The sequence below is a fragment of the Gobius niger genome, assembly GCF_951799975.1.
Source record: "Gobius niger genome assembly, chromosome: 1".
In the NCBI taxonomy this organism is placed as follows: domain Eukaryota; kingdom Metazoa; phylum Chordata; class Actinopteri; order Gobiiformes; family Gobiidae; genus Gobius; species Gobius niger.
In genome coordinates, this window is record NC_136852.1 from 33,762,010 (window position 1) to 34,048,597 (window position 286,588).

Here is a 286,588-nt window from a genome sequence, read left to right on the forward strand (position 1 = left end):
GTGATTTCTCTGGCCTCATGAGATCAATCACTGACACCTGCAGGTTGTTTGAAATTTTGTGCAAAGCCTTAAAGTGTGTGACGTGTCTGTTAGCGGCCGCAGTATGCTATCAGTTCATCGTAATTTAGAAAGCGGGGATCCTAGACTGACACAGGCCCTCACAAAGCTGGAAACGGCCCTGGAAATACCTCTGATCATGTAAAAAAACTACTCAGAACAAGGCAAATATTGTGGATTTCAGCTCATATATTTTCAGTAGGACATTGTTTTAGCAGTGCTGGTCGGACTGGTGTTGCCTCCAGCCTCGAGTCATAAGCCAAAGGATGTACGTTTACCAGGCGCTGACCGGATGGACTCGCTCTGCAGACTTTTAGAAGCACACGGGGGACACCTGAGGACACTTGTCCCACTAACTAAGAGCACACGTCTCCGAGACTTTCCCCAGCACTTTAAACCCGTCTCGTCCCCGTCTCTCCGTGTCCTCTGGGTTTTCGAAGCAATAGTATGTGGTGAGTGTGCAGTACGACGGGCCCCTCCTGAGTGCTGCTGAGGCCCCGCGCTGTCCCCTCCTTTCTCCCCTCATCGTCACGACAATAACACCACTCCTGTCCTACCGGGTTTTATGATTTCATAGTAACAAATGTGGATTTCTAATAAATAAAGATATTTTTCTGCCAGTTGTGAATGTTGTTATTAGGTCAATACAAGCGCTGACGTCGCAGTGGGCTGTGTGTTCACGCGTGACCTCAGACTGGACTCTCACACTGACCAATAATTAATTCAAGATTACATGCCGGACATAGGATTACTTTTCTGGAAGTGTTTTAAAAAGATCTGAGATGTAACGACTGGGTTGGGTCTTGAAGCTTACGGCTAAAACAAACTGAAGATGCAAAGATTTGGTCAAGCTGCATTACGTCAGTCTGTCTTTCAGTCTGAATTTGATTTCATTGTCTATATTTTGTATGTACTTTTTTTTATTTAACATTAGCCATTAATGCTGGGATAAAAACTCCTAATGTTCATATCCAATGTAATGTTTTCTTTAGAGAAGAGAAGAACTTTATTTGCATTATACAATTGTACATTGAAAGTGTGTAGACCAGATGTTGGGTTAGTCACTGTGGGCCAACCTGACCAGCTTGTTTTTTGAGGTGGAAGAAACCAACGCCGGAGATCCAACCTGGGACCTTCTATTGCAGTGACTATTCATCAGTTACTTGCAGGCTGTCCTTATCTTCACATGTTTATTTGTGTGAGCCAGGAACATATTTTAGTTTGAAATAGAAGCAGGGACAGGGATAAAGGGAAGGTTTGGGAAAGAGTTGGGATTAAAGTTTAGGCGATCAGGGCAGAGCGGGGCTGGAGATGAAGCATGTCTGACAGTCCAGGCTGAGTCGAGTGTTGATTCTGTGCACATGGTCAACATTGTTTTTGTACAAAATATATGGAGAGCACGACTAGTTAAGTGGTGTCTGTCAGGCCAGTGCTCCACTGGGGGGCCCTCACATAGGGGCCTGGTCAGCGGCTCTTAGATCAGGAGAAGCATATCATCAGTGATACAGTGAGCTGCTGTATGAGACGACACCTGATCCAGGGACGACTCCCCAGATCCCCCTACACTTCCTACTCATGCAGTTTATCACTATACTCCCAATATAATGTGTGCCGTTTAAAATGCTAGTGCGGCTCTTCAAGACTGAAATGAGCCCACGTGAGTGACTCTTATGATGATACAGGTTTAATGGGCTAACAGTAGAATTGGAATTCAAGCTGTGTCCCGAATGCGACTTAGACTTGGAAAATATAATGTAAAATATTGTCTTTTTTATTAAATAAGCATAAAAAAAGAAGAAATTATGATTAAAGAAAATGAAAAAAACAAAACAATGACAGTCATAACAGACTCAAGCATAGATTCTATATTTACATAAATATTCAAAAGAAATATTTTCTGTTAAAAGGCACATGACCCACTTTTGGTTCCGACCAATAGGTGAGGAAAGCTCTTCTCTTTGGTCCTCATGGCAGAGAGCTGACATTGCTTTAATACCACCCCCTGGCGGCCAGGGACACCTACAGAGAGTCGGGTTGTGTCTGAATTCCCCAAGTACGTAGCTCCTATGTCCTGATCCTAACTCCTATGTCCTGATCCTAGCTCCTATGTCCTGATCCTAGCTCCTATGTCCTGATCCTAACTCCTATGTCCTGATCCTAACTCCTATGTCCTGATCCTAGCTCCTATGTCCTGATCCTAACTCCTATGTCCTGATCCTAGCTCCTATGTCCTGATCCTAACTCCTATGTCCTGATCCTAGCTCCTATGTCCTGATCCTAACTCCTATGTCCTGATCCTAACTCCTATGTCCTGATCCTAACTCCTATGTCCTGATCCTAGCTCCTATGTCCTGATCCTTGCTCCTAACCTTTGCAAAGTGGTTCGGTCAAATGTTAGATCAAGGCACAAACTGCCTTCTTGAGGCCATTTACTGAGGCAGCTCTTTAAAACATGTGACTGTGCTGTGGTGATTTGTTTGGCTTGTGCAGAATCTTTTCTTTCTCAGGAGAGCGACATGGACCTGTGACAGCTGAAGGAGGAGATCTGTGCATTTGACCCATCCACTGGGAAGATGCTGACCGTGGTAGAAAGAAACTGCTGTGCTGCCATGCCACACATACTAAATCAATGTAAACGATGGTTCACTCACACAGATCTTACGCAGATTTATAAAAACTAGAAGGAATGAGGTATCAGTGAGTCAGCTCTCCAGTCTGTAAGCTTTGAGATTTGTGTAACACATCCATTTTCTTCCCATTAATCCGGGGCCGGGTCGCGGGGGCAGCAGTCTCAGCAGAGATGCCCAAACTTCCCGATCCACACACCTCCTCCAGCTGTTCTGGGGGGACCCCGAGACAACACCAGGCCAGCTCGGAGACACAGTCCCACCAGCACCAACACATAAGTGGAGAAAACAACACTAACGCTAACCCTGAGGTGACAGTTAACATGTTCAAAATGACCATCTGAAACCAAATAAATCACTTTAAATTCATAATGTGTCTCTGGCCAAGTCCAAGATCATTTATTTTAAAATCTTATTTTTTCTTAATTCAGATTGATATGGCTGTAAAAAAAAAAAGTAAAAATTAAAACTAATTTGAAATATTCACCTCATTCCCAAGGCTCGCGTGGGCGCCGCCATGAATTGTGCCCGCCCCTTTTCTCCTATCTGTTAACATGGGGCTGGAGAAGTCCACATAAAATCAGTTACACGTAAACAAAGCCGTTTTTCGGCGGTGCAGGGTTGACATGTTGGTGCAAATGAACATTGGCCATTTTACACAAATCAATCGACTAAACATCAGATTTGAACACGGAATATTTCCCCTCGTTCTCTGTTTAAATGAACGGGCTTTGCGAAAATGTCAGTACAACGGAAGTGCCGAGACAAAGCAAAAAGTGGGCGGGGTGGAATAAGGTGAATAGAAGGTTATTTCTCTTATTTCTTATTGTATAATGTTGCTCCATTGGCATTGGTCCTACTCCAACCCAACTTTAATCCTCTTCATTCAAGCCATTGTACATTTCTTCACAGAGCAGCATCAGTGCGTTTTACTCAATGGGCGAGGAACGCTCTGCTCTATGCTCCTGATGGGGGCTGACAGTGCTGTCATACCGCCCCCTTGTGGCCAAGGGGACTCCAAGAGACACTTGGAAGCATTGATTCTAATGAGACTTCCGACCTCCCGAGAACAGCTTAACAGTCTGGCTCCAAAGAGTTTTTCTTTTTCTAAAAAATGCTTTGATCCATGTGACAACGCTGGGGTAGGTGACATATTTTTAACCACGCTGGTCTTTGTTGTCTTATACTTTACATCAGGGGTGTCAAACATCGGCCCGCGGATCCAGCCCCTGCCCTACAGTGCACGACTTCCTGAATATGCCAAAAAAAAAAAAAAAAAAACGTGTCCAGCAGAGGGCACCGACACAACAAGAGCCCAGGACACAAACAACACACCACACAGCCATGTGGCAAATGGGCAGTCTGCCCCAGGGCAGTACTATGTTGTGCTTTGAGGAACCTGTGACACAGACTTGTAAAGTGCAATACAAGTGCAAGTCACCGTCAAGCTGGGCCCCGGCCAAATTACAGCCTGTTACTATTCATTTATCAGAAATGTTTTCATATACGGTCTGCCAACCGCAATGGGAGCCGAACCTCAGCCTGCGACCCAAAATGAGTTCGACACCCCTTTACAGTCACACATGCACATCCCTTAAGGTCACACCCCCCAATGGGCTTATGTCCCCCTATTTTAAGTTGGGAAGAGGAAGCAGACAAGGAAACCCGGCATCAGCAGCTGCGTTTGCTCTGGCTCTTGAACCTCTGGCATTGCCATACGAGACAACCTAGATTTTACAGGTACGGATTGGAACAAATACACATAAATTGATGTTGTATGCAGATGATATACTGACAATAGTCAGCAATCCTGAGACCTCAATACCAACTCTGCTCTTGATTATCAATTTATTCTCAAAGCTCTCAGGGTATAAAATAAACTGGGCTAAGTGTGAAGCCCTTCCATTAACAGCATATTGTCCAAAAACGCTTTTTCAGACTCCTCAAAACTTTAGATGGCCAAATGAGGGTTTGAAACACCTTGGCATATTATTCCCTCCTGACTTGTCAGATATCATTAAGCTAAACATAGAACCAATACTTGAAATTTGAAGAAGATATCAAAAGATGGGAACACTTACATCTCTCCCTATGGGCAAAAGCCAATATACTAAGAATGTCAGTTTTGCCTAAATTTAACTATATTATGCACTCTCTTCCGGCACTGATCCCAATGAGGTATTTTCAAAGGTTTAATCGTTTATGTCGCCTGTTCTTGTGGAACAGTAAAAAACCTACAACCCGCTTGTAGGTTGCACTGCAGCAGAAAACAGACGCAGGAGGGTTAGGGGTTCCAAACTCGCTGCTGTATCACTATGCATTCTGCTTGCATCTCTTAGCACAATGGGCCCTTCCACCAGAACGGGCACCTCCCTGGTATGAGCTTGAGGCTCATTTATGCCCCACATTGCCATTGGTTTCTTACTTGTCTGCTTCCTTACCAAAGAATGTGCGTACACACCCTATCTTGACTTGCTTGAAAACCGTATGGCAGAAAGCTGCAAAAATCTTGCGTTGTGCCTTGTGTATTGGTAAAACACCTTTTGTTGGGGCGAATGTGTCCAAAAAGGTATAGACACTTAACAAATGCTGAATTATGAATAGATTCGAGAAATTCCACAGTTACCATGGAGATTGGCCATCTTTGCAGCTGTTAGCATTCATTTCCATTGACAAACATTTGAAAAAAACTGAATAAAAAGCCGTGGAATAACTCTGTTAGCTGCTGAGTTACTGCTGGTAAATACATCGAACACACTGTGGTGTCCAAATATATATATAACTAGGAAATGAGGCCCTATGTCAACAATCCTGAAACATCCCTTAAACTCTTTCTATAGTTTTAACATTAGATACAACATTTAATTCATCTAAAGATCATCTAATACTTTTACTTTAGTAGAATTTTCAGATAATCCTTTTACAGAAGTGAACCGTCTAGGGCCCAACCAATACGGATTTTTGGGGTCTGATACTGATGTCATTTATTTCTTTTAATCTCTTAAATAGTCAAATATAGTTTATGATTATAGTAAATGTTTCAATCATAGAAATGTATTATCTAATACAGGGCGACCCATGTGGGTTTTTCTAAGGCCAATGCCAATATGCACCAACGATATTTTTGGCCAGATTGAAGAAAATATCTGGTCTATAAACCTGTGTGTGATGCTTGTAAACGTGTCAGTGTTAAACTGCGACAGCAGGGGGCGCTGTAGGGCTCATTTATTCAGGCCATTCATGTTAGGTGCTTCAGTGGCCGCTCATTTGAAAAACAAAAATCAGTAGATTCCAAAGCAAGAAACAGTAAGTCTCAATCTCTTATGATTCCAAAATTATACTCAAGACATAAAATATATAAAATAGGTGCCCAAACCTGAGACCAATTATCACCGCGATGTTTCTCCGCCCCCTGAGGCCGAGGTTGTGGAAGGGCTCATTTTAAAAGCACCGACTGAGGTCTTTCCAGTGCAAAACGGAAAGTCGAGATCACTTTCGGTTCCGGAGATATCGGCCGACAGCCGATATTGAAAATACCCAAATATCGGCTGGATATATCGGTCGGGCCCAAGAACCGCATCCTGTGTCAGCGCAGGTTTTCTCCACCGCGGCGAGAGTTGCAGCTCGGTTTGAAGTCCCTTCACCGTAAACGCCTCACACTCTGGTGGCTCGTTTTAAAATATTTAGATTTACTTACAAGTTTACAGTGTTGCTGACATTTACAAGTAAAAGTGACATCAGGCAATGGGTCTTTTTATTGTCCCCACATTTGACCCATCTTCACCGGCGCTCGCATTCAACCCGTCAGGAGCATCTTCAAGCAGGATCTCAGTCACCCAGCTTGAACTGCAGTCTATGAAGTGTTGGTTTAGGAACGCTCCACTCAGTCATGTAACATCAGAGAGGAAACTTTACCTGCTGCTCCAACTTTCCCCCATCATTTAGCAAAGAATCTGACGCAGAGGTACAAGTACAGTAGCTTATATCTGAGGAGGGGGAGGTACAGTGGTATGCAAAAGTTTGGGCACCCCTTTAACTTTGACATTTTGCCAAACTATGGACCATAAACATAAATATATTTAATTGAAATTGTATGTGAAAGACACACACTAAGTGATACACAATTGTGTAGTGAAATCAAATTTATACATAATTTAGATTTTTTTTTATAAATAAAAAAGTGAAAAGTGTGATGTGCAATAGTATACGCCCCCTTTCCTTAAAGTGCAGCCAGTTGCCTTCAGAAGTTGCCTGATGATTTCTGAATCATGAAGTCCAAGAACACACCTGTTGGCTGCACTAAAAGGAAAGGTGCCTATACTTTTGCACATCACACACTTCACTTTTTATTTCTAAAAAAAAAAATCTGAATCATGTATGAATTTCATTTCACTTCATGATTGTGTGTCACTTAGTGTGTGTCTTTCACATAAAATTTCAATTGAATATATTTATGTTTATGGTCCATAGCATGGCAAAATGTTGAAAAGTTAGAGGGGTGCCCATGCTTTTGCATTGTACTGTAAGTCCGAGGTTACTTGTGCTAAAAGATTCAAATCAAAAGTTTGATCAGTAAAACAGAAACTGTACAGCAGTGATCACCAAAGAGCTGCCCTTAGACAGCGGCAGGCCCGAGGCCCGAGGCCCGAGGCCCGAGGCCCGAGGCCCGAGGCCCGAGGCCCGAGGCCCGAGGCCCGAGGCCCGAGGCCCGAGGCCCGAGGCCCGAGGCCTCCACCTCCAGCTTTACTTTCATCACAACAGTTTGTTCAGAAATGACAAACATGATAAAAGTATTATTCTATCAATTTAAATCAAATAAACTCTCACTTCATCATTACTTAAACACTGCACAGCACCCCCCACTGTAAAAACAAATCCATAATGTAGATATTATTTCAAATCTGGTTTACAAATATGTGTTTACATTGTTTCACAAATCTAGGCTGTTTCGTGTATGGGTTTTTGGGTCAAACACCAGCATGAACGAAGCTGGCCGAGAGTCGAAATAAAGGCCGATATTTGAAGTAATATTTTATCTCTCAAATAGCCCATTGTTAAACCTTTATTATTATAGTAAAGGTTTCAATCATAGAAAAATCCTCGTCGGTCGACCTCTATATATTTCTAATCTAATCGTGATGCTCCATGTCAAGTGTTGAACTGCGACAGCAGGGGGCGCTGTATGTGGCCATAGGGCTGATTTATTCAAGACATTCATGTTTAGTAGGTACTGTTGCCAAACAACAGCAGATTCCAGAATAAAAAGGGTAAGTGGTGGTTCAGAAATGAAAAGCACAAGTCTGAAAGAAGGCCCCCTGAGGCCTAGGAAGTTGGGGGGAGGGCTTATTTTAAAGTCAGTAGTCAGTATTTGTCTTCTTTATATCTCGAAATCCTCTTGGGACCCCCTGCTCTGTGCGCGCGACCCCCTCTTTGGGAACCACTGCTGTAGTATAGTGACTATGAGTGTTTTAGTGTTATACTAGTCCTGCCCTCCATCTGAAATCCTGGGACATAAAAACAACAGTCTTTTCGTTCACCACGTGATTACTTGTACACATAGCGCATGTTGGGGGTGTTCTGCGGCGCCCCCTGCAGCATGGTGAGTGCCGTGCTGGAGAAGTCCCTCAGCGTCTCCACTGTCTGCCTTTGGAGCTGCAGCGACTCGCGGACGAACTCCTGCTGCCGCTCCCTCAGCTGCTGGAGCGAGTGGGCCAGCGACTCAACCGAGCGAGCCACAGAGGCCAGGAGCACCCGCCCGGTCTGCTGCTGCTGCAGGCACTTGGCCAGGGCAGAGGAGGGCGGGGGCGGCTCCACCGGCTGAGAGGACTCGGGGGCTGCGGGGCAGAGCGGGCTGCGCTCCTGCCGGGAGTACGTGTACGTAGGTTTGGACCTCAGGAACTCGTCCGACTCTATCAGGGACATATGGTCCTCATCGTCGTCCTCCTCCAGGTCCAGGCCGTAGTCTGGAGACTCCAGGTCCCAGTCCACTGGGGAGACAGAATCACTCATCCTTCAGATTTGCTCTAACGTCTTCTGGAACACAGTGAAGCTACTCACAATATTTCAGAACTTGACAACGTGACACAATCATAGCTTTAACAGCTTTCAAATGAGGTATGGGAAAACAAGAAAGATGTATTTGTGGTGAAAAAGCCACAGAATTGATTCAGACCTGCTCTGAAGCAAACGTCTCCGTTTAAAACACAGCAGCAAGGTGAAAATGTCTCTCCTAAACCAAACAAACTAGAAACTAACGCACAACCAGTCGCCATGAATGTAAAACATGAAGAAAACATGATAATGAATAAAGCACTGCCTGTTTCATGAGGAGAGTTTTGAATGGATGGAGTGGTTTCTGAGACATGTAACGTCACAGACAGGCTCAGCGTGTTTATATCATGAGAAGTCTCTGGAGCTGCTCGCTTCTCAATGCACATTACATTCCTCAAATGGAACCATTTTGCCATAGTTTTCCTCACCGCTGGAGGCTCTGGAGCAGCAGTGCCTTACATTTGGGCAGAGCCGGTGCTGGCCCTTCTGGGGCCCTAAGCAAAAATCCACACGAGGGCCCTACAGTAGCGTCCCATGGCTATTCGACGAAGAGAGAATCCATTTATGGTCAAAACAGTTCCACTGTTCCAGGGCAGAAGCAGAACTTACAGACCTCAATTCAGGCCCCGCCCCCTGTGTGAGGACCACTAACCACTAAACCACTGTGAGACTGGTATTTAGGACTACTAGTCTATTTCCCTTCATAAAATAGTAAATGGCAATTGGTCCCATTCTCTCACCTCTGGTCCCTGACCCACAGATTGGGAACCACTGATTTAAAAGTAACTGAAACCTGCTCCTGACGGTTGTTTCTGTCTCACCACTGAGAATTATTCTGTGAGTCGCCCAACCCGTTTTAGACTGTGCACATTCAGAGAACCAGAGTTACTGTAAGTAACTGTGCTCATGAGAACCCTGTGGATTCAACTCAACAAAATGGCCTCGGACACGGCTTTACTCTCGTCTACACGCCAAACTACTGTCCTGATACTCCAGACTCACCAGACACAATGAGAAGAGAGTTTAAATGAGAGTGAGGCCCAGAGCTGCAGCCCAGAGTCCACGCAGAGATAACATGAGAGCTGCGCCCGGGACATGGGTGACATGATGCAGCCGCGGAGGAGCCGAGTATGAGGCGAAGCACCGGGAGACAGACGGCCGAGCGGGACACGAGCGGAGAAGCACTCGCGCTTTGGAAGAGACAGGGGGAGGCAGTCGGTCTCTCCTGCTCATTCACTTCACCAGACTACTCCGTTTTGGTGTTATATGTGGCGAAGTAGGCGGAGAGTGAGTGCGCGCAGGAAGAGCCTGTCCCCGTAACAACGTGTTGATTAATCAGTGAAACAACACCGTAGTTTGACTGAGATGCGGGGCCCTTGCGGCTGAGAGGGCCCTACGCACCTTGTGTAGTTTGCGTATAGGAAGAACCGGCTCTGCATTTGGGGCTGTGTAAGGCATAACACAACCTGTGTATTTTTACGCTGTCCTTGTTTTACATCATCTGTGGGTAAAATGCCGGGCTCTGACTGATCCCGCCTTGTGCCGACGCTTGTAAACTTGAAAATGGTTCTTCTCCTTGACATCCAAAGAAACATTTTCCCAGTGGAGACAATGTAATAATCCAGAAATGTAACAGAGCTGGTAAAGCTTTGAACAACTGCAGTGGAAAAAGCGCGTGTATTCCAGCAGCTGCGTTTGAGCTTCATGCAGAAAAAAACAGTCTTCATGAGGATGAGACAGGCCTGAACTCTGACAATGTTCAAATCTTTTGCCCATGCATATGACAACTGAAAGTATTTTATCTGCACTCTTGCCTTTCACTGTAATTGTCAAAAAATGTCAAAAAATGGCACTCTTATGCCGCCGTACGTGCTTTCATTGAATTCACTTAAACTTATTCCGTCGTCTTTACAGCAGGTTTTTGTCGTAAATATGCGGCGGATTTTCATAAAACAAGCAGCGGTTTGCAGCTTGTGATCCAGGGAGCACTTTTGTGGAGCTAATGTCTCCTATTTTCCACCGTATGTGCAACTGTGTGTGACAGTTCATACAGTTCATATTTGTAACGCGTCATTTTGAATGGTTGTGGGTGCGGGTTGTTAAGAGAACAACGTTGCGGTGCGGGGTTAGAACCTGCTCCAAATGCGGGACCCCCGCATCACTAATCCCCAGTACTATTTTAAGAAACACAGAACAGAAGCATCATAAAGCAGACTGAGACAGGAGGTGCTTCTCTGGGAGGAGTCTGATTGGCTGAGAATAAGGCTGCAACGACGCGTCGACCATGTCGACGTAATCGATTACGTAAATACGTCGACGCCATTTTTTGTGCGTCGACGCATCGCTTGTTTACATTTCACTTCCAGCATGGCTGCGCGTAATGCAGACGCTGCGAGCGAGGGGGAAAAAGCACGCCAAAAGTCGTCAAAAGTGTGGGAGTATTTCCAGAAACGGCCTAATAATGTTTGCACACTGTGTCGAGCGGAAATGGCATCACAGCAGCACAACTAACCTGGCTAACGCCAGACTGCTGTGTGCGCTCCAATCATTTCCAACTTACGTTAGCCAGGCTACAGCACAACGGCTATGAACGAACATGTGAAACGAAAACACCCGCGGCTGCAAGGGCCCCGCATCTTAGTCAAACTACGGTGTTGTTTCACTGATTAATCAACGCGTTGTTACGGGGACAGGCCCTGACAGCGCTCAGTCACTCTCCGCCTACTTTGCCGCATATAAAACCAAAACGGAGCAGTCTGCTGAAGAGAATGAGCAGGAGAGACCGACCGCCTTCCAACTCTCTCCCAACACGCGAGTAGGCTACTTCTCCGCTCGTGTCCCACACTCGGCCGTCTGTCTCCCGGTGCTCGTTTCACCTCATGCTCGGCTGCTGCACGGCTGCATCATGTCACCCGTGTCCCGGGCGCAGCTCTCATGTTTTCTCTGCGCGGACCCGGACACACTCATTTAAACTCTCTTCTTGTTGTGTCTAGCGGAGAATCAGGACAGTAGTCTGATGGATAGACGAGAGTAAAGCCGTGTCCGTGGCCTTTTTGTCTCAAACAGGAGCTGAATCCACACGAGCACAGTAACTTACAGTAACTCTGGTTCTCTGAATGTGCACAGTCTATAACGAGTTGGGCGACTCACAGGCTAATTCTCAGTGGTCAGACAGAAATAACCGTCAGGTGCAGGTTTCAGTTAGTTTTAAATCAGCGGTTCCCAAACTGTGGGTCAGGGCCAGAAGTGAGAGAATGGGCCCATTTGCCATTTTCCATTTTAAAAATTGGGGAAAATAGACTAGTAGTAAATAAATAAATAAAAGCCATGCCATTTGGAAACATCAATGTTTTTTTCTTCATTTTAATCGAAAAAATAATCTATAGATTAATCGAAGAAATAATCTATAGAATAATCTATAGAAAAATAATCGTTAGCTGCCGCCTTAACTGAGAACATAGTCTTCCTTTATTGCTTGTGGATTCCCATACCTCATGTGAAAGAATAGTCTCCGAGCTTTAACCAATGGTCTGCACCTGCACTAGTTAGGACGAGGGACAGCTGCAGGGAGTTTGGGGATGATTCGCCCTTACCGTCGCTCCTCTCGGCCTTGGTGGAGAGGTCCCGGGTGAAGGAGTCGCTGTAGGAGTAGGTCTTGGGAAAGCTGATCCTGGAGAACTGTGCGTCTTCGTCCAGGTCGATATCACTCTCTCCGTCTGAGCACATGCACATCAGCCCGTCACACAGGGGCAGGGGGAGCAGGGGGGGCAGGGGGGGCAGGGGCAGCAGGGGGAGCAGGTCGTCATTGATGCAAACAATGGGATCAAGAAGTGGGACTGAAAAGTTCCTTCTGACACCGTGATCATTTCGTCAGCTAAAATATTCTGTCATCAGTTTAGTCAAAGTAATATTCTGAGCGACTCAAATGAAGGTAAAGTAGTGTGACTGAAACTAAAACTAAAACTGACTAAAATGTCCAGATGTTCAACAACGCCTACATCCACAGAGGAGGAGGCAGCAGAGTTCGTTTTGATGGGGGGCAAGTCGTTTTCAGATCAATACAACCTTATCAAACCGACACAATGTAAGACTGTGCTACAGCACGTTTTGAAAATCATAATATCTCTGCTTTAATATGATTTATGGCTATTATGGGTATTACTAAAGCAGCACCGAAAAAAATATAATATCTTTAGGGACCAAGTTCTGACTTCCTTATTTCAGCTCAAATAACTGATACAAATTTAAAAGAATTTGTGTTTTATGGGATAAATGACATTACATTATTGTTATGGCTCTGGGTGACTTAATATTTTAGTATAGGTATTGTTAAAGGTAAAGTATGGTATCGGATTTGTACATGAATTATCGTTTAAGTACTCTATTGAAAAAATGTAACAGTTCCAATCCCTAATCTTCTGCCAAAGTAACAGCAACTAAATAAACTCTTTGAATTACTGAAGACCACTTGAAAAATCACGTTTTACATGGTTAGATCTGAACAAGGTTCAATATGCAACAAGAAAAAATAGGAGTGAGACAAAAAATGTCTGCGTCTCACCTCAGCAGCGATGGCGAGCCGCACCCTCAAAACACCCTCAAAAAATTATTATTATTTTCTTGCCTTTGACATCAGCTATTTTTTTGCGATCAACTATTTTTCCATCCTGATTTATGTTCTTACATTAGCTTAGACATGTTGATGAGATGCATTTAGCCTCTATATTGTAAGGCGTAATAACACCGTAGGAGCACTTCGACATCCGAGCAGTAATATCTTCAGAACTCTTTAGGAGTGAAGATATTACTGCGCAGACGTCGAAGTGCTCCTACGGTGTTATTACGCCTTATAATATAGTACCCTTTTAATCCACCTAAAAATCGACATGTTTAATTTTGTGTGACTATACTTGGATCCTGTAACTACTCATGTACAGTGCCTCTCGAAAGTATAAATACACCTTGAACCTTTGCACATTTTGTCATGTTTACAACCCTAAACATAAAGATTTTATTTTGAATTTTTTTACTGAAAGTTCACACACAAGTGTGAAGTGAAAGTAAAATGATACATGATTGTGTTTTTTTTTTTTAAATAGAAAAGTGAAAAGTGGGGCTTGCATAAGTATTCATACAGATGAATGAATACTTTGTGAACCCCCTTTTACAGCAATAACAGCAGAAAGTCTTAGGGTTTGACTCTACAAGATTAGCACATGTAGAGACTGATATTTTAGCCCATTCCTCTTTACAAAACAACTCCAGCTCTGTCACATTAGAAGGAGAGCGTTTGTGAACAGCAGTTTTCAGGTCTTTCCACAGATTTTCAATAGGATTTAGGTCAGGACTTTGACTGAGCCATTCTAACACATTAATATGTTTGCTTTTATAGATTTAGCTTTGTGTTTAGGGTCATTGTCCTGCTGAAGGTGAATCTCCGCCCCAGCCTCAGTTCTCTTGTGACTCCAGCAGGTTTTCCTCCAAAATGTCCCTGTATTTGGCTCCATCCATCTTCCACACTATTCCTACAATCTCCCCAGTCCCCGCTGAGGAAAAGCAGCCCCACAGCATGATGCTCCCCCCCATATTTGACACTGGGGATGGTGCACTCAGGACGATGAGCAGTGTTAGGTTTGCTCCATACATAACGTTTTGCATTTGGGCCAAAAAGTTAAATGTTTGTCTCATCTGACCAAAGCTCCTTCTTCCACATGGAGCTGTGTCCTCCATATGACTTCTAGCAAACTTCAAACGGGATTTCTTATGGCCTCCTTTCAATAATGGCTTTCTTCTTCCACTCGTCCATGAAGGCCAGATCTGTGAAGAATACGACTTATAGTTGTCCCATGTACAGATTCCCCCAGCTCAGCGGCAGGACTTCACAGCTCCTCCAGAGTTATCTTGGGGCACTTGGTTGTGTTCCTTACCAGTGCTCTCCTTGTTGGGTCTGTTAGTTTAGGTGGGCGGCCGTGTCTTGGTAAGTTTGCAGTGGTGCTTTACTCTTTCCATTTCTGAATGATGGATTGAACAGTTGCTCCGGGAGATGTTTAAATCTTGGGAAATCTTTGTATAACTTAAGGCTGCTTTAAACTTCTCCACAGCTTTATCCCTGACCTCTCTGGTGCTCCTTGACCTTCATGATGTTGTTTAGTGACCAATACACTCCGACCACAGCTCTGAGGCCCTAACAGAACAGCTGAAATTATACTGAGAGTAGATTACACACAGGTGACCTCTATTTAATGGTTAGGCCAAGGAGTGAACATTCTGCAGTCATTAGGAATGTTTTAAAGGCAATTTAAAGCACTCAGAAAATGCTGTATGAATACTTATGCACACACCACTTTTCACTTTTCTATTTTTTTAAAATAACAGAATCATGTATCATTTTGCTTTCACTTCACAGTTGTCTGTTACTTGTGTGTGAACTGTCAGTAAAATTCTAAATAAAATCTTTATGTTTAGGGTTGTAAACATGACAAAATGTGCAAAAGTTCAAGGTGTATGAATACTTTCGAGAGGCACTGTAACTGTATTTAAATAAAAAAATTAAAAAAATAAATGTGGAAGAACTTGGTCACTTCTAACTTCACCCCCGTTTGGCCCCATAGAGGAGAGGAGGAGAGGCTAAATGCTAACAACATCTTTGCATCACTGAGCACACGCATAAAAGACCAGACAGGCACGCATGACAGCACGGTGTCCCAGTGGTTAGCGCTCGTGCCTCACAGCTCGAAGCCGGACGGGGCCTTACTGTGTGGAGTTTGCATGTTCTCCTCGTGTCTGAGTGGAGTTTGCATGTTCTCCTCGTGTCTGAGTGGAGTTTGCATGTTCTCCTCGTGTCTGAGTGGAGTTTGCATGTTCTCCTCGTGTCTGAGTGGAGTTTGCATGTTCTCCTCGTGTCTGAGTGGAGTTTGCATGTTCTCCTCGTGTTTGTGTGGAGTTTGCATGTTCTCCTCGTGTCTGTGTGGAGTTTGCATGTTCTCCTCGTGTCTGTGTGGAGTTTGCATGTTCTCCTCGTGTCTGAGTGGAGTTTGCATGTTCTCCTCGTGTCTGAGTGGAGTTTGCATGTTCTCCTCGTGTCTGTGTGGAGTTTGCATGTTCTCCTCGTGTCTGTGTGGAGTTTGCATGTTCTCCTCGTGTCTGAGTGGAGTTTGCATGTTCTCCTCGTGTCTGTGTGGAGTTTGCATGTTCTCCTCGTGTCTGAGTGGAGTTTGCATGTTCTCCTCGTGTCTGTGTGGAGTTTGCATGTTCTCCTCGTGTCTGTGTGGAGTTTGCATGTTCTCCTCGTGTCTGAGTGGAGTTTGCATGTTCTCCTCGTGTCTGTGTGGAGTTTGCATGTTCTCCTCGTGTCTGAGTGGAGTTTGCATGTTCTCCTCGTGTCTGTGTGGAGTTTGCATGTTCTCCTCGTGTCTGAGTGGAGTTTGCATGTTCTCCTCGTGTCTGTGTGGAGTTTGCATGTTCTCCTCGTGTCTGAGTGGAGTTTGCATGTTCTCCTCGTGTCTGTGTGGAGTTTGCATGTTCTCCTCGTGTCTGTGTGGAGTTTGCATGTTCTCCTCGTGTCTGAGTGGAGTTTGCATGTTCTCCTCGTGTCTGTGTGGAGTTTGCATGTTCTCCTCGTGTCTGAGTGGAGTTTGCATGTTCTCCTCGTGTCTGTGTGGAGATGGGTCCCTGAGCTGGCAGCCAATGCTGGCAGCTCACTGCTCCTGAGAACAAATTTCTCTTCAGAGATCAAGTAAGGATTAAACAACGAGAAGCCGTGCATTAGACAGTTATAATGCACGACGTGCAGTGGAGTGGTGTTACTCCACAAAGTGCATTATAACTGTTTATTATACGGCTCTTCACAACGTAAGTAGAACGCTCCATTGATTTCAATGGGATTTTCCAACGTTCTACGTTCATTATTTTTCTCAGAGGTCCTCTATCAAAAAATAATGACCGCTGACGGAATTCATGCTTGTAATACAGGTCTTTCACATCACTCCGCATGTACGTAGTAGCGGACACTCTCTCTGTCCCGTCACTGAGAGAGAAGTCGGGGGAATCACTCGTGAAGTTAACGTGAGTCCGACTTTCAACTTACCCAGAGATTCACCACCATTCCTCCAACTGCACCTTCAGCTAAGTAGCTTGGCTAGCTACTAGCCTTGCTGCTACTAACCTAGCCAAAACGTGCAAACTTTTGGAACTATTTGCAGCAGAAGTCATAAAATAAACCTTTCGACCTTCATAAAAGTGTATGACGTTTATGTTGTGTGTGTTCAGTTGGCAAATGGCCGTATAATAAGCGGGATAACGCTGCAACATTAATTACAGCAAGGCACAAAACCACGGACAGTTTTATTCACCCGCGGAATGGCTTTAAAAAACGGCCAATTCCGCGGTTAAACCGTGGACCTGGCAACCCTGATGGCGATGCCCACCACAGCGGAGTGATATCCCAGTGATTTAGCCACCGGACTACGTGTGCGGTTATATGAAAATAATGCACGCTTGCTAGCACCCACCAGCCAATCAGAATCGAGTATTCACCCAGACCATGGTATAATAAAGAATAACTTAAACTTAAACATAATCATCTCGTCTAAGAACATATCTCAGTATGGAAAAACGGTGGCCTGTTCCTTTAGACCTTTGACCAGCTGCAAACACTGACTATTTCAGTTTAAATGCTATTTTCAATCAAACATTTTTTGTCTGACTCCCTTTTCTTCTTGTTGCATATCGAAGTTCTACTTGGAACCTTGTTGAGATCCAGCCATGCAAAACGTGTTTTTTTTTTCTTTTGCCATTTTTCAAGTGGCCGTAAACTCTTGATCGGGAGTGTGTAGTCCAGGGGCAGACAGCTCACCTCCTTTGGGGCTGATGGTGAGCAGTTTATGGACGGCTTTCTCGATGGGACCCAGGTTCTTCCGCCGAAAGTTCTTTTTGTTGGGTCCCCTCATACGGCGCTTGGCATCGAACTTCAGGTCAGCCCACTTCTTCATGATCTGCCTCACCTGTGCATGACCAGTGTGGAAACAAGACTTAGCCCCACTGACCCAGGACTCACGAGCGCGGCCATAATGGGTATGATGGGTCCAGGTTATTGTACTACAATTCTATTTTCTATTTGAGTTCTTATCCCTTTGTCTTTAACCACACAAAGTAGGTAAGCTATATTAGAGCATATTTACAGTTAAAGCCTTTTCTTACCATTTCTGCTCGTGAAAATGTCTTGAATAAAAAAATAATAATATAAATTTCACACCTAAACCATGTCTAAAACACAAATATTTACCTGGCTGCTCATTGCTCAGTGCAGCTGCCGAGAGCATGCAGTACTCCGGTTATGAAGCGTGTTTTTATCCAGTTGAGATATCCCTACCTCCCTCTGGTTCTCCCCCAGACTGTTGATCTGCGCCGTGATCTCGCACCACGTGTTCTTCTTGGACTCGGCAGAAACGCCATCGTTAAACTTCCCTGTGGACACACATCAGGGTCAGTGCGGCCCAGAGACATTCGGGATCCACAGCTTCAGACGGATCGCATTAGTGAAAAGGCACAGACCGTTTTCGATCGGGCCGATATTTGGGAATTTTTTGATATCGGCTGTCGGCCATACTAATGCTGATGAACGCCGATATCTCCGGGACCTGAAGTGATAGAGTCCCCTCTTAGGCCTCAAGCGGACTGAGTAACATCACAGAGAAAACCGGTCTGAAAAAAGCCTGTTAAACCCAAGTTTCTCTGACCACACCTCAGTGAACATGGACGCGCTGCAGCTCATTTTGATGCTCAGAACCTGGAGCTAGTTTTTAAACTCTGCAATTGTGCTTTTGATCACCACGCAAAATGCTGCGGTTTGCATCAGTGTGCTAAAGCTAGCTGCAGAATGCTAATGCTAACATCAACTAAAGCAAGGCTGGGACAGAAATTATGATCGGATCACATAAAGAAATAAACTAAAACCACTGCTGCAGGGGCCAAAATGTCATTTTATGAAATAACCGATCAGACATAATATCACCAGATCACTCAATACGAAGGGAAAGAACATGTATAGGCCATGTATTAGGGCCCGACTGATGTGGTTTTTGGGTTTGATGCCGATATGAAGTAATTTTATTTCATCTGTTTTTGCAGGATCCTTGAGTCGGAGAGTACTCAGAGTATGAATTAATGCTTCAAGGGGTACATGGGACACTTTTAGGGTTCATTTTGTCGGACACTAGGGTTAGAAATGTCGAAATCTTTGTACCTTTACATGTTTAACGAGTAGACACAATGAACACAATAAACGTAATGAAGTTTATGCGTGGGACAAAAAATGTAGAGAACCAATGCCCTCGATCAAAATGTAATTGAAATAACACAAGAAGAAGAAACGCTTTGTGAAATATTCTTCATCAAAGAGTCATCAGACTCTTCTACTTTAATATAGTTAAACCTTGACTTTAAAAAAGTTCATATTAGTGCTTGTTTGACCTTACAGTGACCCGGCGGCTTTAAGAGTGGCTAGCTTAGCGCCTTTTCTTTCCATAACTGAGGCCTCTAGGGTCTGGTCCAATTGTTGGTTGGTTTCTGATAGGTTTTCACTGCTGATGGAACCGTCTTCATGGTTACATCCAGCAGACCTATCAGAAACCCTAAAAAACCTGAAATAAAACAGATCCTGGGGGCATAGAGGCCACCGGGATGGAAGATAAAGGCATTAAAGGTTTTCAGCATAAAAAGTAATAATTGACTCACTCAAAGAAACGACCACTATAATGTCGACAACTTAAATACTGGTGTGTTTCCGGCGCCCTCGGAGATGACGCAGCAGGACTCACGCAGCAGGATGTAACGGTTCCTCTTGATGGCCTCCAGCAGGATCTTGAGCTCGGTGGGGGAGAAGCGGGGTTTGGCCTTGTTCCCCTGCAGCGTTCCGTCCACAGGAGGGAACTCCGACTCCGCTGTGTCCATCCTGAGGAGGCTCCTCTGCAGAACCTCCACAGCCCAGCGCCGACCTGGACACACAGCCCTCAGACTTACACACGGAAGCTTTATCCAAGACCACAGAATGCCACAGAAACCAACTCCGAAGGGGGTCTAAGTCATCTCCTGCCTCTGGACCAACAGCAACAAAGATAGAATACTTTTTTTTTAACTTTTTTTTCTCCAGTACCTGTATTCGATATCAATACTTACATTTTTTTCAATACCTAAACTTTTTCGGTACCCCGCCCTAAAAAGTACTTTCTCCTACAATATCTCACAATAAACATGAAATACACTAAAACACAACCTACTTATGGCTAAAAAATAAAGTATAACGTCAGAAAGATGGGGATTAAATGCAAATAAAGAACTGACGATAAATATTGAACCCAAAATGTCTTGTTTATCTGTTTTTATTGAACAATACCTCGATTTGCAATATTTATATTATTTATATAAATAATATAATACTTATTAATTCATTTAAATAGACCAGACTTTAAAATGCCAGGCAAAATGGAACTAAATTAGAAACAGCAGGATAGATACCATTACAGACTGATATAGAAACATATTCAAAACTGTAACTCTCATCCCACACTCTGCTTGGGAGAGGAAAAATCTGACACAACAGAATTCACAGCCCAACCACAATACTGTGGTGAAAGTCAAGTGTTTTTAGGGCAGCATTGAATTCAGATTGAATCCAGACTTCAGAGACTTCAGGCAGGTCAGGCTGGTCATGTGTCTGCAGCTCCATGGGCTTGAATTGTGTAGAAAAGTATGTGATTGTTACATTAGTTTAGCAACTGGCCCCTCGACACCCTGGATTTTTCATAGACTATGAAGGGCTTACATAATACATTGTATATACTGTATATAAAAATAACAATAATCAAAATAATTGTACCCAAAGTAATACTATACTGAGGAAGTAGCAGGATCATGGACAATATTAATGTGCCTTTTAACATCAAACTAATGACTTTGGGTAATGTTAACAATGTTTGGCATTGGTAACCATCTGAAAGAAATGTATTAATGATCGCCTTTTGTTACTTTCTTTGTACTAGACATCGTACGTCAAACCAGACCGTTGTTGTAGTTGTGTTTCCTTTCTGCTAATTATTTGAACATTTTCAACAGTGCCTTGTAAGTGCGGTGTTAAAAAAACACATTAAAGTGTAACAGCTTCTCTTTAGCCAATGATGCAAATCCAAATATGATGCTGATTGTATGATTGATGATGTAATTGCTATAGGATGTGTGTTCCGAGGTTCCTTGTACTATGTACTTTGTAATTGTGATATGATTGTAATGATTTCGGGGGTGGGCGCTCAGAAGCATTGCTTCGGCCCACTCCTCTTGAGCAGAATGTTTACTGCTCAACAAATAAACTAAACTAAAGTGCAATAGCAATGACTGAGAACAATCTTAACCCAAACGGTGCAGCTGAGTTTAGGGATCAGTAGAAAACACATGTATTAAATGTATCATGTCTGGCCCGTTAGAGACATAATACAGTGCATTAACTATCGGCCAAGTTAAGAAACTTTGGGGGCCCACTGTAAAGATGGGGGGCCAAGTCGGGGTCCTGAGCTCAAGGTTGGGAATCACTGTAGCCCACGAGCTCAAGCCCCGCCCACATGTGCACCGTGACCGCGCGTCAGTGCCCAGCAGGACCAGCGGAACCAGAAGGACCTGCGCCCCGGCCTTCCTCTCCAGAGTCCGGACCGACCCACGGGCTGCGGCCAGGCTTTAGCGGCGCGTGTGGCTGCACTTGGAGACGCTAAACAACCAGTAATCACCATGAAGAAGCCATGTACCCACAGTGCTTTGCGGTTCCGTGCCCCGGTTCTCTCTGCGCGCTCCGTGGATGGCCCTGGTCCGCACAGTCGCAGCGCGGAGGGGAATGCACGGAACAATCCTCCGGTCCGCCGCTCACCGCTGCCCCTTTGTCGATGCACACCGAACTTCCGATCACCAACTGCACAGCGCAGACTCTTGTTTTTCTCCTCTTCACTGCGCAGACTCCTTCTCCTTTTCCCTTTTTTTTACATTTGCTTTTCCTTTGGCGCAGCGCCCCCCTTCGTTTCCAGGCAGAAAACCCCCACTCCAAAGAAAAGGCCTTTCAGTGTGTTCCTGTGAAACAGACTAAACGATTGGCTCTAACTTAAAGGAATCACAATCTCTGTGAGTTTTTCCTGGGTAAATGCTGGTCAAATTGGGTAAAAAAAAAAAAAAAGAAAGAAAGACAAGAAAGAAAGAAAGAAAGACAGAAACTACTATAACTATATACTATAGCCTAAGTATAAGTCTTGTTTTGTATTTTTTCTTTCTGTAAATGTTGGCATACTTTTTCTGCTCAAATGAATAAATAAATGAAAAAAAAAAAAAGAAAGACAAGAAAAGATTAAATATTCAAAAACATGAATTAAATGCTAAAAATGTTTTTCAAAAAAACACTCATTCTTGAATGCTTGAGGGTTTGGGGTTGGACAGTGGACCTTAAAACTCATCTGTGCCAAGAATATGCTGCCTCATGTGCTCTGGTAATGTTGATCCTTCCAGTTGTGAAGTGGAAAGTACGAGTGCATTGTGTTCCAGTGCTTTTATGTCGTGGTAAAATTAAACGTTTAAAAAGCACAAACCAATACACTATGCTGATGATACACAGTTATACATCTCCATGTCTCCTGATGACACCAGGCCAATGGATGCACATTTTAGAATCAAATTCTGGATGGCAGAAAACTTTCTCCAGCTTAACCAGGACAAAACTGAAATGTTAATCATCGGTCCTGAGGCCCAGAGAGAGAGACTTTTACCCAAACTACAGTCACGTCTATGAATCCTTCCTCACAGGTGAAGAACCTGGGTGTGATCTTTGACTCTGAGCTGCCGTTTATTCCACACATTAAGAATATCACAAAGATAGGTTTTTACCATATATATAAATACACTGCTCACAAAAACTTAGGGCACACTCAAAAAACACAATGTAACTCCAAGTCAGTCAAATTTCTGGGATATCAGACTATCCAGTTAGGAAGCCACGCTTATTGTGAATCAGTTTCACTTGGTGTTGTGGAAATGAAACAGACACAGGTGGAAATGAGAGGCAATTAGCAAGATCACTCCAAAAGAGGAATGGTTTTGCAGGTGGTGACCACAGACCATTTCCCTGTCTTCATCCTTTGGACCGTATTTTTGGAACACTTTTGCATTTGTCCAGTGTTCTCACCACTAGAGGCATCATGAGGAGCATCTACAGCCCACAGAAGCTGCTCAGGGAGTGATGCTCATCCAAAATGGCACGTCCATTCGTGCTGTGGCAAGATGGTTTGCTGTGTCTCCCAGCGCAGTGTCCAGAGCATGGAGGAGATACCAGGAGACAGGCCAGTACACCAGGAGACCTGGGGGGGGCGACCGAGGTCAACAACCCAGCAGCAGGACCGCTATCTGCTCATTTGTGCACGGAGAAACAGGAGAAGCACTGCCCGAGCCCTACAAAATGACCTCCAGAGGGCCACAAATGTGCATGTTGGTCCTCAAACGGTCAGAAACCGACTCCATGAGGGTGGTGTGAGGGCGTTGGGCCGGTGCTTACTGCCCAACACCGTGCAGCCCGATTGGCATTTGCCCGAGAACACAGCGATTGGCAGATTGGCCAATGGTGCTCTGTGCTCTTCACGGATGAGAGCAGGTTCACCCTGAGCACATGTGACAGACGTGACAGAGTCTGGAGACGCCCTGGAGAACGTTCTGCTGCTGCAACATCATCAGCATGACCGGTTTGGTGGTGGGTCAGTGATGGTCTGGGGAGGCATTTCATTGGAGGGCCGCACAGCCCTCCATGTGCGAGCCAGAGGTTCCCTGACTGGCATTGGGGACCGGGATGAGATCCTCAGACCTATTGTAAGACCATATGCTGGTGCTGTGGGCCCTGGGTTCCTTCTGATGCCTGATAATGCCAGGCCACATGTGGCAAGAGTGTGTCAGCAGGTCCTGCATGATGAAGGTATTGATGTTCTGGACTGGCCTGCCCGTTCCCCAGACTTAAATCCAATAGATACATCTGGGACATCATGTCTCGGTCCATCCATCAACGCCACGTGGCACCACAGACTGTCCAGGAGCTGACTGATGCTCTAATCCAGGTCTGGGAGGAGATCCCTCAGGAGGACATCCGTGGTCTCATCAGGAGCATGCCCAGGCGTTGTAGGGAGTGCATTCAGGCACGTGGAGGCCACACACACGACTGAGGAAGATACAGACTCGTTTGGAGGAATTTCTACAGAATTTGGATCAACCAGTGACCTGATTTGTCACTTTGATTTTGACTATAATTTTGGATCCAGACCTCCAGGGGCTGAGAATTTGATTTCCATTTATCATTCTTATGTTATTTTGTTCTCAACACATTGCCCTACACTATGAATAAAGATTTTCATCCGAAAAATCGAATTGATTGACATCTAGGATGTGTTTTTTGAGTGTGCCCTAAGTTTTTGTGAGCAGTGTATATGGTTATATATATATAGTTAAATAGTTATATATTTATTTATTCCTAGTTTCATTAATTGCTTTTACTTCAGGATTTTAAACTCTTATGAGAGTTTTTAGATGGTTTCTTACATTTTTAGGCTCTCCCAGTGTCTCCTCTGTAGGGCCTCTCTGGCTCGGGAGCAGTGACAGGCTGTAGCTGTGTGGGTGCTGTCCTGTGGGTGATCAGGTGGAGGCGTGGTGTCTCTGTCCTGTGGGTGCTCAGGTGGAGGTGTGGTGTGTCTGTCCTGTGGGTGCTCAGGTGGAGGTGTGGTGTCTCTGTCCTGTGGGTGCTCAGGTGGAGGTGTGGTGTCTCTGTCCTGTGGGTGATCAGGTGGAGGTGTGGTGTCTCTGTCCTGTGGATGATCAGGTGGAGGTGTGGTGTCTCTGTCCTGTGGGTGATCAGGTGGAGGTGTGGTGTCTCTGTCCTGTGGGTGCTCAGGTGGAGGTGTGGTGTCTCTGTCCTGTGGGTGATCAGGTGGAGGTGCGGTGTCTCTGTCCTGTGGGTGATCAGGTGGAGGTGTGGTGTCTCTGTCCTGTGGGTGCTCAGGTGGAGATGTGTCTGTCCTGTGGGGGCTCAGGTGGAGGTGCGGTGTCTCTGTCCTGTGGGTGATCAGGTGGAGGTGTGGTGTCTCTGCCCTGTGGGTGCTCAGGTGGAGGTGTGGTGTCTCTGTCCTGTGGGTGCTCAGATGGAGGTGTGGTGTCTCTGTCCTGTGGGTGCTCAGGTGGAGGTGCGGTGTCTCTGTCCTGTGGGTGCTCAGGTGGAGGTGCGGTGTCTCTGTCCTGTGGGTGCTCAGGTGGAGGTGTGGTGTCTCTGTCCTGTGGGTGCTCAGGTGGAGGTGTGGTGTCTCTGTCCTGTGGGTGCTCAGGTGGAGGTGTGGTGTCTCTCCTGGGTCAATGCCCTGTGTCTGTGCTGGACTTCTGCTCTGTTGTGTCAAAAGGTCAAAGGTTAACTCATCTCGGGAACTCGGGCATCAAAGCTCTCTAGTGATGGGCAAAATGAAGCCTCATGAACCAATGAGACTTTTCAGCCTCCTGTGTCAGCAAATGGTTCAAACTGAAGCTTCACTCTATACTGCCATCTGCTGCTGATTTTAATGTATTACAATGAATAAAGTAAGTTTATTTTCCTTTTTTCCAGTGCCTACCTCGAAATATAGCATGTGCACACGTTTGGAGTTATAAAAGAAAAGTTTTAGGCTGTAAACCCACTGATTTATTATTTCCATAACCCGAGGCAATCAGTCACATGATCTACTGGTTGATGAAACACTGGTTCCTTTGGCATGCCCACTTTAGCTCAACACACACTTCAAAACCTCACTTCATTTTGCCCATCACTAGCTATCTCCCAGTTTCCCACTGTAAAATACGAGATGACGGCGTTCATGTGCAATTTTCGATTCTATTAGCATTCCTCTGTGGCCTCTTTTCCCATTAACTCTAGATGTCATGACCTGGATCAATATGCATGCAGCAGATAAAACACACCGACAATGGCGAGCTTGGAAACATGAAACATTTATTTTCACTTTTATCTCACACAAGCAGGTTTGGGGTCAGGGTGTTTGGTTCACGGGACAGAAGCACCTCCCGAGCAGACGTCTCCACAAACGTGTTCCTTCGTAGAGTTCAGGAGTACATGGTCAGCTGCAGCCACTGCCAACGACAGACACAAGCGTCACTTCAGAGTCTGTCAGATCACTCTACACCAGTGCTTCTGGTTACTCTTATTATTCATTCACTCTCCACACTTATTTGGTTAAGGTTGGAACAATGTCGGGGCGGGATCAGGGGCAACAGGGTTAGGAGATAGAAAGACACTTTTGACTGTGAGCATGATTAAATAAACTTGAACTTCACCAACAAAAGTGAGACTGCCCATCTGTACCGATCTCCACGTTCTGCTCTCTCTCATTGTTCATACATAGACAAGGAGGTGCCTTGCCCAAGGACACAATGGCACTGGCCGGAGCTGAGGCCATACTGCCGATCTTTGAATAAGGGATATGCTGAACCACTGAGCCACTGTCGGCTTCTGTTGGAAAGACTCACCTCCCCGATGTCCAAGTCGATGTTGCCGTCCTTGTCATTGTCCATTGTCTTAAACGCCCCTGAAACAAGAAGCTTCACATCAGGATCTACATGTGTTTTCCTTATACTGGATTTATCAAGCTTTAAAAGGCGCAGTGTGCACGTCAGACACAAATAAGACAGAAGAACAAGTCGGACACAAAATAGGGGTTTGGCACAAGTAGGATCAAATGTATAAAAGCACAAAACAAGTACACTGCCCAACCAAAAAACAGCTGCTACAAAAAACGCCAGCGCATGGGTGATGGCCAATCCATCTCATGCCCCCTGATCCACTCTCTCACAATGTGAGCCCCATGCATCCTGGCATTGTCATCTGGGAATATGCCCCCTGCCATTAGGGAAGAAGAAATCCACTGAAGGAATAACAGTCAGTCAGGATGTTCAGGTCGTCAGGTAAAGGACACTTTTTTGGCCAGGCAGAGTATGATTGAGGCAGGACAAAAGTAGGGAGAAGTAGAACATAAGTAGGATCAGAGCAGGGCAGAGATACACGTAGGATAGATTTCAGACACCATGAAAGTAGTGGGACAGTATGTTGCTGTTGTTAGCACATAAATGAAACAAATGATTAGGACTTGGGGACACTGACTGCACATGCTGTCCAGGCGGACCAAGCAGGCCACATAATTGTCGAAGTCCATGTTTCCATCCTGGTCCGTGTAGCGCCGTGTGATCAGGCTCATCAGTTCTTTGCACTTGTCCACGTGAAAACCTGCACACACAAGTGATACCCAGTCTGTCCCCAAGTACAAGCACTGCTAAGGAATCAGACTCAAGCGGAAACGCTCAGCAAATTACAACTTGAACCAAAAATGACAAAAGACCATGATATAACTGCTGTACCTACTTGTTCTACTACTACGAGTACTTCAAATCACAGGATCTTTCAATATTTCTCTATCATACTGGTATTTCAGCTCCCGCGAACTAACGAGACAAACATTTTTGGTCAGGCGGTGCGTGTCTCTTGAGAGCTGTTCGATTGTGTGACCCATCCCCACTGGGTTGTGTTTCAGAGGATTTTACAATAAACCAGTCTAGACGACTGTGGGAGTGACCAACAGGTCTGTGGTGCTTTGGGAAAAGATCAACCTGCAGCTGAGAAACTACTTCCATATAACTTTGATGCCTCTCTTTGCCAATTTTTATCAACTCACATTTTTTTTACCATAACTCAAAATGGATTTAAAGTATACCTCAACACCTAATATGCAGTCCAAAAAGACTTGTCAAGAGGGTTACTCCTGGAGGACCATGAGGGAAAGACTAAGACTCTCCACAGACTATATTACCTACATAACTAGGGTGACCAGATTGGAATGACCAATAATGGGGACACTGAATTTGCAGGTGGAAAAAGTGACAACTGTTGTAGAAGAAAAGTTTTCCCGCACAAATTCTGGACTTTTTGAGGTAATTAAGAAGTTCTTCCTGGAGGAAGATGAAGACATTTGTCAGTGTGATTTACAGATTTTACTGCTGATCCAAGTTTCTAATTGAAACTTGGATCTCCACTGATTCTCCAGCCCCGCTGCAGGCAGACCCACAGCTGAGGAAGAGTCCTGCACTCACCAGCCTCTCCCAAGGCTCCGGACAGCTCCCGATTCGAGATGCAGCCGGACCTGTCCCGATCATACTGCATGAAGATGCCCTGCACACACAGCACACTTTACAACTACACACACACCCACAACAATGACAACAACTACACAAAAGTACACACGGGATGAAGAGTGAGACACTGTGGGGTTCTGTGAGAAGTGGAAAATGTTACTCTAGCTTCGTCCTGTGCGCAGACTGACCCTGATCGGCCTTTATCCACAGGTTCTCCACTCTACTCACATGAAGCTGAGAAATTATGTTTTTGTTTCGGAAAGTGACAAAACACGCAAACACAAGTAGATTATAAGGATATATTTTATTATTTTTTATTATTTTATTCTAACATCTGTCGCAGAAATAAAAAGCTGGCAATGTGAGTGGAAGAGGAGAAGTGGCCCATGGAGTTTGAAGAGCCCTCAAAAGACTATTGTTTGGCTTATGTGCTGTTTAAAAACACTGTTTGTTAGGCTGCTTTAACTCAGTTACTAGCACATCTACAAATGATTGTCACTCATTTGTTTTTTGCAGTAAGGTGCCCAACATTGATTATAACTATAATATATATATTGATTATTACTATAACTTTTGGAGGGGGTTAATGAAGTTATTCTGGGGTAGAAAAGCCAAAAATGAGAGGAATGAAGCAGCTATAAGGTAAGCAAACAGTGGATAATGGCTAACTACTGTAAAAGGTTCTTGAGGTTCTTCAGGTGATACTCAGGTCTGACATGTTTGAGAACCACTGCTGTAAAGTATTCAAAAGTATTCACTCAGCTTACTTTAGCCCAACGGGGGACGGTGGTACTGAAACCTGATCAGAGGAGTTAGAACTAGTGGAAATGCCAGAGACAGGCCGGCTCTACGCAGGTGCCCTCTCTCGGCATTAGTTAGTGATGCACTTTATGTTAATGATGATCCTCTGTCTTTGCTCTCTATAGAAACTCTGATGCACCCTCAAACAACTTACACTAGAACCAGACTGGTGTGCAAGATGAGGATATGTGAGAAGCACGGCCGAGTAGAACCATCAGGTACCAACGGAAAAGGTCTCTAATGGAAGTTTGAAGGTGAAGATTAAACCTGGACTGGACTAAACCTGTTCCAAGCTAGGCTTAGCAAGACCACAAAGAGATTTCAGCATTATAGGTCATAGTGTTAAGCACATGTTCAGCCCTGTCTTCACCCTAATGCAGTGCGCAGAGTTCCTACATAAAACACTGAACCTTGCGAACCGTGGAAATGATGTGAGCTCACCTGCCATTTCTTTATGTTGTTCCACAGGTACTTGAACTCGTGGAAGCCCAGTCGGCCCGTGCAGTCACTCTGGAGCAGTGTCAAAAAAAAACTTTGTAAAGGGGGTCCCTAAGGATCATGTACATTACACTAGGGGCCACTCTGGATCATGTACATTGCACTAGGGGCCACTCTGGATCATGTACATTGCACTAGGGGCCACTCTGGATCATGTACATTGCACTAGGGGCCACTCTGGATCATGTACATTGCACTAGGGGCCACTGTAGATCATGTACATTACACTAGGGGCCACTGTAGATCATGTACATTGCACTAGGGGCCACTGTAGATCATGTACATTGCACTAGGGGCCACTGTATATCATGTACATTGCACTAGGGGCCACTCTGGATCATGTACATTGCACTAGGGGCCACTCTGGATCATGTACATTACACTAGGGGCCACTGTAGATCATGTACATTACACTAGGGGCCACTGTAGATCATGTACATTGCACTAGGGGCCATTGTAGATCATGTACATTACACTAGGGGCCACTCTGGATCATGTACATTGCACTAGGGGCCACTGTAGATCATGTACATTGCACTAGGGGCCACTGTAGATCATGTACATTACACTAGGGGCCACTGTAGATCATGTACATTGCACTAGGGGCCACTGTAGATCATGTACATTGCACTAGGGGCCACTGTAGATCATGTACATTGCACTAGGGGCCACTGTAGATCATGTACATTGCACTAGGGGCCACTGTAGATCATGTACACTTACTGTAGGGGCCCCTTAGGATCTCATGCATTATACTCCCCCCACTATAATGGAGCCCCGGGGCCCTGTACGTGGTGTAAAGGATACGTCCATGACAGCCACCATGCTGCGACACGTCTCTATGCAGAAGCCACCGTCACTCAACTTCAACTGGGGATCTGCAACACACACACAATTACTACAGACAGGTAGTACTGCTGCACCAGGTACTACAACCACACCAGGTACTACTGCACCAGGTACTACAACCACACCAGGTACTACTACACCATGTACTACAACCACACCAGGTCACCAAACAATTCCATATGGCACCTAATTTTCCATAAAAACAAAATATATTTTGGGCTTTATTGGTGGTAAGTGAAAACATGGCTCTGTCAAACGGGGGAAATAACTTTTGACGGAGAAAATAGGAGGCTTATCGTTGGACGGACGGAAAAGTCCTTTTTTCTAAATGGACTATCATGTTCATGTAGAAAAAATGACTTTTAATTTGTCTAAAACAGAGTGCGTCAGAATCGCTCTTTCCACATATCTATTTATTTTTGAAGGTGTCTTATGCAAAGAGCCTGTTATTTCATATAACGTCTAGGATACATTTTGTCAGACACTCGGGCTAGAGATGTTGAAATCTTTACCTTTACATGTTTCAGCTGCCATCTGCAGGCGTCACCAGACAGACGGCATGCGGGGAGGTGTCACATATCAGCTGCTCTTCCCGCCGAGGCGTGGGGTGAAGGAAGAGCAGCTGATATGTGACACTTGACTGCACGCCAGTAAAGGTAAAGATGTCAACATCTCTAACCCTAGTGTCTGACAAAATGAACCCTGAAAGTTATACTGTAGCACAAGCAGACACAATGAACAATACGAAGCTCATAGTTAAAGTACTCCAGACGATTGGACAGTGACAGTGTGACTCACTCCTTCTGATGACCCGGTCCAGGATCCCTTTGAGCTCCTCAGGGCTGATCTCCAAGTCCTGTCAACACACAGGGCCTGAAGTCAGCACGCGGTCTGGTCTTTCAAACTCTTACACATGATGAGAATTATCTTATGTTGGTAACTTTCCCCTGTAGTTCCTGTCTCCAATGTAATCAGGGTTTGATATAAAAATAAAAATAAATCTGATTTGTTTCAAAATATTTAGATCCAACTTCCACACATTATTGTTGTGTTTTCTGGTTCTATATGACAAATATTTTAGTATCGGTATCGGTCAGGTATCGGAATCGAAAACCAAGTATCGCTTAAAAGGACTACGAACTTGCATCTAGCTCCTTTAAGTACCGGTATCAGAAAAAAAAATAACAGTACCTAGGCCTACTATTGACCCAACACTGCTCCAGTTCTATGTCAAACCAAACCGACTCCAGATTGTTGTAGATAAACCCAACACAAAGTGTAAATATGTCAAATAATTAGGGTTTTAGGCCAAAACCAAAATGCTGATCAGCTAAAAGGGTTTGTTCCTGTAGTTTATTCCACAATTCGGATCCACATGATTCAACCATAGAAAAAAAAATCTGTCCAGACAATTTGTGACATACACTCTTGTAAAACTTCATCAATGCTGAGGTCTTACATTATGAAAAAATACTAACTTTTGTTATTATTATTACATTTTAATTGATCTGCCATTATTAGCCAAGACCTTGCATCCAATTGTTGGTACTTGTAATTTGTCATGTCCTTCAGATTATTGAATGTGCAGTGGTTTGTGGAAACAGGCTGTCCCTGTAATCATAAAGCATTTGTAATCGACTGTGAGCTTGCAGGCTATTTTTTTTAAATCCTGAAAGTTAAACGTGCTTATAAACTCATCCCTGTGACAAAGAGGGATGTTCGAGTAAAGTAAAGATGTGTCAGGTACTCTCGCTACACCATTGGCTCCGCCCCTTCAGGGCAGGATAATCACTCCCCGTGGGAAGGTGTGGTCACTGTGTTTGTGTGTTGGCTGCCCACACTGCTCAGACAGGCCGGGCCGGTCCAACTGCCTCACCCCATGTGACTCAGGAGCGCCCCGCCTGACAATGGCAGGAATGCAGACTCACTCCTCTGTTTGTGGAGGAGCCCAGCCCAGGGAGATCCGGACCGACGGGAACTGCAGGTGCTCTTCCGCTTAAGCATTTTCGCCCTGACTTAATCACTCTCTGTCATTCCCTAAAAACAGGGATACAATCATGCTGCATTTGTTGTCTGCTCGTGGTTTCTGGGGATGATTAGATTTGCACAAGGTGCCAATCTGAACCTTTGCCCGGTCCAACCACCACCAATCAGGCAGACCCGCTCTGCCATACTGTGGGAGTTCTTATAAGCAAAAACAGTAAAAACAGTGACCCATCTCCAGATGTGGAGCCAGGCTGATGGTCAGAATCACCTGGCTGGAGGATTCACCTGTTACACATCTTTTGAGTGGTAGGGGAAATCGGAGTTCCCGGAGGAAACCTATACAGACACGAGGAGAACATGCAAACTCCACACAAAAAGGCCCCGTCCAGGTGGGAATCGAACCTGGGGCCTTCTAGCTGTGAAGCACGAGTGCTAACCGCTGCGTTACAAACACAGAAGGCAGATACAGAAGAAGCTTATATTTCCAAGGGGACCACACATTAGGGACTAATGTCGTTTTGGCGATGGGTAGAATCCTCCTTTGACAGACCAGTGGTCTCTGTTAACTTCAGAGAAAACCAACTTGCATCAACTACAACGGCTCCAGTCAGCTCGTCTAAAATGGAATTCGACTCTGTTAAAGCCCTACCACAGGTAAAATACTATTTCTGTGGGACTAGTTTTACAGCTGCAGGCTCCACTTGTTTATTTGTTTGTCTGTTTTTATGTCTGTCTTCTGTTTGTCCTGGTGTTGTTGGAATACTCACATCTCCAGCCAGCTGTTGGAAGACCTGTCTGAAGCCCTTCTCCTCCTCAGACTCATGGGTTTCAGCGAAGTTGAGTGGTCTGCGTGGTTCAGGCTGAACACACACACACACAAACACACACACACACACACACACACAGGTTAGTCACAACCGCACATTTACAGGTCGGGGCTGAGCTGCTAAAGCAGGGGTCTCAAATCTTTTTTTACCCAAGCTACTTTCACACAACAGCAATGAAAAACACTTGCGTACACTTATGTGTAAAATGCGACTTAGGTGCCGTTTACCCAGGAGAATTAGTTGCCAAGATGGTGTTTGAAAGAAAATGACTTGAGTTTAGTCGGTATATTTACAGTAGTGTGACCTGAATCAGGACTACAAATGAGCAGTTTTGCGAGAATCTGACACATTCACAATTTGTATGTGATTGTTCATTAATATGCATTGTCAATTTCAAATAAATAAATTATAATATTGACCAAGCTGTTCATGTATTGTGATCAGCATGTTCAAAACAAACAGAAAACGCATCTAAAAGTTGAGTTATCAACAGATGTAGAAAGGCCTGGTGTGGTTGGAGATCACTGTGTCAGAGGCTAAAAAAGCACCAACAGGCAGGAGATGTGGTCACTGATGTGTGAGTGTTGGTCAGTGATGTGAGAGTGTTGGTCACTGATGTGAGAGTGTTGGTCACTGATGTGAGAGTGTTGGTCACTGATGTGAGAGTGTTGGTCACTGATGTGTGAGTGTTGGTCAGTGATGTGAGAGTGTTGGTCACTGATGTGAGAGTGTTGGTCACTGATGTGAGAGTGTCGGTCACTGATGTGAGAGTGTTGGTCACTGATGTGAGAGTGTCGGTCACTGATGTGAGAGTGTTGGTCACTGATGTGAGAGTGTCGGTCACTGATGTGAGAGTGTTGGTCACTGATGTGAGAGTGTTGGTCACTGATGTGAGAGTGTCGGTCACTGATGTGGGAGTGTCGGTCACTGATGTGTGAGTGTCGGTCACTGATGTGGGAGTGTTGGTCAGTGATGTGGGAGTGTTGGTCACTGATGTGGGAGTGTTGGTCAGTGATGTGGGAGTGTTGGTCACTGATGTGAGAGTGTTGGTCACTGATGTGGGAGTGTCGGTCACTGATGTGTGAGTGTCGGTCACTGATGTGGGAGTGTTGGTCACTGATGTGAGAGTGTTGGTCACTGATGTGAGAGTGTCGGTCACTGATGTGGGAGTGTCGGTCACTGATGTGTGAGTGTCGGTCACTGATGTGGGAGTGTTGGTCAGTGATGTGGGAGTGTTGGTCAGTGATGTGAGAGTGTCGGTCAGTGATGTGAGAGTGTCGGTCACTGATGTGAGAGTGTTGGTCACTGATGTAGGAGTGTTGGTCACTGATGTGAGAGTGTTGGTCAGTGATGTGAGAGTGTCGGTCACTGATGTGAGAGTGTTGGTCACTGATGTGAGAGTGTTGGTCAATGATGTGAGAGTGTCGGTCACTGATGTGAGAGTGTTGGTCACTGATGTGGGAGTGTTGGTCAGTGATGTGGGAGTGTTGGTCAGTGATGTGAGAGTGTCGGTCAGTGATGTGAGAGTGTTGGTCACTGATGTGAGAGTGTTGGTCAATGATGTGAGAGTGTTGGTCAATGATGTGAGAGTGTTGGTCAGTGATGTGAGAGTGTTGGTCACTGATGTGAGAGTGTCGGTCACTGATGTGAGAGTGTCGGTCACTGATGTGAGAGTGTCGGTCACTGATGTGAGAGTGTTGCATGTTCTAATGTCCGTTATGGCACTGGTGATACTCACTGGGTCTGAGGGGATGAAGTCACCAGGGTCAATGTTACTGTGGAGAAAGCAACAAGAACAACACAGTCAGCCACATGATACTGCAGTACTCCTGTACTACAGCAGTGCTCCTGTACTACAGCAGTACTCCTGTACTAGTACTCGTGTACCACAGCAGCACTACTGTACTAATGTCTAGCTAGCGTACTTTGTTTGTAAAGTGGACACTCAGGGTCAGTCGTCACACGGACTGAGGGGTTGGTTGTCACATGGGGTGTAAACTCATGATAGAGCAAAGTAATCAACAGTTGGTTCAAATGAGTGTCATGAACACATCTGAACTGCGACTATTTAAAACTTATTTTGTCCTTTTATCTCAAAAAGCAAAACGTTCACACAGGTTTATTAAATGTCATGTTAGCATCAATAGTGACAACCAAGCCCTGAACATGGGGCACATCGTCACGGTCCATTTTCTTCTGTTTGACGGTTAATAAATATTCATCTCAATATGACAGAAACAAGGAAGCGGAGTCTCCTTCAGGTGAAGGTTTAAGCTTTCATTTAGTGCAGCTCTGACTCTTGTGGGATTTTCTGTTAATGAGCAGAGAACTCTAGTGTAACAAACTGCTCTGGACTAACTGAACACAATAAAACACGTACTTACTGACTCTACTACTGCACTAACAGAGCCGTCACTCAAATACTATTCCAGTGATACTGTTCCTCTACTATCATACAACCTGACACCACACCTCAGTAATTACTCACACTACAACTGCATTCTCTACTACACTACTCTAATACTTACTCATACTACAACAGCATTCTGTACTACATTACTATACTCACACTACCACTGCATTCACGACTACAATACTATAATACTTACTCGCAGTGATATTATTCAGCAGAGCCAGTCTGCACCTGTTCTGAGTTCTGAATAATACACAGCAGTATAAAGTACTGATTACTGACCCTGATCTCCAGGCCCTCCCTGTGCTCCCAGCCCTCACTCCCCATTCACAAATAAAACATCTTTGCATATTTGAATTATACTTCGGCTACTGCAGTAACAACACGTGGGAACGTTTTTTGGTTTGTAGGTTGAACTTTTTGGTTCCACACTCTATGCCTAAGGACTTTTGAGAGGCTTCTTTCAGGTCTGCTGCGCACACACACGGGACAGTCTTTTTGGAAATGCTCAGTCAGTTCTGTGGTGTGAGTGCAGAGACATGAGCTGCTCTCCCCTCTCATTGTGACCATCCACTCACCTGATGATGCTGAAGATGCCCTTCAGAAGTTTCCCTCCCAGGTTCATGGTGACTTTGTATCTAGCACAGGAAAGTGTGTCAATAAGGAACACAGCAACAGGGCCAGGCCGGCTGAAAGTCCGCAACGCAGACGCAGAGGAGCGAACACAGCTCAGTCACATGTCCCGGGACTTACCTGCAGCCGACGGGGAAGACAGCGGAGGGAGAGCGCACTGAGCCCGGTCTGAGCAACTTCTGTCACTCCGGCAGCCGCTCCTCCCTGGCCCTGCGCTCTGGCCCCGCCCACATAGTCCACGGACACAGACACTCCTCACGGCGCGCAGCAGGCACGCCCATCACAACAACGGCAAACATCTGGGTTTACGTAAGCGCGCAAACAATCAGGTGTACTGTGGGTCACATGATAGATAGATAGATAGATAGATAGATAGACAGACAGACAGACAGACAGACAGACAGACAGACAGACAGACAGACAGACAGGCAGGCAGGAAGGAGACAGACAGACAGACAGACAGACAGGCAGGAAGAAAGAAAGAAAGAAAGAAAGAAAGAAAGAAAGAAAGAAAGAAAGAAAGAAAGAAAGAAAGAAAGAAAGAAAGAAAGAAAGAAAGAAAGAAAGAAAGAAAGAAAGAAAGAAAGAAAGAAAGAAAGAAAGAAAGAAAGAAAGAAAGAAAGAAAGAAAGAAAGAAAGAAAGAAAGAAAGAAAGAAAGAAAGAAAGAACCGGTCATCTTCTCATTTTAATTGAAAGCAAAAAGTAAACAGCCTAAATTAGCCTATATAGGGAAACATCAAATACAACCTAGTGGTATTTTGGAGTCCTATCGACAAGACTCTGCCTTTGTCAGGACATGACTTGAACGATAGGTGTGTTTAAGATGCCGTTGCGGCTCGCCTGGATGATCGGCGAGAGTAGCCGGCGCAACGGGGGCGGAGAAAAAAAGTCTGAATTCAATCAGACCCTCCACATGCAGAGAACAACGAGAGTTGCCTCAGATCACGCAGCGTCTCGTTCAGATATCGCGTTCATTTAAAGTTTATCCTAAATAAAAGTCATTCACCTCCTGCTCTGTTTCCTTTACTCCAGAGACATCATTCTTCATCAGAGAAAATCTGAACGAGACGCTGCGTGATCTGAGGCAACTCTCGTTGTTCTCTGCATGTGGAGGGTCGGATTGAATTCAGACTTTTTTTCTCCGCCCCCGTTGCGCCGGCTACTCTCGCCGACCAACCAGGCGAGACACAACGGCATCTTAAACACACCTCATCTTTCCGTGCCCCACGTGCCCGTGACGTCAGAGCCCGTCTGGAGCAAGTCGGACAGAAATCTAACCGGCACCGTGCGTCTGCAGTCAGCTGTAAAAACTGCGTCCGTCTGGCTCATCTCTAACACACCAAGTAATTCATGTATTTATTTTATACCAACAGTAAAAAATATTGACTTTAAGAGAAAAAAATCAAGCTTCGATTGGAAATGGTATTAAAGTAAGTAAATCAGTTAATGATAAGTCCAGTTAAATGCGACCTTGAGGAAAATGGACAATGACAATTTCTTATATTTTATATTTCATTTATATTATTCTATGTTTGTTTGTGTGTAGTTTGTTTTAGACCGTGCACATGAAAACATCACGAGCCCATTGTAAATATTTTGTTAAACCAGCTCCTTCAAACGGAATAATATTTATTTATTATTCATTTGAAACATAAACATGAAGTATGACACATGCAACTCTCTCTTGAGAATCACATTCAAATAAAGACATGCACATTTGAGCTCATTTCTGATGAGGATGAAGAGAATTGAAAATCAAATGACTTTCCAGACTGTGAATACCAGACCAGGTGATGAACATCTGGTCACAGATGCAGAGATCATCCGTGTGGACTGAGGACGGCCTGTCTGAGTCCACAGAGTCACTTGTGCAGGTATGTCATTAGGTGTGTTTAAGATGCCGTTGCGGCTCGCCTGGATGATCGGCGAGAGTAGCCGACGCAACGGGGGGCGGAGAAAAAAGTCTGAAGCCAATCCGACCACTCCACATGCAGAGAACAACGAGACTGGCCTCAGATCACGCAGCGTCTCGTTCAGATATCGCGTTCATTTAAAGTTTATCCTAAAGAAAAGTCATTCACCTCCTGCTCTGTTTCCTTTACTCCAGAGACATCATTCTTCATCAGAGGAAACTTTCCCATTCGTTTGTTTGTTCAAATTTGTGAGATAAAACACGTCCTTTTAAATCATTAGTTTGTTCTGAAAAGCATCAAACATGAGCTCTATTTTAGGGGCGATTCATAACTTTAATAGTTTCAGTCATAGTTTATTTGTTCAGATCTAAAAAGGAGAGGGGAGCGGGCGAGGAGCATGTTTTTGATCACAGCAGACTCGTATCCAATCACCTGAGCGTGAGCCGCGGACAGGTGGGCGTTTTCCCATCATGCAGGCGGCCGTGGAGCCCCTGCAGTTGCCTCTGGAAAGATGCAGCGGCTGATCAAGTCGGCTGCTCTCGTTGGGGTCTCACGATCTTTCCGTGCCCCACGTGCCCGTGACATCAGAGCCCGTCTGGAGCAAGTCGGACAGAAATCTAACCGGCATGCACCGTGCGTCTGCAGTCGGCTGTCAAAACTGCGTCCGTCTGGCTCATCTCAAACACACCTAGTAATGCTGCAGGGCAGGCCGCTCCGGAACATGTGCCAGCGTCACGCCCCGAGCAGCAGGCGGGGCCTCCGTGGAGCAGGCGGGGCCTCCGTGGAGCAGGCGGGGCCTCCGTGGAGCAGGCGGGGCCTCCGGGGAGCAGGCGGGGCCTCCGGGGAGCAGGGCACTGATACTGATCTGAACTTGATCTCACACTAGGTGTGTTTGAGATGAGCCAGACGGACGCAGTTCTGACAGCCGACTGCAGACTCTCGGTGCCGGTTAGATTTCTGTCCGACTTGCTCCAGACGGGCTCTGACGTCACGGGCACGTGGGGCACGGAAAGATCTGAGACCCCAACGAGAGTAGCCGACTTGATCAGCTGCTGCATCTCTCCAGAGGCAACTGCAGGGGCTCCACGGCCCCGTGCATGATGGGAAAACACCCACCTGTCCGCGGCTCACGCTCAGGTGATTGGATACAAGTCTGCTGTGATCAGAAACGTGCTCCTCGCCCCCTCCTCTCTCCTCTTTAGATCTGAACAAATAAACTATGACTGAAACTATTAAAGTTGTGTATCGCCCCTAAAATAGAGCTCATGTTTGATGCTTTTCAGAACAAACTAATGATTTAAAAGGACGTGTTTTATCTCACAAACTTGAACAAACAAACGAATGGGAAAGTTTTCTCTGATGAAGAATGATGTCTCTGGAGTAAAGGAAACAGAGCAGGAGGTGAATGACTTTTATTTAGGATAAACTTTAAATGAACGCGATATCTGAACGAGACTCTGCGTGATCTGAGGCCGCTCTCGTTGTTCTCTGCATGTGGAGCGGTCGGATTGAATTCAGACTTTTTTTCTCCGCCCCCGTTGCGCCGGCTACTCTCGCCGACCATCCAGGCGAGACACAACGGCATCTCAAACACACCTGTTGTTCTCTGCATGTGGAGCGGTCGGATGGGCTTCAGACTTTTTTCTCCGCCCCCGTAAACACACCTAATATCTCATGTTTCTCATCATTTCTCATTATTTTACATAACAGATAGCAAACACTAGCGATTGCAGACAGAATAATATTTACAATAATTAAACACATACATGTAAAGGTCATTTCAAAGCCATTCATTTGTGTTTAAACTATGTGTGTGTGTGTGTGTGTGTGTGTGTGTGTGTGTGTGTGTGTGTGTGTGTGTGTGTGTGTGTGTGTGTGTGTGTGTGTGTGTGTGTGTGTGTGTGTGTGTGTGTGTGTGTGTGTGTGTGTGTGTGTGTGTGTGTGTGTGTGGCCCTTTGGAGAGGTCCCAGGGGAAGGGCTGATGTAGCTGATTGGATCTGATCATTTTACATCGTCTGTCTATACGGTGTATCGTTCACCTCCACCGTGTGATTATTTGTGTCACAAATAATTCTGCACTGTGTTCAGAGCGAGACACCTTTTAGTCCACTGAAGACCTTTTTCTCATGGGTTCATTGCTTATTTGGCGCCCTCTGCAGGATCCATGCTGACATAGCTGGGATTTAGCACCCCCGTGGACGCACGTGCATGTGTATGTGTGTGTGCGTGCGTGCGTGCGTGCGCGTGCGTGTGTGTGTACGTGCGTGCGTGTGTGTGTGTGCGTGTGAGCGGCTGGCAGAGCTTAATCCACTGATCTGTTTCTGGACACATGCTGCTGTTTCTAACTGTCACTTTGGAATTATCCTCTCCGCTGTCTGTCTGTGTGTCTGTCTGTGTGTCTGTGTGTCTGTGTGTCTGTCTGTGTGTCTGTCTGTGTGTCTGTGTGTCTGTCTATCTGCCCGTTCTTCAGATTTCCCGGGTCTTTCCCTGTTCAGATAATGCTTCATTTGTCACATATAATAAGGCCAGCTTTGTGCAGTGGATCGTCTTGTGATGAGCCGTGTGCTGTTACTCCAGTTTGCCAAGTATCCGGATACTTGTCGATGTTTCAGGGTCTTCATCCGTGGAGTCTTCAGCGGCCGGACGAGATGTTCTGGATCTGCTGATGCTTCACTGTGCTCTTGTCGCTCGGACCATTACATTGGAACTAACTTGTTCTAGTTCGTGCGGACATGGATCCTCCGCCGTCAGTGCACAGAAAACAGGCTCAACAGTCACACTGAAACACTACCTGTCTTTTTCACCCAAATATCGAATCACTTCTGCATTTCAGATATTTTGTATAATATGATTCATGTTTTATTTGTTTACTGATGCTTTCACATATGTTCTTATGATATAGTTAAGCTGATGAGCTGATCTCTCTGATCGTTGTATTTTGTGTTTAAAATCAGACATCGGTGCATCTGTTCTGAAAACAATGGCTGCCTGTAATTACTAGGGCTGGGGCCATACTGAGGGCCCAATCAGTGCTTAATTTGTAAATTAGTATTTTGAGGAACACTTTTGGTCTGATGTGATGGATTGGGGGAACAGGCCAAAACATTTGCCGGAACACTCTCATTAGACACCATTATATCAGATACATTTTTTGCCGGATCCTTCTATGTATTTCACGGATCCTTTACCCTGAAAAAAATGTAATTGGGGGAATGCGTTCCTCCAAACAGGGGATCAAATTAAGCACTGGGTCCAACACCATACGACATTATGATACACAAAGTATTCAATTTAAAACAATCTGTCACAGTTCACCCCAAATGTATTAAATAAGAAAGAGCAAATTGAGTTTTCAAGATATACTGTATAAATTAAATATAAATAGTTATTAAAACATTATTAAGAGTGCCAATGACAAAAGCAATTTAAAAGTCTGGCTCTTTTGTTTAAACTAATAAGCACCTAATCTGGATCTTTAAGTCATTTGTATTAAAAGTAGAAGTATTACGATGTATTGCAAAACAATATTCTGTCCCAGCCCTAGTAATTACCGCCATTGTTGTTAAAAAGCCCTACAATAGCCGTGTCATCTGCACATTCAACAGAGAGTAACAGTTTCTTGGACTGAAACAGCCATTAACAATGTAGGTGCAAGAACGTAGCCTTGTGGGACTCCTGTGATACTGGCCTCTATTGACGAAGACGGGCAATTTTTGTACACAAAGCTGACTTTTGTAGCCTTCTCAAATGTGACTTAGTTTCTTGGGTGATTCAAAGGGTAAATAAATTGGTTATCAACAAATGACAGCAGTACAACAGGTGATACTTCAAGTTCAAAGTCATCTTTGATGCTGAAAACTTGTGCTGTCTCGCAAGTTGAAACGATTTGAAGTCATAAATGGATGTGGCAGGTTTGTGGACCTAATCAAACATTATATTAAGGTTTTACAGAAGTCATGTCTGTTGGCTTATGGAGCCATGGTCTGAAGGAACTGCTCTGTGACTGTTTACAGTGGTGGCCATGTTTACTTCTGTCAGGCCTGTTCTTTAAAACGTGCCTCCAGTTTCTCATTTTAATCCTTTATAGAAATGTCGTGGAGCTAAATGGATTACATTACATTACATCAAATGGAGAGGAATAAAAGTAATGGAATTACTCAAGTACAGATCCTCAACAACTTGGCTCGCTCAAACCTCCCCTGGAAATACTGAAGGTAAATGTAAAAATATATTTCAAACTAATCTTGCCTGTGTTTAAGGCTCATAATACTTACGGCGAGACGCTGCAGGTGAATAGGAGATTTTTGTATATTTATATATTTTTAAGATATGAATTTGAAACTTTCAGTGTTGATTACTGATATAAATATAAGACAAACATTTTGCACATTTTCTGTCATGGTTTACATATTTTTATGGCCTAAATTGCCAATATTTTCAGCAAACCAACCTAAATATCAAATACACCCTGGTTTAAATGTATGGTTTTGTTCTGAGAAGTACAAATATGTTTTCATTTTGGATCCTGCTTAGTTTTTTTTAAATAAACTACAGTATTTTTAAGAAGAATATTCAGCAGAATTTCTCCTTGTTTTTTGGGGTTGGTTCTGAATAATCCAGGCAGACTCTGGAGGAGACACTAAAGCGGAGCTGTTGTCTCCCAGGCAGGCAACGACCATGTTTGGATTACAGCTTCATCTCGGGGCGTAAATAAACATCGTAAGGGGTACGTTTTGTCTTTTCTTTTTGTTTTTTTAATTGAGAAAATGAAGCAAAAATGTCAACCTTGACTACTGAGAGAAAAATCAATGGTTTCACCTTTCGTTTCTTGCCTCAAAGTTTGAATCAAAAATGTAAAAGGAAAAAGGTGATTATTTTGTTACTGAGCTGGACTGCTGCCGGCCCGGCGGACGTGGTCCGGTGTGTGGACGTGGTCCGGTGTGGTCCGGTGTGTGGTGGTCCGGTGTGCGCCTGAGCGTAATACGTGTGTGTAAGACTCATTACAGTGTTATGTAAAGAGATGAGCTTATGGGCAGATTACACGACGGTCCAATGATGTGAGAGCACAAAGCTGCTTCCATTCAAGCCCTCCACGCCGCACAGCAACGCACCACCACCTCGCCTCAGCGGTTAGAACTCAATCTTTATTTCATTTTTTTTTTGTATCTCGACAGTTCGCTATCCAACATATGAAAACCTGAAGCAACAAAAACATCATTATTATTAATACCCAAACAACAGAATATCAGTGTGAGAACAGTGACTTTTTTTTTTTACACTTTTTAAAAAAAATGAGAGAATACAAAGCAAAGAAGAAAAAACAGTTTGGAAGTTTTTTTTTGTGTGTGTGTGTTTTTTTCCCCAGTTGATTGTGGAGTTTTTTTTTGTTTTCTTTTTTTCTTCCAGGGAGGTGTTTTGTCATGTGCACAGATGATCTAAAAGTTTACACAGGTGGAGACAGGTGCAGTCCGCTGGGCAGGTTCCTATGTACAGTCCGATGGAGGGCAGGGGGGGCGGGGGGGTCACGACAGGGAGGGGGTAAGGGGGAGGGGGGGGCGGGCAGGGGGCGCTACCAAACTATAACAGTTTCTGCTGGGACAGTTCACACAGAGAGCGGGCCGTCGGCGAAGCTGCCAGTTCATCTCTTGATTTTTATTTTTTTTATTTTTTTTTCATGTTTCCCGTTCTTCATCAAGATGATATAAAAATGTACAGAAGAAAAACAATAAACAAAACAAAAAAAACAGAATGGAGGTCTGTGAGGGGGGGGGGGCTGTTACAAATATGGGTCGTAAGAAAGGTCTAACTCATTATTGCTTTGTCAGAAATGATATATATTTTTTTGTCTATGTTAATTGCATCTCACACTGTGACTGTTACACGTGGTTATTTGTGGTCGTGTGTGTCGGGAAGGGTAGAGGGGGTGTGGGGGGGTGTTGAAGAGGCCCCCGGTCGGTGCCTTGTGCCTGGGGAGAGGACAGAGAGTTGGGGCTGGGAGAGGACAGAGGAGCGTGTGGGGGTAGGGGGGGTCGTAGGGATGCACAATATATGGCACGCCAACTCAAACACGTGCACAGTTTTCCTCGTGCGGCTCCATTCTTAGCCCTGTTTTGGTCCATTGTTTGACACAATGGCATTTACTAGATTTCTGATTCTGAAATTGACATATTTTGGATTGAAAACAGCATATTTTAGTCAAATTAAGCCATATATCTTTGAACCAGATTGAAATACTTTTGTAATTAGTATTACTGTAAAGCTAATTACATTTTACAGAAGGGTTGTTGGTTGAGTGATTTTGGAAGTTGTGGCCTGAAAATGTTGAAAACCCTGGGCGGTGGATCCCAACCTTTTTTGGCCTCGTGGACCCCTTGTGAGTGCCCCCTCCCTCGAGCATTCTGACAGTGTTTCACAACGTGCTTAACTAAACTCCGATTATCCTGAATTATTGTTTTCAAAATGAAGCTTAAACTCTCCCAAATTCAAAGACTTGACTGAAAAAGATCATTGCAATGAATTTTCCCTTTAAAATGATTTTGAAATTGGACTTTGCTTCACCTTATTATTTAAAATCTGAAAGCATTCCAAGTACCTCCATGGGCCCCCGTACCCCTGGTTGGGAAACACTGGTTACAAAATGTAATCTAAAACCGCTGAAACATCACTTCCTGATCCTCCGAGTGAGCTAAATTAAGCCCCTCCCACTCCCCTCAGCCTCTTGGCGAAGATCCAAAGCTCCAGGTCTGTTTTTTCAATGAGAGGACTATATTGTACCACGGTAAATGGCATAATACCCCCCCCTTTGAGTTTTCTGTCCCATTCGGCACGGATAAACAAAAGCTTGAATTACGAGTGAAAGGTTTTTCACTTTACAAAAGAGTTGTTGCTTCTTTTCCTTAATTGCTCTGTCATCTTGAGTGGTTTGAGTGAAAAGTGCCTCTGAGCAGAGGAGCTCTTAGACTAGAGGACTTCTCTCCACTGTTTTGATCGGACGGTTGATACGGGACTGACCCCAAAGATTCGGCTCCAGAATGTGTCTTCAAATTGGGCAGTGTCATATTGTGCAGCCCTAGTGGACGGGGGGAGGGGGGTTAGTGGGAGGGGCCAGAGGGCGGGCAGGGGTGAGGGTGTGGGTGGAAGGGGTGGAGCGGGGGGCAGAGGTGGGGGCTTCTGGGAGGTGCTGAGCGGATCCCAGGGCCGTATTAATCCTCTTTGTGGGCCTCACACGTTTTCCGCCTTTTTGTCTGGTAAACGATATAACAGAAAATAGGGATTAAAAAATGAGGGCTTTCAGATTCAGAGTTTGAAAAAAAAGAACATCACAAAATCACAGAGTCTTCAGATCTACAGAGGACGACCTTTGAATCACTACGACAGTCGGCCTGACGCTCCCTCTGACACAGACGTCAGCAGACACGGCGGTCAGCGCTAGCCGCAGAAATGGCACATTCTGAGTGACCCCGGCGGCTTCAGTTAGTCATGACTGAGGCGCCTGGTCATTTGGCACATTGAGACACTGTGGGTGAAGTGTCCGCTTTCCAAGATGGCCGCACTGCCGAGGCGTATGGAGGGCCAAAACTGACAAAACAATTATGAAATGGATAAATAAATGTGCATCCCAGTTCAGTTTTAGAGGAAGGGGGAAAGAAATGTATTGATTTTGATCATCAATCAAAGTTTTATATATATATAAGTTGTGTGTATATATATATATATATGATCTTTATTGAAATCATAAGAATGAATAAACAGTGTCTGCTTAAACTAATCATATTTTTATTGGTCACGACATGTAAACATTCACTGGAGAACATGGAATAAGTAAGTACACCCCCTGAATCTCACTGAACTGCAGCAGTTTTGTAAAGAGGAATGGTCCAAGATTCATCCTGATCATTGCGAACGTCTGATCTGCAACTACAGAGAAGCTGTTACTGCTGCAAAAGAAGGATCAGCAGATGTTTAATACAGGGGTTCACTTACTTATTCCGCAATGTTGTGAATGTTTCAGGTTTTTCTGCAAAATATCTTTATAAACCTGTTAATTAATTTTTCTGGTGATGACATTACGTCGTCCAGGCCCTGAGGAAACAAAGCAGCCCCAGACCATGATGCTCCTGCTCCAGACTTCACAGTGAGGAGAGGGTTTGATGTTGTTGCTATTCCATTTGTCCTCCACACATGACATGACGTGGTGTGTTCCTCCCAAACTATTCAACTTTGGTTTGTGAAAGAGCTCTTAGATGCTCCACAGCACTACTGGACAAATATTCAGTGGACTGATTAACCCAAAGTTGAATAGTTTGGGAGGAACACACAACGTCATGTGCGTCAACATCAAAACCCTCTCCTCACTGTGAAGTCTGGAGCAGGAGCATCATGGTGTGGGGCTGTTTTGTTTCCTCAGGGCCGTGATATCATCAATAGAAAAAATAATGGAATAAGTAAGTGAACTATTACAGTTTTGTTTCTTATAGTAAGACAGAAGGTTTAGTTTACCTGCTTGACTAGTTTCGATCACTTCCTGTGATCTTCCTCAGAAGCGACGCCTATGACACGGCACCTCCACCACCAGGTGTCGCTTCTGAGGAGGATCACAGGAAGTGATCAAAACTAGTGATCGAAACCTTCTGTCTTACTATAAGAAACAAAACTGTAATGGACTTAACCTAAGAAGACAGTATGAACCTTCTACAAAGACTCAAAGTAAGTGAACCCTTGTATTCAATAGCTGCTGACCTACTTTCCTGTAGTTGCAGATTCGACGCTCACAATGATCAGGATGAATCTTAGATCATCCCTCTTTACAAAACTGCTGCAGTTCAGTGAGTTTCAGGGGGTGTACTTACTTATTCCACATTCTCCAGTGAATGTGTACATGTTACTATATATTACCAAAAAAAAATATGGTCGCCATTAAGTTTCACGAGTCCTGCACTCTGAATTTCCAGTATGTGCAGACAGTATGCAGTATTATGCAGTATTATCCAGTATGCACATTACTTAAATGTCCTCTTTTTGGTGAACGTGTGCACTTTTAAAGTCCTGGTCCCACTTTTGCTAACCTGTCGTCATATATTATCGTCAAATTCAATTGAACTTTCCGTTGATACAGTGCCTGAGCGGCGCCCGGAGTGTGGGGGTAAATCAGATTGCAGACACGCCCCTGCCCCAAACCGTGGCAACCGACCAACCGCCATGTCTTTGATGTCTGTGCCATCTCCGACCACACTGGGCCCTGCTGTCTGTCGCTGCGGCACCGCTATTTGTCCATGGAATAAAAACTAAATGAAATGTGGAAACTTTCGCTAAATCTCCAGATAATATTGCTGTCTAGCAGGAGTGTTTTCAGCGTTGTCGACTGGACTGGGTGGATTGAGCGGAGCGAGAACAAGCTCAAGTCTGGTCCAGTCGAGGATATTTGAAAATCTCAAATATGAAGTCCTTTGCACATTTGTTCAAAGGTCCCTGAGGTCCTGGTTAGGGCTGAGTACCGTTACATTATTTCCTATAGCAGTGCTTTATTCTGTTATCTACACTAAAATAAAATAAGAAAACAATGTGTAAAAAAACCATTGGGAACATTGGGCAAAAAAAAAAAAAATGGGGATAAAATTGTGGGAAAAAATCATTTATTTGATTGAAAACAACCAAGTCATTCCCTTTAATGCTGCCCGTGGACCAACCGCATCAAAACTTGGATCTAAAGTTATATGTTTTTTTCTTTCTTTTTTTCGAGGCCTGTTTTCGGTGCTGGTAGTGCCTAAACTCTTTTTTCAATGCCAGAATGTAATTGTTTAACAGTACCCAGCCCTAGTCCTGGTGATAGACTAAAACTAGGCAGAAAAGTCGGCCAGAACCGAAATCTGTCTAAAACAGAACCACACTAAGATCAGTATCAACATGAGGTGAGCAGCAGATCCCTGAGCGAGAGGCCCAAACACTGAACTCATCTACAGCCAGTGCCTTTTCTGGACCACGGGGCCCCTCCCCAGAGGTGGGTAGTACTCGCTTACATTTACTCAAGTACACTGACGTTGTGAAGTACCTGTACTTCTTAAAGCGAGTTTATCATGCCGTACATAAAGAATGCTACTCAGAGTTGTTCATATTCTTAAAGATAGAATGCCTGTAACTCTTGTGCTGTGTGACCCTGAGTGACCCGTTTTATCTACTCTTTGGCAAATATTCTTTTGAAACGTCATCCTTTTCACAGTAATTCGTCTTTAGTTTGATGGTTTACGTCACGACTAAACCATTAATCAGACATTTATGGGTTGTTATTATTAACTGGATGACTGCTTTTTACTTCTCCAGTTATTTGGAAGTAATGCTACATTGACTTGAGTAAACATGTCAGCTCCGCTCCCCACCTCTGCTCCTCCTGAGCCCAGATGAAGGGTGGCTATTGGCCGGCCTGACTGTGCAGGCCGTTGGAGGTGCACAGCTCCCGCTCTAACTGATGCGCTGCAGCTGACATCACATTCTGAACGATGGCCACGGCAGCGTCTCGAATCTCTCCCTTCCTCCTGCCCACCTCCTCCTCCTCCGCCCGGCTGTCCTGACCGCTCCCTGACCCCCCCTGCCCGCTGTCACCGATCTGCTGGCACTCACCACTGTTGCAGGGCGCGGTGGTGTTTATGATCTTGGCGTTGGCTGCGTCCGACACCTTGGTCTTTTTCAGGGGGCTGCTCTTGTCCTCCTCCTGGTGATTGTGCGCGGCGTTGTCCTCGTGGCCGTTGGAGCAGCCGTTCTCGCCGTTGGTGACGGGGGCGTCCTCCGCGCTCTTCTCCTCCGAGGTGGCCTTGGGCTCGTCGGCCTGGCTCGGGGCCGGCGCCTCAGTGTCAGTGGGCTGTGTGCTGGCGCTCTCGGCTGTGGGGGCAGCCTCTCCGTCTGCAGTGGGCTCTGCTGCAGGCTCTGCAGTGGGCTCTGCAGCAGCCTCCGCAGCAGCCTCTGCCTCCTCTCCATCTTCTTTAGCGCCTTCACCCATGTCCACACTGGTAGACTTGCCCTTTCGGAGGATGAAGTTCTTCAGAGAAACCGCTCGGCCGAAATGGGAGCGTTTTGCCTTTGCAGATTTGCCATCTTTGCCTTCTTCTGAGCTGCCCTCCTCACCTGCAGCCACAGAGCCAGGTTAGACACTTTCACAAACACAAGAGCCACTCAGCACTACAGCCACAGACTGACAGGGCTAACTGAGGCTCGTGCATGCTAGCAGTTAGGCACATCAAAAGGAAAATATACAGGGTTTCTAGGGCAGTAAGTCAAATGTTTGATGCCATTTCAGCGCCTAAGTACTATATTTTTAATGCCCCAAGTGAAAAAATCTCAGCATACTTAATTTTTGTAAGATTTGTAAACATTCAATCAAACAGGAGAATGAGGGAAAATGTTGATATTCAAAACAAAATTGGACACAAAGAACTTTTCAGAAATAGACTGTATAAAACTTTAGTCAGAACTGCAGCTGAATTAGCTTCAGACCAGAGTTTTAGTGTTTTTGGCTTGTAGCTTGTCTTTGTTGTGGGTTCTGTCCCGAAGAAAAAAATATATGCTCTAAGATATACATTTAATTAATATTTAATGCCACCTTGAATCTGATTTAATGCTTTTTTAATGGATTTTATTTATTCAGCATCATTCATTTATGACTTTTAATGCTTTTTAATGCCCTGCGGAAACCCTGGATATAGGACGATGAAGACAAACATGTGTTGATGATAAGCTTGTTTTCAAAAATGACTTCAAGATGGGTAAAAAAGTTTGAGTCCGTTAGAGTGAGGAACCTCCGGAGCCTGCCCTATTTCCTTTAGGCTTCAGGAAGAAGATAAGTCAGTCTTCGGTTACAACCATTCACATTTGAAGTGTATATGTGAATATCAAGGGCTCCCAGTGGCTCCCAACCTTTTATGAAAGCTTCCTCTGCTCGGGTCCCCACAAGATAAGAAGTTACTTTTAGTCTCCTGCATCTGTGCTCCCTTTCCAATCGTCTGTGTGAAAGGCTTACTGTTGACAAAGCTTCAGGGACTCCCTGCAATCTCAGGCCCGCCCCACAGGTTGAGAACCACTGGGTTAGACCAGCTGTTTTACTGGTGACACAATTACATACCAATCTGACATATTCTTTGAAGTGTATTTTTGACTCGAGCTCTGGAAATGACATAGAGGAACATTCTGTGGTCATACTGTACCATGCATGGGCATGGCCTTCTCCCACTTTCTATGATTTTCCTAATGATTTTTGACTCCAAACTTTTCTTCATAAATGTAATGTAATGCTAATGTAAAACGATCACCAAGACACACCACAGACATGATCCCATTAAACTGAGCTATTAACTATTGGGAAAAAATCACGTGCACTCTAATTGTCACAATACAAAAATGATGAGATGGATGAACTCTTCATCAGGCGCTCACCTGCTGGGTCTTCCTCGGCCGGGGCACACTCAGTGTTGGTGCGCTTGGACTTGGGGATGACCCGTTTCTTGAAGGAGGTCCAGATTTCGTTGGCGTGCTGTGTGACCGCTCCCACCCCCGCCGCGGCGCCGCTCTTCTCCTCCTCCCCTCCTTCAGCGGTGGGCCCCTCTGCTCCCTCAGCCTTGGCCTCGTCCTCCACCGTCTCCTGTGCCTCCTCGTCTCCTTTGTCTCCGTCAGCGGCATCTTTGTCTGAGCCCTTGGCCTTGCTGCTGATGCCCACTACCGACGAGTCCCGCTTTATGCCTTGGAAGGTCCAGGAGCGCTTCAGCTTCCAGCCCTTCTGCCCGGACTCTTTGGAATCCAGCGTGGACGAGTCCCCTCCCTCGCCCTCCTCCTCCACTCCTCCGCTGCTCTTCTTATGTGTCTTCTGAGCCATCATCTTCTTAAAGGAGTGCCAGCGCTTCATGTGCTTAGCCTGGGCTGTGGAGGCCTTGAGCTCCTCCTCCTCGGCTCCCGCGGCCGCCCCCTCCTCGGTGCTGGGATCCGCGGTGTTGAGAGCCTCGGCGTCTTCGATTCGATCCAGGGACTTGGAGCGGACCTTCACGTGCTTCTGCTCCCCGTCTTTCTTCTCCGTGCTGCGGTGGGAGAAGATGCGAGCCACGGGTTTCCTGATGAAATCTCTCACCGCGGACTTGGCCTCCGTGGCTTTGCTCTTCTCCTTCTTGTCCTCGTCTTTCTCGGAACCCTCTGGCTCCTTCTCACCGGCGGCCTGGCCCTCAGCCGCCTGGGCCTCGCTGTCTTCGCCGGTCTTCTCCCCGCTCTTCGCCCCGCTCTTCTCTTCGTCCTTCTCCGCTCCCTCGGCGGTGCTCTCCTCTGCTCCCGCGGCCGCACTGGGCTCTTTCTTCTTCCGTCCCGCCATGACTTTTCCCAGGCCGCTCTTGTGGAGGAAGGAGTCCAGCAGTGAGGTCTTTGTCTCCGTGGCGGCGTTTCCTTCGGTGGTCTCGGCGGCCTGTGCGCTCTCCTCGGCCGGCTCCTCTCCTGAAGCCGCCGCTCCAGCCTCCGCACCGTCGGCCACCACCTCCTCCTTGTTCACAGTGTCTTTGCTGTTGGCCTCGGCGCTGGCCTCTGGCTGCTCCGCGCTCTTGTCAGCCGGCTGTTCCGGTTCTGCGGGTTTGCTCTCCGTGGTTTTACTGTCCTCGTCCACGCCGGGAGCCGTGCTGGCCTCTGTCTCTGCCATCGTGGCCAATAAAAAGTTCAAGTTTATGAAAGGAGTCTCTTCAGCTTCAGTCTGTTCTGTTTTCGTTGGGTTTGCCCGCGGTGACACTCTCAGGTCATGGAGAGCACGGTGACAGAAAGGAGCATGGAGGGAAGGTTCTCAGCATCGTACGTCCTCCTTGGAGCCCCTGCACAACAAAACAGAAAGGTTTAGCTCTCAACTGAATTTAGAAGTTTCCAGAAAATTCAGAAAATACTAAAAAAAATCCCCCCCCCCCACACACACACACACACAGCAAACATTATCATGACCAGGAGCATCAGTGTTGATATAAAAATGTCTCCCTTTATTCCAGGGGCTGTAGCAAAATGTTGGAGAATGGAAATATGTTGTCACAAATTTCCCTTCACACTCCACAAGTCACTCACTTCACCTTGTTGTAACAGTAAAAGACCAGCTTGACACCCTACCATTTGGCTACAGATCCGGTAGGGGTACGGAAGATGCCACAATAACTCTCATAAATACTGTGACTGGCCATCTAAATGTACAGAAGAATTGTGCGTTCGCATGGATTTCATTCATTGACCTGACCTCGGCTTTAAACACGATGAGGACGGACATCTTGTTGGGACAGTTCTCCACATTGGGGGTGAATTGGGGGTTGATCCATTGGATAAGAGACTTATCCTCCTCCTTAGCTCCTTCGTTCATATTTTGCATAACACTTACTTTCAGAGTGTAAACTGCACACATCTGAACATCCTGAATGACCAGGTTATACCACCAATGAATCTCTTCTTCCCTGATTTCAAGATGACAATGCCAGGATTCATGGGGCTCACATTGTGAAAGAATGGCTCAGGGAGATGGACCGGCTGCCAGAGTCCCGATGTTAATACAACAGCCCGATGCCTCAATAATCACTCACACCATAACTACACTACATTCAGTAGCCTACGACACTGCGCTACAGGGGCTAAAGGGTGACACTGGGTGCACTGGTGGCTCTGAGAGAGGGTGACTGGGTGATACGGTGTGAGAGAGGGACAGGGGTAGATACACTAGGGATCACAGTGGGTGACACTGGGTGACACAGGGTGACAGTAAGAGATACAGTAGGGGTGACACAGGGTGCCACGGAGTGACAGTGAGAGATTCATTGGGGTGACACTGGGTGACAGTGAGGGATACAGTAGGGGTGACACAGGGTGACACAGGGTGACACAGGGTGACAGTAAGGGATACAGTAGGGGTGACACAGGGTGACAGTGAGGGATACAGTAGGGGTGACACTGGGTGACAGTGAGAGATTCATTGGGGTGACACAGGGTGACACTGGGTGACAGTGAGAGATACAATAGGGGTGACAGTGAGGGATACAGTAGGGGTGACACTGGGTGACAGTGAGGGATACAATAGGGGTGACACAGGGTGACACTGGGTGACAGTGAGGGATACAATAGGGGTGACACGGGGTTACAGTGAGGGATGCAATAGGGGTGACAGTGAGGGATACAGTAGGGGTGACACGGGGTGACAGTGAGGGATACATTAGGGGTGACACGGGGTGACAGTGAGGGATACAGTAGGGGTGACACGGGGTGACAGTGAGGGATACATTAGGGGTGACACGGGGTGACAGTGAGAGATTCATTGGGGTGACACGGGGTGACAGTGAGGGATACATTAGGGGTGACACGGGGTGACAGTGAGGGATACATTAGGGGTGACACGGGGTGACAGTGAGGGATACAGTAGGGGTGACACGGGGTGACAGTGAGGGATACAGTAGGGGTGACACGGGGTGACAGTGAGGGATACACAATAGGGGTGACACGGGGTGACAGTGAGGGATACAGTAGGGGTGACACGGGGTGACAGTGAGGGATACAGCATGGGTGACACGGGGTGACAGTGAGGGATACACAATAGGGGTGACACGGGGTGACAGTGAGGGATACAGTAGGGGTGACACGGGGTGACAGTGAGGGATACAGTATGGGTAACACTGGGTGACAGCAGAAAGCTGCAGATCACTCTTGTTGTTGTTGTGGATTAGAGCAGATGCCCTGGCAGCAGATTGCCTGGACAGTACACTCGCTCAGGCCTTTTAGTGTAAAGGTATTAAGCTCAGGTCTAATCCAGAGCTTGGAGAGCAGCCAATTTAGCTGGAATCAACTCCCTAAGAGACACAATCTACAATCCATCAGTTCACAGCATCACTGACAGAAACAAGGGAAGTCATGGAGCTCTGACACAGAGTCCATGTGTACACCCAGCTGTCTCCAGCAGAGGGCGCAAAGACAGGACTCATCACCTCTGAGTGCTCTGGGAGGCCCCGGTGACTTTCACAGCTCCAAGTGCAGTCCTGCTCACGTGAGGATTTTCCTCAGTGGAGCTATGAAGTTTGAATATCCCGTGTGTTTACACAAAGCCAGTTAAGTCCATAAGAGAGATCAGCTGGGTTTACACTCAGGCAGGTCATACAACAGGTCAACACTGCACCTACACTAGCCAAAAAAGGTCTCCGAGCCTTTCTTTTAGACTTATTCATAGCTTTATACTGATCATTTACCTGGAAAATGTGTGAGTAATTCAACAATCATTTCTTTGCAAACCAAACATTACCGTTGTCAGCAGGGGTTAAAGAGGGCGAAAGAGTTTAAATTAGGCTAAAAACAGGAGCTGCTATTATCATGTTGGTGGTGAACATGATTTTATCAGACTGGCAAAATGCTGTTTGTAAATGAACCAAGAACACAGCTCAAAGTTCAGGTCACGGTCGACAGTTTTCCCTTTCACCGCGTTATAATGAATGATTTAGTGATGCATATTTATTCTGAAAGAAAGTTAAGAGTAACGACTATTTTCGTGGCTTATTTTGGCACTTGGTGCTTTGTTCCTGTGTTTACTACTTAAATACTGCTGGTTTCCTCATAGAGGCTTCAGGAAATAGAAGTCTGCTGTTATTTAGCTACAGCCTCACATCAATAAGCGCGTCTGACGCACGTAAAACCCTGCAAGTGTACATTACCTGACTGATGAAACGCCTCGGGTGTAAGACCGTAATAATACCATTTCTCTGTTGGTAATCACATTCAGTAAATTCAATATAATCTTGATTTTGATTATGAAGAAATAAGTTTGGACCACAACGAGCCATTAAAGTTTCCTAGTTTCCTCACTGTCACTGCTTGAATAAATGGGCACAGTGCCTTTAGGGTAAACGAAAATATACAGGCTGAGCAAAACTTGACAGAGAATATTCTTAACATCAAGCATAAGTATTTTTCATCAAAATCCCATATTTGCTGTTGTGCTGTTTTGATGGTCTCAACTTATATAAATGGTCTCAACTTATATAGCGCTTTTCCAACTACACTAGGCACTCAAAGCGCTTTACAGCAAGGATCCACTCACCCATTCATACTCTCATTCATAACCAGTGCACGCAGACACTGGGGGCAATGTGGGTGAAGTGTCTTGCCCAAGGTTTTCAATCAGGAACTGTCCGGTGGGTGTCGTGTTTCTACCTCTTATAGACACAGCAGGTCTTTTCTGTATAACACACAGTACATAGTTCTACTCTGTGCTTGTAATGTTTCCATTAAATCACACAACTAACACACAATAATAGTATTTGACGCTAAGGCTATTGTATGGTGGGTTATTATTATAAATGTGTATCAGACACTGTGGGCTCAATAGATAACACTAATAGCTTAGCTTCATGTTCAAGAATGCGATGATGTCCTAGTTTTAGATGGAGGGCAGATAACTCTATAGGAGAGTTTTCGAGATTAATCTAGAAATGTTGACCCTGATTTTTACTTGCTGGTGAATTGACTCCACTTTTCGACCCCATTATCAGAAAATGATTTGACCTCAGTTCATTTGTGCTGACAGAGAAGACATTGACTCTGCCAGTTTTTCTTTCGCCCAGAAATTAGACCAAGACAAAAAGCAGCATTAGGACTGTTACCATAGATACCACAATATAATTCTTCTGCCCTACCTCAATTTTAAACTGTAGGCTAGGAATGTCTACCTATTGACAGTAACACATTTGTGTTTTAGCTTGTATTTTTAGATTTTTTTCTGCCATATGATATTACAGCCCCATCATAAACAGACCTGGAGTGATATATTGTTTCATTTGCGCATGTTTTGGAGCCCATCTCTCCCTCACGCAAAGCACCAGTCCACACTCGTCATGAGTGTGCGTCAACGCACTTTCTATGCTTTTAAGACCAGACGTTTTCTTCACACTTCCTGATCCTGATTGCTGTCAGACTTTCCTTCTTGCACAGACATCTTTTCTGGAGGCTAACCATTTGTGAAGTTTTATTTTTGCTCTTCTGATCTCCCAAGCATTGGGCAAAGGAGTTCACCCTCTGCTGCCATATGCATAACTAATAAAACATAAGGCCCTTAGGGTTAGAGTCAAGGTCTTATGTCTTATCATGTTCCTCCAAACTACTTATACATATTATTCCATTGTGTATCTAACCCATTGGTACAAGTTATTACATATTATACCATGGTCAGTGAGAATTTTAATGCTAACTGGCGTGCATTAAAACTGTATAGTGTGCACAGTATAAGTTAAATCGCGCTCTAAGTGTTTGTTAAGTGGTGTCATCACAGCTCGACTTCCGGGTTCGCAGATGTGCGAGAAACTACAAAAAAACTCTTTAACAACACAATCAATATTTGTGAAACTCAACAGAGAGTTACTGAACAGACTTATTTATCAGGCCCATCAGCCAAAAATGCTGAACCTACTGCTATAAAAGTCATATTTACCAAAATCGCTACATCCGGGTCAGTGGAGATAAATGCTAACGGTGCAGCTACGCTAACCCTGGAAGTAGTGTCTTTAGTAAATATAAATTTTTTAGCAGTAGGTACAGCATTTTTGGCTAATGAGTCTGATAAATAAGTATGTTCAGTAGCTCTCTGTTGAGTTTCACAAATATTGATGATTGTTTTTATGTTTCGTTCTCGCATATTTGCCGGTCTGCTCGTACCCGGAAACGGAAGTCGTGGCGTGACGTATTCAAAAAGTCATATTTACCAAACGTATTCACCTTATTCCGGACGTTCGCGTGGGCGCCGCCATGAATTGTGCCCGCCCCTTTTCTCCTATGTGTTAACATGGGACTGGAGAAGTCCACATAAAATCAGTCACTACACGAAAACAAAGCCGTTTTTCGGCCGCGCAGAGAAACGCTGCAGTGTCGACATGTTGGTGCAAATGAACATTGGACATTTTACACAAATCAATCGACTAAACATCAGATTTGAGCGGAGAATATTTTCCCTCGTTCTCCATTAAAATGAACGGGCTTCGCGCTCGACCGGAAGTGTCTGTATAATGGAAGTGCCGAGACAACGCAAAAAGTGGCAAAAGTGGACGGGGCGGAATAAGGTGGATATAATTCCCTTGCAGCTGTTTCCATATTAACGACAAACAATTGAGCTGGAACTAATTTCAGGTAAAACAAGTTAAAAAGTAAAATAACTCCTGTCCAGGACTTAAAAAAGAAAAAAAAAACAGGCCAAAAATGAACAGTTTCAGTTTGTGGAACCATGGTAGATAGATAGATAGATAGATAGATAGATAGATAGATAGATAGATAGATAGATAGATAGATAGATAGATAGATAGATAGATAGATAGATAGATAGATAGATAGATAGATAGATAGATAGATAGATAGATAGATAGATAGATAGATAGATAGTGGAGTGGATCATTAAGAGTCTATTATGTGTTCCCAGGGGCCGCTCACAGACATGCCTTGTGTGTGGCTGCCATAGAGACCACTTCATTATGCCCCCCCCTCCCCTCACACAGACCGCTCTTTATGCTCCGTCATGTGCTCCTCTCTCTCCCTCCTGACCCTGTGAAGCACGCCGACTGCTATCTGTGGGAAGAGGCGCGCACGCACCGTCCAGAGGAGTCCACTCGGCTCCGCGGCCCCGACATGAAAGAGCCACCAGTGTCCAGCAACAAGGCCCCATTCTGCCCCACTACGGCATCCCAAACTTCTGAGGGAGCCACACAGGGTATCAAACTCTCTGGACCGACAGAAAAGGCCACAAATGCACAAGAGGATATGCACGATATGTCGCCAAATGACTGTTATCGCAATGTTCCATGACACCATGTCAATATCGCAAAATCTCTGAGGTCTTCCATCTGATTGATATTTACAACTATTGCAAACGCAGCCTAACACTAAAACGTTCTGTTATTTAGCAAACCCAGAATGTTACAAATATGATTAATATTGCATGTCTTTAGGCCCTTTCAGCCAATGAGCTGCAGCCAGGGCTGTCACACCACTCCGAGGGCCGAGGCAGTGTACCGGGGGTCCGTAAGAAATACAAATATGGGGAAATTATCATATTAAGCAAATTATACTTCCAGAAGAGTAAAAATCCCTCAATTCAAATTGAGCTTATCAAAACCCTGGTGCCGCCTAAAGGGGCTCCTTGTCTTGCTTGGACCTTTAGAGTGCCCCATGTCAAAGGGGGGGTGCTGATGATTTAGTTAGGCATCTACCAAAAACTACTAATTGATTGACTGCGGAATTCTTCCGCAGTCAATTATTGGTTTTCATGTTCTTTATTATTATTCCTCTTCCATCTTTTTCCCGATTTTCTAGAGCTTTCAGCACCTTCATGCTTTATGCAATTTATGCAAGTTATGCATCAAAATGTTCCGCATGTTGAGGAGAAGGGTGCTATTACTTTTGGGACTTCTGCAACTTACGGTTTTTCTGCAATCGGCCAAAATGTCGGAGATTTTTCCCATTGACTTATAATGGGGCTGCTGCAAATCCATGCTTTTCTGCACTTTTGTCTGCATTTTCTGCAATTTCTGCACTTTGTGCATGTTCAGCTTCTGCAACTTGTGGGTTTTGAGAAAAAATTGTCCTTCTGCAGTTTTCCAGTTTTTTTATACGAGAGTTTGAAATTTTTGCATTGGTGTGTATGGGGGAATCCAGCCAATGGGGAGACTCCAGGACTTTCAGCCATTTGTGCAGCTTCTGCCAATCAAGCACTGAGGCCATTTCAACAGTTTGACCAGTGTATGGAATATAAAAGTGTATGCAATATTAACAATTCATGCAAATTAACCACTTTATGCATTTTAAACCGTTTATGCAACTTAAGAGTTTATGCCATTTAGGATTTATGAATTTTAAAGCGTTTATGCAATTTACATAATTTATGCAAATGAACCCATTCATGCATTTTACCACTTTATGCAGTTTATACAGTTTATGCAACATGACATTTTATGCATTTTACCAGTTTATGCAAAATAGATTATGCAAATTAAGCAATTTATGCAATTTGAACAGTTTATGCAATTTCTGCATTCGTTTCCCGCAATTCCGCAGTCAATCGCAATGGCGCAGCCATTTCTAGTTACTAATACTATGTATTAGTAATTAGTAGTTTCACATATTTGCACATTTTTTGCAAACACTTAAAATAAACCAAAATGTGTAGCAACCCAAAATGTCTTTTTTGCTTTGGTACAATTTGCTGAAACAATTAATGAAAAACAATATTTTGTTCTGATTTAGTGGAATGTACTGTGTTGAAAGAGTTTAGCAAAACATGTCATTACATCGTTATTGCAATATACGAGACAGTTAATATTGCAATTCTGCGCTTCAAAGTTATTTATTGGACCGATCATTTCAGCACTCAAATTGCACATACATGTCATGTCTTCCTATAGCTGGCACTTGCTTTTCCCACAGTGCAGCAGAGAGTGAATCGGAGCAGAATGTAAAACTAAAGCTAATGGGTCTAAATAATGCAGTACTTTTTATTTAGGCCTGTGCAACCTGGTCTGGGCCAGGGTCTCTCTGATAGACTCTGTGTGAGGAGCTGCTGTGACTCTGGGCCAGGGTCTCTCTGATAGACTCTGTGTGAGGAGCTGCTGTGACTCTGTGTGAGGAGCTGCTGTGACTCTGTGTGAGGAGCTGCTGTGACTCTGTGTGAGGAGCTGCTGTGACTCTGTGTGAGGAGCTGCTGTGACTCTGTGAGAGGAGCTGTTGTGACTCTGTGTGAGGAGCTGCAGTGACTCTGTGAGAGGAGCTGCTGTGACTGTGTGAGGAGCTGCAGTGACTCTGTGAGAGGAGCTGCTGTGACTCTGTGAGGAGCTGTTGTGACTCTGTGTGAGGAGCTGTTGTGACTCTGTGTGAGGAGCTGCAGTGACTCTGTGTGAGGAGCTGCTGTGACTCTGTGAGGAGCTGCTGTGACTCTGTGTGAGGAGCTGCTGTGACTCTGTGAGGAGCTGTTGTGACTCTGTGAGGAGCTGTTGTGACTCTGTGTGAGGAGCTGTTGTGACTCTGTGTGAGGAGCTGCAGTGACTCTGTGTGAGGAGCTGCTGTGACTCTGTGAGGAGCTGCTGTGACTCTGTGTGAGGAGCTGCTGTGACTCTGTGAGGAGCTGTTGTGACTCTGTGAGGAGCTGCTGTGACTCTGTGTGAGGAGCTGCTGTGACTCTGTGAGGAGCTGCAGTGACTCTGTGTGAGGAGCTGCTGTGACTCTGTGTGAGGAGCTGCTGTGACTCTGTGTGAGGAGCTGCTGTGACTCTGTGTGAGGAGCTGCTGTGACTCTGTGTGAGGAGCTGCTGTGACTCTGTGAGGAGCTGCTGTGACTCTGTGAGGAGCTGTTGTGACTCTGTGTGAGGAGCTGCTGTGACTCTGTGTGAGGAGCTGTTGTGACTCTGTGTGAGGAGCTGCTGTGACTCTGTGTGAGGAGCTGTTGTGACTCTGTGAGAGGAGCTGCTGTGACTCTGTGTGAGGAGCTGTTGTGACTCTGTGTGAGGAGCTGCTGTGACTCTGTGAGAGGAGCTGCTGTGACTCTGTGAGGAGCTGCTGTGACTCTGTGTGAGGAGCTGTTGTGACTCTGTGTGAGGAGCTGCTGTGACTCTGTGTGAGGAGCTGCTGTGACTCTGTGAGGAGCTGCTGTGACTCTGTGTGAGGAGCTGCTGTGACTCTGTGTGAGGAGCTGCTGTGACTCTGTGTGAGGAGCTGCAGTGACTCTGTGAGGAGCTGTTGTGACTCTGCTTTGTGGTGAAAACCGGTTACAAGTTTGTGCACCTATTATATATGTTTTATGTTGCAGACGTTTGCTTATAATCATGGAACCGTAAGAGATAGAGACTGACCGTTTATGTTTCTGAATCTGCTGATTTTTGTCTTTCAAATGAATCCTCTGAAGGAGCTACTAAACATGAAAGTCTTGAGTTAATCAGCCCTAGGCCCCTAATAAAGCGCCCCCTGCTGTCACAGTTCAACACTGACACATTTTACTGTTTAGAAGCTTTATACACAGGATTATAGACAATATTTTAAATACTGTATTAGTCATTGGCCAATCAAAATCTTCACTTGATCCAATCAGAACATTGTATTTGGAATACTTAGAATACTTCCACGTTAATGTGCATTATACTCTGCATAAACAGAGCTACAAGTGTGACCTGTTACAAACTAATAATGCAAAAAAGCAAATGCTCCGAATTACGTACATGTTTCCCTGGCGTTGTTTTGATTATGAAGCGGAAAGTACATGAGACATTCTGTAATACACACTCCTCTAATGGAACAGGGCTGCATGTGGCACAGGAAGTGGTGCAATGGCAATTAGTTTAGTATTTTATAACGATGTTTGATCAAGATTGTGTGAACTTTGGGGTAAAATCATTTGAGAGAAGCCTAAAAAATAGAGGAAAGCCTTGTATTAGAGATATTTGTATTTGGCTAATTGCAACTAGAGCAGCACGATATAATACGTGGTAATATTGTATCATATTATATTGTGATATATATATATATATATATATATATATATATATATATATATATATATATATATATATATATATATATATATATATATTAATATTGGAAGTACGTTATTTGACTAAACTGTGAACCCAGAAGCCTTTGTTCTATTCAATTCAAAAAGCAAAATCTGGCCAATTAGAACGAAAACTGAACTGTTGCACATTTGTAAGTTCCTTGTGTTTTTTGTTGTTGTTGTTGTTTTAGGCTGAGTTTGCAAAAAATATGTTAATCTCAGTCAGATGGAAGACTTAAGTGATTTTGTGATATAATGTACAGCCTTTACAGCGCAGTCCTCACTCTGCAGGTTTTCTTTCTACAATCAAGAAATCACACTTTGTAAAGGATGAGATCAGGCATGTTTAACAAGGGACTGGCCTCTGTTTTAGTTCTGAAGTAGATGTGATTTGATTGTCTTCATTATGAATTCTCGAGTGACCATGGAGGCATTATTTATAGAGAAGAAAGAAAAGCCTCCCTGTGGAACACTCCAAGTGTGATGCAGCTGACCTGTCAGTGATGTCAGAACATAAACACGCTCCACAAACTGCCTCTGTCAAAGCAAAGCAGCATCTCAGGTGGTGATGTCCCGCCCCCCGGTCAGGTCTCGATACACAAAACCCTTTTGTTTTTAGGTCATTTACATCAATGAAAGAACATCTGTGTTGAAATAAATGCTTTTGTATTTGCTGAGTGCAGGCGATTAAACCAGGGCCACACTGTAAATGATTCCTATATTAAGTTGAACAGAATGTGTTTTGCTAAGTGGGTCGCAGCTTGTCATGGTTTGGATTTTCAAACCTACAGCCCGGTTTCGAACCTCTGACCCAGGCCGTGTGTGAGTGCACTGCTCACAACACCTTTGCTCCTGAAACTGAAGAGATGATTTTGCAGCCTGGTGGGGCCCCCGCCTCCTCACAGCTACAGGAGCGGCCCTGCTCCTCCTCTAGGACCTGACAGTTGTTTTGGTGCCGCCAGTGTGCGCAGTACCTGGGCACAGGCACGTGCTCCAAGTGTCACCGAGCCAAGTCTGTAATCTTTCAACATGTCCCTGCTCCTCCGTCTGCCCCACATCAGCCTGCTCCTCACGTGATCTCTCCTTCTCCGCGCTGACTGTCCACTTCCAGGCAGCACTTCGACGCTTCCATTGTTCACAACAACTTCTTTCGGCCACATTCCCGTTAAAGCTCGGAGCTGAGCCGCGGGACAGGCCACAGCGCGGCAGGACACGCGGCAGGTGCCGGGCCCCGCTCAAAGGGCCTCATTTGCATTGCTAATGAAGAGCGCTTCTATGAGCGTCTCCCCTCCATTTTGTGGCAGGGGGGTAACTTCTGCTAATATGGCGCCTATACGGGCTACAATATGGGCTAAGAAAGAGCCCGCCAAACCAAACTGGCCTTTTAAACGGAAAACACAGGTTCATGTTATATTGACCGATGCTCGGTACCGGAGCGCTGTAACGGTCCGTTTCTCCGTCCGTTAGCGCCGTGTGCACATCTCCCGCCACACACCCGCCCCCTCTCTCTCTTTATGGCATTGTTATTGCTGCGCCCGACAAAATGTGCACCGAACTCGACGCTGGGGATTATGTGGCAGACAGTAACGAGGCGAACGCACCGCGCGGCGAACGCACCGAGACGCTCACACACACGAGCAGATGCTCCACACACGTGTCACACGCACTGATTCACAACGGGAGCGTGCCCCGGAGACCACAGTCCCACACCGAAAACAAAGACAGGTCCCTGGGCCACATGACATCACCGACACGGTGCTGCTGAGGCAGACGCGCGGACCCAGACAGGCTCCAGCCCGGGACCCAGACACCGGGACTGATGCGCCTCGGCTGGGATTGATCCGGATCATGTGACCCACCAAGACGTGTTTGAAACCGTCCTGTGTCAGATGTGTGATGTGCACACACACACCATCAGACGCTACAGCGCGCTCTCCGCGACCCCCCGTCTCCCGCACAGAACATGGACTAACAAGTCGCTTCGACCCGGAGACTCTGGGTCCCCGCGCATCAATGGCCTCCTAATGAGCATTTAGAGACAAATAACCTACATTGACTGATGCCCCACACAGCCCAGAGCAGCCAGGACAAAGACACAACATGAACATGCAGAGATGCTGGAGCAAACCAACCTGTTCCTGCGCGTAAATCCGCCGCTGCGTGTGGACTGGCAGATAATAAGCTTGTTGTGTTGGACAGGAAAAGACGCCGAGCTAAATCCCAGCAGCCATCTCTCCCTCGCTCTCTTTCTCTTTCTCTCTCAGGCTCGTGAACGCGTCTGCGTCTGTCGCGCACTCTCACAAGTGCGTGTACGCTCGGAGGGATGGCAGGTTCCTGACGCTGGCCGCATAAATGAGGGGCTCCAAACAAAGCGCCTGAACCCCGCTCAATCCCTCGGTTGCTACGGACAACAGAGAAGACTGTCGGAGCCCCGCCCAGTGCACCTCAGCCAAAAGCGCTCATCAGAGCTCACACACACTCTGAGCACACACACCGTGCACGTGCGCGCGCACACACCGTGCACACACGGCCAGCACCACGTGAGGACTCAAACCCGTGAGCCGCTGATGGAGATAAGGCCGGGACAGAGCGCGCCAAAAGCACTAACTGTGGCTTCATTCACCTCTCAGGCTCAGGGTTCGGCCATTGTTTGGGCCGGCGCGTGCGCGATGTGCGCGCGCAGAGAACAATGGGGGCACAGCGCTGATGTGGGGGTGGGTGGGGGGCACCCAGTGGGGGTGGTCACCCCCATCTTTTCATCCATAAATCAGCCGTTTACAGAGAGTGCAGGCCAGTGTGACAGGCTCTTCACAGGCTCTTCACGGGCTCGGCAGAACTTCTAGAACAGGCCCGGGACGTTTGGAGGCTTTATTCCATTTCAGTTTATTTTACTGCACAAAAGAACAACGTCTTTACACGTCACATACTAGGGCAGGAGCGTAAGAGGCGAGGGAGACAATCCCAAACAAGACAGGAACCTCCCGGTGCTGAGACCATCAGGAACGTCCCCTTAGATTTAAGGCTCTGTCTCTCGTGTTGTTGGAGTCATTCCCACATTCTTGTTCCTCGTTGCCTTCTGTCTCTTCAGTGGTTTGTAGAGTTTGGTGCATTTTTTAGCAAAAACACATGCCCCATTTCCATGTTGTTAAAGAGGCCCAAACTTTACAGAACATGCTGAATGTGCTGTACATAAACGTGTGTAACCAAAATAAACATTCATGTATTGATTCATTCAACAAGATAGAGCCTTGACAATCTAAGGAAACCTTGATCTACCCAATATAAGTGGAAATTGCAGACACAGGGAGAACGTGCAAACTCCACACAGACTGAACACAGTTGTCTTTACTGTGTTGCATTGACCATGTCTCTAATTCCTAAAATCCTCTAATGGTGGAAGCCTTTTACAGTGAAAAGGCTGAAAAGTTTGTCAATGCTGCTGTACAGAGTATTGGCCAAAGTCTGTTTAAATGTGAGAACAGGTCTAGTTTGACCAAACACTGAGAAAGAGCATGTGTCTGTGTGCGTGTGCTGTGTGTGTGTGTGTGTGTGTGTGTGTGTGTGTGTGTGTGTGTGTGTGTGTGTGTGTGTGTGTGTGTGTGTGTGTGTGTGTGTGTGTGTGTGTGTGTGTGTGTGTCTGTGTCTGTGTGTGTGTGTGTGTGTGTGTGTGTGTGTGTCTGTGTGTGTGTGTGTGTGTGTGTGTGTGTGTGTGTGTCTGTGTGTGTGTGTGTGTGTGTGTGTGTGTGTGTGTGTGTGTGTCTGTGTGTGTGTGTGTGTGTGTGTGTGTCCGTGTCCGTGTGCGTGTGCGTGTGCGTGTGTGTGTCCGTGTCCGTGTGCGTGTGTGTGAGAGCTGTTCAGAGAAAAATTCTGAGAGAGTGAAGTAATTCAAAATGTGTTAAATGATCTGACAACTGATCTCATAATAGTTTGAATCAAAAGAATAACTTGGATCAGAATTAATATTGCTAAGTCTTGATGTTTTTTGCTATTACACATCGAAAAACTCTTCCTCGCCCTCTGCGGGCGGTCTCTGTTTTTCCTCCTGCTCAGGTCCTCTGCCGTCAGCCTGGAGGCTTGAGGGTTCTGCGCATTATCTTTGCTGTTCCTAGAACTGCACACACACACACACACACACACACACACACACACACACACACACACACACACACACACACACACAGGCAGGAGGATCAAACATCACCACAATGTCCGGTTGGGTTAGGTTTGGGGTTAGGGTTCACCATGACCATTCTGTCCGTCTGGATCTTGGCTCGGTCATTCTCGACCACCTTTGGAGGTGTTTCCCACTTTGACCTTGAGGTTTTCAGCCCATACTCTGCACAGATGTTCCTGTACACTATACCAGCCACTTGGTTATGGCGCTCCATGTAAGCTTTCCCTCATTGGCCTCTTTGCACAGTCGACACTTGGGGTCTTGCCTGGTGTCTCAAGCACCTCATCTTCTGTTCCCCATTGTCTGAGACATTCACTGAGCACGTCATCTGTCGGAGCCTTGTCCTTGATGTACTTATGGATCTTGGACGTTTCATCCTGGATAGTGGCTCTCACACTCACTAGTCCTCGGCCTCCTTCCTTACGGCTAGCGTACAATCTCAGAGTGCTGGATTTGGGGTGGAACCCTCCGTGCATGGTTAGGAGCTTTCGCGTCTTAACATCTGTGGTCTGTATCTCATCCTTTGGCAGCTTATTATTCCTGCAGGGTATCTGATTACTGGCAGAGCGTAGCTGTTTATTGCCCGGGACTTGTTCTTGCCATTGAGCTGCTTCTTAGGATCTGCCTTACTCGTTGGAGGTATTTGGCCGTAGCCGCTTTCCTTGTCACCTCTTCGAGGTTGCCATTTGCTTGATTCCACAAGCAAATGGTTCCTTCTGGGAGTGAGAACCCTCTGTGTCGACTACCTTCCCTCTCTCATCATCCAACCACACTTCTCTAGTCTGATCCTGGTGTGTGAACTGTGAGTGGCACCAGAAAGCCATGTACCACCAAAATCAAATTAAGGAGACAACAGGAGATAGATAGACGTCTATGGTCCGCGATGTGAGGGTGATTAACGGCCACACCTCCTGCCACCCAGGTGCCCTCGTGCTGGACGTCAATAACTCTGCCCCAAACATCCTCCACAATCATCCTTCAGTCTCCTCAGTGATCCACGCCGGTACCAACGACCTCAAACTCCAGCAGTCAGAAAAACTCAACCAGGACTTCATCTCACTCATCAACACCAACAAAAACAACAATAAAACGTGCTTTGTTTCCGGACCATTCTCTGCGCCCTGTTTTGGGGATGGAAAATGTAGTAGAGTCAGGCTGCTCCATCTGTTTTTAAAGAACTACTGCACGAAGAATAGGGAGAACGGGGTAATGTGGGACAGCGGACAATGTGAGACACCCCCTTATCTAAGCAATGGAACACATTTGTGGTCATGTGATCATTAGATTTTCAAGCCCCTCCCATTCCACACTTGTCAGGTAGGAGAGGTTGGTGCTGGTGCGTGGTAAGTATGTGTTGTTTTGTTTCACAAAAATGTGTTTATCACGTGTAAAAGTAAATGTTCTTGCTGAGAACGTTATCAAGTGTTGTGTCAAAACAAACGGCGTCAGGTAGAAAAACTTCTATCAAACATGTTGATGAACTTCCAACATGTGAACCCATGTGCTTGATGCTATTTAAAGATTAGCCTGAACTGCTAGAGATGCAGTTCTTTCTAAAATGGTGGCTGTGGGTAAAGTGAGACAGTAATCCAGGTCTGGCCTGTGTCCTGAGTCCCAGGCTCTTCTAACTGGTTCGGATGGTCCTGTGTTCTGGGCCCCAGGCTCTTCTAACTGGTTCGGATGGTCCTGTGTTCTGGGCCCCAGGCTCTTCTACAGTGCCTCTCGTGAGTATTCATACACCTTGAACTTTTGCACATTTTGTCATGTTTACAACCCTAAACATAAAGATTTTATTTTTATTTTTTTACTGAACGTTCACACACAAGTAACAGACAACTGTGAAGTGAAAGCGAAATGATACATGATTCTGTTATTTTTCAAAAAATAGAAAAGTGAAAAGTGGGGCTTGCATAAGTATTCATACAGCATGCATGAATACTTTGTGGAACCCCCTTTTGCTGTAATAACAGCAGAAAGTCTTGGGGTTTGACTCTACAAGATTTGCACATGTAGAGACTGACATTTTAGCCCATTCCTCTTTAAAAAACAACTCCAGCTCTGTCACATTAGAAGGAGAGCGTTTGTGCAGAGCAGTTTTCAGATTATTCCACAGATTTTCAATAGGATTTAGGTCAGGACTTTGACTGGGCCATTCTAACACATTAATATGTTTGTTTTTGTAGATTTATCTTTGTGTTTAGGGTCATTGTCCTGCTGAAGGTGAATCTCCGCCCCAGTCTCAGTTCTCTTGCTGACTCCAGCAGGTTTTCCTCCAAAATGTCTCTGTATTTGGCTCCATCCATCTTCCCAACTATTCTCCCCAGTCCCCGCTGAGGAAAAGCAGCCCCACAGCATGATGCTCCCCCCCGTATATTTGACACTGGGGATGGTGCACTCAGGACCATGAGCAGTGTCAGATTTGCTCCATACATAACGTTTTGCATTTGGGCCAAAAAGTTCAATTTTTGTCTCATCTGACCAAAGCTCCTTCTTCCACATGGAGCTGTGTCCTCCATAAGACTTCTAGCAAACTTCAAACGGGATTTCTTATGGCCTCCTTTCAATAATGGCTTTCTTCTTCCACTCGTCCATGAAGGCCAGATTTGTGAAGAACACGACTTATAGTTGTCCCATGTACAGTTTCCCCCAGCTCAGCAGCAGGACTTCACAGTTCCTCCAGAGTTATCTTGGGGCACTTGGTTGCCTTTCTGACCAGTGTTCTCCTTGTTCGCTCTGATATTTTAGGTGGAGGACCACGCCTTGGTAAGTTAGCAGTGGTGCTTTACTCTTTCCATTTCTGAATGATGGATTGAACAATGCCCCGGGAGATGTTCAAATCTTGGGAAATCTTTGTATAACTTAACGCTGCTTTAAACTTCTCCACAGCTTTATCCCTGACCTCTCTGGTGCTCCTTGGCCTTCATGATGTTGTTTAGTGGCCAATACACTCCGACCACAGCTCTGAGGGCCTAAAAGAACAGCTGAAATTATACTGAGAGTAGATTACACACAGGTGCCTCTATTTAACCGTTAGGCCAAGGTGTGAACATTCTGGATTCATTAGAAATGTTTTAAAGGCAATTTAATGCACTCAGAAAATGCTGTATGAATACTTATGCAAGCCCCACTTTTCACTTTTCTATTTTTTGAAAAATAACAGAATCATGTATCATTTTGCTTTCACTTCACAGTTGTCGGTTACTTGGTCAGTGAACGTTCAGTAAAAAAATAAAATCTTCATGTTTAGGGTTGTAACCATGACAAAATGTGCAAAAGTTCAAGGTGTATGAATACTCACGAGAGGCACTGTAACTGGTTCTGATGGTCCTGTGTTCTGGGCCCCAGACTGTGTACTAGATAGTTCTGATTATGGGTCCATGTTCTGACCCTGAGGCTGTGTAGGCTACTAGCTGGTTTGATCGCCCTTCATGCTGACCCCCAGACACCAGCTGTTCTGACCCCCACACTGTAAAGGTTTATTTATACATGTTGTATTTAATTTAGTTTTAGAGTAGCCTACTTTGATCACTTTCAAACTTTTAAAAATTGCTTAGTTGACCAGTCCCCTTGATTCTGTTACTCGTCCAACATTAGTTTGGGAATGTGTGGTTGTCAGTCCAGCTGTTATTATTACAACATGTGTCATCATGGTGTTTCTAAAGTGGTTCACTTTACCCCGGTGATTTCTCTGGTCTGTCTCAGTTTACCCCGAGGGTGGGGTAAAGTGAGACACATGACCACTTCTTTAGGAGCAATCATATTTTCATTGCCCTTTGTCCTGAAGACATGCCTCAGGTATGCTTTCCATAGCTGGGCAACATCCTGAATTAACTTGAAATGGGTTAATTTTACTGATGTATAATATTTGCTCAGCTCAAGGGGAGCAAATGTAAAAAGTGCATCACATCACCCCGTGTTGGCACCTCGGCAGTGGGTCGCCTATTATTAACAGGAGCTGATTCAGTGCTGGACATCCTTTCGGAAGATCCACCTCAGTCGCCAGGCTATCATGACACAGGAGACATGTTTTATGTTTTGGTAGTAGCCACACTGCCCCGGTGCTTGTGCTGAACTGAAAACAGTATGGGGAGGCTCCGCCTTTATTATTTGACACTGCGCATAACCCTGCGCTGAACAAAGTAGTGCCCATAAAATAACAGTGGCAAAACATCGCACTCTAACACCCCGTTCTCCCTAACATCCCATACGTGGACAATTTCTCTGTCTCTAACGACCTGCTCACTCATAGAGACGCTCTACTTCAAAGGTGTTTACTCACAGGTGAGAGCAAAGGTAGCTTCTGGGGAGGAGCCGGGCCTACCCCAACTCCTCCCTTTTGGTCTTTATCTAGGCTGCGGGCTGAACAGAACCTTAGTTCGCTGACAAAGCCTTTTGGATGAGAGTTGAAACGTTCGAGTACAGAAGACGACTCGAATACCTTCATTGCAGATGGACAACTCCTGCACGACTGAGAGCTTACACAGACTTCGTAGCCTAACGTTTCTTTTTTAAATAGGACTCCACATCAACACCATGGCTGTCTCGCCTTCTCGCCTTTTGCCTTTCTCCATTGTACGTGTGTTGCCTGGGTTGTTTCCTCCCCTGTGGTCAGCCCATTGGCGCAACTTCGACAAAACTACAGTAAATGAACAATTGTGCCCACGTTTGTCACAACCAACGTGAGAATGTGAACTGAACGTGAATGTGTTTTTATGGTACTTGGTACAATGAAATGAAATGAAATGAAACCCAAAATTATTGATTGAACTAAACACAAAGTAAATAAATGAAATAGTATATTTGTCATAATGGAACTGTCTATGCCTCTCATTCAATTACGAACCTGTGTGTCCTTTAGTTGTTTATTCAAGCTGGCGTTGTTGGTATTTTAGCTACTTTTAAGTATATTATGTTTCATTTCTAACACCTTAACCACTCGTCCTGCCACACACTGTTAATACTAATAACCTCAGACCTCTCACCAAGGCACTGTCAGCACATAGTTCCTTAAATACTCAGCCCCTACCACAGTAAACATGGCTCTTTTAAATGTCCGCTCTCGTTTATTGTAAATGATTTGATTTTAGATAATAATTTTGATTGTTTGTTTTTAACTGAAACCTGGAAATGGAAAAAGGGGTGGTGGGACTGCCTCTATAAGCATAAACACTCTTGCCACCGAACCTATTTTATTTGATCAATACTCGAGTTTCGAGCTCCATGCAATTATTTTTAGTAACCCCCGATTTTATGCGTCACTATCTATAGACCGCCCAAAAGATGTCCCCTCTTTATTAATGAATTCTCAGATTTTATCAATTTTACATAGCTCTTTTAACATGATAATTCTAACCGGTGATTTTAACCTACACATAGACAACCTCTTAGACCCCATTTCAACCGAGTTTCTGAATGTTCTTAATTTTATGGACTTCACACAACACGTCACGCAGCCAACTCACGAGCAAGGACACAGTCTGGACCTGGTCATCACGTATGGCCTGTCCACTACTGTGTCCTCTGTGGTCACTTGACTGTCTCTGACCATTACTGCGTGTTTTTTAATCAGTCACCGGTTTGATTCAGCGAAAGTCCTCAGCAAAAACTGTGAAGAAACGTAATCTCACCCCTGAAGTGGCTGCAAAATGTATTGATGCTTTACAACAAATTCCTCCAGTGACTTTACCTGCTAAATGTGACTTTATTGTTGGCAACTTTAACAGTAAACTACTCACTGCCCTCGATACAGTTGCACCATTCAAACTTAAAAAGATTAATCCTAAACCACTTCCCCCTTGGAGAAACGAGGAGCTAAAACAACTCAAGAGAAATTGCAGGAAGGCCGAGAGGAGATGGAGGAAAAGCTAAATAATGATAAATTATCAAATATTCCTTGCCCAACAAAAGACCTACAATACAGCAGCTTTTCCACAATAATCACCAATCATAAAAATAACCCAAAAGTCTTATTCTCAACGATAGAAAATGTTTTAAACCCTAATTTAAACAAAACTCCTTTTGACCCCACAGACGCCCTCTGTGAGGCGTTTGCAGACACTTCAGAGGAAAGATAGAAGAAGTGCAATTTGGACTGTAATGATTTTAACAATCATTACCAGTATCCAACTTACCATTTTTAAGCAAAATCTTAGAAAAACTTGTCTTTATCCAACTTAATGATTTTATTACTGCACATAATGTCCTTGAGAAATTCCAGTCTGGCTTTAGGGTAAACCACAGCACCGAGACCGCCCTCTTAAAGATTTTAAATGACTGTAGATTAAATTATGACTCACAGAGGGCCCATTGTACATGTTGTCTCTGGTGAGTGTGGGGACAGAGCGGTGCTGTCTCTGGTGATTGTGGGACAGAGCGCTGTTGTCTCTGGTGAGTGTGGGACAGAGCGGTGTTGTCTCTGGTGAGTGTGGGACAGAGCGGTTCAGTCCCTGGTGGGTGTGGGACAAAGCGGTGCTGTCTCTGGTGAGTGTGGGACAGAGCGGTGCTGTCTCTGGTGAGTGTGGGGACAGAGCGGTGCTGTCTCTGGTGATTGTGGGACAGAGCGCTGTTGTCTCTGGTGAGTGTGGGACAGAGCGGTGTTGTCTCTGGTGAGTGTGGGACAGAGCGGTGTTGTCTCTGGTGAGTGTGGGACAGAGCGCTGTTGTCTCTGGTGAGTGTGGGACAGAGCGGTGTTGTCTCTGGTGAGTGTGGGACAGAGCGGTGCTGTCTCTGGTGAGTGTGGGACAGAGCGGTGCTGTCTCTGGTGAGTGTGGGACAGAGCGGTGCAGTCTCTGGTGAGTGTGGGACAGAGCGGTGCAGTTCCTGGTGAGTGTGGGACAGAGCGGTGCAGTTCCTGGTGAGTGTGGGACAGAGCGGTGCAGTTCCTGGTGAGTGTGGGGACAGAGCGGTGCTGTCTCTGGTGAGTGTGGGACAGAGCGGTGCAGTCCCTGGTGAGTGTGGGACAGACCGGTGTTGTCTCTGGTGAGTGTGGGACAGAGTGGTGCTGTCTCTGGTGAGTGTGGGACAGAGCGGTGCAGTCCCTGGTGAGTGTGGGACAGAGCGGTGCTGTCTCTGGTGAGTGTGGGACAGAGCGGTGCAGTCCCTGGTGAGTGTGGGACAGAGCGGTGTTGTCTCTGGTGAGTGTGGGACAGAGCGGTGCTGTCTCTGGTGAGTGTGGGACAGAGCGCTGTTGTCTCTGGTGAGTGTGGGACAGAGCGGTGTTGTCTCTGGTGAGTGTGGGACAGAGCGGTGTTGTCTCTGGTGAGTGTGGGACAGAGCGCTGTTGTCTCTGGTGAGTGTGGGACAGAGCGGTGTTGTCTCTGGTGAGTGTGGGACAGAGCGGTGCTGTCTCTGGTGAGTGTGGGACAGAGCGGTGCTGTCTCTGGTGAGTGTGGGACAGAGCGGTGCAGTCTCTGGTGAGTGTGGGACAGAGCGGTGCAGTTCCTGGTGAGTGTGGGGACAGAGCGGTGCTGTCTCTGGTGAGTGTGGGACAGAGCGGTGCAGTCCCTGGTGAGTGTGGGACAGACCGGTGTTGTCTCTGGTGAGTGTGGGACAGAGCGGTGCTGTCTCTGGTGAGTGTGGGACAGAGCGGTGCAGTCCCTGGTGAGTGTGGGACAGAGCGGTGCTGTCTGTGGTGAGTGTGGGACAGAGCGGTGCTGTCTCTGGTGAGTGTGGGACAGAGCGGCGTTGTCTCTGGTGAGTGTGGGACAGAGCGGTGCTGTCTCTGGTGAGTGTGGGACAGAGCGGCGTTGTCTCTGGTGAGTGTGGGACAGAGCGGTGCTGTCTGTGGTGAGTGTGGGACAGAGCGGTGCTGTCTGTGGTGAGTGTGGGACAGAGCGGTGCTGTCTCTGGTGAGTGTGGGGACAGAGCGGTGCAGTCCCTGGTGAGTGTGGGACAGAGCGGTGCTGTCTGTGGTGAGTGTGGGACAGAGCGGTGCTGTCTCTGGTGAGTGTGGGACAGAGCGGTGCTGTCTGTGGTGAGTGTGGGACAGAGCGGTGCTGTCTGTGGTGAGTGTGGGACAGAGCGGTGCTGTCTCTGGTGAGTGTGGGACAGAGCGGCGCTGTCTCTGGTGAGTGTGGGACAGAGCGGTGCTGTCTCTGGTGAGTGTGGGACAGAGCGGTGAAGTCCGTGGTGAGTGCGGGACAGAGCGGTGCTGTCCCTGGTGAGTGTGGGACAGAGCGGTGCTGTCCGTGGTGAGTGTGGGACAGACCGGTGCAGTCTCTGGTGTTGTGGCTCCTCCCACTCTTACAATCCCATAGAAAGTTGCTGTCAGAGTCTATCAGTGTTGTTTTCATGGCAACCGCTGTGATACACTGTTAGCCCGTTACTCTGCGAAATCTCAGCCAAAAGAAGCTGTGTATTAAAGGTAAAGTACTTTATTTGTCCTTCTACATAAATGAGAGAAGCTGAATTTAGTTTGGTGAACAGTCATTGAGCTGATCTTCCCTTTAATATGCCTTCATCTGGACAGGTGGATTTTTCTGATGGACTGAGGTGCCACAGTTGTGACGCGACAATCAGATCAGATCTTTTGAATGACTCCATTATACCAATGATTGATTTTTGTTTTAATAACACCTTGGTTTGACTGAATTGACCTTTGTCTCTGTATTTGAACCGCCCTTGCCACTGGGGCAGATGTGGAGCCAGGCTAATGATCAGAATCACCTGGCTAGGGGATTATCCCAGTGTGCATTTTTGGGGTGATGGGGGAAACCAGAGCACCCGGAGGAAATAAGAAAGTACATAAACCAAAATAACTGCATTTGAATGAAATAATGTTTTTAGTCAGTATTATGAAATATAGTTTATATGAAGTGCAGAGTTTAGACAAATTCACACCTCAATCCATGCTCCTCTCCTGCTTCAACATATTTTATAAACATGGCTGATAACAGTACAAAACTAATTTGATCAACTGGATTCAGATTCCATCTCAGTAAAAGATGGTGTCGCTGAACCATTGAGAAATACTTGAGTATTTCCATACATATTACTGGCCTGTTATTACATTTAAAACATTATTACGCTTTTGGATGTTATTAAATTAACATCAGGATTTAGATAAGGAGCAGCACGGTAAATGGAATGCTCTTTAATACCAAGAAAAAATATTTAAAATGCCAAATGCAAAAAAGCTCAATGGATTAGTGATTTCTAAACATCATTGGTCACTCTTCCCAAAGAAATCTCCATTAAGTGCCTGTTTGTAATCCTGTGAAATCAGACGCCCCAGTCAAACGTGAGTACGGTTTTATTATACACTCGTGTTACAATTCAAAACGTTTGAATGTCACTGATATGAGAGCATGCATCACATCAACTCAGTACAGACACGAGGCTACAGAACAACAACTGTTCAAAGATACGGAGATTATAAGTGTCCAACACTGTCCGGCAGCACGGGTTATAGTCACATATATTACACCGCACACCAGTATAGACTTGGTTAACTGTCGGTGGAGGAAGAGGAGCTACAGCGGAGTCACACACCAAGGACAAGGTTTTACTTCACGCACAAAGCAAAACCAGGGGGGGGGGGCTTTTCCACAAGTCCCCACATGGCTCTACTCGACACCTCTCTACCTGGCTTTTGCAGTGCTTTTTTTTTGTTTAAGAACCACCTTTTCCCCGCGGCCCAAAGGAGAGACAAAAACCCGATATCTATGATGAGAACTGCTCTGAAAATGAGCCGAAAATGTGTAGAATGTTTTGTGTTTTTTCAGGAAAGAAAATAGGAGAAAATATTCGTTAAGTGAAAAACATTTTTGAACTTCCTTTAATGCCTGGACCAACAGCTTTAAAACTGTATTTTTTTCCCTGTACCTGCTTTCGATGCCAGTAGTACTTTTTTTTTTTAAAACAAACTGTACGGGAGTGACCCGAGCGAACAGGGTCACTCCGAACTGTGTGGGTTCGTACGAGTAGAGCCGCGTGGGGCCAGGAAGGGGGCCAGGAAGGGGGCCGGAGGGGGGGGTTACTTGGTGTTGGCCGTCGAGTCTTCACACGGACACTGGTTCACAGACAGAGGTGTCACCTATAGCCACATGGAAGGGGAGTGACGGCTTTCAGTGTAAATGGGTTAATAACATGTGTGTCTTTTTACCCTGCACTTCATCCACCAGGACGTCGAGTAGGCGCTCCATTCAAAAGAAGAAATACACTTCGACAAATGGACGTTTCAGAGGAGCACAAACGCGAGGAGACCATTATCTCTAATCAAACTTGATTCATGTATGTACACTTAACAACTGTGTATTGCCCTAATTTAAGCTTATTCTGAGACACACGCTTCACTGTGGTTGGTTAAATCAGCCTGTCACTCACTCAGAGCGTGGAGGGGGTTAACCAATAGGAGGAGTGGCACATGACAATACATTAGAACCAACTCTACAGTGGCATATTACTGTTAAAAATCATTAAATATCATTTGGTGAACACAGGAAGGCTGAGTCCGAATGTCCGCCCGAGCCCCTAACCCCTCGGCACCTAGATAGAGGACTACATAGTGCACTCATAGCTTCACCCAACTCCAGTAAAAGAGGATTTCTGTATATTACCTCGTATTTTGCCTAAAATGCCATTGATCGATTAGCAACTGTGATTAGCTTACAGGTCAAACAGTATCTGATACAAAAAGTCTCCTGACGACTGTCGACTCGTAAATGTTTGAAACTTTCAGTGTGTGTGGAAGTACTACGGGACAAAAAGGCAAGTCTTTTAGAGTCAGATGTTGATCAGTTTCGATCATTTAACAGCTCATGCTAGAAGTAAGGTAACGAGAAGTAACAACGCACTGTGCTCCTCATTGAGCCGTTTGCTCACCATAAAACATTTAAAGGTGAAATATTGAATCCATTACTCTTTACTCGCTGCACTGTTTTACTCCAGAATGTGGGGACGACAGGGAAAAGTGAAGACATCCGGACACAGCAGTAGTTTTGGATTTACCCAAAAGACATCAACCCGTCCTGATTCACTCTACATTTGGACTGCAGCCCAAAGTGACCCAGATCCCATTTTTGCCCATTTGTGACGAGCGAGGCCACTCATAAAACACATGTGTGATCAGGCATGTCACATGTATCACCGACACGCTGGAACAAGCTGAAGTGAGCGTCGAGCTGGGCAGTCTGAATGTAGTCAGAGCGTGAAAGGCCGACGCACCTGGGGCCCACAAATGCATGTTTGGTGTGTTACAGATAACAAGGCACTAATCTGCTGACAATGGCTGTTTTTGGACCATCTCAGTGACAAGTCGAACAGAGACAGAAGCAGAGAGTGGACGGGGAGGTGGTTAGGAGTGCATCTCAGCGCGGAGCATCCAGGGGAACCAGCAGCAGAACAGCAACCTGCAGCACAGAGACAGTCGTCAGCAGCATGTACAGGCAGACACAGGCAGATACAGGCAGATACAGGCAGACAGGCAGACAGGCAGACAGTCAGACAGTCAGACAGTCAGACAGTCAGACAGTCAGTCACAGTCAGACAGTCAGTCAGTCAGACTCAGTCAGACACAGTCAGACACAGTCAGTCACAGGCAGACACAGGCAGTCACAGGCAGACAGTCAGTCACAGTCAGACACAGTCAGACACAGTCAGACACAGTCAGACACAGTCAGTCACAGTCAAACAGTCAGACAGGCAAACAGTCAGACAGTCAGACAGTCAGACTCAGTCAGACACAGGCAGTCACAGTCAGACACAGGCAGTCACAGGCAGATACAGTCAAACAGTCAGACAGGCAAACAGTCAGACAGTCAGACAGTCAGTCACAGTCAGACACAGGCAGTCACAGTCAGACACAGGCAGTCACAGGCAGACAGTCCGTCACAGTCAGACACAGTCAGACACAGTCAGACACAGGCAGTCACAGTCAGACACAGACTGGTCAGTCCAGAGCATGCTATCCATCTTCCACAATGTGCAGGCAGTAAAAGAAACAGTATGTTCTGGACTGTCATCACGTCACAAACGTCACAACATGTGTTACATAATGTTATGTAATGTGAACTGTGCCGTACAACATTGAAAGTTAAACACTTCAACTGGACATTTTTACACAGTTGCCTGACGTTCTTCAAAGGGCCAAAGATGTTAAGTCCCATCAGATGTTAGACTGGGTTTGGTGACACGCTCCAAGCGCACAGGTGTTGTAGATTACACAGTCACCAGGCAAGACTTGCCAAACTCTGATTAAATTCTTACGAAGACTGATCTCATCCAGGTAGATACAACACTGAAAGATTCAATTGGACATTTTTACATAGTTGCCCATGAAAACATGAGAACATACTCTGCCTGCTAAAAAACAACAACAGTGTCCTCTACCTGGATGTAACTAACTGTTCTGATCTGGAGCTGATGCAGTCGGTCAGGTCTAGGTTAAGATGAGCTAAACACCCTGAATGACCAGGTTATTCCACTACAAGTATATTCCAGGATGACAGTGCCAGGATTTACTAGACTCAAGTTAGGAAAGAGTGGATCAGTTTCTCTTATGCGCAGACAGATTTGACTTCAGGAGTATGGAGACTTGTAGAAAGCCTTTGGGCTGTTGAGGAACTGGCAGCTCCACAGCTCCAGGACGGAGGCGTCTGCAGTACAGCCACTGTGATAATGCGTGTGCACGTCCACTCCCTCATGTGCCACGTACTCTTTCATATACCTTGGCATACTTCCATAATCTAAAGCAGTACTTTAACACACTTGGTTTACAACACGGTACCCGAACAATACTTTTCCAATACCTCTGCTACATTACGTACATGGATGTATTCCTGAGAGAGTACCTGGATATGGAGCTGTCGGAGGTCAGGTCCTTGGGGGAGTGCAGTGTGTTAAAGTTGCGTTTGGGCTGTGACACTGTAGACACACACACATCTGTTAAAACACACACACAGCCCTGACTATGACGTCACATTTTACAGGAAGACAAAAGTATTGCAGCAGATACTCACTAGTGACTTGGTGAACCTTTTTAACCATGGAGCTGTCGTTCTGTGAGCCGTCCTTGGGGCCTGCGATTCTGAAAACACCACAGAGACCAATAATAAGGACATAACATTATCTCCAAAAAACAGATGTACTAAAGAATGATTTGTGTGTGAAATTTTCCTTTTGGGTGTTGGTTTGAAAATGCATTAAACCTTGTTATATTTAATTTGGTTGTACATATTAAATACAACCCAAAAACAGGCTCTGGTCATTCTTAGCAGCTGTAAAACAAATCCAGCGACTAAAGAGTACTCAGGAAGGGCTTTTATAAGAGATATAGCATGTGCATATTGAGCAGCATTGAGCTGCTGCTGCGCTGCCTGGATACAAAACAACCAAAATGCTCTCGGCAAGTGAGCGCCAGTTCACAAAAACACTAATCCTCACAGATAGCAGAAACTGTATCCCTTAATAAATCAACAGAGTGAGGCCCAAGAACTAAATCACAACATAAAGCATGTTTAAGCTTAAGAACATTCTCATGTAACATCTCTTAAAAGTACTTTATTTACTCAAGTAAATATAACTGAGTAAAGTAACAAATTACTAACCCATCTGCTATGAACAAGTCTATAACCTAATGTTTGAAGAAAATGTTTTGTGATGTATCAGTATTTGGTATCGGCAAGTACTCAAAACAAAGTACTTGTATCGACAAAGTGGTATTGGTTCACTCTGAGTAAAAACAAAAACTATTCTCATCCAAACCAGAACAAGACTAAACAGCGCAGAGGAGCTTAAATGTGTTCCTCCATGAGATGTAAAGGGTAGTACAGCGGTTAGCGCTTGTGCTTCACAGGGTCCCAGGTTCAATTACCACCTGGACGGGGCCTTTCTGTGGAGTTTACATGTTCTCCCCGTGTCTGTGTAGGTTTCCTCCGGGTACTCCGGTTTCCCCCTCTATCTAAAAACATGTACAATAGGCCAGGATGAACGAGAGTGTGATTGAGAGTGCGCATGGGGGACGGTGTGGCGTGTTCATTAACTTGCACTGTCCCGACCAGAGGCGTCTCCGTATGTAATGTTGAGCGGGCACAAGAGTGAGCACTTTACTTCAGCATCTGATTCTTCTGTGATACACACAGTACAGCCAGTGCTGCTGATGTAAACACTATCATCTGATTCTTCTGTGATACACACAGTACAGCCCAGTGCTGCTGATGTAAACACTATCATCTGATTCTTCTGTGATACACACAGTACAGCCCAGTGCTGCTGATGTAAACACTCTCATCTGATTCTTCTGTGATACACACAGTACAGCCAGTGCTGCTGATGTAAACACTATCATCTGATTCTTCTGTGATACACACAGTACAGCCAGTGCTGCTGATGTAAACACTATCATCTGATTCTTCTGTGATACACACAGTACAGCCCAGTGCTGCTGATGTAAATACTATCATCTGATTCTTCTGTGATACACACAGTACAGCCCAGTGCTGCTGATGTAAACACTATCATCTGATTCTTCTGTGATACACACAGTACAGCCAGTGCTGCTGATGTAAACATTATCATCTGATTCTTCTGTGATACACACAGTACAGCCAGTGCTGCTGATGTAAACACTATCATCTGATTCTTCTGTGATACACACAGTACAGCCAGTGCTGCTGATGTAAACACTATCATCTGATTCTTCTGTGATACACACAGTACAGCCCAGTGCTGCTGATGTAAACACTATCAGACGTACTAAGCCCATTTACAGCTGCATGTCAGACTAAAAAGAAGCATGTAACCACATATGAGCAAATACTCACAGAACGAGCGTTACAGACAAGTCTTATTCACAGAGCATCAACAACGAGGCAAAAGTTTACTCCATAAACAGCATTTAGTTACAAAACATCATGTAAACAGCACGCGTGCAGCTTCAGTGAAAGTAGCCAATGAGGAGTGTTCAGCGTGACGAGCTGCTCTGTGAGAGTATGTGCTGGAGGCGGGTTTGAGGTCACAATAACTGTGCCCCAAGGCCGTTAACAGAGAGCAGTTTTGCACATGCGCACTATGATTTCAGCGGCTTTGGATTATGCATAATGTTTATAACAAAATTTACTTCATCGAATATTATTCTTGATTAAATGTTATTATTATTTTATATATTATAATAGATTGCTACTCTATAAAGAAGACCAGTTCTATTCACAATAATTTTGAGCCAGCATAGAGCTCCACAGCTGGCCCCAAATGCAGAGACGTCACTGGTCCCAACCAAATAAACCAATAAACTAATGACGAGTGTGGCAGTGATGGAGCGGCCCGTGAGCTCACCTTTGGACGCGCGAGGGCGGAGCGAACACGCCGTACTTGGGCAGACAGCTGAAGTAACGCACTCCGAACACCGAGCCGTCGTGTTTGCCCGTGGGCCTGTCCAGCTCGATGCCAAACCAGTCACCTGCAGAGAGAGAGGGAGGACTTCCTGTTAGGACTTTACCAAACCCACATTCCTGCAAATATTTCAATGTCAAAGGTCACTCCAGACGATTCCAGACTATTTTGTGAAGGTTTATGTTTTTCAGAGTAATTAGCTGAATCTAATTCCAGATTTATTGACCTCTTAATATCTTAAGCAAAAGTGGTCAATTTACTACAGTACTGTACTGAAGCATCTAAATGTGTGAGCGAGTTTAGGTAGCGGAGCGTGAACACTGAAGAGAACTGAGCCAGAACCGCTCATGGGCACTGGCTTAAAGACGATGAGTCTTTGTCAAGTTGTCAATGTCTTGAAAGCGAGGGAACAGTCAGGACGGCGGCTCCGTAGGCAGGAGTGGACCATAGTGGACCATAGTGGACCATAGCGGACCATAGTGGACCATAGTGGACCATAGTGGACCATAGTGGACCATAGCGGACCATAGTGGACCATAGCGGACCATAGCGGACCATAGTGGACCATAGTGGACCATAGTGGACCATAGTGGACCATAGTGGACCATAGCGGACCATAGTGGACCATAGCGGACCATAGCGGACCATAGTGGACCATAGTGGACCATAGTGGACCATAGCGGACCATAGTGGACCATAGCGGACCATAGCGGACCATAGTGGACCATAGTGGACCATAGTGGACCATAGTGGACCATAGTGGACCATAGTGGACCATAGCGGACCATAGTGGACCATAGTGGACCATAGTGGACCATAGTGGACCATAGTGGACCATAGTGGACCATAGTGGACCATAGTGGACCATAGCGGACCATAGCGGACCATAGCGGACCATAGTGGACCATAGTGGACCATAGTGGACCATAGTGGACCATAGCGGACCATAGCGGACCATAGCGGACCATAGCGGACCATAGTGGACCATAGTGGACCATAGTGGACCATAGCGGACCATAGCGGACCATAGCGGACCATAGCGGACCATAGTGGACCATAGTGGACCATAGTGGACCATAGTGGACCATAGTGGACCATAGTGGACCATAGCGGACCATAGCGGACCATAGCGGACCATAGCGGACCATAGTGGACCATAGTGGACCATAGCGGACCATAGTGGACCATAGTGGACCATAGTGGACCATAGTGGACCATAGCGGACCATAGTGGACCATAGCGGACCATAGCGGACCATAGCGGACCATAGCGGACCATAGTGGACCATAGTGGACCATAGTGGACCATAGCGGACCATAGCGGACCATAGCGGACCATAGCGGACCATAGCGGACCATAGTGGACCATAGTGGACCATAGTGGACCATAGTGGACCATAGTGGACCATAGTGGACCATAGCGGACCATAGTGGACCATAGTGGACCATAGTGGACCATAGCGGACCATAGTGGACCATAGCGGACCATAGTGGACCATAGTGGACCATAGCGGACCATAGCGGACCATAGTGGACCATAGTGGACCATAGCGGACCATAGCGGACCATAGCGGACCATAGCGGACCATAGCGGACCATAGTGGACCATAGTGGACCATAGTGGACCATAGTGGACCATAGTGGACCATAGTGGACCATAGCGGACCATAGCGGACCATAGCGGACCATAGCGGACCATAGCGGACCATAGTGGACCATAGCGGACCATAGCGGACCATAGTGGACCATAGTGGACCATAGTGGACCATAGTGGACCATAGTGGACCATAGTGGACCATAGCGGACCATAGCGGACCATAGCGGACCATAGCGGACCATAGCGGACCATAGCGGACCATAGCGGACCATAGTGGACCATAGTGGACCATAGTGGACCATAGTGGACCATAGCGGACCATAGCGGACCATAGTGGACCATAGTGGACCATAGTGGACCATAGTGGACCATAGTGGACCATAGCGGACCATAGTGGACCATAGTGGACCATAGTGGACCATAGCGGACCATAGTGGACCATAGCGGACCATAGTGGACCATAGTGGACCATAGTGGACCATAGCGGACCATAGCGGACCATAGCGGACCATAGCGGAGAAGATTTCGTTTACTGTCCATTTCCTTATTGACAAAAAAAGAAAAGAAAAAAGGATGTTGCTTTACTTCTCCTTCAGTTTAAATGTTCTGAATGTCGGCGACATGAGGCCACAGTTTCAGACCCTGGACTTTGTCCAACTGTCGCCTTCAAGGATCAGAAATGTTTTTCTCACAGAGTTTTTCCAACTGTGTGAACAAGGACTGGTGTCACTTATGAAGCATTAAGCAGGCCGTTCAGTTCTTTCAGTTTCTGTCTATCTCCGTTCGCAGCCCTGATTGTAAGTTAGACTTTATGCTAATATTGTAACGATCTCCACGGCGATGACAAAAACACTTTAAATCCTCAACTTTCCAGGAGTTAAAACGATCCAAATCAGAGCTTTCTTCGTTGCTTGACGCTAGCTATCAATACTGTTTGGTAGCCGAAAGAAATTGCATTACCCATAATGCAACAGGCGACCCGAGACGGGCATTCGGCTTATTCATGTCTCAGAAAAATGGTATTAATCGTTTCATTTCCTGTAACATTTCTAATAATAGATGGTATTATTTATTTTCTACATACATGTTATTTAGCTCCAGGAAAAGTGTCACATGTCATCTCTGAATAACAGTATTCCTGAATCCCCTCGTACCTGGAGCGAACTCCGTCTTTCCGTAGAAACGCACCACGCCCAGCTTCTGTCCCGCCACCAGCACGTGGTCCCCCAGCTCGGCCACGCCCCCTTCAGGAGGCACGCAGGACGACTTCTTCCTCTGCCCTGGAACACAGTCTGCCACAGTCACACATGCAGAGGTTCAAAGTGCCTTTAACTAACATTTACGGAACAATCGTGGCTCATAAACCTGCTTCAGAGCGCCCTCTGCCAGATACCGGATACAAGCCACCATTTTTAACTTAGCTACCAACATGCTAACAAGTTGATGGTGTTGTGATCAACTTGGACCAGATCCAGCAATGGTTCGGCGGCTTTAAAAATGCACAGGACACTTTCAGATTCTATCTATTATTCAACAAAATCCAGCAAACACTGATTAGAGAGATTTCTACAGGTCTGTCCCATCTGTCCAAGAGTCGTTATCTAGGCTTCTGATCAGCCTGATAATAATAATAATAACTACTACCTGTTCCACTGGTCATTGACAATAGGAGAGGCAACAAACCACTTCTTTGATGAGAGCGAGGTTAGAACGTTTGCCAAAGAGAAGGAATGGTTTAAAAGGGAAGTAAAGAAGCTATTTTTGTGAAGAGGGATAAACGGGTCAGTGATATGGACAGATCTGGTATGGCCAGTATGTCTGTTGCCGTGACTGCGGTCACCGTTACTCATTTCACAGTTAGCTTTGAGTCGTTAACCGCCTTGCTAATGGTCATCTCCCACTGCTCTGGCTCGAAGGCGCTCCTCTTCTGGTCTAATACAAAGTCCAGAGCGCTACAGACTTGTTAATTACAACAACGGCTACTCATTCAACTGTAGAACTTCAAATCAACATGTTTGAAAGGCAACCGTGAGAGAAAAGAATGTGTTTCTGCCATTCAGATCTGAGCTGAACCTCTAACTCACATTTGTCTTTGTCCTTGTCTTTCTTGTCCTTCTCCTTCTTCATTTTGGCGGTGAGGCGCGAGGCCAGGTCCATGTGGGGAGTGCGAGGGGTGGAGGTCACTGACGAAGGAGTCTGCTCCTCAGCTTTGGTGATCTTAGACACTGGGCTGAAAACACCTGAGGCACAGCACACAGGTCAGTGAAAGGTGGGGATGGAGGATTTTTATACAGTACTTTTCATAAACTAGTCAAGCTCAAGGCAGGTATTTTTAGTGATAACAATTGTTTAGTGGCCCTCCCAGAACATGTATCTCATGTATCTTAAAAGGACTTTAACAGGTGTTTAGACTTCTGTTGTGTGCAGTCCTATTTCTTTTGGGAGGCCAGAAGATCAAAGCGGCGGGACCAAGTTTGGCCCATAGGCCAGACTCGGAATCCAAAAGTAACAGAACCCTTTTCAGTGGGTCGAGAGCCCTTCCCAGGGACATTTCTTTCCATATTTATTGTCTATCTACTGAAAAAATGACAGACACACTACCCCTGTCCGTTCAAAGAATGTTATTTCATGATTTTCTTTTTAGGCTTATCATTAATATTGTGTATGATAAATACAAATACAGTATTATACATTAAGCATAGTAAATGACATTTCTTTAGATCAGGGCTTGACAGTCTACGTCAGAGGTCCACACCAACAATAACTTTAACTTCATTCTGCTCAGATTTCAAAGTGCATTAAATTATGACTGGAACTCGCTCGATGGTCATTGTAAATATTGTATACAGAAAAAACAAAATGTCAACAAAGGGGCAGATATCATAAGTTAGCAGTTTTGATGTATAGATTTTCTTGTCACTTTTAAATGAAATACATAAATTAAAAAAATGTATAGAGCCATTTGAACCCACTCTGGGGGTGGTAATGGTGCCTCTGATATGCACAAAACAATGTGGAACAAATTGGGTGAAAATGTGAAGATGTTAGTAATTGAAAATAAGCAAAAATGAGGCGAAAAACAAAAAATTGGAGAAAATAGAGCACACTTTGGGGGGAAAATTTATGGAAATTTGGCTTTCGATACTTACCAGTTTGGTATTGTTTAACGGTACTCAGCCCTCGCCCCCATAACCTCTGTTATGGTGGGCCCAACACCAAACCAGTTATAATGTAATATATTATTTTCTAATAAATGTAAATGTAATGCCAACTGGATCACATCTCACACATATCTGGGTTTGCGGTTCTAAACGTCAAAAGGACCTGCTGAAGTCCTTGCTCCGGTCAGTGCTGCTGTTAGAGTGACCCCTGAGTGTCCTCGTGAAGGGCAGCCTTACCCAGTTTGGGGGGACAGATGAAGTAGCGTACTCCCCCCATGCTGCCGTCGTTCTTCCCCTCGGGCTCGTCCAGCTCCACGCCCACCCACAGGCCGCTGGCGAACTCTGTGGGCCCGCAGAAGCGCAGCGTGCCCACCTGCACACGAGCACAGGGACACTGATAAACCAGGGATCAGCCAGGACATTCACATCATAGTGGAGGTCTGTCAAAGTCATCGTCTACACCGGGTCAGGGACGTCTGAACCAGATGACAAAGACTTCAGGAGGGAGGGCCGATGCGTGTTATTGTTGTGTGTTTACACACAGCGAGATGTGTCACACAAGCCAAGGACGGTTTCAAGTGTTTTCCTCCACGGACCACCAATGAACTTTTGGAGACGAGTGAGAAAAACACCACTGTGAGCAGAAGAGGCTCTTTTAGAACAGCGCAAAAAAAATAATCTAGATTTGTTTTTGTCTCAAATTCAGCATAATATTTTGACTATTAAAGATTTAGCTGGAGATTTGACCAAGATTATTTCACTCAATTGAATACATTTTGTCTTTAGTCCAGATTGATGTATCTACCAATGGGATAAGAAAATGACACTTGTCCCACTGGCCGTTTCACTTTCCTATTTCAAGCACCTGAGAACCTGCCATGTCCTCACACAAGCACACTTGGTCCCATCTGGGAAAAAAGCAAGATTAAAACAAGATTAATATTTTAAAATCATGTCCATGCTTGACATTTAGTTTTTTGTAGTGCTTGGAGTTCTGTTCAAGACTGAGATCCACTTTGAAACAATAATTCAGGCTCGATACAGGCTCTGAGACAAAAGCCTCAGTATTTCCTCCTCCTCTTAAAGCAGAACTGAGTAACTTGTTTACTGTACTAAATCCTTTCCGTAGTCCCTCTGGGGGTAATACAAGTGTTAATGGGGTGACTGGGGGGTCTTTCATCCCCCCCTGGTGTCTCTGGTCAGAAAACCATGCTTACAACTTTCCTGCCACCGGGTCGGAGTCCCCAATACACAATAATGGAATCACGAAGAAGAAGCTAACAGGCTAACTGCGGGCTAGCACCACTTAAACAGTATTTACAGCCAAGTTTGAGTGAAAAAAATGATCTCCATTGTGTAATTGGATGAACAATATCCCTCTGTCTCTTTGTCTTTTCTGTCCACGTAGTATTTACCCACAGACAATGAGTAAAAAACGCAACATGCTACAACACCTGCAGTGGCGCTTGTGGCCTCTAGGGGCATGAGTTACTTAGTACTGCTTTAATGCTCATGTGATCAAACTACAGACGCGTGAAGAAGAAAGGTGAAACATCTTAAGTTCAACCAGTGTTCATTTGACACATATTTTCTATTTTAGAATTAGTTAAAGATTTAGTCATTTAAATTTAATCAGCTAAATCTAAAATTAAATATATGTGGTGATATTGTGCTTCCTGTTTGTCCCTTTGCCACTGAATGAAATGATATGAGGCTTTTTCAAACCGTGTCACTGAAGTCTGGTGTCCCTTATTCTCCTTTTCTTTTAGTTTCATATGTTGAGATTTTAGTCACAGTTTCCGTTTCTTTAACTACTTTTAATTTAATTCATTAATCAGTTCATTCAGTTTTAGTCTAAGTTTAGTCGACAACCCAGTGAATCCAGTCCAGTCGATGACTTTGAAGATCTCTACTCTAAAGCTAATGGCACAGTAAAAGGCTTTATCTAAGGCAGAGTAGGAATCATTTGCACATTTTTGAAAACAGCCATGGGAACTGTTTCTGTTTATTTGTTGTGACACAATTTGACAATGAAAAAGGAGAAATGAGTTTGGGACCTTCTGGTTGTCCAGATGCACGCGGTCGCCCAGCTTCAGCCCCAGGGTGGAGAGCATGAGGGTGCCTGGGATGTTGTCGTAGTTGGGCAGGGTGACGCGGGGCAGGTTACAGCTCAGAGGAACAGCGTCCTGGAGGATCTGCCTTAGCTCCTTGGCCACCAGCGCCGCCTCGGCCTTATCCAGAGTCATGTCCATGGGGTCGGGGACCACCTCCGCGGGCACCTGACCCCGCTCGTTCTGCACGCAGCCAAGAACCGGGGTTAGAAGAATGCTAGTGGAATAAATCCAAAAGTGCTGCAAGTTGTAGTATTCAAAGTATTCAAGATTCACAGCATGACTGGAGGAAATACACAAAAGTGAAGTTGTGTGGTTTGATGTTCTTTGATGGACCAAACAGTGTTGATTGTTTAGAAGGAGCACAGTTTTATACACTATCAAGATGAATGTAATTCTTAATTCCTCTTCTGATAAGGTTCTTTAAATTGAGGGCATTATGCAAAAACATCCTTTACCATGTTGTTCCCTGATTAAAAACAAACTCAAGGTCGTGTTTTTCAAGGAAAAAAGGTTGGGAACATCTGTGTTAAATGAAACTTGAGGAAAGGATTTGTTTTTGTTCAAGCTGAAGCTTTGTGTAAAGGTCTGTGTAAGCTCATTAAGCAGCTACACTTAGCTTTTAGTATGAAATAATGAAATAGAATCGCAAATTGCTATAGATCAATTTAAGAAATAAATCGTCATCCGTTTTTTGGACATATCGTCCAGCCCTAGCGCTTTGTCTTAAATTGTAACATTGGACAGACCCACACAGACTGGCAGGTCCTAGTCTCACAGCGGAGTTAATAATGAAAGAGAAAAGAGGTGCGCAAAGGTTTGAGCTCTTTGGTCTAAGAAGTGGTGGCCCAAAGCGGATTCAATATTCTAAAGATTGTTGATGAAGGAGGCAGATGAATTCTGGTGGATTTCTCAAAATCGAAATGGTTCTCCAGTCCAGACAGCTGTGTGTGTTCGAGGAATGGACGGGTCCATACCTGGACAGTGGTGTGGCTGTGTTGTGTGAGCGTGTGCGTGCACGTGCGCGTGTGTGTGCGTGCGTGTGTGCGTGTGTGTGTGCGTGCGTGCGTGTGCATGAGTTTAGAGTGTGGATGGGTCCATACCCGGACAGTGGGGTTGGCCCCGTGCTCCAGCAGACAGTTGGCGGCCCCCAGGCACAGGTTGGAGGCTGCGATGTGGAGCGCTGTGCCGTAGTTGAAGTCGCTGCAGGTGGAGTTCAGCACTGCACAAGAGCAGAAACTCTCAGGTTAGAGTCAGACTGAGGCAGGGCTTACGTCGTCTACAAGGTCTGCAGATACAGAAGACTGTGCTGTATGTCACTGATGATACAATGCAAAGAAGTAGCAGAACAATTACAATGATATTTCTGCATTGTTTTAAGTCTATGTAAACTTTAAGAATAGCCATACAGGTAGGGCAAGGTACCGTTATATTTTTTTCAATACCAGTAACGATTCTTGGTTTTACAATACCAATACAAAATATTTTCATCTGGAATTAGAAAACAGAGCAATAACGTCTAGAATATATTCACATTTACAATATTGGGTTCATCTTTATTGTCAAGAAATGTGTGAAAATGGGGAATAATATTGGGGAAAAATAGGGAGGAATTGTGGCAAAAATAAGGAAAAAATGCATAAAAACATTTTTGGAAAAAAAATTGGAGGAAAATTTATAGCAGAAACAACCATGCCTTGAAGATATTTTATTTTTTGTACCTACGTTACTTTTATTTTTTCAATACTAGTAGAACCTAAACTTTATTTCCAATGCCATACTGGTATGGTTTAACAGTACCCAGCCCTACACTGTGCCTAAAAAATGAGATAAGCTTTTCATTATTGGTTGAAGCACCTCTCATGGTGGTAATGCCCGGTCCCACAGTGGACCTGCCTGTGTGGCTGATGCTTGCTGCTTGACTCAGGTGTTGATCTTATGATGTGGAACAGTTTGGAGAGTACTTGCTTCAGATTATGTAATCCCAGCAAACAACACATCTGCCCATGTGTTCTTATGAGGCAGTTCTGTTGAACAGCCAACAGATGGCACTGTTTGCTGTTATAGTGAAATACATTGAGCACGTGTTACTCTGAGGCAGCTGTTTGGAAGTGGTTCAGACTCCAGCATCTACAGTGGGAGGGAAAGTACACAGTGTGGAATTTCTCACATTTCTGCCTAAATTTGTCATAAAATGATCTTACTTAAAAGAATGATTAAAGTGATAGTCTGTAAGTTTGCAAAGCGAGGAGAGATGGAGTGAAATTTTAAAGTAAACAATCAAATTCCTCCCCCTCTTTAACCAGAAAGCCCTTCTTAGTTTGCAAAATGAGGAGAACAGGAACAGTATTTTCAAAAGTAAACAATCAAGCTCCTCCCCCTCTCCTCCTGATTGGACCTTCACAGGAAAAGCGTGTCTCATTGGTTGACGTGGGAGGATAAGTAAACTAACAGCACCCAAACATTTACATTTGATCATGTTTTATTGGCCATAACATGTAAACATTCAAAGGAGTAAACCGCCTGACTTTGGGTTCATCAGTCCTCTGAATATTTGTCCAGTAGTGCTGTGGAGCATCAAAGAGCTCTTTCACCAATCAAAGTTGAATACTTTGGGAGGAACACACAACGTCATGTGTGGGGGACAAATGGAACAGCACATCAACATCTTTACACTATCCTCACTGTGAAGTCTGGAGCAGGAGCATCATAGTGTTTTAAGTTTATCAAGAAAAACCTGAGACATTCACAACAGCGTGGAATAAGTAGGTGAACCCCTGTATTAAACATCTGCTGATCCTTCTTTTGCAGCAATAACTGCTTTTCTATAGTTGTAGACTCGACGCTCACAACGATCAGGACGAATCTTGGACCATTCCTCTTTACAAAACAGTTCAGTGAGATTCAGGGGGTGTACTTACTTATTCCACGCTCTCAAGGGAATGTTTATGGCCAAAAAAAATGTAAATGTTTGGGTGGTAGTTTAACCCGACACTGTTAAATCATTGTTATGATTTTAATAAACATCAGACCACATCATGACAAATTTAGGCAGAAATGTAAGAAATTCCACATGGTGAACTTACATCTTCTTCCCACTGTATATGGGTTTAATGTTGTAAAGCAGCTGGTCCCAAACAGTGCTGTGACCCCTTTACTGACCTGAACATACTCGGGAGCCCCCCATCATAATCATGAGCTCTGTTCAAAATCATGTGTACGTTTTAAATAAACAGCCTTGATGCAGTGATCAGAGGATGAAGAGCACTGTGAACCTTCATCCCCATTTTCAAAACGTATTGACCTGAATTCATTTGTTGAAATACTAATACATATTTTTTGCACTATAACTGACACAAACTAGACTAAAACCTTTGGAGTTTTCGCCGTCTAAAACTGGACCAAAACGATCACATTTAGAAATGACTCAAACGGGGCTTTTGGTCTGAAAGACTAAGACCTGCCAAAGCGACCGGGGAGTACCTCGGGGTTTGGCTGCCCTCAGTAACACGCGGATGAGCTCTGGGACGTCGAAGTAGGCGGCGTAGTGCAGGGCGTTCATGTTGGTCCAGCGGCTCCTCAGGCTGACGTCGGCCCCCAGAGAGATGAGCTGTGAGGTGAGGCGCAGCGCGGCCCCGGGCTCCCCTGCACACAGCATGACCCCCACGCCACATTAAAAACACGCTCAAACAAGACCATTCATTTATTCATTTACTTCTTAAAAACCCTTTATAATAGTGATGATGATACCAGTGGAACAAGTCAATCTTTCCCCTTTACACATTTAACACGGTTACACTCGCAGCTCATAAACTCAATAAAGGAGAATATGGCCTTTTAGAAGAGGATACGCTTTTCCCAAGGCTATTTCCTGTATGTGGAAAAGTGACCCTGCGTGTGTCATCTCTCAGTAATATTAGGAAATCGAGCCTTACCCACTCCATGGGCCCCGGCCTTACAGCTGTAGTGCAGCAGGGTCATGTCTGTGAGCCCGTCCCGGTCATTCACGTGACAGCCACGCTTCAAAATCTGCACAAACACAGGAACAGAACGCTTGGCACAACTAACACAATGTCAAATATACTGTGCATACATGAAAACGGTTTCCTTACATTTAAACAATACCTTCAAATGTACCTAAAGTTCTTCTTCATTCCCTCTGCACACTCAGGACACTTCAGTGGTGATTAGCTACTGCTGCTCAGGGGCTGACTGATGGAACCTGCTGCTAATCTGCCTCAAAGACCATTCAAGATTCACAGCCAGGGCCGACTGGACAAACAACCGACTTCCACAGCATAAACATAGAATGTGAAGAAACAAAAGGTGGAGACTAGTTTGTGTTAAAAACAGGGCCACATGTTGTTTGGCAGGACAGTCTTAATAAGATGAAGAACTAAAGGACTAGCCATCATCCTGGCCTCCTCAGCTCACCTACAGTGTGCACTGTGCACCCTGGATTTTGACTGTCGCTCAGTTTGGAAATTCAAAATTCAAGTTAGCCACAAAGGTTTTGCTTCGGGGGATTGGATCAGCATGAACACAAGTGGATATAATAAACATCAGTCTAAAGTGTGAGAGACTCCTCTGCACAGCATGGACTCATAGTTTTAGTCATCATTAATAACTATTTTTAGTTTGTTTCAAGGAGAAAGCCCTAAAGCTGAGGCATACCATCTGTACATCTCACCTGCAGCAGTTAATATATATAAGGCCTGTGGCTCCTGTCTCTGAAATAGACCGGCTGTTGGTGACTGCTTTGATAACATGATCACACTGAGTGGCTCCTACAGCACTGCTCCAACCTCAGCGCTGTGGATTTGAGTCCCAACTCCAACAGCGCGCTGAATGTATCCCTACTTTCCCCTTTTCCCCCTGAACTGTCCGGTCTAAGAAGCCTACCAGCCAAAAAACTTGAAAAAAGAACGTATTCAGCTGAATGTGTCATTTCCCGGCCGTGCTCACCTCTGCCCCGATGATGTCGATCTTGTGCTGCACCTGTGGGACCCACTGGCGCACGATGGCGAACAGCTGTGGGATGGTGGTCTGGGGGTCCGAGAGGATCTGGGAGCAGCCGGGGTCATTGGGGTCAAAGAAGGTGAAAGCTGCAAACACCACAGAAGAGGTCAGGACAGGTCACACAGCACACAGTTCCAAGAGTCACAGTTTGTCCTGGATTTGACGGTGCAGACTGGGTAACAAGCTCGAAACAAAAGAGCTGTCATTAACAGACAACCATTATTCAGGTTTTTTCATGGATCCTGCAGACGAATACTGCTAACCCTGTAGTTTAGAGCTCTACAAACACGCTCTGAAAAGTGCGGGATTCTTGAATTAGTTTGTTCTTCTGTCAATGCGTATGGAATGTGTAATAAATTCCGATTAAAAAATTTAAATACAAAACAATGTATTCCTACAGCTCCAAACGGGCTGAAGGTGGAAGGGACCACGCTCTTCCACGAGCGCAAAGACCAGACAGGTACGGATCAACTCGTCTAAGCTCAGGTGAGAACATATCTCAGAATGGAAGAACGGTTGCCTGTTCCTTTGAGCTACTGACAGGAAGTGACATAGATGGAGGTTGTCACTTCCTGTCAGTAAGTGTCAATAAGGAAGTGAATCTATAAAAAGCACAAAAAGGGTCAAACTAGAGAAAGGAAATGTAAGCTAAATTTTAAATATAATTGTGTTGACTATGTTTAAGCAAAGTCGTTGTCTTAATCTGTCATAATGACTTAAGAAAAAATATGATTTAATATTAATTATGTTACATAATAATAATAAAAATACATAAGTCTTATATAGCGCTTTTCGGGGGACACAAAGACGCTTTACAAATGAGACGAACAAACAAAGATGGCAGAGCTATTGTAGGTTGTAGGTGAGCCGTTGTTTGTAGGTGGCCAGTGAGTCTGAGTTTCTGGTGTGGATGGGGAGTGAGTTCCAGAGGGTGGGGGTGGCCTGTGCATAAGGTACCGGTCATTAATGTGCAAACTGCTACATTGGTAAAACATTTCAACTCCCAGACTATTACTTTAACCACATGACTTTATGCTTAAACAGCAGCTCGTCCTATAAGTCTAAAGGTCACACTGCACCACATGGTCAACAAAGCAGCTCTCGTGTTCCTAACGTCCAACACTGGAGGTCCGAGTCTGTCCGTCTCAGTGAGAAGCCGAGGCACATACCGTAGTCTTTGGGCAGCGGGGCGAGCGCAGAGGGGTGCACCTTGGGCCTGCGTCTGTCCTGCACTGTCTCCTCCAGGACACACTCGGGATGGCTGTGGTCCGCTGGGATGTCCCCCTCTGGCTCCGGGATGTCCCCTTCCTCCCGTGTGTCCTCCTCCTCCTCCTGTCCGTCCTCCGGCCCCCGCGTCCCCCCCGGCTCGTCTCGGTCCAACTCCGGGTCCTCGGGCTCCAAGTCGTCCCCGAGGCTGTCCTCATCCTCGTCCCGCTCCACCTCGTCGTCCTCGTGCCGGTCCGTCTGCAGGTCCTCCTCTTTCGTCATTGTGTGGGCCTTCAGGAGACAGCACAAAGTTTACATCGGCTTACCCCACAACCCAAAACATGCATAGTAGGCAACTGCTTCCAACCAAGATCCTTCTCTACATCTGGAGAGTACGGTTAGAAATCTTGCCTCACAATGAGAAGATCCCAGGATTGACTCCCAAGACGGACTCGAGCCTTTCTCTGTGGAGTTTACATTATGTCAGTGTGTCTGCAGTTCTACTTTGTGCTTTGGCTTTCCCCATGCCAAAATAAAACATGTACAATGGGGCCCTCATGTGATTCTCTGAGGGACGCGCGGTTCAGACAAACCAAACCAAATAGTAAACACGTTCAGGCTGTGGTTCAGGGGGGTCTGTGTGTCATTCGTTCAGTCATTTTTCAAATTGAAATCAAAAAACAAATGACCAGAAACGTCTGAGCATTTTTCCTTTTATATAAGAAAACAAAATCACTCGAAATGGCTTAAATTCAAACAATATTTGAAAGTACACATTGAGCTGTGCGTAACGCGCGCCAAGGGCACAAGACGCATTCCTCCAAATAGAACCATCCTATTTTTCCACGCGTGCGTTAAGCATCGTGCGATACGTCGCCAGTGTGTTTGGCCCCATCACAAGCACCTGTCCATCATGTTCCACAGCGCTGCGCTGGCTCACACCTTCCCCGTACTCCCGGGCCATGCGTCGGTCTGCTGCGCCTTCATCTAGCGCAGGGGGGCCCAAACATTTTGTCTCCGAGGGCCAAAATGAAAAAGTGCCTGTGAGTCGCGGGCCAAACGCGGCCATGTCAAGCATGAAAAACACATATAACTGCAAATTATAAAGTTACTTTATTTTATTAACTTTATATTTTTTTGATAGCCCACATTTGCATTTGATTCTATCTATGCAAATAACATGCTATATTAAAACAAATGGTAACTATAGCAAAAGCCTAATTTTAGTAAAACAAAACCAACATTTGTAGCAATTTGGTGCCAAAAAAAACACACACCTGTATCTACAGCACCTACAGTAACTTTACCTCATCCGTTAACTGAAGAAAATGCCACATTAGATTATTTTGAAAGTGCCAGTTCAGCATCAATTCTTGTATAAGTCACTTTTTAACATACACTGATGTTGAAGTCAACAACCTATGCAATAGAAAATTGAAAAACTGTGAAAGTTGCTGCTACAACGCTCTGTGATTGATAAATACCCAGACACCACAACAGTGTTTCCTTAACTTTGCGAAAGGAGTGAAACAGCGCCCCCAATTTGACGCTGGTGGTCAAAAAGTGTACTGCATCCATATTTACCAGTGAGAATGAATGGAAGAGAGTTAGTATTAACCACACGCAGCGCAAAAGTAGGTCACTCTCTGGCGGGCCAACAGAATTGTTTCGGCGGGCCTAATTTGGCCCGCGGGCCCCACTTTGGGCACCCCTGATCTAGCGTCTATAGACTACCAGGAGGGGGCCACACGAGAAGGAGCCACACCAACAATAACTCAAACTTATATCGGGATATGAGTATAATTTATCGGGAGTGTATCCTGGGGTCCATAAACAAATGTTTGATTGGGAAAATACATTGAGGACTTTTTTTCAATAAATGAATAATAATGAACCCGACAGGACTGTAGCCTCATAAAAACACTTTACAGGCCTGTGTCACAAGTCTCTGTAGTCAATATCCACACTGGAGTGAGCATTGTGGTGATTTAAGAAAAAAAAAATCCTAACTCCGAATGGGCTGGAGACTTACTTTTTTTTAGACATAGCCTACTTATGCCCTAAGTCGTGGGCCGGACTGAATGGCCGTATTTGCCCAGGTTTGCTCTATACAGCCTCTATCGCGGCCATATACTGTCAATGATCGCGGCCGTCCCGGGCGCGCTGACCCGCACCTTTCTCCAAGGGGAAGTCTCTCTTTTTGTCCACTTGCCAAGAGCAGGTGCTGAATGTTGATCAGTCACGTACAGGGTGGAAACAGGGATGTGATGTGCTGTAGGGATTAATCATATAAAACCAAACCCATGCAGACTAAACCCGAAGTGTAAACATCCTCCAGTGCCCTGTTACCCTGTTCTCTCTGATGCCGACTGGGTCACGTGACCCCGGCGCGCTGCCAGGAGAAGCTCCGCAGTTTGGAGAAATAAAAATGCAGCTTATCTATCACATACATCAGAAATTACAGCGTTTATAGAAATCTCCTTGAAGAGTGACGGGTCAGTTCCAGTGGTGGTCTGTAGCCCGCACTTCGGCCTTTGAAGACGAGTAAATACATAGGACAAAGGCTCCTCGCGCTCCGAGCCTGTACTTAATATTGTTTTTCTATTTTGGCATCAGATTGAAAACTCTTAATCTAAGCCATTTCGATTGATTTTGTTCCATAATATAAAACGGAAAATGCTCATAGACGTTTCTAGGTCATTTCGCTTTTGATTTCCATTTGAAAAATGATTGAACGGATGATACACGGACCCAGAGGCTCGACGTGTGTGGGTTTTCCGTTTGGAAATACAGGCCACAGACTCCCTAAGACCTGCTCTCCCTCTCGAGCCCGCTGCAGCCGGTCACCACAGGGGCTGCCGCGCACACAAATCACAATCAACAGGAATATTAGCTGCGGACAATAGAACTTGTCACCCAACGAGAAAATCAAGGGCATGAGGGTTTATTTAGAAGAAACGTGACGTAGGAGCGTGATGCGGGCGGCGGCCATGGCACGTCTCTGTCTCCATTTTACACACCACACGCAGCACCAAAACAAACCACCATCAGTGCACCACACCGGACCGAACCCGCACTGCCACGACCCGAGAGAGCCCCCGCACTGGTCAGCGACAGCGTCAAGGAACGACCCCCCTCCCCTCCCATCCTCAGCCGCTACATCCTGAAGTGCGTAGTCCAGGCCTCCTGGTTTACGCCCCTAAACATGCCCGAACCCCGCGCAGGCACAGACGAACCCGAACCCCCGCAGGTGCGAATATCACCGACAAACAAACGTCCATCTGTGCGTGTTTCTGAACCGTCGCTCGTCGCGGACCTGTCCCGGTCCTGCATGTCCCCGCATGTCCCCGCCTGTGTGGGCGCCCCATTGTTTTCCACATCTCACTATAAAAACATCACCTTCTCCCGCATCGATGTCACTCACCAGACTGTCCAAGGTCGTTCTAACCAGGTCTTTAAACCAGGATGCGCAGTATTTACCTGAGCGAGAGGAGCGGATGCTGCGAAGATGAGCTGCTCTTGGTGCGTCTCAATGATGCTCTGAGTGCACTGCGCATGCGCCTCGGTCCTCCGCTTCAGCGCACACACAGCACACATAATAAGTGAGTCATTGTAGGAGCAGCTGTCCACGATCTGTCAAGGGTTAAGTTCAGACTGAGGTGCACAGACAGCTCCATCCCTTACATAAGACCAACATAAGAACAATTAGACTGGGCCTCCACTCTACTGTGAACTTCACGTGGCGCTGGGACAAGAACCCGTGACGCCTGATGTGAGAAAACAGACGCATATGTTCAGAAGATAATGTTACCTTTTATTAACAATGTTAATACAAAAATCATGGAGAGAATCATTAAATATTGAATAAGTTTAAGCGAAGGCACAGGCGGCCGAGAGTCCAGGCTTAGAGTTTGGAGAAGGTGATGCTCTGGGGACCCTTCTTCTCCATAGAGGCCTGAGCAGACTTCATCACATCCTGGGTCTGCAGCATGCTCATGTTCCACGCCGCCTGGAGGACAGCAGCACAGTCAGGCTCCAAAATGAACACACCAGTCAAACCCAATGCCAATTCAGAGCCCAGAGAGACAAACTGTTACTGGTACCATGTAGTCCAGCCCCTCCTGCACAGAGTGGTCGCGGGAGTAAACCAGGTTGACCTTGGTGCCCTGCACAGCCACGGGGCTACGGGCCGCGATCTCCCCAGCCATCTCCAGAGCAGCCGCCATCATGGCCTCCTTATCCACGAACACTCGGCTGCGGAGGACATCAGGGGACACCAGGGTACATTAGGAGACATCAGGGGACACCAAAGGACATCAGGGGACACATGGGGACACCAGGGTACATTAGGAGACATCAGGGGACACCAAAGGACATCAGGGGACACATGGGGACACCAGGGGACACCAGGGTACATTAGGAGACATCAGGGGACACCAAAGGACATCAGGGGACACATGGGGACACCAGGGGACACCAGGGTACATTAGGAGACATCAGGGGACACCAAAGGACATCAGGGGACACATGGGGACACCAGGGGACACCAGGGTACATTAGGAGACATCAGGGGACACCAAAGGACATCAGGGGACACCAGGGTACATTAGGAGACATCAGGGGACACCAAAGGACATCAGGGGACACCAGGGTACATTAGGAGACATCAGGGGACCCAAAGGACATCAGGGGACACATGGGGACACCAGGGTACATTAGGAGACATCAGGGGGCACAGGGGACACCAGGGGACACCAAAGGACATCAGGGGACACCGAGGTACATGACTTTATTTGGGCTGACATTAAAAACCTCAATCTTTCGCAGATGTGGGCAAAACACAACATGTGCTTATCTATTAATACAGTCTAATAATGCACAGTGTAAAATAGTGTTGAGGTGAAAAACCTGGTGTGTGTTGGTTTGGGTCTTGAGCTGCAGTTCAGCAGCTCCAAATCGTGGCAAAACAAAACAACCTGCGGCTGAAGTATCAAGGTTCCACTAAGAGCAACTAAACGGTTCCTGTGGCAGATACAGTGCCTCTCAAAAGTATTCATACACCTTGAACCTTTGCACATTTTGTCATGTTTACAACCCTAAACATAAACATTTTATTTTTTTTACTGAACGTTCACACACAAGTAACAGACAACTGTGAAGTGTAAGCGAAATGACACATGATTCTGTTATTTTTCAAAAAATAGAAAACCGAAAAGTGGGGCTTGCATAAGTATTCATACAGCATGCATGAATACTTTGTGAACCCCTTTTTACTGCAATAACAGCAGCAAGTCTTTTGGGGTTTGACTCTACAAGATTTGCACATGTAGAGACTGACATTTTAGCCCATTCCTCTTTACAAAACAACTCAAGCTCTGTCAAATTAGAAGGAGAGTGTTTGTGAACAGCAGTTTTCAGACCTTTCCACAGATTTTCAATAGGATTTAGGTCAGGACTTTGACTGGGCCATTCTAACACATTAATATGTTTTTATTGAACCATTCCATTGTAGATTTATCTTTGTGTTTAGAGTCATTGTCCTGCTGGAAGGTGAATCTCCGCCCCAGCCTCAGTTCTCTTGCTGACTCCAGCAGGATTTCCACCAAAATGTCTCTGTATTTGGCGCCATCCATCTTCCCAACTATTCTTACAATCTCCCCAGTCCCCGCTGAGGAAAAGCAGCCCCACATCATGATGCTACCCCCCGTATATCTGACACTGGGGATGGTGCACTCAGGACGATGAGCAGTGTTAGATTTTCTCCATACATAACTTTTTACATTTGGGCCAAAAAGTTACATTTTTGTCTCATCTGACCAAAGCTCCTTCTTCCACATGGAGCTGTGTCCTCCATATGACTTCTAGCAAACTTCAAACAGGATTTCTTATGGCCTCCTTTCAATAATGGCTTTCTTCTTCCACTCGTCCATGAAGGCCAGATTTGTGTAGATACGACTTATAGTTGTCCCATGTACAGATTCCCCCAGCTCAGCGGCAGGACTTCACAGCTCCTCCAGAGTTATCATGGGGCACTTGGTTGCATTTCTTACCAGTGTCTCCTTGTTCAGTTTGTTAGTTTAGGTGGACAGCCGTGTCTTGGTAAGTTGGCAGTGGTGCTTTACTCTTTCCATTTCCAAATGATGGATTGAACAGTGCTCCGTGAGATGTTTAAATCTTGGGAAATCTTTGTATAACTTAACGCTGCTTTAAACTTCTCCACAGCTTTATCCCTGACCTCTCTGGTGCTCCTTGGCCTTCATGATGTTGTTTAGTGACCAATACACTCCGACCACAGCTCTGAGGGCCTAAAAGAACAGCTGAAATTATACTGAGAGTAGATTACACACAGGTGCCTCTATTTAACCGTTAGGCCAAGGAGTGATTCTGGCGTCATTAGGAAGGTTATAAAGGCAATTTAATGCACTCAGAAAAATGCTGTATGAATACTTATGCACGCCCTACTTTTCACTTTTCTATTTTTTGACTAATAACAGAATCATGTATCATTTTGCTTTCACTTCACAGTTGTCTGTTACTTGTGTGTGAACGTTCAGTAAAAAAATCTAAATAAAATCTTTGTTTAGGGTTGTAAACATGACAAAATGTGCAAAAGTTCAAGGTGTATGAATACTTTCGAGAGGCACTGTATTCCAGCTGCAGAAACCGCTGTATTGTGACAAGGTCGACAGCAGCAAACATGCTAATCTAGTCTTACCTAGGCTAGCAGGCACTAGCCCCCTCAGCTTTGGGAGGGGAGAGATCATCTAGTCTGAAATATACCCATATTTGACATGCATTTGCCCTAAAATCCTTTGTATGGCCTTCACATCAGTGTTCAAATGCAGTGGAAGTGGTTACAGTGAGGTGATGGCGCACTGTGCCCACCTGACCAGTCCACAGCCGCGGGCCTCGTCGGCGTACATCTTCCGCGCTGTGAGAGCCAGCTCGTTCACCAAACTGCAGCAGACAGAGTACAGAGGTCAGACGCTGATCTCACATCACGAGTACGGACATCCATCCATCCACTAAGGTCAACCAAGCTCAGTTTTCCAATTCAGGAGAAATGTTATCTCATATTGGATTCATTAAAGGTCATATTGTTGGATCACGGCTGACCCTTCTCACCCTGGACACGGACTATTCACCCCTCTCCCTCTCAGGCAGGAGGCTACGTCTATCAAGACCCATAGATCCCGCCACTTGAACAGTTTTTTCCTCACCGCCATCAGACTCATGAACGATAAAGAGACCTAATAACTCTAATCTGCTCTATTGCACTATGTGGTCTGTCCGCACTTAGATCCACTGCATCACTTATCACTGTATCACTTTATATCCCTTTATATCACTTTATCACATTATAAACCTACACAATATGTAAATCCAATCCCGCTGTTGTTCTATATCAGTTGTTGTCGTGGCACCATATTTTACTTGTTTATTTTTTATCTATTTATTTTAATATTCTTTTCCATGCCCCTAAAGCCCTATAGTTTAAAGTTTTCTACATTATTTTTATCTAAACTGCTTTTATGTTTAATGTTGCACGTCTTCACCGAGAAAAAATCCTAGTTTGTGAACTCTGTTTGTGGCTCTGTAATTCCCAACTAAATGCAGCAGATCATGCGCATGCAGCATGTCAAGGATGAATGAAAGTCCAGGAATAATAAGTATGAATGAACAACCTCTTGGCGAAGAGAAAGCTCACGTTGAGGAGGATGAGCTCACAGAGCCAGGCACTTTGCCCGCGCTCAAGTGGTTTCAGTTGAAGTTTGGATATTCACCTCCAACACTTTGGTACTGGTCAGGAGGAAGCTACAGTCCTGACGCACTGTTAAGTCTTGGACATTCGAATTGTCAATACTCTCAAAACTATAGCTCTATTAGAGTAAATCGCAACAATACATTTCCTTCAAGTCAGCCAATAAGCCAGCATTTCTATTGCTTAAATTTGATCTGGTTTTGAATGTTCATTGATAACTATATTTTTAAGAGTAATTTGACAATGTCCTCTTTAAATGTTCACGTGTGCCCACCTGCGACTGCCGATCACTTTGGGAAGTCTTTGAAGAGTTCCCACATCTGCAGCCAGTCCGATGTCCACCTCCTGAGGGCACAAACAGCAGTCAGCATCTCAGCTCGCTTCTACTCAAAACCACCCTAATCGCTTCTCCACTCCCACACTGTTCACTTCCCCTCACCCACACTTCTCGTTTATCCTAGCCCACACTACTTACATCTTCTCACCCATAAAGCTTGCTTCCCCTCGCCCGCACTGGTCAATTCCCCTCACCCACACTGCTCGCTTCGCCTTGCCAATTCTGCTAATTTCTCCTCGCCCACACTGCTCACTTCCCCACTCCTTGCTTATCTTCACGCACCAGTTGCTTCTTCTCGCTCACACTGCTCACTTCCCCTCACTCACACTGCTTACTTATCCTGTCCCCCACTCTCCGTTTTTGCACAGAATGGACAAAGGTGTGTGGCCTCAGCTCACCCCCCCACCTCAGCTGACCCCAGTGAGAGCCCATGAGAGGAGCCGTACCTTCACCTGGAACCATGCGTCCTGTGTGCACAGCCGGATGTCACAGGCAGTGATGAGGTCCACACCTGAAACACCAGCACTTTGCTCAATGTTTAAATTAAGTCAAATAAAGAGGTGTCGGAACACAAACGAGCAACAGAGAAAAAGAACTTTGACTATCCTATGGCTAAACATTTTGAGATCAATATAGGATTCTCTTATTTTATCTTAAAATCACAACAGTAACCCAAAAGGTCCCAAGATGGAGGGTTTGAGGCATATACAGAAACATAGCAGAGGAGGGGATCGGCTAAAACTATTACTTCAAAGGGAAACTTAGTATATAATCTAAATGCTCCTGCATACCCTGGATTAAATGAGGAAGTTGACTTCAGCCATTTTCTGTAGCAGCATTTATCATTTCATTATCATTATTTTTTCCTTTTTTATAATCATTATTAATATGTTTGTTTTTGTTTTCCTTTCTTGAGTAATGTCATCCAATTAGGAGGCAGTGTCCTCAGATAATTGTATGGCTATGGTATGGTATGTTTTTTATTTAGACAGGGACAGTGCACAATTTAACATTGACCAAAAGGAAAGATGCATTGTGCCAGGTTATAGCAAAGATGCTAATTTCCACCTGTCGTCCCTGGGCAGGTTGATGTTACAGTACAAAAACTGATTTTAAATGTAGATGAAAACTTGACCATGGATTTATTCATTTTGACATCATTAAAAACATACATTTAATTTAAACAAGATTGGAACATTAGAACATTTTCTACCGGTCCTTTTTCTAGGTGAACTGTCGCTCCCACATGACGTTACAAGTCATGAGTGCAAGTTTGTTTTTCTAGAAGCCATTTTTTAGTCAAATGCGCAAAACTACAAAGCTACACCCTCTGGTCACCAGATGCTCTGAGTTCCTAAGCTGCTAGTGCCCCATTGGAATGCATTGCACTTTAAACACGTTAAAAAACAACTTTAAAGCCTGGTTTCTAATTTTCCTAAACTTTCTACAGCTACATATTCCTCCAGTGATAACGCTGGGCTAGTTAGAACTAAAGAAACCAGGCTGGTTTTCGTAAGAAAAACTACACATCACACGAGGGCGGAGTCTACAGTGAAGATCCCGCCCTTATGCCCTTTTTAGGAACATGCTTCGTCAGAGCTGGGGAGGAGGAGTCAGTAAATCCGCCATGATTTCCCCCTCGAACGTGGTCAATGTGGTAAACAGAGGAGTGAGGAATAATAACGGTCTATTAATAATATGTCTATGGTTGCTGGTCCTCACTTCTTGACAAAGGCTTGTTTGGAGCCGATACAAAACCAGGAATATGTTTTAAAGATTTTAAGATACATCAGCCAACAATAAAGGCTTTTTAAATGTAAATAGAGAATTATGATGTGGGAGGAGTGCCATGTTTTTTTTTGTTTTGTCTTTCAAGTAAATGTGCGTTCTTTGTATCACATTTTAAAATCCTCAGTGTCCCAGGCTTCACCCAGTGGTAGCAGCCAGCTGTTAGCACTCGTGCTTCACAACTAGAAGGTCTCGTGTTCGATTCCCAGACCAGGGCCTTGCATGTTCTCCCCGTGTCTACATGGGTTTCAGTGATAATGCCTCATTGATCTCTGTTGCCCTCTAGTGGCCTTTATGACGCCTGACAAGTGTATGCTTACCTCCTCCCACACACGCTCCGTGGACTGCTACAATGACCGGCTTCGGACACTGAAACACATAAACATGAGAGTGACATGGAGGCGGACGAGCCCAGGTTTTCTTCTAGCTTTGGCATGTAAACAGTGAGATAGCTCAAATACAGACTACCCTCACTTAACGTTTTTTGTATGACTCCAGGGACACATTCGGAAACATTCACGCTTTCCTTTCCCCCAAAAAACAGCATGAGAGAAGCCGGATGCTTTGATTAGCCCATTGACCTCATTCATATAATTTCAAGAGGAAACACTGCAGGCAGAACTCAAATGTTTTAGTTTCGGGGCCAGTTTAACTACACCGGGAAAAGCAAATAAATGGCCAAATCTTAACAACGAAGCAGTCAATTAATACAACGTTCCTCAATAGATTGTACCTTCAAGGGCCATCTTTCCTTACATTGATGCCATAAGCTCATTTCCCCATAAGAAGCACCAACACCAAACGTTTCAGTACTTAAACTGTACTGTTGAAAGCTTCTTCAGAGGGATTTTTCGTCAGAGGGATCTAATTCCTGCTCTCACCTTCTCGATGACAGAGAAGGTGTTCTGGTACTTGGAGATGATTTTCCGGATGTTCCAGGAGATCCGGGCTGTGTCGTCACCTTCTGGCTGCAGCACATCACTGGCCATGTCCATCAGGTCGATGCCTGGGCAAAGCAAACGGAGGAGCATTAACCCAACAACTTTATTTGGAAGCCAGAGGTGCAGAAGGCCCTCACCAGCAGTGAAGAGCTTCCCTGCTCCAGACACCACCACCACTCTACAGTCTGGGTCCTCAGCAATCTCACTGAAGCAGCTCACCATCTCACTGCAAGAGTCAGACAGATGTTTGAGAATTGAGAGTGCTCCATTCTGGAAAATACTTCCTGACAAATAGTATAGTATAAAGTATGTGGTGAGGGGTTTTAAACATACACACTTTAAACATATACACTGCGTTCCAAATTATTATGCAAATTGTATTATTGTGTCAAAAAGGTTAAAAAAAAAAAGTTTTTTTTTAGGAAACTCATGGATGGTATGGTGCCTCAGGGCTCTTTGAATCACTGACATTAATCTCAGAGACCTGGGGTGATTAGTTTTCAGGTTAAACCCAGTTAAGGGAAAAACTACTGAAAAAGGGTGTTCCACTTTATTAAGCAGATCATCATTTTCAAGCAATAAGGGAAAGAAAAAGGATCTCTCTGCTGATGAAAAGTGTGAAATAGTTGAATGCCTTGGTCTAGGTATGAAAACCTTCAATATTTCATGAAAGATTAAGCGCAATCATCATTCTGTTAAGAGATTTGTGGATGATTAAAATATTTACTTAATCAATGAAGTACATTTCCTTCCTTCATTTGAATAGCAATTCAAAAAATCTGCTTATGAAAGAATTATCATTATCATTTTCATACATTTTCTCACAGCACTAAAAATGCGGGGGCTCCAGAAAGCGCTGTTCAATTTTTTGAACATTCTTAAGTAAGTGTAATTTATATCACTTTGTTGCAGCTTTGGGACAACTTGCTAAACTAATACAAGAATCTATATTTCAGAACATGTTTGTGGTCTCTGTCTAAGCAACAGTTAAACCCATGGAGATCAGATATTTTGTTAGCTATTGCACTGCCAAAATAACTGCAGCCTTGGAAATCTGCTCATTGCGTCAACTGCTATTTAGTATTCTTTGATTTGACTGGGATTCTGCTGCTGATACATGTATCATGTATTCAAATATTGAATATAACCGTCCTGTGTGTCACCCTAACTAATGGGAACAGCCTAACCCAAACCTTTGTACCACGTTGGTTTCTCTTCCGCCTCGTTACTGCTTTGAGTGTGTTGTGTTGTGGCCTTGCCTCCAGAAGGCGCGGTTCATGGCGTTGCGTTTCTCGGGTCGGTTGAGCTCCACATGAGTGACGCAGTTGGTCGGGCGGCTGAGGAGCAGGGAGCTGTAGGTCGACATGGCTCTGAGGGCACAGCACCTGACTGAGAGAAACAGCTTTTACAACACACTTTTGAGCAGAACAGGTTTAGCACCATGACTGTCTGCACAATATTTAGTCTCTATTGATTATTTTTTACGATTAATCGATTAATCACTCGGCTGTGAATGGTGTAGGAAAATGTAATATTTTCAATTTTTTTAATCACATATAGCTTAAGTGGCGCTGCTTGTGGATGTATTGATGGAGTAAACTAAAGAGAAATGTTTGTTTGGAGGCTCTATTCATGAAGTTTACAATGAACAAAACACTATAGACCCTAACTATAAATACAAAGTAGGTTTTCATAAAAAATACTACATTTTTTATGTCATTTTTGCCCCATTAAATCTGTGTGAACCCGAAAACGATTAATCGATTACTACAATAGTTGTTGAATAATTCAATAATCGATTAGTCGTTTCAGCCCTAATGTCCAGGTTTGAGTCTATATTGAAAACAGACTTGTACACACTTGTAAACATCGTACAATGTGTTAGTGGAAAATCGACTACAAGCTACAGAAATGTGGTTCCCCTGGTGCATGACGACAATCCACTGGACAAGCCACACAACTAATGATACAGTATTACAGAGAAAACTCCTCAAGCACATTCGGACACAACAACTCGACTTTCTGGGACACTGTATAAGGAAGGAAGGGTTGGAATTGGTTTTCCTCACAGGTCAAATCAATGGGAAGCGAGACAGAGGGCGGCAGAGAACAACCGTCCTCCTGGCAAAGAAGAGAGACGATTGGCATTCCATGGTCGCCTACATACATGATATGGCACTGCGAGAGAGAGATGTATTAGAACAGTGTTTCCCAATGGGGAGTACCTGGAATAGCAGGGGGGCCCAGAGCTCTGTCTGGTCAGAGGGTCAGGTCATAAGTGATATTATTTGAGTAAATCAAATGGTTGACAATCATCAAATATGCTTGAGAAAGGGCTACATGCCCAGAAATTTCAGATTTAAGTTTATATTTTTGAAATATATGCTATTGGAAGTTTTGATACTTGAGGGCCATGGTTTTGTACGGGGCCCAGCCTGACACCAGCATGTGCAGGGGGGGCTTTAAAGAAAAAGGTTGGAAACTACTGTATTAGTATGTGTGTGAGTGCATGTTCACTGTCCATTACTCGGCCCACTCAATAATATAATAGCAGAACGCAAACTCCCCCCTCAGGACCTTCCATATCATCTCAGAGTTTTATCAGAAGTCAACATCTGGAGAGTTGCCCAGTAAGTGGCGGTAATGCCCCGACGCTGGTGGCCAACTGCCGATAAACCTAACAGAAGAAGAAGAAGAAGAAGGAGAGTTGGAGGGAGCCACTTCAACTGAACCTGGATGGTCAGGACCATGAACGCGGAAGTGGTGGAAGTAGCGAGCGGAATTCAAAAAGAGAAAGCAAAAAAGAAAAAGAGGAAGAAAAGTGATGATGAGGGTTCATTTTTGGTCGGGATGGTGGCTGTAGGTCGCGCGGATGGAATATTTAGCAGGCCACACGAGGTGGGAAAGTTTGTTGGTGAAATTGTTGGAGAAGTTTGCTCGGTTTCGGTAACAAGAAGTGGCCTTGTCATAATTGACTGCAAGTCTCAAGCTCAGCTTGACAACGCGTTGGATGTTTGTGGATTCCAAATGGACCGAGAGTTTGTGAATGTGAGATGCTTTGTGATGGATGGGAAAGTGAAAAGAGCCAGGGGAGTAATTTCTGGTGTTCGGGTTTCCTTCAAGGAAGAGTTGTCTTTGGGAGTAAATGGAGTTTGCGATGTCAAAAGGTTGATCCGAAGTGTATGTGGGGTAAAAGAAAGTACGTCGCTGTGTTTGACTTTTGAATGTGAGTTGCCGGATCGTATATATTTGGATTATATCTGCTAGCGTGTGCGGCCATTTGAGCGAGGCCCACTGAGATGTTTTGTGTGTAAGAGTATGGGCATGTGGGGGCCGTGTGTCGTGGAGTTAAAAGGTGTGTTTTCTGCGGAAGAAGTGACTGTGCTGACGAAAAGTGTAAAAAGCCAGACGAGGATCCGAAGTGCCTGCACTGCAAAGGCAGCCATGGTGTCAGGGCAGCCATATGCCCCAGAAGAATCACAGAGGAGAAAATTGATAACCTGAGAAAGGAGAAAAAAGTGACGTATGCTGAAGCAGTGAAACAGATCGAAGTGTGTGAAAAAACTGATGTACCTAAACGAAATGACAATGTAATTATGATTGAAGGGATTTTGGGCGTTCATGGTAATGGTGATAAATTGTGCGACAGAGTTACAGAGCAAAACTGACTGTATACATAAGATTCTTGAAGCGGCAAGGAAGTTTATGAATATGGATGGGATCACTGAGGAGGAGTTGGTTAAAACTCTGAAGGAAGGGTGCGAAGGAGGGTCAAAGTAGCAATCACTGTTGGGTTTGAAGCGGAGTGGGGACTATTTTTAACGCAATTTGGTTGAACGCTGTTATTGTACACTAAAGCCAGTGGGTGGCGGAAATGCACTTTTGAGTTTGCATCCGAGAAGAAGAACTGAACCTGGGACTCTGTGTGCCACATTATTAATAAAGGGATGAGTTGTGTAAAGAGTCAAATTTTGTCTCCATGAACCCCCTGATCCAGACAACAGCAGAGACTGGGGGCTTTTTAAAGACAGAAATGTGCCAGTTTAACTGAACCTGAACTCCTGCTGACTTTCAGGCTACACTGTTGCACAACTGTCAAAGCAGAATCCTGCCCCAACACCAGACCAGACCATAAACCAGAAACGAAAAACGTCCAGATGTGACAGTGAGGCAAGAGAGAGTCGCAGGGACCACTGACCTGTGCGGACCGCAGACCGGGTAACCAGGGGCCACATGAGGCAGTCAGCGGCACTAGTGCGGGACACACACGGGGCTGAGGCAGAGGGCACTGGGGGAAGGTTCACTCCTCCGGCTCCGCTCCTGGTCAGCGCCTGTTCCGCTCTCAAACCCCGCTCAAAGCACTCAGTCGGTCTGTGCGTGTGTCCGGATCAGGGAGCAGACAATACATCACACATCACAACAACCACAACCATGTAAACACTCTTTTAGCCGCTAAGCTAACCTGCAGTCATATGAACTACACTGTTAGCCGGTAAGCTAACCTACAGTCAGTGATGCAGCTGCGCCCTCGTCCGTCCTGGAACTCGAACTGCAGATAAAAAACATAAATAATAATAATAGTAATACTTATAATAATAATAATAATAATAATAATAATAATAATAATAATAGTAATAATAATAATAATTTTAACAAACTGCATATGGGTCATTCATTTTACGTCCCATCATTCCTGAAATTTCTCATAATCCATGTACAAAATATTAAAGTTTGCAGCTTTAGACATTTGATGTGGCTTGCAATTGTGTAAACATTTATTTTAATCGACAAAATATTTGTAATATCGTAACGTTCATTGTGTCTACTCGTGTTACAGTATCATTTTTTGGGCTCATTTTGTCAAAATGAACCCAAAAAGTGATTTGAAATATTAATTTATTATGCAAGAAATGTCTGTCCCACAACATGCATGCAACCCTGCTACCCTAACAGGAAAACATGAGTCACATGACACAATAGAATTGACATCATTGACACTTTTCCAACAGCATGGGTAAAGCAAAGATAAGTCCTTTTACCTCTAGCAACACTGTTGTGCATTTTTAAGTTTTCAGGATAAAACAAATGCATTAATTATTTTTCTTTACAAATTTACTTAAGCAAGTTTAAGTCTTCTTGGTCAGTAGTAACAGCTAGCTAAACAGCTAGTTTCCTGAGAACAAGCTAACATTGGCATAAATTTGCAACTCTGTTACTTTTTTCCAGGTACTTTTAATGTTGTTAACAGGGTGGTACCAAATATAGCAAAAAACAAATAAAAAATACAATGCAACAAATGTATTTGATGCCTGAGCTGAGCCAATCGAGTTTTATATAGCTTATTAGCTATTATTGATGAATACATAACAGAAGAAAATGAACATTTTTGTTTGTCCAAATGTCCTCCAGGTAATAAAGCAAATCCACAGGGACATGTAGTGCTGTTTGTGCTTCATAAATAATTGACTTGTGGAGGTGCCTTTAAATTCCTTCACTTTCTCTCTCACTAATATTGTACTTGTCCGCAACAGAGGAATCTCCATAGCAACGTTGTCATAGTGAAGGTGACAAGCTCCAAACCATTTGTCTGTGACTTGAGTGCACGAGTTTCCCGAGCGAATCCTCCCGGAGACAGTTCACAGTGAACTCAAGGTAACACTCGTCTTTTTATTCATATATGCGGCTCTATAGGCTTACATTACACACGGAACACATTTACTTACGTACATGTAGTCGAGTAACTTTGTGAAGTAATGGCACTTCTGAGAGTAGTTTTACCACATGGTACGTTTTACTTCTACTTGAGTAATAATATAATGAAGTACCTGTACTTTTACTTAAAGTAAAAAGAAAAAAGTTGCTCGTTCCACAGTGAGTAAATCTTTTAGTGGCAAAAACATCATGTGACACATAAAACAAATAGATAGTTTGTAATTCTTCCGAAAAAATATTTTTGTATATTTTCCTTTGGAAATACTCACATTTTTGAACAAGCTGGTCAGGAGGGCCAGCTCCGTCCTGGGCTGCCCCCTGGACTCTGTGGAGGAGGTGAGGGACAGGAGGGTGTTAGCCAAGCTCACCTCCATCATGGACAATACCTCCCACCCACTGCACGGGACTGTAGAAGAGCTGAGCAGCTCTCTCAGTGGCAGACTGAGACACCCTCAGTGCAGGACGGAGCGCTACCGCAAAGCCTTCATCCCCACTGCTGTCAGACTGTGCAATAAGACTGAAGTAACATGTGCAATAATCTCTGTATCAGCTGCACTTTATTAACTCTGATCTTCTTGACTCCGACTGTAACAAGTGAATTTCTCTTTTGTGAGATCAATAAAGGTTTATCTTATCTTATCTTATCTTATTTTCACGTCATTCCTGTTTTGTTTCTCATCATCATGTCACAACTGAATCATAGCTCAGACTTTTACTCAAACAGTTACTCAGTACTCACAGTACTCAAGTTACATTTTCCACAGGTACCTTTTTACTCTTACTTGGGTTGTTATTTTGCATACTACTTTTTACTTCTTCTTGAGTAAAATAATGACTTACTTGAGTAAATATGTTCCCCTCCTCTCCTGGGTATAAGTAGTGTAACTGTAAAAGGATTTTACTGAAGTAATTATAGTATCTATGGAAGGTGTGGCACATACTGTGGCCAGTGCTCTTTCTAATCTGACCCATTTGTTGTGGTTGCTCGTTTTGTTTCCCCTTCCCTGTCCCGTTTAGCACCTCTGTGAACCTGGCCCCTCGTAATACTCAAATTGTTTTTAATAGATATGTGAATCCTTTGTGCTATGTTTGTGCTGTTATCGCTTTTCAGATATTAATGATTGTTTTCTAGGTCAGATCTTTTTAAATGACGACAAACTTTAAAGCCTTAAGATGCCTGTGCACATCCTTCTGTCAGTGGTGCATGGCAACACACGCTACATGTTAAAAAGAATCATTTATATCTCAAAAACGATAGCAGCACAAACAAACATTTTTACAGGACAAACGATTGACATATTTTGTTTTTTTCATAATGTACTGCTTGTTTAAAGGGGGGCCAGCTTCACTCAGGCCATTTTAGTATTTTCAGGTCAGCATTATCAAAAAGAATCTGTACTTCATGTTTTCCCTGATAAAACAAAGGAAATGTATGAAATTGTATCTAGTTCATATGATTGGATCGGTTTAACAACGTCTCAAGAGGGATTGAACCGAACTATCTAAACTAGATACTCAAATGAGCAGGTATCCATATACTGTCAGATATGTGTTCAAACTCCATGGTAGCATGAAATTGAAAATGACTTGAGAAAATATACTTGATACAATGACGAAAATACTATGCAGATATCCAGAGACTGGTTCAGCTCTAGGACGAGATCTATAAGTCAAATATTCATATAGGAAATGGAGTTTGTATCAAAATCAGTAAAAATTGAGGTTGAAATCATGACAACTCTGAGTAGAAATAGTCATCCAAGTAACGACTCAACTACTAGTAATAACGTGTTGATGCAATAGATGAACATTTCTGTAACAAAGGCTCCTTCCTTATTCCTCTCTCTTGCCCTGTGTCCTACAGCGATGCCCACTGCTGAACCATGGGTCGGGTCATGGAGGCCCCACAAACCGCGCGGCCCCATAGCTGCCATGTATAGGAGCCCGGGCCCCAAGTATGCCCTTCCTGGACTGACAGGTAACAGTGCACTCATTGAAATGGCTGTCACTTTGCAAATCAAGCCAGGTGTAGTAGTTTTCCGTGGCTGTTTCTCTATGTTGCTCGTTCTAAAAAAAAAATGGCGGAATTGAATTGTCATTGTCCATGTCTGTTCAGCATTACTTTGACCGACTATGACTAAATAAATACATTTAGAGATGTCCCTTTGACACTTTTTCTTACTGACATTAATGTAAGGAAAGCCTGTGTTTTGAGTTGTCTATTATTTTATGTGTTTTTTATATGTAAATAAGGTATTTTACTAAATTGCCTTTGTTTTGAGGTTTATGTGTCCAGGCTTAAAATTTGTGTCAAACGCAAGACAGGCGGGCTGCATTATATAATCTGGCCCCTTCTAGAGCATGAATTCCAGAGTATCTAAAAATAAAGTAAGTCTCTAGCCTTTTCCTGTGCAGAGATTTGCATTTTTAAAGAAATAACCAGAATTCTAAATCCAGCCACTAGGGGGCAGCTTAAGTTAAACAAAGGAAAGAATTACACATGTGTCCAGCAGAGGGCACTGACATAATAAGAGAACAGGATATAGACAGCATATTAAGCCATGTAGTAAATAGTCAGTCTGCCTCAGGGCGGCTGTGGCTACAACAGTAACTTACTGCCATCGAGTGTGGAGTGACTGAATTATGACCATATGTGACACAGGCTGATAAAGCACCATAAGTGTAAGCCGTTTATTTATGAGGCCACAATCCTTCAATATATGAGACCCGCCGTCAGGATGAACGTCTGCCCATGACCCAAATGAGTTCGACTCCCCTGTTTTTGTATTTTATGTATTATTAGTTTCTGATTCAGTCTTTGTAAAAAAAAAACTTTAAAGGATCTATATCATGCTATTTTAGCCATTCCAAAGTTAAGTATAGGCATGTATATGATATATTGTACCTCTACCACTATGGAGCACTCATTTTTGTGATAAATATAAGTGTTTTCTGGAGGTATTTTTCAAACCTGAAAGACACAACGCTTCGATTCAGTTAACTCCGCCCCCTCTCTCCGCACATACAAGTTTACCGTAATATAAATAAACAACAATAAGTGAAATTGCTTCACGATGGAGTTATACGGAGTTGACATCTGCAACACAGCTTCATAAATGGCTAACACACACAAGCTAATATGCTAACACACATGCTAACACGCGTTTGGACCATAGACTGTAGAAAATAATGGACGTCTTATGCTCACTCCTCCCCGTTTACCAGAATGACCACGGCCGTGGGGCAATTCATGGCGGATTTACAGGCTCCCCCTCCCCAGCTCTGACGAAGCATGTTCCTAAAAAGGACATACGGGCGGGATTTTCACCGTAGACTCGGCCCTTGCGTGACGTGTAGCTCACGCTGCTCCAATGCTAACAGTCCGAGCCTCATTAAATACGAGATTTCAAAAAATCATATTACGAAAACCAGCCTGGTTTCATATATTGTTATTAACCCAGCGTTATCTCAGGAGGAAGATCTAGCCTAGTCTAGCGTTGAAACAATTGAAACCAGGCTTTAAAGTAGTTTTTAACGTGTCTAAAGTCCAATGCTTTTCAATGGGGGCCTAGCGGCGATATGGAGGTACTGCAGCAACGGCGGAGCAATGGCGGCCCCCACGTTTGTGGTCAAAAAGCAGGGCAGCCAGCGGCCATTGGTTTGGACTGACTCACCGCTCTGGTCCATCGCTGTTTACATTATGGGACTCGCGTTGGTTATAAAAGTTAATCCACTTTGATTCTGGTGAAGGTTCACCAAACATCCATCAGTGACAGTCACAGAAAAACAATATATTGGTGATAGTCGCTGAATCCCGGAGAAAAAAAAAACAGCTAGACGAGTGGCCTCTCCTTGAAAAAGGTTGAATAAACTCCCGTCCTCGTAGCCAAAAGCGCTTCTTTTTCTCCGTGACTTGATCGTTAGGTAAGAATAAAGAACAGGTGTGTCCAGAGTAGGTTATAACGAGCTCCATCTTCAGCTGCAGCGCAAACATGACTGATCTGTTCAGACGCTCAGGGTTTGTTTTGGCCACAGCTGACCTGGAAGCACCTCGGGCACATCCTTTTTATTTTTTTAATTATTATTTTTTTCTCTTTGTTTCTCTTTTACGACAGAAATAATGAAAAAGCTATTTTACAAATTAAAATCACGCTGTAAGACATTACATTACAGACGCTGAGCACTTTCGTTCCGCTGTGACGACACAACTGAACACTCAGTCGTTCACCAGGAGAGGGCGCAGCTGCTCAGAGAGCAGGATTCAGGAGGATTACTGAGAGCTGCGTGAATGAAGCCACAAACCACTCTGGGGGTGTTTTTGAGAAGGAAATAGCATAACAACATGGCTAAAAGCTCCAAAAAGTCGATTTTGCATGATATAAGACCTTTAAAAAAAGCTATTTCTGAAAAATTGTGTCAAATATAATAGTTCTATCTGTAAAAAAAAAAAACCTTCCTTGTCAAATATGGAGGAAAAAAGCATTTTGGAGAAAACAATATTTGAGTTATTGTTTCAAAGTGATCCAGCATGTAAAAAAGTGAGCCCAGAATGTAAAAGATGAAAGAAATGCCTTTTGTCATTCCCCTGCATGCTGTAATATTGGACTTCTCCGGCGTCTTTGACAGGGGAGACTGCGCACTGTCTGACCAAACTGAGAGCTCCTAACTACAGCTTTGGGACGCGCCATGAGCTGTCCGCCTCCAACCATTCGCCCGGGCCCAAGTACCTGATGCCCTCCAACGTCACGCGAGCGGGCCGTGACGGGACGCCCGCCTTCTCCCTGTACGGACGGCCCAAGGACCCCAGGGTGTTCCAGGCCCCAGCACCAGGTCTACTCTGACCTTTCAGCTTCAACACACACAATGTTCATAATATACTTAATGCAGGAGAGATCGTTTTCATGTGACGTTCACAGAGGTCAAAACAAGTTAAACAAAGGCTCCACTCCAAAACATAAACAAAGGAGCAGGAGACTGGGACGTGCATGGGTCACACTTTGTACTTTATTCCACATTGTCTTTTTTTCTGGAGTTGTCAAACATCTGAAAGCATTTATGTGGCTATTGGGCTGTGTGACCGATATTATAATAGTGTGACACAATAACCAAACTACCTCCCGGCCCAAACTGTTGAGAGTTCCACAGATAAACAAAACAGCAAAAGCAGCAACTTTATTTTCATCTCCTGCTGAAATAACAAAAGGAATATAAGGCCATAAAACTGTTGTACCCCTTATTAGAATAAGTGATGTCGCCATTTTTCCAGGCAAAATGAAGATATTTATATATTTATTAAGCCTTCATTGCTTATGTCAGAAAAGCATTAAAGAAAATCCAGAGTAAATGACATCAGATGTTTAAAAAGAGCCTTGTACAAAAGTGTGGAGTAGTTTCAGCAAAAACTCATTTTTGTAGGAGATAGAATTTTCTACACGGTTTTATATTACTTTTTACAAAACCAAAAGTTTACATACATTTCATTAATATATGGTAGCATTGCCTTTAAACTGTATAACTTGGGTCAAACGTTTTGGATTTCCTTCCACAAGCTTCTCACAATAGTTGGATGAGTTTTGGTCCATTCGTTCCAAACAGAACTGGTGTAACTGAGACACATTTGTCGACCGCCTTGCGTAGAAAAAAGTAAGGGGACTTTGCACATCGATTAGCGATGGGTGTGTAGGATGAAGGCTGAAAGCAAAGTCTAATAAAGAAGTTCCCGCACACCATCAAATCCTTGGAGAAGGTTTATTTAAATTGCAACATTTCAGGCAAATATGCTTAGGAGCCAGTACAACTGTCTTTTCTGCCCTGTATTTTGAAGTATCTGAACATGAGTGAAAGTATTTAGGATGCTTCCACTGCCTGAAGTCTTTGTTTATTGTGTGCCAGGACACTACTCTCCTGAGAGGACCTCGAAGTCTCTGTTCCGCTCGGCCCCGGCGTTCTCCCTGTCTGGACGACCCAAGGACCTCACAAATGACCGAGTGCCAGGTCAACTGTCTACATCCGGGTTCTTTATGACAAACTGATTTTCATTTCATTTAGTCATAGTCTTTTGACATCATTTAGTTTTAGGCATGACTTAGTCTCATTTTAGTCAAAGAAAATGACAGAAACTCAGATGTTTTAGTCCCTTCTTTCTTGCATTTAGTTTTTGTCGTTCATTGAACATACCTGCAGATGACCTCACATTGATAAATGAACTCCTGTGGTGTCCTCCATTGTGTTTGGGTGAAGTCTAAGTGCTCGTCTTGTGTGTAGGTCCGGCCTCCTACCAACTGCCTGAGGTCCTCGGGGCCAAAACCTCGCTCACCTCCTCCGCCCCAATGTACTCGCTGTGTGGGCGCAGCAGGACTGGAGGCTTCGCTGAAGACCTCAAGAAGGTATTTCATCACATCACCGCAGTCGTTCTCAAACTCAGAAATATTTCACCTTCCAAATACCACCAGGCCCAGATCAGATTTTTTCTCATGTTTTGGTCACTTTTTCATACATCGTGTCACCTCTTTATCGCTCTTTCGTGGCTTTTTTGATGATTTTTTGTTGATCACTCTTTAGTTGTGTTTTTGTCACTTTGTTGTGTTATTATTGCTTTTCCAGCACATTTTTGTCACTCTTTTGCCTTGTTTTTGTCACATTTTGTTGTGTTTTCGTCTTTTTAAAACGCTTTTTTGTCACTTTTTTTGCTTTTCCATTGCTCTTTAGTTGTGTTTTGTCGCTTTTTTAGACATTTGCATTTTTTTTCTCACTGTCAGACATGAAACCAGAATTAACCTTTTTTTGGGGGGGGGGGGGGTCAATTGGAATAATACAAAAAAAAAATCTATTTGTCAAATTCCAGCAGAATGAGAGATAGAATTTTCTACACGATTTTATGTTACTTTTTACAGAGTCAAAAGTTTACATACATTTCATTAATATTTGGTAGCATTGCCTTTAAAATGTATAACTTAGGTCAAAGGTTTTGGATTTCCTTCAACAAGCTTCTCACAATAGTTGGCAGGAGTTTTTGTGGTATCTCAGGTGTAACTGAGACACATTTGTAACATTTTATTTGTCGCAGTTCAGATATATTCGCCCTCAAATGAGCACAGATGCAGCCAAGCTTTATATGCATGCAATGACATGCATAGTACAGACATGCATATACATGTACAGTTTTTAAAGTGCTTTATAAATAGAGTTGGTATGGTATGGTATGGTATTTCACATCTTACATGTTGCTTTACAACTTGGTCTCTATCAAACAACTCTGCATTACAGCCGCTCCTGTCTGTACAAACAGGCACTCAAAATTGTAGATAAAAAACCTGTTTCGTACCACAACAGTAACATTGTGAAGAAATTGTCAACATTTGAAAATTTCTTTTTGTTTCCGAATGTCAGTTTAGTGTTTGAAATTCTTCATGATTTGGCCCCACAGCCCCTGAGAATGTTTGTGAAATCTTGTGACGAGGCAGGACGTAGAACAACGCGAGCTTCCTCTAGAGGAGACTGTTCTGTGAACTTGAGATCCTCTACTTTTGAACAAAATGGCAAAATGGCAACGAGTTCATCATTTCTGCAGCTTTCACAGAGTACATCTCTGTGAACTCGTTGCCATTAACTGTTAAAGAGAGTAGCACCTTAAAGCAGTACTAAGTAACTCATGCCGCTAGAGGCCATAAGCGCAACTGCAGGTGTCGTAGCAAGTTGCGTTTTTTTTACTTATTAATTGTCTTGGAGAGTAAATACTACGCTGACAGGAAAGGCGAAGGGAGAGAGGGATATTGTACATCCAATTATACCATGGAAATATTTTTTTTCACTCAACTTGGCTGTAAATACTGTTTAAAGTGACGCTAGCCCGCAGTTAGCTTTGCCCGTTAGCCTGTTAGCTTCTTCTTCGTGATTCTATTAGTGTGTATTGGTGGCTCCGGTCCGGTGGCAGTCAAGTTGCAAACATGGTTTTATGGCCAGAGACACCAGGGGGAGATGAAAGACCCTCCAACCATCCCATAAACACTTGTATCACCCCCACAGGGACTACGGAAAGGATTTATTAAGGTAAACACGTTACTTAGTGCTGCTTTAAACAGTTTAAACTTAACCTGAAGAAGTGGTTGAAAGACTGTCAGATTTGTGATCATTAGCAGAAAATTGGTTAACTTCCTGGCTGATGTCTTGAGATGCTGCTCTAATATTTCCACATAGTGTTATTTCTTCATGATGTCATCTATTTTGGGAAGTGCACCAGTTCCTCCCACAGAAAAACAACCCCACAGCATGATGCTGCCACCCCCGTATTTCACAGTTGGGATTGTGTTCTCAGGCTTTCTCCTACAAATGTGACAAATAAAAGTCTTATCCTTTTTTATTTGCAATCTCCAATGTGTCTTTTTCATGTTTATTTTGGATAGTACCCTCTCAGTTGTCGGTTCAGTACAGGTGATTTTCCACATGCAGGCGCGTGTCAGCCGAATGACTCTTTCACCCGCTTTGTCGAGCTTTTCCATAACAAAGGCCAGGGCCAAACTGGTCTGACCAGGTATAGGTTTTGGGACCGACCTCTGGCTGTGGCCAAAGCGCTGACCCGTGTCTGATGTAACGTGAACAGACTCTGGCCTCTGATTGGACAAGAGAGTGGACAGTCCTCACTATTAACACGCAGGTCATAGGATTTAATATTTCACAACATCATACTGCTGTTCTAAAAGGGGATTTTGCCGATATTAGCATTTAGATTCAGATTCAGATTCAGAAGACTTTATTTCTCTCCGAGGGGCAGTTCATTTGCCGATGTTTGCGCAGCAAAAACATTCCTAGAAAATTCTATCACTCATTCATCTGAGATTTAGCAAATATAAATTATTTTAAAAATTCTAAATGACTTAAAAAACTAAAAGTTAATTCTGGTTTCATGTCAGACAGTGAGAAAAAAATGCAAATGTGTCTTTTTATGAAGTGTATGTAAACTAAGGTTCTCACTGTACATCTAACTGAAGGATCTCTCCTGTCAGACTCCAGGTCCTGCTGCCTATAAAGTGGTGGATCCGAGTCTCTTGAAGCAGAAACCTCCTCAGTTCAGTATGACGGGCCGCAACTTCCCCCCTGGAGAGGGCCCCAGGACCCCAGGGCCCGGGGCCTACTGCCCAGAGAAGGTAGGGCTGCTTCATATGAAGGTGCACTGCGATAATGTGATAATGACCATTCCCACTCATTCTTTAGTTGTTTTGTGTGTGTTTGAGTTGAGCTATATAAGGAACATCATTACGTAAATGCTGCTTCACACAAAAGCTGTCTTTCCACAGGCAGGCGCGACTCAGCCCAGTGTCTGGTCAACCGGTTTGGCCTCTGCTGTGGAAAAGCTCGCCAGACCGGTCTGACCAAATATAAGTTTTGGGACAGACCTCTGGCTGTGGCCAACAGCCCTCACTATTAAAGGAATAGGCCACCGTTTTTACATACTGAGATATGTTCTTACCTTAGCTTTGACGAGTTCTTTAGGACCTGTCTGGTCTTCCCCTGTGCCTTCAGTCACGTAAACACATTTTTTAGCATTTAGCCTCTCCCTCTCTCCTCTATAGCTCCAAAACAGGTCAAGACAGAAGCTACCAAGCTCTTCCACGTTTTCCCTATTTAAATATGGTTACGTGAAGTGTTCCACTACAAAGTATAATTGCACAAAATTAAACAATGTGGATTTTCTAAGCGGATAAAAGGGGGAACTATATTGTAAGGCGTAATAATACCAGGAGTAGTTTGAAATCCGCGCAGTAATCTTCACTTTACTGCGCAGTAATCTTCACTTTACTGCGCAGTAATCTTCACTTTAATGGTAAATGGTAAATGGTCTCAACTTATATAGCGCTTTTCCACCTACATTAGGCACTCAAAGCGCTTTACAGCGCTTTACTCACCCATTCATACTCTCATTCATACACCAATGTACGCAGACACTGGGGGCAATGTGGTTGAAGTGTCTTGCCCAAGGACACAACGACAATGTGCACTTTCAGGAGGTGGGATTCGAACCCCCGACCTTCCGATCATGAGACGACCCTCTCTACCATCTGTGCCACTGTCGCCCCTTTACTGTGCGGATGCCAAACTACTCCTGGAGATTTGGATGAAACTTTTTAGGTACTCCACATGTGTAATGAACACATGCAAAGAGATCTGCTCTAACTCCCAATATTTTTTTTTTAGACAATTACAAAACAGGAAGTCGTAACCACCTTTTCTACTCCCGGGTGCTTTTTGCATTTGTGTGTCGATTGGATAAAGACCCTTTATCCAATCGACATCCTGCTTCTACTGCAGCAAGGCTATATCCAAATAAACTAAAATCTAGAATATGAATCTGATCACCCAATTGCCATTTTTAGCAGCCTATAAATCCAAGACAAAGCAAATCACTTTGCATGTATTCATTACACATGTGGCGGGACTCAACCACATGCACCACAGACATCATGAGTTCAGTCTAATGTGGCTTTGTGTGGCTAATCCTGACTGGTTTTACAACATGACTGGCTAGAAACCACACGGAATGACTCACATTTGTTCTCATCACGGCTTACAAAACTTTAATGACGATCTGTACAGCGTGCTCCTCTGTGGGGTGCCACCCACAACAACTGTGGTTGTTGCATTGGAAACAAAAGCGTGTCCTGGGTAGAGTCAATATGTGCACGTAGATTGTGGCGTGCGCGGTAAAGTCGCTATGTGGAACAGTGGCTTCAGCCAATCAGAGCCTGAGATTTCCCATAGAGCTTCAGCAGCTCTGAGGGGCAGGGAGACGACAGGGATGACCTCACTGAAACAGCTGTTAACAACTGACTTTATCACAACATTAACATTCTCTAGTAGCTTTATTAATACCTACATTTGCAAAATAAAATCCACTTTCTTGAACAATTTTGGAGTGAAATTCTGGGGAAACTTCAGCTTCACTTGTAGCCAATGAGGAGCCGCCGATCAGATCCTCATTATTATTTTAAAGCAGTACCATGCCCCTTAGAGGCCATAAGCGCCACTGCAGGTGTCGTAGCATGTTGCGTTTTTTTACTCATTAATTGTCCATGAGAGTAAATACGACAGAACAGACAAAGGGGACTTGGGTGTAAATACTGTTTAAGTGTGTATTGGTGACTCCGACCCGGTGGCAGCGAAGTTGCAAGTATGGTTATCTGGCCACCGGGGGTGTGTGTGTGAAAGACCCACTAATCATCCCATTAACACTTGTATTACCCCTAGTGGGACTACAGAAAGGATTTAATAAGGTAAACAAGTTACTTAGTTCTGCTTTAAGTTATATCGTCCGGAGATAAGGATTTTTCTTTTCAAGCCCCAGTGTTATGGCTCATTTCTCTTTTTTCTGTGTGTGTAACAAGTGCATTTCTCCATTGTGAGATCAATAAAGGCTATCTTATCTTATCTTATCTTATCTCATCTTATCTTATTTTATCTGTATGTGTGTTTCCAGGTGACCGCCACTAAATCCAGTGGCCCCAGTTTCTCCTTTGGCCTGCGTCACTCCGACTTCACTGCTCCCCTCGTTGTGGACGCCGAGGACTGAAGACCGCTACGTCAGCTGAGGAAGAACATTTATACGTTTGATTTATGGCTATGTCTGGGAGATATGACCCAAAACTAAAGCAAAACTAAACTAAAAACACCTAACAGTTTCCCCTTTTATGATGAAGCTTGAGATTCCATTTTCTTGTAAGTCAATAAATAGCTTTTACTATTATGAATGTAGACAAAACAGACTTTTCAATAAACCTCAGCTTTTAACCACAAATGAACACTTTCCACTTTCCACGTTTGCCCTTTTAAGGAACAGGCTTCGTAGGAGGAGATTGAACAGCCATGTTAACTTCACAGGTCACTCGGGATCATTACAATGGGGCTGAATAGATTATCATCGATCTCTTGTATGTTTCGGATCGAGACTGCAGTTACGTCGCCAGTAAAAAAAAAAGACAACTTCCATCTAGTCCCTTCAAAGAATAATATTACATAATAATATAATTATAATAATAATTTATAAACTTTAAGTTCTTAACACTTTAATAAAAGTAAATGTACCTGTAGGGCATTCCATTCTCTTGGGAAATTTGACTGCACATGAAGAGAAAAGTCCTGTATTTCCAGTGCGTTGATGGTGCTCCTAACAGCGTGGACAGCTGTGGCTTATAGACAAGTTCAGCCTAAATATGTTAAAAAAACAAAAAAACATGCTAAATTTAGTTGTTGTGGCTCATGTTCAGGTGTGCTCAATAGTCCAAAATGTACGCTAAATGTTATATCACTGCTGCACAGGAGCAAGAGGAAGGAGGAGGTGGAGGAGCTGACCAGTGCAGGACACCATGCTCTGAAACAGGGACAAAACCTGACATTGATGGCAGTACTCCAGCTTCCCCTACCTCCAAAAACATGCTGGTCAGGTTGGCCCAGACTCAGTTGAAGCGGCTCAGGACTAACCCAACACCTGAACGCAATATTGTTGTACAATTGTACACTGACAAATAAAGCACTTAGTTACATGGTTTCTTAATTACTTAGTTACTTACTTTATACTTTACTTACTTACTTACTTCTGATAAACCGAGACAGCTGAATGTAGCTCGATACAGACGGCCGACGCTTGCAGTGATTTATCGGACTTTGTCTATTTATCCATCTGTCTGTGAATTCCTCTAGTAATGTTCATTGTGTGTACTTGTGTTATTAATGTAACTTTCAGAGTTCATTTGGTCAGACACTCGGATTTGAATAATGATAATGACACTTCACTGCACACTGGTGATACTTCTGATGACGGCCTGCAGATGATTCAACATCTCTAATCCTGGTGTCTGACCAGATGAACTCTGAAAGTTATCCTACTTTTTACATCTGCTTCAGTCAAATGATTTTGAATAAACATCACTCTTGCTTGAGTTCATATACTATACTACCCACCTGTAGTGCTAACTGTGGTAACCTCTTAAGCGCGTTTGGTAAAGTTCTGGGTTGGTCTGGACTAAACCAGGTCTAAACTGATAGAACTAAACCAGGTCTACCTTAGGTTTACCCAGGTCTAAACTAGGACGAAAAAAAGGCTAAAACACATTGACATTGGCTGCGGCTCTTCACTGATATCTTTGGGGAGTATTTTGGGGATGAACTGTCCCTTTGTGGGGGGACCACACTCAGAAAAGGTCACACTTCCTGACGGTGCCTTGTGGTTTCATGTGCTCCCTCTCGCAGACGCACCACAGGCATCACGAGTTCAGTCTAATGTGGCTTTGTGTGGCTAATCCTGACTGCTTTTACAACATGACTAGCTAATAACCATCGATTTGTTTTTCCTTTTTAGATTGAAATGCAGGGGGTCACTCACCAACCTTTTAGAGCCAAGGGCTGCTTCAAGATCATTCAGTTCGTCGAGGGCACCAATTAAAAAATATTTAGGCCTTTATCCAAAAGACTTTAGATAGAAGTTACACGCTTTGATTGTCAGGTCTTAACCATATCATGGTGTTCAATAGTGGGTTATAAGAACAGAGATGGGCAGCACAGTTAGCACTTGTGCTTCACAGCTCGAAGGTCCCGGGTTCGATTCCCACCTGGACGGGGCCTTTCTGTGTGGAGTTTGCATGTTCTTCCCGTGTCTACTTAGGTTTTCTCCGGGTATTCCAGTTTCCCCTTCCACTAAAATCATGTACAATAGGCCGGGAAGAATGAGAGTATGTTTGAGAGTGTGCATGGGGGACGCCGGAGGGAAATTAGACCGAGGCTACAATCTGGTGTTGCGTGTTTACATGCATGAGACCCATGTATGTTTATTAACATGCACTGCCCCAATAAATAAACCAAGAAAGTGAACTGTTTATTTGCAGAACAAGCTCAAGGGACTACTGAGTATGGACAAAGAGCACCCGGGTACCCACGGGCAGTGGTCTAGTTCCCCCCGCTTTGCTTTGTCAGGAGGTCCGCAGTACTAGGAAACATTGAGCTGACCCGTTAACAGTCACTATAAATGCTTTATTGCAAACATGAATGTAATGTCTGCTTTTACAAGATACTGAGGGACAAAACTAGCTTTCTTTTAATTCTAGAAAACCATATGTGTAATGGCAATTATTAGTATTATATGAAGTCTATGGTTGAATGTAGGTCTTGAAGCTAAAGCTGAGCACCACTGATGTAAAGGCATGTGTTTCGCCCCCTCTGTCATCACTTTGCAAGGCACCTCCAAAAGAAAGACAGGACTGACGGGGACCGTTAGAACACTTGAAAATGTTCGTCTGTCTGAGCTGCACTCTCCTAAGCGTTGACCTTGGCGTGTCGGGACGTTCTCTTCTCAATTCTTCAAGATGAACTCCATCTTCACCCATACAAATGTTTCAGTGGATTCTTTGAGGGGAGCTGACTGATCTCCCTGAGAGGGGAGTAAACTGGCCTGCATTCGCCTGATTTTAGCTGTGGGTTTTTCTCCCTGGTTTAAAACGATCGTCCACAGACTCTGAAGACCGACAGAACAACATCAATAAACCGGTCAACATGTTTGTAAGAGTGCACCAAAACTTACCAAATCATCTGAATCAGTGAGTTTACAATCAAGGCCGATATTTAAAAGATATTCTATTCAAATCTTTTTTTTTTAAATAAATATAAAACATGTACAATTCAAGTTGAATCATCTCAGTCTTTTCCAGAAAAGGTGACTGACACTGATAGAATTGTATAAGGCTTTCTTACTCATGTTTAAGGCACATCTGAAGGACCTGAAGTAATCTACATAATAATTGATAACTCCAGGATAAAAGAGTGGAGTGGTATTTTTCAAAATCCACAAAATCAGATTAGTTTTTGAATCCAGTTAGTTCAACAAAAGATACATTTTCAATATTCAGAGAGATATCCAGCTGTGCATGGCAGCCTAAAAGTCAACAGCAGCCTGGCATGTTCAATTGTTTCTTTTTCTATTGAGTAAAAATCGTTCTGTTCAAAATTAAACCGTTTATGTAAAAAGTCTGGTAAGGTACAAGGTAAATCCCAGAATTATTTATGAATGTGTTTCTTTCATGTAGCGAGGTGTAATTGGCATAGACTGTAAAAATGTAAATGATATAAATGCATTTATTATTATTATTATAGATTCGCAAGTCTTGTCTTGTATTAATATTCAGTGTTGGACAAGTTACCTTCATTGTGATATATGCTATATTAGTAGTTACAGCTTTAAACATGTAATATGTTTGTATTACATATTACTGTTGTAGCTGAGTTGCACTACTTTGAGTTACATTTGGCAAATTATAAACAATATTAATGATTTCCTTTTCTTTCTCTGTCCCGACGGAACTGCAGATAGCTGCTTTTTTTTTTCCGTTCGTACATCAAACCATGTAAATACACTTACATTCCGGACCGTAGTTACTGAAAAAAGAAAAAAATATAGGCTATTTTGTAACTCGCTACTTTTGATCTAAATAACAGGGTTAGTATTACCCCAAACATTTTTTTTTAAGTTGCAAAAAAAGTTGCAAAAAAACAACGTCCGTGCTCGCAGTTTATTTGAAATCACAGACAGCACGAGCGACCAACCACGTCCCGTCACGAGCGCCGTCACGCCCACACACGAACACACGCGCGCACACTAAAAAACACCTGACATGCCTGTACACCAGCGCGCGCATGGCTCGGAGGCGGAAGAGGACTGGCTGCGCACAGGAAGGAGCTTTACTCCGAAAGTTGTTGTTGTCCTCACACGCTCCCGCGGTCCTCGGGTCCTCCTCCCCCTCTTCTTCTGCGCCTGCCTGTTGCTACAAGTTTCATTTTCATCTCGGCTCCATGGTCTGAGCGCTTCACAGCAGTTTCCCGGCAGTTTCCCGGCAGCTTCTCGCCGATCTTTCAGGTCAGTAACCAAGTCTCATCTGCGCTTTCTTCTAAACTGAACTGAATTACAACAACGATGAATTACCTTCCTCTGTGAGCTGGTACTCTGGTACTCTGGTACTCTGGTACTCTGTGACTCTGTAGTAAGGCAGTAAACACTTATCTTTTGTCAAAGCAGCTGTAAAAGCGAGTCCAGGCGCACAACTATGTCACAAAACAGCTGCACTAACATAGGACTAAACCAGGGAAAGACCAGCACTAACATAGGACTAAACCAGGGAAAGACCAGCACTAACATAGGACTAAACCAGGGAAAGACCAGCTGCACTAACATAGGACTAAACCAGGGAAGGACCAGCTGCACTAACATAGGACTAAACCAGGGAAAGACCAGCACTAACATAGGACTAAACCAGGGAAAGACCAGCACTAACATAGGACTAAACCAGGGAAGGACCAGCTGCACTAACATAGGACTAAACCAGGGAAAGACCAGCTGCACTAACATAGGACTAAACCAGGGAAAGACCAGCTGCACTAACATAGGACTAAACCAGGGAAAGACCAGCTGCACTAACATAGGACTAAACCAGGGAAAGACCAGCACTAACATAGGACTAAACCAGGGAAAGACCAGCACTAACATAGGACTAAACCAGGGAAAGACCAGCTGCACTAACATAGGACTAAACCAGGGAAAGACCAGCACTAACATAGGACTAAACCAGGGAAAGACCAGCACTAACATAGGACTAAACCAGGGAAAGACCAGCTGCACTAACATAGGACTAAACCAGGGAAAGACCAGCACTAACATAGGACTAAACCAGGGAAAGACCAGCACTAACATAGGACTAAACCAGGGAAAGACCAGCACTAACATAGGACTAAACCAGGGAAAGACCAGCTGCACTAACATAGGACTAAACCAGGGAAAGACCAGCTGCACTAACATAGGACTAAACCAGGGAAAGACCAGCACTAACATAGGACTAAACCAGGGAAAGACCAGCACTAACATAGGACTAAACCAGTGAAAGACCAGCACTAACATAGGACTAAACCAGGGAAAGACCAGCACTAACATAGGACTAAACCAGTGAAAGACCAGCACTAACATAGGACTAAACCAGGGAAAGACCAGCACTAACATAGGACTAAACCAGGGAAAGACCAGCACTAACATAGGACTAAACCAGTGAAAGACCAGCACTAACATAGGACTAAACCAGGGAAAGACCAGCTGCACTAACATAGGACTAAACCAGGGAAAGACCAGCACTAACATAGGACTAAACCAGTGAAAGACCAGCTGCACTAACATAGGACTAAACCAGTGAAAGACCAGCTGCACTAACATAGGACTAAACCAGGGAAAGACCAGCTGCACTAACATAGGACTAAACCAGGGAAAGACCAGCTGCACTAACATAGGACTAAACCAGGGAAAGACCAGCACTAACATAGGACTAAACCAGGGAAAGACCAGCTGCACTAACATAGGACTAAACCAGGGAAAGACCAGCACTAACATAGGACTAAACCAGGGAAAGACCAGCACTAACATAGGACTAAACCAGGGAAAGACCAGCACTAACATAGGACTAAACCAGTGAAAGACCAGCACTAACATAGGACTAAACCAGGGAAAGACCAGCTGCACTAACATAGGACTAACCAGGGAAAGACCAGCTGCACTAACATAGGACTAAACCAGGGAAAGACCAGCACTAACATAGGACTAACCAGGGAAAGACCAGCTGCACTAACATAGGACTAAACCAGGGAAAGACCAGCTGCACTAACATAGGACTAAACCAGGGAAAGACCAGCTGCACTAACATAGGACTAAACCAGGGAAAGACCAGCACTAACATAGGACTAAACCAGGGAAAGACCAGCTGCACTAACATAGGACTAAACCAGGGAAAGACCAGCACTAACATAGGACTAAACCAGGGAAAGACCAGCACTAACATAGGACTAAACCAGGGAAAGACCAGCACTAACATAGGACTAAACCAGTGAAAGACCAGCACTAACATAGGACTAAACCAGGGAAAGACCAGCTGCACTAACATAGGACTAACCAGGGAAAGACCAGCTGCACTAACATAGGACTAAACCAGGGAAAGACCAGCACTAACATAGGACTAACCAGGGAAAGACCAGCTGCACTAACATAGGACTAAACCAGGGAAAGACCAGCTGCACTAACATAGGACTAAACCAGGGAAAGACCAGCACTAACATAGGACTAAACCAGGGAAAGACCAGCACTAACATAGGACTAAACCAGGGAAAGACCAGCACTAACATAGGACTAAACCAGGGAAAGACCAGCACTAACATAGGACTAACCAGGGAAAGACCAGCTGCACTAACATAGGACTAAACCAGGGAAAGACCAGCTGCACTAACATAGGACTAAACCAGGGAAAGACCAGCACTAACATAGGACTAAACCAGGGAAAGACCAGCACTAACATAGGACTAACCAGGGAAAGACCAGCTGCACTAACATAGGACTAAACCAGGGAAAGACCAGCACTAACATAGGACTAAACCAGGGAAAGACCAGCACTAACATAGGACTAAACCAGGGAAAGACCTGCACTAACATAGGACTAAACCAGGGAAAGACCAGCTGCACTAACATAGGACTAAACCAGGGAAAGACCAGCACTAACATAGGACTAAACCAGGGAAAGACCAGCACTAACATAGGACTAAACCAGGGAAAGACCTGCACTAACATACTGACTGTAAACTATAGTCAAACCAACTTATCTACAGTATAAAATGCTGGGAAACCAGCACTAATTCAGGGATATACTTAAACCAGGGTCGACCTGGCAGAGGGCAGACCTCACTTTTCAAAACGTGTCACCTGGTTTCTCCGATTACAATGAGTTTTTAATGTTTTGATGATTAGTTGCTCTTTCTTTCTCAGCTCTTTCAGACTAAACTACTACAATACAACACAACAATACACTTAAGATGAACAGTATCATGACTAATGTTTTCTTTTTAACTATTATAAAACACAGCTGCCAGGGAGCGAAAACAGTTAGGCCTGATACAAGTATGGTTCAAAATGAATTGCAATCAAATCATTATTGGAAAAGAATGCTTTAGTTATTATATGGATCTATAATCACTTCACACCTTCATCTGCTCATATCCCCCCAATAATCCTTTCTAAGGCCTTAAAGGAGCTATGCCTGATTTCCTTTCTAGTTATGGAATGAAATCTGGTTTGTCTTCCTTAAGTATATTGTAAACTCAGACATTTGTGGGGAAACACTGTAGATTTAATTATAAAGCATTTGTAGCAATTTCATGAACTTGGAGGCGTGTTTTCTAGCACTCTTGTGAAAGTGGCCCTGCAAGTAGTGAAATGTGCCTCTAAACATGTCCCTGTTGGGAATTGGGATAATAAAAATATGTTAGGAAGATTAGGGATGAGTTTGTATCCCCAACATTTCAATGTAGTGGCTTCCTCTTTCATTGTTTGAAATGACAAAATCAGGTATAGGGCCTTTAAAGATCATCCTAAAAACGTTCAATTGGATTCTTACAGCATTAAATCTTCATTTCTTGGAAAATAATGACATTGTTGGACTATTTTTACTGCTAAAGTTTGAAGACAAAAATGATGGACTATAGTTTGAAATAGTGCACTTTTGAGTTTGGAGTTTGATTTGGTTCGACTAAAACTCTGCTTTTGCCGTAGTTAACATTTGTTTTAATGTAGCATGTTATTTGCACAGATAGAATAAAATGCAAATGTATACCTATTATTGTTTGCAGTTATGCTGTTGTACTGTTGTACAGTTGTACTAAATGGCTGTGTTTGGCCTGTGGCCCATAGGCACATTTTCATTTTGGCCCTCGGCGACAAAAGGTCTAATACTATAAATCAGTAGCTGTTCATAAATCGGTCTTCTCTCAAATGTTAATGCTCCTTTTTAGTTTTTTCAATAATAACTTCTTACTTAACTCATAACGTGTATACAGTAAGTTCACTATTATAAAGCTGTTGTATCTACATCCTTCAGGACGCTCTGAGGGTATTTTAGGGGCACAGCTGTCCCAGAGAATGTGAGGCTGTGGGCATGATCCAACACGTCTGAGGAGAAACAACCCGTGACAACCTTTAGGAAATATAAACTACAGCATTGCAACTGTGGTTAGATGTGTACTTCATGTTTGTTTCACACACTTCACTTCACTTGTTCAGGAGCATTAATGTCTGAGCTCAGAGAGCTTTGTAGAGCTGTGAACCTGTGGCTCTCAAATCGTGTGGCTTCAGGACCCACTCTCATTTCATAATATTTAAATAATAGGGCTGGACGATACAGGAACAATTTTTTTGGTTATATTTATCAATCTCGATTTTCGATTTGATTAAATGGTTTCATACATGTAGCTGATTCATGCAGACATATCTTTTGTACAAACCTCAGCTCAAACAAAAACAAGTGCTTTCCTCCAGTTTAATTTCACACAGAGATCTTCCATTTCTCGTTCTAACAACTCTATCTATGGATTGGATTCAGGGAATCAGGGCTTTTTTAATGCTGATGCTAAAGTATTTGTCATATTGAAGCAGAAAACAGAACAATAATGTTCATTTGTATCATTTATTTGAGATGAAACAACAAAGCCACTTAATCAAGTTTAAGTGTTTCGACAGCTTTTGATTTTGGAAAATGACCAACATTAGCAAGCTAAAGTTCCCATTGAAAGTTTTCCTTGTGTGACCTTGTCTGCCAGGTGCTGGAGATGGCTATAGCGCATGTGGCCACAGAGTATGTGTTCAGCGACTTCCTGCTGAAGGAGCCCAACCAGGCGCGGTACCGCAGCGTGCGCACCGAGCTGGCAGTGGATAAGATGGTGACCTGTGTGGCCGTGGGGCTGCCCCTGCTACTCATCTCCCTGGCCTTCGCTCAGGAGGTGTCTGTCGGTCAGTACTGCTCCACCGCTGCCAAGAAGAGTGTGCAAACTTTAGTTCATCCAAATCTCATGATTATCACCAACTTTTCATTTGGTTTAGTTTCTGACTAAAATGTCTGATTATTATAGGGATGTCCCGATCTGACCACCTGATCGGACGTGGTTTCAGACTCGGACATTACCTCCTGATCAGGACTCAGATATGCTGTATATGCATGTCATTACTTTTGATCAGATTTTGATCAAATTATTACCGATATTACACCGCCACCTGTGATTGAACCGTGGCTAATACTCAGACCTGCACTGAGCAGAGAAAACCTCCTCACATTTCTGCGGAGAGGTTTAAAAGTCTGATAGACGGAGACGAGAGCTGCACTTTGCCCGGCCCGCTGTGCTCATACGTGCGCAAATATACTGAAAGACACTGTTAATAACCTGCTAAACCACAGCCTCCTCTCTTTGCTTACACATGGTGAACAGTGCGCCGCGAGCATGGACCTCAGGCTGGGAAATATGGTCATTTCTGTCCTTATTTGACGCAGTACTCCCAAAGCCATAGAGCTTTAGAACTTAGGAACACAGGCATGATTAGATTATGGGCTACAGTGCGACCATCGGTGTTCTGTTCAGCGAGGATTTACCTTAATGTGAGAAGCATAGAGCATGATAGAGGCCTCTGTGATGGACAGGTCACAGGTGCCATGCTGACCACTGGTTCACTAAAATGTCAAATACACGCCAATTAAAGTTTTTGTTTTTCACATAAAAAGCTCCATAATACACCTTTAATATCTGTCTCACTGACCGATGGGTTTCTTGTCTTTGGACAACACTGTGCTGTGTTTGTGACAGGGACTCAGATCAGCTGCTTCTCTCCCTCCAACTTCTCTTGGCGGCAGGCGATGTACGTGGACTCGTACTGCTGGGCAGCGGTGCACACTCACACACTGCCCCTGTGGTTACACAAGGTACTGCACTGTTCACAATATTTACACCGTCCATCCAGGGCTTTCGAGCTGAGGTACACAACATGGGGACCATGGGCAAAAGTTGGTCCTTCCAGGGGTTGGATTTGGTCTGTGAGGGAAGCTGAAGTTTGTCCATAGATGGTAGGAGATCAATTAAGTCTAAGTCAAGGAAAACATTTTCCTCCAAGATCTGCTTGGATGATTGTTTTACTTTCAAAAGTAATATCATTTTGTTTTAGCCATTGATGAAAAAGCCAAAAAGCAAATAGACACAGCACAGATACATAAAACTAAAAGCACACATTTATGTCTATGGTCTGTTATGTGCCCTGGACCCTTGCAACATTTTCACATTCTTTCACTTGTATTTCCACAAATGCTAATGTCCATCTAAACGTTGTTTCTTTGTCAGTTCTTCCCGTACGTCCTGCTGCTGGTCTCTGTCCTCATGTACAGTCCCGCCCTGTTCTGGAGGTTCTCTGCGGCGCCTCTCCTGCAATCTGACCTGGCCTTCATCATGGAGGAGCTGGACCGCTGCTACAACCGCGCAGTTACACTGGCCAAGCACCTCAGCACCTCCGAGAGGTACCAGACCACACCGACCACACCGCTTTTCCAGCTTTTACCAAGATCTCCATGGGGAATAAACAAGCAAAACATTTGCCTTGTACCTTTGCTCATTCCAGCCATACGTTTCTACAGTGGCGTGATATTTGGACAAGCCTGAAGCATTTTTCAGACAAAAAGAGGTTAAAATAGAACTTTTTGGTCAAATGAGCAAAGGTCCATTTGGAGAGGGAGGGGCACGATATTTCCTGAAAATCTGTTCAGATGTTAAGCCTGAGCTTGAATCTATCTTGCTTTGGGTTTTCTCAGGTCAAGGGAAATTCAATGAAATTCCAAAAGATTCTGGGAGAAAACATAACGCTATCTGTGAAAATCTATCCTAAGTTATAAAGAAGTTTGAAATGTAACTTGAACATCTCATCTGTAACCTCATGTCCATTTCTCCCCCCCCTCTCTGCTCATGCAGTGACTTGAGTGAGGGCTGCTTTAATTACCCTCTGCTGGAGCGTTTCCTGATGACCAAACGCAGTGGGCGGAGCCTGCTGCTGTACTACCTGCTGTGCCGCGCGCTCACCCTGGTCACCCTGCTGTGCGCCTGTGTCTACCTGGGCTACTACCTGCGCCTGGCCACCCTCACGGATGAGTTCGGGTGCTCACTGAGGGTGGGACTCCTCATCTCTGACCCTAGCGTGCCCGAAAAGGTGCAGTGCAAGCTCATCGCTGTCGGGGTCTTCTCCCTGCTCAGGTGAGACTGCAGGGCCTGTCCTGGACCCGTGTCTTGTGTAATCCTGTGTAATAGGCAAGCACTGAAACACTTCCCCACTGTTACGTGGTGGTCACTCCTCTCCCTCATGGTTAAATACAGTGAGGCTGATACACGAATAGAGGAGAACAGCACATTTATATGTATAAAAGACGGATCAAACTTAAAACTCACTGTCTGAAGTGCAGCTAATCCACTGCTGCCCTCAGCCTGTATCACATGTTTTTTCTGCATCAGGATTGGTGAATAAACCCGTCAATTAAAATGCGATGCGATCATTGAGGAATTTGGTTAAAAAAATCTCGATTAGATTAAAATTTGATATATTTTACATGAAAAAATGTCCTTACGTTTGTGGTCTGTGCACTTTTAAAATCGCCAAAGATCTAAAAATGCTCTTGTGTATCCCAGGCATTATCCATGTTGTGTAATGTTTAAAGAAGCCTCAATGCTCAGTCTTCTCGCTACTTTTCAGATGCTTCACACATTTGCATTTGGACACTACAGGGTGGTTGGTGTAGTTACCAGTAGTGACCTGAGTTTTTTCACTTTTTCTATTGTTTTGGCTAAAGTTAGTCTAAGGACAGCATTTGCGAATTCCCCCTGAAATGTCGGATCTCTTTTTTTCTGCTTCAGTATGGTGAACCTGATTGTTTTCGTGGCTTTGGTTCCTGTGGTTATATACTCCAGTCTCCGCCCCCTCGTTTGCAATCGATGCGCCCACTTCCTGGAGACTTACCAATCGCTGCCCACCGTCAGCGTCCTGCCCTCGCCCGCCGGCCAATGGGACGACCTCTCTCTGTACCTGCTCTTTCTGGAGGAGAACGTCAGTGAACTGAAATCCTACAAATACATCAAGGTGTGCCCAGAGACGTTTTTACACTTGATCATTTACTAAGAGTGGGGCCTGTAGCCTGTTTGTAGCATGTAGCATGTAGCAACACGGTGTCGCTCTGTTCTTTATTAGTATCGATTGTTGGTGAGTGTAAAAAATAGCGCTCTGGACTGAAGAAATCAGCTTTCATAAGTCTTTCAGTGAGAGGTCATGTCTTTTACAGTATCTGGGAACACAGATGAGCTGCAGCTCCCTCGCCTCAACAGCACCCCCCCACCACACGCCTCACCCTCACCTGCCCCTCACCATGTAAACACAAACACCTGCAAATGTTTGAAGCAGCAGACGCCACAACAGTTAGCGGCTAACAGTTTAGCATTATGATAGAAGTTTAGAAAAAGATTGTGAACTGACAAACATCTGACAGACCTGCTCTGATGCAGCTGAAATCCTCATGAAATGTCTGTTTTTGAATAATGCAATATCTATTCATGCAGGAAACCTGACTGTGCATGAATAGATACCAGGAGGCAGTGAGGCGTTCAAGGGTTGCGGGGGAAAAAAGCTCTGTACTGTAGACCCATTTCTACATGGAAGTATTATGTCTAAATACCCCCCAAAAAATGACAAACAGAAAAACGGTTTCAGTTTAGCAAAATGTTTAATCTAATTTATTATACTGATAAATGTGTGTTGCTCACAATGTAGATGAGATTTCCGTATCTCATTGAATCTATGGTCAATCAATCAATCCAATCAATCAATCCAATCAATCAATCCAATTTTATTTCTATAGCACTTTACAACAACATCAGGAGGACCAAAGTGATTTGCAGAAAGAGATAAAACCATTAAAACACAACATGTTTACATCCTAGACATATTTTAGTGAATTCTATGTGTTAAAAGCTAGTTTGAAGGCTGTTCCACAACAGATGAGATCAGAGCAGGTGTGGAGGGGGTGAGGGGGCAGAGCAGGGTTCACTACTGACACCTACTGAAAAAAGATTAAAAAAAGACATAGCTTAGTGCAGCTTTAAATGAATACATAAGGAACAGACCGTTTGTATTGTCTTTTTCTTGGCATTAGCATTAGGTCTGGATCGTGTACCGCCCCTCAGACCTGTCGCTTATGAAGGGCCGTCTCAGATCCCCAGGGCTTGGGCAGTAACCATGACTTTAAATATGATTCTGCCGTGTCAAGCATCACTTTGACCACACTGATGGGTTGTTGTAGGTTCTGGAGATGCTGAGGAAGCGCGGTCTGCATTCAGGAGAGGACTTTGACTCCATGGGGCTGCTGCAGACGCTCTGCTTGGTCAAGACGGACAATGTAGACGGACAAAAGGGCGCCAAGAAGTCCAACAACTGTGAGTCCAGCAGCCGACCAGCCGAGGACGGCACGGCACAGAACACAGAGATGAAAGGTACGCAACAAAACACACTGTGAAGACTTTCAGACCGACGATAGAAGGTTAACATGCAGATACCTGACTCAGGGTAAACACAGAGGTTTTTCAACAAGGTGAGAGAAGCTTTATTGAGTACAGAATCATAAGTTAAAGCCCTTAATAAAATAACACCTAAGACATTTCTTGGATGAGGGGTCTACTAGGGCCGGGTACCATTAAACGATACCAGTATGGTATTTAATAAAACATTTAGGTACTACTGGTATCGAAAGCAAGTACCCAAAAAACGGACAATTTAGATGGTGTTGCATTTTTTTCCTAAATATTTGCCTCATTATCCCCAAATTTACACAGGCAATTTTTTGGCCAATTTTTTGTTACAAATATTTCCCTATTTTCTCCCTGTTTTCTGGTTAAAGACGACACATATTTTAATATTGGTATCAGAAAAAGTATTGTTCATGTGTCAAATGTAACTGTACCCAGCCTTATCCCCAATCTATCTGCGAATCCCAGGTGCTCCCTTTGGCTCACTTTGAGGTCCTCCCTGGCCCTCCCCCTAAACTCATCAACCTTTGATGACATCACTCTCTGTGCAAAACATTATCCAAGAGCTCTTCAGGTTTGATGTTTTGTCCAATGATCTGACTGGTGTTACACTGTTTATTGTCCCACCAAAACATGGAAAAAGAGTTCCGCCTTGACAAAAGCCAAAAGCTGCAGTAACCATGAGAATCACAAAAAGACTGATCCTCCATGTTAAGAGACACATGGGGATACAGTCTGGAATTGTGCGATTTGAATCTCAGTGACTCCGGCAAAACCAAGATGGCAGCCGCGGCACAACGATCTTTTACCAGTTCACTTTCTTCTGTTGTAAATGAGCTGGACTTGTCCTTAGAGCCACAGCAGAAGCTGCTCTGAGGGCTTTCACCGGAACATGTGCTCGACTGCACGTGTGGATACAAACAATCATGGCGGAGGACGTAAACGCAAAGTGTAGGTCCCTTTTATTTTTGGGCTCGCTCTCGTTCAAATTGCGATGGTTAGCCCCACCTCCCGTCTCGATTTGGAAATAGCGTGTTATTATATGTATTTATAAATACATACATGAAGTCAGTTTGGCTTTATGCCAGGCTAAGTCCCTGTAGTAAAGTATGGAGAGGCTCGGCATGCCCATTTCAAACATAACAGCGTGAGCAGCACAAAATGGATTCTCTTGGTTTGTGAACTCACAAATAGGCATGACTTTATTAATTGTCCTCACTTTTGACTTTGTTACCCTAACTTTGAGCTCCACTTTTCAGTGCCGTAGAGCAAGCCACCCTTGTCCAGACAGTTGGAGGGGAAGGTGCCACACACTCCTTGAGGCTCCATCTGCCCATGACTGTCTAACCGAAGGCTGTTGTTGCTGTTGTTTCAGAGCTGCGTCCCCTGCTCAGAGGAAAGAATGAGACGAGCTGATGTCTCATTCTGTGTTCAGATCAGCGTCCAAACCGTCCAAACGCACTGGCACACGCTGAAGGTACCAGAACTGTGTCTACACCTAGCGCCCTCTGCTGGATGCTGTGTGCATGAATTTACTTGTTCTCTTCACTTTTGTGGAAAAAAAAATGTTTACAATGTGGGAGTTGGAACCACATCCGTATTTTGTCTTCTCTTGTATTTTATTTTTAAAAGATCAGGGTCTAACATTATCAGCTGATGAATGTTTATTTACACTTTGTGAAGAAATGCTGTTCGGGGGACACTCGAACAGTGTTTTTGCTGTAAAGGGGAGTGCCTTAGGAATCCTGAATGACACTTGGAGACAGATCGCATTTTCCTTTGGTGAGCTGCTGTATTTCTCATATTTGTGTGACCTAAAGCTGCAAGATTAATCATAAAATGTTTGACTGCAATTATTTAGATCATATATATCTTTTGTAGATGACAGCATGACCTGTTTCCATGGAGCCTTTTGTGTGTAAAGCGTGTCAGCCTACGTTTAGATCAGCGGATCACAACTTGTGTGTCAGTCAGTGTTTATTTCTCTGGCTAAAATATTTTTTGCTGGCTAAAACTAAATCAAAAATAGTTGATTTTTATTTAGGTTGTTGTTGTAGGTTGTTGAGCGCCACCAGATGAGATCCACTGATTTAGACCTCTACAGACATGTAGACATGGATAATTTACGCATTGCAGATAATATTAATGAATACAAAATAAGCACATAAAAAGCGTTTTCTGAGGGACAATGTTGTCTCTCAGCACCTTCAAACTAAATATGTTCCCACGGCTCCGCTGCAGCAGTTGGTCAGGTCTAGGTTGAGCAAAAGTATGAGCCCAAAAAAATGAGATGGATCTGCCGCCACAGAGTCCAGATCTTGACCCCATATATATATTGGCACAGTGACCCCACGTGATTTCCGCCTGGACAGTAAACCAGATGCTGTCCTTCCTGTTCGTTATATCTTCCCATTAAAAATGAGCAGGGTCCCACAGAAATGAAGCAATAGCTCAAGATTTGGTAAAGGACAGCGAGTAAAAGTTAAGATGTGACTGGAGCAGGTTAGAAAATATTACGTGAGACTTGACGACTTCACTGGAGGAAACTCCGTGTTTATAACGGTGGATGTTTTTGTCTTGAGGCTAACGCGGCGAACACAAAATAAAAAATAAAACTAGCTCCAAGTTTTGAACGAGCCTGCGCTAAAAAGAATCGTCCTGTTAATAGTTTAAATAATATTTACTTGTTTACATGTTATATTATCATTTTTAACATTAGCCTTTAGCTCTAAGATAAAAGCTCCTACCTTTCGACAGCTGGCGTTTCCTTTGGGGCAGATTCACAGTGAACATGATGTTTGTAACACGTTGCTGTGACTGTCCATCAGTAACTCGTTGTCCTTTACCAGATCCTGAGCTATCTCTATATTTGTGTGGGAACCTGCTAATTGTGAATGTAAACGATCGCTGACAGGAAGTACAGCATCTGGCTGCCTGTCCAGGAAGACGTCACATGGTAAAACTGTGCATATAGCCTATTGGGAATCTTTGGGATGTGCTGGAGAAGGCGTTTTACTGTGGTCACACTCTCCCATCATCAATACAGATGATATTGATGAGATTGAGGTTTTGCAGCTGGGTGATGCGAGTTTAGCTAAAGAACATTGTGTTGTGCAAACTTATTGCCACTAAAGTGTGTTGGTTTGATATAATAGAGTTGAATCCTGACCTGGGTGAAGCTGGTAGTCAGAGAGGAGGCCGTGCAGCAGAGGAATACTTGCCATTTTGCCACATTCAGTTTCACTTTATTAGCCATGTGCGGTAAAATGTACGGTTCTGCCTGTAAAATCACATTGCAATAGGATGTTTTTTTAAGAAAATGACCTGTAATGTTTACATGTAATGTGTTTTGCATCAGAAATAAAATCTGATTTGGTTTTCCGTGTTTACACATTTGTTTGGGAGTATTAACAGCAGGATTGTCCAAACTTTGAGTGTCACGTACTAAAAATATTCAGCAGAAAGATTGGCAAACATATATGGCCCTGGACGCAGAAGGTAGAACTCTCCTAAAAATGCACCATTTAAATGTTTTCATATCCATGTCACGATTGTCTGAATTGGAATCTAGGTATCACGATCATCTATCACGATCAATGTATATTTAGTAGCTTTATATTGCAACGTTAAGTTTTCAAATGCTTCTGAAATTTTAAATGTTATAATTGTTTAGGATATTGTTTTCTACAGAGTGAAGAAAATTAGGCCACTAACACTTTTGCACAACCTTTTTTGAACTATACAGTCAGCAGTACAAATGTATTTTATATGGATCTGGATGACCTACACTTTTGTAAAGCTCATATTTGACTGCATTTAGTCATGGAGATGAGCTGGAGACGTCCCGCTCCTTGTAAAGTTACGGTCAGGGCTTGGGAGAGGTGAGCCGTTCAGAGCCCACACACATATTTGTCTGCATATTTTTTAGGTAACAATAAAAAATCTGTAATAAAACATGTAAATGCATGTATTTTGTTTTATTTATTGGGGGAAATATCATGCAGTGTTTGTCATTTGAGAATTTTGCCTCTTGAATGTGATATAATGCTCCAAAAAAGGCAACCATATAAGGATTATATTCAGTCTTGCGTTCTTCACGGGTAATATGGTTATAACATTTTTAAATGCAATATGGTTTGATGTGTGTACAGTAAGGGGTTCCACGTCAGACCAAAAAGGTTTTGAGAACAGAAATTCACAGAAAACATGAGATACTTATGGTTTGATTAAAGGCCCTATACCTGATTTTTTGATTGTAAACAATGAAAGAGGAAGCCACTAAATTAAAATGTTAGTTGTGGTGCAAACTCATTCGTAACTTTCCTAATATATTTGTAGCATCCAAACTCTTTACAGGGACACGTTTATAGGTGCATTTCACAACTTGCAGGGTCACTTTTCAGGGTCACTTTCACAAAATAGCCTGAAAGTTCATAAAATTGATACAAATGTTTTATAACTTGATACACACTGTTCTCCACAGACGCTTGAGTTTACACAAAAGGAGGACAAAATGAATTTCATTCCTTTTCTAGAAGTAAAATCAGGTATAGCTCCTTCAGAAACATAGATATCATTCCTTAAAAAAAAAGGAAAAGCAAATAAGTTCTTCATTTTACTGGGAAGACCGACAGTCTCGCACATGCGCAGATGAAGCTGTTCTGCTTGTTTGAAAGCGGCTGTTGCGCCTGCGCATTGAGCAGAAGTGTGAGCAGGACACGGGAGAAGGGCCGCTCTGAGCTCAGGTTGTTCGGCTCCATATACTCTGAAACTAGCTCTGTTTAGTCAGTCAAGTCCATTTTTATCAATAACATATTCTTCTTGATCACGATCCCGATCAAATCATCCCGTCCTGCTTTGGAGCAACGATCGATTCCACGGCAGGAGGTAAGGCTAAGCTAACGCGTGTTGACGCCATTGTTTGTAATTGAGACGAGCGAGGCGGGTTTCCCTCTTCTGTGAAGCAGTATTTTATTTAGCTCGGTTACAACATAGTATTTAACGTTTATGTAAGTTGACATGCGAAAGAAAAACGTAAAAAAAAAATGCTCCCAAATCCTGTTCTGTGTATGTGTTTTCACTGTGCTTACACGCTAGCATGTATGCTAGCTGCGTGGGTTAGCCTCCGCTTGTAGGTCGTTTGTCATTTGTTGTGTACGCTTTAAAAGTGGCGGACTGGCATTTGTTTTTTATTCATTTGTAAAGCAACAATTCCATAAAATGATAGTCAAATCGTGGTGTTTTGATGAACGTGCGATGAAATTTGCGCGCGCCGCTAAGGAGAAAGGTGGCGCTGCTGTGGCGTCTCTGTGTTCCTGCATGTTAGTCCGGCTGAGGCTGTAGTTTGACTGGCGTGTTTGTCGAAATTTGATCTAATTGACGCGCTTTCTGTTTTCAGGCGTAGACCATGTCCTACCGCGAATCCTCCTCCCGGAGTTCCTCTCGGGTTCCTGATTGTAAAGTCTACGTGGGAGATTTAGGGAATGGTGCAGCAAAAGGAGAACTGGAGCGAGCCTTCAGCTACTATGGCCCTCTAAGGACCGTGTGGGTTGCCAGGAACCCACCCGGCTTTGCCTTTGTGGAGTTTGAAGACTCCAGAGATGCTGAAGATGCTGTTAAGGGCATGGATGGGAAGTAAGTACAAGTCACCTCCCTTGTTTGCCTTGAGTGCAACTGTTACTGTGGATGAACTTAATGTATTACTTTTTCAGGGTGCTTTGTGGCTCTCGCGTCCGGGTTGAGATGTCGACGGGCCTCTCTCGGAAGGGCCGCGGACGTCCCAGTCGACGGCAGTTTGACCCCAATGATCGCTGCTATCAGTGTGGGGACAGGGGCCACTACGCCTATGACTGCTACCGCTTCAGTAAGAGAGGAGGAGGGGGAGGAGGAGGAGGAGGACGGCGCAGCAGCAGGTGTGTGAAGACCCTTTTTTGTGTCTCTCTATTGGAAGAGCAAAAACAACAACATGGGATATCATATGCGTTTTGAAGTTCTTTGAAGAACTTACTCTGGTGAACATATTTTGTGTGAGGTCTGAAGATTGATTTTGTTCTGTCCAGGTCTCGCTCTCGTTCTCGGTCCCGCTCTCGCTCGCATGGCCGCCGTTACCGCTCTCGCTCCCGCAGCCGTAGCTACAGCAGGTATGTGAGCTATTTCTACTTGTCTTGGTTCACTCACTACAAATGTAATGACACTAGAAACTATTGTACTCTCTGGAATTTATTTCTTTTTGAATCATTCTAGGAGCCGCCGCCGTTCTCCCTCCTACTCCAGGCACAGAAGCAGGTGATTATTGCTTACACACCCATGTTTCCCAAGTTACTGTACATAATAACTGTAATACCTCAAGAATAGTCCTGCAAGGGAGATTTTTACCTTCTGTAGTTCTGTTAAAACAACCTCCTATGGGATGGTACCCTTTGGCAACAGTTTGAGATAAAAACATTTGGCTCATTCTAATTGAGCAAACCCAATGTGATTTTTGGATCCGCATCAACATGGTCCTGAATCATCTCACAAAACTTAGACACCAAATTAGTTGTAAACCAGTGTAATCGGTGGTGGCACTGGCTCCTGTCTGTGGGTACTCGGGAGGGAATCTGAGGATAGGAAGGATAAAGTGAGCTCTTTTTAAGGTTGCACATCTGTGTTTTCAGATCTGGCTCCCCTGCACGTTCCAAATCCAGGACTCCAGTCAGAAGGTAAGAGGGTTTTGTGCAGCATTTGAACACCTTTGGCCCTGAGCAGTTTGCAGTGTCCTCGGTCAAAGATGCATGGTTCATTGTAGTCTTATGTTTTGCCATCCTCCCGCTGCAACTTTGAAATGGTGCCCATGTCTGTTTGTGTTTAAGTCGCTCTAGGTCCCGCTCCGGCTCAGCACCCAGAAGGCGCTCTGCCTCTCGCTCCCGCTCTCGCTCAAAGTCATCGCGCAAAAGGAACAGGTAACTGATTTTACCCTCTATGTTGAATGCATTTTAGTTTACCTCTTAGTTTACTAAGTCAAATTGTTGACATGCGACTGAGATCCCTCTGGATCCATGCTACAGCTGTGTGTTGGTCCTCTGCAGTAGATGAAGGCATTAGATGGTAGGCAGTGGTGCAGAGCCCTGTCTGGCCTTTTAAGCTATGACCGTGTGATGGGATTCAACCAACAGCAGGTAACAAAAAAAATATAATAATTGCTTTTACTTCAAGCAAGTTTGATGCCTTGGTGACTTCAAAAGGCAGTATTAGTTCAAGGCAAACAATACAAATATAGTTATTTTATAATGTTAATTTAAATATATCTAGAAGTAGTGATATATCTCACTTACTGATATTGCTATGTCACCAACATTTCTAACTGTAGTTTCAGACAAAGCGTTAGCATTTTTGCAGTACAGTTTTGTTTATTTTTCATATTTTCTTTAAAGCATTTGGTGGGACCTGAGCACTGCATTGACACTGCAGCAGATCCCAGGCCCAGGCTCTGTACGTCCTGCGGGAGGGTGACTTAGCGCTGACCTGAGATCAGCCTCCGCCTGCAGCTGCTGTTAGACAGCCATGTGTGTTCGACCGCCGCGCTCAGACGAGATCAGCCCGCACACATAGAGTCGTTCTTCTAGAGTCAGCCAGCCTTCAGACGTACTGGGGGCTGATCCACACAGATCAGTGCTACTGCAGTTTAAATCCATTCCCCTACCAACCAGAGCCCACTACCTACCAGAGTCTACCGCCTCTTAGCTTCTGAAAGTCAAAGAGAGAGCTGACGAGAGATCAGTCTTCAAGACCCTCCCTGCGCAGTGTCTCTCCGAGTTGTAGTCATCATCCTTCGCTTCTCTGTACTTGTTGTTTCTGCTACTGTCTGCAAAGGTAACCAAAAATCAACCCCGAAAACAAAATGTTGATGGGTAAATCAGTTTCTGGTCGATATTTTGACAATGGGTGATAAGAGTGAGCTTATTTAGCATGTCCAGAATGAATGTTTGTGAAAGAGGGTGATTGGGTGTGTGAGACTTCCTTTATGAACTTTACAGCAGGGTTTGTGAGATGTTCAGTACATCAGATTAATACTCCAAATCGTATTCCTGTCTGACACATGGGTGTTTAATGTACTATTGTAGTGACATACAATTTCAGGAAGACTACAGATGTGGACAATATTGTTAGTCCATCAAGACGTTTATATATAATGGAACATACAGTCCTAAATGCCCTCAGAATAGTAAAAATAAACTGAAGGCCCAGTTGTATACCTAAGTTATTTGGCTGTTTTTCCAAATACGAACTCCAGGCTCCAGTGTCTAAATGTTGTTCCCTGTTGGAGCATGTTTTTTAATAATATTATTCTTATCATGGTTTTAGGTTCTTTTACTGAATTTAAGAAATAAGATGGTGAAAGGAAACAATTTTGTCCCCATCTGCTGAGCATAGGGGGCTTTTTTTTTGCCTATGCGGGATAGTTGGTGTTTCATTGAGGCCTTTTCCTACCAAGTGGCACAGATCACTCACTTGTATAATGCAACAGTGCTTCCTGAAGACTAACAATTATTTGCATGCTTGGGCGTTGCCCTGCGTTATCTGCCGCCTTGAAACTTGTTAATGTCTACCTTCCTACTGGTCTGCTTGCTGTACATTAGAAGAACTTCATCATAGGATGCTCCTTAGTGGAAACTGCATGTTACTCAGACTGTACCACTTGGTGGAAATAGGATGAAACCTTCCATACACTGAGCTCTCCATTGAAGTGTAAGGCTAGTGAAAGGATATTTGCTGTGTCTTGTGGGCCATTCTGACTGTTTTCTCTCCATTTCAGTCGTTCCAGGTCGGCAAGTCCTGCCAGAAGTCCCACACCAGCAGATGATTAAGAAGCTTTTATCTGCTTGTAAACAGACCCTCAGCCCTAAACTATCTGCTAATACAGCTCTTCATATATTTAGTCCAATTGCACTGATGACCCTCTTTGGGCTCTTCTGAGTGCTGTGGCAAATCGTCTGTTATGGAGATTGGTGTGTAGATTGACATTGTCCGACTGCTTGGCGGCTGTGAGAAAATACAAGGTAATATTGCATGTTACATTGTGTTTTAAAAATTTCTTTGCAATGTAGCTGTTATGTCAGCAATGCTTTTAAGGCAAAAAACAACAAGATTTTCTTTCTTTTTTTGTATAAGACTGGCATATGTCACAGTCCTGTGTGGATTTGTCACATTCCTGCTGTTTAGTGCTCCACTCACCTAGTGTGGACGCAGACTTTACTGTGTACTTCCAAACGAGCTAATTACAGGTTAACCATTTTAATGAGATGTTTGATTTCTCCAGCTTGTTTAAAGTTAGTGGCAGTTTTATTTTGGAATAAATGTTTTCAATTTCAGTCTTGTCTTGGCTCAATTCATTAACTTTACACGCCACCCGTGACTGTAAAGTTTGTTTATGCTGCAGACATTCTATTCACACAAGAGTGTCTCTGGTAGTTCAAGTTAAAACTTATTACAAATGACTGCACTCGGGCTTTGTCAAGCTGTGCTGTTGATGTGCTTTATTCTGAATATTTGTCAATTTTTGTGTTTGAATTTTTATGCATAAATTTACTAAAGGAGATGCAGGTGAATCAATCCTATAGTATACAAGTGGTAAAGAAATGTGAAACGGCATTCAAAAAGTTGATGTTACGGATTAATGTACATAGAGATATAGAGATATAGCTGTGAAGCACAAGCACTAACCGCTGTGCCACCGTGCCGTGATCTCTCAATGGAGAAATTCACTTGTTACATTCAGCTCTCAAGAAACACTCAGGGTGTGCAAGATGCAGACAATTAAATAGTAAATAGAGGTATTTTCTATTCAGTGACTACATAAACTTCAGGAGGCCAAAAGTGTAAACAAATCATAAAATAAACATTAAAAAAATGTCAGCGGGAAGCCTGAGGTGAATGTGGTTGGTGGTGGTCGGACAGCCCAATGGCGAAAACTGGTAGCCTCGCTTCTGTCGGTCTACCCCAGGGCAGCTGTGGTTACAGTAATTGTTTACCACCACTGAGCATGGTGTGAATGAATAATGCGCACAATTGTGAAGCGACTAATGTATTATTATATTTGGGAATTGGGACCTAGATTGTGTAATCACTAACACTTCCATGGCTGGTTCATACAAACCACGTACCCTGACGAACCTGGATTGACATGTGTCCGGACCAATCAACGCTCATGATGGGCGCGTGTGGGCGTATCTCTGTGAAGCTCGCGCTCTGTCCCGTTTCAACTGGAGACCTCGCGCACCAGCTTCTTCTGAACCAGGACATCATGGCTACTGCAGCAAGCCGCTACTACAGCGAAGACGGCAGGGCACCCAAGAGACAGAAAACCGACGGAATGGCCACTGTGAGTTTTAGAACAAAGTCTACTGTGTTCCGACATGCGACACATACTTGTCTTACGTTAGCTACCTGCTGTGTTGTAGTGCTTTGACGTGGTATTTTCGAACGCCCCGGACTCCATTTTGGTGTTAAATAAAATGTTTTACTAGCTAATGTATGCTGAAATTAAACCCACTCCTTTCTCAAATATATTTAACGTTAAAACCACCAAGATCGAAATCTTTGGCCTAAATGAACGGGCAGCTATTCTAGTGCCGGAGGTTTGGCTTTCATTGTTCTTGCTGCTAGCATAGCATTTGACGGTAGCATTAGCTGCATATAGCTAGCGGTTAGCCACCTAGCCAGACATGAGACATGTAGCAATGACTTGGACTCCCTCAAGACATTTTGCCCTAGCGATGATCGTGAGGAAGGTTGCATTGTTCCTTGTAACATCCAGATTAACAACGCAACCCTTTTGTTATCAACAGCACATAGAACAAAAGTTCTACCGTGATATACACACCAGCGTGGCAACGTCGCATTAGTGTTAGTAAGGTGGTTTATTTTAATTCGACAAGACGGATGCAGCTACGGACTTCTCTCCTCCCTTCCCCCACTTGCAGACCCTGATGTCAGAGCCCACTCATTCAAAGCCCAAGAAATGAAAGAATTAAGTGTGCAACGTCACCAAATGGCCATTCTTTTCTACAGTGGAGTATGGCCATTCTCTACAGTGGCAGTCCATGTTATCTGTATGTATATTAGCTGACACTATGGAATTGACTGTTGGGTGACCACAGTGTCAGCCGGACCCTTTTTTTTATTTTAATCCTGCTTGTGGACCATTTAGCTTGACTTTACTTCCTGTTGGAAATTCTAAGCTTTAACATGTGTCTATCTGATCTACAGGGGTACGAGGATCCCCACAAGCCTCTCCCATCTCTCGTGGTGCATGTACGAGGCCTTGTGGATGGTGTTACAGAAGCTGACTTGGTTGAAGCACTTCAAGAATTTGGCACTATAAGGTAAACTGCTGTAAACCTGTAGGTTTTGCACTCGAGAGTCAACTAGACCAAAAACTATTTGCTTTATTATACAATTGCCAAAATTTGACACTTCTAGTGTCCATTTTACTTTTATTGCAGCTAAAATGTTCAATACTTGAGGACAATTATTAAATGGTATTGGGTCTTTATGCTTTCATGTCAGGATATATGTATATCAGTCGATGTGGGTATAATTGCATCATCTGAACTCTGACTGACGGAGGTCCCAAAAATAAGTCTTTAGGGTCCCACAACCATACGAGGCCTAGTTGGAACAAAACATTATGATCTTGATTCTTGAAATGGGCTGAGATTAATCTGTAACTAAAATTGATAGTTAAAAAGGAATGCAAAAACACTATCACGGGTCTGTATAACATAGCTATTGGGGAAAATCCTCTGCTTTTCAGGCCTAGGCATCATATGTGGTATATTTGACGCTTGTATTAAAAGGCGTTGTTCCACATAGCACAGCTCTACCGCGCAGGCCACGATCTACGTGCAGGTATTGACTCTACCCAGTACACGCTAGCTTTTCTACAAGACAACATAACCGCAGTTGTTGTGGGCGCACGCTGTACAGATCGTCATTAAAGTATTGTAATCTGCGATGAGAACAATTGTGGACAAATGCTGCCTTCTGGTTGGGGTTATGGAATCATTCAGAGGGATCAAGGCTAATAAAACGGAAAAGAAAGCGCTAAAATACAAACTATGAAGGTTTAATGTTATGCTAGCACCAGCTAAAGTTGTGCTAAAAGCGGCTTAAGCTAATATCCGCAGGATGATGCGAAATATTAAATCTGTATGACTTGCGAGGGCTGTCCACTCTCTTGTCAGAGACCAGCAGTCTGTTCACGTGACATTAGTCACGGGTTCGCGCTTTGGCTACTGCCAGAGGTCTGTCCCAAAACGTATACCTGGTCAGACTGCTTTGGCACCGGACTCTGCTATGGATAAGCTCGTTAAACTGGGTTGGGCAGTGGAAAAGGCCCTAAAGTGTCTAATTTGCTTAATTATCCCCACCATTGTTTTTGTGGTTGTAGTTATGTTGTTGTGATGCCCAAGAAGCGCCAAGCCCTGGTTGAATACGAAGACATGAACGGCTCGTCCACAGCTGTAACATATGCTGCGGACAACCAAGTTTACATTGCGGGCCATCCAGCTTTTATCAACTATTCCACCAGTCAGAAAATCTCCAGGCCAGGGGACTCGGATGACTCACGGAGTGTCAATAACGTTCTCCTCTTCACCATCATGAACCCCATTTACCCCATCACAACGGTAAATGTGGTAATTTGTTTTTGTTATATTTCCTACCAGAACTGCACTCTGATCCACCCTTTGTTTTTGAATTGACAGGATGTTCTCTACACAATTTGCAACAACTGTGGCCCGGTTCAAAGAATCGTCATATTCCGCAAGAATGGAGTCCAGGCCATGGTTGAATATCCTTTAGGCTGTGGAATATTGTTAATTGAAAAATAATCATACTTTATTTGATAGCACCCTTAACTAAGTGTTACATTTGACTCTGTACAAAATGCCCAACGCGCCAAGGCATCACTCAATGGAGCAGATATCTACTCGGGCTGTTGTACTCTGAAGATTGAGTATGCTAAGGTAATGTCTCAATCAAGCCCCCATACTTTTGATCTATTGTGTGTTCTGTATTGGTAAAATGTTGTATGGCCGGGCTTCTGACTGCCCACATCATCTAGTCCTCAGAAGTATTTTTTTTATTAAGCCAATTGTGAAAGGATTCCTCCTCCATGTTCCATAAGCTTAAGCCAGCGACTTTCACTTCAGAGGGGCTGACTCCATATTCATGTTTGTAATGTTCTGTCCTTTTTCCCCACAGCCCACCCGCCTGAATGTGTTTAAGAATGATCAAGACACATGGGATTACACAAACCCTAATTTGGGAGGGCCAGGTAAAACTATAAGCAAACAAACCCACTTATTGCACAGTAGTGCATGCTTTACAACAGATGCTACATGTGGATACTATGGAACACATGGAGTTCAGAAAGGTTACGTTGCACTGAATGCATTCTAGTTGACTGTTGGGTCAAATTGTTGGACACTGGATTATTATACTATATATACTTGTCTACACCAAAATAGATTTAAAGGAATAAGACACCATTTTGGCATACTGAGGTGTTTTTACCTTAGCTTAGACGTATTGATACGTACCAGTCTGGTCTTTATGCATGCAGAAAGACCGAAGATGATGTTAGCATTTAGCCTCTATGGGGTCATGGGGTTGAAGTTGGCGGAAACGTGGAAAAGCTTGGTCGCTTCTATTTAAGTATGGTTATGTGAGTAGTTGCACGATCCAAGTATAGTCACACAAAATGAAGGCGTAATAATACCATAGGAGCGCTTCGTCCGCGCAGTAAGTCGAAGTGCTCCTAAGGTTATTACGCCTTACAATATAGTAACCCTGTTTATCCGCTTAGAAAGTGACCACATGGAATAACCTTTTGATGATACTAATTCATAAAAAAAAAAAACGTATTTCGCATTTTCATAATCCCATCCAATTCTGCATTTTATTTGATGTACAAAAGAAGCTCAAAATATGGAAAGTTGCCCAATCTAGCAACATTTCAACAACACTTCAGTATTATAGTTTCAATGAATGCCAGCAACATTCTATTGTTTCACCACAAAAGCAGATTAACTTCAGAACATCAATGGAGCAACACTAGACTTGGGCATAGGCCTATTTTTTTCCTTATTTGAAGAATTTTAACAAATTTCAATTGTGGAGTAAAATGTCTTCATAGATTGTGTTTAATCTTTAAGAAGTAATCGTAAGCTGCCTCTGTAATTTAATATTTTTATGATAGTACAAGAAACACAAAAAAAAGGATGCTAAATGCAAGTAAAAAAGCATGGCTTTTACAGCCTTCTCAGTAAATATTGAGTATATTGATGTTAGGAAATATTTAAACAAGCAAACAAACATGGATCCATGTACAACTATTAATCAACCAATTTTTATTTGTATACTGCTTTACAACAATATCTGCTGACTGTTGTGTTTGAGGCACTGTGATGTGCAGTTTGTCTCAGGCATAAACAAACTACACTGCAACCAAACACGTGATTTACAGCTTTCAGGAAATATTCACATTCTGAATGCTGTTGGGGGGGCATCCACAGATGCCACCAAACTGCTAAGTATTCCTCAACCTGACATAAACCTCCTCATGCATACTGGCCTGAGTTTTGACGAGCGTTTCGTGCTCTTTGTAAACACTGACAAATTAGAAATACAGCTGTTATCGACACTTCTTTAAACTATGAACACTATTTATTTGCCAGTGTTTTAAAGTCAGGAAAGTTCACTATATGAATGCTGTTTGGAGATGAATCTGGAAAAAGCAGACAGAGAATGCACAATTTAGTGTTCTGGAGATGGTGCCTTTGATGGTTGCCTGGCTGGCCTATGCCCAAGGCCGGCTCTTTCTGCTCCAGTTGTATCAAAGGAGGAGATATTGTCTGTGCAGCATGGTTTCTAAATCCCTATTTGTCTCCATGTATCTGAATGAAGGATTTATAAATGAGCCCCAGATCATTCTTGAACACCGATCAACACCTGAACATTGCTGATGAACAGATTATTTCTCAACATTTCAAAACATTGTTGAGGACCACCACCACTGACGAACACCAGATTCTGAACATTCAGACTATTGCTGATGAACACCAGATCCTGAACATCCAGAACATTGCAGATGAACACCACTGATGGACACCTGATCCTGAACATTCAGAACATTGCAGATGAACACCAGATTCTGAACATTCAGAACATTGCTGATGAACACAACTGATGGACACCAGATTCTGAACATTCAGAACATTGCTGATGAACACAACTGATGGACACCAGATTCTGAACATTCAGAACATTGCTGATGAACACAACTGATGGACACCAGATTCTGAACATTCAGAACATTGCAGATGAACACCACTGATGGACACCTGCTCCTGAACATTCAGAACATTGCAGATGAACATTGCGGCTTGATGAAGACTGATGAAGACACTGCTGACAACAGTCACTCACAATCCACTCAGGCTCATTCAGCCTTTTCCTTCATGGAGTGAAGTGTCCTTGCTACTACAACCACCACTTACATCCTTGATTAATTAGTCGTCTCCTAAGTTCTTCTCCTTTTCTGACGGAGCTTTTCAATCCTGTGTAACACCTTCCATGTGATGCAGGTTTGGCATTTTGCAGCCAAAGACAAGCTGGCATCGCAACTGAACTGTGCTAACCCTCCAGCCTACTGACGTCTGCTAGAGAGGACTTTCCTAAACAAAACACCAAGGATGGGGCCTGTCTCTTCAATAAAATCAGTGGCGCTTGCTGATGAATGGGAATGCCGTAAAGTGTGTGCTGAGATAAATGGTGGAACTGCTGTCCTCCTCTGTGTTTGTAGCATGCAGTAAGTAACCTGCTCCTTCCTGGGCCACAGCATAGCAGCACGGACACTGGCACACTCACAGCCCACACAGAGTTGAGCCAGACCGCCATACCACTCTGACACACTAGCTGTTCTTTGTCATCGTCAGTGTTCACATGATGCACTGATGCTAAAGGAAGGGGAGAAGTCAGCAAGCTTACAAGCCTGACCCTGCTTACTAGACGTGCCACTTTGACCTCAGCCTTGATGGCTTATGCACACGACGTGTGGGAAGTACAAACTATTCAATGGCCACGGTTTGTGGGGTCTCCATAACTTGGCATCACAGAGATCGTAGCTTTCATTCACTTGCAGACCATTTTGTAATACAATACCTTAGTGTTTACATGCAGTTCGATAGTGATTGTTTTAATTTTGTTTTTGTCAGATGATGCGAATGCTAACCCAAACAAGCGCCAGAGGCAACCTGCGCTGCTGGGAGACCACCCTCCTGAGTATGGTAAGCAAGATTGGAAAGTGTGACGGGCCATTTAATAAAACAAACTATTATTTTGTTTGAGAACTCGCTTACCAAATCCCCTCCTCTGATCTTTAGAGACCATGTATTCATTGAAATCTGGTCCTTGGTGTTCTGACATGGTTCGCCCGCCATATCCATTCTAGGGCTTTCCCCAACTAAAATCCTTGGTTGACTAAACCGCAATTGGTCAACTAAAAGGGGGAGTGGAATGGCACAGACAACTCTGAAAACATTTTATCCAACCCAAACTGACACATCAGTCATTGAAAGTGAACCCTGCTGATTCAGAAAAGCACAATGAGTTAAGCCTAAGAAAAATAAAGTGACTTAAGGCTATTCTGATTTTGGCGCATACGATAGGATATCTAGCCCAATAATTCATAAACTGCAAAACTCCGCCCTGTTACTTCATTAGACCTACATATGGAACCAAAGTATTATTTATTGTAAATTACATTCCTCAAATTAATAAATGGTCAGTTCCCTTTAGGGATGTCCAGATCCGATCACGTGATCGGAAATCGGGCCCGATCATGTGGTTACAGACTCGATCGGAATCGGACAACACCGTCCGTGATGGCCCGCTGCGCTCATACGCAAACGCTGAAAGACGAAAAACCTCGTCTCTATAACCTGATAACCACCGCCTCCTCTCTTAACCACCGCCTCCTCTCTTAACCACCGCCTCCTCTCTTCACTTCTCCCCGCGCTACACTCAGGAGGTGAATTGAAGCACTTGTCACTCCTGGTTGTCTTAAACCTTTAGTAAAACACACGCACCCTGTACACGCCCACAGTAGGTGACCCGCGCTCAAGCCACGGTGAACGGCGCGCGTGCACAGCTCGGTGGACGGTGCACGTGCACAGCTCGGTGGACGGTGCGCGTGCACAGCTCGGTGGACGGTGCGCGTGCACAGCTCGGTGGACGGTGCACTGTGCACAGCTCGGTGGACGGTGCGCGTGCACAGCTCGGTGGACGGTGCGCGTGCACAGCTCGGTGGACGGTGCGCGTGCACAGCTCGGTGGACGGTGCGCGTGCACAGCTCGGTGGACGGTGCACTGTGCGCGCGGACCTCGACCCTGTCCCGGTTTTCAGGCTGGGAAATGTGGCCGCCCTTTATCTACTTATTAAAGAGACTGTAATCAGGTTAACAAGGCACGTTTAGCTTTTGGCCAAATATATGGTGTTATTTAACTGTTTGGCCACATTACTGCTGTGTTTTTTTCTGTGCTGCCACACCGTTTTTTACATTGCAGTGCATGAAAAATGTATTGCCCAAGTTTCGTTTTCATTGCCAGTCAACAAACGCATTTAATAAAGAATGGGATTTTAGATCACCCTCTCTGTGTAAAACTATATTACACTGTAAAGACTAATAGTCTTGCTTACTTGAGAAAAAACAGACAAAGTAGAGTTACTCTCTATATCCAAAATCATGAATGAAAACAAGTTGAATAATATAGTTTTTTTTCTTAATTTTTAAAATACTCGGGGGCAAAAAAACCTGATCGGGACATCCCTAGTTCCATTGCCCAATCATAAAGAAATGTGTTTTTGTGCAGGAGGAGGTTACCATGGTTATGATGAAGGCTACGGATCACAGCCTTACGAGGGCCGGCGCATGGGTCCACCAATGAGAGGGCGAGGAAGGGGTTATGGGCCCAGCTATGGCCCCCCACCCCCTCCCCCTGGAGAGTACGGGGCCCATGCTGATTCTCCTGTAGTAATGGTCTATGGACTGGAGCCAACCAAATTGAACTCTGATAAAGTCTTCAACATTTTCTGCCTTTATGGCAACGTTGAGCGGGTAAGTGTTTATTTTTGTTGCATATTTATAGAAACTCTCAGAGGTGGGAGTAAGTCAAGTCCACTTCAGCTCAGTGTGTGATCATTGTTCTTTATTGACTTTATTTGTGCATATTTCTTGTTTTCACGTGAGGACTGGAGGTTTAGCTTAGCATTAGCTTTCTCCGGTGCTAACGCTACAACATGCATCCTCGAGGCCCAAACACATTCCCAGCGCAGATTCAGCCACTGAAATAAGTTTTCTTGTCGCCGCTTTTAATCCTTGGTGTTTAGATAAAGAAGCACTGATGTGTGTCTTTGTAAAAGTCCCAGAGCGGCTGTAGCTCCGGTTCACAAAGAAGCTACGTCCGTGACTTGTGACTTGTTTACATCTGTGGGGCCGGTGTAGAATCTGCCCCGGTGGCTCAGCTACAACGTACGTCACTATGGGGAGAAAGCTCCTGATTGGTCGACGCTCGCGAATTTCTCCAAAAAGGCGTCGGCCGCGCTCGACGCCCTGGAGGCGCGTCAAACGCTCACCAAGCGCGGAAAACCTCAAAACGCGCCGCACAGGAGGCGCGTGACGCGCTGCGGGACAACTTGACGCCCCCTGGAGGCGCGTCCTCCATGTATTTTAAAGTAAACCTGACGCTTTGGAGGCCCCAAAACACGTTAGGTGTGGACGCAGCATTACACCGTGCAGCGCTTTAAACACATGATTTATCCATTTATCAAACACAAAATACAACATGATCTAGGTTACTGTTCTAAGAAAGAGCAAATGTGGCTATTTTTTGTAGGTTAAGGGCAAGTTAGCGATGGACAGCTTACCTTCCCAAAGTGGTCTTTTTTCTGCTGTTTCTCTCGTCACTCCCAACAAAGTTTACAGCAATCTCCCTGTCTGTCACAAGGTCTCGGTGCGTTGGCTTTAATGGCTTCTACAAAATGCCGCACGTGGACTGAGCGAGGTTTTGACAAGTATTGAATTCCCCTGCACGGGAGGTAACAGTGTGTTTGGGTGTAGTTCAGCTGTAAGTTTGGTTGGTCACTGCAAAAGCAGCCGGTCAAGGTGCATGTAGCGCAGGGATCGACTCTGGATCATCCCGGTGTCCACTGATAGTGATGCGTAAAAGGCTGTGCTCGCGTCTAACTAAATGTTGTCTCCTGTATTCGGGACATGTTGCACAGAGTCCCGGGGGAATTCCCGTGCAGGTGTCTAACCCTCGTCATCGACAAGTGCACTGATAGACTTGGTATTTATTCAGTCGCTTGCAAACGGGTATTTTGCGCACTGGTTGCGGGTGAAAATGTTGAGGTTTTACATTTACATTGATGAAATGAGCTTGTGTTTCTGCCACACAAATGCACATATTTGTCCAATGCAGGAGTGTCTTGCTTTAGTGTTTTCTTATCTACTTCACGTGCAATGCAAACTTGAATCTGTCAGATTTGGCATCACTTCTCATGTCAGCAGCAGTTACAGCAGCGCGGGACAAAACAGCAGACACGCCTCTAGACACAGTGAAATATTCTCTATATTCCACCAGTGTAAGAATTCATTAGTATGATGTCAACAAAAAGACAACCACTTACAAGGAAGTAATATTAAAAAAAAAATGTAATGAGATATGTGACATCGCTGAGCAGGGACAGACCTGCTCAGATGGACCAGTAAAAACCCTGAGCTTTTTAAAAAAAAAACTCAAATCATTTGTTCTATATTTATACCCTTTTACATTTACTGGTAGAGTTTAGACATTTTGGGCAGAACTGTGCCCAAATGTGTTGCATTGATTTCTTGTCACAAAACGAATTGCAAATTTCTATACATAAATATCGGGTGTCATTATCGGCTATCTGTATCGGTTCAAATGTCCATTACCGTGCTTCCCTAATATCAAACTTTTCAAGATCTAATGGATATGGATTTCAAGTCTATTTAATAGCAACAAGTTTAAAAATATACACTACCGTTCAAAAGTTTGGGGTCACTCAGGCCAGTTCTATAGTTTCTCTAACCAGCAGTGCTAGCATTATTGCACTAATCATCAATGAACCTTTAACACGATTAGTGAACACAATGTACTTATGCACACCTAGGTAGGTAATCCATTAAATTATCACCCATTTCCAACTAGGCTTCACAATTCACAACATTGACAATGTCTAGACTGTATTTTGGATTAATTTAATGTTATCCTCGTTGAAAAAGGCAGTGCTTTTCTTTCAAAAATAAGTCTTCGGAGACAGTTTTGTCTTGCTTGTCCATGCAGTCTGAAAGATAAATATCAATTTTATTTTTGTGAGTTTCTGACAGTTTGAGTCACTGGTTATACAACATCTTGAAACTCCCAGCCGTAGGATTCTGTCAGTAATCAGACATTATGTGCTACTGTCGTTTTCAGGTGAAATTCATGAAAAGTAAGCCTGGTGCAGCTATGGTAGAAATGGGAGACTGCTATGCTGTTGACCGTGCCCTGACTCATCTGAACAACACTTTCCTTTTTGGACAAAAGCTAAATGTGTGGTAAGTGCTGGTCGCAGTCAGGTGTAGGTTAGAGTGGCGCTTGTATGTCTGATTTGAGTCTCCTGTCCAAAGTGTGTCCAAACAGCAGGCCATTGTGCCTGGCCAGAGCTACGAGCTGGAAGACGGCAGTAGCAGTTACAAGGATTTCCACGGCACCAGAAATAACCGCTTCACCTCTCCGGAGCAGGCAGCTAAAAACCGAATCCAGCATCCCAGCAACGTCTTGCATTTTTTCAATGCTCCACCAGATGTCACCACAGACATTTTCACCCAGGTTAGTTCAGTGAGGGCACATCCTTGTCAGCTATTTGAATACTTTACAGAACAGTTGTGTGTTTACAGATGTGTGAGGATGCTGGTGTGAAGAATCCAGCAGATGTTAAGCTGTTCACAGGAAAAAGTAAGCTGCTGTTCATGTGCGATTGTCACAGGCTTATTTCTGTCCCACTTCGCTCTGACACTTCCACGGTTCTTTCAGGCGGCGCTGCTCCCAGTGACCGCAGTTCATCCGGCCTGCTCGAGTGGGAGTCTATCAACGACGCTATGGAGGCGCTGGCCATGTTGAACCATTATCAGATGAAGAATTCAGGTAGGTTAAGCCAGCACCAAGTCCTTTCTAGCTTTATCACATTTTAATAATTATCTCTTACTCTACAAGTTGGTTTGTAGTAGACCACAGCAGTGTAACATTACGCTCTACACAATATTTCTAACTGAGCTAATCTTAACTGTCACAAACGTATTTACTACAGCCAAATAATCCTGAACATGCACTGTTGGATTGACCTCATAGTTAACTATGAGTGGACACTTAAAAGAAGAAAAAGGGGTTTGAGCTGCATGTAAATCCAGGACATTTGTACCAATCATTTCAGACTCATTAGTTTCTCCATGTTGAGACACTTAAACATCATTCATTCAGGCTGTGGCTCGGGCCGTGTCTCGGGCCGTGTCTCGGGCCGTGTCTCGGGCCGTGTCTCGGGCCGTGTCTCGGGCCGTGTCTCGGGCCGTGTCTCGGGCCGTGTCTCGGGCCGTGTCTCGGGCCGTGTCTCGGGCCGTGTCTCGGGCCGTGTCTCGGGCCGTGTCTCGGGCCGTGGCTCGGGCCGTGGCTCGGGCCGTGGCTCGGGCCGTCGCTCAGGCTGTCACTCGGGCCGTCGCTCAGGCCGTGAAGAAGCCGTCCTACTGCCCCTAGTGTTTGTTTGATCATGACGTGTTCTGCTTTGTGTTTTTCAGCTGGGCCGTACCCGTACACCTTAAAGCTGTGTTTCTCCACGGTGCAACACGCCAACTAGTCTGCCATTTTCAGAACAAACCCAGGAAATGCAGGGTTTACTACTTCCTGCTCTTCCTGCTGCCTGAAGAGAGCGCGGAGACAGCTTGAAGGGCGCATTTAGTTTTTGTTTTGTATTATACTTTTTGAACTTTAATATTTTTTTATTTGCCCGATAGTTTGTTCCACTTGTCACGTGTGTGGATGAATGCATTAACTGTGGGCTTTGTGCTTTTGACCATCCAAAGACCTGAGTTACAAAGTATTGTGTGTTTTTAATGTTTTATTTGACCCTAATGCAAAGACTTAGTGCTTCATCAAGGACTCGAATTAAAGAATGATCCACTCTTATCCAGACCTCTGTCTTCTTACTTGGTATTCTAATGAAAAATAAAAACATGAATAAATCATATTTGGATTTCATGGTACGGGTCCTGGTGTTTTCCTAAGGTACTCTGTCTGAATCAGGGGCAGTACTCTCCTGTAGCTAATGTAGAACATTGTTATTGTGCCACCTTATTCTGCTGCGCAGGGATAAATTGCCTCATGTATGTAGAAATAATGTAGAATCGAAATAAAGAGCCCCCATTATTGTAGAAGCGGAAGTCACTTGCTCCGTGATGCTGCGCACTTGGCACCGCTCATCCTGACTCCATTCATCTGATTGGTGCGCGGCTCCAGCCGCATGCAGCAGCGGGCCCTCCTGTTCCGCTCTGCCTGGAAACATGGCTGCTGAGGCGGCTGTGAGCAGCTCCAGGCTCCCGCTCTGCCCGAGCTTCGCGGTGGTCTGCTCCTTTCTCGAGCGGTACGGAGCCGCGCTGGACCTCCCTGAGATGTCCTTCCCACAAATGGAGTCCTATTTGCGGGACACATCGACAGGTTAGCGCGCTGCGCCAGTGCTGTCAGGGCCAAGGAGCGGTGGAAACGTTGCGACACAATCCCCAAAAGGGCTACCGCTCCCCGTCAGCATCACCCCTTCATCTCTGATGGGAGTGTGCTGCGGACTGTGTGCTCACTACACGGACAGGTTTAAGGATTGACTTGACACATCAGGAGACCATTTGTGTCGACAAGTTTACAAAGTACCTTTTCAGTGTCCACCTCTGCCCCATGAGAGCGCTTAAACATGTGGAAGCCTTGGTGCAGATGAGCGCAGTTAGCCGCGCCAGGTGGAGCGCCCACGGCCTGCAGTGTCACCAGCAGAAGTTCATAGAGAGGGCTGATACATGCGACATGCTCACTCGTGCTTATTGAACGAGCTCCAGACCAAATGATTACAATTAGGCTGCAGAGTAGTTTTACTTTACTGATCTACATCCACTTTGTTTTGCATTGACATCACTGGGCTGTGACAGACTCCACACACCCTCCACATGGTTCACCACAAATGCTTTAGAAGTGATGACCAACACTTGAAACCCCATGATGAGTGTGATCGAGCAGCGTGTCAGTTCACTGCTGTTTTTGCTCCAGTCCCCAGACCCCTGGTAGAACTCCACGTGAAGCTGCTCAGAAAGCTGGGGAAGATGGTGTCCACCGACCGCTGGGAAAAGTACCTGGCCAAGGTGAGAGCCGCAGATTGTCCCCACATTTCCTCCGACAGTTGTACAAACATAGTGTGTGTGATGTGCAGGTTTGCCAGGAGCTGAACAGCACATGGGCGTGGGAACTGGAGCAGAGGGGCTACCAGGAGATGACCATGGAGTGCAAGTCTGGCATTCTGAAAGTATGTACTAGTACTTGTCCCACTGGTGGATACACAACAGCTGTGTAGGTCTTGGTCCCTCAGTCCGCCTACAGCGTACTGACAGGTCCACGTCACCATTGGGATTGTTTTAATCACATATCTCTGAAAGCGCTGAGGTTACGTCTTGGTTTATGGGTAATGTCCTTGTAATTAAGATCATCGTATTAAACAAAACATTTTCTGTCAGTCAAAGCATCCACTCATACAGGCCTGTCTGTGGGTGGGAAATATTGTTTGCCATCACACATTACTTATTTGCAGCTTATACTTTTGTTAAAGTTGCATGATGCCACTTTTTATGTAAAAAAAAAGAGTTGATATGAGTGTGTATTTGACCTTTCTGGGACCCAGTTGCTCAGTCCCATTGGCCTAGGGCAGCATTTCCCAAATAAGGGTACAAGGACCCCTGGGGGTACTCCAGGACTTAGCAGGAGGTACTTAGTTGGAACTATTTCAGATTGAGCAAGGTGAAATTGAATACTATTTAACAGAACTTTGAAAAGAAAAGCTATATTTTTACAGTAAAATGCATGGCTTTAAGATCATGTTAGGTTTATTTCATTCATTCATCTTTTTTTTATTTGAGCAGCTGAGTTTTCAGCAGGTGACATGACACAAAAAGACAAATAACAGGTGTGATGCCCAAAAGGAGTAGGCAGAAGCAAGGAGCTTGTACACGCCCACCCCCCAACGTTTACAGTTAGTTACCATGGTAATGTTTCAAGAGCATCCAGTGCCATATCATGAACATATGACATCATACATACTCTTGACAGAAGGAGAACATACACTATACCATGTCAATCGATGTCCTCAGTATAGGAAATAAATAAGTTTGTATACATACACAACAATATAAATATCATTAGTGTGCATAGCCATTCAAAGAACAAAACTATTTATTTTCCATTTCATTTATTTATTTATTTCTCTCTCTCTTTGAATACTGATTAGCTCTCATTTTCAGCGTGTCGATGCAGTAGGCCTATGTGCTGCTTGAACCTAAGTTTGAATTGCTCTAAGGAAGTGCTGCTCTTCATTCCCTGATCCAGCTGGTTCCATAGATCTGCTCCACACCCTGAGATAAACTTTTGCGTTCCTGTGGTTCGGACGTGTTGCTTCGTGAAATTATTTGAACGTCTGGTATTTGACTTCTTTGTTACAAAACATACGTTGGATAATTGTTGGAAGCGTATGGTGTCTTGCTTTGAACATTGAAGTGGTTTAAATGTTATTGAATCTTGTAGTTTTGAGGTTTTAGATTTCAGGAACAGTGAGTTTGAGTGGTTTCTATATGTCGTACATTATGTACAATGCAAATAACTCTTTTCTGCAGTAGTAGGTCGGTTTGATAAGTATTACCCAGACTTCAAGGCAGTAGGTGATGTATGGCAATACCAAGGAGCAACAGACTTTGTAAAGAGCTTTGTCATTTAAAAAGACTAATAAGTTTAACCTCTATGTTCATTTTTCTATTTGTAAATATCATTACTTTATTTATTTTTTAGATTTAGTGATCGTTTGTTTTGGTTGAGCCAATGTTTTATTTGACTAATTTCAGAAGTTACTTCGACTATTAATTGCTGCAACTCCTTCCCACTGCAAAGAATGGCAGTGTCATCAGCAAATAGTTTAAGCTTTTCAGTAACATTACACAGGTCATTAATATACAGTAAAAATAGCAAGGAGCCCAGCACTGACCCCTGCGGAACACCAGAGGTAACGCTTTTTAATGATGACTGATACTCAACCAATGAACAAGCTGCTGTCTGTTCATGATATCAGATTTGACCCCGAATAGAGGACTTCCTTAAATGCCTGTTTTCTCCAGTTTTTTCATCAGTAAATTGTGATCTATTGTGTCGAAGGCTTTTTTCTAGATTGATAAAAATTGAAATGGCACATGTTTGTTTTTCAATACTATTACATACTTATTCAATTAAATCAATCAAAGCAAGTGCAGAAACCATACTGACTGTTACTTAGAAAATAACATTTCTCGCTAAAATTGTTCAGATGATCCGTGAACAAAAACTAAATTTTGGAAAATTTATTCAATAAAGAAATCAGTATATCATTAACAAATTGTTGTCCGTCACCGTTTTTAAATACTGGTATAATTTCAGCAGTTTTCATTCTCTCTGGGAATGTTCCTGTTTAAAAGGATAAATGACACGTGTGTGTAGAAACAGGGTCTGTAGGACGATGGTTGGATTTTTGGTCCCGATTCTTAAAGACTGTTACAGATTATGGGAAATATGTACAAATTCTTTAGCAAAAAGGCGCATTGTATTAACATATCCAGTCATGCAAAGAGCCGCACTCTGATTGGCCAAGAGCCGCATGTTTGCCACTCCTGCTGTAGCCCATTCCCATGCAGAGTTATGCATTTTTAAAGAAATAACCAGAATGCTCATTCCAGCCACTGGGGGCAGCAGAGAGCACTGACATAAGAGTGAAAACAACAAACAACACATTATAGCCATGTGGTAAAATAATCATTGTGCCCCAGGGCTGCTGTGGCTACAATAGCAGCTGAGTGTGGAGTGAATGAATAATGATGACAGTGATGCATTTTGAGAAACTTGTGACTTGTAAAGCGCAATGCAAGTGTAATCACTTATTACAATTTATCAGGTTACAGGCTTTTATTTTAAAATCACAGCTCGTTATTCATTTATTTCAAACATGTTTTCTCAGCAGAATTCTCCAGTTTAGGTTGTGGCCCGCCACCCGCTGTGAGGGCTGAATTTCAGCCCTTGACCCAAAATGAGTTTGACCCTTCTGTTTTAGGATGTAAAAGGTAGAACCGTTGCGATAGTTAATACGTCTATAATGTATGCTTTAAAGGAATAGGCCACCGTTTTTACATACTGAGATATGTTCTTACCTTAGCTTTGACGAGTTCTTTAGGACCTGTCTGATCTTCACCCGTGCCTTCAATCACGTAAACACAGCGCAGACGGCGTTAGCATTTAGCCTCTCCCTCTCTCCTCTATAGCTCCAAAACAGGTCAAGATAGAAGCTACCAAGCTCTTCCACGTTTTCCCTATTTAAATATGGTTACGTGAAGTGTTACACTACAAAGTATAACTAATGGAATGGTCGTAATAATACCAGGAGTAGTTTGAAATCCACGCAGTAATCTGTGCGGATGCCAAATTACTCCTGGTATTATTACGCCTTACATTATAGTTCCCCCTTTTATCCGCATTGTTTAATTGTGTGTAATTATACTTTGTAGTGGAACACTTCACGTAACCATATTTAAAGAGGGAAAACGTGGAAGAGCTTGGTAGCTTCTATCTTGACCTGTTTTGGAGCTATAGAGGAGAGAGGGAGAGGCTAAATGCTAACGCCGTCTGCGCTGTGTTTACGTGACTGAAGGCACGGGGGAAGATCAGACAGGTCCTAAAGAACTCGTCAAAGCTCAGGTAAGAACATATCTCAGTATGTAAAAACGGTGGCCTATTCCTTTAAAGCTTCACTGTTCTCTGACAGTGATACAAGTGTGGACAGTGATAAAGGTGACATTGGAGACAAACATAGTGTGATTTGAGAAGTGAAATAAAGTTTATATGATTTATGGAAAGTGTGCAAGAATTATATAAACAAAGCAACTAATAGTTGTTCTGTGGACAGTTTCCCCCACCTGAGCTGTAGCTCTCTGCAGTTCATCCAGGGTCATCATAGGCTTCTTGGTAACAGCTGTGGTCAGTGCTGTCCTTGTGCGGTCAGTAAGTTTAGGAGGACGGCTGGGTCTTGGTAGGTTTGCAGTGATGTCAGACTCTTTCCATTCCTGGATGGTGTATTTAACTGTACTTTGAGAGACGTTCAAAGCTTTGGAAATTATTTTACTGTATAACCTAAGCCAGCTTTATTCTTCTCAATAACTTTAACCTGGACCTGTCTGGTGTGTTCTTGGACTTCATGATGCTTCTGCTCCACAATAGTCTCTTAACAGACCTCTGAGACCATCACAGAGCAGCTGTATTTGAGCTGACATTAGATAACACGCAGGTAGACTCTATTTAGTCATTACATTTGTTTTTGTTTTTAGGTCAACATGTGATCATTCAGAAATTATCAGGCAACTCCTCAAAGCAATTGGTTGCACTAAAAGAAATTCTGTCTTTACATAAAAAATTCAATTCTATATATTTATGTTTGTGGCAAAATGTCTAAAAGTTAAAGGGGTGCGGGGGACTGTAAGTGTGGACAGTGAGCTGTGCACCTTGAAGCTCAGCTTTCCGCTCTCCCCTCTGCTTTGCCAGTATCTCTGTGAGAGTCAGTTTGACGACAACCTGAAGTTCAAGCTGGCCGTGAATGAGGAGGAGCCTGCGAGGATGAGGCTGCAGCCCATTGGACGGGACCACCAGGGCCACCTGTACTGGCTGCAGCTGGACCAGGAGCACAACATCAGGCTGTACACCGAGGAGCAGGACGACCCGCACGGCGCCACCTGGAGGTGCATCGTCAGGTAACAGTTTAGCAGAGGTTATGCAGACAGCAGAGTGAAAGGAACCCTATAGACACCCCACTACAGACAAGAGCACACCCCCTATAGACAAGAGCACACCCCCTACAGACAAGAGCACACCCCCTATAGACAAGAGCACACCCCCTATAGACAAGAGCACACCCCCTATAGACAAGAGCACACCCCCTACAGACAAGAGCACACCCCCTACAGACAAGAGGTGTGTTTAAGATGCCGTTGCGGCTCGCCTGGATGATCGGCGAGAGTAGCCGGCGCAACGGGGGCGGAGAAAAAAGGTCTGAAGCCAATCCGACCGCTCCACATGCAGAGAACAGCGAGAGTGGCCTCAGATCACGCAGCATCTCGTTCAGATATCGCGTTCATTTAAAGTTTATCCTAAATAAAAGTCATTCACCTCCTGCTCTGTTTCCTTTACTCCAGAGACGTCATTCTTCATCAGAGAAAACTTTCCCATTTGTTTGTTTGTTCAAGTTTGTGATAAAACACGTCCTTTTAAATCATTAGTTTGTTCTGAAAAGCATCAAACATGAGCTCTATTTTAGGGGGCGATGCAAAACTGTAATAGTTTCAGCCATAGTGTATTTGTTCAGATCTAAAGAGGAGAGAGGAGGAGAGGGGAGGGGGCGAGGAGCACGTTTCTGATCACAGCAGACTCGTATCCAATCACCTGAGCGTGAGCCGCGGACAGGTGGGCGTTTTCCCGTCATGCACGGGGCCGAGGAGCCGCTGCAGTTGCCTCTGGAGAGATGCAGCGGCTGATCAAGTCGGCTGCTCTCGTTGGGGTCTCACGATCTTTCCATGCCCCACGTGCCCGTGACATCAGAGCCCGTCTGGAGCAAGTCGGACAGAAATCTAACCGGCATGCACCGTGCGTCTGCAGTCGGCTGTCAAAACTGCGTCCGTCTGGCTCATCTCAAACACACCTAAGAGCACACCCCCTACAGACAAGAGCACACCCCCTATAGACAAGAGCACACCCCCTATAGACAAGAGCACACCCCCTATAGACAAGAGCACACCCCCTACAGACAAGAGGTGTGTTTAAGATGCCGTTGCGGCTCGCCTGGATGATCGGCGAGAGTAGCCGGCGCAACGGGGGCGGAGAAAAAAGTCTGAAGCCCCTCCGACCCTCCACATGCAGAGAACAACGAGAGCGGCCTCAGATCACGCAGCGTCTCGTTCAGATATCGCGTTCATTTAAAGTTTATCCTAAATAAAAGTAATTCACCTCCTGCTCTGTTTCCTTTACTCCAGAAACATCATTCTTCATCAGAGAAAACTTTCCCATTTGTTTGTTTGTTCAAGTTTGTTCATGAGCTCTATTTTAGGGGCGATACATAACTTTAATAGTTTCAGTCATAGTTTATTTGTTCAGATCTAAAGAGGAGACGGGAGGGGGCGAGGAGCACGTTTGTGATCACAGCAGACTCGTATCCAATCACCTGCGCGTGAGCCGCGGACAGGTGGGCGTTTTCCCGTCATGCACGGGGCCGAGGAGCCGCTGCAGTTCCTCTGGAGAGATGCAGCGGCTCATCAAGTCGGCTGCTCTCGTTGGGGTCTCGCGATCTTTCCGTGCCCCACATGCCCGTGACATCAGAGCCCGTCTGGAGCAAGTCGGACAGAAATCTAACCGGCATGCACCGTGCGTCTGCAGTCGGCTGTCAAAACTGCGTCCGTCTGTCTCATCTCGAACACACCTAAGAGCACACCCCCTACAGACAAGAGCACACCCCCTACAGACAAGAGCACACCCCCTATAGACAAGAGCACACCCCCCTATAGACAAGAGCACACCCCCTATAGACAAGAGCACACCCCCTATAGACAAGAGCACACCCCCTATAGACAAGAGCACACCCCCTATAGACAAGAGCACACCCCCTATAGACAAGAGCACACCCCCTATAGACAAGAGCACACCCCCTATAGACAAGAGCACACCCCCTATAGACAAGAGCACACCCCCTATAGACAAGAGCACACCCCCCTATAGACAAGAGCACACCCCCTATAGACAAGAGCACACCCCCTATAGACAAGAGCACACCCCCTATAGACAAGAGCACACCCCCTATAGACAAGAGCACACCCCCTATAGACAAGAGCACACCCCCCTATAGACAAGAGCACACCCCCTATAGACAAGAGCACACCCCTATAGACAAGAGCACACCCCCTATAGACAAGAGCACACCCCCTATAGACAAGAGCACACCCCCTATAGACAAGAGCACACCCCTATAGACAAGAGCACACCCCCTATAGACAAGAGCACACCCCCTATAGACAAGAGCACACCCCTATAGACAAGAGCACACCCCCTATAGACAAGAGCACACCCCCTATAGACAAGAGCACACCCCTATAGACAAGAGCACACCCCCTATAGACAAGAGCACGCCCCCTATAGACAAGAGCACACCCCCTATAGACAAGAGCACGCCCCCTATAGACAAGAGCACACCCCCTATAGACAAGAGCACACCCCCTATAGACAAGAGCACACCCCCTATAGACAAGAGCACACCCCCTACAGACAAGAGCACACCCCCTATAGACAAGAGCACACCCCCTATAGACAAGAGCACACCCCCTATAGACAAGAGCACACCCCTATAGACAAGAGCACACCCCCTATAGACAAGAGCACACCCCTATAGACAAGAGCACACCCCCTATAGACAAGAGCACGCCCCCTATAGACAAGAGCACACCCCCTATAGACAAGAGCACGCCCCCTATAGACAAGAGCACACCCCCTATAGACAAGAGCACACCCCCTATAGACAAGAGCACACCCCCTATAGACAAGAGCACACCCCCTACAGACAAGAGCACACCCCCTATAGACAAGAGCACACCCCCTATAGACAAGAGCACACCCCCTATAGACAAGAGCACACCCCCTATAGACAAGAGCACACCCCCTACAGACAAGAGCACACCCCCTATAGACAAGAGCACACCCCCTATCGACAAGAGCACACCCCCTATAGACAAGAGCACACCCCCTATAGACAAGAGCACACCCCCATCGACAAGAGCACACCCCCTATAGACAAGAGCACACCCCCTATAGACAAGAGCACACCCCCTATAGACAAGAGCACACCCCCTTTAGACAAGAGCACACCCCCTATAGACAAGAGCACACCCCCTATAGACAAGAGCACACCCCCTATAGACAAGAGCACACCCCCTATAGACAAGAGCACACCCCCTATAGACAAGAGCACACCCCCTATAGACAAGAGCACACCCCCTATAGACAAGAGCACACCCCCTATCGACAAGAGCACGCCCCCTATAGACAAGAGCACGCCCCCTATAGACAAGAGCACGCCCCCTATCGACAAGAGCACACCCCCTATAGACAAGAGCACACCCCCTATAGACAAGAGCACACCCCCTATAGACAAGAGCACACCCCCTATAGACAAGAGCACACCCCCTATAGACAAGAGCACACCCCCTATAGACAAGAGCACACCCCCTATAGACAAGAGCACACCCCCTATAGACAAGAGCACACCCCCTATAGACAAGAGCACACCCCCTATAGACAAGAGCACACCCCCTATAGACAAGAGCACACCCCTGACTCCACAGACTGTTCTGTTTACAGACAAAACTCTGCAGGTTTTGCTCTTGGAGTGACAAACATTTGTGGCACACTGTGGGTCAGCGTCATTGAAGTGGTCCACACATGGGCCAATGGGCCAAGTGTAAAGATGTGCAACGTACCGGTGTTTCTCAACTGGTGGGTCGGGACCCAAATGTGGATTGCACATTTCACTGCAGCAGGTCACTGACATTTTAATACCAATATTTACCAAAACTCCCTCAGTTTAAGTGTATTTTAAATATATTTACAGTATATTACCAAAAGTGCACTGTCTGACCAGAGAAAGCTTTACCTGGATGTAACTAACAGGTCTGACCTGGGGCTGCTGCAGCTGGTCAGGTCCTGGTTCTAATGTAATACTATGTAGCTGTGGCGACAATAGTAGCTTACCACCACCGAGTATGGAGTGAATGAATAGTGCAATGTAAAGCGTCTTTGAGTGTCCAGAGAAGCGCTATATAAAACCAGTGCATTATCATTATTATTTTCAGTTTTTTACTCTAAGTACATTGTGTTCCATTGTATTTCACTTTATTGTGTGGTATTGTAAGATTAAGTCCTTTTCGAACAAAGCTTTACTATCATTTTTAAGCGAAGAGTTTGTGTGACATTCAAAGTTCTTCAATAATATTGTTTAGTGTATTTAATATAATTCGATCATTCTTCTTGTTTTTTAGTCCCCATATCACAATTTAGCTCCAAACTACAGTGGCAAGTACACCGTCTATACCTAAGCTGGTCACGAAATGTGGATCTTCATCAAAGCTCAAAATCCAATCCACTTGAGAATGGTTATAGAAGAATAAAATACAGGTTCTGGAATGGCCCAGTCAAAGTCCTGAGCTAAGCCTGATAGAGATGCTGTGACATGACCTTAGGAAAACCATTGACACCAGACATCTGAGGAAACTGCTGAAGAGCAACGGTTTAGTAAAGAGGATGGCCCGAGATTCATCCTGCTCGTTGTGAGCGTCTAATCTGTAACTACAGGAAACGTTATCGCTGCCAAAGGAGGGATAACCAGATATGAAATCTAACGTGTACTTATTTATTCCACACCATCTTGTGTTGTTTACATGTTATTGTAAATAAAAACATGATCAAATGTAAATGTTTGGGAGGTATTAGTTCAAGCAGACACCGTTAAGTCATCTGTGATTTTGATGAAGATCAGACCACGTTTAGTGACCAATTTAAGCAGAAATGTGAGGAATTCCAGACGGTGTACTTATTATTGTTTCCAGTTGGTGCAGATTCTGCTTATGTATGACATTGTTTGTCATGTGTCTGTTCTCTTCTCTCTCAGGTCCCGGACAGATCTGGTGGACGCCCTGAAGCTCCTGAAGGCCCAGACCTCCCCAATCCTGCCCCAACAAGAGCCCCAGCAGAGCCTCTCTTTAGGTGCGCACAGCTCGGCTGCATGAAGCTTTTGTAAGTTTGTACTGAATGTCTCTGTCTTTATCCAAGAAGAACGCAGCAGCTCAGACATGAAGCAAAGTGACGGCACGTGGCCCGTTTCCCTGAAAGAAGAGCCAGAGAAACCAGGTACGGCTGCACTGGAAATACACTTTTTCACATGATGTTCATGTTAAACGCACAATGCTGATGGAGAGGCTACGAACAGGTTTTTAATATCCTCACCTTTTTAAGGATTCTTTATCACTTCATCCAGAAACACTGATGCTCAAACAGAATTTGGTTGTTATTTATAATACAGTGACAGTAAAAAACAAGCCACGGCCTGTGACTGTGAGAGCAGGCGGCGGTCATCAAAGTGTCCAGGGCCTAAAGCCAATGATGAAACACAGCAACTAATGAGTACATTAATATTATATGGAAAAGTCAAAATGATTTTGAATAAACATGTGCGCAGCTATACAGTTCCTTTCACTAGCAAGGACACAGCCTGAATATAGTGGAATACACATTCATTAAACAAGCTGGAGGTGAAGGACGAGCGTAGAGATGATGGGCTCCAGAAGAGACAGCGAGCTCGTTCATGTCCACGTACCTCAAAGAAAGAAGAAGTGGACGCCCGGAAACTACAGGGCATTAAAAATCTTTTAAAAATCATTAAATGAGGTATACGGAAATGAACAGTGTTGGGAACGTTACTTTTAAAAAGTAATTAGTTATAGTTACTCACTACTTGTTCCAAAAAGTAACTGAGTTAGTAACTGAATTACTCTATAATAAAAGTAACTCGTTACCAGGGAAAGTAACTATTTGTGTTGCTATATGTCAAAGAATTTTGTTTTTTTGTTGTTGCTGTTTTCACAAGTCAATTGAAATGGTTAGAACAGACAGGTGTTCAAAGATGTTCAAAGATGTTCATAGTAACTGAATGAACTGAATGGGGGGTGAGTGGGGGAGGCCCCTGTGACTGAGTGGTATTGTATTTGCGCCGCTGTTTTATTAATGTAGGAATATGGCCGTATTCAAAGAGAATGGGGAGGAACAAGAGTAACATGTGCCAACGATCAGGGCAGACTTTACGCACAAGCATGATGTCTCTCCGTGAAACAATCGACAGCAAATATAAGTTTACATGCCCCAGAAGGTTAGTGGCCTTGCACTGTTCTATGGAGCGGAGAGCGGGGAGAGAGGAAGAAGAAAGGCGCTGAGAGAGAGAGGGAGAAAGACGTGTCTCCACCGCGTCCACTGCGTCTTTGGGTTAAAAATAAGTTCCAACACTACTGATCAATGATCACCAACTTGATTCTCCCCTGCGGCTGCACCGCGCTGTGGGGATGACAAGCCGCGGGTCGGGGACACAAGTAGTTTATGGAGCAGAGAGCGCGATGCAGTACTCTGCACGGACAGTCAGATGTGCGTGTTCTGCTCCGTCAGACTCCGCCCACCCTCTCCACTGCTCTCCCCATGCTGACACCGCGGCGCTTCATTCAGCCCAATTGTAACGTGCCACTTTGTTTACCCAGTAACGATAACGGCGTTGTAACGACGAGGAGAGTAATGAATTAGATTACTCCGTTACTGAAAAAATAACGCCGTTACCTAACGCCGTTCTTTTAAACGGCGTTATTCCAAACACTGGAAATGAAGGCCTTGAAAGTAGTTAAAAACATTAAATTAGATTCAAACTGGCATTAAATCTTTCAACAGAGACAGAACTTGTTTGATTGAATGTTTATACAAATCTTACAAAATGAAATATGCCGAGACGCTTAGCACTTGTGACATTAAAATATAGTATTTAGTCATTCAAATGGCATTCAAATTGGGCCTTGGCCTGAAAAATGTTGGACCCGAAAAAGCTCACCCAACTGGGTTGACCAGGCACTGGGCTGTGTGATGTCCGCCTGTGGGAAAGCAGCTTTTGACGAGCGTCTGGTCTGACCAGGCATACGTTTTGGACCAACCTCTAGCCATGACCACAGCGTGCTAAACCGAGACATGATGTGAACAGACCATAGACTTAAATAATAGTCTCCTACTACAAAGCCTGTTCTTAAAAGTATAATGCCTACCCTACATAACATGGGTCATAGAAATGTTTAGAAAAAGGAAACTCTTTGGAGCCACCTGGCCACCAGGGGGTGGTATTACACCAATGTCAGCTCCCCGCCATGAGGACCAAAGAGAAGGGCTTTCCTCGTCCATTGGAACAGACTGAGCCCTAATTGGCAAACGAGAGAGAGGACGGCCCTCACTATTAACAGGTCATACAGATTTAATATTTCACATCATACCGCTGTTCTAAAAGCCTTTAGCCGCTGTTAGCACAACTCAAGCTGGTGTTAGCATTACAGATGAAACTCTGAACATTTGAATATTGTGAAAAAGTCCATTTATTTCTGTAATTCAACTTAACTGTGAAACTACTATATGATATAGACACATGGCATGCAAAGTGACATATGTCAAGTCTTTGTTATAATTTTGATGATTATGGCTTACAGCTGGTAAAGATTAGAATATTACAAGTTAAGTTAATATTTAAACAGAGAAATGTCTGTGCCTCTGAAAACTATAATTATGCATATTTACTTAGTACTTGGTTTGGGCATGGATGCTCTCAGCCTGTGGCACTGCTGAGGTGTTATGGAAGACCAGGATGCTTCAATTGTTCGGTCTCCTGTCTCTCATCTTTCTTTTGGTGGTTCAGGTCAGGTGAGTTTGCCGGCAAATCAAGCACAGTAATCTGAAATGCCAGGTCCTACTGGTAAATGAGCTCAGCATCTCCATAAAGCTGGTCTGTTGAAGGAAGCATGAAGCACTCTAAAACCTCCGGGGGGGCAGGTACACTGACTCTAGACTTTATAAAGCACAGTGGACCAACACCAGCAGAAGACACGGCCCCTCAAGTCATCGCAGACTGTGGAAACTTCACACTTCACACACCCAGCATCTTGGATTGTGTGCTTCTCCATTCTTCCTCCTGACTCTAGGACCTTGGTTTCCAAATGAGATGCAAAGTTTGCTCTCATTTGAAAAGAGAACTTTGGAGCACTGAGCAACACACCAGGTCTTTCTTTCTTTGGCCCACGTAAGACGCTTCTGACGGTGTTTGTAGTTCTGGAGAAGCTTAACCAGAGGAATCTGACATTTGAAGCCCATGTCCAGGATCTGTCTGTGTGGAGGCTCTTGATGCACTGACTCCAGCCTCAGACCACTCCTTGTGAAGGTCCCCCACACTTTTGAATGGCCTTTACAATCCTCTCCAGACTATAAGGAGTTTCAAAATGTTAAAACTAAGTATTTACATCCCCTTACATGTTCCAGCCATGTCCTAATGTGAGTGAGCCCAGACCTGTTCACCACAACTGCCTCTAAAGTCCTGCTCTGTCACTCACAAAGGTGTTAGTGTGGGTCCGAAGTGCCGTCATGCACAAGCTTAAAATAGAAGCTGCAGTTATGCATAAGACCTGAAGTGGCAGTAGTGAGCATAAAATGACTAACTTGCATCTAGTCTCTTTAACTTTCTATGAATATGCTTTGATCCAGCACTTTGAGAACATCCAACTTCTTCTCTCTGACCTTTTGAGGCTTTTGTCAGTGATGGTTTTCTGCACAACTGACAGGTCAGCAGGTCTTCCCCATGAAGGTGAATTCTACTGAACCAGACTGAGAGACCAAGTAAAGCTTCAGGGACCTTTGCAGGTGTTTTGGATTCATTAGCTGATGAAAGGAGACACTTTGAGCTACAGTATAGTCCCTTTTCACAATATTCACATTTTCTGAGATTTTGAATTTGGATCCTTGTGTAGTGGAAGCCCTTGCATGTACTGGGTAGAGTCGATTTGTGACGAGGCGTGACCGAGGCGTGAGGGTTACAAGCGTGTTCTGTGGAACCGCGGCCTTTGGTGCCCTAAGCAGAAATGTTTGATGGTGACCTCGGGACTCCTGGATACAGAATCACATATTACTGTTAAAAAAGATGTAATGGTCTGGTTTGTTGTGCAGAGGTCCAGCAGGGTGGCCCTAAGGTGGAGGAGGCAGTGGAAAGAAGTGACGACAAACCTTTGGATAACCACGTCCGCACCATCACCGCCGTGAGAGAGGAGAGCAGGCCGCCCCTCCAAAATGCTGTATCTGTCCTCAGGGCTCCGGCGGGCAGCGTGAGGAGCAGCCAACAGGCCACCATTCCACTGAAGAAGAGGGAGCTCAAACTATCCCAGGATTACCACAGCAACCATCGGATCAACAGCAGCATCATTGTCCTCAATCCCTCTGTCATCCACACGCCTGGACCCGAGCTGACCAATGGAATACCTCCACCTCTTCTGCCCAACAGGAGCGGCCTGGACCGGGTCCCAGGGCCCGCTTTTGGCCACGTCGGGGTCATTCGCCATCTCCGGGAGTGTAGCCAGTCGCTGCAGCCCAGTCCTCAGTGTCCTCATGAGCAGAGGCCAGCGAGGAGGGAGACCGTGCTGGTTCACCAGACAGAAGCCCGGGCTGCAGCTTCAACATGTTCTTCTGTACCAAACCTCAGGACCTTGGGCGCGTTAAAAGAAGAAGAGGCTTCGTCGGAGTTGCAGAGAGAAGGCATCCGTCTGAAGATCAAGATCCCACCTCAGCGCCGGGACAAGCTTCGAGGCCGAAGCGCCAAACCCCAGCAGCAGGAGGAGGAAGAGGAGGAGGAGGCAGGGGACGAGCCGCGCCTCAGGAGGTCTGCCAGGATCTGCAGGTGAGTCGATCCCACTCGCTCTTCTCATTGTTAACCATGTTATAACATTGTTCCATGGTCAAAAACAGACCTTATTTGCTTCATTCATGGTTTCAATCATTCTGTTTGTCTCGGTTGTTTCTTCCTCTACAATAGAACCCACTCCGATTTGTGCTTCTTGGATTTTGTTACCATTGATTGTTTTCATGTTCTTGTTGAAAATAGTGGCTTGTATGTTCTTTTTTCCCTCATTAATTCCCTCTGTAGAGGGCGCTCATAGCAACATCTCAGACTCCTCCAGTGTCTTATCCACACTTAGACATTGCAGTAGTTCTAAAGTGTCCAGGTTTGTTTCTAAGCCGCAGTGTTACAGGACATGTTGACACGCTGGGCCTCATCACGGAGGATTTGAGCTGTTATTGGTTTGTCTGCAGGCCCAGCTCAAAGGCAGCCGAGAGCCAGAGGAAGAGAGTGGGGAGGAGTAAAGGCCCGCTTCGTCTCCCAGTGAGGGCCGTGCAGACCAGGAAGAGAAGGGTAAGCAGCATCTCACATGGAGGCCTCATCAGACGGGCCAGGAGCGTTTAAGACTCACATATCACGGTTTGTTTCTGGTGTAATTAGTGCGTCGCCTGCACTCTGCAGAAGTTCTTCCTTTTGTGTGGTTTAAGAACAAACCACGTTTTGTGTTTTTTGCCTTTCAGAACTAAAGCTAATGACGAAACAGTTGAGCTAAAGTTCATGGCAGCAGCAGAACAGCTGTTGCTGTGGATATGCACAACTTGGAGAAATAAATGCTGCTTATCCGTCTGGCCCAATTTGCGAAAAATAGTTCATAAAAGTATATGAGTACGTGTGGACAGGATCCCGCCTGTACGGGGCCCGCCAAGGGACATCACGAGAAAATTCAGCACGCTGTTATTTCACAATACTTTGCGATAAAAAGGCGATAATTATTTAGAATAACACAAAACATTCTTAAGTCTGATGAAGGTCAGTGTGACCGAAACGTTGCAGCAATAAAAGCCTGAAAAAGAGTGAGACAACGTGCGAGAGCTTTTCTTTATTTTTCAAGTTAAGTATCTTAGTATTTATCTTATCTGATGGCGCAGACTGGTTGCCTCGCTTCCATCAGTCTTCCCCAGGGCAGCTGTGGCTACAATAGCAGCTTACCACCACCAAGTGTGGCGTGAATGAATAATGACGACAGTGTTTTCGACTTTTGTTTATAAATTCGGAACCATAAGAGAAAGAGACTTACCATTTTTTGTTTTGGAATCTACTGATTTTTGTCCCTCAAACAAGCTCCCTCTGAAGTACCTACTAAACACAAATATACAGCGCCCCCTGCTGACACGTTTAGAAGCTTCATACACGGGATTATAGACCAGACATTTTTTTAAAATATTTGCCAAAAACATCAGTGGTGCATATCGGCAACAGCCAATCAAAATCCCCCAAAGATCAGCATCGGCCTCAGGAAAACCCCGCCCACCTTTATTAGATATATTTGTATGATTGAAACATTTAGTATAAAAATAAATGTTTAACTAAAGGCAATTTGGCCAACCCCCTTCATATGGGTATCAGACCCTGTGGAGACTGGGCAGAAGGTCCTCCTTTTCTCCACTCCAAAAACCTCTCCCTGGCTGTAGCAGGAGTAGGAAACAAAACAAAATCAGTGTGTTTCAAACCGGTCAAGTGCACGTGTTGACTGGTTTGAAATGATCAGTAAACAATAAATACTAAACGTCAAGGAAATAACAATACAATCATTACTGAAACAGGGTGGAATTTTCATCTACATGCACATTTCTTTTTTTCACACTGATTGTTTCTGTCCCATGTTGTTTTGGCAACAAAATGTAGTCCATAACAGTGGTTCTCAACTGGTGTGCTGTAAGGACCCACCATAATCGTAGAATGTCAAGCCGTGACCCAAATTTTGAGTTGAATTTCTGATAAATCGAGAAAGATACCGTATATTTTCTACATATTATTGCACTAAATGAGCCAATCGAAATGGTTTTGCTCCCGACTTACCAGTTAAGAACCAGTGGCGGAGCTGTGAACACTCATTTGTATTCCTGATCTTAATCTTGTTGAGTGGATTTGAATGTCTTTCGTGTGTTTGCAGGGCTGTCCTAAGTGGACCCCTGTGCGCTCCAAGAGGCCCAAAGTGAAGCAGGAGCCGGAGGACCTCGAGGAGCACATGGAGCAGCCGGAGGGAGAGAGAGAGCTCAGTCCAGCAGACGCCTGCACCCAGTGTGGACTGGCCACTCACCCAGAGCTGGTACCATGATCTCACCTTCAAAGATTAAGAGTCATAAGTGTTTTGTTAATCACAGGCTGTTGGTTAGATTTGGCTGTAGCTGTGGGTCTGAGCCTAAATGAAAACTTAAAATTAAAATAATAGTGAACTAGAGCCACTGCCTTTTTCCTCCTCATTGTGACTCTCAGCTTGTGTCCAGTGGGTCAACACCAGCTGGCGCTGACGTGCACGTGGGAGTGCGCACAGGTGTGCACGTACACGCCGCCGTGTGTGTAAAAATAGACTCCACCCGAAACTCTTCAGTTCTACTTCAACTGGGTGCTTGCCCTTGGGCTGTGCTATTGCATATCTCTTTGGAGGCGCCAGCTCCCGCCCTGAGAGGATCAAAGAACTGACCGCTCCAATTACACCTGGGGGTCCACTCGCCCCGTGCCCTATAAAAGGGGGACTCTCCCTTCAATCGTCTCCTTTTGAGTTCCTACTCTGAGTTCTGGATCTCTTGAACAAGAAGAATTCTACCATGATTCACCGCACTCCAATGCTTGATACCCCGTCGCCCTCCGGTATCAAGCTATGGGTGTGCGGTTCCTGCGCGGCGCCGCTCCTCGCATGGGACCAGCATGTTAGCTGCTTCCTGTACCTGGGCCGGCGCAACTCCGTGGAAGATTGTGACGCTTGCCTTGTGCTTCCTCGGGAGGAGCGCGAGCGTCGTTGCGGCATTTTGGCTCCCACCTCTCCAGAGCTCTCCGAGCAGGACTTGGATGCTTCAAGTGATGATTCCCCGGCTCCAGCCTCCCTGGTGCGGGAACGGAGCCCGCCTCCTCCATCCGTCCCGAGAAGGGACTGGGCAGCTGGCGATGAGAATGAAGAGCAACGCTTATTTGATGAGGATGCTCTCTCAATCTTCGAGGAGGTGCAGCCGCCTGAGCGCTATTCCATGGATCGTCTCCCGGGCCTCGTCGCTTCTGCTGCGGCCCATATGGAGCTGAAGATTCCTCCTCAGCCTCCAGCCCCAGCGTCAGGCCTGTTCCACGACCTGTTTGACCTGGGGTGGCAGCCCCTCGTGTGGATTCCCTCCTCCACTACGCTAAGCGTGACTGGGACAATCCCTATGCTCGTGCCCCGGCTCGTGCGTACGTACTGTACACCACTGTGGAAGGATGGGGCCAGCCAAGGAGCGCTCCCGCAATCGAGGACGGGATTAGAATGTTTCTGCTCCCGTCCTCTTCTCTCTAGCCCGGTGATAGAGTGGACCTTCCCTCAGAATGGTATAGGTCCACCGCAAACAATATGGCCTTGCTCACCGCCTTGCTGGATAAACTCATCTGTGGCCGTGACCAGCTGTCTCATGCAGAGATTGTGGAAGCTGAAACCACCATTTCGACTTTGGCCGTATGTCCCAGGCCCTTACTGTCAACGGTGGATGGAACATGTGTCGACCCGCGTCATCTTTGGCTGGGTTTGTCCACGCTGAAGGTGGCTGACACACAAGGGAAGTGGTTTCTCTGCTACAGCGCGGTGCCATAGCGCAGGTGGAACCACTCAGTGAGGATGTTTTTTTTCTTCCTTATTCCTAAAAAGAGCAGCGGTGTGCGGCCTATCCTGGACCTGCAGGTTCTCAACCACTACATTGTGAAGAGGTCTTTCCACATGCTCACGGTGCAACACCTACTGCAATGCGTCAGGCCTGGAGATTGGATGAGTACATACTTCCACATCCCCATTGCCCCTGCGCACAGGAAGCTTCTCCTGTTTGCAGTGAGGGACAAATGCTAGGAGTATTGCCGCCTCCCATTTGGCCACTCCCCAGCCCCACGCACCAGTGTGTGGAGGCAGCATTGGAACCACTTCGCCGTTGGGGTCTCAGACTTACATCGACGATTACCCCGACGTGGTACCACCCGGTACCACAACAGGGCTTATTCTGACCTCCTCCGCGACCTCCTTCACACCACCCGGACACTGACCTCTCCTCACTCACACCACCCAGCACGGCGGGCGAAATCCTAGGGGTTTTTGTGGCAGCCATCGTTACCGGGCATGTGGGGTTTGTAGTCCACACTGCTCGCAGTCACCCCTTGGTGAAGAGTTTCCTACAGGGTGTTCATAGGCCTAGACCGCCCATATGCTGTTCCTTTCCAACCTGGGACCTTCAGACTGTACCGGAGGGCCTGTACTGGAAGACGGCGATCCTTTTCGCTCTGATGTCGGCCAAGAGGGTGGGGTGTCTCAGTGCACTCTTCCTGCATGTCACTCCCTGAGGGTGATGAACTGATGGAACTATGGCCCAACCCGGCTTTTCAGCCGAAGGTCATTACGTCCACTTTCAGATCCAGGGTGATCAGAATCAGGCCCTTCTTTCCCCCTCCGCATGCGTCGTTGGATGATGAGCGGCGACACCACCTTTGTCCAATCAGGGCGGTACGCCATTATCCTGAGCGGACTGCCAGCTTCAGACACTCCGATCAGTTGTTTGTGGGCTTTGGGGTCAGAAACAAGGGTGCCCCACTGTCCTCCCAAAGGACATTCGGCTTTCATGTAAAGGCCAGGACAAGACTGGTTTGACAGGTGTTATTGGGATAATGGATCGGAGTTGGATCTTTTGCCTATGTTTGATCACTTTTGAAATAGTTCATTTGAACTTTATTTTCATCAGAAATGACAAACATTAGAATGAAATGAGCAAGTTATCACGATATTTGTGAAAACATATGCAACTTGCTTGTGTATTTAAGTTGTTGTCTTCATTGGTTCGCATATACATACACACTCGTGAACGCTCATACCCGTGCACGTATGTGCACAGGTACGGAGGCCTTTTAAACGGGAAACACGAATGATCCTGCTGTATCAACTCTGTGCTTTAATTGACTCATGCCTGGACATAAGTCTGACCAACTGGGTTTAGGTCGCAAGCTGGGGTCACATGACCTTCAGACACAATGCCGTCTTTACACAGTGTGCACCGCGGCTCCACTGCGCGCTCCCTCCTCAGACACCACGGACACTGACCTCTCCTCACTCACACCACCCGGACACTGACCTCTCCTCACTCACACCACCCGGACACTGACCTCTCCTCACTCACACCACCCGGACACTGACCTCTCCTCACTCACACCACCCGGACACTGACCTCTCCTCACTCACTCCACCCGGACACTGACCTCTCCTCACTCACACCACCCGGACACTGACCTCTCCTCACTCACACCACCCGGACACTGACCTCTCCTCACTCCACCCGGACACTGACCTCTCCTCACCCACACCACCCGGACTCTGACCTCTCCTCACTCCACCCGGACACTGACCTCTCCTCACTCACACCACCAGGACACTGACCTCTCCTCACTCCACCAGGACACTGACCTCTCCTCTCTCACACCACCCGGACACTGACCTCTCCTCACTCCACCCGGACACTGACCTCTCCTCACTCACACCACCCGGACACTGACCTCTCCTCACTCACACCACCAGGACACTGACCTCTCCTCACTCCACCCGGACACTGACCTCTCATTCACACCACCCGGACACTGACCTCTCCTCACTCACACCACCCGGACACTGACCTCTCCTCACTCACACCACCCAGACACTGACCTCTCCTCACTCACACCACCCAGACACTGACCTCTCCTCACTCACTCCACCCGGACACTGACCTCTCCTCACTCCACCCGGACACTGACCTCTCCTCACCCACACCACCCGGACTCTGACCTCTCCTCACTCCACCCGGACACTGACCTCTCCTCACTCACACCACCCGGACACTGACCTCTCCTCACTCACACCACCAGGACACTGACCTCTCCTCACTCCACCCGGACACTGACCTCTCCTCACTCACACCACCAGGACACTGACCTCTCCTCACTCACACCACCCGGACACTGACCTCTCCTCACTCACACCACCAGGACTCTGACCTCTCCTCACTCACACCACCCGGACACTGACCTCTCCTCACTCACACCACCAGGACACTGACCTCTCCTCACTCACACCACCCGGACACTGACCTCTCCTCACTCACACCACCCGGACACTGACCTCTCCTCACTCACACCATCCGGACACTGACCTCTCCTCACTCACACCACCCGGACACTGACCTCTCCTCACTCACACCACTCGGACACTCACCACTCGGACACTGACCTCTCCTCACTCACACCACTCGGACACTCACCACTCGGACACTGACCTCTCCTCACTCACACCACTCGGACACTCACCACTCGGACACTGACCTCTCCTCACTCACACCACTCGGACACTCACCACCAGGACTCTGACCTCTCCTCACTCACACCACCCGGACACTGACCTCTCCTCACTCACACCACCAGGACACTGACCTCTCCTCACTCACACCACCCGGACACTGACCTCTCCTCACTCACACCACCCGGACACTGACCTCTCCTCACTCACACCATCCGGACACTGACCTCTCCTCACTCACACCACCCGGACACTGACCTCTCCTCACTCACACCACTCGGACACTCACCACTCGGACACTGACCTCTCCTCACTCACACCACTCGGACACTCACCACTCGGACACTGACCTCTCCTCACTCACACCACTCGGACACTCACCACTCGGACACTGACCTCTCCTCACTCACACCACTCGGACACTCACCACCCGGACACTGACCTCTCCTCACTCACACCACCCGGACACTGACCTCTCCTCACTCACACCACCCGGACACTGACCTCTCCTCACTCACTCCACCCGGACACTGACCTCTCCTCACTCACACCACCCGGACACTGACCTCTCCTCACTCACACCACCCGGACACTGACCTCTCCTCACTCACACCACCCGGACACTGACCTCTCCTCACTCACACCACCCGGACAGAACCACTGCTTCATCCTTCACAGAACCCGAGCTGACGTGCAGCGTGTGCAGTGGTTTGGATGAATGAAATTCCCCACAGTTTATTGTGTGGTTTAGGGAAATCTCATTTTTCAGTCACTTTCATGGTCAAATGGAGGCGGAAAGAAGGCATGCCGTGATGTCCGCAGCTCCTCAGCGAAGGAAAGATTGCGGTCAGGTGTGCGTACCGGCGCATACGCAGGGTTTTATAAATCGGAAAAAAAAATTGCATAGAGAATTTTGTGCTACTTTCCTTACTTTCGGAATGTAATTGTTCTTGTGTGTTTGGCGGTGGGAGAGGGGGTAATGATGTCCAGGGTGATGGCCAGATGATCAGAGATTGTGAGGTCGGTCAGTGACAGGTTATGTATGGTGAGGGAGGGTGTGGAACAGACCAGGTCCAGGATGTGTCCATGATTGTGAGAAGTGACGTGCTGGGTGAGGTTGAGGCAGTTTAAAAAGTCCAAAAAGTCAAATGTGAATTTAGCTGTAGGGGAGTCAATATGGATGTTGACGTCACCAAGGAGGAGAACGGACAGAGAAATGGAGGACAGCTGAGTTACAATATCTGTGAAATCCGAACGAATGATGGGCAGGTTTTGGGAGGGCAGTAGATGACTGCAGCAGTGAGTGATTGGGAACCGGGAAGTCTGAAGGCCAAGTGTTCAAATGAAGATACAGCTGGGATGGAGATGGGGCAGAGGGTGGATGACTGCGATGCCACCTCCTCGCCGGTCCAGACGGGGGTTGTCGATGTATGAGTATCCAGGTGGGGTGGTCTGATTTAATGCAATATAGTCCATTGGCTTGTGCCAGGTTTCAGTGAGACAGAGTTGCAGAGTTGTGATGTTGCAAGGACGTGTATGGAAGCGCCATGGTCGCCACGAACAGTAGCCACATTGCTGACAGGCTGCTCTAGAGTACAGGCCGGCCAGTAACCGGGTCGTATTCCGCTACTCGAGCAGAACACAGCGAGGTTGGGCCGTAGGCAGCCCCGGGAGCTAGCTTGATGGTGGTCACAGCACAGTCACACCGTGACAGGCGGCATATGCGGCATATCCAGGCAAAGACACAGTCCAGATCTTCACGCAGGCTCAGATACCACCAAACAAAGCAAAGCGCGCCAGCGTCTTCTCACTTCCGGTTATGACACAGGCATATTCCAAGAGGACATTGTGAAAGAGTGGTTCAGGGAGAGAACCGGGAGGGAGCACAGTTCACTTCATGACTCCCCTGTTTTAAATGTGAGGTGTGTCCTCTCCTCAGATCCTCCTGTGTGACCTGTGTGACCGGGGCTACCACACGGCCTGCCTGCGCCCCCCACTGATGCTGGTGCCCGACGGAGACTGGTTCTGCCCTCCCTGTCAGCACGTGAGTTCAGATCCTGCCTACATCCACTTTTACTGCATTTAACTGTACCAAGTTAAACCAAAGCCATACACAATTACACATGTACATTATTTAGAGGCAATATTGATCTAAAACCAATCTAAAAGTCATTTATTTCCAGTTCAAAGCCAACAGAATTGATTTAAACCTGCCCGTAAAGGTGCATTATGCAACTTTTTATGTGGAAAGAAAAGTTGATAATTGTGTGAATTTGACCTTGTAGTGACCCAATGGCTGTTTAACTGTTCACCATGGCAACTATACTTTCGATCACAGTGAACGACCAGGGTCAATTGTTTTATAGGTTTTCTGGTGAGAGGGTCCGTCAGCAGTGACAATTGGTCTTGAAGCGTTGTAGACACCACTGTGATGGAAGGTAAAGGCTCCATGCTGAACAGTCACATAGCCATTGGGTCACTACAAGGTCAACTTCACATTTTTTTGTGGAAAAAAAAGTTGAATAATGCACCTTTGAGCATACATCACTGGAGACATCACCAAAACACAGCGTCAAAATGTCTCCCAGAAAACCACAGAGACGAAAAACAAATATACCACTTCAACAGTCAACGTGAATGGAAAACATGAACACAACGCGACCTGAGGAGAGTTTTGTAGCGATGGTGAAGAGTTAGATTAAACATCTGAGACGATGAGCTGCTGTGTAACGAGGGCTGTGGCTATGGGTCCATATGGATGTGCCGAATTATTATGCGGCTTTTGTCAGTCAAAGTGGGCAAGAAAAGAGATCTGATAGACCCGAGGACAAAGCTGGTTGCAACTTTCCCGAAAGCACCCGGTGTTCAGTCCAAACCATTGTCAACAGATGGCAGACTAAAGTCGTCAACGGATCAACACTCTCCATAACATCAACAGTGACGGGGGGGGGGGGGGGGTGGGGGGGTGTATGTGTCAGAAGCTATGATGAGATCCTTCTTTTCCTTCTCCAGAGTGAGATGTTAGTGTTGTTCCCTCAGAAGCAGCTGTGTGAGCGTCTGGAGGAGCAGCTGAGCTGTCTGGACAGTGCACTGAAGAGGCAGGAGCTGGCAGAGAAACGGTAAGCACGAACCTTCACTGTGGACTTCACTCTGTTCTTCACTCTGTTCTTCACTCTGTTCTTCACTCTGTTCTTCACTCTGGGCTTCACTCTGACCTTCACTCTGGCCTTCACTCTGACCTTCACTCTGTTCTTCACTCTGGGCTTCACTCTGACCTTCACTCTGTTCTTCACTCTGGGCTTCACTCTGGGCTTCACTCTGACCTTCACTCTGACCTTCACTCTGACCTTCACTCTGTTCTTCACTCTGTTCTTCACTCTGGGCTTCACTCTGTTCTTCACTCTGTTCTTCACTCTGTTCTTCACTCTGTTCTTCACTCTGGGCTTCACTCTGACCTTCACTCTGGCCTTCACTCTGACCTTCACTCTGTTCTTCACTCTGGGCTTCACTCTGACCTTCACTCTGTTCTTCACTCTGGGCTTCACTCTGGGCTTCACTCTGACCTTCACTCTGACCTTCACTCTGACCTTCACTCTGTTCTTCACTCTGTTCTTCACTCTGGGCTTCACTCTGTTCTTCACTCTGTTCTTCACTCTGTTCTTCACTCTGTGCTTCACTCTGACCTTCACTCTGTTCTTCACTCTGTTCTTCACTCTGACCTTCACTCTGACCTTCACTCTGACCTTCACTCTGTTCTTCACTCTGGGCTTCACTCTGGGCTTCACTCTGACCTTCACTCTGACCTTCACTCTGTTCTTCACTCTGTTCTTCACTCTGGGCTTCACTCTGTTCTTCACTCTGTTCTTCACTCTGTGCTTCACTCTGACCTTCACTCTGTTCTTCACTCTGTTCTTCACTCTGTTCTTCACTCTGTTCTTCACTCTGTTCTTCACTCTGACCTTCACTCTGACCTTCACTCTGACCTTCACTCTGACCTTCACTCTGTTCTTCACTCTGTCCTTCTCTCTGTCCTTCACTCTGACCTTCACTCTGTTCTTCACTCTGTCCTTCTCTCTGACTTTCTCTCTGTCCTTCTCTCTGTCCTTCTCTCTGTCCTTCACTCTGACCTTCACTCTGTTCTTCACTCTGACCTTCACTCTGACCTTCACTCTGTTCTTCACTCTGTTCTTCACTCTGGGCTTCACTCTGTTCTTCACTCTGTTCTTCACTCTGTGCTTCACTCTGACCTTCACTCTGTTCTTCACTCTGTTCTTCACTCTGTTCTTCACTCTGTTCTTCACTCTGTTCTTCACTCTGACCTTCACTCTGACCTTCACTCTGACCTTCACTCTGACCTTCACTCTGTTCTTCACTCTGACCTTCACTCTGGGCTTCACTCTGGCCTTCACTCTGTCCTTCTCTCTGACTTTCTCTCTGTCCTTCTCTCTGTCCTTCTCTCTGTCCTTCACTCTGACCTTCACTCTGTTCTTCACTCTGACCTTCACTCTGGGCTTCACTCTGGCCTTCACTCTGTCCTTCTCTCTGACTTTCTCTCTGTCCTTCTCTCTGTCCTTCTCTCTGTCCTTCACTCTGACCTTCACTCTGTTCTTCACTCTGACTTTCTCTCTGTCCTTCACTCTGACCTTCACTCTGTTCTTCACTCTGACTTTCTCTCTATCCTTCACTCTGGCCTTCACTCTGTTCTTCACTCTGACTTTCTCTCTATCCTTCACTCTGGCCTTCACTCTGTTCTTCACTCTGACTTTCTCTCTGTCCTTCACTCTGACCTTCACTCTGTTCTTCACTCTGACTTTCTCTCTATCCTTCACTCTGACCTTCACTCTGTCCTTCACTCTGACCTTCACTCTTGGCTTCACTCTTGGCTTCACTCTGTTCTTCACTCTGTTCTTCACTCTGTTCTTCACTCTGGCCTTCACTCTGACCATCACTCTGACTTTCTCTCTATCCTTCACTCTGACCTTCACTCTGACCATCACTCTGACTTTCTCTCTATCCTTCACTCTGACCTTCACTCTGACCTTCTCTCTGTCCTTCACTCTGACCTTCACTCTGACCTTCACTCTGTTCTTCACTCTGACTTTCTCTCTATCCTTCACTCTGACCTTCACTCTGACCTTCTCTCTGTCCTTCACTCTGACCTTCACTCTGTCCTTCACTCTGACCATCACTCTAACCATCACTCTGTTCTTCACTCTGACCTTCACTCTGTTCTTCACTCTGTTCTTCACTCTGTCCTTCACTCTGACCATCACTCTGACCATCACTCTGTTCTTCACTCTGTTCTTCACTCTATTCTTCACTCTGTTCTTCACTCTGTTCTTCACTCTGTCCTTCACTCTGACCTTCTCTCTATCCTTCACTCTGACCTTCACTCTTGGCTTCACTCTGTCCTTCACTCTGTTCTTCACTCTGTTCTTCACTCTGTTCTTCACTCTGTTCTTCACTCTGTTCTTCACTCTGGCCTTCACTCTGTTCTTCACTCTGGCCTTCACTCTGACTGTCTCTCTATCCTTCACTCTGTCCTTCACTCTGACTTTCTCTCTATCCTTCACTCTGACCTTCACTCTGTCCTTCACTCTGACTTTCTCTCTATCCTTCACTCTGACCTTCACTCTGTCCTTCACTCTGACTGTCTCTCTATCCTTCACTCTGACCTTCACTCTTTCCTTCACTCTGTCCTTCACTCTGACTTTCTCTCTATCCTTCACTCTGACCTTCACTCTGTCCTTCACTCTGACTGTCTCTCTATCCTTCACTCTGACCTTCACTCTATCCTTCACTCTGACCTTCACTCTGACCTTCACTCTGACCTTCACTCTGACTTTCTCTCTGACCTTCACTCTGGCCTTCTCTCTGGCCTTCTCTCTGGCCCTCACTCTGGCACTCTGGGCTTCACTCTGACCTTCACTCTGACCTTCACTCTGTCCCTCACTCTGACCTTCTTCTCACACGCACTGACCTGCTTGTTGTGTGTGCAGGAGGGAGCGGCTAGTGTACGTGGGCATCAGTGTGGAGAACATCCTCCCGGTGAGACATCGGGCCCTACAGCTCCAGTCTTCTATAAGAACCAGTTTTCCACATTAAAACTATTTTAATGATGTCAGTTTGAATTATTATTTTTTTTTTATGAGGCTGTTTGTGTGAAGCAGCAGAGCTGAGTGTTTGGCTCTGTCCCAGTGGGGCAGCTCATTCTGAACATAACACACTGGTTTGGACTTGCCAATGTGGCAATGGTGTTTTTTGATGTAGTTGGTGTGACGGTGTGCCACTAAAGTCTAGCTCTAAGGGATCATTGAATCCTTTGTATGATTGCATTCAAGAAGTTAAGATATGGATGGAGGCCAACTTTTTAAGTCTAAACAAAGATAAGACAGAAATGGTAATATTTGGAAATTCTTCTAATGTTCTCGACAACTGTGACAGCGCCACTGGCCCACTAGCTTCCTTCTGTCACCCTTTTGCAAGGAATCTCGGTGTGTTTTTAGACAATGAATTTAAATTTGAGAAACACATAAATCATGTTGTCAAATCAAGCTTTTTCCATCTTAAAACTCTAAGCAAGGTAAAAAACTATCCACCTGCCTGTGACTTTGAGAAAGCCATTCATGCTTTTATAACGTCGCGACTTGATTATTGTAATTCTGTGTACACTGGTCTTGGTCAGTGTTCAATTTGTCGCCTCCAAGGGAACAAAATGCAGCTGCTCGTCTCCTTACAGGGACCAGAAAGAGACAGCACATCCCCCCTGTGTTAGCTGCTCTACACTGGCTCCTGTGTGTTATAGGAGAAGGTTTAAGCTTTTACTTGTTGTCTTTAAATGTCTCCACGGCGCTGCTCCTCTGGATTTGTCTGAGCTTCTGGTGCGTCACGGTCCTGCTTGGGCTCTGAGATCTGCTGATCAGCTGCTTTTAGAGGTTCCTCGCTCCAAATATGTGACTAAAGGGGACAGGGCTTTCTCTGTGGAATGACCTGCCTCTCCACATCAGAGCTGCACAGACACTTGAATATTTAAAATCGTTGCTTAAGACACATTTTTATGCAAAAGCTTTTAGCACATATCTGGCCAAATTGAAGCTGTTAGTGCTTTGCTGTTTTGTATATTGTGTTTTGTTTCTTATTATTATATTTATTAATTTATTTTTCTGTACTGTAGACCTTTTGTGAAGCACTTTGGTCAACAGCAGTTGTTTTAAATGTGCTATATAAATACATTTGATTTGATTTGATTTGACAGTGACTTGGTGTGAACTGTCCATGTCTCGACTGATAAAGCTGCGCCTGTGGTGTACACCTTGCATAAAGTCGACTTTAAATAAATGAGGGCCCCTGGGAGGAGCCACCACAACTTGCTTGACTGCACTGTCAATGAAATAGATTTTATCATGTGCTATAGTCACAGCGTTTTCAATCCCATTAAAACAGTACTGAGTAACTTGTTTACCTTAATAAATCCTTTCCGTCGTCCCTCTGAGGGTAATACAAGTTTTGATGGGATGATCGGGGTGTCTGTGTCTCTGGCCAGAAAGCCACACTTGCAGCTTCCCTGCTCCGACCCGGAGCACTAATACACACTGGAATCATGAAGAAAAATTAACGGGCAAAGCTAACTGCAGGCTAGCGCCACTTTAGCAGCATTTACAGCCAAGTTTGAGTGAAAAATATTATCTCCATTGTGTAATTGGATGTACAATATTCCTCTCTACCTTTGTCTTTTTAGTAAGCAGAGTATTTACTCTGACGGACAAATTACTGAGTAAAAAATGCTATGACACCTGCAGTGCCGCTTATGGCCTCTAGGGGCATGAGTTACTTAGTACTGCTTTAAAGTAAGCGGTAAGAGACCGGTTACCCAATGATCAATCCTCAAAGTGGGTTTATTGCCTGAATGATGGTTGCACAACATTATAGAACCTTCAAATGTCTTTGGTTCTGTAAATCTGAATGTTCCGTCTGGGTTTGTAGGAGGGAGACAAAGAGAAGAGTCCAAAGAAGAAGGACGTCCGCCGGAGCCACCTGGGGAGACGCTCCACTAGAGCCAGGAAACACATCAGCTACAGGTGAGCTAATGTGTGTGACGCCAATGTGTGCACGTGTCGCTGACCACTTCTGTCACGCTTCTTTGTAGGTTTGATGACTTCGATGATGCCATTAATGAGGCCATAGAGGACAACAGAGAGCTGAGAGGTGAGCCTGCTCTGACCGCATCATGGAGAACTGCTGTACAACTGAGAGCTTATCTGAACATCTCAGACAGGATTCAGCAGGTTTAATGTTGTGTGCTTTCCTGCATGTTCCAGGAGGTTCATGCGGTGGCGCTTCTGTGTTTGTCTTTTCTTGTCTATGCGCCCTCTGCTGGTGACAGTGGTGTTCTGTCTTTACTCATTCTCTAAGGAACACACTCCACACTCTTAGGTTCAGGTTCTGACGAAGGGATCGACATCCAGCATCCCATCACAGGGCACGCTGCCAAGAGGACCGAGACACAGCGGCCAATCAGATGGCCCGCTGGCCGCGTCCGGAGGAAGCAGAAGCGGCGCCTCAACGACCTGGAGAGTGACAGCACGGCAGCAGACAGCGAGGAGGAGTACCTGCTCAGCCACAGGTACTCACAAGTACACACAAGTATATACAAGCACACATAAGACAGCGAGGAGGAGTACCTGCTCAGCCACAGGTACTCACAAGTACACACAAGTACACACAAGTATATACAAGCACACACAAGACAGCGAGGAGGAGTACCTGCTCAGCCACAGGTACTCACAAGTACACACAAGTATATACAAGTACACATAAGACAGCGAGGAGGAGTACCTGCTCAGCCACAGGTACTCACAAGTACACACAAGTATATACAAGTACACATAAGACAGCGAGGAGGAGTACCTGCTCAGCCACAGGTACTCACAAGTACACACAAGTATGTACAAGTACACATAAGACAGCGAGGAGGAGTACCTGCTCAGCCACAGGTACTCACAAGTACACACAAGTACACACAAGTATATACAAGCACACACAAGACAGCGAGGAGGAGTACCTGCTCAGCCACAGGTACTCACAAGTACACACAAGTATGTACAAGTACACATAAGACAGCGAGGAGGAGTACCTGCTCAGCCACAGGTACTCACAAGTACACACAAGTATATACAAGTACACATAAGACAGCGAGGAGGAGTACCTGCTCAGCCACAGGTACTCACAAGTACACACAAGTATATACAAGTATATACAAGCACACACAAGACAGCGAGGAGGAGTACCTGCTCAGCCACAGGTACTCACAAGTACACACAAGTATATACAAGTACACATAAGACAGCGAGGAGGAGTACCTGCTCAGCCACAGGTACTCACAAGTACACACAAGTATATACAAGTACACACAAGACAGAGAGGAGGAGTACCTGCTCAGCCACAGGTACTCACAAGTACACACAAGTATATACAAGTACACATAAGACAGCGAGGAGGAGTACCTGCTCAGCCACAGGTACTCACAAGTACACACAAGTATATACAAGTACACACAAGACAGAGAGGAGGAGTATCTGCTCAGCCACAGGTACTCACAAGTACACACAAGTATATACAAGTACACATAAGACAGCGAGGAGGAGTACCTGCTCAGCCACAGGTACTCACAAGTACACACAAGTATATACAAGTACACACAAGACAGAGAGGAGGAGTATCTGCTCAGCCACAGGTACTCACAAGTACACACAAGTATATACAAGTACACATAAGACAGCGAGGAGGAGTACCTGCTCAGCCACAGGTACTCACAAGTACAAACAAGTATGTACAAGTACACATAAGACAGCGAGGAGGAGTACCTGCTCAGCCACAGGTACTCACAAGTACACACAAGTATATACAAGTACACATAAGACAGCGAGGAGGAGTACCTGCTCAGCCACAGGTACTCACAAGTACACACAAGTATATACAAGTACACATAGGACAGAGAGGAGGAGTACCTGCTCAGCCACAGGTACTCACAAGTACACACAACTATATACAAGTACACATAAGACAGCGAGGAGGAGTACCTGCTCAGCCACAGGTACTCACAAGTACACACAAGTATATACAAGTACACATAAGACAGCGAGGAGGAGTACCTGCTCAGCCACAGGTACTCACAAGTACACACAAGTATGTACAAGCACACATAAGACAGCGAGGAGGAGTACCTGCTCAGCCACAGGTACTCACAAGTACACACAAGTATGTACAAGTACACATAAGACAGAGAGGAGGAGTACCTGCTCAGCCACAGGTACTCACAAGTACACACAAGTATGTACAAGTACACATAAGACAGAGAGGAGGAGTACCTGCTCAGCCACAGGTACTCACAAGTACACACAAGTACACACAAGTATATACAAGTACACATAAGACAGAGAGGAGGAGTATCTGCTCAGCCACAGGTACTCACAAGTACACACAAGTATATACAAGTACACACAAGACAGAGAGGAGGAGTATCTGCTCAGCCACAGGTACTCACAAGTACACACAAGTATATACAAGTACACATAAGACAGCGAGGAAGAGTACCTGCTCAGCCACAGGTACTCACAAGTACATACAAGTATATACAAGTACACATAAGACAGAGAGGAGGAGTACCTGCTCAGCCACAGGTACTAACAAGTACATACAAGTATGCACAAGACAGCGGAGAGGAGTACTACCAATTACACACAAGTATACAGTAGTACAGCCACAGGTACGAACAAGTACACACAAGTGTATACTAGTATACACAAGTATATACTAGCAGGTAGGTGGGGGCGGGCTCTAGCTCTCGCTGGTTTCTGGAGTGGTGCAGGTGAGTTCTTGGCAGACTTGTGGTGAATAGGCCTGAGGAGTCTTCTCACTGAGGAAGACTGATGCTCTGGCAGAGATGTCCAGGCTTAGATACTGCAGATGATGAGGAGTAGAGTGGACTCAGGTCTGCCGAGGGAGACAGAATGATCTACCACGCCCACAGTAGCAACAGACAGGACAGAGAAAACAAAAGTACAGGGACACACACTTCAACAATGTCAACAGTGCTGATGCTGCTGAGGCGACGGTGCTGCAGATGGTAGAGCGGGTTGTGCCGTTGTGTCCTTGGGCAAGACACTTCACCCACCTTGCCTCCAGTGTCTGCGTACATTGGTGTATGAATGGGTGAGTGGATCCTTGCTGTAAAGCGCTTTGAGTGCCTAATGTAGGTGGAAAAGTGCTAATTAAGTTGAGACTATTTGCCATTCAGGTGTGCTCAATAGTCCGAACATCACGGTATTTCAAGAAATACGCAGACGCGAGATGTGTGGCCTAGGCCCAAAGTAATGAGGAGGTCTGTGTGTTTCAGCTCTGAGGAGGAGGAGGAGCTGGCCGGCTGGGGCGCAGGTGACGAAGCTGACAGCGAGCTGTGCAGCGGGGACAGTCTAAGCGGGGACAGAACCAGGCGGAGAGGGCCCAGGCCCGGTGTGGGACGGCCCAGACGGAGGACACGCCCTGAGGACAACCCCAAACTCATGGGTATAACACTGCAACTGTGGGCTTTTCAGTTCAGAGCAAGTCAGAGGTAACCAGCCAGGACATGATAGATAGATAGATAGATAGATAGATAGATAGATAGATAGATAGATAGATAGATAGATAGATAGATAGATAGATAGATAGATAGATAGATAGATAGATAGATAGATAGATAGATAGATAGATAGATAGATAGATAGATAGATAGATAGATTCAGTATTTGAATTTACAGGGAGAACCATTATGTTTACATACACTTTATAAAAAGACACATTTGAATTTTTTTCTCACTGTATGACATGAAACTAGAATTCAGTTTTGGATTTCCTTCCACAAGCTTCTCACAACAGTTGGCAGGAGTTTTGGTCCATTTGTCCAAACAGAACTGGTGTAACTGAGACACATTTGTAGCCACCTTGCATGCCCATGCCTTTTCAGTTCTGCCCAAACATTTTCAACTGGACAGAGATCAGGACTTTGTGACGACCACTTCAAAACATTGACTTTGTTATCCTATGCTTTTAGACTTGTCCATTTGGAAGACCCCGAGCTTTAACTTCCTGGCTGATGTGTTGAGATGTTGCTCTAATATTTCCACAGTCTTCTTTCTTCATGATGTCATCTATTTTGTGAAGTGCACCAGTCCCTCCCACAGCAAAACAACCCCACAGCATGATGAAAGATTCCCCCTTTTACCTCATAAAAGTGATGACAATGGTCATTATGGCCAAAAAGTATTACAGGATATGTCTCAAAAAATTAAAGTCTTTATTCTTTTTCATTTGCAAACTCCAATCTGTGTTTTTCATGTTTATTTTGGAGAAAGAGCTTCTTCCTGCAGAGTTCCCTCTCAGCCCATGTCGGTGCAGGACTTGTTTCACTCTGGATAATGACAAACTCTGACCAGGTTCAGCATCTTCACCTGGTCTTTTGCATTTGTTCTTGGGTTGATCTTCACATTTCAGACACAGCACGTTCATCTCTGGGACACAGAACCCGCCTTCTTTCTGATCTGTGTGATGACTGGGCATTTCCATCATTGTTTGAACCAATTAATGACGTGGCATCTTCAAGTGTCTTGAAATGACACCCAAGGATGAACCAGACTTGTGCTTCCATGGTCATGACATCGTCACCTTTCCCATATTATTGAAAGGTATAGTAAACTTAGCGTATGTAAACTTCTGACTGCAAAAAGTAATGACCAATTGTGTCAATTGTATCTCTCATTCTTGTGGAATTTGACAAATAGAAATATTTTTTTAAATTCTACTTAAATAAAAGTTCATTCTGGTTTCATGTCACACAGTGAGTAAAAGTGTCTGTAAACATATGGTTCTCATTGTAAAGTTTTTAAATATTTTGCAGTAACATGTATCAATTTGAAAATGTTGTGGTTTTAATTTTCAATGCTGCTTTGTCTGCTTCGTGTCAGAACAGAGCAATGAAAACATTTGATGGATGAGGTCTGGATAGGTGTGACCAGTTAATCTATAATGATGATGATTCTGCTCAGACAACACTGTAAACATGCACAATGCCTGTGTTTCAGACTGGGACGTGTCCAGCCTGAGTGACAGCGGAGAGGAGAGCAGCAAGAGGGCTCTGCGGAGAGGGCTGACCCAGCAGGTCAACTACTGCGAGAGCTCCAGCTCCGACAGTGGACACACACCTGCTCTGAAGACACAGAAGAGACGGCAGGAGCGAGTGTCCAGTGACTACAGCGAAGGTCAGTGCAGACATACAAGTTTAACGGATGTCCAGTGGAGACTGCTGCTTCTCAAACACATGTTATGTAATGGAAGCGTCAGACACAAAGAGACACTCAAAGCTTTGAGTTAGTAATTCTGGCTTGGTCTCATAATTCCTAGTTCACAAATCCCAAATAAACATTAGTCACTCACTAATACAGGGTGATCCGATGACTGTGCTTGAAATCAGATCACCAAGGCATGCACGTGCTTAATTTGCTGATCACCAACTAAATGTAGCATAGGGATGTGTGAGCGAAGGGAGATGAACTGTTTAGGGTTATTACTGGAAATGCACCAGTCCAGCCTTCTTCTTCTGATACCGATTCTAGGGGTTGAAGTGTTTGCCGATATCCAATATTAACGATACAACAGACTTAAAAGTGGCTGCTGTGAGTGAAAAAGTTCCAAGGACTTTTTTACCCTAAATATCCTCGGCTATATGACAGGCTGTAGGTTACATTAATGTAAACAACTCACAGAAAGTGATCTGATCATTTCAAATGGGGTCAGCCCTATGTTCCCCGGGTCCGATGTTCCCCGGGTCCGATGATCTTCCCCGGGTCCGTTGTTCCCCGGGTCCGTTGTTCCCCGGGTCCGTTGTTCCCCGGGTCCGTTGTTCCCCGGGTCCGATGTTCCCCGGGTCCGATGTTCCCCGGGTCCGATGTTCCCCGGGTCCGATGTTCCCCGGGTCCGATGTTCCCCGGGTCCGATGTTCCCCGGGTCTGATGAACACTGGGTCAGGGGAACATCAGACCCTCCGGCTGCAGGTCTCGCTCATGTAACCTAGACATTTCCTTGGTCATATTTTTAGAGTTGAAAATATGACCTACTTTTCCCTGGTGTGTAATGTTCATGATGTTTATTATTTTACATCTTTCTAGTAACATACAAAGAGGTAAATATTGCAACCATACTGTACATAAGGGCCAGAAATGAGTCCCAGTTCTGTCCTTGGAATATGGAACTGTCTCCCATTTTCTGTCACTAATGAATGAATGAATATGAATAAACAAAAACCAGGCACAAAAATCAAATGTAGTGCAACCGAAAAGAGGGCATTTTTTGGCTCAAAAGTGAGATTTTATCTAATTTGTACTAAGATGTCAAACAATTGACCAAGACATGTAGAGAGCACTATAAGAAACACATTTATGCCGTTTTTTAAGCAAAAAAAGTTCATTTGGTGCTTAGTTGTCCTTTAATTAGTTAACGTTTTCCGACATTCCATTTGGATAATTGTCTTGGCACACCGATCGAATTGGTAATTACAACTTGTAAACTCGGAGATGTCCAGACTGCTCTGAGTTCTGATACGAGATGAAGACAGCAGTTGCGGCCCCCAGTGGAGGTGTATCAGTGATGTGGAGGTTGCTTTTGGTCACAGCCTTCGGGTATAACGTTGTGTAGCTGGTTTTGAATTATACCTAGAGTTAAAAATATTCATATAATGTTAGCAACTTATTAGCTAACTGTATTATTACATACAACTTTATTCATCTGGAACGTTCTGAGATTGTAAATTGTAAATTTCATGTGGGAAAAATGACCAGTGCCTGGAACGCACCACAGGACTATCTCAGCGAAATATCCTGGTTCTGAGCTTCAAAATGACATGCATGCCCATGGCCCATATTCACTGAGCTTTAGTCGAGTTGTGTTGTTAAAACGGTGAGAGCCAAACACAGGTCTCTTCAGTATCAGATATTTGGAATCAATCCACGATATCTGCTCAGATCGGTGTATTACAGACAGAGAGAAGTCCCAGCTCTAAGCGCATTTGGAGTTTCTCTCTGAGCAGGTCTCGTGAGTCCTCCAAGTTTACAGCGTCCTACTGTCTGTCACAGAGAAATGTCCATATTCTGCAGAGATACGAGGAGCTATTGTCAGCTAAACCAGGTTTGGAAATGGGGAACGCGAGGTGGAGCGTCGCCGTGCACACGATTTACCAGTGCTCTCCCACACACAGTAATAAAGGCCCTCAGGCAATAACTACTGCTGATCAGGTCACAGCGAGGTCAGTGTCCTTTTTGGACATCTGGTCACCCTAGTGAGCTGTACACCTCCTATATTTATATCTGACTGAGTTTTAGCATGATGCTCTGTTAGCACTTTTCAAACTAACCACACTTCCACTGTCAGTCTCTGCATTTTCCAGAGACTCAGACGAGGAGTGCGCCAAGGAAGAGCATGGCATGCGGAAACGAACACGGACCAGGCACCGAGCCAGAGTCAAACAGAGGCCCAGGCCCAACCCCCCCAGGCAGACTGACACGTCCCCCCCATCTTCAGAGGACGAGCGGCCCCTACGCAGGAGGCCCATCTGTCTGGACTCTGACGAGGAGGGGCAGAGGCGCCCCCACAGCAGACAGCACCGCCGCGCCCAGTCCTGACAGCACTGTGACTCGGGAGCGCGTTTTACTGGGAACACTCAAAGTACCACCATATGGCAGTTTCAGGCACCCATTTACAGTTAGCACAAATATATTTAAGATTTAGAGCTAAAGATATGACCTACTTTTCCCTGGTTTGTAATGTTCATGATGATTATTTTACGTCTTTATAGTAAGATACGAAGAGGTAAATATTGCAACTATACTGTACATAAGGCCAGAAATGAGTCCTTGGAATATGGAACTCTCCCATTTTCTGTCACTAAGGTTCTAGATAGAACAAAAACGGTTTCTTTCATATTTTTGCCTTGTTTTACATCAAATTGCCAGTTTACTGGTGTCACTAAATGTGACCCCAGATGTTAACCATCAAAGTAAGTCATTATTGGTGTAAAAACATCTGTCATTATGTACTTTAAAGGTTTTGTTTAATGCAGAAAACACTTTTGGACACCTTAGCCTGGGTGTGTTACTTTGTATCATTTTAATAATGTATGGTGTGTTTGTATGGATCGGATACGGCACCTTATCCAGCGTAGTGAAAGGCTATTTGAGCGCTAAAATGATTGCAGGAAACTTCTTGGGTTAACGCATAATGATGTCCAGCTGTAATAGAGCTATGCTGTCCTAAAGTTGTGCGTTAGTGCCACACAGTGGGTGTTACTGTAACTGCAGCCAAGACACTGTAAATATGTGTTGTCACGGTGACCGTTCTGTTTGAGTACAGTACTGTCATGTTGTGGATAGGTGTCACTATAGAGATGGAGTGTGTGCATATTTCAAATTGTTCTCTTGATTATTATTATTATGGATATAATTCCTTGACTTCCATGGCCCGGTATATTTGTCCAGCAAAATATGTATATATAGTACTATTTTTACTATTCTGATCTGTAGGAAGTTGCCACTACACATATAGGCCTACAGATGAACGGGGCCACAGCGCTTTATTCAAATGGGCTGAAGAATGAAAGTATTAATACTGTTCTGTTGTATGAACGCCATTTTGGATCGAAGCGTGTGCAATAAAAGGACGAATATGACTCATTATTTAATTGTTGTTCTGGAGAATCTGTTTTTAGGTATATACATGGTATATACATGTAAGTTATGCTTATTTTTGTATACACCGGATGTGCATTTGTGCGCACCGGATATTACGTATACGGAAGTGATTACCGCGACACTTGTTTGAAAGCTTCTCACATGCAGCTGTAGTTGAAGATATCTCCGACACAGCCGTCAGGTTTCTCTTTATGGACCTTGCGCAGTCATTTTACTGAAAGATAGCGACTGTGTACTCTCTTCATCCGCAGCGCTTAGCTCCAGTCGGTCACGGAGCTTTCCGGTGTGTTCCCCCAGTCCCCGGTCAGATTCCGCTCAGTCCCCGGTCAGATTCCGCTCAAACACGCTCAGTCCCCGGTCAGATCCCGGTATGGTGGTGCTGAAACACCTCTCTCCACCCACCGAGGGTGTGCGGCACGAACAGGCCGAGACCACGGCGGTGATGGACGGACAGCGGCTCGGCTGCGGGACCCTCTACGTGACCGAAACGTAAGTGTAACGTTTGTTTTTGTAAAAGCCTGTAGGCGCACGTGCGGCTGATGAGCTTCTGCTGTGAGCACTATGCAGACATCAGACTGACGTTACAGTCACGTTACAGTCACGTTACAGTGATGTTACAGTGATGTGGGACAGATACAAAAACACTAACATCACTGTAGATGTTAGTGTTTTTGTATCTGTCCCTGTCAAATAAACCAAATCAATAAATGAAGTGAGATCAGGCTCTTCATCACCCTATCCTCTTCATCACCCTATCCTCTTCATCACCCTATTCTCTTCATCAGACTATCCTCTTCATCACCCTATCCTCTTCATCAGACTATCCTCTCCGTTTACATGGTCAGTAAAGTCGGCTAACTGGAGTAGGCAGAGAAGTCCAGTGGAGGCAGCACAGGTTTAGCATCAACGTTTTAGGATTTAAGCTGTAAACTATGTGTTACTTTCTTCAGCCATTGTGATGATCTTGGCTAAGTAAAATAAAAGTAGCATAAACCGCGCTTTATTTCTTTATGGCTATAAGGGTGAAGACACTAAAGAGAGAGAGAGAGAAATTTAAATAGTCTGTTTACAGCCGCTTCAATAATTTAAGAGCTCCAATAAGATCATAATGAGGTATTTTGTCTGCATGTAAACTTATCCACTGTCTTCAGTCTGTATCATCGTCTTCATCAGTGTATCGTCTTCCTCGCTGTATCGTCTTCATCAGTGTATCGTCTTCCTCGCTGTATCGTCGTCTTCATCTGTGTATCATCGTCTTCATCCGTGTATCGTCGTCTTCATCCGTGTATCGTCTTGATCAGTGTATCGTCTTCATCAGTGTATCGTCTTCATCAGTGTATCGTCTTCCTCGCTGTATCGTCTTCCTCGCTGTATCGTCTTCCTCTGAGGCTCTTTGTCAGTCACTGCTGCTCATGTGTACTCCCCGTGTCCCTGCTCCCCAGGCGCCTGTCCTGGTTCGATGGCTCGGGGCTGGGCTTTGCTCTGGAGTACCCCTCCATCGGTCTACACGCCATCTCCAGAGACGTGAGCGCCTACCCCCAGGAGCACCTGTACGTCATGGTCAACGGCAAACTCAGCGGTGAGGCCTGATACTAACACGTTTATTTACAAGTATGTCTAAGCTGATTTCGGAGCGGTCACCACAGGTATGACGGACACTGGCTGTCTAGTATTTAATAAATCAAGGTTCAACTTTGTTTTTGTCCCGAAGTCCACACTTGGAACAATAAAACAACAATTGTGTGTAAACAAAAGTCACAGCCTGATGCGTCAGTCTGGCTTTGAACATCTGAGAAAAAGTCCGCCAGTGATAGTCAACCTGCGCCCCCCCAGAGGAGCACGCTGTACAGATGGTCATTACCTTTTAGTAAGCTGCGATGAAAACAAATGTGGTCAGATGTTGCCTTCTGGTGAGGGGGTTTGGAATCATTCAGAGGTACCAAGGCTAATAAAACAGAAATGAAAACGCTAAAATACGATCTATGAAGGATTAACGGAACAGGCCACTGTTTTTACATACTGAGATATGTTTTTACCTGAGCTTAGACGAGTTCTTTAGGACCTGTCTGCTCTTCACGTGTGCCTTCTATCACGTAAACACAGCACAGACGGTGTTAGCATTTAGCCTCTCCCTCTCTCCACTATAGCTCCAAACCAGGTGAAGATAGAAGCTACCAAGCTCTTCCACGTTTTCCCTATTTAAATATGGTTACATGAAGTGTTAGACTACAAAGTATAATTACACAAAATTAAACAATGTGGATTTTCTATAAATAAAAGGGAGAACTATATTGTAAGGCGTAATAATCCCAGGAGTAGTTCGGCGTACGCACAGTGAAGATATTACTGCGCAATCTTCAAACTACTCCTGGTATTATTCACAGGTTTATCAAGATATTTTTCAGAAAAACCTGAGTTATTCACAACATGCATGAAATAAGTAAGTGAACCCCTGTATTAAATAGCTGGCTGACCCTTTTCTGTCGTTGTAGATTAGATGCTCACAACGATCAGGATGAATCGTGGACCATGTACTTACTTATTCCACGCTCTCCTGTGAATGTTTACGTGTTGTGGCCAATAAAAATCTGATCAAATGTAAATGTTTGGGTGCCATTAGTTTAAGCAGACACTGTTACTCATTCTTATGATTTTGATGAAGATCAGACCACATTTAGTGACTTAGGCAGAAATTCCACCGATGAGGAACCACCAGGGGTCCTTATGCTACAGTAGATATGATAGGAAGCATACAGGTTCCTTTCCCTAACTCCTTCCTCACTGACAGCCCAATTCGGAGGCTTCTTATCGAGTCGGATGCTGACGCACATCCAGTTTGGCGTTGGACCGCTTTCCAATTTACTGGTTTCGGATGTAAATCAAGACTCGCAGTAAAATGTTAAAACTCACTAAACAAGTTTGTTTTTCCTCTTAAAGAAACTTTGCTGCACCTTTTCGCAGACAACATCAGTGTTGGCTTCAAAGCATAACTTTAATCCAGAGACACTTTCAACTAGTTTTCCCTGGATTACAGCCTTGGTGCCACTAGGGGGCGACTTGCGAAAATCTTTTAACATGTCCTTTTTCTGGAACAGTTTGATTTGATGAACAAATCAAACTGTTCAGAGCAATGTAGAAAATCATCAACCACAGGACCGTGAACACATCGCTGTCCACTGCTCTGTCGTCACATTAGTGTCCTGACAGTCGGCTCCACTGGACACTGGTCATAGTTCAGATGAGAGTGTTGTTGAGTTGATATAAAAAGTAGTGACCTAAATAATAACTTGGTAAAAGTTAAAAAGAGCTACAAATAATGCATTCAATTTCTACAATTTTGAAAATAATACACCTCCACCTGGATGTCACTAAAGGCCTCTGCATACTCCACAAGACGCGAGAACTTTGTTCTTGTTCTTGAGGCAAAAAGAACGAGAACAAAGTTCGTCTGAGCTCTGACATTTCATACTCCACAAGACGTGTTGCTGCCGAACTGCCACGCCCCCTTTTTCCGCAGCCAAAACAAACAAGGAATGACCGAAATAAAACGAGCCATTTGACTTCAAACTATTATAAAATGTATCAGTCACGATATTAAAAACATTTTGAAGATTGACTTCATGTTTAGCCACATCTCCCGCTGGTTTATTATGTTAGAAAACGTTCACGTTAAAAGCTTACCTCCGTGTCACTCGGTAAAACCATGTTGTTTCATTTCATTTCATTTTATTTATTTCATTCAAAAGTGATGTTGTGCAATCACAATAAAACCGCCAAGCCAACACGGTATGAATGAAACGGAGAAGAGGAGAAGAACAAGTCTCATAATATCTAATAGTTTCACGTCTGTGTAGCTCAGTACAGGTTTTGTCCATCCAAGAACCTTCACTGAACATGTTGGTGACATTTCCCGGTGTTTGATGAAAGGATCTAAGATGTACAAGCTTGGTATTCCTCCGTCCACAAGCCTGAACCACTTTTTTTTTTCTTTATCACTCGCCTCTTTCACGCAGGCAGCGCCAGGCTCTTCTGTTTCCTCTTCGTCCTCGCCCAAAACGTCCGCGTGTTTCTCCCCAGGACTTTTTTGCCATTTGCGTGTCCTTGTAATCCTTCAACGAAGTATTTTACTGCTGCGAGCGGTGCCGCAAAACTATCCATGTTGTCTCCGTTTTCCGCACCGGTGTTAGGACGTAAACATTGGATTCTCGCTTCCCGCTTCCGCTAAAATAACCCCGCCCACTAAAAATCCAGCCAATCACAGCCAGAGTTCTCGCAGCCTTGCCGAAATAGTTCTGCTGAGCTGATGCGTCAGCCAGAGCTGCCGAACAGGAGCTGCGAGAATAAAATGACGTCATTTTGTTCTCGCAGCTCTGGGTGCGAGAACGAAGTTCTCGCGTCTTGTGGAGTATGAATAGGCCTTAACTGTTCTGACCTGGAGCTGCTGCAGTCGGTCAGGTCTAACTGTTCTGAGCTGGAGCTGCTGCAGTCGGTCAGGTCTAACTGTTCTGACCTGGAGCTGCTGCAGTCGGTCAGGTCTAACTGTTCTGACCTGGAGCTCCTGCAGTCGGTCAGGTCTAACTGTTCTGACCTGGAGCTGCTGCAGTGGGTCAGGTCTAACTGTTCTGAGCTGGAGCTGCTGCAGTCGGTCAGGTCTAACTGTTCTGACCTGGAGCTGCTGCAGTCGGTCAGGTCTAACTGTTCTGAGCTGGAGCTGCTGCAGTCGGTCAGGTCTAACTGTTCTGACCTGGAGCTGCTGCAGTCGGTCAGGTCTAACTGTTCTGACCTGGAGCTGCTGCAGTCGGTCAGGTCTAACTGTTCTGACCTGGAGCTGCTGCAGTCGGTCAGGTCTAACTGTTCTGACCTGGAGCTGCTGCAGTGGGTCAGGTCTAACTGTTCTGAGCTGGAGCTGCTGCAGTCGGTCAGGTCTAACTGTTCTGACCTGGAGCTGCTGCAGTCGGTCAGGTCTAACTGTTCTGAGCTGGAGCTGCTGCAGTCGGTCAGGTCTAACTGTTCTGACCTGGAGCTGCTGCAGTCGGTCAGGTCTAACTGTTCTGACCTGGAGCTGCTGCAGTCGGTCAGGTCTAACTGTTCTGACCTGGAGCTGCTGCAGTCGGTCAGGTCTAACTGCTCTGACCTGGAGCTGCTGCAGTCGGTCAGGTCTAACTGTTCTGACCTGGAGCTGCTGCAGACGGTCAGGTCTAACTGTTCTGACCTGGAGCTGCTGCAGTCGGTCAGGTCTAACTGTTCTGACCTGGAGCTGCTGCAGTCGGTCAGGTCTAACTGTTCTGACCTGGAGCTGCTGCAGTGGGTCAGGTCTAACTGTTCTGACCTGGAGCTGCTGCAGTGGGTCAGGTCTAACTGTTCTGACCTGGAGCTGCTGCAGTGGGTCAGGTCTAACTGTTCTGACCTGGAGCTGCTGCAGTCGGTCAGGTCTAACTGTTCTGACCTGGAGCTGCTGCAGTGGGTCAGGTCTAACTGTTCTGACCTGGAGCTGCTGCAGTGGGTCAGGTCTAACTGTTCTGACCTGGAGCTCCTGCAGTCGGTCAGGTCTAACTGTTCTGACCTGGAGCTGCTGCAGTCGGTCAGGTCTAACTGTTCTGACCTGGAGCTGCTGCAGTGGCTCAGGTCTAACTGTTCTGACCTGGAGCTGCTGCAGTGGGTCAGGTCTAACTGTTCTGACCTGGAGCTGCTGCAGTGGGTCAGGTCTAACTGTTCTGACCTGGAGCTGCTGCAGTCGGTCAGGTCTAACTGTTCTGACCTGGAGCTGCTGCAGTGGGTCAGGTCTAACTGTTCTGACCTGGAGCTCCTGCAGTCGGTCAGGTCTAACTGTTCTGACCTGGAGCTGCTGCAGTCGGTCAGGTCTGGGTTCAGCAACACTATGTGCCTGAAGAACCAAGTTACTCCATCAGTGGATTTGTTCTTCCCTGATGGCACGGGCAGATTCCAAGATGACAATGCCAGGATTCGTGACCCTTTCTTAGATGTTTTATTTGGTTTATTGAAAATGCGAGATGATGAATAATAGTTTTTCTTTGTGTTTCAGAAGAAAATGAATCGGAAATGCCGGCTGATGACGAGGAGGACAGTGGCAGTGAAGAGGAGCGCGCCATCACAGAGATCCGATTTGTGCCCTCTGACAAGAGTGCCCGTGAGTGTGTGTGTGTGTGTGTGTGTGTGTGTGTGTGTGTGTATGTGTGTGTGTTAGTGTGTTAGTGAGGGGAGGGGGGGTTCCATTATTCCAGTAACGGCTGATGTAAATGCTGTGTGCAGTGGAGCCCATGTTCAGTGCCATGTGTGACTGCCAGGCACTGCACCCCGACCCCGAGGACCAAGACTCGGACTCAGACTTCGAGGGAGACGAGTACGACGTGGAGGAGGCCGGTGAGTGAGCGGGCGTGCACTGCTGGCCGCTTTTCCAAGATTTACAAATTGTTTTCTTTTAAATTGTGATGGAGTAAAAGGCTACTTTAAGACAAATTGAGATTGTAATTTAACTTTAAATTTGACGTTGCTGTTGTCAGAGCGTGTCTAGCATTGAGGCTCTCTAAGGTACAAAAGAGGGACATCTAAAAGCTTTGTCGGCCTCATTACATTTAGCGCTGTCTGCAACACCATGAGAGCAATGAATTAAAAACCATTTAATGAGAAGCTGAAGCTGAAGCCGTAGGTCATTCGGAATCTACTCGCCTGATAAGAAGGTTGTAGGTTGGAATCGGGGCCACTCTTTCTTTCAATTTACAGCATCCGGATTCTTCACAGGGACAAATTTCTAAGCACATTACTCATCTGGCAGCAATGCTAGAAAACTAGTCTACAAGTACATTAAAGTGATACAAATGCTTTATAATTATATATTACAATGGGGGGACAGGAGGGGATGGTAAGTGGCAGGACGGGACAGCTACCGCTCACATGAAAAAGGACAAAGACAAATTTTCAGCAAACACAGCAGGTAACTGTTCCACATCATAAATAACTCTGAGCTCATGTTTGTGTCCTGTGCTTATTTTCCGGGCCTGTGTGCTGTGCGGATCCAGAGGCAGGTGAGTCTTCAGCGCCCCCTACTGTCCTACTGTCTCTGTGCTCTCCCCCCACACTTCTCGTCGTAACCTTCTATGTTGTCCCCACCTCCAGAGCAGGGGCAGGTAAACGTGCCCTCCTTCTACACCTGTGAGGAGGGGCTGTCGGCGCTGACGGCCGAGGGTCAGGCCACGCTGGAGCGGCTGGAGGGCATGTTGGCGCAGTCCGTGTCCGAGCAGTACCACATGGCAGGGGTCCGCACCGAGGAGTCCACCGCACAGTTCGAAGGTTAGCAGCGGGGCAGGAGGGGCGCAGGTGCGGGGCTGATGTGTATGACGGGCTGCTGTGTTGCAGATGGTATGGAGGTGGAGGCAGCAGCAGAGGCGGGTCAGTTTGAGGACGCAGACGCAGACGTGGATCACTGACTGGCTCTATCCTGGTGAGAACTACACTTCACGTTCCCCTCCTCCAGACGTCACCTTACAGTCTTTTCACAGGGCTTTCAAAAGCATTCAAGTTCTACATGTGGGAGTTGGTTCAGCCCATCGTTCACCATTTCAATAGTAGTAAAATAACATTGCTCAGTAGAAAAACAACAACAACTTTGGCCCCTAAGAGTACAAATATCCAGCTGCATGGGTTTAGTGCAGACTAACGGGTTGCCCTGTTATTACTCTTTACCAGTGATGTACCTGAACTTGTTCATTGAACGAAAGTTCATGAACACGTTCATATTTTGGGCGAACGTGAACTGAACGCAGTGTTACTGCCTGATGAACAAAACCATGAACGCGTTCATTCTGGTGTCCGTGAACGGCATTCCCGTTCTATTTACGTTTGTTCAATATGGTGCCAGATTTCTTATATCAGTGATTTAAGACCGCGGATCAGTGAATATAATTATAAACCCCCGCCGCGCTGTCAGAGTTTACCAGCGGTTCTAAACTCTGGCGGGTCCACGGTGTAGCTCGCGCTAGCTCCACCCCGCCCCTGCGCCAACGGCCCAACTGTGTCCAGTTCTGTGGCGCTGAACTCTGCTGTTTATGGCCCTGTATGCACATGGGTAACCTGCGGGTCCGCACGGTGCCCGTGAGCAGCCACAGTGTGAGGCTACAACGCTAGTTTCCCTTGTGTAACGTCTGTCGCTCCAAACTCCTCTGCTCTGCACTGCGCACTCATTTACATACAGTTTTTCAAATACAAATTTAATCTTAGTGAATCTTATTCTCATGATTAATTTACCAAATGAACACAAATGCAATTGAATATTTGTAGCTTAATTTTCCACTAAGAATTTACCAATTAAATAATATATTATATATATATATATTAAAAATAATAATCAAATAAAATATGATTAGCAAAGATATCCAAAATCCACTCATAAAACAGTGACAGGCTGACATGAAAGAGCTGCATACACTAAGTGAGGAGGCCATAATATGTTTGACTCATGGCTGAAGTCAACTTTCTCCAGCTGCAATAATGCATCTCATTATGATTGTTGCTTTATGAGAGGGGAAATATACTTCTCACCTTTTTCCCCCTGACCCGTTTTCATGCCCGAATAATAGCTCGCAACCACACAAAAAAAAACAAAAAACTATGAACTAGTTCATTTTTGGAACTATGAACGAACTACACTATTAACTATAAACAATTATGAACTATGAACGCACTAGTTCATGTTGAAATTTGTGAACTGAACTTCGAACTAGTTCATGTAGAAAATGAACTTTCCCCAACACTGCTCTTTACTCATCCTCTGTTTGTGTTTTTCTGTCAGGTGTGAGCTGAAGGGCCACAGGGTACTGCTGGAGGTCCTGGTTTCGTCATGCTCTTGCTCCTTGCTTTGTCTGCGTGAATGTTTTGTACCTGAAGAGCAGTTTACAGTCAGCTGAAATCAAATCTGTTCGAGTTTGTATGGAAGTTTGAATAAAGAGCACTTGTTTTGTAGGATATGTAGTTCAAATGTTTTATTTTCTTAAACATTGTGCAGAGGTTGGGTACACCAGTGGCATGCCGTGCAAACATCTGTACAGAAAGTACATCATACTAATAATGTCCGGGGGAGAAACACTTAATAGAAAAAAACAGATGTGCTACACATGCAGCTTTTGCTCTGTCTGATCCCTAAGCCGGTAAAAAAAGGCTATACGTATCTCACTTTGCATGTAATTAGTCTATCATATATACATTTCACAGTACAAGTTGAGTAACAGAAGTAAATGCACTGATATGACGAGCACCTGTATTTTTGTGCTCTGCCAAGTACAATGTCAGCTGTAGCAACCATGGATAAGCCTTTGTCTGGCACGTTGCATTAAATGAAGGTATTCTCTACAGGTCACTAATCTATTTTATGAATCTGACCATCAACAAAAAGGGCCAATAAGTGATGACAACCTGATTACAAAAGAGGCTCTACTTTGCATGTCACAGTATATAACATCAACAACAAAATGACTAGCCTGATGCCCTGAGAAAGTTAGCAGTTATATAGAAGCCGATGTGTGAGCAACGTCACCAAACGGTGCCTTTGCAAAGACGTCCAGGACGTTATGTAGGCAGGGGGGTTAAATTGCTTTATTTTCAAATTACATATGCTCCAGAATCCCTCAACTGTATTTTATGTTCAGTTTTTTTAATCCTCTGATAATTTAATTTGGGACGTTTTTATTACCTTAACAGCATTTCAGTCTGCCCCAGGGCAGCTGTGGCAACATACATACCTTACCATCACAGAGTATGGTGTGAATGAATAATGTATGAAATTGTAAAGTGACTGAGCATCTATAAAGCACTATATGAGTCTAATGCTCAGAAGTAGCACCACCCACTGTGATAATGAGCATGATGTGGCCCCTGTGTCTCCTGCAGAGTCTACATCAGGGTCCTTAACTCTGACAAACCCATAGGATCCTCACTACTGTCGCTGGAGCCCAGACCACTGGCCCCAGACCACTGGCCCCAGACCACTGGCCCCAGACCACTGGCCCCAGACCACTGGCCCCAGACCACTGGCCCCAGAGTGGACTCCAAACCACAGCAGTCTCCTCCTCACCTCCACTGCACGGGCTTCTGACCTTCCAGCCAATCAGAGAGCAGCACGGAGCCCAGCATCCCTGCAGCAGAACACAGCGGTTAGACAGACGCACACATGCACACGCGCACACACCCCAGGAGCCTCACCTAGCATGGGGCCCAGCCAGTACACCAGGCAGTACTCCGCCAGAGAGGGTCCGCTGCAGCGGAACTGAGTAGAGAAGGCGAGGGCGGGGTTAAACACAGCTCCGGTGCTCGGGCCTCCTGTGCGCGCGCACATACACACACAAACACTTATTACCGGACATCACGGCACCGGACCCCCCTCCGCGGCAGACCGTTTACCTGCGTACACGGTGGTGGTGATGACTGCAGCCACAGCGTGCACGCGGTATTTGTCCTCCACATTGCGCGTGTGCGTCATAGCTGTCTGCACGGTGAACGCGCACACCAACTCGACTGCGGTGGCAGTGAGCGGCGCGTGAATGGGGCTCGTGCACTGGAAACCGCGAGCCTGGTGATGCACGTGCATACCTGACAGGCCTAGACTCCACGCGAAGCGCATGACGGTGCGCGCAGCTGCGGCAGCCGCGAACTGACAGACGATCCTCCGCAGCGCGGCACCGAGCACGAGCCTACGGCGATACACGTGCACGAGCGTACACGCGGGGTTCCCGATGGCGCCTCTGAACGTGAGTCCGTGCACCACCGCCGCCACGTACGTCAGTGTGTGCGCGAGGCGACGCTCGATCCTGCCCACGTCCGACAAGACGCGCAGCTCGTGCGTGCAGCAGCACAACTGTAGAGTGGACACGAGCTCCGCCGCGTGCACCTCCAGCCCGCTGTGCGCGAGGACTCTGCTCAGTATCCTCCGTACCCCCTCACCAAGCAGCACGAGCCCTACGAGCACCGCGAGTGATACGGCCACATCCGCGCGGTCCGCCGCCCACTGCGCAAGCTCTGCCGCGCGCTCTGCCGCCTCCATGCTCTCTGTCCGCTCTGACCGACCACGGAGCTCCCGGTATCCACTGACCCAGCACCGAGCAGGAGGTTCCACCTTACTCAAAGCAGGCTCACGTGGGTCCGTGCGGAAGTGCGCGAGCTCCCGTTCCCTCCCCCTTCGGGCTATTGTCCCGGACTCTATTATATAGGCTATTTAGGCTTTACAATGAAGACAGACCGTCCATCATGATGATGATGATGATGATGATGGTGATGAGGATGATGGTGATGGTGAGGATGAGGATGAGGATGATGATGATGATGGTGATGGTGATGGTGGTGATGGTGATGGTGAGGATGAGGATGAGGATGATGAGGAGGATGAGGATGAGGAGGATGAGGATGAGGATGATGATGATGATGAGGATGGTGATGATGATGATGGTGGTGATGGTGATGATGATGATGATGAGGATGAGGATGATGATGATGAGGATGGTGATCATGATGATGATGATGAGGATGGTGATGATGATGGTGGTGATGAGGATGATGATGAGGATGATGATGATGATGAGGATGGTGATGAGGATGATGATGATGAGGATGAGGATGATGATGATGAGGATGAGGATGATGGTGATGGTGATGGTGATGGTGACTGTTGTCAGCTGTTTGTTGATTCAGTCACAAGGGGGCGCTCATCCCATGAGCGCACTTATATCAAAGTAACGGACCACTGACCTGTTCTCCTCCGGCTCCCAGGACTCCTGTAGTAGAAACGTGTGTGGGCGACGCAGTCTCAGGCGAGGATCATCCATCATGTGTTACACTAAACATGAAATGTGTCAGCAGCTTTCAAACCGTCATACTCACAACATACTTATACTACGTTTATTACTTTTGGACTTGGAGAAGGTCATTGAGCCGGTGGTCATTGAGCCGGTGGTCATTGAGCCGGTGGTCATTGAGCCAGTGGTCATTGAGCAGGTGGTCATTGAGCAGGTGGTCATTGAGCCAGTGGTCATTGAGCAGGTGGTCATTGAGCAGGTGGTCATTGAGCCGGTGGTCATTGAGCCAGTGGTCATTGAGCAGGTGGTCATTGAGCAGGTGGTCATTGAGCCGGTGGTCATTGAGCAGGTGGTCATTGAGCCGGTGGTCATTGAGCAGGTGGTCATTGAGCAGGTGGTCATTGAGCAGGTGGTCATTGAGCCGGTGGTCATTGAGCCGGTGGTCATTGAGCAGGTGGTCATTGAGCCGGTGGTCATTGAGCCGGTGGTCATTGAGCAGGTGGTCATTGAGCAGGTGGTCATTGAGCCGGTGGTCATTGAGCAGGTGGTCATTGAGCCGGTGGTCATTGAGCCGGTGGTCATTGAGCAGGTGGTCATTGAGCAGGTGGTCATTGAGCAGGTGGTCATTGAGCCGGTGGTCATTGAGCCGGTGGTCATTGAGCAGGTGGTCATTGAGCAGGTGGTCATTGAGCAGGTGGTCATTGAGCAGGTGGTCATTGAGCAGGTGGTCATTGAGCAGGTGGTCATTGAGCAGGTGGTCATTGAGCAGGTGGTCATTGAGCAGGTGGTCTCATGATCAGACTTGCCTGTGTGAACAGTGTGTAAGTGGTTGCCTGGCCGGCCACACTACATGCTTTTTCAGAGATATTTCAAAGACATAGTCTGGGAGTGAGCATGATCTCAACGATTTCCCGGTGGGCGTGATTGACAGACGGCATCAACCAATCAGAGCAACACTAGATACGTGGCAGTAAGAAAGCGGCAGGAAGCCTTTCCAAAGTCTGCGTGATTGGAGCGATGTGGGTAAAATGGTGAAATGATTGGCTGATTGGTTCTTCTTTCGAACAGAAAAGAGGCGTGTCTGGCACGCCACTTGGCTAACCACCAAAGTGGCTGCCTTTGGTGGTGGTTGGATTTTGACAGCCTCACTTCCGTCAGTCTGTCCCAGGGCAACTGCGGTTAGACAGGAGCGGAGTATGGAGAGAAGGAAGAATGACGACTGTTTCAGCCCTTTGAGAAGCTTGTGAAGCTAAAAGTGCAAGAGGGTTAGCCTTTACTATATTATGACCCCCCCATAATGAGAACATTACAACTTTGTTAAAGGCTCATTTTTCTGAAACAGGAAGTGAATACAATAGAAGGCGAGACATGGCAAGTGTTCTCCCTTAAAGCTGGAGTACCTGACTGTTGTTGTAGAGTAATTTATTTGTGTCGCCTAAGAGGAAGTTGTAAACACAGCATGTCTTCACCTAAATGTTTATGGAGCGATGGAAGATAAAAGAATAATCTAAATTGGTGCCTTTTATTTTGGGGGTGGTCCGCCCGCTTCACTTTTCCACTTTTTATATGCTGCTTGCATATAATTAATTTCCTTGAACAATTTGGATATGCATATTGTGAGAGCTAGAAATGAGTTTGGAACAAAACCAAACATTTCAGATGAATTCCAGAAAACACGGCAACAATATAATTTTTGTATAGATTTTTTCACAAATAACAAACTTAATAAAACTGCTACATTAACTAAAGTGAGTGCAACCCTAACCTTCTCGGAGGCTTCCGAGTTATGTTGGATTTAATGTGAATCCCTTTGGCATATTTATATCACAAATTAAAGGTGTTAACTTAAGTACACATTTGTGAAATGTATTATGCAGTGCTTTACCTGCGTAGGCAAGACAAGGCAAGTTTATTTGTAGAGCACTATTCATACACAAGGCAATTCAAAGTGCTTCACAGTTGCATAACATTACAGGAAAACAGATAAAATCAAGAAAAACATCCACATACAATTAATGACAGTAAAAAGCAAGAGTGCAGATAAAATACTTTCAGTCATATGCATCGGTAAAAAGAACTGTTTTCAGCCTGGATTTGAACATTGTCAGAGTTGAGGCCTGTCTCACATCCTCATGAAGACTGTTCCAGATTTTAGCTGCGTAAAACTGAAACGCAGCCTCAATGTGTTTATTATTGACTCTGGGAACCACCATGAGACCCCTCCCTGAAGCTCTCACTGTGTTTAGTCCTGACTCTGGGAACCACCAGGAGGCCCCTCCCTGAAGCTCTCACTGTGTTTAGTCCTGACTCTGGGAACCACCAGGAGGCCCCTCCCTGAAGCTCTCACTGTGTTTAGTCCTGACTCTGGAACCACCATGAGGCCCCTCCCTGAAGTTCTCAGGGCCCGAGATGGTTCACACGGCTGTGACATGTCAGAGATGTACTTTGGAGCTAAACCATGAAAAGACTTGTAACAAGCAGAGCTGTTTTAAAGTCTATTCTCTGAGTGACAGGAAGCCAGTGCAGAGACCGGAGCACTGGACTAATATGGTGGTATTTCCTGGTTCTTGTCAGGACTCGAGCAGCAGCGTTCTGGATGTTCTGCTGTCGACTGTCGTCTAACCTGCTGGCGTACACGGCGGTGGTGGTGACTGCCTCGCCGTGTGTACTGGGCTGAACATTTATATTTCATTGTATCTTCATGGAACACTTTTCTACAATAAAAAGCAGTCTGTGTGCAGTTTTATAACAATATGATTTTTATGTCCATCAAAATATCTCAACACACAGCCATTAATGTCAAAAGTGGTAGTACCAAAAGTGAGTACACCCCTCAGTGAAAATGTCACTGCCCCTCTATCCTCTGTTTAGGACGGCCCACATGCTGCATGGGCAGACCACTTTAAACTGTAGTAAAGTGTCATTCAGTGTTGTCCCAGGAAAAGATATAGTGCAATATTATTATGTTATGGATATACTCACTTATATCTAAAAGATATCCAATTGTGGCAGTATGACCTGCAGGCGGACTCTGCCACTTGAGAGGAACATCTCTGAGCTTCCTGGTTGAGGCTATGACGGGTGACACGAGCACCAGCACTTCTCACTTTGAGTAGAGGTTGATTGTGGCTAATGTTCATGTCTAATGCTCGCACAGACGCGCTGCTTGCTACAAAGTAATGGTAAGCTCCTCCAACTTATTTAAAGCCATCTGCTGTAACTTAGCTTCTCTACTATTTAGGTTGTCTCTACACTGCGTTCCAAATGTTTAAACAAATGACATTGTTCTAAGATTTTCAAATTGTCAACTCAAATGAGAGTCAGCATAATTTCCAAGTCTTTAACTGGTTGAGGATCATTTAAATGTGGTTGAAAAAATCTCCCAGTGATAACAGTGTTTTATTCAAAAATAAATATAGTAAAAACCTCAAAATCCACTGTTCCAAATTATTAGGCAACTCATCGTTTCAATACATTTTAAAGCTTGTAATCAACTGAAAATGGTCATTTGTTGAATTTGTCATATTTACTGAAATCAAAAGCTATTTCAATCAAAAAAAATCATAGCAGGTCAAGTTATATTTTACCATAGGAGCCCTTGTGTGAAGCAGCTTCAAAATTCTTAAATCCATTAAACTTGTGAGTTTTTGGACAGTTTCTGTTTGGATTTCTTTGCAGGATGTTAGAATAGCCTCCCAGAGCTGCTGTTTGGATGAAAACTGCCTCCCACCCTCATAGAAGTGTTTCTTGTTGAGGCTCCAAAGGTTCTCAACAGGGGTGAGGTCAGGGGAGGAGGGGGTCCACATCATGAGTCTCTCTCCTTTTATGCCCATAGCAGCCAGTGATGCAGAGGTTTTCTTTACAGCAGGACATGGTGCGTTGTCATGCATGAAGAGGATTTTGTTCAGGAAAGCACAGCTCTTCTTTTTGTAGCATAGAAGACAGTGGTCAGTCAGAAACTCCACATATTTTTCAAAGGTCATTTTCACACCTTCAGGGAGCCTAAAAGGGCCTAATGGGGCCGACCAGCTCTCTCACCATGATCCTGGCCCAAAACATGACTCCGCCCCCTCCTTACTGACGTCACAGCCTTGTTGGGACATGGTGGCCATTCACCAACCATCCACTACTCCACTGATTTGACCATCCAGGGTTACACGGCCTCATCAGTGAACAAGACTGTTTGAAAATGAGTCCTCATGTATTTCTGAGCCACTGCAGCTGTTTCTGCTTCATCAGCTTCAATTAACAGTTTAGGGGAGGCCGGATAGAAGGTTTATGCACAACTGCAGCCTCTGGAGGGTCCTACACCTTGATGTTCGGGAGACTCCAGAGGCACCAGCAGGTTATTGTGCCTTTATCTGCACAAACCGGAGTGTGTCTGAATCATCCACAAATCTCTTAACAGTTGGATGATTATGCTTAATCTTTCATGAAATATGGAAGGTTTTCATACCTAAAGTGGAATCCATGGTGGCCGGAGTGCTGTGCCGGAGATGCCGATTGATTTCGGTGAAGGAGGATGGAATGGTCTATTGTGTCAAAGGCAGCGGAGAGGTCGAGGAGGAGGAGGATGGATATGGAACCAGAGTCAGCGGCGAGGAGGAGATCGTTTGTGACTTTAAGAAGTGCTGTTTCTGTGCTGTGGTGTGAACAGAATCCGTATTGAAATATTTTGAAGAGATGGGTTTCATTTCATGCCTGGTGGACAAATGGGTCCCAAATGTGAGAGTGTGAACACTCCCTCATCTCCATTTAAGGTCTGTGTGCCCCATTTCAAGTCCTCTGATCCAAAGTATGTATTTGTCACCTTCAGTTTTATTTTTGCTGTGTTGCCAACCCATTAAATAAGATTTGGACTAAAATAGCAGATTTCAAGTTGTCTTTTCTGCCGTCACTGCTGTTAAAGGTCCACACCAGGTAATGACCCTAGCTCACCTACACCTTTAATTAACCTGGGGAGGGAGGAGCGGGTAGGGGACCGTCTCAGCCCAGAACTGTTCACTGAGACACTGATCTAAATCCAGGCGCACTGAGTGGAAACAGCAGCCCCAAAGGAAACTCCCACAGACCCAGCCCCACGTCACCGGGCCGCCGTTGCTTAGCGCCTGGCACATCACCTCCAACATCGCCTCCACAGAGATCGTAAAACAGGAGAGAGCAACTCGTTACGGTTCAGTTACTGCATGACAACTTTAACCACAGAACTGAAGACATTTGTACATGTGTTCACATTTGTCCGTGACACTATGTTAGTTCATGAACAGATCAATAGGCTACAAAATAAATGATGCATCTGCAGACCGGAGCAGCTACAGATTTAGGACCACACATTCAAGAACCTCTTTATTATTTAACGCCTTGTGCTGTTTGGAACAACTGAATCCAAGAAAAGTCTGATCTCCAAAGATGCTATGAGTTTCAGATTTACTTTTTGATTGTAAAATATTTAAAACTACCGGTTAGTTTTAGCCTATGTGTTTGCCAAACCTTGCTTTCCTGTATGTTATTATGTTTTTATGTTTGAAAATGGATACATTATTATCTAATCAGGCAACATACATGCTTTTGATCGTAAAACGTGGAATAAAAATGAAAATCTTGGAGCGTCAATCATAGTTTTTTGATATGTTTCATTGTTAATCTGGTTCAAGGCTCTGTATTGATATTTTATCATGAAAGGCAATACGTTTTGTCCTTTGATATAGTGTAAATGCAGACATTTGTGAAAAGGGCATCTAAATGGAACTAATAATATTGTGTTATAATGTTAACCATGTGATACATATATGTTTGGGTGTAGAGATGTGGTTAACTTAAAGGTCCTATACCTGAGTTTTGTATTCACATTGTTTGCTTTCATTGTTCATTCCCAACTTTCCAAACTCATTTTAGTCTCACAGGGATGAGATTATGAGCACGTTTCACAACTTCCAGGGTCACTGTCACCGTAATGCTAACACAAAAACGTGCGTGCCTGTTCTTGAGCGAAATAAAGATTTTAAAATTAAATGCACAGTCAGTGTCTTTTTTCAAATGTCGACTTTGAAAATGAAGGACCATGAATTCTGCTCACAAATAAGGGTCCTAGATCTGCAGCTGTGCTCTGCGCTCCAGACTGCAGATTGACTGGACTCAGTCGATGTCCCAGAACATGCCCTGGAGGGGGAGGGGGTGATGGAAACAGTTGAGAGAGGGGAGGGGGGGGAGGGGGCAGCCAATCAGCAGAGAGCGGAGCGAGTGCAGCATCACAGCAGGAGAACAACACCAGCCACTCCAGAGCACCGGGGCGCAGGTAAAGGACCTGAGGTAAAGGACCTGAGGTAAAGGACCGGAGCAGTGACGACATGGACCAGGCCAAGGCTCGCTCCCAAACCCTCACGCTGGACTTCACTGAAGACCGCGCGCTCACCGAGGTACGGCCTCTGCACGCTTATTGATGACTTTTTGGAAAGTGGAACATGAACGAGCAAAAGAGAAAACAAAAATCATTCATGCAAAAAGTGAAGCCTGTCCCACAGTGTTCAGCAGGAGATAGTAATAATGAAGCATGTTTATGCAGTTTGCACTACTTCAAAGATGCAGAGTGAATTCAGGTAATTGAGGAGAGCACAAGCAAATGGCCCATTACTTCTGTTCTAAAAAGTGTAAACCTAAGTGCATGGCCTTGAATTTTTGCTCTGGGGGTCTATTATATAATGTGAATATACAATCAAGCATTGTGATATGGAGCAACAAATTATATGCTAATTATTCCAAAACTCTGTATATTTTTTGTGTAATACTCTTAATGGTCTCCAAAATTACCAAACCATATTCGGTCATTTGGGACAAAGCATATTTCAAAAGCTTTTAAGCTAAATGTAATGCTACATTATGCTTAGTAACCCCATATGGCTGATGATTCACATTCACATTGCTCGCATTTTGGTATGGCCCTTGAATCCATGGGATATCTTGCAAATCTTCAAGATGTAACTTTGTGAATCTGATTTGAATAATAAGATGTGTAGAGACTGAAGGGATGAATTCACAAGGTTCCTTTACGCTTCTGGGGATTCCCCTTTTTCTAAAACGGACTCATCACATTTTGTAAATAAAAAAAAGTGTGAAATAACAATAGAATATGTTTTTCACCGTGATATTCATGAACTACAATACTTATGATCAGCAATAATGGTGATGTGGAACTTGCAAAAAGTGGCAAGGACTGCCTGTAGTCCAAATAAAAATGTGTTTGCTGATTATGTTTCACAAAATATTTGACAATGTTTACTAGAACTTTGAATGTTGCTCTCAATTTGTTGTGTTTTGTCCTAATTAAATTCTTATTTAGATTGATCGGCTATAAGCTATATTTGATTAATTGTAAAAGTTAGAGATGAAATTTACATCCAGTTCAGCTGTGGTTCCTTTTTTTGAGACTCTAAACCAGCAATTTAGTGGAACTGGAGGACACAAAAAAGTAATACATTGTTTAGCTCATCAAATGACCAAACACAACCCCAGACCTGTAGTTGTCGTAGATGTTTGCAGACCTGTAGTTGTCGTAGATGTTTGCAGACCTGTAGTTGTCGTAAATGTTTACAGACCTGTAGTTGTTGTAGATGTTTACAGACCTGTTGTAGATGTTTACAGACCTGTAGTTGTGTTGATGTTTACAGACCTGTAGTTGTCGTAGATGTTTACAGACCTGTAGTTGTGTTGATGTTTACAGACCTGTAGTTGTCGTAGATGTTTACAGACCTGTAGTTGTTGTAGATGTTTACAGACCTGTAGTTGTTGTAGATGTTTATAGACCTGTAGTTGTCGTAGATGTTTGCAGACCTGTAGTTGTCGTAGATGTTTGCAGACCTGTAGTCGTAGATGTTTGCAGACCTGTTGTAGATGTTTACAGACCTGTAGTTGTCGTAGATGTTTGCAGACCTGTAGTTGTTGTAGATGTTTGCAGACCTGTAGTTGTCGTAGATGTTTGCAGACCTGTAGTTGTCGTAGATGTTTATAGACCTGTAGTTGTCGTAGATGTTTGCAGACCTGTAGTTGTTGTAGATGTTTGCAGACCTGTAGTTGTCGTAGATGTTTGCAGACCTGTAGTTGTCGTAGATGTTTATAGACTTGTAGTTGTTGTAGATGTTTATAGACCTGTAGTTGTCGTAGATGTTTACAGACCTGTAGTTGTTGTAGATGTTTGTAGACCTGTAGTTGTCGTAGATGTTTGCAGACCTGTAGTTGTTGTAGATGTTTGCAGACCTGTAGTTGTCGTAGATGTTTATAGACTTGTAGTTGTTGTAGATGTTTATAGACCTGTAGTTGTCGTAGATGTTTACAGACCTGTAGTTGTTGTAGATGTTTATAGACCTGTAGTTGTCGTAGATGTTTACAGACCTGTTGTAGATGTTTGCAGACCTGTAGTTGTTGTAGATGTTTGCAGACCTGTAGTTGTCGTAGATGTTTATAGACTTGTAGTTGTCGTAGATGTTTGCAGACCTGTAGTTGTCGTAGATGTTTATAGACTTGTAGTTGTCGTAGATGTTTACAGACCTGTAGTTGTTGTAGATGTTTGCAGACCTGTTGTAGATGTTTGCAGACCTGTAGTTGTTGTAGATGTTTACAGACCTGTAGTTGTTGTAGATGTTTACAGACCTGTAGTTGTTGTAGATGTTTACAGACCTGTAGTTGTTGTAGATGTTTACAGACCTGTAGTTGTTGTAGATGTTTGCAGACCTGTAGTTGTTGTAGATGTTTGCAGACCTGTTGTAGATGTTTGCAGACCTGTAGTTGTTGTAGATGTTTACAGACCTGTAGTTGTTGTAGATGTTTGCAGACCTGTAGTTGTTGTAGATGTTTACAGACCTGTAGTTGTTGTAGATGTTTACAGACCTGTAGTTGTTGTAGATGTTTACAGACCTGTAGTTGTTGTAGATGTTTACAGACCTGTAGTTGTTGTAGATGTTTACAGACCTGTAGGTGTCGTAGATGTTTACAGACCTGTAGTTGTCGTAGATGTTTGCAGACCTGTAGTTGTCGTAGATGTTTGCAGACCTGTAGTTGTCGTAGATGTTTGCAGACCTGTAGTTGTTGTAGATGTTTACAGACCTGTTGTAGATGTTTACAGACCTGTAGTTGTTGTAGATGTTTACAGACCTGTAGTTGTCGTAGATGTTTACAGACCTGTTGTAGATGTTTGCAGACCTGTAGTTGTTGTAGATGTTTGCAGACCTGTAGTTGTCGTAGATGTTTATAGACTTGTAGTTGTCGTAGATGTTTGCAGACCTGTAGTTGTCGTAGATGTTTATAGACTTGTAGTTGTCGTAGATGTTTACAGACCTGTAGTTGTCGTAGATGTTTATAGACTTGTAGTTGTCGTAGATGTTTGCAGACCTGTAGTTGTCGTAGATGTTTATAGACTTGTAGTTGTCGTAGATGTTTGCAGACCTGTCGTTGTCGTGGATGTTTATAGACTTGTAGTTGTCGTAGGTGTTTGCAGACCTGCAGTTGTCGTAGATGTTTATAGACTTGTAGTTGTCGTAGATGTTTGCAGACCTGTAGTTGTCGTAGATGTTTATAGACTTGTAGTTGTCGTAGATGTTTACAGACCTGTAGTTGTTGTAGATGTTTACAGACCTCTAGTTGTTGTAGATGTTTACAGACCTGTAGTTGTTGTAGATGTTTGCAGACCTGTAGTTGATGTAGATGTTTACAGACCTGTAGTTGTTGTAGATGTTTACAGACCTGTAGTTGTTGTAGATGTTTACAGACCTGTAGTTGTTGTAGATGTTTACAGACCTGTTGTAGATGTTTACAGACCTGTAGTTGTTGTAGATGTTTATAGACTTGTAGTTGTCGTAGATGTTTGCAGACCTGTAGTTGTCGTAGATGTTTATAGACTTGTAGTTGTCGTAGATGTTTACAGACCTGTAGTTGTTGTAGATGTTTACAGACCTCTAGTTGTTGTAGATGTTTACAGACCTGTAGTTGTTGTAGATGTTTACAGACCTGTAGTTGATGTAGATGTTTACAGACCTGTAGTTGTTGTAGATGTTTACAGACCTGTAGTTGTTGTAGATGTTTACAGACCTGTAGTTGTTGTAGATGTTTGCAGACCTGTAGTTGTTGTAGATGTTTACAGACCTGTAGTTGTCGTAGATGTTTGCAGACCTGTAGTTGTCGTAGATGTTTACAGACCTGTAGTTGTCGTAGATGTTTGCAGACCTGTAGTTGTCGTAGATGTTTACAGACCTGTAGTTGTTGTAGATGTTTACAGACCTGTAGTTGTTGTAGATGTTTGCAGACCTGTAGTTGTTGTAGATGTTTGCAGACCTGTAGTTGTTGTAGATGTTTACAGACCTGTAGTTGTGTAGATGTTTACAGACCTGTAGTTGTTGTAGATGTTTGCAGACCTGTAGTTGTTGTAGATGTTTGCAGACCTGTAGTTGTCGTAGATGTTTACAGACCTGTAGTTGTTGTAGATGTTTGCAGACCTGTAGTTGTTGTAGATGTTTGCAGACCTGTAGTTGTTGTAGATGTTTGGCAGACCTGTAGTTGTCGTAGATGTTTACAGACCTCTAGTTGTCGAAGATGTTTGCAGACCTGTAGTCGTAGATGTTTGCAGACCTGTAGTTGTAGATGTTTACAGACCTGTAGTTGTCGTAGATGTTTGCAGACCTGTTGTAGATGTTTGCAGACCTGTAGTTGTTGTAGATGTTTACAGACCTGTAGTTGTCGTAGATGTTTGCAGACCTGTTGTAGATGTTTGCAGACCTGTAGTTGTCGTAGATGTTTGCAGACCTGTATTAGATGTTTGCAGACCTGTAGTTGTTGTAGATGTTTACAGACCTGTAGTTGTTGTAGATGTTTGCAGACCTGTAGTTGTTGTAGATGTTTGCAGACCTGTAGTTGTTGTAGATGTTTACAGACCTGTAGTTGTTGTAGATGTTTGCAGACCTGTAGTTGTTGTAGATGTTTACAGACCTGTAGTTGTCGTAGATGTTTGCAGACCTGTAGTTGTTGTAGATGTTTACAGACCTGTAGTTGTTGTAGATGTTTGCAGACCTGTAGTTGTTGTAGATGTTTACAGACCTGTAGTTGTTGTAGATGTTTGCAGACCTGTAGTTGTTGTAGATGTTTGCAGACCTGTAGTTGTTGTAGATGTTTACAGACCTGTAGTTGTCGTAGATGTTTGCAGACCTGTAGTTGTTGTAGATGTTTGCAGACCTGTAGTTGTTGTAGATGTTTACAGACCTGTAGTTGTTGTAGATGTTTACAGACCTGTAGTTGTCGTAGATGTTTACAGACCTGTAGTTGTTGTAGATGTTTGCAGACCTGTAGTTGTTGTAGATGTTTACAGACCTGTAGTTGTCGTAGATGTTTGCAGACCTGTTGTAGATGTTTGCAGACCTGTAGTTGTTGTAGATGTTTACAGACCTGTAGTTGTCGTAGATGTTTGCAGACCTGTTGTAGATGTTTGCAGACCTGTAGTTGTTGTAGATGTTTACAGACCTGTAGTTGTTGTAGATGTTTACAGACCTGTAGTTGTTGTAGATGTTTGCAGACCTGTAGTTGTTGTAGATGTTTGCAGACCTGTAGTTGTCGTAGATGTTTACAGACCTGTAGTTGTTGTAGATGTTTGCAGACCTGTAGTTGTTGTAGATGTTTGCAGACCTGTAGTTGTTGTAGATGTTTGGCAGACCTGTAGTTGTCGTAGATGTTTACAGACCTCTAGTTGTCGAAGATGTTTGCAGACCTGTAGTCGTAGATGTTTGCAGACCTGTAGTTGTAGATGTTTACAGACCTGTAGTTGTCGTAGATGTTTGCAGACCTGTTGTAGATGTTTGCAGACCTGTAGTTGTTGTAGATGTTTACAGACCTGTAGTTGTCGTAGATGTTTGCAGACCTGTTGTAGATGTTTGCAGACCTGTAGTTGTCGTAGATGTTTGCAGACCTGTATTAGATGTTTGCAGACCTGTAGTTGTTGTAGATGTTTACAGACCTGTAGTTGTTGTAGATGTTTGCAGACCTGTAGTTGTTGTAGATGTTTGCAGACCTGTAGTTGTTGTAGATGTTTACAGACCTGTAGTTGTTGTAGATGTTTGCAGACCTGTAGTTGTTGTAGATGTTTACAGACCTGTAGTTGTCGTAGATGTTTGCAGACCTGTAGTTGTTGTAGATGTTTACAGACCTGTAGTTGTTGTAGATGTTTGCAGACCTGTAGTTGTTGTAGATGTTTACAGACCTGTAGTTGTTGTAGATGTTTGCAGACCTGTAGTTGTTGTAGATGTTTGCAGACCTGTAGTTGTTGTAGATGTTTACAGACCTGTAGTTGTCGTAGATGTTTGCAGACCTGTAGTTGTTGTAGATGTTTGCAGACCTGTAGTTGTTGTAGATGTTTACAGACCTGTAGTTGTTGTAGATGTTTACAGACCTGTAGTTGTCGTAGATGTTTACAGACCTGTAGTTGTTGTAGATGTTTGCAGACCTGTAGTTGTTGTAGATGTTTACAGACCTGTAGTTGTCGTAGATGTTTGCAGACCTGTTGTAGATGTTTGCAGACCTGTAGTTGTTGTAGATGTTTACAGACCTGTAGTTGTCGTAGATGTTTGCAGACCTGTTGTAGATGTTTGCAGACCTGTAGTTGTTGTAGATGTTTACAGACCTGTAGTTGTTGTAGATGTTTACAGACCTGTAGTTGTTGTAGATGTTTGCAGACCTGTAGTTGTTGTAGATGTTTACAGACCTGTAGTTGTTGTAGATGTTTACAGACCTGTAGTTGTTGTAGATGTTTGCAGACCTGTAGTTGTTGTAGATGTTTGCAGACCTGTAGTTGTTGTAGATGTTTACAGACCTGTAGTTGTGTAGATGTTTGCAGACCTGTAGTTGTTGTAGATGTTTACAGACCTGTAGTTGTGTAGATGTTTGCAGACCTGTAGTTGTTGTAGATGTTTACAGACCTGTAGTTGTTGTAGATGTTTACAGACCTGTAGTTGTTGTAGATGTTTACAGACCTGTAGTTGTGTAGATGTTTGCAGACCTGTAGTTGTCGTAGATGTTTGCAGACCTGTTGTAGATGTTTACAGACCTGTAGTTGTTGTAGATGTTTGCAGACCTGTAGTTGTTGTAGATGTTTGCAGACCTGTAGTTGTGTAGATGTTTGCAGACCTGTAGTTGTTGTAGATGTTTACAGACCTGTAGTTGTTGTAGATGTTTGCAGACCTGTAGTTGTTGTAGATGTTTACAGACCTGTAGTTGTTGTAGATGTTTGCAGACCTGTAGTTGTCGTAGATGTTTGCAGACCTGTTGTAGATGTTTGCAGACCTGTAGTTGTTGTAGATGTTTACAGACCTGTAGTTGTTGTAGATGTTTGCAGACCTGTTGTAGATGTTTGCAGACCTGTAGTTGTTGTAGATGTTTGCAGACCTGTAGTTGTTGTAGATGTTTACAGACCTGTAGTTGTGTTGATGTTTGCAGACCTGTTGTAGATGTTTGCAGACCTGTAGTTGTTGTAGATGTTTACAGACCTGTAGCTGTTGTAGATGTTTGCAGACCTGTTGTAGATGTTTGCAGACCTGTAGTAGATGTTTGCAGACCTGTTGTAGATGTTTGCAGACCTGTAGTAGATGTTTGCAGACCTGTTGTAGATGTTTGCAGACCTGTAGTAGATGTTTGCAGACCTGTAGTAGATGTTTGCAGACCTGTAGTAGATGTTTGCAGTCCTGTAGTAGATGTTTGCAGACCTGTAGTAGATGTTTGCAGACCTGTTGTAGTTGTTTGCAGACCTGTAGCTGACTGACCTGCCGTGTGTCCCTCACAGATGATGCGCATGCGTGTGTCTTCGCTGCAGCGCTCTGGGCAGAAGCGGCAGGAGGGCGAGCGTCTGCTGCTGCCCAATGAGGCCGTGTACCGCCTGGACTTCCCCAGCCAGGAGCTGCTCTTCCAGCGCTGGATCTTCTCTCTCCACGCCCACGGCAGAGTCACCATCACGGGCATCTCACAGCACTGGACCCCTGACCTCACCCACCTCATGAGCCGCCAGCTGCTGGAGCCCATCGGCACCTTCTGGAGGAACGTGGTTGACCCGCCTGACTCGCCGCTCAAGTGCCTGGAGGCCGACATGCAGGAGTTTGGGGAGAGGATCGCTGAGCTGGCCAAGGTCCGCCGCGTCATGTACTTCCTCCTGGCCTTTAAGGAGGGGGCCGAGGCGGGGCACCTGAGCTGTGCCATCCAGTTCACAGCACACAACTGACTTCCCACCGCCTATCGCCCCATGGGACAAACACAAACATCCATGTGCCCTTCAAATGCTCCCCCCCCCTCTCCAACAGATCCTCTCTCTTTAAACACCCCCTGACCCTAAGACTGTCCTCTCTTTTTAAACACCCCCTGACCCTAAGACTGTCCTCTCTTTTTAAACACCCCCTGACCTTAAGACTGTCCTCTCTCTTTAAACACCCCCTGACCCTAAGACTGTCCTCTCTCTTTAAACACCCCCTGACCTTAACACTGTCCTCTCTCTTTAAACACCCCCTGACCTTAACGCTGTCCTCTCTCTTTAAACACCCCTGACCTTAACGCTGTCCTCTCTCTTTAAACACCCCCTGACCTTAACGCTGTCCTCTCTCTTTAAACACCTCCTGACCTTAACGCTGTCCTCTCTCTTTAAACACCCCCTGACCTTAACGCTGTCCTCTCTCTTTAAACACCTCCTGACCTTAACGCTGTCCTCTCTCTTTAAACACCCCCTGACCTTAACGCTGTCCTCTCTCTTTAAACACCTCCTGACCTTAACGCTGTCCTCTCTCTTTAAACACCCCCCTGACCTTAACACTGTCCTCTCTCTTTAAACACCCCCCTGACCCTAGCACTGTCCTCTCTCTTTAAACACCCCCTGACCCTAAGACTGTCCTCTCTCTTTAAACACCCCCTGACCTTAACACTGTCCTCTCTCTTTAAACACCCCCTGACTCTAAGACTGTCCTCTCTCTTTAAACACCCCCTGACCCTAGCACTGTCCTGCAGGACACTAACGACATTGTAAAGCAGCAGAGAGTGCATTTGTAAATGAAACATGTTCAACTGAAAGTCTGAAATCCTGAATTAAGGGCCACCAACATGGCGCCCTTCAGGACGTCCCAGTGGCCCTGCAGACTTTTTCTCCCATTGTCTTCTTTTCCTACAATATGATTCTTGAACATACACTTTTCAAAAACACGAAATCAGCACCAAAACGAGGCTGAAATGGAATTAAATGAGGAAAATTAGAATAAAGTTCTATGCATTTTTTGTTTTTGGCTGAGTTTCAAGACTTTAGTGATTCTGTGATCAATTCTGGTTTTGTGTGATACAAATATTACAAAGTGATATTTTACATGATTTATTGTGCAGTTCTTATGGCTTACTTGTTTAAACGTCTTTGTGACATGACTTGGGTTTTACCTTGCAATTAAACAGTGTGTTTTTAGTCTTTGGGGTGTTTTGTACTATAGCCCGAGATTGACTTGGTGCTCTTGAAGAAGCCTTGGGCTCTGTAAAGGTGGCTCTAAATGTCAGCTCACTGACCTTATGCCCTGTAGGACTTCCACGGTGGAATTTCAAATTCAAGTTTCCTTTGGCCCTCTATTAGTTTAAAACTAATAAAAATAAATCTAAATAATAGTGTAATATTAAAGGTACATTTTGGAACTTTTTATACCCCCCAAAAAATGTGTGTGTTGCTGACCTTGATGTGACCCAATGGCTGGTTAGCATGGTGCCTTCACTTTCCATCACAGTGGCCTCTATAATGCTTCAGAATCAATTGTTTTGTAGGTTTTTTGGTGTGAGTGAATGCAGTGAACATTTGGTCCTGGAGCATCAGAGCGACCGTGATAGAAAGTAAAGGTGCAATGCTAACCACTGGGCCACGAAAAGGAAAAATGGCACTGATTCCATAAGTTCCATATGCACTTTTTAAGCCTTTCTTTTTGTTGTTGTTGTATCTGGATGATGCGCAGGCCGGTGAGCCCTGCTGTAAACGGCAGCTGTGATTGTTGTTACATGTGAACAATAAAACAGTGCTTATGTTTCTGCTGGTGCCTCTGACTTCTTCATTTGACCCAATCATGGTTTAAAACGGGACTTTTCCGGACCTGGCCATCTGGAGACACAGGCCGCTTCATTTCAGAGGGAGAGTAATCAGCGAGGATGACTCCTGTCAGGAGTAGAAACTTCACACACACACTGTACTGTCTACTTGAATCATATTGAAGTATTTATGCATTACTTGTGTAAAGCCTCTGGTTAATGTTTACCAAATTCAGGTCGACCTCATTTAATTTATTTTACACATATATTTATGGCAAACAAAAGCACTACTTTTCTCCCATTGGGCTGCTCTTTTAGGAGCCGCCACACACTGTGGAATAAAGATTAGACACACTCCTATGAAACCAAGTACAGCTGCAGAAACATGTACACACTGTTACTTATGTTCTTTTTCAAGTGGCCCCAGTTAATCATGAATTTATAGAAACAGTGTTACACTGGGGCGCCCCCTGGTGTCCGCAGTGATGTGCTGGCCTCAGGGCGTGTGGAGAGGATGATGTGCTGCTCATAAACACAGTCAGTGCTAATCTTTAACAGTTAGGCAGCTGCTCGTCATGTGAGCCGTGCCCTTTGCTCCCGCACCGGCCGGACTCCCGCAGGTACAGCGCTGAGACTCTTCTTTAGGTCCCTGACTGTGAGCGGGACACAGGATGTGTGTGCCCTGGGACAGAATGCTGTGCTGGTGGCTGCCTCTCCTGGTGCTTCTGTCAGCCTGTGTCTGTGTGCAGAGAGCACCCTGTGGGCTCCGAGGCCACCCTGAGGAGGACCTGCTGGGCTGTGGAGACAGAGAGGAGGCTTCAGGTGAGCACCTCACTGCGGGCAGACTCATGAACACTGTCTGATCTGAATATGTGTGCAGGAGAGCTCCATGGACACGTGCAGCAGAGAAACCCAGGGGCCCAGGGGGCCTCAAAGGATGCCCCAGTCTCACAGGAGCGGCTTGTAGGGGCCGTGGTAGCGGCTGTGTTCATCACATTTGTGGTGGGCTTCAGCGCTGGAGCTCTGAGCCGCTCTCATGTTCTCAGGTGGGACACTAGCTTCTTCTGCAGCTCCTCCGGGTCTCGTTGGCATAAGCAAACCAGGCAGCTAGCAAGGACGCCATCTGCAGGAGAGTCACGTGGCAGTCACTGGAAACAGGCACAACTCCACTGACGTATAATGAGTCCTCTGTGGCAGCGAAAACATATGTCTTTTTGAGATTTGTTTTTTAATTCCTCATACTTTTCAAAGTTACATAAATATTTAAATTCTGTATTGTATATTTTAGATATTTTTCTGACATCATATCTCTCTGCTCAGAAACTATATCTTACTCCTAATCCTCGCTATTCTCCTCATTGATAAAACATGGGCCTAACACTGGACAATAATACTCTGTTTTCCGTTTGCTCCTGTCTGGTTCAGGTGTGTCCGCGCAATGGGCCGAAGGCGGACCCCCCCAGACCACCCGGAGTTCAGGATGACCACAGCGCCACCTGCCAAACCCCGGCGCAGCTACAGACCGGATCAGCCCCCGCAGCACGCCGCCTACCTGGAGTCATGTGACTACGGTGCAGAGGAGGGGGACAGGGGCGCAGAGGAGGAACATGGTGGTGCAGAGGATAATCAGGGTGGTGCAGAGGATACATATGATGGTGCAGACGAGGACCAGGGTGGTGCAGAGGAGGGACATGGTGGTGCAGAGGAGAGACATGGTGGTGCAGAAGAGGACCAGGGTGGTGCAGACGAGGACCAGGGTGGTGCAGACGAGGACCAGGGTGGTGCAGAGGATAAACATTGTGGTGCAGAGGATAAACATGGTGGGGCAGAGGAGGGACATGGTGGTGCAGAGGATAAACATGGTGGGGCAGAGGATAAACATGGTGGGGCAGAGGAGGGACATGGTGGTGCAGAGGATAAACATGGTGGGGCAGAGGATAAACATGGTGGGGCAGAGGATAAACATGGTGGGGCAGAGGATAAACATGGTGGGGCAGAGGAGGGACATGGTGGTGCAGAGGATAAACATGGTGGGGCAGAGGATAAACATGGTGGTGCAGAGGATAAACATGGTGGTGCAGAGGAGGGACAGGGTGGTGCAGAGGATACATATGATGGTGCAGACGAGGACCAGGGTGGTGCAGACGAGGACCAGGGTGGTGCAGAGGAGGGACATGGTGGTGCAGAGGATAATCATGGTGGTGCAGAGGATAAACATGGTGGTGCAGACGAGGACCAGGGTGGTGCAGAGGAGGGACAGGGTGGTGCAGAGGAGGGCCTGGGAGAGGGCTCCGCCTTACACACAGGCAGGGGGCAGCGTGTGCGCGTCATCCGTCTGTACCAGTACGACGAGGAGGGGCAGAGGTACGGTCACCTGCCGCGGGGCCCTCAGGAGCCGGGGCCCGCTCCCAAAGCCACACCACGCTCCCGCTCTCTCACCCGTCTTCACGCCATCATGTCCACTGCCTCAAGCGGGCCCCTGGGAGCCGAGCAGGAGGAGCCCCAGATACAAGAGCCTGCCGGCTCTTGAACCTCTTGTCTAGCTCGGGCCCCTCACAGCGGCCCCTGGACATCTGCTGTGAGCTGTTTATGGAGACTGTATTTATTTGTAAAACCATAACATTGAAGAATGACTTTGATCCTCATGTAAACATGCAGCACAGAGTGATGGAAGTTCTGATCTCGGAGCGGGACCTGAACACAACACTGACCCACAGCTGCAGATCATCCACTGTGATACAGAGGAGTGAGAATAGACTTTCATACTTGTAACTAAAGAATATTGTAACTCAAGTAAGGGCGTCGTTACTGCAAAAGTGTGGAATCCAATACGATACTGGTATCGGATATGGGAGCCGATACAAAAAATAAACAAATAACGATATCGGGTATGGGCTACAAATATCAGATAATATCTGAACCGATACCAGTTTAGTCTCTCAACTCCTTAAAAACAGACCTTTTACCACCTAAACCCCAGTGAGTTTGGGCATGAACCAGGAGAATTCAGTCACAGAGTGAGTTTCAGCCTCACAAACGCCGCGGCTAGCATCAGTATGCTAAAGAAAAACGAATCAAAGTAAGCTAATAAAATAAAATCCACCACTGCTGAAGCCAAGTGTTTGTGTTTTAGTTTAAAGGGACTATACGGAGTTTAAAAATGTTAAAATTAAGTATTTTCCATGTATGACCTGAGGTGGCAGTAGTGAGTATAAAATGGCTAACTTGCATCTAGCCCCTTTAAGGAATAACTGATTGAACGTGTAATGATCAGATCACTTCATATGAGCCTGTCATGTACCCAGGGATATTTATTTCCCCATGCAGAACATTTTTTCCGCAGCAAAATGTTCTGCATGCTGAGGACGATCCTAAAAAATCAGGCTTTTCAGCATTTTGTTTTTTGCATTTTCTACAATTTCCGCATTTTGATCATGTTCAGCTTCTGCAACTTGTCAGTTTTCAGAAAACTTCCGTCTTCTGCAGCTTTAGGGTCAGTGTACTTTTGGGGTATTTGGATTTTCTTCATTGGAATGAAAATAATTTTCAATTTTGGTTTGCAAATCAAAAAAAGAAAAAAGAAAAAAACAGCCATTTTTCAAGTGAATGAAACGTTGTTTTTAAAGCTGATTTTCATGTTTGCACTGTATATTTAATAAACATGTAACCGGAAGTTGTCATATTTGTGCGCCAAGAGCTCTAAATATAAAAGCCTCTTATATGAAGGTGCAGTTTGTGCAAAAACATCCGCCTTGTGGTTGGCAGCCTGTGGCTCAAAGTGTGCCGCTGCATCGGCACATTTAGGCCATTCCTTTGGTTCGTGGCAGCAGACACTATTGATACTATAATAGGAATGATGGCAATAAAAAAAATCTTTATACGAGGCCGGAGTCTGGGGTCTCCTTTGTGCACAGTGAGGCGCTGGTGTGAACCCAAGAGCGCAGGATTTTCTCTGTCATCAATGGCCCATTAGCAAATCAAGAGGAGGAACACATTCACTTTCATCTCAAGTTAGCAAAGGTCTAATGAAAAGTGCTGGAGAGACACGAAAAAACATGATCGATCTTATCAGTTTTAAGCACGACTACTGTCTCTCTACGATCATGTCCTTCAGTAGATCAGGCTCTTGACTAACCGTCAATGATCTAAACCAGTGTGGTCGACATCTCGCTTTAACTCACCCCCCAATCAAAACCACCCATTTTTATTTGCCCAAAGGTCTAACAACAATGGTTATTTGAGAACAAACAAGAGGCAACAATTGTGAGTTGGCTTCTTGTAACAAACTGCAGTGGACAAACTGTAGTGGGCTGTAATTCTTGCATCTGACCACAGGAACAGTGATCATGTGTGAACGAGGCTGAAAGTAAGCCATATATTAGGATAGTTTTATCTAACCAAGCAACAGCAATGGTTTTCAAGAGTGAGTGAGTGAGTGAGTGAGTGAGTGAGTGAGTGAGTGAGTGAGTGAGTGAGTGAGTGAGTGAGTGAGTGAGTGAGTGAGTGAGTGAGTGAGTGAGTGAGTGAGTGAGTGTGGGTGTGTGTTGGGGTGTGTTGGGGTGTGTGTTGCAACAACACATGGGGACAGTTGCAACTGTCCCCATACTGCCCGGCTTACTAGCTTTGCACATTGAGATTGACTAAAACAAGCTACATGAATTGGGTGCTGAGAAACTCCAGTTTTTAATGATATTACTAAATATAGCATATCAGTCATATAACAGTTCAGTTCTATTCAATAACAAAACACATTGACATAAAAAAAAATACTTTTTTACCTTGAATTTGGTTTCCATGTGAAGCAAAGCACATGTGGCTGAAAGTGTGGCAAAAGGAGGAGGGGCCTCACTGAGCATGTGCAGTATTCTTTTTTTTTTTTACTGTAGCTCGTTCCTGATTGGAGTAAAACCCCCTGTTGCAACTGTCACATGTTGCAACTGACCCCAGTCTCCCCTACTTACTGACCGTCAGAAGTGACCTAAGGCCTCACAACGCCGGCTCCATGTCAGAGAGGCTGCAGCGCGCTTTACTCCACCTCACCACATATCGATGATGAGAGAGCGTGACCACTGCAAAAAGCCTTCTCCAGCACACCCAAAGACTCTCAATGGGGCTAAGATCTGGACTCCTCTGCTCCCTGAACCACTCTTTCACAACGTGAACCCCATGAATCCTGGCGTTGTCTTGGAATATGCCGGTGCCATCCGGGAAGGAGAAATCCATGGATGGAATAACCTGGTCTCTGCAGCAACCCCAACAGTACATGCAGGTAAAGGAGTCAGTCACAGTAGATATATAGTAGATCTAGGACAGACACGAGCCTGTTGTAACTGCAGTAGCAAACAGACTTAAAGGAACAGGCCACCGTTTTTACATACTGAGATATGTTCTTACCTTAGCTTTGACGAGTTCTTTAGGACCTGTCTGGTCTTCACCCGTGCCTTCAGTCACGTAAACACAGCGCAGACGGCGTTAGCATTTAGCCTCTCCCTCTCTCCTCTATAGCTCCAAAACAGGTCAAGATAGAAGCTACCAAGCTCTTCCACGTTTTCCCTATTTAAATATGGTTACGGGAAGTGTTTCACTACAAAGTATAATTACACAAAATCCGCACAGTAAAGTGAAGATTACTGCGCGGATTTCGAACTACTCCTGGTATTATTGCGCCTTACAATATAGTTCCCCCTTTTATCCGCTTAGAAAATCCACATTGTTTAATTTTGTGTAATTATACTTTGTAGTGGAACACATCACGTAACCATATTTAAAGAGGGAAAACGTGGAAGAGCTTGGTAGCTAACTGTTACAACTTACCCCAGCATGTGTTACAGGTTGTAACAAAGGAACACCATGTGTTTGACATCACCTCACAAGGTCTGTGATCTTGCAGAGGTTTGAATTGGTGCCATTTGTAGTTAACAAATGTGGATACTTTGAATAAATGTTTGAGAACTCTAACTCAAAAATTCAGTGAGTTACAGGTGCTGAAGCAAAAAGTGTTCCAACCATACCCGTCTCCCCTATTTTATAAACAGTATATTACAAGTCTTTCTTTTGGTTTGCTCATGTCCAAATGTAATAATTGTTTAATCAGCAAAACATGTGTTCAATAGGCTATAGATAGATTTCCACTGACGTCACACTCCCGCACAGTTCCATATGGCGCCATCTTGTGTGTCAAGGGTCTAATTGTTTGTGTTACGGATCATGGATAATATGGTGAAGAAATACACTGTGTTCCAAACTATTTTGCAAATTGGATTTTTGTGTCACAAAAGTAAAAAAAAAAAAAACTAACTAACTAAAAAATAATAATGAAACTCATGGATGGTGTCGTGTCTTGGGGCTCTTTGAATCACTGACATTAATCTCAGAGACCTGGGATTATTAGTTTTCAGGTTAAGCCCAGTTAAGGGAAAAACTACTGAAAAAGGGTGTTCCACTTTATTATGCAGATCATCATTTTCAAGCAATACGGGAAAGAAAATGGATCTCTCTGGTGATGAAAAGCGTGAAATAGTTGAATGTCTTGGTCTAGGTATGAAAACCTTCGATATTTCATGAAAGATTAAGCGTAATTATCGTACTGTTAAGAGATTTGTGGATGATTAAGAGCACACACAGGTTTGTGCAGATAAAGGCACAATATGGACGGTTTCTGCCAGACAAACACATCAGATTAAGAGAACAGATGCTACAAAGCAGCATACAGGTGTTTGAAGCTGCTGGTGCCTCTGGAGTCTCCCGAACATCAAGGTGTAGGAACCTCCAGAGGCTGCAGTTGTGCATAAACCTTCTATCCGGCCTTCCCTAAACTGTTCATTGAAGCTGATGAACAGAAACGGCTGCAGTGGCTCAGAAATACATGAGGACTCATTTTCAAACAGTCTTGTTCACTGATGAGGCCGTGTAGCCCTGGATGGTCAAATCAATGCAGTAAGGAGGGGGCGGAGTCATGTTTTGGGCCAGAATCATGAGGAGAGAGCTGGTCGGCCCCTATAGGCCCTTTTGAAAAATATGTGGAGTTTCTGACTGACCACTGTCTTCTATGCTACAAAAAGAAGAGCCGTGTTTTCCCGAACAAAATCCTCTTCATCATGACAACGCACCACGTCATACTGTAAAGAAAACCTCTGCATCACTGGCTGCTATGGGCATAAAAGGAGAGAAACTCATGATGTGGACCCCCTCCTCCCCTGACCTCAACCCTATTGAGAACCTTTGGAGCCTCAACAAAAAAAACTTCTATGAGGGTAAGAGGCAGTTTTCATCCAAACAGCAGCTCTGGGAGGCTATTCTAACATCCTGCAAAGAAATCCAAGCAGAAACTGTCCAAAAACTCACAAGTTTAATGGATTTAAGAATTTTGAAGCTGCTCAAAGAAGGGCTCCTTTGGCAAAATATAACTTGACCTGTTAATACTTTTTTGATTGAAATATCTTTGATTTCAGTAAATATGACCTCCTAATGCTACAAATTCAACAAATGACCATTTTCAGTTAATTACAAGCTTTAAAATGTATTGAAACGATGAGTTGCATAATAATCTGGAACAGTGGATTTTGAGGTTTTTACTATATTTATTTTTGAAAAAAATACTGTTATCACTGGGAGATTTTTTCAACCACATTTACAACAGCAGTGGGCAGAGGGGGTTTATACACCAGGTGGATGTGCCATCACCTTGGCATGATTGGAGAGGGTAGATGCTTTTATCTCTTAGGCGCGAGGCGATGCCTCGGGGTTATAACCAATAGCGAAGCCCATAGAGGGTGAAGCCCATAGAGGGTGAAGCCCATAGAGGGTGAAGCCCATAGAGGGTGAAGCCCATAGAGGGTGAAGCCCATACGAAACAGAACTATTTTAAACTGATTTTGTTCTTTTATCTCAAAAAGTAAAAAAAGTGACATAAGTGTAATAATAAGCATATTTGTTTATATTACACAGCCATGTAGTATATCTGACGTAATGCGTGCCTGCGATGTTATACTGAGCATGGCAATAAATGGTCAGTGAAGTTCTCAGACCAAAGCGACGATGGCGGTGTGTGACTTTCCTCCCATGAACGCCAGCTAGAAGTAGACGCTATATCAGGGGTCACCAACCTTATTTCAGCTGAGGGCGACTTTAGGATATGGACCCCACATTATATTAAAATAGCTTTATTTTAAACTCATACCGAGTCACAAGAACTGAAATAACTGTAATTTTAAGAATTTGATTCAAGAAAATGAAGTGCTTTACACTTTAGAAAAAGTCCCAAAGGCTACTGCACATGCCCTAAAGGGCCCCTGGGTTTGGTGACCCCTGCGCTAGATAACCACTGCACATGGGGCACATCGTCACAGTCGATTTGATTGTGTTTGACGGTTAATTAATTTCCATATGATAGAAAAAAGGAAGCGAAGTCTCCTTCAAATCGAGGGTTGAACATTTCATTTAGCCCGGTCTCCCCTGCCTGAGGACCAGCTGCAGTCCTTTCATGATGCAGTGACATAAGCTGGGGTGATGTGAGACATGGATCCAGCAGTAGTCGCTCCTGGCTCCGTAGCCGCGGTGTGAGCTTCTGCGCCTCCCGGTGTCGTGTGTCCGCCCGCCCTGGCCCGCCTCCGCCCGCCTCCTCGGGGCTGGCTCTGCGCTCCCCTGCCCGCTGTTGGCTCACTCTGCTCGGGGACGTGGAGGAGCACGCACAGCCTCCCTCTCTCTCTCTCTCTCTCTCTCTCTCCCTCTCGCTGGATGCTGCTCGGGGGTCGGAGGGGCTCTGCGGTGCTTCAGCTGGGACAGTCCCGGGACATTTCGGTGAGTTTGACCCTCTCTTTGGTTTTTAACAGGGCCACAACGCTCTCTGGTCACACTGTTTTGATTCAGCTCAGCGGTGTTGGAATGAAGCAGGGCTCAACAGTCTTTTGGTCTGTCTGTCTGTCTGTCTGTCTGTCTGTCTGTCTGTCTGTCTGTCTGTCTGTCTGTCTGTCTGTCTGTCTGTCTGTCTGTCTGTCTGTCTGTCTGTCTGTGAGGAAACTGTGACTACGACAGGTCCATCCTGTTTGGAGCTGACCCACTCTCAGCCTGGTTTTAGTCCTGGCTTAGCCCTGATTCTGAGCTTGTTTCAGCTTGACTTACCTGCTCGGCCTGGTTCAGACAGTTTAAGTCTTGAGCTTTGTCCGGGTTCAGACCTTTCAAACACTTGTTCCTGTCTCAGTCCTGGTTGATTTCAGTCCCGTTTCAAAACCTCTTAACCCCCGCCGTAACTGGAGCTTATAGGCCAGAGTAACGCCTCATTTGAACGCTAAGACCTACGTTTTTGTCACCTGTTTTGTTGCGTTTTTGATGCTTTGTCTTGGCTGAGTTTCCATCCTCTTTTCCTCTTTTGTTTTCGTGTTTTCTGAGCCCATGTTGAGCCTTCAGGTGAAGTCGTTGCCAGTGTGCTTGGTTAAGTTGTGGCTTCGTCCTGGCTGCTGGGGCCTGTTGGAGCCGTGGTTCAGTGCAGGTCTGGCGGCGCCTCGCTGGGGCCTGTTGGAGCCGTGGCTCAGTGCAGGTCTGGCGGCGCCTCGCTGCCTGCTGCGTGACCTTGGTGCTGAGTGATGTTGCCGGTTCAGTGGGAGCGCGCTCAGACACAGCGCTCGGTCCCAGCGGTGACTGAGGCTCGTTAATAAATGATGCCCGCCTTGGAGCCCCTGTAACCGGACACTGCCGCGCCCTCGCTCCCCGGGCCGGACACAGCGCTCCTGCTCCTAAACCTAAAATGTAGGCTCTAATATACAGCGTTCAGCTAACATTCAGCCTGTGTCATCTTTGATCTTCATGCTTTTACCCTTATGTAGAAAAAGACATTAGCCTAAATAAGGATTTAATATAATTTGTTTTGCCATGTCTTAAATAAGAAAGTATAATAAAACATTCCTCTGATCTATGAGTTCAGAATAAGAACAAAAGAATTCCTAAACGAATGAATCTATCAGCAGAAGTCCATCCTCTTGTCAGTGTTGCCCAGCGCTAACATGTGGGCACCTCCGATATTTTACACACAGAAACCTGGAATTATTTCTGCGTATGGAAAGAAGACTTTATCTCCCAAGGATATGCTAGGGCGCATGTAAAGGGTCTTTCGGCACTTTGAGGTCAGTGTGAATCCCACCGCAGCATTATAAGCCGGTCTAAACAGTCACTCCGAGTGCAGCTGAACCAGGTGGTCTCAGAGCGGGTGTGGTGTGAGTGAGGCCGACCTCAGGCTGAACGGCTCTCACTTTGACACCTCTGTTTTGTGCTAAGAAAGAATGAATACGCGCCACATGAGGACGTTTGGATTCTCTTCATGCTGCAGTAAAACCTTTCTCTTCATGGGTGGATTAAAGTGCATTTTCATGTATATCAGCCTCACTGTATTTAACCACGAGGGAGAGGAGTGACCACCAAACTGGAGTACCCGGAGGAAACCTACGCAGACACGGGGGGAACATGCAAACTCCACACAGACAGGCCCTGGCCATGTGGGAATCGAACCCTTGACCTTCGGGCTGTGAAGCATGAGCGCTAACCACTGTACAGCCCATGATTCTATTGGTGGATTTAAACCTGAAATAGGAAGGAATCCTCCATTTCTAGCCACCAGCATGCTAACACACTGATGGCGCAGTGATGAACACAGCTTGAGTTGAAAATGGCTTTGAGGACATTGTAAAACTTATCCACAGCATCCGATGATTTCAAATCGTTCTCAGTTGTGCTTTTTTTGGTTGGAATGTGGAGATTCTTAAAATTTTTTCTCACTGACTCGCATTTGAACGAGATGATAATATGATAATAACAAAAAAGTGATATTTAGTCCGCTTTTGCCAGTCACCAGGACATTTACACTGCGTTCCAAATTATTATGCAAATGACATTTTTCTCTGATTTTCTAAATTGTCAACTCAAATGAGAGTCAGCATAATTTCCAAGTCTTTAACTGGTAGAGGATCATTTAAATGTGGTTGAAAAAACCTCCCAGTGATAACAGTATTTTTTTCAAAAATAAATATAGTAAAAACCTCAAAATCCACTGTTCCAAATTATTATGCAACTTGTAAGCTTGTAATTAGCTGAAAATGGTCATTTGTTGAATTTGTAGCATTAGGATGTCATATTTACTGAAATCGGAAACTATTTCAATCAAAAAAAATATTAACAGGTCAAGTTATATTTTACCGGGCGGCACGGTAGCACAGCGGTTAGTGCTTGTGCTTCACAGCTAGAAGGTCCGGGTTCGATTCCCACCAAGGACGGGGCCTTTCTGTGTGGAGTTTGCATGTTCTCCCCGTGTCTGCGTAGGTTTCCTCCGGGTACTCCGGTTTCCCCTACCACTAAAAACATGTACAATAGGCCAGGATGTATGAGAGTGTGTTTGAGAGTGCGCATTGGGGACGACGGATGAAAATTAGCCTAAGGCTACAATCCGGTGTGGCTTGTTCATTAACTTGCACTGTCCCTACCAAATAAACCATAAAAAAAAAAAAAATACCATAGGAGCCCTTCTGTGATAGCAGCTTCAAAATTCTTAAATCCCTCATAGAAGTTTTTTTTGTTGAGGCTCCAAAGGTTCTCAATAGGGTTGAGGTCAGGGGAGGAGGGGCTCCACATCATGAGTTTCTCTCCTTTTCTGCCCATAGCAGCCAGTGATGCAGAGGTTTTCTTTGCAGCAGGACATGGTGCGTTGTCATGATGAAGAGGATTTTGTTCGGGAAAACACGGCTCTTCTTTTTGTAGCATAGAAGACAGTGGTCAGTCAGAAACTCCACATATTTTTCAAAGGTCATTTACACACCTTCAGGGAGCCTAAAAGGGCCTAAAGGGGCCGACCAGCTCTCTCACCATGACTCTGGCCCAAAACATGACTCCGCCACCTCCTTACTGACGTCACAGCCTTGTTGGGACATTGTGGCCATTCACCAACCATCCACTCCATTGATCTGACCATCCAGGGCTACATGGCGCTCATCAGTGAACAAGACTGTTTGAAAATGAGTCCTCATGTATTTCTGAGCCACAGCAGTCGTTTCTGTTCATCAGCTTCAATGAACAGTTTAGGGGAGGCCCGGATAGAAGGTTTTTGCACAACTGCAGCCTCTGGAGGGTCCTACACCTTGATGTTCAGAGACTCCAGAGGCACCAGCAGCTTCAAATACCTGTTTGCTGCTTTGTAGCATCTGTTCTCTTAATCTGATGTGTTTGTCTGGCAGAAACCGTCCATATTGTGCCATTATCTGCACAAACCCGAGTGTGTCTGAATCATCCACAAATCTCTTATCAGTATGATGATTACGCTTAATCTTTCATGAAATATCGAAGGTTTTCATACCTAGACCAAGGCATTCAACTATTTCACACTTTTCATCAGCAGAGAGATCCTTTTTCTTTCCCATATTGCTTGAAAATGATGATCTGCATAATAAAGTGGAACACCCTTTTTCAGTAGTTTTTCCCTTAACTGGGCTTAACCTGAAAACTAATCATCCCAGGTCTCTGAGATTAATGTCAGTGATTCATAGAGCCCCAAGACACAATACCATCCATGAGTTTCATTTTTATTATTATTTTTTTTTACCTTTTTGACACAAAAATACAATTTGCATAATAATTTGGAACACAGTGTATTGTTGTAGCTATGGATCATGACAATATTTATTTATTTATGGTTTATTTGGTAGGGACAGTGCAAGTTAATGAACAAGCCACACCGGATTGTAGCCTTAGGCTAATTTTCATCCGCATGCGCACTCTCAAACACACTCTCATACATCCTGGCCTATTGTACATGTTTTTAGTGGTAGGGGAAACCGGAGTACCCGGAGGAAACCTACGCAGACACGGGGAGAACATGCAAACTCCACACAGAAAGGCCCCGTCCTTGGTGGGAATCGAACCCGGACCTTCTAGCTGTGAAGCACAAGCATTAACCGCTGTGCTACCGTGCCGCCCACATAATACGCTGATCAGTGTAAAATGTGCTGCACAAATAAAAACACACAAACATAACTTTATATCAAATAGTCCGGCAAAAAGCCTACTGAGACACACTGACCTATCCCTTAGCTTAGTGTTTTTCAACCACTGTGCCGTGGCACACTAGTGAGATATTGTCTGGTGTGCCTTGGGAAATTATCCAATTTCACTATACCAACCTTAAAAGAACATTTTTTTGAAAACATATGAGTTATTATCTGCAAATAATGTGCCGTTGTGGAGTCTCTGTGCTGTGTAGTGATCGGCAGAGTAACCATGTCTTCCATATCAGTTAGTAACCACAGAATAGCTCATTTCTTTGAGACGAGAGAATTAGTGATGCATGAATGCGACAGGTGGTGGTGACAGTGGCATTTCTATTCAAGACACCACTGCATATTGTGACTATAGGCTACAGAGCCTTTGCTCAAAAAAGGTTGAAAAACACTGCTTGAGCTCAGTGGTTCCTAACCTTTTTTCTTTGTATCAAAACATGAAAATAATTGCTAATAAGTATTTATTTCTAACAGATAAACTTAAATGATAAAATAACATCCTTTATGACCTGACCCTCTGACCAGGCAAAGCTCTGGGCCCCCCTGTAATCTCAGGCACCTCCCCCCAGGTTGGGAACCACTGCTTTAGTTTTAGTGATGTGACGTTCATGTGCGACCGGCTCTTTTGAACGGCTCTTTAAGGTGAACAGTTCGAACTGGATCTCAGTTATGAAAAGAGCTAGATCATTTCTTCTGTCAATTTTACCCAAAACTCCAACAACGGAGCAGGCCACACAAGTGAGAGCTTGTGCACTGGAGTCAAAGCTAAAGGCACTCAAAAGGATTTGTCAGACAGTTGCAGACTCTTTTTAGTCACAGTGCAAGATTTTATTCACATACACTTTCAAAGCGTAAATATCAGTCCCATTGTCATTTAGAGCAGTGGTTCTCAACAGTTAAAGGGGTTAGTGACCCCCGCTCGGGTCACACTGTGAGAAATGGAAATAGTAGCCGACATAATTCTTAAAAAACAAAGAAAAAAAACAAATGGATAAAATGAAATTCATCAAACTACGAACAAATAATGGCACTCTGGTTAATAGCAAACACATGCTACAATAAAATATCAGATTATATGCTAATGATGGCTATTTTATCTAAATGATCTGGCGACCCCACAAATTTGTCTCGCGACCCCCAGGTTGAGAACCAGTGATTTAGAGAAGGAGATGAGTGGTCAGATTTCTCCACATGCTGCTCGTGTTTCTGTACTATAGCAGCAGTTCTTGAACATCTGGTCTGGCTTGAACATCTGGTCCGTCACACTTTTTCCACATCTGACTGAAAAGCTGCAGGGGCTTCAGAATCTCAACTTCGGGGGTGTTTTCATCAGTATCCGCCGTGCCCACCTGTTGTGTGGACAGTGCACTCTCCTATTGGCTCAACAACGCAGTGCAAAGGATCATGGTCTATGTAGTTTACTGTTCCACAGCAGCCTGCTTCTTCCTGTTGTTTGACAGATACCTGCCCTTTTAATATGGTAACATGACCATGACGATATCGAGGCACTTTTACTACCGCAATATCACGATTTCCTCAATATCGTTGCATCCCTAGTTTGAACTGTTAAGATTTGGTAAAGCCTATTCAAAAGCTAAACGTTGGTTTGTTGGTTTTGCATTGAATATGTATATTTTCCTTTAGCTACCACTAAGAAGTTACGCTCTCACTATGAAGTTACGCCAAGGACAATAAAAGCTCATGGTAAACTGGAGAAAGTGGCGGCGTTTAACCTAAAAAGTATTATTGTACAATGAATGTAGGGCTGTCAGGGGCAGAAGTCGTGAAGCTGGTTTTGACCCGAGTTCCTCATGGGTTTCAGAGACTGGGCCACACTACAGTTTTACAAACTGCATGGGATTCAGGCCTCATGTTAAACCAATGAGGAAATGCTGGAGTCGGCGTCTACAGCAGAGCATTAGGACACTGTAGTGTGTTACGTAAGGTTGACCAAACTTACATTATTAATCTGGTGGTTCAGGTCCAGTCAAAGATGGGGCAGAAAAAAAAATCGTTTGTAACACTGACATTTCAGTGGTGGTGTAAATACGCAAGCAAACAGCCAAGGGCAGTGGCGATATTAGCGGTTTAGTGTTAAAGGGGCTAGATGCAAGTTTGCCATTTTTAAACTCACCACTGCCATCTCATTCTGATTGCACGGATCCGTTTGAGTCGGCCAGAGGCGGCAAACACAGCTCCCTGTCCAGACTGATGTCCCCGTGTATGAAACATACAGAGGGGGAGCATTCTGGATCCCAGGCTACCTTAAAGTAGCCAAAGGGCACCGTAATCATCCCCTGCGAGCACAACCTGGCTCAGCCTCTGTCAAATGGAGTACGAGGCTAAATGATGAATCACAAACAAAAGCATAAGGACCATGTGCATCATGTTTTGAGAGTCTGTGCGGAGGATTTGCTATGGCGGAGGCAGGATTCCTCACGGGACAGGGCGGTGAACAGCTTGTGTCACTGTCATTTACCGCTGAGTTTGATTCATAAAGCCTGGACCCCATGTGCCCGACCAGCCTCTGTCCGCACAGCTGTAGGAGCCAGAGGCGTGTTTGAGGATGACTGGGGAAGTGGTTACGTCCTTATTCCTCCTCTGTAGCCTCTGTCTTGGTTATTTCTGTAGCAGACTTGTTTTTAGCCTGGTTTACATGGTTTAGGCCTGAGTCGGTCTCTATCCTGACTCCTGGTTTACATGTGGTCCTTGATAGCTAAATATTTATTTATTATTATTTAAATGGCCGTCGGATAAAGTTGTAAAGCATAATAAGTTTTAGTTATTGGTGCAGACCTCTGACTCAATTCAAGTTTCCCCTTTGGCCCCTTATGAAAATGAATTTCCCAGCCCTAAAACGGCACTACGACAGTGCAGCTGGCACAAGCAGGAGTGTATTTTATGAACATGTCATTCCTCATGTGAAAACCTTCAGTTCATTCGCTGAGCTTTACCGACTGGAGGCTGCACTGGCACTGACTAGGACCTGAGTGTAGACAGGAGAAGAAGAGGGGACATTATGGAAGTACGTGAGAGTCCCTTTATCTACTGTTGTATTTGATCATTTTCTTCTGGACCAAAACAAAGAACTATATCAATATAAACAACATTACATCAATAGTTGTGAATAAATCAAAGTGTGGAGACGGAGAGGTCACATTATTAAAAATATATCAACTTAAAAAACTTGAAGAAGAATGGAATATTACACAAAAGATATCTCTCCTACCCTTTTAACACAAGATGACTCAAATATAAACTTTTCAACTAGAATCCACAAACACTCTGTTCCAAATTATTATTTCAAGTCTTTCTTCTTCTCTGTTAGAGGATCATTTGAATGTGATTGAAAAGAACTCCCAGTGATAGCAGTATTTTATTCAAAATAGAATAGCCTCCCTGAGCTGCTGTTTGGATGAAAACTGCCTCCCACCCTCATAGATGTTTTTATTGTTGAGGCTCCAAAAGTTCTCAATAGGGTTGAGGTCAGGGGAGGAGGGGGTCCACATCATGAGTTTCTCTCCTTTTATGCCCATAGCAGCCAGTGATGCAGAGGTTTTCTTTACAGCAGGACATGGTGCGTTGTCATGCATGAAGATGATTTTTTTTTCATGAAATATTGAAGGTTTTAATACTTAGACCAAGGCATTCAACTATTTCACACTTTTCATCACCTTTTTCTTTCCCATTTTGCTTGAAAATTATGGTCTGCTTTATAATGTGGAATGTCATTTTTCCGTTAACTGGGCTTAATCTGACAACTAATCATCACAGGCGTCAGAGATTGATGTCAGTGATTCAAAGAGCCCTGAGACAAAAAAACCATCCATGAGTTTCATTGAAAAACTTTTTGTTTAATGTTTATAACACAGAAATACCATTTGCATAATAATTTGGAATGCAGTGTATTTCAGATGGTGTTCTAAGCCTTAGAGCGGTTCTCAAAGTGGGGGTCAGGGCCCCCTGGAGGGTCACAGGACACTGAAGTGGGGGTCTTATGGTGATTTTTAGATGATGTTTCTTACATTTCTGACATTGAATTTCATTTAATTCAGATTGAAAACTGTATATTTTAGTGAAATAAAGTCAAATGTGAAAATACAGCCTCCATACGAACATCATTAAACCAGATTTAACTTGGTGCCCGTTTTTGTTTCCCGTAGACAGGGTCAAACTAGTGTGACAGAGTTGTGAGCTGTCCTCCGCGACAGTGAAACAACACATGACATGTCCTCACATGCAGCTCATCAGCACACATTCCCCACACTGTGCACTGTGGACGCACAGTTGACCAGTCAGTCTGCGGCTCAAGTGGCTTTTTCACACAGTTTCACTCTGGTTGGTGAATATGGTGCAGTAATATTATTTAAAGGTTGTTTAGAGATCGCCCAGCACAGAGGAAGCATTTTATATTAAAACAGCTTAATTATGGTCTTTTATTTACCCAATTAACACAATTTACTCAGTTTATTGCATCTATATGCAAGAACTAGGCCTCTGTACGAACCCTTTTTCAGCCATATTTCCAAATAGTTATCATAGGCTTTACGATGATAGCTACACACAAGTTTGACGTTATCATATTGGGCTGGAGCTCCTGTCAACTGGACAGTCGTGCACCTCTTCCACTGCCCTTTCAGTTGGATCACTGACCACCATCATCATCTCCTGTAAACTCATATTCTGTTTGACAAGTTGAAAGTGTACTGAGTTTATTGTCTTTACCCTGCGGCATTAAAATGAAGTTGCAGTTCCCAAGCAGTCCATATCACAACTCATCTGAACAATTGCTGAAACTGTCCAGTTCCCTAAGCATATGATAAACATGAGGAAATATTGCTGAAAATGGGATTATACAGAGGTGAACTTCTTGCAAATAGATGTTAAAAACTCTGTTAGTCTTGAGATGAAGCTGCCGGGCTGTAAAAGCGGCACATTCACTAACCCCTGCTCCCCAGGACATTAGCTCTGTAGGACATTAGCTCTGTAGGACATTAGCGCTGTTGGACATTAGCTCTGTGGGACATTAGTTCTGTTGGACATTAGTTCTGTAGGACATTAGCTCTGTAGGACATTAGCGCTGTAGGACATTAGCACTGTAGGACATTAGCTCTGTCGGACATTAGCTCTGTCGGACATTAGCGCTGTAGGGCATTAGCTCTGTAGGACATTAGCTCTGTAGGACATTAGCTACAGAGCTCTGTAGGACATTAACGCTGTAGGACATTAGCTCTGTAGGACATTAGTTCTGTAGGACATCAGCACTGTTGGACAATGCGCAGGTTTAAGCTTTAAGACCATTTACACGGAGGACGCTACAATCTTTGACATCTTTGCATCACCTACATTAGCTCTGTAGGACATTAGTTCTGTTGGACATTAGTTCTGTAGGACATTAGCTCTGTAGGACATTAGCACTGTAGGACATTAGCACTGTAGGACATTAGTTCTGTATGACATTAGTTCTGTTGGACATTAGTTCTGTTGGACATTAGTTCTGTTGGACATTAGTTCTGTTGGACATTAGTTCTGTAGGACATTAGCTCTGTTGGACATTAGCTCTGTTGGACATTAGCGCTGTAGGACATTAGCTCTGTTGGACATTAGCTCTGTTGGACATTAGTTCTGTAGGACATTAGTTCTGTTGGACATTAGTTCTGTAGGACATTAGCTCTGTGGGACATTAGTTCTGTAGGACATTAGCGCTGTAGGACATTAGCACTGTAGGACATTAGCTCTGTCGGACATTAGCACTGTAGGACATTAGCTCTGTTGGACATTAGCGCTGTAGGGCATTAGCTCTGTAGGACATTAGCTCTGTAGGACATTAGCGCTGTTGGACATTAGCTCTGTAGGACATTAGCTCTGTAGGACATTAGCGCTGTAGGACATTAGCGCTGTAGGACATCAGCACTGTTGGACAATGCACAGGTTTAAGCTCTCACTGATGCAAAGACCATTTACACGGAGGACGCTACAATCTTTGACATCTTTGCATCACCTACATTAGCTCTGTAGGACATTAGTTCTGTTGGACATTAGTTCTGTTGGACATTAGTTCTGTAGGACATTAGTTCTGTTGGACATTAGTTCTGTAGGACATTAGTTCTGTTGGACATTAGTTCTGTTGGACATTAGTTCTGTAGGACATTAGTTCTGTAGGACATTAGTTCTGTTGGACATTAGTTCTGTTGGACATTAGTTCTGTAGGACATTAGTTCTGTAGGACATTAGTTCTGTTGGACATTAGTTCTGTAGGACATTAGTTCTGTTGGACATTAGTTCTGTTGGACATTAGTTCTGTAGGACATTAGTTCTGTAGGACATTAGTTCTGTAGGACATTAGCGCTGTAGGACATTAGTTCTGTAGGACATTAGCTCTGTAAGACATTAGTTCTGTAGGACATTAGCGCTGTAGGACATTAGCTCTGTTGGACATTAGTTCTGTAGGACATTAGTTCTGTAGGACATTAGCTCTGTAGGACATTAGCACTGTAGGACATTAGCACTGTAGGACATTAGTTCTGTATGACATTAGTTCTGTTGGACATTAGTTCTGTTGGACATTAGTTCTGTTGGACATTAGTTCTGTTGGACATTAGTTCTGTAGGACATTAGCACTGTAGGACATTAGTTCTGTAGGACATTAGCACTGTTGGACATTAGCTCTGTAGGACATTAGCGCTGTAGGACATTAGCTCTGTAGGACATTAGCGCTGTAGGACATTAGTTCTGTAGGACATTAGCTCTGTAAGACATTAGTTCTGTAGGACATTAGTTCTGTAGGACATTAGTTCTGTAGGACATTAGCGCTGTAGGACATTAGTTCTGTAGGACATTAGCGCTGTAGGACATTAGCTCTGTAGGACATTAGTTCTGTAGGACATTAGCTCTGTAGGACATTAGCACTGTAGGACATTAGCACTGTAAGACATTAGTTCTGTAGGACATTAGTTCTGTAGGACTTTAGCTCTGTAGGACATTAGCACTGTAGGACATTAGCTCTGTTGGACATTAGTTCTGTAGGACATTAGTTCTGTAGGACATTAGCTCTGTAGGACATTAGTTCTGTAGGACATTAGTTCTGTATGACATTAGTTCTGTTGGACATTAGCTCTGTAGGTCATTAGCACTGTAGGACATTAGTTCTGTAGGACATTAGCACTGTTGGACATTAGCTCTGTAGGACATTAGCGCTGTAGGACATTAGTTCTGTAGGACATTAGTTCTGTAGGACATTAGTTCTGTTGGACATTAGCTCTGTTGGACATTAGTTCTGTAGGACATTAGCGCTGTGGGACATTAGCGCTGTAGGACATTAGCTCTGTAGGACATTAGCTCTGTTGGACATTAGCTCTGTTGGACATTAGTTCTGTAGGACATTAGCGCTGTGGGACATTAGTTCTGTAGGACATTAGCTCTGTAGGAAATTAGCTCTGTAGGACACTAGCTCTGTAGGACATTAGCTCTGTTGGACATTAGTTCTGTAGGACATTAGCGCTGTAGGACATTAGCTCTGTAGGACATTAGCTCTGTTGGACATTAGTTCTGTAGGACATTAGCTCTGTAGGACATTAGTTCTGTTGGACATTAGTTCTGTAGGACATTAGTTCTGTTGGACATTAGTTCTGTAGGACATTAGCTCTGTAGGACATTAGCGCTGTAGGACATTAGCTCTGTAGGACATTAGCTCTGTAGGACATTAGTTCTGTTGGACATTAGTTCTGTAGGACATTAGCGCTGTAGGACATTAGCTCTGTAGGACATTAGCTCTGTAGGACATTAGCTCTGTAGGACATTAGTTCTGTAGGACATTAGTTCTGTTGGACATTAGCTCTGTAGGACATTAGTTCTGTAGGACATTAGCTCTGTAGGACATTAGCGCTGTAGGACATTAGCTCTGTAGGACATTAGCTCTGTAGGACATTAGTTCTGTTGGACATTAGCGCTGTAGGACATTAGCGCTGTAGGACATTAGCGCTGTAGGACATTAGCTCTGTAGGACATTAGTTCTGTTGGACATTAGCGCTGTAGGACATTAGCTCTGTGGGACATTAGTTCTGTTGGACATTAGCGCTGTAGGACATTAGCGCTGTAGGACATTAGCTCCGTAGGACATCAGCACTGTTGGACAATGCGCAGGTTTAAGCTCTCATTGATGCAAAGACCATTTACACGGAGGACGCTACAATCTTTGACATCTTTGCTACTGTGAATCAAGTCGTAAAAAACAGGAAGTATGTGACAGATACAAAGCCACGAGTCGTGCAGCAGAGGAACGACACGGCCACAGACGCTCCTTATCAGAATGAGCAGAAACTCGTGTTGCAAATCGAAGTCACCGATCAGACTGATGGCGCTCACAGGCTCATCTCTCTCGTTTTGACACATAGTAAAGACTGAATGATGATGAGATGAACATACATTGGTCTCATGCATGTAAGCACGCCACACCGGCTTGTAGCCCGATAAAAACAGTACATCCACAGCACAACACAATCAACAGTGCAATAATAAATATAGTGGGCCTGTGATACACCAAGGTCCACACAGTCATTTATTCAGCTGGAGCTAGGGAGGAAAGTGGAGGTCGCCCTCTTTGTCCCCAGAGGGAGGGACCAGAGCCTGCACCCTGATATTTGGGCTTGAAAGTCAGAGCAAGTACACATCAGTTGTACAACAAGAGGCACATTTTAACATAGGACCCTTATTTGATAGCAGCCTTAAAATGTTTAAATCCATTAAACTTGTGAGTTTTTGGAGAGTTTCTGCTTGGATTTCTTTGCAGGATGTCAGAATAGCCTCCCAGAGCTGCTGTTTGGATGAAAACTGCCTCCCACCCTCAAAGATGTTTTGCTTGAGGCTTAAAAGATTCTCAATAGGATTGAAGTCAGGGGAGGTTGGGGTCCACATCATGAGTTTCTCTCCTTTTATGCAGCCAATGATGCAGATGTAACAAGACGACTGGTAGTGGCAAAATGAAAGCCAGACAACGCCATCCAGTGAAACTGGAAACTGGAAGTACTTTAAAGGAACAGGCCACTGTTTTTTCATACTGAGATATGTTCTTACCTGAGCTTTAGAGCTCTAACTTTTTGTTACATTCATTTGAATAGTTTGTACACGTTAGCTCTCAGTTGGTTCACAGCATTTTCACATTAACTTTGTTTGGACACATTGTGTTACACATGTCACACCTTGCCCTTCTCGGCCGGCTCGGTGCTTAGCCCCCGGTTACGCCACAAGGATTTTGCTGTGAAAAAGAAGGCAAAGTCATTTTATAACTTGACACAATCCTTGCTTTAGAAGGTGGATCAACCCACATAATAATAATACATTTTATTTAAAAGCGCCTTTCAGAACACTGTACAATGGACACATTAAAAACATTTAAAACAAGAGCAACATAATAAAACAGAGTACAAACAAAGGTGAGCGCGTAGCTAAGTGGTGTAGGACTGTCTGAACAGGTGAGTTTGGAGTTTGGATTTGAAGAGTGGCAGAGAGTCTATGGTACGGAGGTCAGAGGGGAGAGAGTTCCAGAGCTGGGGAGCAGAGCTGCTGAATGCTCTGTGCCCCAGGGTGATGAGTTTGGCCGGTGGGACGGAGAGTTTGAGAGTGGAGGAGGAGCGGAGAGTGCGATGTGGAGGAGGTCAGATCTGTACGGAGGGGCCAGGTTATGAAGTGCTTTGAATGTGATGAGGAGCATTTTGTAGTTGATTCTTTGTTTTATGGGGAGCCAGTGGAGTTGTTGATGGGGCCAGTGGGTGATGTGATGAGAGGTGGGGGGTCCGTGTGATGATTCGAGCTGCAGAGTTTTGGAGGAGCTGCAGTTTCTGGAGGGATTTGTTGGGAAGAGCGAACAGAAGTGAGTTGCAGTAATCAATGCGGGAGGTAACGAGGCTGTGGACGAGGATGGCGGTGGTGTGGGGGGGTGAGAGAGGCTGTGGACGAGGATGGCGGTGGTGTGGGGGGGTGAGAGAGGGGCGTAGGTGGAAATATGCAGACCGAGTGATGTTATTGACGTGAGACTGGAAGGAGAGTGTACTGTCGAGGATGACACCCAGACTCTTAACCTGAGGGGAGGGAAGGACAGATGAGTTGTTGAAGGGAATAGGAAAACTGTTAGATTTGGAGAGAGTGGAGGAGGTGCCTATGAGAAGGACTTCTGTTTTGGAGCTGTTCAGTTTGAGGAAGTTGGAGGAGAACCACGAATTAACATAGATTAGATTACTCTAAATTCTTTTGATTTATTTTTAGATTTCAGGTTCATCTGATGTCGTACGACACAGCAAATCGATCGATAATTTGACAAGCAGCTATTTATCCACTATATTTAACATATTCACCATTTGGGAACTTTTCTCTGTCATTCCTGGACGATTTTAAATGATTTAAAAAAGTGACAGTGTCAGTATCAGGCTGATACTGACACTATGTCATAGGCTCTTTCTCGAGACATGAACATTGTTTAGCTCATGATGGAGTTAATACACTGCGTTCCAAATTATTATGCAAATGACATTGTTCTAAGATTTTCTAAATTGTCAACTCAAATGAGAGTCAGCATCATTTTCAAGTCTTTACCTGGTAGAGGATCATTTAAATGTGGTGGAAAAAATCTCCCAGTGAAAACAGTATTTTTTTCAAAAATAAATATAGTAAAAACCTCAAAATTTACTGTTCCAAATTATTATGCAACTCATCGTTTCAATACATTTTTAAGCTTGTAATTAACTGAAAATGGTCATTTGTTGAATTTGTAGCATTAGGAGGTCATATTTACTGAAATCAAAAGCTATTTCAATCCAAAAAAATGTTAACAGGTCAAGTTATATTTTACCATAGGAGACAGACATATTGCTTGAAAATGATGATCTGCATAATAAAGTGGAACACCCTTTTTCAGTAGTTTTTCCCTTAACTGGGCTTAACCTGAAAACTAATCATCCCAGGTCTCTGAGATTAATGTCAGTGATTCAAAGAGCCCCAAGACACGATACCATCCATGAGTTTCATTATTATTGTTTTTTTTTAACCTTTTTGACACAAAAATACAATTTGCATAATAATTTGGAACGCAGTGTAAAGGTTTTAGTTTGACCTGTAATGCTTAAAGGAACAGGCCACCGTTCTTACATACTGAGATATGTTCTTACCTGAGCTTAGACGAGTTCATGTGTACCTGTCTGGTCTTCACGCGTGCCCTCAGTCATGTAAACACAGCATAGACGGCGTTAGCATTTAGCCTCTCCCTCTCTCCTCTATAGCTCCAAACCAGGTGAAGATTGAAGCTACCAAGCTCTTCCACGTTTTCCCTATTTAAATATGGTTACGTGAAGTGTTACACTATAAAGTATAATTACACAAAATTAAACAATGTGGATTTTCTAAGCGGATAAAAGGAGGAGATGAAAGGCATAATAATACCAGGAGTAGTATCTTCACTTTACTGTGCGGACGCCGAACTACTCCTGGTTACTCACCCTGCGATACAGAGTTCCACTGGCTAAAAAGGCTGTGTTTAAGTCTTTTGTCCCCTGTGCTGTGGGAATTCTGAATGAAGCAGCGACCTGAACACAGTCGACTGAGTGGACTCCAATGGACTGAGCTGTTCTGTAATCATTTTTCCGTTTTATTTTTCTATGTTTCATTTTTGTATGTATTTTTTGTGTGTATTGTCCTAGTCTTGTGTTTTTTTGTGTCGGTGAGCCAAAGGTGAATTTCTACCTCGGTGGACAATATAAATTCTATTCATGTTTTACATTTTTCATTTTATTATGACATGAGGATGGACAGACAGGTAATGCAGACTCCAACCCACATATTGAGATCATATTCAGGAGAGGCCGGAGGGAGGAAAGATGAGAGGTTTACGTTAAGTGTCAAGTGTTAGAGAAATATTTATTTTATTTTATTTTTATTTGAAAAGGAGGAACAATACATATTAATGAACATTTTTACAAATGTAAATATGCCAGATTATAGCCTTACGCTAATTTCCATCTGCAGACCCCCTGGCAGGTTGATGTTACACACGAGTTAGTAAAAGCATACAGAGACACTATATACAGACTATATACAGACTATGTACAGACTATATACAGACTATGTACAGACTATATACAGACTATATACAGACTATATACAGACTATATACAGACTATATACAGACTATATACAGACTATATACAGACTATATACAGACAGGAATGAGAACAGTGATCACATCATGTTAAAACAAATATCAATAACAAGAGTGGACAACAGAGGAGAATATAGAAAATAGTAAATGCATCGACTGTATTGCACAAACCTCAATAATGCACATGCCCTGACAGACCTGATATTGCACTTATTGCACAACCCGTATTACACTGATAATTGTATCTCTTTTTTTATAATGCACTATCATGATTAACTAAACGTGAATATAGCAAAACTTTTCCACTGTCACCGAAGCACAAGCAAAGAATCAGGGAACAATTTTCATTCACATCTTAGTGCTTAGCAGCATCAGTGCTGAGTTTTTGTCAGAAGAGAAGTGGTAGCTGATATTGGCGGTGCTTATCAGCATCAGCCTTAGAAAAACACATATCGGCCGACCTCGAATTGATATCTTTGCTGAATTTACAGTGGGTTTGCAGTAATCCTGCAGGCTTTCTACAGCGTATATCTGCGTATCACATAGACTGAACTAGCAAACGCATTTGTTCATTTGCAGAATACCAAAGTGCCGCATGCTTTTTTGACGTGTGTACAACCATGCAGCAGCTACAGAGTGCCCTGTTTGTTTAAAAAGGCTTTTGTGACATTCACGTCACGGATCTGTCCTCACTATAATGAGCAATAGGCTAATCCTCCTGACCAAAACTAGTTCACTACCTGGCAAAAGGTCGTGTGAGCTCCAAAGTGGATTCCTTTTCATTTAGGAAGTGTCATTTTAAACTTCTATAATATTGTCTGTAGAAAACAAATGGTCCCTGTGTGTCTGTGGGTTGTATTACATGTAAAAGCGGTTCGGAAACATGTGTACGGGATTCTTGTAGTTTGACAATATGACAACGTCCCCGCTGTCCTCATCCAGCCCACATCAGAAACACTTGACCTAAAAAGGCAGTATGTTTGTCAGTGACGAGTGTGGAGAACGAGGTCCAGGTCTGTGCTCAATAAACATATTCATGGTCTGCTCTTACGGTGCTTATATATGAGATGATAAGGGAGGCTTTGGAAATGTTTTAGTGTTCAGATACTTACCAAATGCTTGAAAGGGTGCAGTATGAACAAAGTGAAGGTTTGATTACATTTAGAAGTGCGACTCTACATCAGTTGTCCCAGGACAGTTTCGCTTCCATTGTCTCTGGCTTTTCTTCATGGCAGCAGACATGGTTGTTGTCTGGTGGTGATCCTGGGACTTGGTGACAGTGCAGGGACATGTGTCTGGGACGGTTAAAGAGCGGACCAGGACACGGTGACTGCGATGACACATGTTGTTGTGTTGCGTCCTCTGCGTAATGACCACTGTGGGCGGTAATCACAGGTGTGCTCCGGTGAGCTCAGCGTCTCCGGGACCAGCTGTAATCAGGGACTGTCCGCATCACTGCAGCAGGTGTCCACTGTGAGAGAGGGGGACACTGAGCTGGACCTGGGACACATGAAGGTCACACAGAGGATAAGTGCAGGTGAAAACATCAGGGCTTATTTGATGACGTTTTGTCCCGTAGCGACCCGGAGCACTGGCTGGCTTCTCACGCTCATACATTCACACATAGTGACATGCTTGGTGTCCACGTGTAACAGGAAAGGTGACAATGTAATCCAAAATCAGATTTGTGGGCATTAACACGGGGGTAGTAGAATTTTTTTTAAAAAACTGTATATAATTGTAATTGCTATTGTAAATACTGTAAATATTGTATCTGAATGTTTGAGGTGATCCTTTTGCCGGTGCCTTATGTGTATTTTATATTGTGAACGAACTCTAAAGTCAGATGCTCATTGGTCACTGTTTAAACCTGCTGTCACTTTGCCTCTGCCCAGGGACCACAGATGAAAACTAGCTTGTAGCTATCTCTGGTCTGTGCAACACATTTGTTGTGCAATGTCCCTGTCAAATAAACAAATAAATAATAAATACAAAGGATAAAAAATAAAGGCATATCTCACTTGGCATGTAATGAGTCTATCATGTATTAGTTTCACAGTTTAAGTTGAATTGCAGAAATCAATACACTTTTTAACGATGTTCTAATTTTACGAGTTTCACCTGTCTGGTCATTTCTTCTGAGGGAGACAGCCGTGGCTAAAGACAGGAGAGCGTCCAGAGTTGGCCTTGAGTCCACGTGGTCTGTGAGGCTGTTCCACTCAGGCACGATCCTGGACTGGATCGTACAGAACATACTTGAATGGGTGATCAGATCTAGTTCTCCGGTCAGCAGGGATGTGGTGGTTGCTGATCAGGGCGAGTGGCCCAGATCGTGGAGCACATGTACTTCTTCCACTGCTCTTCGGGCTGTAGTCAGATGTTACAAAGAGAGCTGGCTGAGTGCGTAAGTCCAGTACTTTGCAGGTCCCCCCGTGTCTGCGTAGGTTTCTTCCGGGTACTCCGGGTTCCCCTTCCCTAAAACATGTACAATTAGCCAGGATGAGTGAGAGTGTAACGGATGGTATTGAGTCCATTGTTAAAATCCGGTGTGTTTATGAACATGCATGAGCACAGTTCATTCGATGAAGGACTGGTATATAAAGTACCGTGGGCACCATGAAACGTGTCCACAAACAATGCAGTACAAAGTATTTTAAAGTCTGAGCATCCAAGTTGACGTAAAGTAGCGTAGCTCCATGACAGTGTGCATGTGCACACATGTGGTTGCATGTTATTGGTGCTTACTATAAGATGAAGCAGGGAGTGGAGGCAGTGTGGGGACAGGACCGGGACATACTGGGGACAGTGTCTTCAGAGTGTAATGGATCCCTGGGACGGGGCCGACACATCCTCTCCTCTCTGTTTATACTGCGACCCTTAGCCTTTGACAGGGGGAGGCTGGGCTGTTCCCACCATAGCGCTGGGACAGTGGGGCCCCGGGGACCGTCTCAGGGGCCCATCAGTTTTAATACGATTTGACCCCCGCACAGATGGTAGTGCACACAGCAGGGACGGGACAGAAGGACACAACCGTTTATGTCTCGGCGCTCCTCAAATAAACTCACTGCAGCATGTGTGGACAGAGGACGGGTCGAACAGTCGCACCGACCCAATGATGACTGGTCTGCGGGTCATCATTGGCAGGTGGAAGGCGGGACATTTGGTTTTTGGTGAGAACGACTGCATTGGGGCTTAGTGAGAGGCAGAGCGTGGTGGAGATGGCTTTAGTGATGGTGTTTGGACAGTCTCCTCTCGTCACAAGGAGCACAAACTTTCACACTTCTCTCGGCGAATATAACATTTAAACTAGCTAATACGTTGGGGGGGCTTGTTTTACAGAGATGTGACGTGATTGTTCCCAGGTGGTTTGTGTTCATGTGCTTTTTATATTGGAAAGTGTGGATTTTGATGAAAGTCACTAACTCACTAGCATGTTGTTTGGCTAACCATTTCAATTTGGTGTTAGCGCCTCCAAAGCTAGCTCAGCGTTGATTTGTTGGTTTGACGAAATATCACGTCAATTTTCCTTTTGCTAGCATTAACTCAGATGACGGCGGCTCACTGTGAGCTCAGGAAAGTTGCAGCGTTAAACCAAAACCCTCCCATAGACGATACATGAGCAGATCGGCTCATTTCTGCAGAAAGCTCGTTTTGACCCAAGTTTCCCACAACTACTTAGTGTAGATGTGCATTTTTCACCCCCACAGAAATAATCGAAATACCTTTAGCTATGTGAGCCTGTTCCTGCAAATGTGTACATTTTGTTAGCCAATGGCACCGGGACCCGTATGAGTTGGACGTTCTCTCTCCATACAAATGAAGGGGGAGATATGTTTTGTCCTTTTCATGGCATTTCTGTGGTTTATTTATCATTGAGATCTTATAAGATAAAATTTAGGGGCCACTGGATGTGTATACGACCCCACAAAAAGCAGAAACTGAACTGAATTTGATTTAGCACAGGGGTGGGCAGTTACTTTTCACAAGGGGCCACATGAGAAGCCTGAATTGGGTCGGAGGGCCGCGCCAACAATAACTCAAACTTATATTGGGATATAAGTATAACATATCGAGAGTGTATCGCTGGGGTCCATAAACAAAAGCTCTAAAATAAAAAATAATTTTGATTGGGGAAATACATTGAGGACTTTTTTTCAATAAATGAATAATAATGAGCCCGACAGGACTGTGGCCTCATAAAAACACTTACACTTACTGCACTTTACAGGCCTGTGTCACAAGTCTCTGCTACACTGTAGTCAATATTCATTCACTCCACACCAGTGTTAATTTCGTCGACTAAAATATTTAGTCTTAATTTTAGTCAAAGTTTATTTTTGACGACTAAAATTGGACTAAAACTAAATTAAAAGTTTTTCATGAGACTAAAACTGTGACTAAAATGTCCAGATATTTTAGTCGACTAAAATCAGACTAAATAAAAATGAAAAGGAGAGACTAAAATCATCCAAACTTGTATTGAGTGTCTGAAAGAGCCTCAGATCATGTAAATTCTCTGCCAAAGGATCAGCTCTGAGCTTTGTTCATGTGGAGCAGCTCCATGAAGCAGAGGAACAACATTAAATATGATTATAATGAATATTATCAATGCAAAGTCGACTAAATTAGTCTTAAATTTAGTCGACAAAATTGACGTGCAATTTTAGTCGACTAAAACTAGACTAAAATTGAAAAGATTTTTTCGACTAAATCTCGACTAAAATTACATTACATTTTAGTCAAAAGACTAAAACTAAAACTAAAATAAAATATGTTGTCAAAATTAACACTGCTCCACACTGGTTCTAAGCTATTCTTGTAGCCATAGCTGCCCAGGGGCAGACTGTCCATTTCCCACTTGACTACAATGTGTTGTTTATATCCTTATTTCTTATTATGTCAGTGCCCTCTGCTGGACACCAGTGGAATTCTTCTTTCTTTTATTCTTATTTAATCTGCCCCCTAGTGGCTGGAGTGAGCATTCTGGTAATGCACACAGGAATGGGCCAAAGACTTTTTTTTTTTTTGACATACTTAATGTTACTGCGCCCAGATATAAACAGGCCAACAAATTTAAAGATATAGACGTTATTTATTAATCGATCAAAAGGAGGTTAATTCCCCGAGACATTTGCTGCATCAACCGCCGAGGGAAACAATCATCAACAATCTGAATTAGTGAACACCATATATACGGCAGGCAAACCCGCAAAACCAACACAACTTCACCGCAAGCTTTGGTTATTTCAAATAGCACCGCAATTCAATCCACACAGCAAACGATCAGATTGTCGACATTCTACCGGAAGCGGCGATGAGCACTAGGCCGGGGAAGTGACCAAAAACATGTAAACCAAAACATACAAAAAGAAGAAAAAAGAAATAAAACGAGTTAGTCCGTCCTGACAACTCCAAGGCTAAAACATGGGCCACCGAGCGAACGGACTAACTCAAAACTCCAAACTCAACTCCAAACAAAACAAACAAGGACAGCAGGAAACAATGTTGGTCACTGAAAAACAAAAATACAAAGATCAAAAACCCACTCGACACAGACTTAACGATAACGCTTTAATATTAAAACTCTTCAAATGTGTTTACCTGTGTGTCGTAGCCACCACACACAGTCTGGCTCGACAGCACCACACCACGGGTTAGAAGCGCCGTCTGGCTTATGATTACAAACTCTGTGTGGTCCTACCATAAAAATAACCAATTAAAACTTACTAATGGATAAAGGCACTCAATTTAAACAAACAATGTAATCATTCTAAAACTACTTACCAAACAAAACCCACAACCACACACGGCGTGGGCCCAGCAAACACTCTGGCCTCCCACAGAAACTGGCACGGGCAAACACGCCCTTCCTATTAAATACTTTGTGGTCTGTGAGGCAGCAGCGACCCCTTGAGGTACCCCCATTACATTAAGAATTTATGCCCTACAAGTTGTGGGCCGGACTGAATCATCTCGCGGGCTGGATGTGGCCTGCGGGCCGTATTTTGCCCAGGTTAGCACAGGACACTTTAGACGTTAATTTGTATTGAAAAGTAAAATCTCGAGGCTTTGACCTAAATGTTGTGGATGGTTGACAGCAGCTGAAAACATCGGGATCGTTCACAATTTGTGATGTTTAATGACTAATGCTAACGGCTATAGGAAAAATGCATTGTTCAGGCTAACGGACTGTGTACAGTTGCCCGCACTAGCCGATTTGCTAACTGTCCACATACAGTACGTTAGGATTGATCGCCACTTCTCCTTTTTCCCCAGTTCTTGAGGACCAAACATGCTGTAAGTAATTAGGTGTGTTATTTGTCATTGTACAACCGTGCAGTGTGCAGAAAAAGACACTTTAGCTTTAGCCGTGTGGAGACTAAAATGGGAATTTGCCTCCCTCACAAACATGCAGTCATCCTGTCCGTTTTATTCACTGAGGAGGTTGGATTTGAGAAGTTGCAAACATGTGAGAATGAAACACAATTGAGTTTTGCAAAAGTCATGTCCGCTCACTGTCGCCCCCCAGCTCCGCCGGCTGTCGTACAACAACATTACAGCTCACACGTGCACAGAAGGTCTTATGATCAGTCTCAGGTCTCCTCGGTGTAGACATCTTCACAAACAGAACAACACTGGGCTGCTCGGTTATAGAATAAATAATAATCACGATTATTTTATTTTAGCAATAATTGAAATCATGATCATGCAAACGTTTATTTGTTGCCTTAAAAAAACAACGCTATTTTATTTTTAAAAACAACTATGCACAACATTTTCTTTGGACAATAAAAAATATATTCTCACGTTTCTAAACTAAGCCTCTATTGAGAGATACCTGCCCCCTGCTGGCCAGTCCTCACACCTGTCCAAGCAAACAGAGCCGCACAGCCTGATGACATCATCACACAGCCCTAATGTTTTTATGTCAGACCAAAGCACGAGCCTTTAGCTCGTGAAATGCGAAGGGAACAGTTTTAGACTCTTGGACTAAACATAACCAGTGCCTGGGCAAAGGGATTTTGAGGCTTCCAAACAGCTTCCTTTCAGCACAAGGTGAGCACTTAACAGAGGCGTTTCTCAAGAGCTAGGTCTAAAAAATACTAGTGCGATGTTACTAACAGAGTTCTATGCTGCGCTGGTATCTCAGCTGATCAGATGTGCTCGCAGGACAGACTTTTTACTTTGAGTGGACAAGCGGGAGGGCACCATTAATAATAGTTTTTTCTCGATTATGCTATTTTTGTACAAAAAGCCTGTGGGAGCGCTCGCTGGATCCAACAGAAGTGTAAGCGATATGGTGCCGTACGATTGCACCTGTGTGTTAATCACTGCCCTGACGGAGACTCAGTAGAGAGTCGAAGCGCGTTAGCGGTCAATAAATTTCACTAGTAGGTGATTTTGTGTGCCCTGGATCTCATTTTCTTTCACTGTGCTATTTTTGTGATCGTAGAGTGCAATTCAACCTGGATAGACTCAAACAGACAAAAGCAGCAATTAGGGAGATTTATTGACATGTATATTAGTTTTGGCGATCACACCCCGGTGGTATAGACATTGATGTATGTATCAAGGTCAGTATGGATCAACAGCTTGTAGTTAGGTAGTGGTATGGAAGACCCGTGAAGCTGCAGGTAGAAGCCGTGGACGGAAGAGGCGGTGGAGGTGGGTCACAGCGCAGCTGGGAAGGGACCTTAACAGCGGGACAGAGGGTGATGATTGGCTGCTACGGAGGTACGGCTCTTACGCTGGTGGCTGAGGTGGAGGTGTGGACCTCTTGGAAGCGGTCAATGGCTGGAGGTATGTGATGCTGAAATGAGTCTCCCAGGTTGAATTAACGCCTTGGCTTCATTAATCGCAATCATAATTGAATTTTGATTAATTGCACAGCCCTAGGTGGAACCTGCCCCCAGGCAGGTTGGAGTGGTTTTCCCCCAAACCAGTGGCTCTTTCCCCGGTCTACGGTCTTCTCCACCTTTACAACGGAGGTGTGAAGAAACATGCAGATTCATTCCAAATACTTGATTTTGAAAAATACAAGAAAATACAAACCAATTTGAAACATGTTCCATGTTCGTGCCGAGGGGAACAAAATTCACCTGCAGATTTGTAGTAGCCTTATTGCCCATATTGTGTGTGATAGAGTGGGAGGTGCTCAGAAAGGAAATGACATCACTATTAGGCAGTTTCAGAATAAAATAACTGGATCTATACAAGACTTTCCGACATTGTTCATGTTATTCTTAAAGGAATAGGTCAGCGTTTTTCCATACTGAGATATGTTCTTACGTGACGTTAGACGAGTTGTCTGGGCTTTGTGCATGCGCTCAGTCACGTAAATATTTTTTTGCATTAAGCCTCTCCTAGCATAGGTATAGCCTCAAACGGGGGTGAAGTTAGAAGTGACCAAGCCGTTGCATGTATTTAAATACATACTTGTTCTTAAACATTCTTTAAGAACAAGTATGTTTTCAACCCAGAGGGCAGGCTCAGTTTGCTGCGAGTGCCTGTATAATGTCCGAGAACAGGACCAACACTAGCATCGCCAACATTGGCCTTTAGTGCCTGGTCTCCTTCCTCGCTGCGGACAGTTTGCTTCCCTTTCTTTCTTGACAGCACGTTCAGCATTTACATGAAATAATTGAGTCTTATGGTTAAAACGAAGGGAATGACTGTGTTTCTTTAAAACTGGGAATATCTTTGAGAGCTTCCACATCCATGTCTTAGTGCTTACTAAGCCATCTTGGAACCCACAGACCCAAGCAATATTTTAGACAAAACATATCTACTTAAAGGGGCTAGATGCAAGTTGGCCATTTTATACTCACCTCGGGTCATACGTGTAACTGCAGCTTCTATATTGAGCTTGTGCATGACGCCAATTCGGACCCAAACTAAGTAACACCTTTCTGAGAGACAGTGCAGGATTTTAGAGGCAGTTGTGGTGAACGGGTCTGAGCTCATTCTACACATTTGAACATTGTTGAAACATGTAGCGGAAGGAAAATACTTAATTTTAACATTTTTAAACTCCGTATAGTCCCTTTAAGTTCAATAAAAGCTCAAATGAATAAACGGTAAAAAGATAGTGTATCATTAAACATGTTTAGATACTTTAAACGTAATGTTTTGGTGTTGGAACAGACTGAAGTCACACAGTCATGAGGACGGCCTCCAAAAACAGTGGGAAGTGCTGATCAGGCCTCGCCTCCCTGAACTCAGAGAGCTGCAAATCAGGCAAATCCTCTATCCCCCAATTTATGAGCCCTCTGAAAATACATCATTTTAACTGGAGCAGAATATGCTGACCTGCTCTGTCCCTGAGGACTGAGAGGACTTAATGACAAGCTGGGACAGTCACGCTCCACGACATCAGCCCGGCGGATGAAGGTTATGGTGGTTATGGTGCGAGTCGGCGAGGCAGGCTGTGGGAAACTGGTGCTAAAGCTAATAAGTTAGACTTCCCCAATCTGTTTTACGGAACAGTCACAGAAGACGTGTGTAACTGTGACTTTTGACATGATTTTTCTCAAGAGGAGAAAGTGAGGACTTCATGCTCCGGGAGAAAAAGAAAGTGACATACTTTTGCGCCGCATCTGGTTAATATTAACTCTCTCCCATTCATTCTCAATGGTAAATATGGATGCAGTACACTTTATGGCCACCAGCGTCAAATTGGGGGCGCTGTTTCACTCCTTTCACAAAGTTAAGGAAACACTGTTGTGGTGTCTGGGTGTTTATCAATCATATTGTAGCATCAACTTTCTCCGTTTTCCAACCCTTATTGCAAAGGTTGTTGACGTCAACAAAGGCACAAGTTAAAAAAAGAATTCTAAAAGAATTTTATTTGAGTTAACTAATGAATGAGGTAAACTGTAGTTAGCCTACTGTAGATACAGGTGTTGTTGTTGTTGTTTACATTTTGCACTTTATTACTACAATCGAATTTACAATTCTACCAAAAGTTTTGCCATAGTTAAATTTGTTTTTATGTTGCATGTTTTATGCATAGATAGAAGCAAATGCAAATGTATGGCCTATACCAAAAAATGAAATAAAGTAACTATTATTATTTGCAGTTATCTGTGCTTCACGCTTCACATCACCGTGTTTGGACGGCAAAAACTTTGAAATGACCCACAAAATCGATCATCTGATCAGCTGTGTCAGGCGTTGCTATGGCGATGCCCACAGCGGAGTGATATCCCAGTGATTTAACTACCGGACTACGTGTGCGGTTATACCAAAATAATGCACGCCTGTTAGCCCCCACCAGCCAATCAGAATCGAGTATTCACCCAGACCATGGTATAATGACAACAAAAGCACCTTAACCTTAATCCAGAGGCGGGAAGTACTCAGTTACATTTTGAAGAAATTGTACTTCATGGAGTCGTTTTTTTCATACAGTACTTTTTACTTCTACTTGAGCAAAATTATATTGAAGTATCTGTACTCTTAATTGAGTAAAAATAAGTGTTACTTTTTCCACTGTGAGTTAGTATTTAAGCAGTAAATGCTTCATTTTGATCAGGTGGTCTCGCGCTCCTTGTTCTTGAGAATTATTTACTTTTTCTGTATTTTCTGACATTTTCTTTGAAAACATCTCTATTATTATTATGTTTTGTTTCACACAGCTGATGACGTCATTGAAAATATTTTTATTCTGCTCAGTTACTCAGTACTCACAGTACTCAAGTAACATTTTCTCCAAGCACTTTTTTGCTCTTACTTGAGTAATTGTTTGTGTCACAACTTTTTACTTGTACTTATTATTTCAAAGCAAAGTTACTCTTACTTGAGTAAATATTTTGGCTGCTCAAACCACCTACCCATCTGGCTTTCCCCTGATTGGTTAATACACTTGTCAATCACCTTCGGGAATTTGAAGAAGTCCCCCCGATCCCAGACACACGTCTTTGTAAAGAAGAGAAAAAGTGTAAAAGCTGCTCATGTGGCCCCTCTCACCATTGTCTCTGTATTTGTGGACCCCTGTCTTGTTGTGCTCATGCTACATTTCCGTGTGTAACATGATGAAGGTGCCAAGACGTCCCGAGAAATTCAGGAGTGTCCTCAAATCCAGGCTTTTATCCCTGATCCAGAATCCAACCCGAACTGTCCTGGAAATGATCATTCTAGATGCATGGGGGTACAGGCAGCCACAGGGATCGCTGTACACGTCCAGGACAGACATGAGAGCTGCAGCAGAGAAAGAATCAGGACTGAAGCACAAATGTACTCAGAGCTGGATCTTCTGTCTGTTTTCCATTTGTTGGAATCCATACAACACTCCAAACCCTCTCTGCTTGTGTTTAAGTTAGCAGACGTTTTCAACAGAAGAAAAGACAATCACTTGGGTTTAAGCTCCACATCCTTGTGGTGAATGCACTTTTCAGACAGTGCCTGACACAGGGGCGGGGCTGCGCTCTTTGGCGTGGACATGGCGCTCTGCTCGGCCCTCGTTCCTGTTTTCTGAGAAGAGCGTTCTTCTCGGGGCGGCCTCACCTCGCCCATATGGACATGAAAACAAGCTGGCGTCACATGAAGAGGCGCAGGAGGCTTCTGAAGCTGGGCCGACATTGAGCTGTATGAGCGAACGGGAGACCACCAACCACTTCTGAAACAAGTCAAAGGTGGACACGTGCAATGTGGGGGGACGAGATGGGACACTTTGGAGAGATAAAGCCATTTCAAGCGCTGTTTCAGCCCAAGACAATAGGTTATAAAATACTCCAACACAAACACCCATTATTGTAAGAAGTGTGGATATGAAGTCCTTCTCTATAAATGAATCCCTTGGCAATATTGAAAAAGTGGGACATCTAAATAGGCGAGTTCAGATGACGAGTCAGACCGAATTGGGACATGGAGGAGCTTCTGAAGGTGATAGAGACAGAGTTCAGCGCCGCCTCATCCGTCATGTGCTGGGACAGTCCGAGCCACTGTCCTCCAGAAAACACTCAACTCCATTGCCCCTGCAGTGTCCGTCAGCACAACAGGTGAAGACTGAGTGAAAGGGGGCCACAGCGCACTGCAAAAATGAAACGCAATTGAACCAAAATTGTAATCTGAATGGCAAATGGGTAACACTTTAGATTACAGCCTGCAAGTTCCATGTGTAGGTACATGTACTAAGAAAGTAATTACACATGTAAGTACAGGTAATTACGCATTAAAGTGCAAGATTTAACAAAGGTGTTCAACATATAGATGTGTAACAAAGACGTACAAAGTGTAATAAAGGTGTACATCTCACTTAAGATTACAGCCAGAGCTCACGTGTACTTACACATTAGGTACGGTGTATTTGCGCGTTACTTTATAAAGCTGGCACATCTATCCATCCATCCATCCATCCATTGTCCTCTACTTGTCCGTTGCCAGGTCGTGGGGCCCCTTATGGCTCCTCCTGCAGGTGGTGGGCCCACAGAAGGACGGCCTCACGACTCTAATGGGGTCTGTCAGTCTCTAATAAGGGCTTCTGGACCACTCTTTGTCTGACCTGTTTATGAACCACATCTATATGACGGCCAAAATACCTGCAACTTCAGCGCGTTCAAAATGATAATGCAAATTGTATTTCAGTGCCATAAAGGTAAAAGAAAAGAAAAAAATGATTAGTTGTCAGGTTAAACCCAGTTAAGGGAAAAACTACAGAAATGTTTCACATTATGAAGCAGATCATCATTTTCAAGCAATATGGGAAAGAAAAAGGATCTCTCTGCTGATGAAAAGCATGAAATAGTTGAATGCCTTGGTCTTGATATTTCACGAAAGATTAAGCGTAATCATCATACTGATAAGAGATTTGTGGCAGATAATGGCACAATATGGACGGTTTCTGCCAGACAAACACATCAGATTAAAAGAACAGATGCTACAAAGCAGCATACAGGTATTTGAAGCTGCTGGTGCCTCTGGAGTCTCCTGAACATCATGTAGGACCCTCCAGAGGCTGCAGTTGTGCATAAACCTTCTATCAGGGCCTAAACTGTTCATTGACAGTCTTGTTCACTGATGAGTGCCGTGTAACCCTGGATTTGCCTGTCCTGCCAAACGACATTCTTTTTCATAGATATTTCAAAGACATATAGTCTGGGAGCAAGCATGAGCTCAACGATTTCCTGGTGGGCGTGATTGACAGACGGCATCAACCAATTAGAGCAACGCTAGATACGTCACAGTAACAAGCGGCAGGAAGACTTTCCCTCTGGTTTGAGGAATCTATTTTCCAAATGATTTAAAAAAGATGATAGAGCAGAAGAAAACGGTGTATTGATCGCCACGCCGCCATCTTTAATGTTTTGTAAGAGTGTGTGGTGGTGACGGCTGCCGTCTTGGTGTGGGAAATCGTGAAATGATTGGCTACAAGCAGCCTCCTTTGTTTTGAACAGAAAGGAGGAGTGTCTGCCAGGCCAGGCAAACCCTGGATGGTTGGTGAATGGCCACCATGTACACAGCCCTAGTAATAATAAAGTAATCCATCGCCATATAACGTTATTATACATAAAATCTCCCAAACCTGTAGTTCAGAGCGCTCCACAATGGGTCCGAGATTGTGTGACTCTTGTATTAGCGGCTCAATGTGCACCGTCAGCTGAATTGTGATCTGATAATGAAATCACAAATCTGGTCCCTATCATAGTGCGGTTAGATCCCAGCACACACGCACACTCATAGGTCACAGCCCTCACTCATTAGGCCCCTGACACACACCCAAAAACACATTCCTGTTTCCGGGAAGTCTGTGGAGCAGAGTCCTGCGGTGCTTTGGCTGGACACCAGCGCTTCACCTGCAGGGGCCCGGGCCCCACTGTAACAACAACCTGATGAAAGCTGTGCTCGCTCTCCAGCCCTTTCCCAGAACCTCTTCAATGACTCTCCACATTTCTACACAAGCCTGGGACTTTCATTTCAACTATTCATGTATCAAGAACCTCTTCTCTCTGGCCAAGAAAAGACTTTTCATTCGGTGACACAGCCCCAAACTTTGGCTTAAATGTATGCTTGTGTTTCAGAAAAGGTTGTAGGACATTTGTCACATCTATCTCAATCAGACGAATGAGACTGTCGACCTCCATGAACTTATCAACTAACTTAGGAGGAAACTATATTCTGTTTCCTTTTTTGTGTTGAACATCTTGGCTACTGTCTGCCAAAGACCCCTCGAAGGTGCGTTCACATCAAACACAGCCAAGCGTCAGGTTTACATTGAAAATACATGGAGGACGCGCCTCAGGGAGCGTCAAAATATCCCTCAGCGAGCTTTCCGCGCGGTAAGCTTTTGATGCGTCTCCAGGGCGCCCGCGCTAGAGTTGGGAAATGTTGAACTTTTTGGAGAAATTTGTGAGCGTCGACCAATCAGGACCTTTCCCCCACAGTGACGTACGTTGTAGCTGAGCCACCGGGGCAGATGCTATGCCGGCCCGCAGATGTAAACAAGTCACGGAGGATTAGCTTCATTGTGAACCGGAGCTACAGCAGCTCTGGGACTTTTACAATGACACACATCAATGTTTCTTTATCCAAACACCCAGGATTAAAGGCGGGGACAAGAAAACTTATTTCAGTGGCTGAATCTGCGCTGGGAATGTGTTTGGGAGTATGTGCGGCCAGAACACTCGGTGACATTTGTGTCAAGCGTCTGACTTCAGGTAAGCACAAGCGTCTAACTACGGGCTTTAGCCGCGTTTTTGACGCCCGGAAAGTGTTTACAGACTGTTTACATTTTTGGGCTGGACACAGTGGGGAGGGGGTTCTGCTGAGGAGCAGTGGTTGGTTACTCGGCTGGTGACGAAAGCTCGGAGGCGTCTCCAGGAGGTGGGGGCGTTCCTTGGAGGACTCAGGCAAACCTATCCCTAAAATGGCCGCCATCAGAGTTTTTACAGATTACTCAAAAATACGTGAATGTACCAAGGCAACACTTCAGCCATGTTTTTAATGAGGGAATGACATAATAACATGATGTAAAGCTTGAAAAAGTCGATTTTACATAATACCCCCCCTTTAAACAAAATAATGTAAGGCTGTGAAGGCTGCCATTTACTGTTTGTATCGCCCAATTGCAGCCTGCTTTGGTAGAAAACACCAGAAAATAAAATAGATTTGAAAATGTGGCCAGAAAATTGTAAAAACAGTGATGATACTATAGCAACCCTTAATCTGTATGATCATACTTGCATTTGTTGGGTTTTATCAGATAAACGGCAACAATCATTATGCCAGTGCGTCGCGTTGTACAACAGGCCAGACTGAATGAAGGTGTGAGTGGCTCTGTCAGTCTAACCTTTTTACATGTGCATATGACAACTGGAAGTATTTTATCTGCATTATTTTGGTTTTATGTGTTGTGCAGCTGTGGAACACAATTGTGTTAAACTTGTCTTGTCCCAACTCTGATTCAACACTAATTTACACATTAACATTAACATTAGCTTCAGTCGTGTGTGTTCAGTAAAGACAGATAAACGTTAAGATAATATGCAGCGACATTTATTTCATAGTTTTCCCACAGCCTAGATTTGAGGCTGGGACCTCCCCAAATGACCAAGCAAACAATCCTCACTCTGTGCATGTGACCTCCAGGGCTTCTGATCCCCACTTTGGGAACCGCCAGCCTAGATCATGATTCCATTTCTATAGAATCCTAAAGAGGTGACTGAAGCTAGCTTCTGCTTCTGAAAGTCCACACTTCACTGGCATGTGAGATCTTTATCTAATCACTCTGCAAAAGTCTCTCACAGAGTCACAATCACTAGTGCCTCTCGAAAGTACTAATACAAGTTGAATGTTTGTACATTTATTTTTTATTTTTTGCTGAAAGTTCACACACAAGTAACAGACAACTGTGAAGTGAAAGCAAAATGATACATGATTCTGTTATTTTTTTTTCCAAAAAATAGAAAAGTGAAAAGTGGGGCGTGCATAAGTATTCATACAGCATTTTCTGAGTGCATTAAATTGCCTTTAAAACATTCCTCATGACTCCAGAATGTTCACACTTTGGCCTAACCAATAAAAAGAGGCCACCTGCAGTATAATTTCAGCTGTTCTTTTAGGCCCTCAGAGCTGTGGTCGGAGGGTATTGGTCACTAAACAACATCATGAAGGCCATGGAGCACCAGAGAGGTCAGGGATAAAGCTGTGGAGAAGTTTAAAGGAGTGTTAAGTTACACAAAGATTTCCCAAGATTTAAACATCTCCCGGGGCAACTGTTCAATCCATCATTCAGAAATGGAAAGAGTAAAGCACCACTGCCAACTTACCAAGACACGGCCATCCACCTAAACTAACAGACTGAACAAGGAGAACACTGGTCAGAAATACAACCAAGTGCCCCAAGATAACTCTGGAGGAACTGTGAAGTCCTGCCGCTGAGCTGGGGGAATCTGTGCATGGGACAACTATAAGTCGTATCTACACAAATCTGGCCTTCATGGAGGAGTGGAAGAAGAAAGCCATTATTGAAAGGAGGCCATAAGAAATCCTGTTTGAAGTTTGCTAGAAGTCATATGGAGGAAACAGCTCCATGTGGAAGAAGGAGCTTTGGTCAGATGAGACAAACATTGAACTTTTTGGCCCAAATGCAAAACGTTATGTATGGAGCAAATCTGACACTGCTCATGGTCCTGTGTGCACCATCCCCAGTGTCAAATATACGGGGGGGAGCATCATGCTGTGGAGCTGCTTTTCCTCAGAGGGGACTGGGGAGAGTGTAAGAATAGTTGTGAAGATGGATGGAGCCAAATACAGGGACATTTTGGAGGAAAACCTGCTGGAGTCAGCAAGAGAACTGAGGCTGGGGCGGAGATTCACCTTCAGCAGGACAATGACCCTAAACACAAAGATAAATCTACAAAAACAAACATATTAATGTGTTAGAATGGCCCAGTCAAAGTCCTGACCTAAATCCTATTGAAAATCTGTGGAAAGACCTGAAAACTGCTGTTCACAAACACTCTCCTTCTAATTTGACAGAGCTTAAACAAGTTCAAGGTGTATTAGTACTTTCGAGAGGCACTGTTGCTCCAGCAGTCGACTTGGAAACATTATCTGTGCTCTGTCATGGATGTCACTGACCTGTGTTCTCTGTGTGTGTTTACAGGCCTCTGCAGATGACTGACCACTTCTAAGGACCCAACCCAGCTGAGTAAGAGCTTCACCATTACCTAAGATTATACAATCCATCCATAAAACATTGATATATACATTCATAAATAGACAAAATAGTGTCATATGCAGATAAACAACTATTTTCAACCTGGATTGGAACATTTCCAGAGTTTTCCTCACATCTTCTGGAAGTCTGTTCCACATTTTAGCTGCGTAAAACTCAAACGCATTTAGCCCTGATTCTAGGACCAGCAGCCTCACTATGTTTAGTCCTGACTCTGGGACTAGCAGCAGGGCTCCCTGAGGTTGTCAGAAGTGGATCGCCTGGAGTTGCTGGTTCGGGCCTTTGTGATGATGAAGAGAGCTGCTCTGGCCCATGATGATCCTGCCTCTATATGTGATAATCTGAGCAAACTCCCAAAACATGAGGCACATGGTCCTTGTGCCTCTGTTTTGCGATATCTGTCAGATCAGCCTTCTGTTTTCTTAGTTTAGTCCGCTACCACCGTTTGACAGAGCCATGGAAAAGGATGGAAAAATGAGATTAAGCCGAGCAAACGTTTTGAACCGCTGTTGCAGACCCCTGCACTGTCAGTGTTGTTAGTTGGTATAATCTTATTGATTCTAAGTGACTGTTAAAGTTCAGAGAGACTCAAATTGACTGATAACACCTTCTCTTTGTTTCTGTGACCAAAGCCAACGATTCTGAGCCTTCCCGGAGATGGAGAGGGGCCGCCTGTGCCGGAGCTGATGGCTGCAGTGAGGGGCCCCTGAGGGACTCCCGGGGGTATGCGGGGCCCTTCCACACAGAGCTATGTGCAACATCTCCTTCTGTGACGTGGACAGTAAAGTGGACCAGTACTTCCAGCCCACTCTCTACATCATCGTCATCGTGCTGGGGCTGCCCACCAACTGCATGGCTCTGTGGGCGGCCTACATGCAGGCAAGGACCACTTCAGGGACACCGCAGGGCAGGAGGAAAAGCTAAACCTCAACCATCATTTCAAAACAAGGCAGATCTTAAAGAGCATGTTCAGGTTATTCCTTTATTAGACACAAAGGATTTGGGACATAACCATATACACAGCAGAAATAACACACCTTTTGCCAGTTTGTGTCTTGTGTGTAGGTGCAGGAATATACAGAAATCAGCCCAACATTAGCACAGCCAAACAATACCACCTGCCCTCCTGCCCAATATTAAACTATAGGAGCTTTAGAACCATGTGTCTGTTTGGCAAAAGCAATGTTTTTAAGTTTGAACACAGAGTATTTTCAATCACTGGAGCTCGGTGAAGTTGGCCCCTCATCAAAAGCAAACATACAGTATATAAGACGAGCTATGTTTGTGCTGTTAGATATTGATGATTCTTATTTACATGGTATGTGTGAGATGCCTCAAGGCTTTATAAGTTTTAATATTTTAAAAACTGAACCAGAACTAATAGAAACATAGCATTTACATTTCGTTAGCGGCATAGCATAATTGCCTAACTCATTTTTGCAAAAAAAGACGTTTTGTAGGAAACACATTATTATTATTATTATTTAATTAAATGTATATTAATGATGATGTTAAAATGTAGAAATTCATGGTCACATACTCATCTACATTTAAAATCATTTTTTGTACTGTAACTTCAACCTGCCCAGGGACTACAGGTGGAAATGAGTACTTTTGCTATAACCTGGTACAATGCAATGGTTAAATTGTGCACTGTCCCTAAACTGTCTAAATAAAAAACATAACCTCATGACCTCATCTGAAAAATAAAAGAGTCATTCATATCTCAAAACTATAACAGCAAAAATGAAGCTGTTTATAGCACAAACGATGGACTGTTTTGTACGATTGGCTTGTGATGAGGGGCCCACTTCACCATGGTAACCAGCGTGTGTTGTGATGGCAGGTGCGGCAAAGGAATGAGCTGGGTGTGTACCTGATAAACCTGTCTGTGGCTGACCTGCTGTACATCTCCACTCTGCCTCTGTGGATCGACTACTTCCTGCAGCGCGACGACTGGATCCACGGCCAGGAGAGCTGCAAGCTCTTCGGCTTCATCTTCTACACCAACATCTACGTCAGCATCGCCTTCCTCTGCTGCATATCCCTCGACCGCTTCCTGGCCGTGGCCTACCCTCTGCGCTTCGCCAAGGTGCGCCGCATCAAGACCGGTCAGTGTAGTTGACACAGAGCGCCTGAGTGTGCGTCACCTTTGCTCTGTTAATACGTGTTCTCCTCCTGCAGCCGTACTGGTCAGCGCTGTGGTGTGGATCATCGAGATTGTGGCCAACTCTGCTCCGCTGTTCCATGACGAGCTCTTCCAGGACCGTTTCAACCACACCTTCTGCTTCGAGAAGTACCCCATGCAGGACTGGGTAGCGGGCATGAATCTGTACAGGACGTTCCTGGGGTTCCTGGCCCCCTGGACAGCCATGTTGGTAGCGTACCGTGGCATACTGGCCGCTGTGCGCTGTAACGTGTCCACGGAGCGGCAGGAGAAGGCCAAGATCCAGCGCTTGGCTCTGAGCCTCATCCTGATTGTGCTGCTGTGCTTTGGGCCGTACCACGCGCTGCTGCTGGTGCGCAGCATCATGTTCCTGCGGCGCCCGTGTGACTGCGGCTCCGAGGAGAGCCTGTTCGCCGCGTACCACGTGTCTCTAGCTCTGACCAGCCTGAACTGTGTGGCTGACCCTATACTGTATTGTTTTGTGAATGAAGGGGCGCGCAACGATGTGGGCCGTGCTCTGATGGCCCTGCTGTCCGCTGCCTGCCAACGGGGCTCCGCCTCCTCACCCTCCCATGCTGACATCATTCACACAGCCTCTGTCACCATGGAAACACCTCTGTCCACCAAGAAGTACGCCTGTGTGTTCAGTGACACGGATAAGACCAACAACTACAAGACTGAACTGGTGGCTCTGAAGCAGGAGTGTCTGCAGATGACCATCCTCCGGAAGTGAGGCAAACTCACCACCCTGTCCTCCGCATTCTCAAAGCCCATGTGCCAACTTTGGATCTGAGCTCAAAGTGTGTTCATCGTGATGCCACGGAACTGCTAACCACACTGTTAGCAGAAAACCTTTCCCATAGTCATTCCCTCTGCGGCCTGCAGGCAAACTCTTAGCCCTTGCCCCTGTGTTAGTGTCACCGCCTAGTCCTTACACACAGACATTATTCATATTTTTAAAGGAGCCCAAAAAAATGTTTTTTAGCCTTGATTATGCAGCGAATGTCCACTTTAAGAAGACAAGTGAACTTTTACATTTAAAGTCAGATATTTGTAAGAAAAACAAAGCGATTACCTGTCGTGAATGTTATTATCAATCTTATTTGACATTAGTCCAAACCTACTTTCAAACAATTGTAAGTCATTTGTCTCATGTTAGATGGCCATGTCAGTGGTGTAGGCTCACACTCAGAGGCCTGGCCTGCCCTAACAAAAGGCTCAGAGTTTAGAAACCTACTTTTACATGAACCCTGGGGATGGACGCATGTGTATTTGCAAACCAGACAACGCTGAAAACTTACTGAAATGTTGCAGTGTGTGTCCTTGGTCATGGCTGAAAACAGCTGTGCACTGCTGGGGTCCGTGCTGATGTTTTGGTCCAATAAAGTCTTGTTACTGTTTTCATGTCTCGTGTTTCTACCACATGGAGCCTCTGTGGCAGGTGCATGTTCTGAGCTGTTTGGTTCTTCTGGCAAAACACCAATGTCACCCCTTGGTCCTGGTTCTCCCAGTGGGACTGAAGATGGGTCATATGTAGAGAAATAAGACTGAGGGGCGCAGGCTTTAGACTAGACTGGCACTGACGAGGGGCGCTCTGTGTAAGTCTTGAACAGGACAGACTCCCATGGCCAGTGGCAAAGTTCTGTACAACAGCAGTCAGACAGTGTTTAACTCACAGTAGAACAACGTTTGCAGTTTGTCCTGTAGCCTAAATGCTGAAAGAATGGATGAAGGATGTTAATGTAAACATGGGAGAAGAGGGGTAGAAGCACCGAGTGTTTGTTGCAGTGACACCGCGCCTCAGTCGACCCTGTCTTTCTAAGCCCCGCCCCCGCAGTCTGGCCATGCACGCTGTTTGTTTGTGGCTCTCTTCTGGCTAAAGCTGTTGTTACTGTTGTTACTGTTACCTGTAGGTATGTCAGCATTGGCTGTATCAAAACCAGCTTTTCATAGTGACCGATAAAGCATGACTTCACACAGAAATCCATTGTCTTCATTTAGGATACTTACAAAGATTGATCTCATCCAGGTAGATACAACATTGGATGCTTGGAGCGTGTCACCAAATCCAATCTAACATCTGATGGGACTCAGCATCTTTGGTCCTTTGAAGAAGAGAGTCGGAAGACTCTCAAAACGTTGGGCAACTATGTAAAAATGTCCAGTTGAAGTGTTTAACGGGACTATACAGAGTTTAAAAATGTTAAAGTGATGTGTTTCCTCCCCCTACATGTTCCTCCATGCCCTAATGTGTAGAATGAGCTCAGACCTGTTCACCACAACTGCCTCTAAAATCCTGCACTGTCACTCAGAAAGGGGTTAATTCTGGTCCAAAGTGCCGTCATGCACAAGCTTAATATAGAAGGTGCAGTTACACATATGACCTGAGGTGGCAGCAGTGAGTAAACAATGGCAAACTTGCATCTAGCCCCTTTAACTTTCAATGTTCATTTAGGATACCGTTCACTTAAAAAAAAGAATACCTTGAAATGTAAGAGACGGATGTCGGTTCCCCGGCTGCCCGTGACCATAAACTAAAGATGGAGCCAATATTACCATGAAACTCAATGGGCATTTTATGTGTGAATTAATCAGATGCATTGCCAGAAATAAGTTGCATTTTCTCAAAGTGCTTTAATGTATTTCTTTTTTTGTTTCATATGTAATATGGTTTTATTCCTGTTTCATATTGTTTGGAATTTTCCAGAAAGCACTTTGGTCGCCTTGAGGGGTCCATTAATGATTTTAGGGAACATTCTCAGAATGATCAAACCTGTGCTCTTATTTGTTATTTCATGTCTGCTCCCGTCTTCATCCTTGATTAAAATGTTGCATAACAAAAATGGAGGAGACCTGCTGTACTTCTGCTGGGAAGATACTGTGTGACTTTGGGCTTTCCGTAGATTTTACGGAAACTTGTGTTTCCTGTTTATACTTGTCTATAGTCACCTAAATGTTTGCAGATGCTCCACATGACTCATCCAGCCAAAAAGTCTTTGAGGAGTTATTTTTAAGGAGGTTTGGGAAACTATTGGCCCTAATGTGGCAACCATTGTCAACAGCAGTCTTCTGTGAGGAAAGGCATTCTGCAAACACGCAGTAGTTGAGCCTCTTTCGAAACAGGCCCGTCTTGATGGATCTGTTCTCACAAATTTCGAAGCTTCCATTTATGTCAAAGATTTTGGAGAGAACAGTTCTTACTCAACTGCAAGTGTTTTTAGATACAAACAATATTTTAGAAACCTTCCAGTCAGGATATAAATCTTTGAATAGCACTGAGTCTGCACTTTTAGAGCATTTTAATGACTGATTCTGGTGATTCTGCCATTTTAGTGCTCTTAGACCTGACTGCGGCTTTCAGCACAGTTGACCACGCAACTCTCTTATCTCGTCTTTAAAACTGTGTGGGTGTCAGGGGGACTGCCCTTGACTGGTTTCCCTACCTGGCTCCTACCTGTCAGAGCACTCTTTTACTGAACTGTGGAGTTCAATACCTGGCCCTGTTCATTTTACACTGTACCTCCTCCCTCTTGGTCAGCTTTTAAAAAAACATGGCGTTCAGTATCATTTTTATGCCGATGATACACAAATCGATCTGCCCATTTAAAAGAACAGTGGTTTCCCCCTGGCACCCTCGCTCCAGTGCCTTCATGACGTCAAGGTTTGGTTGGCTCATAATTTTCTTAATTTAAACAAGAGCAAAACCGAGCAACCGAGGTGACCTGGGCCCTCTCAGCCAGCACATCAAACCTGCCCCCGGCCTTGGCGTCAGTATGGAGGTCAACGCTGTGCTTCAATCCAGCTTTCATCATCTTCGTCTTTTAGCTCAAATTAAACCGATTTCTTTTTCAGATTTGGAGTCATGCATGCTTGTATTTCGTCACGTCTGGACTTTACTGCGACGCACTTTACTCTGGGATAAATCCAAAGACCCTTCGTCGTTTTGCAGTTAGTCCCGAACGATCCTCGCGTCTTTGCACCGGCTCCCTGTTCATTGTAGAATCAATGTTAATATTTTATTTATTGTTTGTTTTTAAAGCTTTGAATGGCCTGGCCCCTGAGCACATCACAGACCTCATCCAAAAGTACCGACCCCCACGCACTCTGAGCTCTGAGGGCCAGCTCCAGCTTGTGGTCCCGAAGACAAGACCAGAGGGGACATGGCGTTCTTCGTTGGAACGCTCTGGTTTTATTTCATTGTATTAGTTTGAATCTGTTTTATTCTTCTTTATAGTTATTATGATCTTATGTGCAGCACTTTTTGTTGTTTAAATGTGCCATACAAGAAAGTGGATTGGATTATTAAAAGGGCTACTGTTAGAAGATCATACCTGTGACAGATGTGAAATGTAATATTAGACATTTGATCTTTAAATGATTTGAACTTGCCAAACAAAAAAGAAACAAAAACTTGGCTGTAAAATAACCCCACTTTTAATGGGGAAAAAAAGTGTTTTTCACTTCTCAAACAGAATTTTTGTCCTGATACAAACAACAACAAATGTAGGTAAAAAAAAAAAGAATTGATGTTGGTGTCATTTTGTTCAGAATCAAAGCAGATCAATAGTTTGGACAAATTTCCTCTGTCTTAATGTTTTCAAAGAAGAAGAAAAAAACGGTGTAAATTGACCAGGGAGGATCAGGGTGAATGGATCCTCTGCTCCAGAAGAAACAATGAATAACAAACTACAGAAAATAACATTTGGCTCGTGGCTCTGGGTTTAGTCGAGGCGATCAAATTAAAATGAGTTATACTGTATTACGTTCAATTATTTGGGGGCTTCTTTAGAGACTAAATGTGATAATCTGCAGAGTTTGGTTAAGTCAAGTAAACGTGTGTGAACTTGTGAAATAATAAATAACCTTAAACTTAAGTTGGGCCTCTGTCTCTGTTTTGACCACACACCAACCCACACTGACCTGTGTTCTTTGTATGTAGAATGGTAGATAAGTTAGAATTGGGCATCTAATCACTCCCCTGGCCCACTTTAGCATCAATTTTACTTCTGTTGGTTCAAGACCTGGTTCAGCTTCCCCCTCTCCTGAGGTAGAATGAGCCACAAGACCAACAAGAAGATGTAAACAAATAGAAAACGTCCCAAAATGTGTAAATAGTAACTTTTTGCATCTATATTCTACAATAATGGCTCATGATCTGGATCTCCTTCTCAGACTTTCCCTCCCTTTGAGAACATGGGAACTACATCAGAACGGGAGGTTTGTGAACATCATCAGGCCGCTCTGTTTGTAGCAGCTGGAAATAGGATGTCATTACTAAGTTTATTGGAGGATTATTCAGTTGAATTCTCCCCGAGGGGAAATGGAGGAAATTCATTTATGCTGAGAGGACAGAGGGATCGTGTTCTTAAAGAAACAAACTGTTTGAGGGAGCTGCTCATGGCGTTTATTATGAAGCTGTGGGATAACATCAGAACATCAATAAGCACTTTTATTTCAAGGCCTGGGACCTGCTCTGCAGCACATGTTCACACAAGAACACCATCGGGCTGCACTGCCTGAAGCAAAGGTGACCCGCTCGAAGATGTTTGGACGCCTATAGCTTTGATGATAGCACATTGTTTCAACAGACTTCTGCAAAGTCCCAAGATCGAGTGCTGAGTTCATGTCTCACTGAGACTGTGAGACCGGGCGATGAATCCAAATCACCATCTCTGTTTTGGTCAATCTCAATAGACGTCCTGGGACTGAATAAGAAACAAAACCTAGCTTTGCAGTTTGGAGACAATGGAAGATTTGTGCTTGTTAAATGTGCATGGAAAAGTGACCCAGTGCCTTTACTTTCCATCAAAGAGGCCTCTAGGACACTCCAGTTTCAAGTTTAATGGTTTTGTACAGCCCAATGTCACAACAGAAGTGGCCTCACAGCTGCACCAGACATCAAGGCAATAAAACAGAGCAATAAATATGACAATTAAAAGTTCAGGTAAATATAATGGCAAATATAATGTCCAATAGGAGGCAGCGACGAGCGGCGTGGGCGTCCCCCGTCCTCAGACTCTCCAGCACGGCAAGGAAAAACTCAAAAACCCGACAGGATAAAAGAGAAACCTTGGGGAGAACCACAGAAGGAGAGATCCACTCCCATGGACGGACAGGCTATAGAGACCCAGGGCCGAAGGATCCCTCAGCAGATGGGCAAAGATCACAGACCGTCCAGTCCTCAGATTCCAGAATGCAGGTTCCTCCGTTCACCCTGGGATCCTGACTCCAGAGTCAGTTGTTTTAAGGATTTCTGATTTTCACTGCTGATGCAACTGTCTCCATAGTTACGTATATACCTGTACATTCCATCCAGAACACCTACCAGAAACCCTAAAGACAACTGACCCTGGAGCGTCCGAGAGGCGCTGTGCTAACCACCACATGAAAAGTTGCATAAAGGACACTGGAGGAAAGTATTTGTTTCAGTTTGAGCGCTAACTCAGGGCGCTAACACAGAGCGCTAACACAGAGCGCTAACACAGGGCGCTAACACAGGGCGCTAACTCAGGGCGCTAACACAGAGCGCTAACACAGGGCGCTAACACAGGGCGCTAACACAGGGCGCTAACACAGGGCGCTAACACAGGGCGCTAAACTCAGGGCGCTAACACAGGGCGCTAACACAGGGCGCTAACACAGGGCGCTAACACAGGGCGCTAACACAGGGCGCTAACACAGGGCGCTAAACTCAGGGCGCTAACACAGGGCGCTAACACAGAGCGCTAACACAGGGCGCTAAACTCAGGGCGCTAACACAGGGCGCTAACACAGGGCGCTAACACAGGGCGCTAACACAGGGCGCTAACACAGAGCGCTAACACAGAGCGCTAACACAGAGCGCTAACACAGAGCACCCGGAGGAGGTTTACGACAGACATCCTACAGATCCTGCGCCCTGAACCCTTGGCATTGTCATCTTGGAATATGCCTGCGCCATCAGGGAAGAAGAAATCCACTGATGGAATCACCTGGTCATTCAGGATGTTCAGACCGTCACATAGTGTTACTGAACCTAAACCTGACCAAGTGCAACAGCCCCAGGTCAGCCCCCAGGTCAGCCCCCAGGTCAGCCCCCAGGTCAGCCCCCAGGTCAGCCCCCAGGTCAGCCCCCAGGTCAGCCCCCAGGTCAGCCCCCAGGTCAGCCCCCAGGTCAGGACAGGTACATTCAGGTGAAGGACACTTTTGTTTTGGTCTGCAGCTGAGCCTGACCACAGCAGGACCACGGGGAGGGGTCCATGGAGGAGCTGGTGTCTGCAGTAGCAGTAACCCCATTGGGACGGGCCTATATGTCCTGTATGACCGTGAGCAGACGGGACGTTCTCACGGTGTCACCACAGACTGAGGACAAACAAACTGTTCTTCACTCTCAGAGGGGGCTACGTGACGTTCATGCACACTCTGTAAAGACTCTGTGCAGACCAGTGCTTCAGACAGACAGACAGACAGACAGACAGACAGACAGACAGACAGACAGGCAGGCAGGCAGACAGACAGACAGACAGACAGACAGACAGACAGACAGACAGACAGACAGACAGACAGACAGACAGACAGACAGACAGACAGACAGACACAGACAGACAGACAGACAGACAGACAGACAGACAGACAGACAGACAGACAGACAGACAGACAGACAGACAGACAGACAGACACAGACAGACAGACAGACAGACAGACAGACAGACAGACAGACAGACAGACAGACAGACAGACAGACAGAGAGACAGACAGACAGACACAGACAGACAGACAGACAGACAGACAGACAGACAGACAGACAGACAGACAGTGAAAGAGGAAACCACTGTTTAAAATGTCAGTTGTGGTCCAGACCAATTCCTTACTTTCATATTTTTTCACATATTTGTTGCATCCGACTCTTCACAGGGTTGACTGTCACAGAAATTCCTAAAAATGATCTATTCATAAAATGGATAGATATGCTTTATAATAAGATGCACAGTGTTTTCCACTAAAAATATTTATGTTTACAATATACCAAAAGAGGACACTTTGTTTTGTTGTAGGGGAGACTGGGTATGGTTGTAACACTTTTGCTTCAGCACCTGTAACTCACTGAGTTTTTGAGCTAGAGTTCGGAAACTTTTATACAAAGTATCCACATGTGTTAACTACAATTGGCACCAATTCAAACCTCTGCAAGAACATCACAGACCTCATGGTGGTGCGACATGGTATAACTGGGCTCTCCTGCACTGCTGCTTTCATTTTGAGTGTGGTTTTTCCTACTTGTGTTTTCCTCCATTCGCTGTGGGCCAATGGCCATCTTTCATTTAATCAGTTAAAAACAGCTGAACCTCTTCCTCTTTCACTTTTGTTTGTCCTCTGTCCAGGTCACTTTGATTTTGAAACTCATGTGAAGTAGTATGCTAAAGTAAAAAGTAGTTTACCAGTATGTTAAGTAAATGTGTTGCTTTTACATGAAGTTTGTAATGCTGGTTTTGTGAAGTTTGTGTCTAATCCTCATTCACGTTTGTTTGTCCTCTGTCCAGCAGGGGTCCAGGTCCAGCGTGGGCGGGAGGAACACTGGGGTCGCAGTACCTGACCGGTGGCTAGGACCCGGAAGCCTGAAGCAGAGCCTGGACCCCTGGCAAGAACCCACCGTGGACTCTTCCCCCGGACCCAAACAAAAGCCAACGACTCTGCTGCCGTCATGTTGTAATAAAACCCTTAAACTTCGCAATTCTCGTGGTCTCATTCATGGTCCTGGTGATGTCAGTGGTCCTGTTAAACAAAAGAAGCAAAAGGTTTATTTAAAGGCACACTGCGTAACATTCTGGACTATACTGATGCGGCAAAACAAAAACATGCTCCTAATGACCGACTCAACACAGAAAATACTGTTACTGCAGTGTGTAATAAAAGAGGGCATTTGGATGAAAAACAAACCTGTTCAAATCTCAAATTTCACTGCCTTTTGTCACATCTCCATGGAGACGAGCTGGAGACGTTCCCAGTAAAGTTCACACTCTTATCTTAGGAGGGGTGAGCCTCAAATGTTTGTTTGTACATTTATGAGGTACTTTTCAATGATGAAAATATCTGTCATAAATTGAATGCTTGTATTTAAATTTTATTTAATGGGTAAAATTCTACATGGTGTGGCTTTAAATAAAAGAACAATCCAGAAATATAGCCGCAAGCGGCGATTAGCGGCCCTCGCCGACCGCCCTGCCCCCTTTGGTCTCCCTCAATCAAAATTTACAGTATTGCTCCTGCCTTTATGCCTGTTTGTTTTTTAAGTTTTTTCCCCGAGGGTCTTAGTTTTAGGATTTTTGGAATGCGCTAATGTGCCCTCTTGGTATCTGACAAAGTTTTTGTCAGAAAAAAAAAAAAACTTTTTTGACAATACTGAGAACTCTGCTCTTAATTTATACATTATACAGAGAAAAATGTGTACACCGCATTCCAAATTATTATGCAAATGACATTTTTCTCTGATTTCCTAAATTGTCAACTCAAATGAAAGTCTTTAACTTGTCGAGGATCATTTAACCCTTGTGTTGTGGCCACTTTGTCGATGCGTATCTCTGTCATAGTTTTATCAAATGGTCTGAATTTTCGGATATGCGTTAACATCCATGACTTTTACCAGTAATTTTTTTTTACATTTTTTGATTAAGTGATTACAATGTTATGAGAAAGAGTTACACTCGTGGTCACCATTTTGTTTCTCTAATATCTCAGCCATAAAATAACCTTTTTCAACAAGTTTGGGTTCTATCTTTAGTGTAGCTTCAGACTAATGGCCTGATACAAAAAAAATGTGTTTTTTATTTTTTTTCAGTGTATAGGCCTTGTTTATGTAAAAAAACACCAAATCCTGAACAAACAACAGTCATAAAATATCAAAATCTACTTCTGAGGATAACTCAGACTATCTGGTCAGTTTCCAAGTGGAAATAGTCAAACTTTTGTGTTAATCCAATTTTTGAATTTTCTCATACATTTGAATGAGAACAAATAGTTACACTCGTGGTCACCATTTTGTTTCTCTAATATTTCACTCATAAAATAACATTTTGAAATAAATGTGGTTCTATCTTTAGTTTGACTTCATAAAAATGCACTGATAGTAAATTTACCAGTTTTTATCATTTTTTGGGTCGGTGGGACATGTTTATGTAAAAAAAAGTCAAATTTTGAGCCAAAAATGGCCCTGTAACACTGAAAATCCTGAAGTGGATGTAACTGGAAGTATTTGGTGAATTGGGCCCTGGGAGAGGCTCAAAGGTAGAGCAGGTTCTGTTTCTGAAAAATGTTTCATTTTTGAATGAGAGCAAATAGTTACACTCGTGGTCTCTGGGGCAAAACCCCATTCATTTCAATGGACATGAGCCGATCCTCCATGTTTTCTGTCTTTGACCTTTTGTACCGACTTCATTTGTGCTTCAGATATGAAACCATTATTATGTCTCCATCCCAGAGGACCTCCTTCACATGCACATTCACCAGATTTTGAATTCACATATTTTTACAATAGTTACAGGCCCTAAAGCCTGAAAACAGCAGCAGCTCTCCATTCATTTCAATGGCAGTGTCCTCCATGTCTGTGATTCCAGCTATATTTTGGACTTTTGCCTTTCATACCAACTTCATTTCAACTCCAAATCCATAACTTTTTTAAATATACACTCCACAGAGCCTCCACTACATGCACATGTGCCACATTTTGAATTCAGTCATTTTTTCATAGTTTTAGGACCCAAAAACCAGTGCTATAACCCAGCTTTGAAATACAGCCAAACTGTGATTCTCACTCTCTTATTTCAGGAAAGTTTCTGTATTCTCATAAAAAATCTGCTCAAAGCAGAGTTTACATCTTAATTCAAGAACTGTTATCAAAATATTTAATGTTCAGTGCAGTTTGACAGTGAAAGTAAAGTACAGTAGAGCAGAATGTGTTTGGAAAAACAAAGCTGTAAAAGTTATACAAACAACTGACATTCTATAAACACCAAACAAATGCACATTTATTTATACAAAATCATATTTTTTGATCATGATCTCTCCTAAAACTACTTAGACACTGAAATGCATCTGATTTTATGATCTGTGATAAAGTTTTGAGACAAAACGCTGTAAACACTAACCCTAACCCTAACCCTAACCCTCTGAATTATGGGGCACACAAGGGTTAAATGTGGTTGAAAAAATCTCCCAGTGAAAACGGTATTTAAAACTCAATCCACTGTTCCAAATTATTATGCAACTCATTGTTTCAATACATTTTAAAGCTTGTAATTAACTGAAAATGGTCATTTGTTGTATCTGTAGCATTAGGAGGTCATATTTACGGAAATCAAAGATACAGTGCCTCTCGTAAGTATTCATACACCTTGGACTTTTGCACATTTTGTCATGTTTACAACCCTAAACATAAAGATTTTATTTGTATTTTTTTTACTGAACGTTCACACACAAGTAACAGACAACTGTGAAGTGAAAGCAAAATGATACATGATTCTGTTATTTTTCAAAAAATAGAAAAGTGGGGCGTGCATAAGTATTCATTAAACACTCAAAACTTTATCACAGATCATAAAATCAGATGCATATCAGTGTCTAAGTAGTTTTAGCTGGAATCACAGACATGGAGGACACTGCCATTGAAATGAATGGAGAGCTGCTGCTGTTTTCAGGCTTTAGGCCCTGTAACTATTGTAAAAATATGTGAATTCTAAATCTGGTGAATGTGCATGTAGAGGAGGTCCTCTGGGATGGAAACATAATAATGGTTTCATATCTGAAGCACAAATGAAGTCGGTACAAAAGGTCAAAGACAGAAAACATGTCCATTGAAATGAATGGGGTTTTGCCCCAGAGACCACGAGTGTAACTATTTGCTCTCATTCAAAAATGAAACATTTTTCAGAAACAGAACCTGCTCTACCTTTGAGCCTCTCCCAGGGCCCAATTCACCAAATACTTCCAGTTATATCCACTTCAGGATTTTCAGTGTTACAGGGCCATTTTTGGCTCAAAATTTGACTTTTTTTTACATAAACATGTCCCACCGTCCCAAAAAATGATAAAAACTGGTAAATTTACTATCAGTGCATTTTTATAGAGTCAAACTAAAGATAGAACCCACATTTATTTCAAAATGTTATTTTATGAGTGAAATATTAGAGAAACAAAATGGGGTCAAAAATGAGCCCAGGTGACCACGAGTGTGACTCTGAATTATGGGGCACACAAGGGTTAAATGTGGTTGAAAAAATCTCCCAGTGAAAACGGTATTTAAAACTCAATCCACTGTTCCAAATTATTATGCAACTCATTGTTTCAATACATTTTAAAGCTTGTAATTAACTGAAAATGGTCATTTGTTTTATCTGTAGCATTAGGAGGTCATATTTACGGAAATCAAAGATACAGTGCCTCTCGTAAGTATTCATACAGCTTGGACTTTTGCACATTTTGTCATGTTTACAACCCTAAACATAAAGATTTTATTTGTATTTTTTTTACTGAACGTTCACACACAAGTAACAGACAACTGTGAAGTGAAAGCAAAATGATACATGATTCTGTTATTTTTCAAAAAATAGAAAAGTGGGACGTGCATAAGTATTCATACAGCATTTTCTGAGTGCATTAAATTGCCTTTAAAACATTCCTAATGACTCCAGAATGTTCACACCTTGGCCTAACGGTTAAATAGAGGCCACCTGTGTGTAATCTACTCTCAGTATAATTACAGCTGTTCTTTTAGGCCCTCAGAGCTGTGGTCGGAGTGTGTTGGTCACTGAACAACATCATGAAGGTCAAGGAGCACCAGAGAGGTCAGGGATAAAGCTGTGGAGAAGTTTAAAGCAGCGTTAAGTTATACAAAGATATCCCAAGATTTAAACATCTCCCGGAGCAACTGTTCAATCCATCATTCAGAGATGGAAAGAGTAAAGCACCACTGCAGACTTACCAAGACACGGCTGTTCATGTAAACTAACAAACTGAACAAGGAGACACTGGTCAGAAATACAACCAAGTGTCCCAAGATAACTCTGGAGGAGCTGTGAAGTCCTGCTGCTGAGCTGGGGGAATCTGTACATGGGACAACTATGAGTCGTATCTACACAAATCTGGCCTTCATGGACGAGTGGAAGAAGAAAGACATTATTGAAAGGAGGCCATAAGAAATCCCGTTTGAAGTTTGTAGAAGTCATATGGAGGACACAGCTCCATGTGGAAGAAGGAGCTTTGGTCCGATGAGACAAACGTTATGTATGGAGCAAACCTAACACTGCTCATGGTCCTGAGTGCACCATCCCCAGTGTCAAATATACGGGGGGAGCATCATGCTGTGGGGCTGCTTTTCCCCAGCGGGGACTGGGGAGATTGTAAGAATAGTTGGGAAGATGGATGGAGCCAAATATAGAGACATTTTGGAGGAAAACCTGCTGGATTCAGCAAGAGAACTGAGGCTGGGGTGGAGATTCACCTTCAGCAGGACAATGACCCTAAACACAAAGATAAATCTACAATGGAATGGTTCAATAAAAACATATTAATGTGTTAGAATGGCCCAGTCAAAGTCCTGACCTAAATCCTATTGGAAATCTGTGGAATGATCTGAAAACTGCTGTTCACAAACGCTCTCCTTCTAATGTGACAGAGCTGGAGTTGTTTTGTAAAGAGGAATGGGCTAAAATGTCAGTCTCTACATGAGCTAATCTTGTAGAGTCAAACCCCAAAAGACTTGTGCTGTTTTTATAGTAAAAGGGGGTTCCACAAAGTATTAATTCATGCTGTATGAATACTTATGCAAGCCCCACTTTTCACTTTTCTATTTTTCGAAAAATAACAGAATCATGTATCATTTTGCTTTCACTTCACAGTTGTCTGTTACTTGTGTGTGAACGTTCAGTAAAAAAATAAAATCTTTATGTTTAGGGCTGTAAACATGACAAAATGTGCAAAAGTTGAAGGTGTATGAATACTTTCGAGAGGAACTGTATTTCAATCAAAAACATCTCAATAGGTCAAGTTAGATTTTAACATAGGACCTTCTTTGAGCAGCTTCAAAATTCTTAAATCCATTAAACTTGTGAGTTTTTGGACAGTTTCTGCTTGGATTTCTTTGCAGGATGTTAGAATAACCTCCCAGAGCTGCCATTTGGATGAAAACTGCCTCCCACCCTCAGAGAAGTTTTTCTTGATGAGGCTTCAAAGGTTCTCAATAGGGCTGAGGTCAGGGGAGGAGGGGGTCCACATCATGAGTCTCTCTCCTTTTATGCCCATAGCAGCCAGTGATGCAGAGGTTTTCTTTACAGCAGGACATGGTGTGTTTTCATGATGAAGAGGATCTTGTTCGGGAAAACACTGCTCTTCTTTTTGTAGCATAGAAGAAAGTGGTCAGTCAGAAAGAGGTCATTTTCACACCGTCAGGGATCCTAAAGGGGCCGACCAGCTCTCTGCTAATGATTCTGACTCCGCCCCCTCCTTACTGACGTCACAGCCTTGTTGGGACATGGTGGCCATTCACCTCCATCCACTACTCCATCCATCTGACCATCCAGGGTCACACGGCCTCATCAGTGAACAAGACTGTTTGAAAATGAGTCTCATGTATTTCTGAGCCACTGCAGCCGATTCTGCTTCAGCTTCAGTGAACAGTTTAGGGGAGGCCGGAGAGAAGGTTTATGCACAACTGCAGCCTCTGGAGGGTCCTACACCTTGATGTTCAGGAGACTCCAGAGGCACCAGCAGCTTCAAATACCTGTATGCTGCTTTGTAGCATCTGTTCTCTTAATCTGATGTGTTTGTCTGGCAGAAACCGTCCATATTGTGCCTTTATCTGCACAAACCCGTGTGTGTCTGAATCAGCCACAAATCTCTTATCAGTTCGATGATTGCGCTTCATCTTTCACAATAAAATGGGACATTCTGGTCATCGGTATGGCAACACCGTGAAAAATATGGCATAGGTGTGATTGACTTTTCTGATCGGTGTGACCAAATAGAATTTTGTGCCAAATTATATTAATTTTCGTGAAACAAAAATTTGTACTCACCATATAATTCCTATAGGGGGCGCTATCGCGCCAAATTTGAATTTTGCCTAATGAGAGTGTTTAGGACTGTGACTTTAACACCTGACAAAAAAATGATCATAATCGGGCTTCATATGTGCGAATGGGAGCCATTTATTGTTTGCGAAAAATTGCTAAATACTTCGTATTCCCGCTTCGCGGGCTTTCATCCAAAATGGCCGACATCCAATATGGCCGACGGCCTTGCCGTAATAATATTTTTTGCTCAACTTATCATGATGCACGTCTGTACCAATTTTTAGGATTCTACGACAAACTTCATTTTTGCCCGTGTCCTATCCTGCAATACAAAAAAAAAACTGAGGTGGCGCTAACGCGCCATTATTTTGAAATTAAATATTTGGAAATAGTCAAAAGTTTCGTCGGATCGGGTTTGAATTTTGGGCCAAAATTTGAACGAAATCAGGCTTCATATGTGCAAATGGGAGCCATTTATTGTTTGCGTAAAATCGCAATACTTCGTCCAGTTTGCGGCTTCGCCGCATAAAAACCGTAAAAGTTAGAAAAATAATTTGGATAACTTTTAAAGTTCTACTTGTCAAGATTATTTTCCACCCAAAATAAGCTTGTTCCGATAAACGCTCTAGGAGGAGATAGATTTTGTACGAAGTGAAAAATAGAGGCAGATTCCCGCTTCGCGGGCTTTCATCCAAAATGGCCGACATCCAATATGGCCGACGGCGTTGCCGTAATAGTAATTTTTGCTCAACTTGTCATGATGCTCATCTGTACCGATTTTCAGGATTCTACGACAAACTTCATTTTTGCCCGCGTCCTATCTCGCAATGTTAAAAAAAAACGGAGGTGGCGCTAACGCGCCATTATTTTGAAATTAGAAATTTGGAAATAGTCAAAAGTTTCGTCGGATCGGGTTTGAATTTTGGGCCAAAATCTGGGACTTTTCGTCGATGTTCACTGGGTGAAAATCGCGACGGCGCGAAAGAAAGAAAGAAAGAAAGAAAGAATAATAGTCTCACACGAAAACAGTGTTTCCGCTTACGCGGGCGCCATAAACTATATATTTTCGGAAAGTGCTCGCGCATTCCTACCTCATGGTAGAGGTCCTGGGTCACTGACGGGCACTTCGTGCCCGTCAGTGACCAGTCGCCCATTGACTTTTATGGGCTCTGTACAATTACAATGTTGATTTTTGCATTATATATGTACGTGCACGGGACGTGCACGACAAGAGGAGTGCATTAGTGAGTGTTTGAGAGGAGGGGAGCGCTTCGCGCTCATTTTTTCTGTGCGCTCCGCGCACTTTGGGTGAGTGCGCTCCGCTTCGCTCCGCGCACTGTCCAATTACATTGTTTGTTTTCTGATACATGTGCACGTGCACGGAACGTGCACGTCAAGAGGAGTGCGTTAGTGCATGTTTGATAGGAGGCGAGCGCTTCGCGCTCGTTTTGTGCGCTTCGCGCACTTTGGGGGAGTGCGCTCCGCTTCGCTCCGCGCACTCTACGCGATTACAAGAGGCCCTTCGCCAGCCCTGATGGCGCTCGGGCCTAACAAAGTCTCTCTCTGACCTGTCATATGCTTAACCTCACGTGGAGTCAGTCCATAGCACAGGTCTGTCTGAGTCAAATAATCCACTTCCTCCTGCTCCTCACTCCTGCACTGGGACGATCACTGGACCCTGGTCTCAGCTTCTGCAGAGTTTTCAGTATCTGCTCAGTTTTACATGGCAGATCCCATGAGCCTTTGCAACTGATCTGACTTGCCCTTCTTTCTGACCTCATGAGATGCTTTTTTTTTTAATAAACATAACCACAAATCTGTCAGTCTTTTTTTCTACTGTCTGGGCACTCTGTAAACGTATTAAAATCAAGTAAGTGTTATTAACTGTATATAGGAGATGATTGTGCTACAACGAGCCCCACCCCTGTCAGCCACTGTTCAGCTGTATGAGCAGAATGGTTTGAGATTAGCAGGGGAAATGG

General features: G+C 44.6%; 14 protein-coding genes across 15 annotated transcripts; 8 read left to right on the forward strand and 6 right to left on the reverse strand.

Annotated features, from left to right (window-relative positions):
- Positions 1 to 8,034: 8,034 nt before the first annotated feature.
- Positions 8,035 to 21,734, reverse strand: LOC306965588 (uncharacterized protein). The gene is made up of 6 exons (XM_079560074.1): positions 21,531 to 21,734; positions 19,553 to 19,729; positions 18,106 to 18,200; positions 17,590 to 17,737; positions 12,329 to 12,451; positions 8,035 to 8,671 (listed from the first exon to the last, which is right to left on the reverse strand). Exons 2-6 carry the CDS (start codon positions 19,683 to 19,685, stop codon positions 8,229 to 8,231), a joined length of 942 nt encoding a protein of 313 aa, XP_079416200.1. The 5' UTR covers positions 19,686 to 19,729; positions 21,531 to 21,734; the 3' UTR covers positions 8,035 to 8,228.
- Positions 21,735 to 25,757: 4,023 nt separating this feature from the next.
- On the reverse strand, positions 25,758 to 36,139 carry LOC306965693 (calpain small subunit 1-like). Its single transcript, XM_079560219.1, has 11 exons — positions 36,084 to 36,139; positions 35,909 to 35,968; positions 34,656 to 34,692; positions 32,858 to 32,950; positions 30,903 to 30,960; positions 30,063 to 30,133; positions 29,199 to 29,267; positions 27,915 to 27,993; positions 26,932 to 27,054; positions 26,301 to 26,359; positions 25,758 to 25,904 (listed from the first exon to the last, which is right to left on the reverse strand). Exons 2-11 carry the CDS (start codon positions 35,953 to 35,955, stop codon positions 25,878 to 25,880), a joined length of 663 nt encoding a protein of 220 aa, XP_079416345.1. The 5' UTR covers positions 35,956 to 35,968; positions 36,084 to 36,139; the 3' UTR covers positions 25,758 to 25,877.
- Positions 36,140 to 44,986: 8,847 nt separating this feature from the next.
- On the reverse strand, positions 44,987 to 63,812 carry LOC306965345 (uncharacterized protein). The gene is made up of 4 exons (XM_079559682.1): positions 63,545 to 63,812; positions 50,298 to 51,700; positions 48,492 to 48,992; positions 44,987 to 45,121 (listed from the first exon to the last, which is right to left on the reverse strand). Exons 2-4 carry the CDS (start codon positions 51,532 to 51,534, stop codon positions 45,099 to 45,101), a joined length of 1,761 nt encoding a protein of 586 aa, XP_079415808.1. The 5' UTR covers positions 51,535 to 51,700; positions 63,545 to 63,812; the 3' UTR covers positions 44,987 to 45,098.
- Positions 63,813 to 76,374: 12,562 nt separating this feature from the next.
- Positions 76,375 to 97,624, reverse strand: clip3 (CAP-GLY domain containing linker protein 3). The gene is made up of 14 exons (XM_079559644.1): positions 97,487 to 97,624; positions 93,970 to 94,297; positions 92,747 to 92,886; positions 91,717 to 91,810; positions 91,265 to 91,426; positions 88,885 to 89,003; positions 87,728 to 87,964; positions 85,908 to 86,043; positions 84,594 to 84,749; positions 83,664 to 83,789; positions 80,857 to 80,980; positions 78,543 to 78,610; positions 78,375 to 78,447; positions 76,375 to 76,934 (listed from the first exon to the last, which is right to left on the reverse strand). The coding sequence occupies exons 1-14, from the start codon at positions 97,601 to 97,603 to the stop codon at positions 76,880 to 76,882; spliced, it is 1,935 nt and encodes a 644-aa protein (XP_079415770.1). The 5' UTR covers positions 97,604 to 97,624; the 3' UTR covers positions 76,375 to 76,879.
- A 175-nt stretch (positions 97,625 to 97,799) lies between these two features.
- ech1 (enoyl CoA hydratase 1, peroxisomal) lies at positions 97,800 to 109,197 on the reverse strand. The gene is made up of 10 exons (XM_079560099.1): positions 109,033 to 109,197; positions 106,094 to 106,223; positions 104,972 to 105,060; positions 104,775 to 104,899; positions 104,214 to 104,262; positions 102,552 to 102,616; positions 102,043 to 102,113; positions 100,892 to 100,963; positions 98,110 to 98,260; positions 97,800 to 98,015 (listed from the first exon to the last, which is right to left on the reverse strand). Exons 1-10 carry the CDS (start codon positions 109,067 to 109,069, stop codon positions 97,911 to 97,913), a joined length of 894 nt encoding a protein of 297 aa, XP_079416225.1. The 5' UTR covers positions 109,070 to 109,197; the 3' UTR covers positions 97,800 to 97,910.
- A 1,172-nt stretch (positions 109,198 to 110,369) lies between these two features.
- Positions 110,370 to 122,354, forward strand: cimap1b (ciliary microtubule associated protein 1B). Its single transcript, XM_079560166.1, has 7 exons — positions 110,370 to 110,486; positions 112,411 to 112,524; positions 115,173 to 115,376; positions 116,439 to 116,540; positions 116,811 to 116,932; positions 119,549 to 119,689; positions 122,017 to 122,354. The coding sequence occupies exons 2-7, from the start codon at positions 112,413 to 112,415 to the stop codon at positions 122,107 to 122,109; spliced, it is 774 nt and encodes a 257-aa protein (XP_079416292.1). The 5' UTR covers positions 110,370 to 110,486; positions 112,411 to 112,412; the 3' UTR covers positions 122,110 to 122,354.
- A 3,911-nt stretch (positions 122,355 to 126,265) lies between these two features.
- Positions 126,266 to 138,037, forward strand: LOC306970129 (pannexin-1-like). Its single transcript, XM_079565993.1, has 8 exons — positions 126,266 to 126,438; positions 131,199 to 131,388; positions 132,234 to 132,349; positions 132,762 to 132,934; positions 133,383 to 133,661; positions 134,316 to 134,538; positions 135,752 to 135,941; positions 137,350 to 138,037. The coding sequence occupies exons 2-8, from the start codon at positions 131,208 to 131,210 to the stop codon at positions 137,388 to 137,390; spliced, it is 1,203 nt and encodes a 400-aa protein (XP_079422119.1). The 5' UTR covers positions 126,266 to 126,438; positions 131,199 to 131,207; the 3' UTR covers positions 137,391 to 138,037.
- A 2,618-nt stretch (positions 138,038 to 140,655) lies between these two features.
- Positions 140,656 to 145,324, forward strand: srsf7a (serine and arginine rich splicing factor 7a). Of its 2 annotated transcripts, XR_013793275.1 has the most exons (9): positions 140,656 to 140,861; positions 141,373 to 141,608; positions 141,686 to 141,886; positions 142,034 to 142,114; positions 142,218 to 142,259; positions 142,631 to 142,675; positions 142,826 to 142,915; positions 143,387 to 143,825; positions 144,769 to 144,908. XR_013793275.1 is itself a non-coding variant. In XM_079564181.1 (8 exons), the coding sequence occupies exons 2-8, from the start codon at positions 141,382 to 141,384 to the stop codon at positions 144,818 to 144,820; spliced, it is 738 nt and encodes a 245-aa protein (XP_079420307.1). In that variant the 5' UTR covers positions 140,656 to 140,861; positions 141,373 to 141,381; the 3' UTR covers positions 144,821 to 145,324. The 2 variants fall into 2 exon arrangements, 1 of the variants encoding a protein (XP_079420307.1); XM_079564181.1 differs by lacking the exon at positions 143,387 to 143,825 and having other exon boundaries at positions 144,769 to 145,324.
- Positions 145,325 to 146,177: 853 nt separating this feature from the next.
- LOC306968644 (heterogeneous nuclear ribonucleoprotein L-like) lies at positions 146,178 to 158,289 on the forward strand. The gene is made up of 13 exons (XM_079564084.1): positions 146,178 to 146,334; positions 147,222 to 147,337; positions 148,405 to 148,642; positions 148,721 to 148,806; positions 148,885 to 148,981; positions 149,220 to 149,292; positions 152,234 to 152,305; positions 153,890 to 154,134; positions 156,518 to 156,639; positions 156,712 to 156,913; positions 156,982 to 157,039; positions 157,118 to 157,228; positions 157,873 to 158,289. Exons 1-13 carry the CDS (start codon positions 146,257 to 146,259, stop codon positions 157,929 to 157,931), a joined length of 1,557 nt encoding a protein of 518 aa, XP_079420210.1. The 5' UTR covers positions 146,178 to 146,256; the 3' UTR covers positions 157,932 to 158,289.
- Positions 158,290 to 158,550: 261 nt separating this feature from the next.
- Positions 158,551 to 196,240, forward strand: rsf1a (remodeling and spacing factor 1a). The gene is made up of 18 exons (XM_079560282.1): positions 158,551 to 158,788; positions 159,383 to 159,474; positions 159,543 to 159,635; positions 163,931 to 164,136; positions 169,089 to 169,183; positions 169,250 to 169,327; positions 173,207 to 173,930; positions 174,344 to 174,443; positions 176,044 to 176,199; positions 182,354 to 182,458; positions 183,454 to 183,533; positions 186,414 to 186,462; positions 188,398 to 188,492; positions 188,561 to 188,619; positions 188,827 to 189,037; positions 191,810 to 191,979; positions 193,533 to 193,709; positions 195,874 to 196,240. Exons 1-18 carry the CDS (start codon positions 158,635 to 158,637, stop codon positions 196,122 to 196,124), a joined length of 2,895 nt encoding a protein of 964 aa, XP_079416408.1. The 5' UTR covers positions 158,551 to 158,634; the 3' UTR covers positions 196,125 to 196,240.
- A 1,056-nt stretch (positions 196,241 to 197,296) lies between these two features.
- clns1a (chloride channel, nucleotide-sensitive, 1A) lies at positions 197,297 to 206,159 on the forward strand. Its single transcript, XM_079560308.1, has 8 exons — positions 197,297 to 197,507; positions 197,552 to 197,678; positions 198,632 to 198,768; positions 203,233 to 203,337; positions 203,460 to 203,570; positions 204,324 to 204,497; positions 204,564 to 204,648; positions 205,996 to 206,159. Exons 2-7 carry the CDS (start codon positions 197,560 to 197,562, stop codon positions 204,632 to 204,634), a joined length of 717 nt encoding a protein of 238 aa, XP_079416434.1. The 5' UTR covers positions 197,297 to 197,507; positions 197,552 to 197,559; the 3' UTR covers positions 204,635 to 204,648; positions 205,996 to 206,159.
- Positions 206,160 to 207,227: 1,068 nt separating this feature from the next.
- aqp11 (aquaporin 11) lies at positions 207,228 to 208,374 on the reverse strand. Its single transcript, XM_079560136.1, has 3 exons — positions 207,600 to 208,374; positions 207,402 to 207,518; positions 207,228 to 207,334 (listed from the first exon to the last, which is right to left on the reverse strand). The coding sequence occupies exons 1-3, from the start codon at positions 208,237 to 208,239 to the stop codon at positions 207,270 to 207,272; spliced, it is 822 nt and encodes a 273-aa protein (XP_079416262.1). The 5' UTR covers positions 208,240 to 208,374; the 3' UTR covers positions 207,228 to 207,269.
- A 6,906-nt stretch (positions 208,375 to 215,280) lies between these two features.
- On the forward strand, positions 215,281 to 223,320 carry ompa (olfactory marker protein a). Its single transcript, XM_079564551.1, has 2 exons — positions 215,281 to 215,403; positions 222,795 to 223,320. The coding sequence occupies exons 1-2, from the start codon at positions 215,335 to 215,337 to the stop codon at positions 223,224 to 223,226; spliced, it is 501 nt and encodes a 166-aa protein (XP_079420677.1). The 5' UTR covers positions 215,281 to 215,334; the 3' UTR covers positions 223,227 to 223,320.
- A 10,393-nt stretch (positions 223,321 to 233,713) lies between these two features.
- gpr4 (G protein-coupled receptor 4) lies at positions 233,714 to 271,044 on the forward strand. The gene is made up of 5 exons (XM_079560296.1): positions 233,714 to 233,842; positions 267,327 to 267,371; positions 268,031 to 268,277; positions 269,245 to 269,509; positions 269,583 to 271,044. The coding sequence occupies exons 3-5, from the start codon at positions 268,149 to 268,151 to the stop codon at positions 270,296 to 270,298; spliced, it is 1,110 nt and encodes a 369-aa protein (XP_079416422.1). The 5' UTR covers positions 233,714 to 233,842; positions 267,327 to 267,371; positions 268,031 to 268,148; the 3' UTR covers positions 270,299 to 271,044.
- The last annotated feature ends 15,544 nt before the right edge of the window (positions 271,045 to 286,588 follow it).

What these genes read in the sequence shown, in the direction of transcription:
- ompa (XM_079564551.1), top strand. Translation starts at nt 215,335, where the DNA reads ATGGACCAGGCCAAGGCTCGCTCCCAAACCCTCACGCTGGACTTCACT. An exon ending in AAGACCGCGCGCTCACCGAG is followed by an intron (nt 215,404 to 222,794) that starts GTACGGCCTCTG and finishes TGTCCCTCACAG; the next exon opens with ATGATGCGCATGCGTGTGTC.
- clns1a (XM_079560308.1), top strand. Translation starts at nt 197,560, where the DNA reads ATGGTGGTGCTGAAACACCTCTCTCCACCCACCGAGGGTGTGCGGCAC. An exon ending in GGTCAACGGCAAACTCAGCG is followed by an intron (nt 198,769 to 203,232) that starts GTGAGGCCTGAT and finishes TTTGTGTTTCAG; the next exon opens with AAGAAAATGAATCGGAAATG. An exon ending in GCCCTCTGACAAGAGTGCCC is followed by an intron (nt 203,338 to 203,459) that starts GTGAGTGTGTGT and finishes TGCTGTGTGCAG; the next exon opens with TGGAGCCCATGTTCAGTGCC.
- LOC306968644 (XM_079564084.1), top strand. Translation starts at nt 146,257, where the DNA reads ATGGCTACTGCAGCAAGCCGCTACTACAGCGAAGACGGCAGGGCACCC. An exon ending in CCCTAATTTGGGAGGGCCAG is followed by an intron (nt 149,293 to 152,233) that starts GTAAAACTATAA and finishes TGTTTTTGTCAG; the next exon opens with ATGATGCGAATGCTAACCCA. An exon ending in TTATCAGATGAAGAATTCAG is followed by an intron (nt 157,229 to 157,872) that starts GTAGGTTAAGCC and finishes TGTGTTTTTCAG; the next exon opens with CTGGGCCGTACCCGTACACC.
- ech1 (XM_079560099.1), bottom strand. Translation starts at nt 109,069, where the DNA reads ATGTGGCCCCTGGTTACCCGGTCTGCGGTCCGCACAG. An exon ending in AGGGAAGCTCTTCACTGCTG is followed by an intron (nt 104,900 to 104,971) that starts GTGAGGGCCTTC and finishes TGCTTTGCCCAG; the next exon opens with GCATCGACCTGATGGACATG. An exon ending in AAAGTGATCGGCAGTCGCAG is followed by an intron (nt 100,964 to 102,042) that starts GTGGGCACACGT and finishes TGTCTGCTGCAG; the next exon opens with TTTGGTGAACGAGCTGGCTC.
- LOC306965345 (XM_079559682.1), bottom strand. Translation starts at nt 51,534, where the DNA reads ATGGCAGAGACAGAGGCCAGCACGGCTCCCGGCGTGGACGAGGACAGT. An exon ending in GGCCGAGGAAGACCCAGCAG is followed by an intron (nt 48,993 to 50,297) that starts GTGAGCGCCTGA and finishes CTGTGGCTGCAG; the next exon opens with GTGAGGAGGGCAGCTCAGAA. An exon ending in CACCGCGCCCTGCAACAGTG is followed by an intron (nt 45,122 to 48,491) that starts GTGAGTGCCAGC and finishes ATCGTTTACCAG; the next exon opens with ACAAAAAGGCGGAAAACGTG.
- srsf7a (XM_079564181.1), top strand. Translation starts at nt 141,382, where the DNA reads ATGTCCTACCGCGAATCCTCCTCCCGGAGTTCCTCTCGGGTTCCTGAT. An exon ending in TCCAGGACTCCAGTCAGAAG is followed by an intron (nt 142,676 to 142,825) that starts GTAAGAGGGTTT and finishes TTTGTGTTTAAG; the next exon opens with TCGCTCTAGGTCCCGCTCCG. An exon ending in TCATCGCGCAAAAGGAACAG is followed by an intron (nt 142,916 to 144,768) that starts GTAACTGATTTT and finishes TCTCCATTTCAG; the next exon opens with TCGTTCCAGGTCGGCAAGTC.
- LOC306965693 (XM_079560219.1), bottom strand. Translation starts at nt 35,955, where the DNA reads ATGAACCTGGGAGGGAAACTTCTGAAGGGCATCTTCAGCATCATCAG. An exon ending in ACTTCATCCCCTCAGACCCA is followed by an intron (nt 32,951 to 34,655) that starts GTGAGTATCACC and finishes GTGTGTGTTCAG; the next exon opens with CCTGAACCACGCAGACCACT. An exon ending in ACAACATAAAGAAATGGCAG is followed by an intron (nt 27,994 to 29,198) that starts GTGAGCTCACAT and finishes CTGTGTGTGCAG; the next exon opens with GGCATCTTCATGCAGTATGA.
- aqp11 (XM_079560136.1), bottom strand. Translation starts at nt 208,239, where the DNA reads ATGGAGGCGGCAGAGCGCGCGGCAGAGCTTGCGCAGTGGGCGGCGGAC. An exon ending in CACCACCACCGTGTACGCAG is followed by an intron (nt 207,519 to 207,599) that starts GTAAACGGTCTG and finishes GCGCGCGCACAG; the next exon opens with GAGGCCCGAGCACCGGAGCT. An exon ending in CTGGCTGGGCCCCATGCTAG is followed by an intron (nt 207,335 to 207,401) that starts GTGAGGCTCCTG and finishes GTTCTGCTGCAG; the next exon opens with GGATGCTGGGCTCCGTGCTG.
- LOC306965588 (XM_079560074.1), bottom strand. Translation starts at nt 19,685, where the DNA reads ATGGACACAGCGGAGTCGGAGTTCCCTCCTGTGGACGGAACGCTGCAG. An exon ending in GAACCGTTACATCCTGCTGC is followed by an intron (nt 18,201 to 19,552) that starts GTGAGTCCTGCT and finishes GTGTGTCCACAG; the next exon opens with GGAAGTTTAACGATGGCGTT. An exon ending in CAAGGCCGAGAGGAGCGACG is followed by an intron (nt 8,672 to 12,328) that starts GTAAGGGCGAAT and finishes CTGTCTCCCCAG; the next exon opens with TGGACTGGGACCTGGAGTCT.
- cimap1b (XM_079560166.1), top strand. Translation starts at nt 112,413, where the DNA reads ATGCCCACTGCTGAACCATGGGTCGGGTCATGGAGGCCCCACAAACCG. An exon ending in TGCCCTTCCTGGACTGACAG is followed by an intron (nt 112,525 to 115,172) that starts GTAACAGTGCAC and finishes CGTCTTTGACAG; the next exon opens with GGGAGACTGCGCACTGTCTG. An exon ending in TCGCTGAAGACCTCAAGAAG is followed by an intron (nt 116,933 to 119,548) that starts GTATTTCATCAC and finishes CTCTCCTGTCAG; the next exon opens with ACTCCAGGTCCTGCTGCCTA.
- LOC306970129 (XM_079565993.1), top strand. Translation starts at nt 131,208, where the DNA reads ATGGCTATAGCGCATGTGGCCACAGAGTATGTGTTCAGCGACTTCCTG. An exon ending in TGCCCCTGTGGTTACACAAG is followed by an intron (nt 132,350 to 132,761) that starts GTACTGCACTGT and finishes TTTCTTTGTCAG; the next exon opens with TTCTTCCCGTACGTCCTGCT. An exon ending in GGGGTCTTCTCCCTGCTCAG is followed by an intron (nt 133,662 to 134,315) that starts GTGAGACTGCAG and finishes TTTCTGCTTCAG; the next exon opens with TATGGTGAACCTGATTGTTT.
- gpr4 (XM_079560296.1), top strand. Translation starts at nt 268,149, where the DNA reads ATGTGCAACATCTCCTTCTGTGACGTGGACAGTAAAGTGGACCAGTAC. An exon ending in TGTGGGCGGCCTACATGCAG is followed by an intron (nt 268,278 to 269,244) that starts GCAAGGACCACT and finishes TTGTGATGGCAG; the next exon opens with GTGCGGCAAAGGAATGAGCT. An exon ending in GGTGCGCCGCATCAAGACCG is followed by an intron (nt 269,510 to 269,582) that starts GTCAGTGTAGTT and finishes CTCCTCCTGCAG; the next exon opens with CCGTACTGGTCAGCGCTGTG.
- rsf1a (XM_079560282.1), top strand. Translation starts at nt 158,635, where the DNA reads ATGGCTGCTGAGGCGGCTGTGAGCAGCTCCAGGCTCCCGCTCTGCCCG. An exon ending in TGGCCACTCACCCAGAGCTG is followed by an intron (nt 176,200 to 182,353) that starts GTACCATGATCT and finishes TCCTCTCCTCAG; the next exon opens with ATCCTCCTGTGTGACCTGTG. An exon ending in GTCCAGTGACTACAGCGAAG is followed by an intron (nt 193,710 to 195,873) that starts GTCAGTGCAGAC and finishes TTCCACTGTCAG; the next exon opens with TCTCTGCATTTTCCAGAGAC.
- clip3 (XM_079559644.1), bottom strand. Translation starts at nt 97,603, where the DNA reads ATGTGTGCTGTGTGTGCGCTGAAGCGGAGGACCGAGGCGCATGCGCAG. An exon ending in CCCGCTGCCCAAAGACTACG is followed by an intron (nt 92,887 to 93,969) that starts GTATGTGCCTCG and finishes TGGTGTTTGCAG; the next exon opens with CTTTCACCTTCTTTGACCCC. An exon ending in AAAGACGGAGTTCGCTCCAG is followed by an intron (nt 80,981 to 83,663) that starts GTACGAGGGGAT and finishes CTCTCTCTGCAG; the next exon opens with GTGACTGGTTTGGCATCGAG.